Source organism: Gymnoscopelus microlampas, assembly GCF_963454915.1.
Source record: "Gymnoscopelus microlampas genome assembly, chromosome: 13".
Lineage (NCBI taxonomy): Eukaryota > Metazoa > Chordata > Actinopteri > Myctophiformes > Myctophidae > Gymnoscopelus > Gymnoscopelus microlampas.
Window position 1 is genome coordinate 28,308,996 of NC_139950.1, and position 288,358 is coordinate 28,597,353.

Here is a 288,358-nt window from a genome sequence, read left to right on the forward strand (position 1 = left end):
CAGGTAATAAAATTACCTGTGAGACCTTTATGAATTGAACCTCACAGTCAGCAATCAGTCAGTCAGTCAGTCAGTCAGTCAGTCAGTCAGTGTTGCCTGGTTTCAGACGAAGCTGCCATTGCAAAAATAAATGATCTACGCAATGATATTAGTTCTGGCCATGCCAGGCTAAGTGAGTGAGTCTGTTAGTTAGTTAATGAATTAGTGAGTTAGTCAGTATGTTTATTAGTTAGTTAGTAAGTCTGTTTGTTAATTAGTAAATTAGTTAGTTAGTCAATATGTTAGTAAGTTTGTCAGTTTGTCAGTTTGTTAGTTAGTAAATTAGTTAGTTAGTCAACATGTTAGTAAGTTTGTCAGTTTGTTAGTTAGTTTTGGGAACAACATTAGTACCTCTAAAGCAGTGTTTCCAAAACTGGGGTTTGGGACAGTGGTGTGTTCTAAGTTTTTTCGGAGGGTATACACTAGCACGTTTTCAATTAAATGGTTATTAGACTGTATGCGCTTTTCCCCAAAAAAATCTGGACTGTATACGGCAAATACAGCGTGTAACGGTAGAACACACTACTGGTTTGGGACCCCCAGGGGGTCCCCAGATGATTAGCTTAATGGGCAACATTGTTTACTCACTCAGTAAACAAACCAACATACAGTATAAGCGCATACAGGGTATCTGCACATTTATAATGTTACAATTTAATGACTTTAAAGACCTTTTTAAAACCAAATTGATAAATATTACGTAAGAAAGAGGCAAACATTGTGAAAATAGTCGATCTACAAGCTCACAACGCCTCACACTGAGAGGCGTTGTGAGCTTGTAGATCGTCTATTTTCACAATGTTTATCCATGGAACCGAGTCAAACTAAATGTAATGCCTACATCTCCAAGTCCAAGTGCTGGTCAGGGTGGGGGGTCCCCAGTTCAGATGTGATTATTTTGGGGGGTACCTGTAAATGACTACACTTACAAATACACTTTTAACCTAAATGTAACCATCAGGACACCTCAGGGACTTGAACCCCGTCCTAGTGAACCAGGAGTGCCATACCAGTGTCTTTTACCTCTTTGACTCATTTACAGGCAGTGGCGGGAACATTACTCAATTTCTTTACTTAAGTAAAAGTATCAATACTGCAATGTAGAAGTACTCTGTTGAAAGTAAAAGTCTGGAATTCAAAATGTACTAAAGTGCCAAAAGTATAAAGTACTCATTATGCAGATCCCATTTCACAAAGTTTTCGAATGTATAAAATGCATAAAAATCTTTTTTGAAAATAGCAGATCTACAAGCTCACAATGCATCGCATCGCGACGTCCATATACATTATTATCACAATATACTAAAGGTCATTTGTACAACGTTTTTCCGATGTACGGCACTCAGCTTTTGGAAGCGAGTTTAAATCAGTGGTTCTGGGACTTTTTCGTGCCAAGGATCCCCAAATTGATACATATATATATATATATATTTGGCCACTGACCCCCCCCCCCCCCCCCCCCATCTGAAAATGTTTTTAAAATCTAAAATCAAAATGACACAGATCCTTTCCCGGTTTTAATGGGTTAAATGGCCTGTCTTGGTTTAAAGCCCACTCACCACGACAAGGTGCAGGCCGAGAGTGGGGACACCCCCACCTCCCCCCTCTGTGGGGGGGGGGTGGGGATTGGGGGGTTGGGGGTGGTGGGGGGATTACAAACAGACGTATTACATATATTACAATATATTACAAACAGAAGTAAATATATATTACATATATTACAATATAATACAAACAGAAGTAAATATATATTACATATATTACAATATAATACAAACAGAAGTAAATACATATTACATATTACAATATATTACAAACATAAGTGAGAATCAGGCTTCTTCTTCTTTCGTTTATCATCATTAGATGTCCAGCTCAATAACGTGCAGCCACGCCCTCATCTCGGGTCCCACATCAAAGCGGCCGGCCTACGATGGTGGTCTGTACAGGACACAGAGGTGATTATGTGATCGGCAGATCGGCAGGGTTCTGGATACAGGGCTGCAGGCTCTGGATACATTTCAGACTTACACGGACGTCACATTTATTACAAACAGACATAAACAGATATTACATATATTACAATATATTACAAACAGAAGTAAATAGATATTACATATATTACAATATATAACGAACAAAAATAAATCATTATTACACTTATTACAATATATTACAAGGAGAAGTGAGACTCAGGCTTCTTCTTCTTTCGTTTATCATCATTAGATGTCCAGCTCAAGGTCGTGCAGCCACGCCCTCATCTCGGGTCCCACATCAAAGAGGCCGGCCTCCGATGGTGGTCGTTACAGGACTAAGAGGTGATTATGTGATCGGCAGATCGGCAGGGTTCTGGATACAGGGCTGCAGGCTCTGGATACAAAGTTATGGATACAGGGTACTGGATACGGGGCTGCAGAGGACGTTGCAGAGACCAATCAGTCATCCATCCCGTCTGTCGAAGTGTCCTATCCATCCATCCACCCCGTCGGTCGAAGTGTCCTATCCATCCATCCCGTCTGTCGAAGTGTCCTATCCATCCATCCATCCTCCGTCGGTCTAAGTGTCCTATCCATCCATCCATCCCGTCTGTCGAAGTGTCCTATGCATCCATCCACCCCGTCGGTCGAAGTGTCCTATCCATCCATCCCGTCTGTCGAAGTGTCCTATCCATCCTCCGTCGGTCGAAGTGTCCTATCCATCCTCCGTCGGTCGAAGTGTCCTATCCATCCATCCACCCCGTCGGTCGAAGTGTCCTATCCATCCATCCCGTCGGTCGAAGTGTCCTATCCATCCATCCCGTCGGTCGAAGTGTCCTATCCATCCATCCCGTCTGTCGAAGTGTCCTATCCATCCATCCCGTCTGTCGAAGTGTCCTATCCATCCATCCATCCCGTCTGTCGAAGTGTCCTATCCATCCATCCATCCCGTCTGTCGAAGTGTCCTATCCATCCATCCATCCCGTCTGTCGAAGTGTCCTATCCATCCATCCACCCCGTCGGTCGAAGTGTCCTATCCATCCATCCACCCCGTCTGTCAAAGTGTCCTATCCATCCATCCATCCCGTCTGTCGAAGTGTCCTATCCATCCATCCATCCCGTCGGTCGAAGTGTCCTATCCATCCATACAACCCGTCGGTCGAAGTGTCCTATCCATCCATCCACCCCGTCGGTCGAAGTGTCCTATCCATCAATCCATCCCGTCGGTCGAAGTGTCCTATCCATCCATCCATCCCGTCTGTCGAAGTGTCCTATCCATCCATCCTGTCTGTCGAAGTGTCCTATCCATCCCGTTTATCGAAGTGTCCTATCCATCCATCCATCCCGTCTGTCGAAGTGTCCTATCCATCCATCCATCCCGTTTGTCGAAGTGTCCTATCCATCCATCCATCCCGTCGGTCGAAGTGTCCTATCCATCCATCCACCCCGTCTGTCGAAGTGTCCTATCCATCCATCCATCCCGTCGGTCGAAGTGTCCTATCCATCAATCCTGTCTGTCGAAGTGTCCTATCCATCCCGTTTGTCGAAGTGTCAAAGCGGCCGGCCTACGATGGTGGTCTGTACAGGACACAGAGGTGATTATGTGATCGGCAGATCGGCAGGGTTCTGGATACAGGGCTGCAGGCTCTGGATACATTTCAGACTTACACGGACGTCACATTTATTACAAACAGACGTAAACAGATATTACATATATTACAATATATTACAAACAGAAGTAAATAGATATTACATATATTACAATATATAACGAACAAAAATAAATCATTATTACACTTATTACAATATATTAAAAGGAGAAGTGAGACTCAGGCTTCTTCTTCTTTCGTTTATCATCATTAGATGTCCAGCTCAAGGTCGTGCAGCCACGCCCTCATCTCGGGTCCCACATCAAAGAGGCCGGCCTCCGATGGTGGTCTGTACAGGACTAAGAGGTGATTATGTGATCGGCAGATCGGCAGGGTTCTGGATACAGGGCTGCAGGCTCTGGATACAAAGTTATGGATACAGGGTTCTGGATACGGGGCTGCAGGCTCTGGATACAAAGTTATGGATACAGGGTACTGGATACGGGGCTGCAGAGGACGTTGCAGAGACCAATCAGTCATCCATCCCGTCTGTCGAAGTGTCCTATCCATCCATCCACCCCGTCGGTCGAAGTGTCCTATCCATCCATCCCGTCTGTCGAAGTGTCCTATCCATCCATCCATCCTCCGTCTGTCTAAGTGTCCTATCCATCCATCCATCCCGTCTGTCGAAGTGTCCTATCCATCCATCCACCCCGTCGGTCGAAGTGTCCTATCCATCCATCTCGTCTGTCGAAGTGTCCTATCCATCCTCCGTCGGTCGAAGTGTCCTATCCATCCTCCGTCGGTCGAAGTGTCCTATCCATCCATCCACCCCGTCGGTCGAAGTGTCCTATCCATCCATCCCGTCGGTCGAAGTGTCCTATCCATCCATCCCGTCTGTCGAAGTGTCCTATCCATCCATCCCGTCTGTCGAAGTGTCCTATGCATCCATCCATCCCGTCGGTCGAAGTGTCCTATCCATCCATCCATCCCGTCGGTCGAAGTGTCCTATCCATCCATCCATCCCGTCTGTCGAAGTGTCCTATCCATCCATCGTTGGTCGAAGTGTCCTATCCATCTATCCACCCCGTCGGTCGAAGTGTCCTATCCATCCATCCACCCCGTCGGTCGATAGTGTCCTATCCATCCATCCATCCCGTCTGTCGAAGTGTCCTATCCATCCATCCACCCCGTCTGTCGAAATGTCCTATCCATCCATCCATCCCGTCTGTCGAAGTGTCCTATCCATCCATCCACCCCGTCTGTCGAAATGTCCTGTCCATCCATCCATCCCGTCTGTCGAAGTGTCCTATCATCCATCCACCCCGTCGGTCGAAGTGTCCTATCCATCCATCCCGTCTGTCGAAGTGTCCTATCCATCCTCCGTCGGTCGAAGTGTCCTATCCATCCTCCGTCGGTCGAAGTGTCCTATCCATCCATCCACCCCGTCGGTCAGAGTGTCCTATCCATCCATCCCGTCGGTCGAAGTGTCCTATCCATCCATCCCGTCTGTCGAAGTGTCCTATCCATCCATCCCGTCTGTCGAAGTGTCCTATCCATCCATCCATCCCGTCTGTCGAAGTGTCCTATCCATCCATCCATCCCGTCTGTCGAAGTGTCCTATCCATCCATCCACCCCGTCGGTCGAAGTGTCCTATCCATCCATCCAACCCGTCTGTCAAAGTGTCCTATCCATCCATCCATCCCGTCTGTCGAAGTGTCCTATCCATCCATCCATCCCGTCGGTCGAAGTGTCCTATCCATCCATACAACCCGTCTGTCGAAGTGTCCTATCCATCCATCCACCCCGTCGGTCGAAGTGTCCTATCCATCAATCCATCCCGTCGGTCGAAGTGTCCTATCCATCCATCCTGTCTGTCGAAGTGTCCTATCCATCCCGTTTGTCGAAGTGTCCTATCCATCCATCCATCCCGTCTGTCGAAGTGTCCTATCCATCCATCCATCCCGTCGGTCGAAGTGTCCTATCCATCCATCCACCCCGTCTGTCGAAGTGTCCTATCCATCCATCCATCCCGTCGGTCGAAGTGTCCTATCCATCAATCCTGTCTGTCGAAGTGTCCTATCCATCCCGTTTGTCGAAGTGTCCTATCCATCCATCCATCCCGTCTGTCGAATTGTCCTATCCATCCATCCATCCCGTCTGTCGAAGTGTCCTATCCATCCATCCTGTCTGTCGAAGTGTCCTATCCATCCCGTTTTTCGAAGTGTCCTATCCATCCATCCATCCCGTCTGTCGAAGTGTCCTATCCATCCATCCATCCCGTCGGTCGAAGTGTCCTATCCATCCATCCATCCCGTTTGTCGAAGTGTCCTATCCATCCATCCATCCCGTCGGTCGAAGTGTCCTATCCATCCATCCATCCCGTCTGTCGAAGTGTCCTATCCATCCATCCTGTCTGTCGAAGTGTCCTATCCATCCCGTTTTTCGAAGTGTCCTATCCATCCATCCATCCCGTCTGTCGAAGTGTCCTATCCATCCCGTTTTTCGAAGTGTCCTATCCATCCATCCATCCCGTCTGTCGAAGTGTCCTATCCATCCATCCATCCCGTCTGTCGAAGTGTCCTATCCATCCATCCATCCCGTCGGTCGAAGTGTCCTATCCATCCATCCACCCCGTCTGTCGAAGTGTCCTATCCATCCATCCACCCCGTCGGTCGAAGTGTCCTATCCATCATCAATCCATCCCGTCGGTCGAAGTGTCCTATCCATCCATCCATCCCGTCGGTCGAAGTGTCCTATCCATCCATCCATCCCGTCTGTCGAAGTGTCCTATCCATCCATCCTGTTTGTCAAAGTGTCCTATCCATCCATCCATCCCGTCTGTCGAAGTGTCCTATCCATCCATCCATCCCGTCGGTCGAAGTGTCCTATCCATCCATCCATCCCGTTTGTCGAAGTGTCCTATCCATCCATCCATCCCGTCGGTCGAAGTGTCCTATCCATCCATCCACCCCGTCTGTCGAAGTGTCCTATCCATCCATCCATCCCGTCGGTCGAAGTGTCCTATCCATCCATCCATCCCGTCTATGTAAGTGTCCTATCCATCCATCCCGTCGGTCGAAGTGTCCTATCCATCCATCCCGTCGGTCGAAGTGTCCTATCCATCCATCCCGTCGGTCGAAGTGTCCTATCCATCCATCCATCCCGGTCGAAGTGTCCTATCCATCCATCCACCCCGTCGGTCGAAGTGTCCTATCCATCCATCCACCCCGTCGGTCGAAGTGTCCTATCCATCCATCCACCCCGTCGGTCGAAGTGTCCTATCCATCCATCCACCCCGTCGGTCGAAGTGTCCTATCCATCCATCCCGTCTGTCGAAGTGTCCTATCCATCCATCCCGTCTGTCGAAGTGTCCTATCCATCCATCCATCCCGTCTGTCGAAGTGTCCTATCCATGCATCCATCCCGTCGGTCGAAGTGTCCTATCCATCCATCCCGTCGGTCGAAGTGTCCTATGCATCCATCCACCCCGTCTGTCGAAGTGTCCTATCCATCCATCCACCCCGTCGGTCGAAGTGTCCTATCCATCCATCCATCCCGTCTATGTAAGTGTCCTATCCATCCATCCCGTCGGTCGAAGTGTCCTATCCATCCATCCATCCCGTCTGTCGAAGTGTCCTATCCATCCCGTTTGTCGAAGTGTCCTATCCATCCATCCATCCCGTCTGTCGAAGTGTCCTATCCATCCATCCATCCCGTCGGTCGAAGTGTCCTATCCATCCATCCACCCCGTCTGTCGAAGTGTCCTATCCATCCATCCATCCCGTCGGTCGAAGTGTCCTATCCATCAATCCTGTCTGTCGAAGTGTCCTATCCATCCCGTTTGTCGAAGTGTCCTATCCATCCATCCATCCCGTCTGTCGAATTGTCCTATCCATCCATCCATCCCGTCTGTCGAAGTGTCCTATCCATCCATCCTGTCTGTCGAAGTGTCCTATCCATCCCGTTTTTCGAAGTGTCCTATCCATCCATCCATCCCGTCTGTCGAAGTGTCCTATCCATCCATCCATCCCGTCGGTCGAAGTGTCCTATCCATCCATCCATCCCGTTTGTCGAAGTGTCCTATCCATCCATCCATCCCGTCGGTCGAAGTGTCCTATCCATCCATCCATCCCGTCTGTCGAAGTGTCCTATCCATCCATCCTGTCTGTCGAAGTGTCCTATCCATCCCGTTTTTCGAAGTGTCCTATCCATCCATCCATCCCGTCTGTCGAAGTGTCCTATCCATCCCGTTTTTCGAAGTGTCCTATCCATCCATCCATCCCGTCTGTCGAAGTGTCCTATCCATCCATCCATCCCGTCTGTCGAAGTGTCCTATCCATCCATCCATCCCGTCGGTCGAAGTGTCCTATCCATCCATCCACCCCGTCTGTCGAAGTGTCCTATCCATCCATCCACCCCGTCGGTCGAAGTGTCCTATCCATCATCAATCCATCCCGTCGGTCGAAGTGTCCTATCCATCCATCCATCCCGTCGGTCGAAGTGTCCTATCCATCCATCCATCCCGTCTGTCGAAGTGTCCTATCCATCCATCCTGTTTGTCAAAGTGTCCTATCCATCCATCCATCCCGTCTGTCGAAGTGTCCTATCCATCCATCCATCCCGTCGGTCGAAGTGTCCTATCCATCCATCCATCCCGTTTGTCGAAGTGTCCTATCCATCCATCCATCCCGTCGGTCGAAGTGTCCTATCCATCCATCCACCCCGTCTGTCGAAGTGTCCTATCCATCCATCCATCCCGTCGGTCGAAGTGTCCTATCCATCCATCCATCCCGTCGGTCGAAGTGTCCTATCCATCCATCCACCCCGTCTGTCGAAGTGTCCTATCCATCCATCCATCCCGTCGGTCGAAGTGTCCTATCCATCCATCCATCCCGTCTATGTAAGTGTCCTATCCATCCATCCCGTCAGTCGAAGTGTCCTATCCATCCATCCCGTCGGTCGAAGTGTCCTATCCATCCATCCATCCCGTCTATGTAAGTGTCCTATCCATCCATCCATCCCGTCGGTCGAAGTGTCCTATCCATCCATCCATCCCGTCGGTCGAAGTGTCCTATCCATCCATCCCTCCCGTCGGTCGAAGTGTCCTATCCATCCATCCACCCCGTCGGTCGAAGTGTCCTATCCATCCATCCACCCCGTCTGTCGAAGTGTCTTATCCATCCATCCATCCCGTCGGTCGAAGTGTCCTATCCATCCATCCATCCCGTCGGTCGAAGTGTCCTATCCATCCATCCACCCCGTCGGTCGAAGTGTCCTATCCATCCATCCACCCCGTCGGTCGAAGTGTCCTATCCATCCATCCACCCCGTCGGTCGAAGTGTCCTATCCATCCATCCACCCCGTCGGTCGAAGTGTCCTATCCATCCATCCCGTCTGTCGAAGTGTCCTATCCATCCATCCCGTCTGTCGAAGTGTCCTATCCATCCATCCATCCCGTCTGTCGAAGTGTCCTATCCATGCATCCATCCCGTCGGTCGAAGTGTCCTATCCATCCATCCCGTCGGTCGAAGTGTCCTATGCATCCATCCACCCCGTCTGTCGAAGTGTCCTATCCATCCATCCACCCCGTCGGTCGAAGTGTCCTATCCATCCATCCATCCCGTCTATGTAAGTGTCCTATCCATCCATCCCGTCGGTCGAAGTGTCCTATCCATCCATCCATCCCGTCTGTCGAAGTGTCCTATCCATCCATACACCCCGTCGGTCGAAGTGTCCTATCCATCCATCCCGTCTGTCGTAGTGTCCTATCCATCCATCCCGTCGGTCGAAGTGTCCTATCCATCCATCCCGTCGGTCGAAGTGTCCTATCCATCCATCCCGTCGGTCGAAGTGTCCTATCCATCCATCCACCCCGTCTGTCGGAGTGTCCTATCCATCCATCCATCCCGTCGGTCGAAGTGTCCTATCCATCCATCCATCCCGTCGGTCGAAGTGTCCTATCCATCCATCCATCCCGGTCGAAGTGTCCTATCCATCCATCCACCCCGTCGGTCGAAGTGTCCTATCCATCCATCCACCCCGTCTGTCGAAGTGTCCTATCCATCCATCCACCCCGTCTGTCGAAGTGTCCTATCCATCCATCCACCCCGTCGGTCGAAGTGTCCTATCCATCCATCCACCCCGTCGGTCGAAGTGTCCTATCCATCCATCCCGTCTGTCGAAGTGTCCTATCCATGCATCCATCCCGTCGGTCGAAGTGTCCTATCCATCCATCCCGTCGGTCGAAGTGTCCTATGCATCCATCCACCCCGTCTGTCGAAATGTCCTATCCATCCATCCACCCCGTCGGTCGAAGTGTCCTATCCATCCATCCACCCCGTCGGTCGAAGTGTCCTATCCATCCATCCACCCCGTCTGTCGAAGTGTCCTATCCATCCATCCCGTCTGTCGAAGTGTCCTATCCATCCATCCATCCCGTCGGTCGAAGTGTCCTATCCATCCATCCACCCCGTCGGTCGAAGTGTCCTATCCATCCATCCACCCCGTCTGTCGAAGTGTCCTATCCATCCATCCACCCCGTCTGTCGAAGTGTCCTATCCATCCATCCATCCCATCGGTCAAAGTGTCCTATCCATCCCGTCGGTCGAAGTGTCCTATCCATCCATCCATCCCGTCTGTCGAAGTGTCCTATTCATCCATCCATCCCGTCTGTCGAAGTTTCCTATCCATCCATCCCGTCTGTCGAAGTTTCCTATCCATCCATCCACCCCGTCGGTCGAAGTGTCCTATCCATCCATCCACCCCGTCGGTCGAAGTTTCCTATCCATCCATCCACCCCGTCGGTCGAAGTGTCCTATCCATCCATCCATCCCGTCGGTCGAAGTGTCCTATCCATCCATCCATCCCGTCGGTCGAAGTGTCCTATCCATCCATCCATCCCGTCGGTCGAAGTGTCCTATCAATCCATCGTTGGTCGAAGTGTCCTATCCATCCATCCATCCCGTCGGTCGAAGTGTCCTATCCATCCATCCACCCCGTCTGTCGAAGTGTCCTATCCATCCATCCATCCCGTCTGTCGAAGTGTCCTATCCATCCATCCCGTCGGTCGAAGTGTCCTATCCATCCATGCATCCCGTCGGTCGAAGTGTCCTATCCATCCATCCACCCCGTCTGTCGAAGTGTCCTATCCATCCATCCATCCCGTCTATGTAATTGTCCTATCCATCCATCCATCCCGTCGGTCGAAGTGTCCTATCCATCCATCCCGTCGGTCGAAGTGTCCTATCCATCCATCCATCCCGTCTGTCGAAGTGTCCTATCCATCCATCCATCCCGTCTGTCGAAGTTTCCTATCCATCCATCCATTCCGTCTGTCGAAGTTTCCTATCCATCCATCCACCCCGTCGGTCGAAGTGTCCTATCCATCCATCCATCCCGTCGGTCGAAGTGTCCTATCCATCCATCCAACCCGTCTGTCGAAGTGTCCTATCCATCCATCCATCCCGTCTGTCGAAGTGTCCTATCCATCCATCCATCCCGTCTGTCGAAGTGTCCTATCCATCCATCCCGTCTGTCGAAGTGTCCTATCCATCCATCCACCCCGTCTGTCGAAGTGTCCTATCCATCCATCCACCCCGTCTGTCGAAGTGTCCTATACATCCGTCCACCCCGTCGGTCGATAGTGTCCTATCCATCCGTCCATCCCGTCTGTCGAAGTGTCCTATTCATCCATCCACCCCGTCTGTCGAAGTGTCCTATCCATCCATCCATCCCGTCTGTCGAAGTGTCCTATCCATCCATCCACCCCGTCTGTCGAAGTGTCCTATCCATCCATCCATCCCGTCTGTCGAAGTGTCCTATCCATCCATCCCGTCTGTCGAAGTGTCCTATCCATCCAACCCGTCGGTCGAAGTGTCCTATCCATCCATCCACCCCGTCTGTCGAAATGTCCTATCCATCCATCCATCCCGTCTGTCGAAGTGTCCTATCCATCCATCCACCCCGTCTGTCGAAGTGTCCTATCCATCCATCCACCCCGTCTGTCGAAGTGTCCTATCCATCCATCCACCCCGTCTGTCGAAGTGTCCTATTATCCATCCACCCCGTCTGTCGAAGTGTCCTATCCATCCATCGTTGGTCGAAGTGTCCTATCCATCCATCCATCCATCCCGTTGGTCGAAGTGTCCTATCCGTCCATCCATCTGTCGAAGTGTCCTATCCATCCATCCACCCCGTCTGTCGAAGTGTCCTATCCATCCATCCACCCCGTCTGTCGAAGTGTCCTATCCATCCATCCACCCCGTCTGTCGAAGTGTCCTATCCATCCATCCATCCCGTCTGTCGAAGTGTCTTATCCATCCATCCACCCCGTCTGTCGAAGTGTCCTATCCATCCATCCATCCCGTCTGTCGAAGTGTCCCATCCATCCCGTCTGTCGAAGTGTGCTATCCATCCATCCACCCCGTCTGTCGAAGTGTCTTACCCATCCATCCACCCCGTCTGTCGAAGTGTCCTATCCATCCATCCACCCCGTCTGTCGAAGTGTCTTATCCATCCATCCACCCCGTCGGTCGAAGTGTCCTATCCATCCATCCACCCCGTCTGTCGAAGTGTCCTATCCATCCATCCATCCCGTCTGTCGAAGTGTCTTCTCCATCCATCCACCACGTCTGTCGAAGTGTCCTATCATCCATCCACCCCGTCGGTCGAACTGTCCTATCCATCCATCCATCCCGTCGGTCGAAGTGTCCTATCCATCCATCCATCCCGTCGGTCGAAGTGTCCTATCCATCCATCCCGTCGGTCGAAGTGTCCTATCCATCCATCCACCCCGTCTGTCGAAGTGTCCTATCCATCCATCCCGTCTGTCGAAGTGTCCTATCCATCCAACTACCCCGTCTGTCGAAGTGTCCTATTCATCCATCCCGCCTGTCGAAGTGTCCTATCCATCCATCCATCCCGTCGGTCGAAGTGTCCTATCCATCCATCCATCCCGTCGGTCGAAGTGTCCTATCCATCCATCCATCCCGTCGGTCGAAGTGTCCTATCCATCCATCCATCCCGTCTGTCGAAGTATCCTATCCATCCATCGTTGGTCGAAGTGTCCTATCCGTCCATCCCGTCTGTCGAAGTGTCCTATCCATCCATCCACCCCGTCGGTCGAAGTGTCCTATCCATCCATCCACCCCGTCGGTCGAAGTGTCCTATCCATCCATCCACCCCGTCGGTCGAAGTGTCCTATCCATCCATCCATCCATCCATCCCGTCTGTCGAAGTTTCCTATCCATCCATCCATCCCGTCTGTCGAAGTGTCCTATACATCCATCCATCCCGTCGGTCGAAGTGTCCTATCCATCCATCCACCCCGTCTGTCGAAGTCTCCTATCCATCCATCCACCCCGTCTGTCGAAGTGTCCTATCCATCCATCCACCCCGTCTGTCGAAGTGTCCTATCCATCCATCCACCACGTCTGTCGAAGTGTCCTATGAACCATCCACCCCGTCTGTCGAAGTGTCCTATCCATCCATCCATCCCGTCTGTCGAAGATTCCTATCCATCCATCCCGTCGGTCGAAGTGTCCTATCCATCCATCCATCCCGTCTGTCGAAGTATCCTATCCATCCATCCATCCCGTCTGTCAAAGTGTCCTATCCATCCATCCATCCCGTCGGTCGAAGTGTCCTATCCATCCATCCCGTCGGTCGAAGTGTCCCATCCATCCATCCACCCCGTCGGTCGAAGTATCCTATCCATCCATCCGTGGAACGTGAGAACCATGTATGAGACATTACAAGTGGCAGCAATGATGAGGAACTACCAGTTGGTTCATGTAGAAAGTGAACTTTCCCAACACTGGCTACACTTGGTTGGTACAGATGATAAGATTATGACTACGGCATAAGTGGCATTCATCTTTATGGGTCAATATTTATATTGTATTTGTTATTAGTGTCTTATGTCCTCTGAAACAATGTGGTTTATAGTGAGAACTTGTTTATATACTTTTAAACTGAAGATGATGGTCAATGTTGATGATAATTTTGGGGAAATTACAATAATATATTGTGTTGTTATCAACTATTAATTAATTTCCCAGTCCCCACTGCGCTGGAGGAGTGACACATGCTTAATTGATTTGACTAATTCATTATTGGAAGCAGTTGTATTCCAGAATATTTGGGGACGATCCTCCACTCTGTCAGGAAATGTATTCCTACTGCTGTAGATCTGCCATGCTGCATTATCATGCATAGTACATAATTACGTCAGTTATCAAACTGCAAGATTTTTGATTGAAGAAAACATTTGAATTCAGATAATAGTTTTACTGCAAAACATGGTGTTATTCTGTGAAATGTTTTGAAAAGGAAATCCCACAGCCTTCAGGTCTATGTCAGCTTCTTGAAGTGCGCATGGTACTTTATTTCCCTGTGTTTAACTTAAGGCAGAATTGCAGTCTTATGTGGTTGCTGTGCATCTGCCTCCAGGCACCACTTTATGTCGGGGAGGGGGGGGCGAATTTGCACTAACAATTAAATGAAAAATAAATTTGAACCATTTAACCGTTGGTATTATCTGGTTACAAATGTCTTAACAGTTAACGGTTAACCATGAACATTTGGTTATTTTCTTTTGTTTTCATAGGCCTGTGGCCCCCGACCTCAATTCATTTAACAATTTTGGGCCCCTGTCTAATCTAGTTGAATGCCCCTGGCCTAGTATGTCGAGGCGATAATCTCTCATCGTCTTCAGCACCTGGTCCAATCTGGGTCAAGAAAGAAAGAAAAATGCTCATTAGATTGTTCATAAAATAATATGATCATAAGTACCACATTCTGATTTTGGATTGTATAGTTACCTTGCCATGACGTAACTCCAAATGTGGGCGAGCAATCAAAAATAGTTGCTCCATTGGGTAGAAATTTTTCATTCAAAATGTGCATCTCGTTGTTGATCAAGATCACCATGTTGATGAAATACATCAACATGGTGATCTTGATCTTGTTCTTCTTCGGGCAAGAAATTAAACTTTTAAATGAAAAACGTAGATTGTCTTGATTAAAATGTAGCAGCGTCATGTGATTAGTGTGAACGGAACGAAATGACCAGGTCCAGGCCTGGATTTACAGAGGCTTATGTCTAAAAATATATTGAATGCAAATTCTCTCACTCACACACACACACACACACAAAATAACAGCCACAACACTACCAACATAGTCGTACTACAACCTGAAAGAAACGTGTTAGGGTTACACTACCAACATAGTCGTACTACACCCTGAAAAAAACTACCTTGTAGATTCAACCTGAAAACAATAAATACATATACAATTGTCGATTCCACAACCTGGAAAAAAAAGCAGCAGAGCAACATCTTTAACCACATCAGCACACATACGACTCAATCAGCATCCAACATGCATACGCCACAAGCACCATCCAACAGACTGCAGCATGAAGCAACTGCAGCATCCAGCAAAGGAAATGGAAACATTAGTTCCTAAAATTAGGTCCTACTATGAGGTGTCTTCAGAGGAAACCCCCGCCGGGCCGATGTCTTTGGCGGAGACCACCAGTGGAGACCACCGTATGGCGACAGAAATCTGATCGCTCAGCAATCGAGCCACAGTGGAGGTTCACCAAAGACCAGGGTCAACCGCACGGAGGAATCCCCCCCCAGGCAGACAAATCCATGGATAGAGAGATCTCCATCTCTAAAGGGCATCCTCGGGTTCAGCCTTCCAGGGGTGTCTCCCGCCATCTCCTTGAGAACCTCAGTCTTCTGGGCACTCTGAGAGAGAGAGAGAGAGAGAGAGAGAGAGAGAGAGAGAGAGAAAGAAAGAAGTTTGCTTTAAAAAATATTATATTCAAAGATTTTCACAAATATTCATGATTTTTCTAAAATAGCAGATCTACAAGCTCATAGTGCGGCACTCGGTGCCGTGCTATGAGCTTGTATATCTGCTATTTTTGAATAGCCAAAGTATAAAAGGTTAAAGTGGTTACAAACAAAATTATTGTGATTCTATATTAACACATTTTGCTGGGGACCCCCTGGAACCCCCCGCACTTTGAGAACCACGCTCTACAGCCCTTTCCCAATCAACACCCTACCAGCTCTGCAGAGGAGAGACACGTGACCCACACATCATTTAACTTCCTCACAGGGTCAACAGCCTCATTAAACACATTTAAAACCCTTTTAGTCCTTGTGTGTTGCTTTAAAAATGTCATTATGCACACAGAGGAAACATTGCAACACAATTGATCTGTCACTTCCAAACCAGCTGGTGATGTCAATCAGTCATTTGACTCAGCTGTGTGTGTGTGTGTGTGTGTGTGTGTGTGTGTGTGTGTATCAAAATGTACTTTAAAACCCTTTAAGACCTGGAACGCATCCGTACCATTTTTAGATTTGAGCTAAAAAGCTTTATTTTACACTTTGGCTATTCAAAAATAGCAGATCTACAAGCTCATAGCGCGGCACTCAGGTAACGCGCTATGAGCTTGTAGATCTGCTATTTTTGAAAAATCGTGAACATGTGTGCAAATCTTTGAATATATATTTTTTAAAAGCGAACATTTTTAACTCAAATCTTTGCTTCTGGGACCCCCTAGAACAAAATATTTTGAGATGGGGGTCCGTGGCCAAATACATATACCGGCCAAATACAGACCCTTATGGGTCTGTAACTCTGACAGTGCATGTACAAATGTAACCAAATGGACCCTTATGGGTCTGTAACTCTGAAAGTGTACAAATGGAACCAAATGGACCCTTATGGGTCTGTAACTCTGAAAGTGTACAAATGGAACCAAATGGACCCTTATGGGTCTGTAACTCTGAGTTCCTCTTAGTATCCAGGGTGTTAACAGTCACATTGGATCTTAACGGGCCATAGAGAATGCTAATAAAACCCCTTGTAAAATCCATTGTCAGTGCTCTTTCAATTGGAGAGGTACCTATGTTAGTTGATAGTGTTGTGTGCGCCTGAGAATGAAATCCCTCACCTGTAAAAAATATGAAAGAATTGACCATATTTTTCTAGTATTTGATCAAACGACATGAGTATAGGACCCTCAGACACATTTCCTAATGTTGTTATACCACCATCTTTACAAGAATTAAACCCAGCGTCATTAAGGCCAGGAGGGAAGTCTGGGTTCCCCTGAATTGAGGTGAGAGGTGATGTTATTTTGGCTCGGCCCTCCAGGAGCCTCGTCACCCTCCACGCCCTAAGCGTGTTGGAAACAATTGGGGTTTTACAAAGTTTCTTCACTGTTTTAGGGTCTGTAAGAAACAAGAGATGCCGGAGAGGACAATCACACTGTGCAGTTTCAATATCTAGCCAAATTGAAGGCTGGTCACCCTTTAACCAGGCCGCTACAAACCGCAATAGGCTCTATGCACAGCAGCCATATTGGGAATGAATTGGGCCCCTTCCGTACTTCCTTCACAGGTGTTACCAATGATACTAATGAAGGCTCTGTTCCATTCTGGTCAGGGTGCTGATATTGTGCATGTTGGCTCACTAGAAACACTCCATTTTGGTTCCCAAATGGCCCCTTGTGTGTAACTCTGAGAGTGTAATAATGTAACCAAATGTACCCGACCCGTAAGGGTCCATTTGGTTCCATTTGTACACTCTCAGAGTTATGGGGGTCCTTGAAAATAAGACAACCACTGTGCCACACTAAATGGAACAGAGCCTTAATTAGTATTATTGGCAACACCTGTGAAGGAAGTAAGGAAAGGGCCGAATTCATTCCCAATATGGCTGCTGTGCATAGAGCCTATTGTGCAGCTGCCTGATACCACTTTATAAGATCTAGTCCACCCTCAGGGCCAGACAGAACTTGTAATTTTGATAATTTTAACCGCGGCACTCGGTGCCGCGCTATGAGCTTGTAGATCTGCTGTTTTTGAATAGCCAAATAAATCTCAAAATGACACAGATGTGTTCCCGGATTGAATGGGTTAACTCAACTATTATGTTATCAACACAATGACTCTTAATCATAAAGGAATTTCCAAACAGATCCCACTATATGTCACACACAGGCCAAGTTCATTCACACATTATAAAAAGACAAAACATGATACAAATATGAACATCCCTCCTCCTCCTCTACAGCAGTGGTTCTCAAACTTTTTCATGTCAAGGACCCCCAAAATGATATGTATTTGGCCGCGGACCCCCATCTCAAAATATTTTGTTCCAGGGACCCCCAGAAGCAAAGATTTGAGTTACAAATGTTTGCTTTAAAAAATATTATATTCAAAGATTTGCACAAATATTCACGATTTTTCTAAAATAGCCAAAGTATAAAAGGTTAACGTGGTTACAAATAAAATGATTGTGATTCTATGTTAACACATTTTGCTGGGGACCCCCTGGAACCCCCCCAAGGACCCCTGGGGGTCCCCGGACCCCACTTTGAGAACCAACGCTCTACAGCCCTTTCCCAATCAACAGGATTACCCTACCAGCTCTGCAGAGGAGAGACACGTGACCCACACATCATTTAACTTCCTCACAGGGTCAACAGCCTCAATAAACATATTTAAAACCCTTTTAGTCCTTGTGTGTTGCTTTAAAAATGTAATTATGCACACAGAGGAAACATTGCAACACAATTTATCTGTCATTTCCAAACCAGCTGGTGATGTCAATCAGTCATTTGACTCAGCTGTGTGTGTGTGTGTGTGTGTGTGTGTGTGTGTGTGTGTGTGTGTGTGTGTGTGTGTGTGTGTGTGTGTGTGTGTGTGTGTGTGTGTGTGTGTGTGTGCGTGCGTGCGTGCGTGCGTGCGTGCGTGTACACACACCACAAGGTGTTGGCATCAAAATGCACTTTAAAACCCTTTAAAACCTGGAAGACATTTGTAGAATAAATGTCTTCTAAATCCTAACAGTTTTTTGAAAAATCTATGTTTCTATATCAGTGGTTCTCAAGGACCCGCAAGATTATATGTATTTGGCCGCGGACCCCCATCTCAAAACGTGTTGTTCCAGGGACCCCCCAGAAGCAAAGATTTGACTTTTCGCTTTTCAAAAAAATACATAATCATTCAAAGATTTGACAAATTTTCACAATTTCTTTTTCAAAAATAGCAGATCTACAAGGTCATAGCGCGGCACTCGGTGCCACGCTATGACCTTGTACATCTGCTGTTTTTGAATAGCCAAATAAATCTTAAAATGACACAGATGCGTTCCCGGATTGAATGGGTTAACTCAACTATTATGTTATCTACACAATGACTCTTAATCATAAAGGAATTTCCAAACAGATCCCACTATATGTCACACACAGGCCCAGTTCATTCACAAATTATAAAAAGACAAAACATGATACAAATATGAACATCCCTCCTCCTCCTCTACAGCAGTGGTTCTCAAACTTTTTCATGTCAAGGACCCCCAAAATGATATGTATTTGGCAGCGGGCCCCCATCTCAAAATATTTTGTTCCAGGGACCCCCAGAACTAAGCAAAGATTTGAGTTACAAATGTTTGCTTTAAAAAATATTGTATTCAAAGATTTGCACAAATATTCACGATTTTTCTAAAATAGCCAAAGTATAAAAGGTTAAAGTGGTTACAAATAAAATTATTGTGATTCTATATCAACACATTTTGCTGGGGACCCCCTGGAACCCCCCCAAGGACCCCTGGGGGTCCCCGGACCCCACTCTGAGAACCAACGCTCTACAGCCCTTTCCCGATCAACAGGATTACCCTACCAGCTCTGCAGAGGAGAGACACGTGACCCACACATCATTTAACTTCCTCACAGGGTCAACAGCCTCAATAAACATATTTAAAACCCTTTTAGTCCTTGTGTGTTGCTTTAACAAGGGAACCAGGAGACCTGGTACTGCCAGACCCCTAGTGGTTGAGATCTGGATGGCTTCGCATGACGTGTGTGCAGAGGAAAAGAGGGACAGACCGACCGACAAAGCCTCATGTAGGCCGACCCCCTGGGTCTGGCAAAAATGTAATTATGCACACAGAGGAAACATTGCAACACAATTGATCTGTCACTTCCAAACCAGCTGGTGATGTCAATTAGTCATTTGACTCAGCTGTCTCTGTGTGTTGTGTGTGTGTGTGTGTGTGTGTGTGTGTGTGTGTGTGTGTGTGTGTGTGTGTGTGTGTGTGTGTGTGTGTGTGTGTGTGTGTGTGTGTGTGTGTGTGTGTGTGTGTGTGTGTGTGTGTGTCACACCACAAGGTGTTGGCATCAAAATGCACTTTAAAACCCTTTAAAACCTGGAACGCATCTGTACCATTTTTAGATTTGAGCTAAAAAGCTTTATTTTACACTTTGGCTATTCAAAAATAGCAGATCTACAAGCTCATAGCACGGCACTGAGTGCCGCGCTATGAGCTTGTATATCTGCTATTTTTGAAAAATCGTGAAAATGTGTGCAAATCTTTGAATATATATATTTTTTAAAGCGAACATTTTTAAATCAAATCTTTGCTTCTGGGACCCCCTGGAACAAAATATTTTGAGATGGGGGTCCGTGGCCAAATACATATATTATATGTATTTGGCCACGGACCCCCATCTCAAAATCTTTAATTTTGGGGGTCCTTGACATGAAACAGATTGAGCACCACTGATATAGAAACATACATTTTTCAGAATATTATAGAATAGGGATTTAGGTGACATGTAGAATCGGCTTCAGGTCTTAATGGGTCCCAAAAGTAGAAGTACTCATTATGCACAATGTCCTGTTTCACAAGTTTTCAAATGGATACAAATCTTTTGAAAATAGCAGATCCACAAGCTCACAATGTGTCGCATCACGACGCATTGTGAGCTTGTAGATCTGCCATTTTCAAAAGGCCGAAATGGCTGAAGTGTTTAATATATGTTTAGTAATAATCAAAATCTACAAAGTAACTAGTAACTTAAGTTTGCAAATAGTAGTGGAGTAAAAGTACAATAGTTGTCTCTTAGATGTAGTGGAGTAAAGTAAAAGTACTGCAATTTGGAAATATTATATATATATGTACAAGTAAAGAAAAAAATAAAAACTCACAGAGAATACTCAGGTAGCTTCACCAGATAACCTCTGTGTAGTCATTAGAGCTGGATGTTCTACTGTGAGAACCTCAGTCTTCTGGGCATTTAGGGCACAAGAACACCCTCAGCACAGTCTGTGTCTCCACTCTGAGAAACAAAGAAAGAGAGAAAGAAAGAAAGAAAGAAAGAAAGAAAGAAAGAAAGAAAGAAAGAAAGAAAGAAAGAAAGAATTAATTCAAGTGAGCGAGAGCAACAGTCACAACATACACAGCCTAGTGTATTGGTTCTCAAAGTGGGGTCCGGGGACCCCCAGGGGTCCTTGAGGGAGTTCCAGGGGGTCCCCCGCTAAATGATAGATTAGGAACAAATGGACCCTTATGGGTCTGTAACTCTGACAGTGTACAAATGTAACCAAATGGACCCTTATGGGTCTGCAACTGAGTGTACAAATGTAACCAAATTAACCCTTATGGGTCTGTAACTGAGTGTACAAATGTATCTGTAACTCTGAGAGTGTACAAATGTATCTGTAACTCTGAGAGTGTACAAATGGAACCAAATGGACCCTTTAGGGTCCATTTGGTTCCATTTGTACACTCTCAGAGTTACATTAACATAGATTTTACAGTTGTGGGGTCCCAGAGATAGAAATGCCATTAAATGGGGGTCCGTAGCCTAATGCATGTCAAACTGGGGGTCCTTGAGATTAAAATGGTTGAGAATCACTGCTCACCTGTTTGTCTGGATGGAGAATTCATTCACTTGTGTTTTAAACAGCCTGCTCTTCACCAGCCTAATAAAAACTGATAACTTTACCCATAACCATGTCCATGTGGACTAATGTTACATTAGGAGTTGTTAAAGTTCACTTTTAAACTGTCTTTTTACTTCGAAGCAATTAAACGTCGTGTTTTCTGCTGTGTGTGTGTGTGAGAGAGAGAGAGAGAGAGAGCGCGAGCGCGCGAGGCGGCAAACACCGTCCCTTTGATCTGACCGCAAAGCGGTCTGCTACTGTATGAGCAGATCTACAAGCTCACAATGCCTCGCACCGCAACGCATTGTGAGCTTGTAGATCTGCTATTTTCAAATGGTCGAAATATATATATATATAGGGCTTAAGTGGTTACTGTAGGTTTTGTAATAATAATCAAAATCTACAAAGTAACTAGTAACTAAAGTTTTCAAACAATTGTAGTGGAGTAAAAGTACAATATTTATTTCTGAGATGTAGTGGAGTAGAAGTAAACGTACTGCAAATTGGAAATACTCGAGTAAAGTAAAAATATATATATATATATCTCAAAATTGTACTCAAAGTAGCCTACAGTAATTGAGTACATGTACTCGGTTACTTTCCAGCACTGACTAGGCCTGTCATGAAATGAATACCAAGGACCTCAATGGAAAAAAACAAGGCCTTTTAGACAAAGTATTATAAATGTAATTGTGATGTTTTACATTGTTTTGCCTAATAAAACACAGCTCAATAAAACACATATTATATATTCACTTCACACATCCTACTAGTTGCAATTGTGAAATTACTCGCAATTCCATAAAAAAAAAACTCACCTGCTTGGAGATAATTGTCTTGTTTTAGCGTTTTAACAGCTTGTTCCACCTCCCTGGTTAACATTGTTAACTCTACACGACGTCCGTGTGGAATAATGTTACATTATGAGTGGTTTAGTTAACTTTTTAACACTCTTTTCTACGTCCAAACATTTAAACAGAGCTGCGTCACAAACGCTCGTTCGTATTTGCCGCTCTGTGTGTGTGTGTGTGTGTGTGTGTGTGTGTGTGTGTGTGTGTGTGTGTGTGTGTGTGTGTGTGTGTGTGTGTGGCGGTGAGGCGGGGCTAAACGCTGCTGGCGCTCTGGCTTTGATCTCACCCGCAAAGCCACCTGCGATGGGCGTGGGCGGTGACGTAACGAAGAGTGGACACTGAGCAGATCTACAAGCTCACAACGCGTTGCGTGGCAACGCATTGTGAGCTTGTAGATCTGCTATTTTCAAATGGCGGCAATGTTTATAGGGCTGAAGTGGTTAATGTATCTTTAGTGATAATAATCAAAATCTACAAAGTAGGCCTAACTAGTATAAAGTTTTCAAATAATTGTGGTGGAGTAAAATTATGATATTTGCCTCTGAGATGTAATGGATGAGAAGTAAAAGTACTGAAAATTGCAAATACTCCAGTAAAGTAAAAAAAAATACCTACATATTTTTGACATATCAAATATTTTACTGAGAATAAACGGTGAAAATGTGAATTACATTAATAAATATGATTGACAGATTCATATGGTAGAATAATTAAATTAATACCATTATGGTAGAAGGGTGCAATTTCAGACAATTAAGGCACAGAGGAGATAGCTGCCTAAAATAAAATAAAATATTATTCACAGACTGTCTCACACAGACTGACATTGTACTTATATTCACAGGTTGACTGTTAATTCTGCACAATCACCATTGATACACAAATCAGTGTTTTTAAAATAACGTTTAATTGTATGCAGTGTGCAGTCACGTCGAGTTTATTTTGATTTAGGCTGTCCTCGACCGCAAATAGTGCGAACTGCCGTTATAGAAATATATTTGAAAGGACTATTTGCATTACTGGCCTATCACCATTAATGCAAACTGCCATTATTTAAGCGATAATAGTGAGATATTATCACTTCTAAACATACTGTTAGCGTCCTAATAAAACCCTTTTTCAAAAACATGTCTAAAAAATAAAATAAATGTCATGGTTTAAAACTGGTCTAAATGTAGACGTTTATATATGGTTTTGATTTAAACGTCTAAATCTTGGCTAAATTTAAACTATACTGTATAATGATCAATGGCTATTCAAATTGTTTTTGTCCAATAATTGGTGATCAGTTATGCAACTTACAGTTGTTTTTTTAATCGATATTTATGGAATAATGCTTTAAATTCAGTCGGCTAAATTCGGTCTACATTATAGACCGATTCTAGACCAGCTAATTTAGGTCTTAAAAAAACGGACGTCTAATATTCGACTATGGCTCACTGGGCAGTGTCTGATGAATAACCACAGAGCTCCAGTCTGCAGGCACCACTATACACCAGGGAGTGACACCAGGCCCTCAACCACAGAACATCAGAATACACTTGTGCAGTGGTGTAAAAAGTATTGCTCACATGTCTTACTTAAGTAAATAGCGGCCTTCAAAAATCTAGTTAACGTACAAATACCTCAAAATTGTACTTAAGTACAGTACTTGGGTAAATGTACTTTACACCACTGCAGCCACAGAACATCAATTTGTGTGTGTGTGTGTGTGTGTGTGTGTGTGTGTGTGTGTGTGTGTGTGTGTGTGTGTGTGCGTGCGTGCGCGCGTGCGTGCGTGCGTGCGTGCGTGTCACATTGTTCAATAATTTCCTTTTTTTTGCTCTTTTATTTGGACAGCACTGTGTAGACAGGGCAAAGAGGCTGAAGGACATTTAACACAGTTCTCCAGATGCAATCTACATTGCGATTATGTGGTTGACTCGCAATCCGGTCATCAATCAGGTATGGCTCTAATAGACATTATTGTTGTCAAATTGAGCAGCTCAAATGTTTATGAGTTGACAAGTACTTAGAATCACTGTCTGTGTTGTGTAAATGTTGGTCTGTTTTTCTACTTCGGAAGAAACGTTTTTTTTTTAATATTATGAGGTTCTTTGTAACTTTCACCAGTTCTGTCTCTTTGCACTGATGTGCTGACTGAAAATTCTGAAATAAATTATTGCTAGATAGTCACATACTATAACTGATTGGTTGATAGCTTTCTTAAGTATCTTGGGTAGAAAGGGAAGGTTAGATAAAGGTTTTCCAGGTTGGTGGACTTTGTGAAAGTCTTTCGAATGACTATGATGAACTTTAGGTCTGGGGTTGCAAATGTCTGTGAGGATCAGTGTGCACAAGGGTTTTAGGGTCATCCCATAACCTTTCATTTGTGATTCCAGCAACAGCCATAAGCTGTCAGCAGCACTGTGTGTCCTGTCAAAGCATTGTTGTGCTTGAACTTCAACATAGCAAAGCCCGGTGTAATGCACCCTGACAGTGTAAAAGTTGACATGAAGGTCCATTTTTATATTTGAACAAATACCTAAAATGTAAATTTCATACACTTTGTACATTCATTTCCATTTACACAATAAAATCCTCAGTGTTAAAGGAGAACTTCATCCATTTGTTTTTTTTTATCTCAAATCTTTGCTTCTGGTGGTCCCTGGAAAACAATATTTTGAGATTGGGGGTCCCTGGCCAAATACCAAATACATAATTTTGGGGGTCCTTGACATGAAGACGTTTTGAGCACCACTGATATAGTAACATAAGTTTTTCAGAAAACTGTTAGAATTTAGAAGGCGTTTTTAGAATTGGCCTCAGGTCTTAATGGGTTAAAATGGTGAATGGGTAAAATGGGTGAAGTGGTCCTATAATGTATCTCTGAGAGTGTACAAATGTAACCAAATGGACCCTTACTAGCCCTGAGGCAGAAGGACTATAATCTCCTCCAGAAACTCAGGGACTGCACAATCAAATCCTGGGTTTAAGTGTTAATAATGTATAATGGAGATTTGTTGGAGACCTGAGTCATTTAATGACAAAAATACAGAAGATTTCAGAATCCTAACATACTGGTAGCACTCTGACTGGGCTGGTATAAATACCATTGGCAAGACTATGCGCCTGATTTTGGCTCACAAAATTTGACACATTTACCACCTACACAGTAAAATCATCAGTGTTAATTTAACTCAGAGAGAGTCTCTGCCTTCTTGGAGTTACAAATGGATAAATCAACACTAGGATTTATACAGTAGCTTATCTTCACTGTTACTTTTTAATGTATATTATGGAGCAATGCAAATTTCTAAAAAATAAATTAGAGTATGAGTATGGTAGTACTCAAGGCACCATTTAGATCCCACTGGATTTGCTTGAGTTGATTTAATTTAACCAATGCCAACATCTTATTTCTTGGTGCAGGGCCAGCTATCAGGTTCACATTTTAATTCTTAGTTTCTAAGCAAAATTGACCTCCATTTTAAATCCTAGGGACCCAGAATCTGCCAAGACAATATATTCCATTAGCACATCGTAAGAATCAATGTGAGCCATTTTATCTTCAAAATCCAGAAATGGGCTTTCAAATATGGCTTTTCATTCTTTTTAAGTTAAGTGGTTTTAATAAATGTCATTCCAGTAGCCTAAATCTAGTGAACTTACTGCTGGTTATGTATAAGCATGTGCAAAAGTGATGGGTAGGACAATCGTTTCGGCTATCCAGACTTTGTCATATGTAAGCGTGTAATTGACAAATAAAATGAACCTTTATCTAGGACCATATTGTGATCTTGATGCACACATAATTCCTGAGCTTTTCCTTCTTCACGCACACATCCTCCGTCACAGAGCTCCAGCCTAGGCCTAGCAGAGACGCACCAGATCGAGTGAGTCACTTAGCCGTCATCATGAATAAATCACACCTGCAGTACCTCTACTCTACTCTATACCGCTGCTGTTATCTTGGAGGTTACTGGAGTGGCAGTGGCTCTGTCATGGAGAACCTGGAGAAAAAACACACACACACACACACACACACACACACACGCATGCACGCACGCACGCACGCACGCACGCACGCACGCACGCACGCACGCACGCACGCACGCACAGAGAGATCCTACAGATCACACCGGTCATAGACACACATGGTGAGCCAGTCGTTGTGTGGAGAACTATATGTTTCTTCTTTCCACCCAGGTTAGCCGACTGTCCCATGTCCTCGTTTTATAGTCAAAAGGGTTTCATGTGATATCTTCAGATATCTCCTATCAGGATCACTAGCCGACTGACAGACAGACAGGCACATTATGTTTTAGAGGAACGTGAGGAGCATAGGTTTTCTCTGACACTGCAGGCATCTATGTTATTTGTGCCTATAGGCTCAGTATGTACAGAAGAGCTAAGACTGCAGTCTCTCTCTCTCTCTCTCTCTCTCTCTCTCTCTCCTGTCGTTTCACTGTTTATCTCCTTCTCATGTGTACTCACAGAGACTGAGCGTGTACAAATGTAACCAAATGGTTACAAATGCATTTGTACATGCACGCTTAAATTAGTTAAATTGACACTGAGGATTTTACTTTTGAGAGCTCATGTCATGTCTCTCTACTGCCTCCCTGATGCTAGCTGATGGCTACAGCCAAATACACACTGACAGCAAGACAAAGTGACTTCTCCTTTTATGCCACTTTGTATATGTTATACTCAATCATCATATATCCCATCTCTCTTTCCATAGCTCTGTCAATCTTGATCTTCATTTCTCTATCTCCTCACATACTCGCCTATCCCACTTTTCATTACAATGTCCATTTTCTAGTGTCACTTGTTTAGCCCACCTTGACCACTTAACCACTTTTGTACATCAACAGTAGATCTGTCAATAGCAGTAGATCTGCTATTTTCACCGAACGTTCACCTATTTTTGCTGAATGTTTGCCCATTTTTGCCGAATGTTTGCCTATTATGACATGCCCAAAATGTGGTTAACCCAGTTATCTTCCCTACTGCAACCCAACCCAGCCCCCCCACCTCAGGCTCTCACCACCTCCACTTCACCTACCTTTTTTTGTGCCACACTCAATCGTGAGGAAAAAGCCTGTGAAATTTCCCACAGGGGTGAAAGCAACATGAGTTTGCTTCTACGCGCTCTAATGTAGGAAATGGACTCCCTTCAGAGGCATCGATTTCCCCTCGGCCTTATGGGAAGGGGACGGTTGTGATGTGGATGCTATAAGAGCCGCAGGGTCGATAGCCACTCTCATAACACAACACAAGACCGGATGCTCACCCTCGGCCCAGCTGGTCACACTGCCTCCGTATCGGCTCTAATTGTACTCGTCTGCCTCTTTTAATTGAGATGTATCAAGTTATAAAAGCCTTGTGGCTTGTGTAGTGTTTGGTTTCCATTATGAAATAATAAAAAGTATGATATCTCTCAATAGAAAGAAATACACTTGTTTGCTGTAATAGAAGTCGCAGACTCGCGGTCACAGCAGCAATAGCTGTAACGTGATAGCAGAAGTAATGGTAGGAGTAGTAGTAGTAGTAGCCACCTGATCTACTAAGAATCACAGTAAAGGTCTACCAGTGTAACAGCAGAAGTAGTGGTAGCAGACAGATAGGCTGTTTTTGTGACTTGATCATACTGTCATCTTTGGAGAAATTAAATAATGCACCCTTTTTTTTTATTATTATTGATGCAACCTTTAGCTACTTATTTAGCATGCTAATGGTCCAGAAAGGGAAATGGTGCAGTTTCTATTAGTTTGAAAATCCCTGACGATTAGGTAATTGGCAGGTACATTTTCAAGCTATTCACAGCCTAGGCACATAGCAAGTAGACAGAAATGGTACTGTCATAGTGACATAGTGGAGAGTTGAAGTGTTCCTGTAACACAACAGCTATAGATTGGGTTGGGTTCAGGATAGTTGTTAGATTCCAAGTGATTCATTGAAATTGTTACTGAATACAAGATTATCTCGTTGTGTCATCATGCCACTTCAACCTCATTTTACACAATTGGAGTGCTCTTATTCCCCATGCATTTGATTTTGATTACTATTACATTAACGTGGAGAGATTGCGTTTCATGTCCAGTGTTGCTCTGAAATGCATTATTATGGGTATGCACTGCTCTCTCTCTCTCTCTCTCTCTCTCTCTCTCTCTCTCTCTCTCTCTCTCTCTCGCTCTACATCCTTCTCCTGTCCTTTTACTGTGTCCATTATGTACATCAATCTCCTCCTCCATCCTTGTATACTGAAATGTAACTGTAAATGTAAATAAAACAATCAATATTCCCATGGTTGAAATTAAGTCTCATGCAGACGTATTGACGTTCTGAGCTTTCAAGGCCCACATTATTTGGAATAACTACAGACCTATTAAGGGATAATGGACATTGATTTTTGCTCACAGTTGTGTGTGTAAACCGTAAGACCAAAACCGTTGTTCCGATTGGTTCATAACGTGTCTGAGGGTGAGCTTATAGCTTTGTAAGTGTTATCAACTGTTTTGTTGAGATTTATAGGAGAAGGAAAGGGGCTATATGTATTGGGTGGACTCTGTAGACTTCTGTGTGTGCCTGCACGTGTGTGTGTTTGTGTGTTCCAGTCGTCCACCTTTTCCCAGACATTCCAGGCGTCTGTAGGGGAAAAGGAATGTGGCAGCTGAGTACTACGAAGCGGCAGCCTCACACATACACACACACACACACACACACACACACACACACACACACACACACACACACACACACACACACACACACACACACACACACACACACACACACACACACACACACACACACACACACACACAGCTTCACTACCAGCTTCTTGCCCATCTCAGTGACAAGACAACGTTTCTCCGCCCACCACAGAGGTTGGCACCGGCTCAGCGCCATTCTCACACAACCAAGAAATACCTGAGAAAAAGACCACCACCCACGCCACTTCCAGATCCTCTGGCCGTGCAGCACAAAGCAGAGGAGCTTTACCCAGAATTGGACGTACAGTACAGTATATAAGTATAGGCAAGTGCTTCTCAGCAGTGCCAGAGATGATGAGGGGAGTTCTCCACTCTACCTACCCACCGATCCTCCTCTTGTGTTGCTTCGGCTGCCTGCGTGCATCTCCAGGTGATGTCTCTGGCTCTGGGTGTCCTCCAAAGCCCAGGCCCCCACACCTCATCTTCATCATGGTGGATGACCAGGGCTATGGAGATGTTGGCTACCATGGCTCTGACATCCACACCCCTGTGTTGGACCAGTTGGCAGGAGAGGGGGTTAAACTGGAAAATTATTACGTCCAGCCTATCTGCTCACCCTCTCGCAGTCAACTCATGACTGGACGGTGAGTGTTTTCCTGTGATGGAAGAAGTACTTACATGTTTTACTTAAGTAAAAGTATCAATACTGCAATGTAGATATACTCTGTTACAGCTAGAAGTCCCGTATTCAAAATGTACTTGAGTAAAAGTACAAAAGTATTGCCATCAAAATATACTTAAAGTGCCAAAAGTAACAGTACTCATTGTGCAGAATGTCCCATTTCACAAGTTCAAAATGTAAACAAAAATCTTTTGAAAAAGAGATCTGGCTAGCTACAAGCGACGCATTGTGAGCTTGTACAGTAGATCTCCTATTTTCAAGAGCTGAAGTGGTTAGTGTGTAGGGTTGTCCGATATTGGCTTTTTTACCGATAACCGATATACCGATATTGTCCAACTCTTAATTACCGATACCGATATCAACCGATACCGATATATGCGGGGATTATTGTGATTAGGGTAAGCTCAAATTTCATATCACACACACCATATACAGTACGAACTCCTGTAACTTATTTATAAAGCAAAAAAAAAACCGATACCGATATTTTCCCGATATCAATTTTTATGCTAATATCGGCCGATAATATCGGGAGGCCGATAATATCGGACATCCCTATTAGTGTGTTTTGTATATAATAATATTCAAAATCTACAAAGAAGTAACTAAAGTTTTCATATAATTGTAGTGGAGTAAAAGTACAATATTTTCCTCTGAGATGTATAGTGGGGTAGAAGTAAAAGTGTTGAAAATTGTAAATACTGAAGTAAGTAAAAATACCTCAACCTACTTATGTACATGAGTACATGTAGGTTACTTTACACCACTGGTGTTTTCCATCAGCCTACAGTGACTTCAGTATTATAACTCAAACTGACATCCTAGTCATTCAATGGTTTGAATTTACAGACTACCTTATTATTATTATTATTATTATTATTATTACCTTTTATTATTGCAGTCTTAACGCAGAATAACGTAATTTATTTTCAAAGGCCTACAGTAATATGTATGTGGATATACATAAATAAGCAGAAACAATTGATTCATTGTTTATTTTATCTACATCTAGAAATACCTCTGAATTTATTAGATGAATATACACTAAATCTAAAGACAGCTATAAACTTCATTATGGCACTTTTACGGTACAGTTTATACATGTAGGCAGGTGTTGCCGCTTTTGATAAAGACAGACCTGTATTTCAAGTCAGACGATTCTTGAAACCACTTGAGTAAAAACCTTCCTCTCTCTATACTCCCACTGCCCTGCGCTGAGCTATAGCTACCAGATTCACATGGGCCTCCAGCACTCCATCATCCGCCCACGCCAACCGCTGTGCCTGCCCCCAGACACGCCCACCCTTCCCGAACGTCTGGCACAAGCTGGCTACGCAACCCACATGGTGGGCAAGTGGCACCTGGGCTTCTGTCGACCGGGCTGCCTCCCCACGGGCCGCGGTTTCCACAGTTTCCTCGGTACGCTGACCGGCAGCGGAGACCACTTCTCCTACCAGAGCTGTGACGGAGCAGAGGCCTGTGGCTTTGACCTACATGATGGAGAGAGGCCTGCCTGGGAGATGAGTGGCAACTACTCTACTCTGCTCTACATAGAACGGTAAGCCGCAGTCACACCAATAACACCAGAAGGAAGGTTAAAGGACCATACTGGCACCAGTACGTCATTGTCTACACTACACTGTAAAATCCTCAGTGTCAATTTAACTCTTGGACTTTAAAAGTGAGGATTTTACCGTGTATTCACATCTTCAGCCACCATTCTCCCCGTTATGCATTTATTAGATATTAGTTTCTGTCTAGAACTTCCAAATCAATCCGTGTTTCCAGCTACAATCTGTATATTTTTTAAATCCCGGTCTCCCCGAGAGTGCCCAAATTTCTATTATGAAAAGCCTGTTTGGGTTTTTAAGATTTTTATTGTTACATCTTGTATACAAGACAGTACATAAGAGTAGCCTACAATTCTTTGGTTTTGGTTCTTCAACACAGCCTTGTAGCGTAGCAGCAATAATAAAATGTGAGGATATATTGCGCTTTGACCATGACACAATGGCACTTGAGCACTTTTCTAGTTTGTCTTTGTATTTAAATTAATAAAATCATGAGTCATAGACAATGAGCTCAACATGTCAGGACACCAGTTAGGTAATTTTATTCAAACTCATTCAAATTAAACCCAAAATGAAACACAATAAAATCCTCAGTGTTCATTTATCCATTTGCAACTCATAGAGTGTACACATGTAACGAAATGGACCCTTACGGCTCCATTTTGGTTCCATTTGTACACTCTCTAAATTAACACTGAAGATTTTACTATGTTGATCTGATTAACTTCCCAGTGTCACCTCTTTCTCCACACAGGGTGAAACAGATCCTGAGGAGCCATGACCCCAGCAAACCGCTCTTCCTGTACCTGTCTCTCCAGGCCGTCCATACTCCCCTGCAGGCACCTGACCACTTCCTGCAACGCTATGAATATCTGGACAACCGTCCGAGGCGTCACTTTGCCGCCATGCTAAGCTGTCTGGACCAAGGGGTTGGAGAAGTGGTCCAGGAGCTCCGCGCCAGGGACCTCTACCAGAACTCTGTCCTGATATACTCATCTGACAATGGGGGACAGCCGCTGTCTGGAGGCAGCAACTGGCCCTTGAGAGGGGGCAAGGGGACCTACTGGGAAGGGGGGGTGCGAGCTGTCGGATTTGTCCACAGTCCCCTCCTTGAGAGGAGGAGTGTCATCAGCAGGGCACTGATCCACATCTCTGACTGGTTCCCTACCCTGCTGGGGCTGGCCGGTGTCCCGCAGCCTCACCCTGGCCTCGACGGCCATGACGTGTGGGCGGCCATCAGCCAGGGGCTCCCCTGCCCTCGCACGGAAATCCTCTTCAACATTGATGCGAGCTCCAGGCGGACCGGGGAGCCTGACCGCAAGGCACGGGAACTCGATGGCTTTGGGATCTGGAACACGGCAGTGAAGGCGGCTATCCGGGCCGGGGAATGGAAGCTCCTCACAGGCCATGTTGGTGATGGAGACTGGGTCCCCCCGCAGATGCTGCCCGAAGGTCCGGAAAGGTTGCAGGTGTTAGAGAAGCACCGGGAGCAGTGGGGGAAGTCGGTCTGGCTGTTCAACCTCACCTCTGACCCCTACGAGAGATCCAACTTGGTGGAGACGAGGCCAGAGGTGGTCAAACATTTGCTGACCAGGCTGGCAGAATACAACCAGACAGCTGTGGCATCCAGGAATCCACCGGATGACCCCATGGCAGACCCTCAGCTCCATGGAGGGGTGTGGGGTCCCTGGCTGGGGCTGGATGGTGAGGTCGAGCACAGCGCAGAGGTGGACGGGAGAGGGGAGAGGAAGCGAAAAGTGAGACCTTGTAAAGTGTGTAAATTAAAAGCCCTCTTCAAAAAAGTGGGCTCACGTCTACAGAGGAATGCCTTGTTCTTTTAACAACTACAGAAAGCAAGATTAATGGACCTAGAGAGAGCCACACAGAGATGAAGAGAGAGAGACACACACAGAACGGCAGATGAATGAGCAGACAGACGGCAATAGACAAGTTTGACCAACAAACACACAGACAGTCTGAACAAGCTGACTCAGTGGCTGTCCTGCAGCCATGCTAACCTGGACACCGCTTCCACACACACACACACACACACACACACACACACACACACACACACACACACACACACACACACACACACACACACACACACACACACACACACACACACACACACACAGTGTGATGAATTGATCTCCACAGAGATGAAGACTCCCACAGGGCTTGATTTAGTCAAATGTCACCTTATTACTTTACTCTTGAGGGCTATACTGTACTGGATATACTCCTGCATACTGTACACTACACTGCCCCTGCCCTGGAAAGAAAATAAATCCAGAAAACACCTATTCATTTCAACAACCCATTCATTTAAAAGGACTGTTTATGAGTATCAGTCCTCATATTGTCGCTTGTCCATCGTATGCTACTCAACTCGACTCTACACGCCTTTTTCGGTGTCCAATCAGGCAAATGTTGTGGTACCTGGTACTTGTTGTTGGTATCACCTCCCTTGAGGTTCCAACTGAAACGAGCTGAGGCGATACTAAGAGGTGAATTCAGCATTCTGCATTTGGGATTCTGTAGCAATCTGCAAGTGGCTGCAAGTGGTTGCAAGGTGCAACCTGTTGTATCGAGAATTAACTACTTAAGCCCCATTGAAATATTTTCAACTTCACTTAAAAGAATTTCTGAATAATTATTTTAATTTGTTTCACCTATGTGCTCAAAATAGGGATGTCAGGTTGTAAATAGTTAATTCTCCAACTGGCTTTTCGTTGTTTTCTGTCACATGTACTTTACCCTCTCGTGAAACCAATGTCCTCAAGTAGAGGAATGAACGATACTATCTGCAACATATTCAGTTCTCCAATATGTATATTTGAATGGGCAATATGAACAAATCTGTAACGAGACATTAATAAAAATACATAACAAAAATGAGAACTAGTTGAATTGCTGTGGAAATCATCATCATCTCATGACCCCAGAGCCATTTTGGAATCCATGGTTTATGCAGGGTCTCATTGCTGTGTGTTGAAGTATGATGTGTCCGCCTGCTGGCTGCATTGTGATGCTGATTGGGTTGGATGGGACTGGATCAGCCATAATGTCGTATACTACACTGCAGTACATGTACCCCGGGAAGATACCGTATACTGCATCACTCCAGGCACTGTGTGTGTGTGTGTGTGTGTGTGTGTGTGTGTGTGTGTGTGTGTGTGTGTGTGTGTGTGTGTGTGTGTGTGTGTGTGTGTGTGTGTGTGTGTGTGGGAGGGCAATCCCTTACATTTTGACAATAAGAGTGTTCAAGTGCCCCCCATCGCTCAACCTTGATGCCCACCCCCTCACTATATCTCTGCCTATCCCTCTCCTCTCCCTCTGTATTTATTTGTCTCGTTTACATTTTCACATTGTTCGTACCCCTCACGTTTGTGCTCGTTTGGCAGGGTCAGATCAAGGAGGGTTTGTTGTGCATACGGCACTTTCCAGGGAGCTCCGGGGTGCACGTTACATAAAGACACAAGGAGGAGGCGGAGGAGGAGGAGGAAGCAGGATCCCCAGGGAGATACTGTAGCTGGAGTGACCGCCCTGTTTGAAGTGCTCCTTGCTGTTAGACAAGTTAAAACATAAAAAAATGTGTACACTTATGCAGGACATGTCAGTGCAGATGACGAAAAGGTTTCTACACAGTAACACACCTAGAGTGTTCATTTAACGTGTACTAAGTGTACAAATGTAACCAAATGGACCCGTAAGCATACATTTAGTGTTTTAAGTAATACTATAAGTGCCTTTATTACCTCATGTTGTCATGAGATGATTTCTGAACCCTAAGAAATCAAGAAATCAATTGTACACTGAAATGGATAAATTAAATGTAATGCATGATAAGTTTAAATTCTTCTGTGGCTAAATCCGGGTGTTTGATAAGTTTGATGACATGGCGTATAAAAATGCAATTCCAAATAATAACACAATGATTTAACAACCCATAGCCAAAACCAAAGCCATGTTTTGGGATCCAAAGATGAGAGTTGACAAGAATGTCCAAGTGGTGAGGGCTTTTGAGATTCTTTTCCTCAGATATTTTGATCATGGCTGAAACCAACACATGCGATTCCTGAGAAGAGTCACTGGATGCCACACGATCCCACAGCTCCAAGGGACAGTCAGATGCTATAAATCACAAGCATGCACGTACGTATGCACGCCTGCTCGAGCACACGCACACGCACATGCAGGCACACGCACACGCACATGCAGGCACACGCACACGCACACGCACACGCACACGCACACACACACACACACACACACACACACACACACACACACACACACACACACACACACACACACACACACACACACACACACACACACACACACACAGTCTCTTTCACCCTTGAGTGACTCTCGCTCCCTACACTGTAAAATCCTCAGTGTCATTTTAACTCGGAGTGTACTTCACTAGGAAAGACCACACCTTCAACTTAACTAGTTCAAGGTTATTTATTGAAAAGAAACATGGGAGTATGGTTGTTTGTGGGCATGGCACGTGCAACATAAACGTCCAAAGATATGAAAGTGCAGCTGTGTGCGGTATGATTGTAGGCGGTCAAGGCATAGCAAGAACATGAGGGTAATGCCCGAGGTGGCCAAGGTAGGAAGTTAGGTAGGGTATAGGGTTGTGAACCCTGGTACATTTGGCTTTGTTTGGGGTCCAAGGTGTGAACCTGAGTGATGGATGTTTTCGAGATCCCACCTAGAACCTGGAGAGGATAGAAGAAGAAACAAAAGTGGGAGGGAGGGAGGCTTATGATTTGTATACAATTCCATATTGCATGATTATCTGTAATGGCTTCTTATCTGAACAAGTAATGGCTAAAATATTCATGCTTCCAATGTTGACATAGTGGACAGTCTGATTACAACAATTGCTCAGTAAAAATGAAGAGGAGCCCAAAAGTCCTGCTAAACACATTCTTGGGAAGATCCTGGAAATGATAAATTCAAGTGTCAGTGCCATGGTAATGTAGGCTACTCAACATGATGGACACATGATGATTTAAAATGTAAAAGCTCCTGGGAAATAGCAGAAAAACAATCAGGATGGTTTTAAATCTGTGTCTTGCCACATAATCAGCTGCATATTTACTCCTGTGTGTGTGTGTGTGTGTGTGTGTGTGTGTGTGTGTGTGTGTGTGTGTGTGTGTGTGTGTGTGCGCGCGCGCGCGTGTGTGAATGTGAATGTGAAAACAGGTGGACTGGACAAGAACAAGAGAAAGGTGGAGAGTGATGTTGTGCCAAAATAGACTCTAACCTAAGTGACTGACAATTCTTGCAATACCCTTGAAAATAAAACAACATTAAAAAGTATGTGGTAAAGTAAATGAAGCTAAGGGAATAGGGGCCCTTCAAAAGCAGTGGAGCAAAGAATCAAGTTAAGATCATTCTTGTTGGATGACTCACTCAGCCTCAATGCTCCACCACAATACTGTTGGCACAACATTTCTACAGTACTACATGTTGGTTTAAAACTATGCAGACTGGGTTTAATTGAGCCCATGCCATGCTATAACAAGCAGTTCTTGGACATCCATGGATTATTATAGTACAAGCATTTACTCTTTTGTGACACAATGATGGCAGTCTCTTTGTGACAATTAGCCTACTATTTTCTATGTAAAGATTCAATCACAGTCAGACTGTGCACAGATAGTGTTGTCGTTTAAGCCACCCCGTCTCCACATGCACCCCTGAAGTCCAAGAGTCAATCTATGCCAGAGCCTTTTCTCCTGTTTTCCAACCGCCTGTCTCAGGAAATAAACGAAAAATACTTAGGGGGTAGTGGAGTTCTGAAATAAAAACACTTTCTTTTTGCTGACTGACGTTGATTCAGTGTACGCACGGTAACTCTCCAATGAGGCTAATGTTCAACCTGTAGTAGCTACATAAGAATGATGTGCTTTGCTCGTGCTAAATAATGCAGTGTCATGTGATGAGACGGGAGTGAGACAAACAGGAAGAGTGGCCATTGTCTCTGATAATGAGTAGGCCTCGCTTTTTTCCCCTTGCAAAACTGAAACATGACCCAGCCAACCCTCTCCGTTTCTCTCTGTCAGACTGTGTGTCTGTTTATATGAAATAAGGGTATTGTGTGTGTGTGCGTGTCCGTCTGAGCATGCTTGCGTGTGTGCATGCATGCATGTGTAAGAATTAAGGAGATTATAGCCAGTGACCTAAACTAGTCCAGTATCATATGAATCCAGACAAGATTCTCCTACACAAAACACCACCATCACCATGCATCTTCTATCACACTTCACACAGCGGAAAATCCTCAGCGTTAATTTAACTCTGTGTAAATATGGACACTGTGTGTATAAAAATGTCACACTGTCAAAGTTAAATGAAGTCTGAGGATTTCATTTTACACTGGCTACAACTGAGGCAGAGAAGCCCATTCAACGTTCCACCTTTCAGCACAATCCTGCTCATCTTTTCTCCCTTCACCCACCCCTTCCACTATCTCCTTCTCCCTTACCCATTACATCCTTTTCACCCTCTCCTCCTCCCACCTCTCCACCCCCTCTGCATCAGTACTTCCCTTGATCTTACCGAGCAAAATCCTCAGTGTTCATATAACTCTGAGAGTGTGATTAAATGAGTCAATTTTTACACTCTCAGATATAAATTAAAACTGAGGATTTTACTGTGCGTGCTCCCACTGTTCCTACCCACACTCCAACCTGCCGCTGTGCATCCGTGTCCACAGCTCGCCTGACAGGCACATTGCAGAGAAGCACAGCAATTAATATGGAGGCACCTCCGCACCCTCACTAATTAGGCTTTCATATCAGAGCAGCACACTGTAATTACGGCAAAAGCTGGTCGCTCTGCTCCTGCATGTGTTCACTGCAAACACTGCTTAGTCGCCACCAGTGGTGCTCTCTAAATACTGCTCCATATTTGTGCTCACAGTTGAAAAGAGAAAGCAAAGAAAGTGAGGGAGAGAGAGAGAGCGAGAGAGCGAGACAGAGAGAGAGAGAGAGAGAGAGAGAGAGAGAGAGAGAGAGAGAGAGAGAGAGAGAGAGAGAGAGAGAGAGAGAGTGAGAGAGAGAGAATGCAAGTAAGATAGATATATAAGACAAATATCTCAACCCACTTTTACGTTGCACCCCACTAGTTGAAACGTTTGCCTCAGGTTAACAGGTGGTTCTACATGGATTCTTAAATGGATCCAGATGGAACCATAGCCTGATTAAAACTGTAAACGGATCTTTGTGATCTGTCATGATACAATAATGAGTGCAAGTGGTCTTTGATAGTTCTCAGTCCCAATACTCAGTGAATTAACATCATATTTACAAGTGGTTTGTGCCTTTTCTTCCTACCAGCAGATCCACCCCCACCTGACCTTGTCACCTTGCACTGCTGAGGCCGGCCCCACTGCTTTTACTCGCAATGGTACTTTCATGTTTTTCAATGAATAAGACTAAAATGACATCATGGATCAGAGAGAGTGCTACACACTCTCTCAGGTGTGGTGATAAGATATATTGCATTTTAAATATGTAAAAGAAACAAAAGATATAGTTTGTATGAGCAGGCATGACTTAGCACTTTTTGGTACTGTACGCACACACACGCACACACTAGCACGCACGCACGCACGCACGCACGCACGCACGCACACACACACACACACACACACACACACACACACACACACACACACACACACACACACACACACACACACACACACACACACACACACACACACACACACACAGATTTAAATATACTGCAAGGAGGGAATATTAATGCCCTTCATGAGATATTCATGAAAGCTCAGATAAACCTTTCAGTGAAGCAGGCCATTACATAACTCACATAATTCCATTTCCAGCTCACAGCTCACATGCTTCAGAATAAGGCATCACCGTATTTTTGTAAATATTGTATTTTGCACTCCCGCCTCGGTTCAAGATTAAAACACGCAGCTTTTCTCACGTCTAATGATAATGGTGATGATAGCGAGGCAGAACAGAGCATGTCAGGATCATAATTACATGTTGGAAGCCAGAGATGACAGTTTGCATAATGGTTGCAGGTCATTTGCACTGCTGCTGTTAGTTGAATGCAGGCTGTAATTATAAGCCTAGCACAGTGGAATGTCAAGCTGAGAAAAGTAAAAAGTAAAAGTGGAGTATGGTCTCCACAAAGATCAAGGTTCAAGGTTCAAGGTTGTTCTTTATTGTTACATCTTGTGCACAGGTACATAAGAGTAAAACGTATTTTTCTTCGGCTTCCTTCAGATAATGTAGTCCGCAGTCAATGCTATTACAATGTTATTATTGATGTGATTACAATGTAATCTGAAGATAATGTTATACAGTGTTATGATAGAGTAGACAATGTGAAGATGACTAAGTTGCTTTGGGGCAAAACTGAAAGACAAATGCAAACATCATATTTTGTATTTGGATATCCCATTTTAATGAATGCTGCTCTCTCTTTCACTTGTGGCACAAATGCCTGTATGATAACAGGAACATAAAAAAAATAACTACATGACTTTCTTGGTCGTTGGCTAATGATGCCTGCCCCAATGAGTCTGTTCTGATGTCAGCTATAATTTGGGTACACACCCCTTAAGACAGTGGTTCTCAACCTTTTCAGGCTGTGAGCCCCCAAAATGATCATATTTGAACTGGGGACCCCCCACCCTGACAAATACACATGGAATGTAGGAATTGGGGCATTCAATTTAGTTTAACTCGGTTCCACAGATAATATGGTGAAAATAGCAGATCTACAAGCTCGTTGTGAGCTTGTAGATCGTCTATTTTCACAAATGTAGCCCCTTTTTAAAAAAATATTATTTGACAATTTGTCCAATGTTTGACCAGTATTGATAGTCTATTTATTACTTTTGATGCAGTAATGGTCTTTTTTGTATGTATTACAAAGATCTTTAAAAATGTCCTTAAATTATCACTTCACTGTCATCTGGGGACCCCCGCCCCCCCCTGGGGGTCCCGACCCACAGGTTGAGATGAGAACCACCTTAAGAGATAGATTAAGGTTGATGACACTGAACCCGGATCTGTGGCTGAGAGTACACACGAGAGAACATCTCCATAGAGTTAAAAAATAAGAACATCTCGCGTGGTTTGCGCTGTGCAAGTATCCCATCACCCGGAGGGATGGTCAATCTGTGATTGGCTGGGTGGTTGTTAGTGGATACAAAAACAAGCGTGTGTAAATATACATTTGTATTTATCTAGCTGTGTCTTAAATTTGTCAAGCACCTTGCAACTGTTCTTTGATAAGTGTTACACATAATAATAATAATAATAATACAAAATATTAATATTTTTTAAATTAACACTAACCTGACATAGGGAACCTGATAGCCCTGAAACATGATATCATGACAGTCATGGATGAACTTCAACTTGATGTTTGCACTTTTTTCATTTACGGTCCGTACATCTACATAAACGTTCAAATTTCAAATATAAAGTGCTGACCCTATGGCCACGGATGTTACAATTCTGTTCGGGTCCTCAAAAGTACCCGTATCTTCCGTATTGTTAAATACAAAAACATTTTAATTCGATTGGTGGCCATTTTCTTATAGGGCTATAATGTATCATATTGCAATACATATCCCAACCGATAGGGTCGTGTAGTTGAAACTAAAAGCGGATGGTGAACATTTTTTTAAATGGCCACCAATTGGATTAAAAGGTTTTTTATTAAACAATACGGCAGATACGGGTACTACTGAGGACCCGTACATCATCTTAACATCCGTGGAAATGGGGTAATGACTTTATATTTGAAATCTGAACGTTTATGTAGATGTACAGGCTGTAAATGAAGAAAGTGCAAACACCAGGTTGAAGTTCATCCATGACGGTCGTGACAGACGACCGTCGCGTGATCCATGGCTAGGAACCTGACGACCAACTAGCCAGTCACAGTGCGACTCCCTCCGGGCAATGGGTCTCTACGCTACCACTGGGTCAACCCCCCACCCCCCTCCCCGTCCTACTCCTCCTCTCACTCGCAGTGTGTCTGCCTGCTGAAGCCCAGCTCAACCCTCTCTCTCCCCCTGTACTGCCTTCTCTACCAGATCTCCTCCACAACCCTGAGCGAGGCGGCCGCTAAAAAGCGAGAGGCGATCGGATCCCCCCACCACCACCTCCTCCTCCTCCTCCTCCTCCTCTCTCAACAACATGGCTACAATCGTAATCTCCACCAGATTTACGGAAGAATATCAGCTGTACGAGGAACTGGGAAAGTAAGCGACAACCATCATGGGCAGATCATTCTGCTCTGGTGCATGTTTTCTCTATTTTCCTGCTGCTGCGGCGGCTCGGTGGTGGTGGTGTTGGTTCTTTCTCGGCTTATTTGTAAACGTCCACTTCAGTGTTGTTGACAAGGCTGTCAAAACCAGGGGAAGCAAAAGGAAAGGCACCGCGTTAAAGGAGTAGTTCACCCACAAAATGGCTTATTTTCTATCAATTACACACCCCGTGAAGCATTGAATTTGTTTGTAGTTTTTGTTTTTTTGTCGCATTCCTGAGGCAATAATTTTACACCAAATTATTGACTTAGGAATGTCACAAAAAAAAAAGAAAAATCTCCATGAATTCAATGCTTCATGTGGTGACTGTAATTGATAGTAAATAAGTATTTTTGTGGGTGAACTTCTGCTTTAAGTTCCAGAGAGAGAGAGGGAGCTGCATGGGTTGCCAATATGACTACAAGCTTACAGTATTAATTCATCTGGAGTCATGATGCATGTGAACGTGTATCAAACCATCGTGATTCTTTTGTGTCTTAAGAGTCAAACGACATCCTCTCATGTACGTAATATATTAGCTAGTCATTTGTTCATTTATTTCAAGTCAACGCGCCTCGAACACTGCTGAGCCATTTATTTTTATTTGTTTAGTTTCAAATCAATCGTTGTAATGTATTTATCAGCAGACTGGATGCTTATTCCTACATACATGACAAGCAAGAAAAGGCTGAGTTGCTATGGCTGTGGCCGCAATTGTAGGCTGTGTTGCTGTTTGATAGAAAAATCCATCTGGCTACTATTTTGGTATTTTTTTTTTGCATTTGAAACATGAAGCAACAGCTTTACAACAATGGCTTGATAGCTACTCTGTAATCATGTCTAATAGCTACTAACTGAACCACAGACTGTGGTTATGTTAGTACTCTACTTACTATCAGCTTACAGCAGAGCTGAAAGGTGGTCGTGGTTGTACAAAATGTTTCCTGCTTTAAATAAACCCCCAAATTAGTCGGTAACCTTTTTATTTTATTTATCAGTCTTGGTCCACATTTCAGTGGTTCTTTCATGCTCCCACAGCTCACGTTTCTTCCTGTAAGCAACAAGCTCCAGCCCCCCATCTCTGACACACACACACACACACACACACACACACACACACACACACACACACACACACACACACACACACACACACACACACTATAGCCGCACCAGGAAGAGACAGACCAAAGCGCGCTCTCACATCAAGTACTCGCACAATATCCCACTGTATATTAAATATACATGACACTTGACATTCCAGGGGGGCAGGCCTATATGAATAGCCTTCCTACCTACACAGTGCTTTTATGACCCCATGTGTCAAGTTCATCGCATCACCATGCACTTTCCTGCTGTGCCCCTGGCTGACAGCCTGCTGAGTTTGATGTGGATGTCTGTTAGGTTTGCTGCAAGTATTGAGTTGTATATGGGTGGAGTGGAGTCATTAAAGGGTTGTTAATTTTTTTCTTTCCAGGGGTGCCTTTTCGGTTGTCCGGCGATGCGTCAAGAAGTCCACTGGCCAGGAGTATGCTGCTAAAATTATTAACACAAAAAAGCTCTCCGCCAGAGGTAAGTCCAGAGAATATTAATTTGAGTGCTATGACTGTTGGACAACAGATCTCTTCGTCTCTCTCTTTCTCATTCTCCCCACCTATCTAAATGATCTATCTCTGTCTTTGAATTATATAAACCTGTAAGTTCATAAGAGTAGTCTGGGCACTGCCTTGACTGTTCTGGGCTACACAATATTCTGGTTGAAGTGAGGCTGGTGTTGCCTTAACAGCTCTCTCTGTCTGTCTGTCTGTCTGTCTGTCTGTCTGTTAAAGTCACTAAATAGCTGGAGGCTAGTTTGGCAGAGACTAGCCTCTGTAATTTAAGGTAGGGAGACATACTGTAGTGTACAGTAAGGTCCATTAAGCCATAGCCATGGTTTGCTATAGCTACGCTTGTCCTCACCAGAATGATAGTAACTGTGTGCATCAGCATCAGAATAAACTTAATTGTCACATGACAGGTTTACAGGTGTAAAACAGTGGGGGAAATATCTTTTTCCGTGGTGTGCGCACAATTAATATTTCCATCCCCTGTGTGTGTTATTGGGCACAATAAAATCCTCATTGGTAATTTAACTCTGAGAGTGTAAAACAGGCACATTTCTACAATCCGATAACACTGTGTGCATTCAAGCCACGTTATCTATCTGCCTTATAACCACCTGTGTACTGATTGTCATGGTAGTTTTGAATGCGAGTGTTATCCATTCATTCCCATAACTTCACACAACTGTATGTATAGATTAACACTCACCACCTGCCATTTCATCGTAAGCCCTGCCCTATGTATACTTCATGTAGGACAAATAGCCGACAAATAGCCGATCTACGAGCTCACAAAATTTGTGACAACTTTTATCTATAACGACATGTTGCTCCTCTGTGGTTTTCTGTGTGTTTACGTGTTTGTGTGAGAGAGTGTCAGACAGGCCAGCAAAGAGTGAGTGATGATGTGAACTGCAGAACAGGACCAGTGCTGGACTGATTTGGCTGTTCCTCTCCCAAGGAGAGGACAGCTGAATTACAACAGTACTCTCTGTCTATCTCTCTCTCTCTTTCTGTCTTGTGTCTTTCTTGGGCCCCTGCCTCCCCTTTTGTAAACAAAGGATTGATTTTAGGAGAGATACTTAAAAAAGCCCTTGCCACAAGGCGATTAGATCTTCTCTCTCTGTGTGTGTGTGTGTGTGTGTGTGTGTGTGTGTGTGTGTGTGTGTGTGTGTGTGTGTGTGTGTGTGTGTGTGTGTGTGTGTGTGTGTGTGTGTGTGTGTGTGTGTGTGTGTGTGTGTGTGTGTGTGTGTGTGTGTGTGTGTGTGTGTGTGTGTGACCCAGCAACAGCGGGGGGTGAAACACTTGATCCCATAGGCTGGCTGACAGTGACATGTCACGATCATCTACGATCTGGCACGCGCGCATATTCACTTAAAACACAATTACACTTGCAAACATCACTCACCAACTCTCATACAGAGTCTCACGCACGCACGAGAATGTCCCCACAGGGATTAATAAAGGTCATTTTTACATACTCTTTTTCAATGCCCAGTGGCCTTTAGTAAAGCTGAAATGTCTTGGCCTTGACAATGTGTTCTATATACAAACACAGCAGCAAGCCAGTTATCCCTGCTTCAGCCCCATCACCATGGATGGACAGTTAGCTAGACAGCTAGTAGCTAGACAGCTAAGCAGCTAGACAGGTGAAAATGCCTGGATCACTTAATGTCCAAGGTGACCAATACACAGCAGTCACCAAAAATATGCTCCCATTTACACCAATGGCCATGGGTTGCTTTGCATGCACACACCCACACACGTAGCATACACGTACACACACGGCAACTGCCCAGCACTTCTGTGGTCTTCAACTGTTGGCAATTAAGCATCTCTGGTGTTGCAGTAGCGTGGTGCACTTTCTTGCAAAACTTTCAAAGTTGTTGAGGGGAGAATGAAAGCCTTGATCCTAAGTGTTGATGTGTGCAAAATGGAGAGGCTTTGACTTTTTGTTTGTTTGGGATTAAGCCCTATTCTCTCATGGCTCAAGGAGGGCACGGCGGCAGCCGCAGAGGTCAATGATTGTCTGTATTTTGCACATATGCAGGCACAAGCAGGCACACTTGGTTGCTCACTCCCACCTTCAGACAGTACTGTGTACACATACAGACATGCACCCACACATACATTGGTATTACTAGACTGGTGCACTAGCCTACTCTGGAATGATGCAAGTCGGGAACGATGGATGTTGGGAATGCATTCCCCACTTGGTTATGCAATATCCACTGTACCCGTTCTACCCATTGTCAGAGTACATGTTGTACCATATGTCTGCATGTGTTCCTTTTATGCCCATATATGGAGATTCTCTGTATCTGTTTGTCCATGTCCCTTTTATGCCTGTATATGGAGATCCCTGATGTCATCGTCAGTTTATTGGTTGGATCGGCGGTTCAATGTTAAAGCATCAACCTGTGTAAACTATTAATGAGGCATCACCATTTTCGGGACGCATTTTCGGATAGTTTATTCATCACAGTCCGGTGTGCAAGGACCTTTTAGGGTGAGGTGAAGCTTACAGAAAGGCAGCACTTCGGGCTAACATCTGTATGCACATTGGACGGCTAATTAAACATGTGGTTGCATTGGCTGTTTAATTCCCATAACCCAGAGGGATGGTTGTGTTGTAACTAACTGGCTAGTAGTTGGTTGTCAACAGCCGCTGGTATATGTTGCAAGCAGTGAAATTGTTTGCTGGCCTTGCAAGCTCATACAAAAAGCTGACAACCATAAACATTCAGAATTGAGAAGTACAGGCAGAAGAAAGCAGGGTTTCTGCAGATAGACACTTGACACCGACTTCCAATGTTAACGACTGCCTAGTAATGATTGAGTAGCATAATATTAGGAAAACTTTATGCAATTTCAAGGGGGAGAATGAATGTTAACATATATGATCTGTGGGTGTATTGAATGAATATTGCTACATTCAGATTGCACAAAATATTTCTTTGCTATTAATATTACTGTATATCATATACAGTAGCAGCGGCAGCATAATAATATGATATAGCTAATGTAGACGCGGGGAAACAAAAGATCTCTGCTCACCAAAACATCACACGATGGAAACAAAAGGTATCCATAAGTTGACTCGCTGCTGCCAAATCACCTTATCCTAATGTCTCCTCAAGAGACGTGATATGTTTCTCTCTGCACCTCACACGGAAAGGTCCGACATTATATTCCAAGCAATAGCCTGTGAATGACTCGTAATAAAATCATATTTGAAACAGAATTAACAACCGCACTTAAAATCATTTCAGAATTGGTTGCGGTATAGATGGATTAATGAAACTGAATGATGAGGTGTGGTTAGGAGCGAATGCAGAACGCAGCACCACATTCACATTTTAAATCATTGTTTTTCAATACATTTTTGTGTCTAGCACAGGCGACGGAAGATAGGGCTTTTTGTCTTGTTGTTTCTGGATTCCATGGTTGAACTATGAGAATGATGGAACATTTCACAATAATATCTCTGAAGTTCACAAGCCATACATTTGTTTTGTGACGAGAGGTTATTGTTTCAACCTTTCCTCACACCTGGAGATTGATTGGATTTGCTGGCCTGCTGACCTCTCCAGTGCTGTGCTCGGTAGTCCTCGTTCTTTGTTGACCTTATGTGGTTGCTGCACCATCACCTCCATCCTGCTGGCAGGGTTAGGGAAGATGGACACTTTGCACCTCCACTATGACAGGTAATAAAGAAAAAGCAAGAAAGAGAACCATAGAGTTTTTCCCTTTGCCAGTCAGTTCCTGGCGATTTGAAAGTTATGTAATCGGGTATTTCCGGTCTACATTCAACTTCATCGGGTGCTAACCAGTACTGGGCAGCACTGCTGGGCCTAACGCGTTACTTTGAAACTTGCTATTGTAACTACTTTTTGTGGTAACCAGCAGTGTAAATAGTTACTCTTTACAATTCAGTACCGTCATAATCTCTCAAGACAGATCCGTCGTAATCTCTCAAGACAGATCCGTCGTAATCTCTCAAGACAGAATCTCTCAAGACAGCGGAAGTACTTTTTCCACCACTGCTTAAAGCTATCCATCACTTTTAATAACTACACAAATCAATTAATATTATGCAGAAACAAGGTGGGATTCGTGTTATTAAGCTATTCCTAATTCTACCTGTAAGCAAGCACTTTTGCAGTATAAGTTGTTTACGATATTCCATGCTATTTTTATCTTGTGTATTGTGTCGGGTCATGAAGCAAGCGTATTGTTACACTGTTACGTGTGTGTGTGTGTGTGTGTGTGTGTGTGTGTGTGTGTGTGTGTGTGTGTGTGTGTGTGTGTGTGTGTGTGTGTGTGTGTGTGTCCTGCTGAATAATTGACACTAGACACAAGGCCACTCCGCTCTGGCTGCAAATGGAAAAGAGCTGACGAGCACATCTCTCTCTGTTCTCCATCTCTCCACATCTTCCTTATCCCATTAAGATCGGGAAAGCGAACATTTTTAACTCAAATCTTTGCTTCTGGGGATTCTACAAATGCCTTCTAAATCAGTTTTTTGAAAAAACATACATTGCTATATTATCAGTGGTTCACAAACTTTTTCTATGTCAAGGACCTCTGTCAAGGACCCCCACCGCCCATCTCAAAATATTTCGTTCCAGGAACCCCCCCAGCAAGATTTCTGAATTTCTCTTAAAAATATATAAATTCTAACTAAAGATTTGCACAATTGATTTTTTTTTCATAAAAATAGCAGATCTACAAGCTCATAGCGCGGCAGTGCTATGAGCTTGTAGATCTGCTATTTTTGAATAACCAAAGTATAAAATAATGGTTAAAGTGGTTACAGTAGATGCTTTCCCGGTTTTAATGGGTTATTCTCTCTCCGCCTTGTATCAGCCGCTCCTCCATCACCCGCCTTTACCCCCTCTTCTCCATCTTGTACCCATCTCTCTCTCGCTTCCCCCCTTCCCAATCTCACATCTACATTAGATCTAGCCATCCCCTCCATGGCCGTCTTTGTCTCTCTCTCACTCAACGTATCGCCTCCTCTTCCTCCTCCTTGAACGCCTGCCGCTTGTGTGTTTGTTATCGGGGCTTTGGAGGGCTTCCTGTAACTGGCTGGAGGCCGGTTGGTAGAGGCCTGATAAACGTAGCAACGCTGCTGTGGTGAATGTTTAATGGGACCAACCGTGAATATTTGATGAGAGAGAAAGAGAGCGAGAGAGACGGAGAGATGTAGTGAGGAAGTGATGGAGGGTGTTGGGGCAGAGAGGCAGAAAGAGAGAGGGAGGGAGAGATCAAGATATTAGGATAGTGTTATATGGCAGAAATGGAAATGGAAACATGTATGATGGAGATACTCCCCCACACAGCGTGCATCACCTTCCTCTTACTCTCAGGCTTGCTAGTATTGGCCATCTACTCTGTGTGTATGTGTGTGCACGCGCTCATGGCATGTATTTTCAAGACCCTCCCCATGGGGTGTAAAAACGGACCAAAATGGATGCTTACTCCGAATTAAAATACCACTGAGGATTTTACTGTGTTCTTGTTTCTTCATTCTTTCTTTACATCTGCCCATCACTCATCCCCATCTCTTCTAGACATACAGTATGGCATTCTGTGTGAGCGAGCTTGAACGCTGATCTTCCATAGAACATAATTAACAACCTATACGAACAAGTCTTGGGTTGCATCATTCTATGGCCAATATATTTTGAGTTGGCACATAAGTGAATGTGTAGCCTCAAGCAATTGGAAAGCCATTGTTACTGGCCAATTATTTATTATGTTCTGTTGTTACATCATCATTCAAGTAATTACTAAGATAAGCAAATCAAGAATCAACCGTACTGTTCTGTCATGGTTACTAAACATGTTAGCTTGCTGACTTGTTCAGCCAGTCAGTCAGTCATTAGCTTATTTTTTTTACAGTTAAACCTGTATCACCTGTAAATGAAAAATAATTTCACCCACATTTTGACACCTGTAAACCTGTGATGTGACAATAGTGTCTGTCTGTCTGTTTGTCTGTCGTATTCGTTGGGCACTATCAACAAACTGGAATCGCTTTACCCTATATTTTGTTATGAAACATTTTTATTGGATCATGGGACACATATTTGTTTTGTGTGAACATCCTTTTTTAGTGGGAAAAAAGCTTATGAAAATAATCTAATATCCAAGCATTCTCATAGTTCAATTAGTTATGTGTTGTAAATGCACTATAAATGAATAACTTGGTTTGTTTTAAGATCGCACAGATAGGATATTAATGCAAAAAACAAACAAATAAATCAGACGATTTATCTTTGTAGCGACGACAAGTGGTGTGAATGGGATCTAAAACCTCTACCCGCAGACCCACAGGGGCTCCACAGGGATGTGTTCTGAGCCCCCTTCTCTACTCCCTGTACACCTAGGACACAGGCTCCAACCTAGAGATCAAGATCACTGACAAAATAGTGATATGGCTGATCACGGATGATGATGAGACACAGGAAAGAGGCGGAAAACCTGACACAATGTACCAGGAGAACAACCTGGCTCAACGTTGAGAAATTACAATTTAGGCATTAATCCAGACATCCAGAGTCTGGATTACTATGGTCGTTTGAATGTGCAAGTTTTTTGAAAAACAAGCAGAAAGCAGAGAAAAATTACTTTTATAAATCCTTTAACATTAAAGGTGCCTAGCTGTTTTGTTGTTGTGATCACGTGATTTCTGGGTGTACTCTTCTTTGTGCTTGGATCATTCACAGGGACCCCCCCCACCACCACCAAAAAAAACAAAGAGTTGTCATTGTCGTCCTTGGCAGTGAATGAGTTAACGTCCATAGTATATCACGTACAGTATACATCTGCTATTATGCTCACGCACCTTTAATCTTACCTCAAGGTACTATCTGTAACTAAATATGTAGATAATTTGTTTGTTTCTTTGATTAATCTCTCTTCCTCCATGCCCCCCCTTCTTCTTCCCTTTCTTTTTTCTATGGAAATAACAAAACGATAGAACTTGCACTTCCACTTTTTTGCTTCTGTAAACCTGTGATGTGACATTAAAGCTGATTCTGATTCCTGAGAAATGTTGCGTTTAGTGTGAGAGGTTAAAGGGGTCACTTTAAAACACTTCTGGGGTCATTTTAACATCTACTCTGGCTTTTGTGTGCACCCTAGACAGTTTTTAAGTTGCTTCATTCAATATTTAACTGAACTAAAAAAAATCCATTTTAACCACTTAAACCCTCTAGACTTGGTAAACTGGACCTGAGTTGGCTCTCGACTTGGACCGCTTTTTCCCTTCTACACAAAATCTCTTCACCAAAAATAGCTGATCTACAAGCTAACAATGCATCATGAGGCATTGAAAGTAAAAAAAAAAAAAGCCAAGAAAAAAAAGCAAAAACAAAGTGTAGAAATACAATGTTTATAAGTCTGCATTTAAAAAAGTCACATTTAAACGAAGTTAATGATGAAGCAAATCTGACCACCTGGACAAGGTCGTCGTTCAAAGTTGATGAGCTCTGATGGCAAATGTCCGGTCACCCTTTGATCTTAATCTAGTGTTCAGAATAACCTGAAGATTTCCTCCCCAGGGTCTCAGGGAGTTGGGGTCAAAGTTGATCTTTTATGTCCAAATGGTCTCTGTTATGTTGTGTTCTACTTTACATTCTGTCGTTGTTCCGGCGTGCCTCCTACTCCTCCGTGCTCCATGGAAACTAGCTTGTTTGTTTCAGAGGGAAGGCTGGAACGCCAACGCTACACTGGATTATTATTACATTCTAGGGAATCTCTAGAATGTAAGCAGTGGTTCTCAAAGTGTGGTCCGGGTCCTTGAGGGGATTCCAGGGGGTACCCAGCAAAATTAGTTAATATAGCAGCATCACAATGAGTTTAACCACTTCAACCCTATAAAAATATGTAGAGGCGAACCGGTGACTTCTGATTACTACCCACTAAGCTATGGCGCCCTTATGTGTGTGTTGTGTGTGTAGTCTGTGTACTCTACTCAGGCAGAGACGATCATATACTATACTCTGTGTGTGCGTGCTGTACCTGCTTAGTTCTAGTCATGTCAGACTGTGTGAGTCATACTGCAGTGTACAGGCATGTTTACATACTGTATGTGTCCTCATTCTTCTGACAGGATTAAAGCCTAATTTCTTCTTCATCCTTTTGCCGAAACGTAGCAGATTTTCCACACGGCACTTTTTTTTGCTTGAAGATGAGTTATGTTTTGGTGAGTGACAGTGTAGTACAAAGTACATAAATTAGGGTTAGCGTTCCTCCTTTTAAACATTTTACTCTCGAGGATTTGTACTGTGTAGCTTGGCACTTATGGCATTTTCTTTGTCTTTTCTCTTCATTGCTCTTTCTTTCTCTCTCTTTCTCTTGCTGCTTTTTCTTTGTCTTAAGAGTTTACACACTTCTCACAAGAAACACGATGCTGGCAAATGTGTTTTGTGTGTAAAGGAGAGTACTTTTATTTAATTTCATTGAAAGAGGGAACACAGAGGACTGTAAGAGAATGGAACTAGGTGGGGGGGGGGGCGTGCATAATGTCTGTGGGTACGAGTGTACTGTCTCTTCATCTTTCACACTTCCAGTGTGTGAATTCCCTCACCCAAGTTTGCTGTCATCATTCTGCATTTATCCACATGGATGTGTGCGGCCTTGCAAACCAGGTACAATATTTTTTGTGTGTTGCTGGTTTGTTTGGCTCACTTTTTCTGGAAATTCCTCTTCATCATCGATGAAGAAGTTGAGAAGGTTTTGTCTTAGTTCAGGTCCAGGGCTAACGCAGTATCTCAAAATTGCTTTCAAAACTGACTGCATTGGCAGTTGGCACCCAGGCTAGCCTCTTAGTATTGTTCAAATTGTTTGTCTCAAGTCTCTTGATAGGGCTGCATTTGTTTCATCATGTAGTCTTGGGTGCATGCACACATGCATGCTCTGTCACAGAAGGATGGACGGGATGAGACACACACCCTTCGTCAAAGGAGTGGTATCATCTGTCAATATTGGTTGACCTTTTGTTGTCATTGTCATCATTTACAGTAATACTGCTTTGGGATGACAAGGCTGCTATTGTCTCAGCAGAAGGATGTTTGAGTAGACAGACAGACGCGCATGCACGCACGCACGCAAGCACGCCCGTGCACACACACACACACTGTGCATCGTCCACTGTTTGTAGTCGTCTGCAATGCTTAGCCGAGTATTGGCACATGCAATGTTGACAGCTGGAAACTGTCCACACAGGCTTTTGGCAAAGTTAGTCATGTGCAGGGGTGCACATAACTGGTGCGCAGGTGCGCATGCGTCGTCAAAATGCATGCTGCGCCTGCGCGGCACAGCAGACGAAGGGAAGCGCATTTGCGTACCAATAGCTGGGACAGGAATTTACTTCCTGAAGCCACACTCACACAATCACGCTAAAGCAAGCGTCTGCCCCATACACAGCCATTAGGCGGAGGGGACGCATGCTGCACGTGATTGTGGCCTCGAATCCTGACACACAGACAGTCGCGCGACTCGCACGCTGCTGGCTGTGTTACAGGCACTCGTCACCGATGATGAACGCACCGTGATGGTGCAAAATATGCCGTGAGCGTCCCAATCAGGCGGATAAAAGCAGTGCAGCACAGGGCACCAACCTTGGGGGGGGAGGGGGGCACCAAACGGCGTGAAAAAAAAACAAACGGCGGAATTTAGAAGCAGGGCGCTACAACATCGCCGGTGAAGCGCCCTTTTTTCTGGGGGGGGGGATTGAAATCTCGTCTAGCGAGACTTCCGTTTTTTTTGTTCAGTTCAAATTATGTATGTTTTACCTCATGTCGATTTTCCAAAGCATACAGGCTTCTGTTGTGCCCACTCTTCTGGTGGCCCAGTAGTTTAACTTGTCATATTTGCATACAACTAGCCTAAGTAACAACAACCAGAGTTGGGTTTTAAAAACAAAATCAACATGCTTATTTCACATACAGTACCATATTAGCCTCTTGGATCGCTTGGCAAACAAGGAACTGTGTCAGCGCTTCCTGGCTTCTATGCTGCTTCTCACTTTTCTTTTGGGTTTCACCTAATGCATGTTGTTTACAACATGGATTCTACCGAAAATTCGGCGGCAGTCTGTGCCGTTTCTTTGTGTACATAATTTTCTGTCACACTTATTCTAGGCACCCTTGTTTTTTCCAATATTCAGTTCCATTATATGCTTCTGACGTCTCTTTTGTTTTTCCTTTAGACATGACACTTCTGTTCTGAGCGGGTAGTGTCAGTCGCGTTAATCCATGCTGGTTTGTTGTGTTTTGAATGGATTGAGGGTGTGGGGGGCAGCAGAGCCTGTCTTATCTCCGCAACACTGACAGCGCTTCTCTCAAATTTTGACCTGATGGAGATTCAATTTATCCCCTGAGCAAGCAGGCAGGCTGTATTAGCTCAATGGTAAAAGTTACAGCACTTAACGCAAGAAATCGAGTTTAAATCCGGGGTAGAAGAGGAAAGTTACATAGTGCAGCTTTAATATCTTATTGTTATGACATTGTTTGCATAGTATGCCGGCAGCTTGCCACACCAACATTTTGCTGTTTGCACTTGCATGAGTGAGCGACAAACCCTCTTGAATCTATACTCTGAATTGGCAAGATTACACATGCCACAACAGCTGTATTCAATTGAGGTGATTTGTTTTTTGTTTAACTCATAAACTCATGTCACTAAAACATTCATCTTTGCTATAACCTGTTCCTGGTTACTGTAATGATCCAATTTCCCCTCAGGAAGCAATGAAGATGTATTTCTGTCATATCTTAAAGATATCCACACCGATTGGTTATCGGCCACTTCAAATGTCTCCAAAGGGAGCCTTGTGGGCTCTCATTGGATTCTGTGCAAAGCTGCCGACTTGGCGTTCAGCTGCTTACCTGCTATTCATCAGTTATCATTTCCCTCTGTCTATTTACTTACTTGTTGCATTCTAGTCACCTTTTCATCAGTGTGTTTGAGGATGTTTTTGTGTGTTGGGCCTATGTGTTCTATTGGCAGCCAAGGGTGGCTTTTGAATGGTCTACTCCCACTGCTTTTCCTTGAGGGGATAGTTGTTGGATAAAAAATATATCATGCCGTGCAGTCATTGCCCTATATTTATTCATTAATTTCTTTTTAACTTATTTAAACGAGGTGTATGCAATGCCTATCACACAAAATATTAACCTATGAGCTACCTCAGAAAGGCATACCAGCAAAGATGAAAGATGTAAAGGAATTCATGCCATAGGAATCAGCGGTACATTTAGTTTTATCCTCATTGACTAACTGTGCAGTGGGCAGCTTGTCTTGCATATTCAGAGGCTTCCACAAGCATTACGGGTTTTGCATGCACACAAATGACCTGATATGCATTTAAATTATGTCCTTCATGACATACTGTATGGCACTTAGAAGCCTGAGTGATGATAATTCTGCTTTATATATGATCTCATGTTGTATATTTGCTTGGTCTGAGCCGCCCGCACCTAGTGAAATTTAAGGAGATAGACATATGTCTGTGCGAGTGCGCACACACACACACAGGAAGGGATATTAGCGTTATGCTAGCAAGTGAACTAAGGTGACAACATTTTAAGATGTTTTTTCTTCCTTTCTTTCCCACAGAGGGCTGGATTAAACCTCACCTTGAACCCTCTCATAATTCTTTTACCCTGAATAATAGCACTATATACAGTGTGTGTGTCTCTCACACACACAGACACACACACACACACACACACACACACACACACACACACACACACACACACACACACACACACACACACACACATATATATAATGGTACTGTACCAAAATAAGTTTTTCTGTCTGTCTAGCAGTCATACATAATGCAGTATATGCCTGACGCTGTGTTTGTGTGTCTTGAGGAGGGAGAGTGAAAGAACATCCCAGATGATGCAAACCCCCCCCCCCCTTTTTAACATTGGCAGCACTTTATATAACAGCCTGTCACTAACTACTATTCTCGTGTTACTGTGTTATATCTGTATACTAATCTTTATCAGCCCTTCATTTAATTACTTAATTTAATGGATTACACACTAATGATTCTGTGGACTTGCTTGGGCAAAATGTTTATGCTAGAGACGGACTGAGACTGGTCACTGGACAAAGGAGAGTGAAAGAGACTGAACAGGCAGAAATAGAGGGAGATGGAGAAGTGTAGAGATGGATGACAAGGGAAAGAGAGAGTGAGACACATATACTATGGATAGAATGGTGCATGGTTTATAATAAGCCATTCTTTTGCACTTATATTTCAAATACCACTAATGTTGCAAAAATACACTGCTTTTTCTGACAATTATATCACAACGTAAGCCTTACATCATGAGATATTGTGTGTGTGTGTGAGGCCCATTAAATACAATTCACCAGCATCACCACTGAAGAAACCAGACCTGCAGCGGTTAGTGATTCTGGAGTTGACTGTATGCTCTCAGTCTCAACCCGGACAGACGCATATTCGCTGGTAGATGTAGATGGGTGACCTTGCGCATAGACGGCTAGATGCCCACCTCAGCCTCCTCCTGTAGTGTTGCCTTGAATACGAGTGTCAGCTACACAACTAAAATGCCATTTAGATAAAAAGTTCACCGTCTTCTTTTGCAGTGTTAAACTAGTATAGGCTCTATTCACTTTGTAATCTCTAGCCCTATACTAGCTGGGTAGCTAACCTGGATTGCTTAGTTACAGATGAATCCGTTGGATCGTAATACCCACTGCATTCAGATAACCATTCTAAATACCATCCGTTTCTTCATGGTTGCTATGTTTTACAAAATCCCTTTCTTAGATATGGTTTCAACCATTAGGGTTGTCACGATCACAACATTTTTGTTGACTATTAAAGTGGCACTATGTAACTTTTTTTTTAAAGTTACATAGTGGACTAACAGATAGAGATCTCCATATATGGGCATAAAAGGGAAAAGGACTGATAGATACATAGATCTCCATTCTCCGTATATGGGCATATATTATCAACATGCCCATATATGAGCATATACTGATAACATCAGGGATCTCCATATATGGGCATAAAAGGGACATGGAATGACAGCTACAGATATCTCCATATATGGTCATCAAGGGGACAAGGACTGACATACAGAGATCTCCATATATGGGCATATCAGTCGGATTGGCAGCACAACGTAGGTGTGAGGGCCTGAACTTCTAGTGTCCAAAACAGGCCATGCATTTAATATTTATTCATATATGTATGCTTTACATTTTATTTCAAAATAGTAAAACAGCAGATCTGCAAGCTCAGAACGCTCAGTATTTTCAATTTTTTTCAACAGATACATTTATACAGATGAATGGATATGATTCTGATGAAAATGCAAAGTAATATAGCCATATGCTGCACATGCAGTATACCAGTCTGTTTAGGGCATACCTGTATGGCCGCTACATGACTTCAAACATTGTGGAGGTTCTATTATTAACGTTAGATGTCCAGAGTTTAATATAAATAAGTGCATTTTGTTCTGCCTCCTCTAAGGTCAACTGTCTTGTGGAAGAAGACTGTGCTTTAGCTTACAGAACAAAAGAGAGCAAAGAAACACAGGAAGAGGAAATGACATGCGGCAGAGAGAAAAAGAGAAGAGACAGACTCGGAGTGAACACTGAGTTATCATGTTAATGGGTGTGCTGCTGCTGTTCAATCCAGTACCTACAGGGGTGTCACTTGACATTTACTGTACACACAAACACACATGCACACATGCAATGATTGCTGGGCTTTTGTTCATCAATCAATGTCTGAGAGAACATTTTTTGTATTTCTCTACATCTCTACATGAATACCATTTACAAGTGAGCAGATCTTGTTTGATCATTACTGCCCCTCTGCCCTGCAAAGGTCTGTTTTCAACTGGTGATTGCGCTGCAGAATTTTGAGTGTCAATTTAACTCTAAAAGTGTAAAAATTGAACGATGAGAGCATTATCTTGCACGGTGTGTGTGGGAGAGGCGTGCTGATCAAAGTCGCTAGAATAGAAACAAAAGGCACGTTTCCCACAGCTTCCGGCTGTACTGTAAGAGGTCAGGATGGCTTGGCGAAAAAGTAATGACAAATATTTGCGGGCTCAGATGCATCATGTATGTTAGGAGTCAGCGTTATGCAGGAAGTGGTGAGGAAATGCCTCTAAATGTGTTGAAACGGACTCCTGTGACTTGCAAAACAAACTTTCATTGTGTGTGTATGTGTGTGTGTGTGTGTGTGGGGGGGGTTCTGTTCAATTAAATTGACTGCAGAGTGAAAGGTAGGAAAGGTGGGGGAATCAGTCAGATTTTAGATTTATGGGCACTACATCATGACATATCACGTTTTGGTCTTTTTTTGTTCTATGACTTCTGTCCACTTCTGTCCACACTGAAGAATGGTGGCGTTCTGTAAACACTGGTATCAAACGTGCGCCATGGAGCACGCACACAGAGGCAGAGAGCGAGAGTGAGAGAGAAGTCCGCATCTGTGGTGCTGAAAGACACATGCAATAGGATTTATGGATAATCTGACTGATTATTATAAGGAGGTGAGATTATTAGATGTAGGCTATACCGGGGGTAATGCCAGCTAGTCTACCAGCTAGCGTTAGCTTTTCATAATCCTCTCCTCATCTCCGTTCATACTTTATAAATAATATAACTCACTGATGTGATGCCAAGTGAGACCGATTGCGAATATTTAACGATTATAAACAAATGAATACTGAAAATATCTACGCAACGCGTAGTGAGCTTATAGATCGGATATTTCCTGTATTTTTGCACGCCACCATTGCACAATGAATATTATACAGGGTTAAGTGGTTAATCAGACCAGTCGATATATTCAATGATAAAAATTATTCACATTTTTCCTGTTGATTATATTAGAAATAAAATAAAAGCTGCTTCTCAATTATTCGATTAACTAGATGAAGCAAGATGAAGAATCAGAATCAGCTTTATTGTCACATCACAGGTTTACAGAAGTGAAATAGTGCATAGTTATTTATATCGTATTATTATTTCCGTAGAAAGAAAGGGAAGAAGAAGAGGGGGGGGGGGGGGCAAGGGTAAAAAGAGATCAATCAAAGAAAACAAACAAATTATCTGCATATTTACACACAGTACCTGAGAATAATTCTGTTATTGGTCATAAATATCTATTTCGAAATATTTTTGGTTAATTGCCCAGGTCTGGTAAGAACTCTTACTCAGCTTGTCCCCCACCTGTCTGAGTTTGTCTTTGTCTGTCTCTGTCTCTCTGTCCAGGCCAGGTCATCTTCAATCAGGACCATAAGCTGGAGGAGGATTGGATCTATTTATAGTATCTATCGTCTGCTCTCTGGGCCACGCTGACCCAAGTCTCTTCCTCCCTCTGTCTGTCTCTCTGTCTGTTCTGTTCCGTCTATACATTTTATAGTGCCAATTTATGTATTTATTTTCCATTTTCCCACCATGACACTTAAGTTACAACGCAAGCGGAGACTCTCTCTGGCTCTCTCTCTCTGGCTCTCTCTCTCTCTCTCTCGTTCTCATGCTGTGCACGTGTGCTCAGCTCGTCACGGTGTCACAATATAACTAAATGGCTTTTTTTTTTTTTTTTTTGCGGGAGGGAGCGGCGGACAAAAATGAACTGCGGGCGGTGAGAAATGAAATAATTGTGGGAGCAGACGGGAATGGTCCGAAATCCAACGGGAGCGGGCAGGAGCGGGGGGGGTTTGATTCCCGCCGGGGACGGTGTGGGCGTGTCTTGTCCTCCGCGTCATCAGTGCCCATACCCTAGGTGGGGTTGGTGAAAGGGCCTACTCTGTGTGGAGTTTGCATGTTCTCCCCGTGTCCCCTAGGGTAGTTAATACCCTCACAAAAACATGTAGTAATCCTGGTCGCTATACCGCCTCCCCCATGACAGCCGGGGCGCCTGATGGAGGGGAAGGGAACCGTTTGGAATAACGTGTTCCTTCCACGCGCTACGTCCTACCGGGGAAACTCCCCCCTGTCAGGTGAAAAGAAGGTCAGTTGGCTCTCATGCATTAAAGGAGGCATGAGCTCGGTCCTGGGCTCCCTAGGCCGGTGGGGGAGTGTAGCGCCAGGATGACTTAGAAAATTGGCACCGGGTGAAAAAAGGGTTACAAAATCGTGGGATAAAAAAAAGAAAATACTCCCGCGCAGTGCTCTACCGTCTACAGTATCTCCATCCTACTAGTCAGAGGAAGGATAACACTATCTCTGCCTCTCCTCACTTTTTCTTGCTCGACTGTGCTTGTACTCTCATCAAATGGAATGACAAGGCCAACTATTGGCTTTACTCTTATGAGCACACACACACACACACACACACACACACACACACACACACACACACACACACACACACACACACACACACACACACACACACACACACACACACACACACACACACACACACACACACACACACACACACACACAGTCAGATCATATTGGCCCAAGGATTGAATGAGTGACATTTGAGTGTTTTAAGCTATGCCATGCCACAGAGACCACAGATGCCTGTCTTACCTAACCGCATTAGCGGTTGACACTCTATCTACACACACACACACACACACACACACACACACACACACACACACTCTGTCTCTCAGACACTGTTGGCCCTAGAAACACACTTGTAAGGGCAGCGGTGTGCTTGCACACATGAGTTTATGCTAAAATGTTTCAGAGTGTTCTCTGTAGCATGCATGCAGTTTGTTTATAATCACTAACTCACTACATTAAGGTCCTGTTATGCTAAGGCAGTGGGTTGCCAGGTTGGACTAATTAGAGGATGGAAGAGCAGTACATGGCAACCTGGCTCACTGTGGATTCAGGTTTCTCTTTCGGCTGTCATTCCCTCATGAGACATGTTACTCACGGAGCCGCTGACTGATATTTCGGCAGGGTTTCTTTTTAGCCTGGACTTGACTTGTTTTGACCACCTTTTATCTCTGACAGACTCACTGACTGAATGACTGGACTAAAGGAAGCCATGACTTCTGTTAGTTTTGTTTTGCTGGTTTTACATTAGCTCTAGACTGATTTGCCATTTGTCTGTATCTATGCATGCACTTACACGTGTGTGTGTGTGTGTGTGTGTGTGTGTGTGTGTGTGTGTGTGTGTGTGTGTGTGTGTGTGTGTGTGTGTGTGTGTGTGTGTGTGTGTGTGTGTGTGTGTGTGTGTGCGTGCGTGCGTGCACTGGAGGGAGGCGGGTTGGGTTAAAGCATAGATCACTTTTCTTTTGTGCAGTGATGTGGGACTAAAATTAGCTCCATCACCATCAGTCCCTCCATCTGCCCATTTAATGCTCCTTCTTTGAGCAGAGCAGACAGGTGAGACAGACCGATAGAGGGATAGATGGATAAATTGAATATGATGATGCAGCTTGCTGGGCTGGCGGCCATCACTCCAATTCAATTAGTCTAAGTGCTGTGTATTCCCCCACTCATGACCAGAACTTATGTCACAGTACCTCCTGGAAAGCTCTGCATGCGTTTTCTGTTTGTGTGTTTACACGACCCTACTATAATCCTATTATCCTATCCTACTTTATCCTACTTTCCTGCTATAATCATACAATAATTATTATTAATATTAATAATACAAATTAAAATGTAAATGATAAAATGAAGAAAACTGTCCCGTCTGTCCTCGTCCATTTTCTCCTCAGTGGGTTGGCCTATGAATCTGAACTTGCACACGGACATTTGCCCTTGCCATATGCAGAGAATCACTTTTCCCCAAATTTAAGCTGTTTTCGTGCTGTATGGGTACATTTCTGTGTGTTTCTCATCTCTTGATGAACCTTCCAGTCAGTTTATAGTTAGTATTTGGAGACCAAGTAGAATAGAATATAGTATTGCTTACTAAACTTGCTCTATCATTTAATATAATGTATCCCCATATACAAAATATTATAACTGTATGTACAATGAGCTCCAGTTGATGGAAAATGTGCATTTAGAATTATTTTGGCCTCTTTAATTTGCAGTCCAGCAAGGTGCTATTGGTTGGTACAGATTTCACACCTAGTTATCGTCACACATGTTTATAGTGTCTATCTGAAGGTTTCAGACAGTTAACAGAGAGCGCTGGTCAGTTTCTAGTATTTCTGTCAGAACTCTATTGGTGTTCCTATGGAGCTTGCAGCCAACGCCGCCTACTACAGTATGATAGTAGGCGGCTGGATAGTAGTACTATCCACCAGCATAATGAAGCTATCATCGAAGGCCAGCACTGAAAAATAAATAGACCTATTTTTGCTGGCAGGTCCCTCTTCCCAGAATACAAGCGGCCAAACCAGGCCTATTAAATCTCTGAGAAAAAAAGGTTGTGGAATGTCCACAGAATGCTTTGATTTCCCCCTCATGTAAACATGCTGTTCAGGGAGCTTTGGGACAAGGGGGTAGTGGTGAGTTTGGGTCCATAAAAGTGGTTCTCAACTGGTGTCATTCAGCACTCAGATCATAAGCCTGAGTTATCTACATGGTTGTAGATCAGCTATTTTCACACCTGTGTGCAACTAAGTATAACTCAGGTTTTCCCCCTCCATGAAGTCATTACTCAATGTACTAGATAACACAATGCTAACAGTGTCCATATTAGGACATCAATCAGTTGTCAGACAAACCTCCCAAGAGGCATCATTTGTCAGACAAAACTTATCAGGCATCAACTGTCAGACAAAACTCCCTCAGCTACTGTATCAGACAACACTCTCTCAGTTGCTTATTTATCTAATCAAACATCCTCTTTTGGTGCTTTCAAGTTGTATTGTGTTCACCATATTCACAAGAAGAGCATTCATAATAAATACTCAGTGATGTGGTATTTACTAGTGGTGAAGTCTGAACTTTTCGAACAGCTTCCAGTTCACGACTTGAGATTTGTGGCTGGGTGATTTCAAAATGGCTTTATCTATGGATGTGTTGTTCAGGTCGATAGTTGATTGTGCTGTCAGTGTCACCAAAAAACAGAAAAATTGACTTCATAATGATTTAGCTGCAAAAAATATGCAACATTTGACCATAGAAGGCGCCACACCAACACCTATTGTAGCGTCCACTCTTTGCCCTATAGTTAGAGTCAGATCTTTGACTCTACTGACATCCAACCATCCCTCATCCCGCTTTTCTTCCCATATCTGATATGGTGTTACTTGGCTGAATTCACTGACTTCAGTCAGACTCAGCAGAGAGTAACTCTGGAAACTCATAACTCATGAAAGTAGGTGAGAGCATTTGGGCATTTTCTTGTACGCGGCCCCTCAAATCTACATCGCACATCCGACCGATATGCCCATATATGGGTATATATATGGCCATATACTGTATGGAGATTTGGTTGTCTAGAACACCACCAATCCAATAGATATGCCCATATATGGGCATATATGGAGACTGTCCGACCGATTGACCTGAAACTTGGCATGCGTATTGCTGAGGATCCATGGTCGTGATGTGCAGTGTGGGAAGTTGGTCGGATCCCCGGTGGTACAAACGATATATATTCCGCAAATCCCCATAGGTAGGACTCCGATGTGATCAATATGATGTCATTGTACTGATGTTATTGTCTGGCCTGGGCTTCATATTTGGGCATGGCTAACACAGAACTCCATATGGGCATGAAAGGGACACAGTGTGCCTTGACAACGGCCCCTGGAGGCCTCTGATGGGGTCCCATGCGCAAATCGTCGTCTTTGACTAGCGGTTTCTGTTGTGTCTGACATTTGTGCATGTCACATTTGTGACGTGAACCGTCGACCCAACGTCGGCAATTTTTACATAGGCTACGATATGTAACTGAATGCAACTGAACTGACCTCAGTACTTCCTTAAATGTCATGTTTCCTATCTGCTTCAGTGACAGACCCTTTATGCTGGAGTCTATCAGGATAGTTTTACTGCAAAATGTCCACTGTGTGTGTGTGTATGTGTGTGTGTATATATGGTTATAGAATAAAAGAGAGGGACAGACATGGGAGGGTATCCAGAGAGAGAGAGAGAGAGAGAGGGAGACAGGGATAGAGAGATTGTATGTGTGGGAGGATGGGGTATACAGAGGCGGTAGCAGGCACTACACTGACGGCAGGATTAGCATTCAGAACCAGAACATCAGCTCAACGCTCCTCACTGATGCACATGACGGCCTAACTAGCACTCTGGGCTCTGTGTGTGGGTGTGTGTCTCTGTGTTACACTGTCAAGTCAAGTCAATTGTATTTATATAACACCAAATCACAACAAGTTATCTCATGGCACTTTACATATAGGTCAAGACCATCCTATAATAAAATTGCCTAGAGGGTCAACCGACGGTGGGAGGGCGGATGGTGGTTGGATGTCACAAACGTAACATGCAGACCTGCGAGGCGCACTGTTGCTATGATCCGCACCAAACTTGGCACCAACACTGGTCAGGGGTCTGCCATCAGAATAGCCACACGAGGGACCACGTGTGGCACCCAGGGGCCCCTGCCGGGGCGCACCATTGCCCCGCCCTCTCTGTGTTCCTATTGGCTGAGGTTTAAACAGCCATAACTCCAGTTCCCAGCATGCTAAATGCCCCAAACTTCGTAGGTGCTTTTAGATGGCCAATAGGAACAGGCTGTAATTGCTTAAGCCCCGCCCCTCTGTGTTCCATTTGGCTGGGCTTTAAACAGCCATAACTGTTCGTAACAATTCCATTTGGCAAGGAGAAACTCCCGGGAAGAAACCTCAAGCATCAGTCACCATCACCATCACCATCAGTTGCTTCCGGCAGTCGACATGGGTGGTCGCATGGATGATCGCTCTCGCGTCCTGCGTCCTCGCATACCTTTCCTTATCCTCATCCTGTGGATTATGGATTTACACCTCAACTCCGCATGGATCATACACCAGAAGGATATGGAATTATACGAGACAGAAAAGGTAGAATCACACAATGACTTCTACCTAACTACTGGAACCGAGAAAAAACACCCAGGTTATGGAACCACGGCGATCCACTCGACTCTCACAGCCAACCCGAAGCGAAGAAACAAACCCCTGAATGGTAGATGTAATCGGAAGACGTACTTCTGTTTAATTCTACTACTTTCCGGAGACGTTGAAGTTAACCCTGGCCCTGTGACCACAAGGCAGTCTGCTCGGCTCACAGCTGAATCCAACAGGCTAGCGGCAAACGTTGCCACAAGCAACGGGGCAAAACAACAACAAAGCCATGCTGGAACAAAGAACTTCCGGAGCACCGGAGCTAGCCTAGCCAACGTTGCTACCGAAGCTAGCCTCGACGACAACACCAATGGCTTCCCACCAACTCGACTAGGCGAATCAACCCAAATGATCAACCTAAACACCGACGTCGTATCCACCGCAGCCGTCGACGAGGACGCTTGCACCGACGCACAATGGCGATCAACCGGGAGATGCAGCGTAGCCGAGAACGTGGAACCAAGGAGTCACCTAGCTGTTTTCACCGGAGCAGAGACCTTGATGCACCGCTACAAACCTACGGTTCGTTCCACGGCCAGGGTCCCAGCAGAGACCGTGATGGGACCATTAGCAGAGGCCGTGCTGGGACCTCCGCGCCCCATCCCCCCCAACCCCCCAACCCTCCCCAATCCCCCAACCCCCCCCAACCCCCACTGCTGGCTGCCCACGACGGAACAATGGCTTTGATGGACACTACACCCCCCTCCCCCCCCCGAGACTGCTCCTAAACATCTCTCAGTGGATAAACACCTATCCATTGAAAAAATGATCAAATCGTTTGGCGTTGGCTTGCACATGATACATCTTAACTCATTGAGTGCCACAATCCGTCAAATCCGTCACGTGGCCTGACGCCCAGAGCGCCACGATCCGTCAAATCCGTCATAAAAAAAATTTCAAAATAAAAAAAAAATTTCAAAATAAAAGTTTTTTTTTTTTTTTTTTTTTTTGGGGGAAAAACATGTTCAGAACCCAAGATATGATGATTTGAAGATTTGCTGCTCCATCCACTCCTTGTTTAACCTATAACTTAAAAAGGCTGTATCTCGCTTCCTAAGCACTTTTTTTTTACAATGAATTTTGGTTGTGGCACTCAGAACCAAAATTCCATTAACATGAATAAATAAGTTTGGCACTGAATGAGTTAATGTGAATTCTCTAGCAGGAGACAAGCTAACACAAATCAAGCAGATGTTTTATGATGGTAAGGTTGACATTTTAACTTTCTCTGAAACAAAACTTGATCAAGCGATAACTGATTCTGTAATTGAGATTGAAAACTACAAACTCTTCAGGAAAGATAGGAACAGAAACGGGGGTGGTGTTTGCATGTATGTTCATACTGACAATGTCTGCATCCTTCGGGAAGACCTGATGGATGAAAACATTGAAGCTGTGTGGGTCGAGATCATTTTTAAACATGCCAAACCTGTGCTAGTCGGTACCATATACAGACCTCCTAACCAGACTGATTTCTATGATAGACTTGATGAATGCTTAGCTAAAGTGGACCATGCGGAGACGATTCTTCTTGGTGATTTTAACACTGACATACTCCGCAAGGAAGCGTCAGTGTATAAGTCATTCAAGGCGTGTTGTGATCGGCATTCACTCCACCAGCTGATCACTCAGCCCACAAGGCTGTGTGTTTCCTCTCAAACTACCATAGATCTCATTCTAACAACGGACAAGGAAAAAATCCTAAATAGTGGTGTTTCCACCTGTGGCATATCTGATCACAACATGATCTTCTGCACCAGAAAGAAACGTAAACCTAAGACCGGTTACCACAAAACAGTCACAATCAGAGACCTCAAAAATTATAAGAGTGAGGACTTAGATCACAGACTGGAGGAACAGGATTGGTCCGACGTTCTAAACAGCACACAGGTAGACGAATCCTGGCTTAGTTTCAAAACCAAATTCATTCAAATTTTGGACAGTGTGGCTCCCATGAAAACCATCAGGGTCAAAACCCGCTCGGTACCATGGATGAATTCGGACATCCTTACTGCCATGAAAGTCAGAGACAAAAAGTGTTCTGAGCTTCATAAAAGTAGGATCAAACTAGCCAAATGTTTTAACAAAGGTCTCGAATCCCACGTAGCTAAACTTGAAAAGGAAAAAAACAAGCTAAGAAACGAGGTAAATAGCATGCTCCTGTTAGCAGAAAAAAGCTACCTCGATGACAAGATTGAGGAAAATCAAAAAAAAACACGAGAGCTTTGGAGGCTACTCAAGAACCTCCTAGGCTGCAGCAAAAAATTGAAAACCAGGCTTTCAAACTTAAGCCTCAAGGTGAATGACACTCTCATTTCATCCAAACACGAAGTGAGTAAAATCCTCAACATATTCTTCACGACCGTAGCCTCAGATTTGGTTGAAAAACTTCCTCCACACTCTGGGAGATATGGTGAGGAGTATGTTGTCTCATTTTACGAAAAACAGGGTGTTTGCAAAGATGACTTTAAACTCTCCCCTGTGAAAACAGAAGAGGTGTTTAAAAAATTGAGTGCTCTTCATCAACACAGAGCCACAGGCCTCGACAATATCCCCCCCAAATTTCTAAAAGACTCAGCCGCCTCCATTGCTCCAATCATTACCCACATATTTAACCTCTCCACCACACAGGGACAGGTCCCCAACGACTTCAAAAAAGCAAGGGTGACCCCTCTGTTCAAAAAAGGAAACCAATTAGACCCTGGCAACTACCGCCCTATTTCTATTCTAAGCTCCATCTCGAAAGTCATGGAAAAAATAGTCTATGAACAGGTCGACAAGTATCTTGCCGAGAAAAATCGAATCTACAAATTCCAATCTGGCTTCAGAACAAACCACTCCACTGACACATGCCTTCTCTATTTGAACGACTCTATCAAACAAGAGATTGAAAAGGGCAAATATTGCGGCATGGTCATGCTGGACCTCCAGAAGGCTTTTGACACCGTTAATCACCCGATTATGATCAATAAGCTCAAAGCAATAGGTTTTGATGACACGTCAGTGAACTGGATGAGATCCTACCTGGAAGGGAGGGAGCAAGTGGTGGAAGTCAACGGCACCCAATCCCCCCCCCTCCCAGTGACTTGTGGTGTCCCCCAAGGAAGTATACTAGGACCCTTACTGTTCCTGATATATGTGAATGACATGTCGTCAGCCTGCGACTGCAACCTGTTCCTGTTCGCAGATGACTCGGCCCTGCTAGTCTCGGACAGGGACAGGCTGCAGGTTGAGAAAACTCTCAGCTCTGAACTCAACAAGATCTGCATCTGGCTCTCCGACAACAAGCTCTCATTACACCTGGGCAAAACGGAATGCATCCTCTTTGGGTCCACTCCTAACCTCAGAAAGGCAGAGAGCTTCACGATCAAAGCGGGTGATGATATCATCAAAAGAAAAAACGAAATTACCTACCTGGGCTCTATCTTGGAGGCTGACCTCTCTGGTGACAAAAATGCTGAAAAAACGATCAAAACGGTCCACAAAAAAACACGCTATTTGCGGAGTATTGATCGTAAAGTCAGTAAGAAGACTCTGAAGACTCTTGCAGTGGCCCTCATACAAGGTCATTACGATTATGCATGTACTTCATGGTATCACAACACCTCCAAGGCCTTAAAAACAAGGCTCCAAACATCCCAAAACAAACTTGTAAGGCTACTTCTTGGCCTCAACTACAAAACCCATCTAACCCCTGATCATTTTGATAGGATTGGATGGCTTAGGGTTGCGGACAGAGTACAGCAACTTGCTATGGGCCTGGTCTTCAAGATATATCACAACATTGAGATCCCCCTGTATTTGTCAAAATACTTCCAAAATGTTAATGATGTCCACGATCACAATACCAGAGGCAGCTCCACAAACCTTGTCCAACCCTTTTTTGGCTCAACAAAGGGAAGTAACTCGTTCTCATGCTATTCATCAAAAATGTGGAACGCCCTACCAAAAGGAGTAAAGGAGTGTAAAACCCTACTCTCTTTCAAAACAGCCCTAAAGATACACCTTCAGGAGGCTGCAATTGGAAAATGGCCCCTGTCTAAGTCCTAACCTAACCTACCCCCCTACCCCCTACCCCCCCCCTCTCTCCTTCTCCTTTTGTACATATTTCTCACTCTTCATACCAGTAACCTGTAAACTGATTGTATGACATTCTATAGTAGTTGTGTATATCTGTCTGTCTCTTATATGTCATCATGATTTGTGTGCATGGGGAACTCATTTGAAACAAGCTCTGTGCTTTTATGAGTCTTCCAGTTTAGTAGACCTTGTATTGTGAATTTGTACTTCCATGTACTGTTGTTCTCATGTCTTACTAAATAAAGTACATCAATCAATCAATCAAAGCAGCACCTGGCTCTAGCAGGGATGAGAAGGAGAGAGGGGGGGGGGGGGGGGGAGACATTGACCCCAGTGTCACCCATATCCTAAGGTGGGACAGAAACTTTAGAGATATTTACTCTCTGCCTCTGTCTACAACACACACAACAAATTGTCAGTTTGTCTCTCTGGCACGGTCATCATTTCTCACTGAAAACAGCATGGTCCTGTGTCTATACATTTTCTAGGCTTCATGACTTCTAAAATTAATGATGTGGGACTTTCCACTGTCTTTCCCAGAAAGTCATGGGTACAGATGAGGTCACTGATTTGTGTATTGTAAAAGGCAAAAATACAGCCAAATACTACTGTAATGCCAGCCAAATGGGATGTTGTCTTTGGTTATGTACTGCTGGGACACATCAAAAACGAGAGCAGCATAAATCCCTGTGGGGAAAATAAATGGCAGTTAATGTTTATCATCCGTCAACTTCCTTTTACAAGAAATACCCCCCAGAAAACCGTTCAGAGAATTTGAATGCTGACATAGCTTGTATGTGTATGTTTTGTGTATGCCTGTGTTTAAGATCATGACCAATGTCAAACAATGTCAATTTCTATCATTCCTGGAACTGACCCTCACGTCTCACCCCCTCTCTCTATGTGTTTCTCTCTACAGATCATCAGAAACTGGAACGAGAGGCCAGAATCTGTCGTCTGCTCAAACACCCAAACATAGGTGAGTCCTATTCTAACACTACCTTAGTTTCACGTAGCCAGCCAGGATCAGAGATCTCAAACTACTGATAAGTCTGGGGAAATCTCAATTCTGGGCTTGGACGGTGGAGAAAACCACCGGTAATAAACCTTCGGCCACTGCTTTGGAAACCAATCCTGATACCATCCCATATGAAGGACCCAATATTTGCATTGGTTCTGTGTTTTAATTTCCAAATCGTTTCCACACAGTTTTAGCCCATTCGTTGGATTTAGATGTCACCAGACGTATCAGTAGGTGGAGATCTATCCATACTAACACTACCTCACTACTTGCTAGCTCTTTAAAGGTTCCATGACGTTCAGTTTTACCACACATTAAAAGTCTTTGTCATGGTCCTTCAAACGTGTATAGAAAGTTTTAACCAAAAATTCCACTCCATTGATCCATGGCAGGTGTTTTTCTCTCACATTTCTAAAGCCTTTTCAACTGCAATGAAAAAAGAAATCTTTGCCTGCGGGTGTCGCTGGTGAGGGATTTTGCCTGTCAATCATTGCCTCTGCTCCGCCCCCCCAAAGGAAAGGATAGGGGAGGGGAGGGGCGAGGAGGAGAGTGGGCGGGATTAATCGACAGTGACCTCACTGTCGAAGGGCCAAGCTCAGATTACTTTTCAGCCTAATTATTCAGAAAACCCCAGACCACAGAAAATCCACTGAATGTTCAAAGTTCAGATTTTTTGGGTGTAATTGAGGTCATAAAACCCCCCAAAAAACATAAAAAATAAAAAAAGTGAAAATGAATGTCATAGAACCTTTAAAGCTCCATCCAGTTTATGTTACTTCCCGTCCCACCCAACCCCTAATTTTCTCACCAACCTACATACAGGGTTGTGGTTTGAAATTGTCACACCTTAGCAACGCTGTTGCAACCAGTTAGACATGCAGGTCGTTTTCTTGTCTACTCACAAAGGCGTTATAAAAAAGGAGAGTGAAGACAAGCACAGTGACAAAAAATGGGCGTGTCAGCTAGGATAATGTTCTGTCACTTTCCTTGCCAAATACCGTTGCAGGAAGAGCTTAGACTTTTTAACTACAAAATATTAATGCACCTCTATTTTTTGTGTGAAGGTGTTGCACCTCCTTCCTTTCCTGATGTTCTGCTGCATTTAAAAAACAACTGCTATTTTAAATACATATTAACAGTAAAAGTTCTTCTTCAAATGCTCTGTTAGATTCAGATGTATTTTTGGTTGCATGCACAGTTCATTCTACTATCATTAGATAGCAGATTGCGCTCTCTAAATAGCAGGGAAATCCTGTGCTAGGGACTGCGCTAGACATTAGACATCGTTATAGCAGGTCTAAGTGCAGACTCTTCTAGAATTGCGCCCTGTTCGCTCCAGACCACACCTCATTTTAAGACCAACATGGGCTCTAAATCGGCACAAGATCATTTGGTATTCATACATACAATGTGGGTGCTGGGTGTTAAAATTACAACTGCATTGATTGGAAAATAACAAAAATAGCAATCATAATTGCGCTGCCCCTTGGTGCCATCCTGCACCGGGTGGAAGATAGGGCCCTCTGAGTTACAAATTGATAAATGAACACTGAGGATTTTACTGTGCAGAGATGGAAATTAACACAAATTCAGGACATTGGAATTGCACATTACTATATAGTACAGGTTTTAACCCTGGCATTTTCAAAATCTGTGAGTGTACTTTAAGGACTGCTCTAAGATCACAGGAGAGGTTTACTGTAGGGTTTAGAAATGCAATGCCTGATTAAAAAAAAAGTATTTTCAACAGAAAAAGCATGTCTCAACACATTTTTCAGTAGAAAATACATTCTTTGTGTCAAGCGACACAGCACACTTATTGGTACCAATTAAGATAACGTAACCTACAGTGTTGGTTTCTCTCCCTCTCCATCTTTCTCCATCTCTTTCTCTCTGTCTATCTCTCTGTCTTCCTCTCTCTCTAACCTCTGCTGACATGATAACGATTGTACATGCCTACCTCTCTGGTTGCCTGGCAACAGGTGAAGGCTTCCACTGTATGTTTGACCGCTGACAAGAGAAAAGAAAGAACAGGGAGGGGGAGGTGAACCTTACAGGAATGTAATCACACAGCTATTTCAAAATTATCACGGCCATGCTGTTTCTTTCTTTTTTTTCCAAGAGAGCTTCCCCGCACATCAGGGGTGGAACGTTGTATTTCTCCCCACACAATAGATTTAGATACATTTACTTGAATGAGCACTGTCCTAAACCTCACTAATGCTCATGATAAAATGGTACACTTTTTTTCTACTCGGTCTGTGTCTCATAGGAGGGCGGTGGACACTTCAGAAACCCGCCTACCAGTGACATCATCATTAGGCAGGTTTTACTTTTAAACAAAATTACAATTTAGAATTGTATTAACACGAGAACAATGGTTCCTAATATTGCATGCTAACTTTCCAGTAATAGAAAGCCTGCAGTTTCTATTAGCTTGGACAATTTAGAATTGTATTAACACGAGAACAATGGTTCCTAATATTGCATGCTAACTTTCCAGTAATAGAAAGCCTGCAGTTTCTATTAGCTTGGATTCCCCATCGATGATGTCACTAGATGCCACTTTCTGAACTGCCCACAGCCCTCCTCTGAGACACAAAATCAAAAGATTTTACCATATTATAATGACCATTAGTGAGGACCAATTATATGAAAATCCTCCTAAAGGTCGTCCTTTAAATAAATCTTTTGAGGTATCTGTACTTTACCTGATAACTTATTTTGGATACTTATTGTACTGTACATTATGAATCGTATTTAACATATAGTGAAAATAGCAGATCTAAGCTTTTCACTATCGTTGATATTTTTTTGGGGGAAATTTGCTTAAATTTCAATAGAGTAATTCATTGATATTAAAAAGTAAATGTAACTTTGTCATTTTTATACTTTTAATTTGTACTTTGTATTTTTAAAAGCAAGTACTCCAGTACTTTAACTCAAGTACAAATTTGACAGAGCAACTTTCACTTGTAGTTGAGTAATATTTCACCAGGAGTATCTATATTTTGACTCAACAACTGCTGGGGTTGAGTACTTTGTCCAACACTGTTGAGGCAAATGGTGCATACATGATGTGTTCCATTTGCATGGTGCAACTGGCCACCAGCCAAATGCAAGTCCACATATGCAAAGTCACCCAACTTAACTAATGATGCAACTATGTGAGCAAACTTCTATGTATTACTCTGTAGCAATACATAGAATATTCAAGTCTGTAGCCATTATGTATGGGGCTATATAGTATAGGTGTACACGCACGCACGCACACACACCAATTAACAGGATACTATGGGTGCGTTCGGAAATGCTCACCGGGAGCGCACTCGCCTATTAGTTTGTATTGGCCAGTGCGCTCAGTATTACATTTCCGAACGCACCCTATGTAGCCAGAAATAATCATTTTCTAACTGTTACTCACCCCATGTACTGACAGGAAAATATTTTACTTTCAGCCTTCCTAAAGCTTAAGCCATTTCTGATACAAAGAAGTTGAATTGTTTAACAACTGCTAAACTGCATGGCCGTGCCACATGCCACTGGTGCATTGAGCCTCTGTTTCATTCATTGCCAGTAGTCCTGCTCAGTTCAATGGCCGGGAGTCTATGCCAGAATCCTGGCCAATCAACGAGTCTGAGGCAGATCGTCCACATTAGCAATATTGTTTTTGACAGTCATACCAATAAAACACCTTGAATTGAATAGAGATATGGAGAGAGAGATAGAGAAAGAGAGAGATAACATCACGAGATTATAGCAGTGTGTTCACAGCTCACAGCTGTGTTTGATCTGCTTTCATCTTACTGACCAGTGATCAATCACACACACACACACACACACACACACACACACACACACACACACACACACACACACACACACACACACACACACACACACACACACACACACACACACACACACACACACACACACACACACACACACACACACACACACAAAAAGAATAACCAGTTCCTTTGAGGTGAGGGTTCAAGGGAGGCTGTGCTTGGGAGAAAGATTTTAATATTTGATTTTACAAGGTTATTACCGAATTTAGCAATGGCTAATTTAACTCTGTCTCTCTGTTTCTCTCTGTCTGCTTCTCGTCAGTACGGCTCCATGACAGTATCTCAGAAGAAGGCTTCCATTACCTTGTGTTTGACCTGTAAGTATGTGTGTACACACACACACACACACACACACACACACACACACACACACACACACACACACACACACACACACACACACACACACACACACACACACACACACACACACAGCCGCACACAGACACACACACAAACACATTATATGCACACAAACTTACAGCCATGTATGGGTTGTCCTGGATCTTCCACAAAGATGTGGTTCATTATATTTGATCTGTTGTGGTTCACTGTGCACACTTAACATTCTACCTGGTTTGCCTTCCTCCCAGCAAACTGTCTGGAACACCATGAGAGACGCAAAAGTCTAGTGTCGTTTATGCCCCAACTGACACTTCTTTGACTGGGGTCCTGGGGTCTATACTTGGTCCTTCTCCTTTTCCCCTCTATACCAAACCTCCTCGCCCGAAATAGGCAATCTACAAGATTGCAACGCGTTGCGATGTGTTGTCAGCTTGTAGATCTGCTATTTTCACCGAATGTTTTCCTAGTTTTGCCAAATGTTTACCTATTATGACAAGCCCAAAATAGGGTCTATGTGGTTAAATCACTGGAAAATCAGAGGCCGTCTGTCCCAGCAGCTCTTACTCTGACCCATCCATTGGGATGCGTAGCCCACCAATGATAACAGATTCTCAGCTGATCACGCTACGTTTCACTACGTTATGTTATATTTGTATAGATTATATAGAAAGTATAGAATAAACAGTAAATTCCTCCAATGTTGATTTATCCATTTGTAACTCCAAGAGTGTCCACTGAGGATTTTACTGTGTTGGCTTTAGTAGAGAGTACTCAGACACACACCCACATGTGTGTGTGCTGGAGAGTGACCGGGCAGACAGGCCATCACTAGTGGCAGTGTGTTCCAGGCCAAACGGTGCATGAAGGGCTGTGCAATGACAGCACAAGAGCCACCCCAAGCAAACTAAACCAGCTGAAAACTGACAACTCATAAAAGAAGACCGTTATCTCTTATTTCTGTTTTCCTTCCAAGCGCACACAGGGATTAAAACAATGTTTTTCTACATTTTTCTCAAGCATCACATCATCAAAGGAATGACCACGTCTCAAGCTGCTGCTGAATCAAAAGACAATTAGCAATGCGCCTCTCCTTTTTTATGTGTTTGTGTGCTTGTGCGTGCATTTGTGCGTATGTGTGTGTAGTGTCACCGGAGGGGAGCTGTTTGAAGACATTGTTGCCAGAGAGTATTACAGCGAAGCTGATGCCAGGTACAGTACATTGTGGCCTAACCCGCTTGCCTACTAGGTTTTATCTTTGGTACTGTATTTGTGTGTTTGTGTGTAGATCTTCATATGAAGCAGATGCGAAGGGCAAACACAGAAAAGAGTAAAAGGCAAAAAAAGAGGACGAAAGAAAGAGAGAATATGATAGGGGTGTGAACGTCTGCACAAAAGATGATAAAAAGAAACAGAGTGCTAGGGAGAGTGATGGAACGAAAGGAGGATGTGATCAGGAAAGAAGAATGGAAAGAGGAAGGGTGTGAAAAGATGGAACGTGGGGACCAGAATTTGCCTAATTTGGACACGAAGACAGGAGCTTCGTGTCTTCTTTCGATCCTTCTTTCAATGTCTATATTTTTCATTTCCTTCCGGTAGCCTTGGTAGATTGGGTTCAGTTACCCTTTAGGATGTTTTCATACCCCCCCACACCACACACCACACGTACGTACACACATACACACACATTTTCCTAACACAATGAGGAATACTTAGATAAGATTGTGTCCTACAAAAAATGCTAGTAAATTTCACTTACTGTATGTCACACTTAGGGAACTAATGTCTACAGACAATCCAAGGTTCTACAAAGTTTCAGCATTGCTTTGAATTCAGTTGACATTTGGATGGAAAATCTATTGACAGCTACCTATGATGATGATGATGATGATGATGGATTGATGAATGGGATCTCTTTTCTGTCTCACCTGCAGCCAGTGCATCAATCAGATCTTGGAAAGTGTCAGCCACATCCACCAGCATGACATTGTACACAGAGACCTCAAGGTGAGTCATCATTTCCACGGTTACCAGCTGTCTCCTGAGCAACATCACAGGACCACACACGCACACACACGCACATACACACACCAATGTCTCTCTTACACACAGGCATGCTTACACAATTTGTTAATCTCTCTTTCTTTCACTTAAGCCTAATGTATGCTTTGTAACTTGCTTCAGTTATTCTCGGCATGCGACACCATCCTGCAACACACGTAACTTAGGCTTTAGTCACACACGCATGCACGCGTGCGCAGACACACACACGCACGCATACACACGCACGCACACACACACACACACACACACACACACACACACACACACACACACACACACACACACACACACACACACACACACACACACACACACACACACACACACACACACACACACACACACACACACACACAGTCTCTCTCACTCACACACGATCCCCTTGACATCATGATTATGACGGACAGAAGGAATGACGAGATGAGCCTCCCGGGTGTTTATCATTCACCCTCTGTCCCCACCCCACCATACGCTCTCCTCCTCTATCCCTCTCTCTGTCGTCTCTGCCAGTGACGAAAGCAGACTGTGTGCTATTTATAGCGTAGCGGTGGGTGAAATTATGTCTGGTGACGCCGATTGCACCCCGACAGGGTGATTGTTCACCCAAAGCGGGCATCACAGCATTCTGACCTCCACGGCTTCTTGTCTTCTTGTAGTGTTGTTAAGTGTGGTAGATATTTATAGATCAAATTATTGGTCATCCCATAGAAGAGTAGAAGAATGTTTTATTGCGATTATAACAAGCATGCATGCACACACACGCACACACACACACACGCACGCACGCGCGCGCACACACACACATGCGCACACACACACACACACACACACACACACACACGTGCAAACAATGTTTTCCTTACACAATGAGGAACACTTAGATAAGACTGTCTCCTACAAATTGATTAAGTAAATCAATAAATAAATAACAGTAGTGAGACTGAGACATACAGTAGACACACATTTACAAAAGAAAGGCCTCTAAAATATTTTTTCACTGCTTAAAAAAAGATAGATTTATCTGGGCAGGAATGTGTTGATCAGTCCGGCTTGAAGATCCTTTCCATATAAAGTTCAATCATAACTCATACATGACATGACTAGCTGGTATGGTGCAGAGATACACAGAGACACACAATCACAGAGTGGAATAACACACTTGACTAACATTTAGTGTGAAGAGTCTTATTGATGATTCAATGGGCTCATGTGTGTAGTAGCATTGCGTTAACTATAAAAAGAACTGCAGTATGTATTATGCACTGTACATTAAAATGCTAAGTGAAGACATGGAGAATACATCACCCTGCTCTCCATCTCTCTCTATCCCTCTTTCTTTGTCTCTGCATTTTTCATTTCCTTTCGTTACCCTCTGCCGTCTCCTCTCATTACTCTCTTTACGCTACAGTTGAGCTAAACTTGATCAGGTAGATTAGGTTCACATACACCATAGGATGTTTTCATACCCCCCCCCTAACACACACACACACACACGTGCGCGCACGCATACACACACTTTTAGGAGGCTTGTGGCTGAAGCCATAGAGATGGGCAGGGGGATGCTGGCTGGTGGCAGTCTGCGTTGCCGTGGTAACTGTGGGTGAGGTCACGCGGCTGCTGCAGCGGCAGCAGCAGCATAGGGACCCATTATACCTCCTCCCACCTATATATCTGTCTCTCTGTCTCACTTTGTCTCCATGTCTCGCTCTCTTTGCATTTCTCCCTCCCTATCCCTATCCCTCCACCTCTCTCTTTTTTTGTACAATCTCTCCCTATTCTTCTGTGTACACTTCTCTCCTTATTGGTTTGGTCCTTTGACTTATCTCCCTCTGCCTCTATTCCTCTGTCTCTCTCCATCTGTCTCCATTTGTCTCTCTCATTCTTTTCCTCTATCTCTTCTTCCATCTTCATCTCTTTGTATCTCTCTATCTCGCCCTGTCTTGTTCACACTTTCTCTCCCGTCTTACCCCTTTTTTATATTGGTTCATATTTGGCTACCGTAAATAATCTCTCCTTTTCAGACTTTTCCGCTTTCATATCCCTAGTTTTTTGAGAATGCTTTGTGGGATGCTACCCATTTGACCCGTGCTATGTCTCACTACTACCATATATTTTGACTCCATTAAAAATAGATTAAATACACTACTATTAATCACACTACTGTATATCATTAGATGTATTCATCCAATACGCTTAAACCCTATATTTAGCTGACTGGGGTCCCCCAGAGCCCCTCCACTCCGTTTTTCCCTCTACACCAAATCTCTTTGGCAAAGTAGTCTGCAGCCTTGTATATCTGCTATTGTCGCCGAATGTTCACCCCCGGAAGAGGGACGCTAGGGTTCATGTGGTTAAAGTCACTGTACCATTGCTAACTGACTCTTTCGTGTGTGTGTGTGTGTGTGTGCACTGCAGCCAGAAAACCTGTTATTGGCCAGTAAGATGAAGGGTGCAGCAGTGAAACTGGCAGACTTTGGCCTGGCCATCGAAGTTCAGGGTGACCAACAGGCCTGGTTCGGTAAGAGGTTTTTATGAGCTAATTGCAGTGTGAGGTAATTCTGATTTCATTTGTAGGAATTCTTGATAGCTCTGGTTCATTTGTGATTATATGCATAATCTATGTGTTTGAATGCTGTATGTCGATATACGTATCTGTCTGCGATTTTTTGTTGTTGTAGGTTTTGCAGGCACTCCTGGCTACCTGTCCCCAGAAGTGTTGAGGAAGGACCCCTACGGCAAGCCAGTGGACATATGGGCTTGTGGTCAGTTTGGCAGCTCACCAACACGCGCGTGTGCATTTGTGCGAACGTGTATGTTAGGGATGGGCATAATGTACATAATATCAAAATATTTGATGATTTCAGCTTAATGAAGGTAACTACATTCATTTCCATACCCAGAAAAGTGATTTAAAACATTTTAACAGTAGCATTTGCGAACCAGAGCAACTCTTCTTGAAGTGAAAAGACTGAAGTCTTTCGTGACAGTCTGATTCCATTTCAGCTTAGCAGATGTATTTGTCTACCGTGTTAATACATTTGTTCTGTTCCAAGATTCTCCACTAGATTGTTGCATTAGATCTGCATGATGTGCATGAATTTTACTCTTCTTTTTTTTCTTATGTTTTACCTTCTTTTCCATGACTTATCTCTGTCGCTTCGAAGCATTTAATATGTTAGATAAGCTATTTTGAGAATATCTGATAGAGCGAAAAATCAAGAGTGGTTAGAAAATGGTTCCACGGATCATATGGATCTTGAGATCTACATTATCCGACTTGTTTCTGGTATTACACTATTGTGTACAATATTTTGCCCATCCCTAGGAATGTATTATATGCATGTGTGCACATAAGAGAGAGAGCATATGCTAATGCTGATATGTAGAACATTTTGAAAATAGAGTGCGCCTTTATGCCCATGCGTGCTCCCCTTGCATATGTCTATGTATGTGCATATGTGTGCGTGTGTGTCAGGTGTCATCCTGTACATTCTGTTGGTGGGCTACCCCCCCTTCTGGGATGAGGACCAACACAAACTATATCAACAAATCAAGGCTGGAGCTTACGACGTGAGTATCGACAAACATGACCAGAGAATATCAGTGTACCAGCCTTGCTAGGTTGCTGTGAGTCCTGACCGCAAAGCATACCTGCTCAAGATGTGTCTAATGGAAGATGTCTGTCACAGTCAGGCTCACATAGAGCAAGCCGGATAGTCTTTCATCACACACATGTAAAACAAGTTATTGAAGGGCTCATCTGGCAATTTTACCTGAATACTATTGTGAGGACATGAAAATCAGACATAAAACTGACCAATATGTTCTGTGCCCTGAGAGCTCACTTTTAAAGACTCTGAAAAAACTGCAAAAAGATTGATCTGGCAGAGAACAGATGTGTTTTTCATGGGCTGGCAAATATTTTCCAGAGCTTTTGAGGGTGAGCTCTTGCAACACAGAAAGCATTATTACAATTTACAATTTACAAAAGTGTGGAGTTAATGGCATGAACCCTAATCGGCAAAGTAAGTGTGTGGGAAGGGTGGTAGGAGTGGATCATATCCTGAAGTTAAGTGCCATGCCTTGTACTGTAGTGTAGGTCATCACCAGTGTTTTGAATTGGATGTGCTGCAGCAACCAGAAGCCAGTGAAGGGAATGCAGAAGGGGGAGACAAAATGTAGAGAGGTTGAAGACCAGGCATGCCACAGCATTCTGGATCAGCTGTATAGATTTCAGCGAGCGTGCTGGCAGACCAACAAGGAGGGAGTTGCAATCGTCAAGCCTGGAGATGACTGAGGCTTGGAAATGAGCTGAGCAGACTCCTTGGTGAGGGAAGGTCTGATCCTAGATGTTGTATAGTGAAAGGATCCAGTGATCTCTGCAATGTGTGCCTTGGAAGGACAGCTGGCTGTCCAGGATCATTCCCAGGTTCTTGGCAGCTGGAACAAAAGCCACCCGAGTGTTGTCGATAGAAATGGGAAGATCTTGCTGGGGGCAGCACTTTCCAGGGAAAAAGCAAATATCATGCTTGTCTGAGTTGAGCTTGAGTTTTTGGGAAGACATCCTCTGTGAGATGTCAACCAGGCATGCAGCGAAGTGCACTTCAACCTATGTGGCAGAGGGATGGAAGGAGAAAGAGTTGAATATCAGCAGCATTACAGTGGTAGGTGTGCTTCTAAGCAGAGAGAGCGAATGGATCTGGTGTAAAGGGATACAAATAGGGGGGGGGGGGGGCAAGTACAGATACCTTGGGTACCCCCTTCAAGAGGGTACGGGGGGGCGGAAGCAAACCTTTCCATGAAACCTGGTAAGTCTAACCAGTGAGGTAGGAGGAGAACCACTTGAGTGCTAAGTCATACCATGGTCAGAAAGGGTGTCCAGAAGAAGTTGATAGTTGACTGTGTCAAATGCTGCAGGTTATTCTGTGAGAGGCGATTATTTGAAGTTGTGTGTCAGATTTTCAAATGTCCTCACAATAAAAATATAGGATTTAGATTAAAAAATTGGCAAAGCGAGAGAAGAAAAAAGACAAACATGTGGGAAACATTTGGTGTAAGCTCAATTGAAGTCCTTTTAATATAGACTAATATATTCTCTCCTAAATGTCACTTTGAAATGCAATTGATTTATAGTTTTAATAGATATAGATATAGAATAGATATTGTCAAATTCTCCTCTTCCCCTCCTCCTGGTACATGAGAAAATGATGTCCTCTACTAGAACAACAGCTTTGTTTATCAGATCTTGTCCTATTCCCCAGGGAGACTGGAACTTAATACTAATATACATTTTCATGATGTGAGGCATCCATTTCTAATGAATGTGCCTTATGTAAGTACAGATATGAGGGACTCTGACAAGTGCTTGAGCTAACATGCACTTATTAAATTATCACTGGCATGATGCATCGTGAAAAACCCAGTACATGTAATTTTGTTATTGTTTTTTTTCCAATAATTGCCAGTTTACATTGTCCCACACTTTGAGAATGGCTTTCATATTTCTGGGCTGGAGCCTCGAGGCAAACCAATCAAAAGCATTTTAATGCATAAAAAATGCATAAGACAATTAAACACATTTTCTGAATTCCCGTAAATCTTCCGTAATTCCCGTAAATCTGTTATGACAAGTAATACTGTATTATGTACTTCACAACTTCACCAATTTGCTGTGTGCGCTTTCTGTTTATTTTCAAGGTTATTCTTCTACACTAATGTATCAATGAAATATATTTTTTGAAGGATGCCAATGACATGTTTGTGTATGTTTTCATTAAGAATTGCATCTGTCATGGATCATGCATGTAGCATGTATGCTACTGTATCTTAACACATAAATGAGGTGACAATTGTACCACATTATCACTAAACCCTGTACAGTATACTGCTATTCCTCATAGTGCTTCTCTGTGCATCTCTCTGTCTCAGTTCCCTTCTCCAGAGTGGGATACAGTCACTCCTGAGGCCAAGAATCTTATTAACCAGATGCTGACCATCAACCCTGCCAAGAGAATCACGGCCGACCAGGCCCTGAATCACCCATGGGTCTGCGTAAGTCAACGTACCCCTGAACAAACACACTCACGGGAGTACATACGTACATACACATAGACATACATACATGGAGTTATCTTTGGCAATCTGCATTCTATAAATTAGCCGTTCCTTCCACAATGTTCAGATTACTCAGTGACCCTGTGTATCAATCACAATATCAACATAGTACATTGATGTTTTACCTGAGGTATGTTTCAATGTATTGAGACAGTTTGTGTTCATGCATGGTCACTAGAGGGGGACAAATTCTTTGCATTAACTCCTCAGCCCGCGTCTGCTCCCAATGCCTTCACTGCTGACAAAATAGCCTGGTCTGAATGGATCAATCACACTGTCTTTAGCGACCAACAAACGTTGGAGAGTAAAAACATAGGTGTGCTGAGGTGACCAGGAGACCACTTATCACCGGTGGATCACCGTGGATGGTAGCATGTGGCCCCCTTAACCAGTCAACCATTGTGCCATATGAAATCTTTGAACTGTAGGAAAATACATTTAGGAGACGATCGATTAGCCTTTTTCGAAACGGTACCATCAATTGCCACCAAACTAAGATTTTAAGCCTCCCACACAGCTGTTTCTGTATCACTTAAGATCTGAGTTTCAACCTACATATGCAATGTATGATCATTAGCACCTGTTTGATATAATTGGTTAATCAGACTTTGATAATCCTACAAAAACACTGACTTTGTGCAAGTGTACCTGTAAGAGTTTGTCTGGTTTGAAGGCAAAGGGTAGTCACACCAAATATTGTTTTGACTTAGATGTTTCTTATGTTCACTCACTTTTGTAATGCTTTTAATTGATAAAGATAGAAAATATGCAGTATGTATTTTCTTGACAATGCTGAATGAGTCTTTGACCTTGCTGATATTTACACATATTTATCTGTTGCATTCTCTCCTCTCTCCACCCAGCAACGTTCCACCGTGGCCTCCATGATACACCGCCAAGAGACCGTGGAATGCCTGCGCAAGTTCAATGCCAGGAGGAAACTTAAAGTGCGTCTAGATACACACTCAGACACAGACAGACAGACACATACAGCAATATCAAACTGTCGGCAACAGTTTGCCTCCCAGGAACGTGTACTGTGACTATTCCTTCTTTTATATAGTCCTTGGTTTCTTTCACGTGTAAGCAATTCCAACCACGACTCAAACCAACTGTCCTCAAAACCTCGCTCCCAATTGCTGTGATTGACTGAGATGCATGGAAGGAGCGCTTGTGACACGCAAGGCCATCAGCTGTCTCACAAGCCGTATACCTTATTATTTTATTGTTATTATATATAATAACAATAAAAATGCCATTATTATTACATTAAGTGAACCGCAACGGGCGCTCCTCAAAATAACTAGTTTGGGAATTGCTTACACGCTTTTCTTTCTGCAATCTGTGCGTGTGCAGTCTCAGTGATTGTATACAAATAATTGGTCTATACATACCTGTAACTCTGAGAGCATACATTTTACCAAGTAGACATGTAAGGGCCCATTTGGTTACATTTATACACTCAGTTAAATCAGATTATATATGAGATTATTCTAATCCAAATGTTTGTGTCTTTCCAGGGAGCTATCCTTACAACGATGCTGGTGTCCAGGAACTTTTCAGGTGAGAAGAACATGGGAAACAAGAAACTTCACAAGTAATGTTGGTGTTATTTGAGTCAATTGCCAACCAGATAAGCTGGAGTGCAGAGCGTTCATGAGTTTAGACACAGATGAACAACTAGCTACAGTACAGTACTTGAACAGGCTCACATTTCCTCTCATGAGAAGGTTAGATTGTTCAATCCTCTCAAACCTGCACATTGGTTTCATGGATTGAACCAATGTGTTTTTTCTCTTTGATTGATCAACAGTAAGGGGCTGAGGGAAGTACTCTCCAAAGATGGGAAAGCCAGAGTCCTGTAAGGCTGTTGATCCCACAAACATGAATGGAATATAGGGTTTATGTAGGGTTTAAGTGGTTTCAACAAACGACTAGACATGGTTCAATGAATTGAAGGTAACGCTTTGAGAAGGTCTCATCGCAAACACAAGGTTTAGGACTTGTTGTCGTTCGTGACCAGCATCTCAAAGCTGCAGTCTCATGGTCGCCTGTTTTCCATGACGTTTCTGAGAAAACTTGTATCAACGCCAACTACCATCTCTGACCCTTTCGAACTGAACGTCCTCTCTGTTCACTAGTGGGACGGCAGCACACCAGCCCTGCTGCCACCACCAGCACGGCCGCAATGGCACAGGAAGGTATGTCTGCTTAGAGGGAGGCCACTGAAGCCTGGCACTGCCAGCCTCTTCCTCTGTGTGTTGGCATGTGGCCCGGGTTGTTTGTACCCCACCGCCTCACCCCCCATTTACCCACTCACCATGCTGCCTGCTTGCCTGCACACTGGCGGAGCACTCTTGAATGGTCATTGGTGCGCTTGAGGCATCTCACCAAAAGACACACACACACACACACACACACACACACACACACACACACACACACACACACACACACACACACACACACACACACACAAACACAGGTATTCTGCAAGAGCTGTTGTGTGTGCTGTGACACACAGAGCTCTTGGAAGTGTCCCATAACTTCCTGTAGCGACTGGCCACACCGGCCGCTTTTCCGGCCAAAGCATGCACCTGTGTTCCCCTGCCATCTACCTCACTTACTATCAGCCTAGCTCACTTACATGCAGCGGCCTCTGGCCATATTACCGTCTCACTACAGAATTCAAGTTTTAGCCCTTTAACATAAATAAGACCAGCCATCATCTAACCACCATTCCACTCCTGATTTTGCCTCCTTGCAATGAGTTAATTTTGAATCCACAATACATGGCCGATGCTTGGTCGATGCCTACCCTGCAATCCCCCTCTGCACCCAGACCAGCATGCGTGTGAGCGTATACTACTACAGTATGATGCCCTCTTGCATGGAAAACCGGATACTGCTCTGTCCCTGTTGTTTCTGTGTGAATGGCTGGAGCCAAAAATGAATAATGATAGCCACGAGTCCTGTGATATCCCGAGCTGTTCACTCAGGCCAGAGTTGATAGCTTAATGGAAACTGCATGGATTGATTGATGGGCATGTTTTTTTCTTTCTTCTTTACTTTTACGTTTCTCTTTTTAATCTCTTCCTCCCTTCATTGATTGGCTACAATGGCTAGGAGAGTGTGAGATTGTTTTCTTACTGGGAAAAGGACATTTTAGCTTTGGAACATACTCAAGCTTAAAGAATGCTGGTAAATTCCACACCAGCTGCTGGCGACACATAATACCTAAGATGACCTCTGGGATATGGAGTTTGTGTTGTTTATATCACAAGGCTTGACATGCAGTATTTACAACAACCACACACTAGTAGCATGAACCCACTGCCCCCATGTACTGTAGATGATGATTGAAGGAAAAATACTTCAGATGGGTTTTTTGTGCCTGCAGTTGTGGTGTTGAGTTTATGATACTAAACACTTTATTCACCACCATAGAGGAAACTGAATTGCCATTATACATGCAGGACACAGCGAAATCTGTACACTGAGTTAAATTAATACTCGGGGGTACGCTTGGATGGAGCATGGGTAAAGTTTCTGCCCACCACTGCAGAGCGATTAGCGGTTCAAATCCTCCACGGTGCATCCAGCTTGGCCAGGCATTCCACCAAACACAATTGGCCGTGTTTGCGGGAGTGAAGCCAGGCTGGGAGAGTGATCGCTGCTGCTACTCACTATAAACTCTTTCAGGTTGGTCAGAGAGCCTGTTGAGACGTGTTACTCGGAAGAGACTTTGCATTCATAATTTGGAACTGAAAAATGCAAGGCGGTCATTTTTCTCTGTCTTCATTGCTAAAAACAGGAACAAACCACGTGCTTTGTTTGCGACTGTCGACAGGATAACAAACCCTCCGCTGTTTGTAGCCTCTGAACATTTATCCACCTGAGCCTGCAATGAATTTGCCTCCTTCTTTACTGACAAAATTCAAATCATTAGACCAGCAGTAAGCGCCTCCATATCGAGTACAGGCTATGTGTGTGCACTTCAAACTAACTCAAATACCATGACACAATTTAATCTGATCAATCACAAAAACTTGGAAGAAATCATACAGCATCTGAAATCCTCGTCCTCCTGTTGCCTTGATATTCTGACAATAATGCCTTTTAAAAGATGTTTCAAATTGCCTGGCCTCAGATCTTATACCAATTGTCAACACATCTCTTCAATCAGGTTGCTTCTCACAGACCCCGAAAACAGTAGTCATCAAGCAACTCTTAAAAAAGAAGAACTTGGACACTTCACTATTAAACAATTATAGGCCCATATAAAACTTCCCTTTTCTAAGTAAAATAATTGAAAAAGCTGTATTTCAACAACTGAACAACTTCTTAACACTAAACAATGGCCTCGATATCTTCCAGTCAGGTTTTCGACCACACCACGGCACTGAGACTGTTCTTGTTGGCTAATGTCATTGGATAATTGTTCCCTTTGCTTGTTGTTCTGTGTAAAGCACATTTGAATTGCTTTGTTGTAGAAATTTGCCATTTTAGGGGATTAGAACAGTGGTTTTCAACCCTTTTCATATCAAGGTCCATTATTTATTTGGCATTTGAGCCACGGACCACCATTTGATGAGATTTAGCCTCTCAGACCCAAAACTTATATAAATAAAATATATAAATATTTTGTTATCGGTTAAGATTTTGTCCACAATTCCATGCTGTATTGATGTTGGTACCATAGGAGAGATAACGGGCAAACGTTGATATATAATATATAAAATAACAAATTATTTTACATTCTCTTATTGTGTAGACTTCTCGTCAATTAAGTAATGCAGATGTTTAACAATAATTTAACTCTTGAGAACGTAAAATCATTTTCATTTTACACTCAAGAGTTAAAGATCTATAAGGGTCCATTTGGTTACCAACTCTCCATCATTTAGCCGGGGGCCATCTGGAACCCCCTCAAGGACCACTGGTGGTCCCCGGACCCCTGGACTAGAATACAGGGAATTGCTGACATGGGACTAGAATACAGGGAATTGTCATGACGACTACATTAGAAGAAAAAGGGACGGACATTTAGAGTGCATGGACAACTGGCAGGACAATATAAAACGATCATACCATCCCAAAGCAATGCGCATCATACCTAACCCCATAGTTAAAGCTGCAATCCGCTAGTATTATTTCCTACCGGGAATTCGAACTTGGGTATCCCGCATGGGAGACTATACATCTATCGTTCAGCCGAGAAGGCGTCCCCCGTCCCCCAGTCAGGGGAGATAAATTCACAATGGAAGAGTAGGGAGACCACCTCCGACTACTGTAGATGTACTAGATATGCATGGGATAAGGAACAGTGAACCGTTGATGAATAAACCCCCTGACAGGGTAATTAGACCCTGACCTGAAGTGGAGGTATCTAATCACCCTGAACAGGTTTTTCTTAATAATGACCGGCTCACTGTTCAGTATCCCACTTATTACACGGTACTTAATACAAAATGAATACATTTGACACACAATATCACAACAAAACTATTTTATTGATTAAGAAATGATAATTTCTTAATCAATTAATTGCTTACGGTAAAGAAAATAATTTGATTATGCCATGTCCGTCCAGAACGACACTGTCGGCCTGCAAACTCCGGTAGGAAGTGTTGATCAAATTTGAACTAAGATTACTGCATTGCCTATTTCTCACCATAAATGTTTTCAACAACATTCTTTAGTGTACTGTTTAGCTGTAAAAATGATATTGTGTGTTTGTTTACATGTCCGCCATGTTGGATATGGCAAAAAACAAATGCAGTCTCCGTCAATCCATAGCAACTGTTTGTTATTCATAGCAGTGATAAGAAATCACTGAATGCTCTGATTGACTAATCAGAATTGAGCATTCAACCAAGCTGTGTAATAAATTGTATTCAACTCTAGCATACAGATTGGTTAAAATAACATGTTATTCATTAAAATAAATTCGGGATTGCAGCTTAAATTAACACTTGAGTATTTTATTGTGCAAGAAAGATTCTCATGCACAAAATTACAATGGCCTCGATATCTTCCAGTCAGGTTTTCGACCACACCACGGCACTGAGACTGTTCTTGTTGGCTAATGTCATTGGATAATTGTTCCCTTTGCTTGTTGTTCTGTGTAAAGCACATTTGAATTGCTTTGTTGTAGAAATGTGCCATTTTAGGGGATTAGAACAGTGGTTTTCAACCCTTTTCATATCAAGGTCCATTATTTATTTGGCATTTGAGCCACGGACCACCATTTGATGAGATTTAGCCTCTCAGACCCAAAACTTATATAAATAAAATATATAAATATTTTGTTATCGGTTAAGATTTTGTCCACAATTCCATGCTGTATTGATGTTGGTACCATAGGAGAGATAACGGCCAAACGTTGATATATAATATATAAAATAACAATTATTTTACATTCTCTTATTGTGTAGACTTCTCGTCAATTAAGTAATGCAGATGTTTAACAATAATTTAACTCTTGAGAACGTAAAATCATTTTCATTCTACACTCAAGAGTTAAAGATCTATAAGGGTCCATTTGGTTACCAACTCTCCATCATTTAGCCGGGGGCCATCTGGAACCCCCTCAAGGACCACTGGTGGTCCCCGGACCCCTGGACTAGAATACAGGGAATTGCTGACATGGGACTAGAATACAGGGAATTGTCATGACGACTACATTAGAAGAAAAAGGGACAGACATTTAGAGTGCATGGACAACTGGCAGGACAATATAAAACGATCATACCATCCCAAAGCAATGCGCATCATACCTAACCCCATAGTTAAAGCTGCAATCCGCTAGTATTATTTCCTACCGGGAATTCGAACTTGGGTATCCCGCATGGGAGACTATACATCTATCGTTCAGCCGAGAAGGCGTCCCCCGTCCCCCAGTCAGGGGAGATAAATTCACAATGGAAGAGTAGGGAGACCACCTCCGACTACTGTAGATGTACTAGATATGCATGGGATAAGGAACAGTGAACCGTTGATGAATAAACCCCCTGACAGGGTAATTAGACCCTGACCTGAAGTGGAGGTATCTAATCACCCTGAACAGGTTTTTCTTAATAATGACCGGCTCACTGTTCAGTATCCCACTTATTACACGGTACTTAATACAAAATTAATACATTTGACACACAATATCACAACAAAACTATTTTATTGATTAAGAAATGATAATTTCTTAATCAATTAATTGCTTACGGTAAAGAAAATAATTTGATTATGCCATGTCCGTCCAGAACGACACTGTCGGCCTGCAAACTCCGGTAGGAAGTGTTGATCAAATTTGAACTAAGATTACTGCATTGCCTATTTCTCACCATAAATGTTTTCAACAACATTCTTTAGTGTACTGTTTAGCTGTAAAAATGATATTGTGTGTTTGTTTACATGTCCGCCATGTTGGATACGGCAAAAAACAAATGCAGTCTCCGTCAATCCATAGCAACTGTTTGTTATTCATAGCAGTGATAAGAAATCACTGAATGCTCTGATTGACTAATCAGAATTGAGCATTCAACCAAGCTGTGTAATAAATTGTATTCAACTCTAGCATACAGATTGGTTAAAATAACATGTTATTCATTAAAATAAATTCGGGATTGCAGCTTAAATTAACACTTGAGTATTTTATTGTGCAAGAAAGATTCTCATGCACAAAATTACAATGGCCTCGATATCTTCCAGTCAGGTTTTCGACCACACCACGGCACTGAGACTGTTCTTGTTGGCTAATGTCATTGGATAATTGTTCCCTTTGCTTGTTGTTCTGTGTAAAGCACATTTGAATTGCTTTGTTGTAGAAATGTGCCATTTTAGGGGATTAGAACAGTGGTTTTCAACCCTTTTCATATCAAGGTCCATTATTTATTTGGCATTTGAGCCACGGACCACCATTTGATGAGATTTAGCCTCTCAGACCCAAAACTTATATAAATAAAATATATAAATATTTTGTTATCGGTTAAGATTTTGTCCACAATTCCATGCTGTATTGATGTTGGTACCATAGGAGAGATAACGGCCAAACGTTGATATATAATATATAAAATAACAATTATTTTACATTCTCTTATTGTGTAGACTTCTCGTCAATTAAGTAATGCAGATGTTTAACAATAATTTAACTCTTGAGAACGTAAAATCATTTTCATTTTACACTCAAGAGTTAAAGATCTATAAGGGTCCATTTGGTTACCAACTCTCCATCATTTAGCCGGGGGCCATCTGGAACCCCCTCAAGGACCACTGGTGGTCCCCGGACCCCTGGACTAGAATACAGGGAATTGCTGACATGGGACTAGAATACAGGGAATTGTCATGACGACTACATTAGAAGAAAAAGGGACAGACATTTAGAGTGCATGGACAACTGGCAGGACAATATAAAACGATCATACCATCCCAAAGCAATGCGCATCATACCTAACCCCATAGTTAAAGCTGCAATCCGCTAGTATTATTTCCTACCGGGAATTCGAACTTGGGTATCCCGCATGGGAGACTATACATCTATCGTTCAGCCGAGAAGGCGTCCCCCGTCCCCCAGTCAGGGGAGATAAATTCACAATGGAAGAGTAGGGAGACCACCTCCGACTACTGTAGATGTACTAGATATGCACGGGATAAGGAACAGTGAACCGTTGATGAATAAACCCCCTGACAGGGTAATTAGACCCTGACCTGAAGTGGAGGTATCTAATCACCCTGAACAGGTTTTTCTTAATAATGACCGGCTCACTGTTCAGTATCCCACTTATTACACGGTACTTAATACAAAATTAATACATTTGACACACAATATCACAACAAAACTATTTTATTGATTAAGAAATGATTTAATTGCTTACGGTAAAGAAAATAATTTGATTATGCCATGTCCGTCCAGAACGACACTGTCGGCCTGCAAACTCCGGTAGGAAGTGTTGATCAAATTTGAACTAAGATTACTGCGTTGCCTATTTCTCACCATAAATGTTTTCAACAACATTCTTTAGTGTACTGTTTAGCTGTAAAAACGATATTGTGTGTTTGTTTACATGTCCGCCATGTTGGATACGGCAAAAAACAAATGCAGTCTCCGTCAATCCATAGCAACTGTTTGTTATTCATAGCAGTGATAAGAAATCACTGAATGCTCTGATTGACTAATCAGAATTGAGCATTCAACCAAGCTGTGTAATAAATTGTATTCAACTCTAGCATACAGATTGGTTAAAATAACATGTTATTCATTAAAATAAATTTGGGATTGCAGCTTAAATTAACACTTGAGTATTTTATTGTGCAAGAAAGATTCTCATGCACAAAATTACTATACGTGATCATCAACACCAGTAGCACCATTGTCTTCAACAATGCTCATTGAAAAACATTGCATCTCTTGCAGGTAGAAAAGACCACTTTGGCATTGCAAGCCTGTTGCTAAAAGTGCTCTATTAGTTTTTAAAGAATGACTTAATGATTAAATTAAACTACGGTGATAAAGATACTGATATTAAATATTGTATCTCGCCTTCTCCATTGCCCTCCTTCCTACTTTTTTCAATGGAAGGTAAGGGTGGATCTATGGAACCTGATTTTGAGACTGTGTGTGTGTGTGACGTGTGTGTGTGCATGTACGCACCACATGTGCGTGTATGTGTGCACGTAACACATGTGCGTGCGCATGCACGCACCAACTGTGCATGCCTGAGCATCCTTATGTACATTTTTACTGTTTGTATTAGTTTCCGCATATTTCTATTTAAGTCTTTGTGGTTATTTGACAACTCGGTCAGATGCATGCATGTGATACAGTGTCGCTGTGGTCTTATACTGTACTTACTATATACCATGAATTCTAAGGTTAAATGACATGAATGATTTTCTAAAGACGTTATCCGATTCAAAGTCTTTAAAGGGGAAACCCTGACATTGAGTTGAATGTGTTTCTTCATTAATCCCTTCTCATAATGTGAAGACAAGTTGCCATTTTCATAAAGAAAAAAAATTGAAATGCAAAAAGTGCAAAACAGGCCAGTTTTAGCATTGCTTTTAAGTATAGAATAACTATTAGGATTTGCTGAAATTTGTTTCAGCAAATCCACAATTGCCTGGTTTAAAAGTGTCAAGATGCCTGGTTTAAAAATGTCAAGATGCCATGGTATACCTTTGTCTAATGTCTATCATATGCGACAGCTTTTGTTCTCAGCATGTATTCTCAACTGTTGATACAAAAACACCTGGAGACTTCACCCTCAGACAATGCCTTACTCTTTTTCACAATCTGTTCACCCTGCAGGTTGACTGGTGCACCTGTTTTTACGTCGAGAATTACCTATTAGACACAGCCTTACAATCTGTTGTCTTTCTGTCTTTCAGCATGTAAAAGCTTACTCAACAAAAAGTCGGATGGTGTAAAGGTACGTTTCTGAATTATGTTTGGATTTTTTCTTTTTCCCCCAGTCTTACTGTCTTTCCTTTCCTTCTCTTCTCTTTCTGTCGCTCTAATTAGCCATTTTTTTTGTACAGGACATGGACCGAACCACAAAGGGTTACTTTTTTCTGATAATAGTTGTCTTTTAAGACTTTTCTTTAAGGTTGTTATACAAAACAAATAAGCACTATTATCTAGAAACAAATAGAAAAAAAGATGCACCCTCTTGCTCTGAAATTAACCAGTTTATGTTGCCTATTAATGCATACGAGTTATAAATAAATGATAATTTAGGCATGGGAGATGTGATCATTCACTAGGTTAAATGTGGTACCTTTGTTATTTTTCTTGGTAGCATGTCTCTGACCCACAGTGTTCCAAGCTACCGTCATTTCTCAGTGCGCACTTTGGTTTTGCGTCAATGCATGCAGTGAAGTGCCATGACTTACAAGGACCCCAAAATAAAATCCAAAATATCTATGCAACTGGAAAAGCTATGCGTCACCCACATCTGTACAATCCTCTACAGTCTCATTGATTACACTACACAACCGTCATTTTTTTGGTACACCTTTTAAAGATTTCCAAAAATACTTATATACTAAATTCATAGGAGAAAAAAAAAATTGCCGGAGGTCGCTTTTACACTTACGTCATTTTATTTCCCGCAATGGCAAGACCTCTGTATGTCCCTGCTTTTTTCCCATCGGTTTGTGTTGTAGCACCTGCAGTTGCATTTTTCTGCCTTTGTGGGATTAACGGCAGCGTCACTTCTTGGCTACTTTGATTGTTTTCTTGTTTTCCGTATGACTTCCCTGTTCTTCCTTTTCCTCTCCGTTGCTATCTGTTCAGAAAAGGAAATCCAGCTCCAGTGTTTGTTTGATGGTGAGATCACCTGTCTTTTCTTTCATTTGTTTTCTTTCTTTTTTTATCTTTCCCTTCTATCTTTCTCTTTGCTCTGTCGTTTATTGTGATGACTGATAATGCCAGAGGGGTCTGTGACATGTTTTATTTTGTTATTTTTCATCCGGTCAGATTTCTGTCAACTCCATTCAACATCTCTGTATTCAGACTGCCATGTGTACCAACACAAATATTTCTACCTATGTCAATACAGCAACAGAAATAATGACATCAACATGTGCGTGTGTGCGTGCGTGCGTGCGTACACACACACACACACACACACACACACACACACACACACACACACACACACACACACACACACACACACACACACACACACACACACACACGATTCCTTCAGTTCATATCATTCTCTCACCACCCAGTACTCTCCCTCAGCAGCCTGGCCAAGAGTATCTACCTATTGATAGGATTAGAGTTCTTTAAAGTTAAATCTTTGAATATATATATTTTGTAACTCAAATCTTTGCTTCTGGGAGGCGGGGGGGCCCCTGGAACAACCAATTTTTATGGGGGTCGGCGGACAAAAACATATAATTTAACATATAATATGTTGTTCCAGGGACAACCCCCCCCCCACCACCCCCCCAGAAGCAAAGATTTGAGTGAGTTACAAATGTTCGCTTCAAAAAATATATGTATTCAAAGATTTGAGTGAGTTACAAATGTTCGCTTTAAAAAATATATATATTCAAAGATTTTGCACAAATTTTCCACAGTTTTTCTAAAAATATCTACAAAGTGCCGTGCAATGAGCTTGTATATCTGCTATTTTTTAATAGCCAAAGAAATCTTAAAACGACACAGATGAGTTCCCGGTCTTAATGGGTTAAGCTCTGCCAGTGAAGCACATGGCAGTGAGGCTTGGCCTGGCAAAGGGAGTGGTGGTCGTTTGAATCTTTGTAATTAACCATAATCACACAGTGGCCATTTTGCTCTTACATCATAATCATTTATTTTCTTAAGTCTTGATCGTTTCTGAGTTTTAGTTTACTATTCTCTCCCTAATATATGTCTTGGTTGCCTCCAGGAAAATGTTCTACACATGAGTAGCCAACTAGAGTAGCATTCTTCAACCATGTTCTTTGGGGGAACCCTAAAGAGTAGGGAAATTGTTAGGTCTCTGTAAAAGAAAGCGTCATGAGATACAGTTGTGATTTGGCACTATACAAATAGACTTGACTAATCCCTTGGAACAGGTTTTATCGAGCAGTACTGTACATGGATCCCTTAGGAACAGGTTTTATCGAGCAGTACTCCATAGGAACAGGGTTGAAGAAGTCTTGAGTTGACAGGTTTGTCAGTTTGAGGATGTCACACTGTAACTTGGGATCAACTGGACCAATGATCAGATAAACGTTGCAAACAGACATTCTGTGTCCCGTAACAATTTCGGTCAAGCTGTTCCTGTGGAGATCCTATATGACCCATAGATGACTGTAGTTGTACTTAACAGTCATCAAGTATAAATATGTATGTATATCAGGAAGGGCATTGCTTAAAAAATATCTATACTGTAGATACCGTACTTTTGTTTCATGGTATTTCATACATAGCAGAACTATTTCATCAGTTCCCGTGATATTACCAAGATATGTGTCTTAGTTGCATTATAGGTCAAACACAACTAATATCCGATTTACTCTGACCATTGTGGCAAACTTAAACTGATTAGTTCCAGTCATTACGTTTTTTATTGTTAAATACCTAAGAGATCAGACTGTTTAAACTGTCATATATGGGCTTGTAGTTGAGAAGATGTTCTTTTGAGAGGGATGAGGCTAATAGTAAGAATCAAAACAAAGCCAGTAGTTGAGTGATCGTCTTTATACAAGAGGAGCAACAGTCTAATAAAGGTGGCAATTCCATGGTAGCAATGTGTTAAGTTCTAGATTATTTACTTGTCGGAACGTTTAGGTGAAGGCATGACTCAAAATGATTGCCCTTACAGTAAGAATTTACAAAAACCTAGTACCTTAGGATAAATTAAAAAATCCATGTTTAGCTGTCACACTGTTTTCTTGATTTGAGAAAAAAATGCCATTTTTGAAAAGGGCTTAAGTGCTTAAACAATCACTGAGTAATAAGAAAGACTCTTCAAGTCCTTCTGAAGAATGTATTAGTTGTCATTGGCCATTGCACACACACAGCTCTAAAGGCTCTGCTTTTTCTGTTGTCTTGTTCTGACTTTTTATTATTTGATGAAATGCTTACAATATTTTTACCCAGTTTTGGAAAAATATCTAAACCTTCTCGTCAAGGCCTTTCACTCTATGGACAGAAGTGGACAGTTAGACACTTGTAGTTCTAAACGTCATCTCCTTGATTGTTTTTAAAAATATGTGGCTGGCTATCAGGACAGCCGAATGCCACAAGGTGGAGCTGTTGCAGGTGTGCTATCCAAGACAAAACGGTTTCATTTATTTATTTTTAATATAACCCGCTTTTGATGTATCTATATCTTTTATTGAAGGGCTGGGGACATGTCCAGTGAGATGAGGTCTTAAAGTGTATCTGCGTGGTTACACTTCTGCATGTTTACATTTAGAAAATTGCTACTTCCCTTTTGCAATGTCTACATTATACAAGATGCATTCAGTGGGCATCACAATACAGAAAAAAAAGAGGCAGATGCCACTTCAGACCCTCTTTTCAGATGTTGTAGGCATTTAGCAGACACTCTTCTTCAGAGTGTCTGAATAAGACTTTGTCTGATTCAGAGTGCAGGATCAACAAACAGGCTAAGTGGAATAGAATAACAAGAATGCACATGCCTACTGTAGCATCCATCAATCAATAATGAGCGAGAAGGAATTGCAGATGCAAGGATAGCCACTAAGTGTCAGACAGGGTTGATGTATGGTAGTGTTGATGACTGAATAGAACTCTGACCAGGGTTGAGGTGGTAGGCTTGTAATGAGGTGGAGTTTGAAGAGGCTGGGTTTCAGACTACGATGGAGGTCATTCCACTGTTTAGAAGCCTGTAGGGAGAAATGTTTAGGTCGGCTGGAGCGTTGTCCAGGTAGTCATAGTGAAGGGAGTAATAGGCAGCTCATATTAACTGTTGGCTGTGTGTGTGTGTGTGTGTGTGTGTGTGTGTGTGTGTGTGTGTGTGTGTGTGTGTGTGTGTGTGTGTGTGTGTGTGTGTGTGTGTGAAGGGGTGTAGGGCGGGATCATAGGCTGCAGGTACAGAAGGAGGGTGCCATGCCGTGGCCCGCATAGTTTATCACATACAAAAAATGCACACACCTGCTCGCAGAGACGGCAGCAATAGCTTGGAAAGTGCTAATGTGACTTGAGCGCCGATGGACCCACGTTAAATTACTGTTGTTTTTCAGAGGGTGCTTCTCAGTTTTTACAAATCATTTTGGATGTTAAAAAAAGATAATAAACAGGTAGTCCTTGTTCAACCCATTCAATCCAGGAACGCATCTGTCATTTTAGATTTCTTTGGCTATTCAAAAATAGCAGATCTACAAGCTCATAGCGCGGCACTCGGCGCCGCACTATGAGCTTGGATATCTGCTATTTGAATAGCCAAAGAAATCTTAAAATGACATAGATGATGCTTTCCCATGCTTAAAGGGTTAACCGACAGTCGTGTTGTGTTGGAGCACCTTGCTCAGGACACACCTGGCCCCAGCTATACACAGTGCTAAAGTATGCTCAACTAGGGGGCTTAAGAGACCTACTTTTTTTTTAGGTGGGCTGGGCTCTGCATGAGCTTCCTGCAGAAGGATTGGTTTAGTTAGACGGACACATGTGGCCAGCCTGCACAGCTTTAGTACAAATGGTTTTGTGTTGTGTTTCTTTGCCCCGGCAGCAGGCAGCCAACAGTAAAAACAGTGTAGTCAGCAGCAGCAGCACCAAAGACAGCAGCATGTCATCCTCAGCACCAATGGTATTCCATCTCTACTTGATTTCTGTCATTGTTGCTTTTACACTCCGCCGCCATGCCGTTTTTCATCTCTTTTTCTTTTGTTCAGTTCTGCCTCCTCTCCCTTCCATCAGTTTGCTGCGCTCACTCTCACTTCACTGGTCTCTCTCTCCCTCTCTCTCTCTGTATATACAGTATATCGCTCTCCATCTCTCTTTGCCTCATTTTTAAACATGAAAACTGTGGTGTCAATGATGGCTTGGAGGTCTATTAGAAGCATTTTTGTGCCTGTGACCCTCTCCTGGCCTCTGTTACACCCAGACACACGCACACGCACACACACACACACACACACACACACACACACACACACACACACACACACACACACACACACACACACACACACACACACACACACACACACACACACACACACACACACACACACACACACACACAGTCTCAATCATGTTCTGCTCAGTGACAGTCTCTCTCTGGAGTCTCCTCTGTGTATGTTCATCACCTGGAGATATAGTTTGTTTTTTGAAAAACTGCCAAATCAAAACAGTTTTTTACTGATTTGGTAAAACAGGGTCAGAACGGGTCAGACACGGCAGTATTAGCATCACCCTGAAGATGCAGCTCCTTAGGCGCTTTACTGTGGGCATATTTGTGGCAGTCGTGTGAAGGCTAGGGGTGGGCGGTATCCATTGAAGCCATTGAAAGGTCCCCAAATTTGACAGTGACTGACATGCAGTCCAAGGCTGCTATACAGTAGCAGAGTGAAAGTCATGTGCTTGCAAAAGAAATAGAAGAAAAGGTATGAAAATGAATGTCCACCACTATTTGAAGCAGATGCTTCCAGAAGCATCATATACCATAGTCCTTTTGCAGTGTGGAGGCACTCTCTTCCCTAAGCTTAGGGAACACCTTAAAGTTTGGGAACACCTTTTCCTACATAATGACCTTATCGAAGCGTAGACATAGACAACGTAACATGCTTCAGCTGTGGCATAATTATTTAAACAGGATTTCATCTTACACAGGATACTGTAACACTGTGAAACCGCCCAACCCGAGTGACGGCAGGGTCTAGGCTGAATAGGGGGACCACCTACGCACGCACGCGCACACACACACACACACACACACACACACACACACACACACACACACACACACACACACACACACACACACACACACACACACACACACACACACACACACACACACACACACACACACACACACACACACACACACACACACACACACACCGTCCTCCTCCTCAGGCAAGGCCCTGTTGCTGTATATTATATTCAATCTCTAGGTGTTTTTGCTGTTTCCATGCATTCTAAAAGCCATTGGTTTGGTGATGTCCTCACTGATAATGCCACAGTGTAGTTGTCGTTTGTTACAACGTGGGGGTAGAACTGACAGAAGGACACTGCGTGCCTGATACCTCCAGTCTCATCTACATTATCATCCAGACATTATGCCGCCTCTGTTACTGTGGCTCTCCTGTGCTTGGCCTGTGCGTGTGTTTGGTGTAGGTAAATGTCTGTGTACTCAATGCAATGCCCTGGGTAGAAGACACTCGTGTCATCTTCCGTGATCCCCCCCCCCCCATCCTCTCCCTGCATGTTAAAGTGTCTCCTACCCTCCCCCCAGGAAGCCCAGACAACTGTTGTACACAACCCAGCCGACGGCACCAAGGTAAGTGGCAGTCTCTCCCTGTAACACCCACAAGCTACCACTAATGCTCACAAGTAACCTGTGGAGGATTTTCTCAAAAGTATTTCACCGTCGACAGAAATTACACAATGTGATAAAGTTCAGTTGTGCAGTTAGTTTGGTATGGCACAGTTGGATATTCATTCCAGAGTTGGCATGTGTTGGCACAGCTAACTCGAGGGATAGGTGTATTAATGAGAAAATCCTACACATCCTTAGTACAAACATACTGGCATACTACAGTGACCAAACACCCACTTTAACCCAAAGTAACCAACTAAATGCCACTCTTAACACCCCCTGCTTGTTAAGCCATCTTAGCATTTCAACTTTTGAAACACAAAAAAAGTGTGCAAAACCTGTAATACAGTTTTCTCTACATTGGCACTTCTGAGTCTCACTTTAAATCAGGAATAACATGCTCAACCCAAAACTTTGTCCAAAATGTTTTGAGTGCAGACAAGCCCTTTGTCACGTTATATGCTGACAAAGGTTTTTTCTCACACAGACATGACACACTTTTTTTCTGGAGAAGTGGCACACACACTTGTTATGATGCGAGGAGAACCATCCCTCACTCTATGAACAGTGGACATGTAATCATATGCCCTGTAATGCACTTAAACACCTCTTGATGGGACGATGAGTGGACTGCTGTGATGTACCTGGCTCTGTGTGTTTCCCCTCCCTTGCTGCTGTCCTGGCTGGTTTGTGTGGCGTTTGTCCTCCTGGGAGGGAGTCATCTTCTGTCTCTTCCGTCTGGCTGTTTTCATGTCTCCACCTGGGGAATTTCCTCAAGTGGCCCCTCACCACCACACATGCCTACTGAATTCTCCCTCACTAACCTCTCTTTATGTCGATCCATTTTTGTCTCTCTCTCTCCGTCCCTCTTCTTCCATTTCTCCCCTCTGCCCCTCTTCTTCCAAGCAGGGCTCCACAGAGAGCTGTAACAACACAGAAGAGGAGGATATGAAAGGTAGGAAAGGTACTCGTCCAACTTTCACGTACTTGGCATGTTTTCCTTCTCTTCCTTTCTTTGGGTTTAGCGGGCTAGCTGGTTTGTAGAGTCCCAGATCAGACAGAAGTACTTGCATGCATGTTTGGGGGAGAAATTGTTCTCATAATAACAATTTTCCCTAAAGTTCAGCTAAAGACCAAGTTCAAATAGGGCTGATTAGTGGAGCGTTGGAAAGCATCGGAATGGATTACTGTTTGACGTGTGAACATTAAGGGAGAGACGCAAGTGAAATGTGCCAGTCTGTAGTAAATAATATACAGGGGGTAGGCCTGCCTCCCTTTGTGCTTTGTCTTCATTTAACTCATTGACAGCTGGCCCGAGGCTCACACTGCCAATGACGAGTTGACGAGTGTGTGGTGTTTTCAATGGTTTACCCTAGTGGACGCTGTTCGCCAACCTATGAGTGATCCTATGACTTCTGGAGAACAGTAGACCCGGAAATAATGTGATCACAACAAACCCAGCCCCGTCCGATCTAATGTTAAAGGATTTAGAAATGTTTTTCTTTCTCTGCTTTCTGTTGCTTTTTGGCGAAAACAATTATTTAAATTGCTTAAATATACATTGGCCAAAATGGGCCATATTTAATAAATGTATTTCATTTTTCTTTTCAAATAGTGGTAATAGCCGATCAACAAGCTCAATGTGACGTGTTGTGAACTTGTTGATCTGCTATTTCTGCAATTTTGAAGATGTATCAAAATCTCTCAACATGGAAACGATTCTGACAGTTGTACAAAAAAAATTGTGATTAACTCAAATAATCTAGTGATTATTTAATAATTGTGAGTTTCCAGTGTCCTATGAGGCCTTGCGTGAATTATGGGCATCACTTCCTGTTGTGTCAGTCATTCAATTAATTGAGTGAGTTCACAGCTGATTCAAATTAATGATCAATGGCTCTTGACACTTGTAGCCCAACTCCTGTCCTGTGTTTCATTCTAACTGGCTGCTGTTGCTGCTGTGACGAGACGCGTGATATTTTTATACAACTAGATTCTGACAAGTCCCGGAAAATACCCGCTGTGATTGGCCAGTAACCACTTTGAGTGGCAGTTGGGGCAAACGCTCATCCCAAAACATGATTTACGATTCTGTGCGTATCGGTACATACTGTAACCCGAACGGTGCTGAGTCGGCTCAAGCGAACTTCGCAACGTTCGGCACGGCGACTCGCTCGCTTTAGCTCGCTCGGCGGTGCCTCTCGTGGCTCAAGTTAGCTTGAGTCGGCGCGTCTCCGTCATGGTCAAAAACTATACTTTATCGGCCAAAAACAATTGTCCACAGTTGTTGTCGGCAAGAGGCAGTTCCGCGTGCGTCACAGAAGCGGCCGTAGTTATAGCACAAGCGGTATAGGCTTTGGTATGTCTCGTGCATTGAGATTAAATGGTGCTAGTTAAGTGACTTCAGCTCGCTTGATAATAAGTATTGTCATTAATTTGAATCAGCTGTGTTGAGGGAGATCTTGTAAGGAAAGTAGGCAGATATGGCCCTTTTTGATTTCTGTCAGGTTGTGTTCCCACATTATTGTTGACTGATTAATTGATTGACTGACAACAGGAAGTGATGCCCATAATTCACACACCCCCTTTTCCCCAGTAAGCTCCCTAGGAAACCTGCGGATAGCCACGAGCACAGTGCTGAATGATAGCTTAAGTTGTCATTAATGATAGCTTGTCATGAATGATTGCTTTGTCATGAATGATTGCTTTGTCATGACTCAGATAACTGTTGTCTGTGGTTTTAATTGGTGTAATGGAATCTGTGGCTTTATTTTAACTCCGTAATAGCATGGCTGTCTAGTGTAACTATAGGCACACATGTGAGAAGAAGAACAGTGATGAGGAAAGTGCCTAGAATGTACAGAGGACATACAGTACTGTACACAATACTGTAGCACATGATTTACTTTACTGTGTTCCAATTTGTTTACCGTACGTTCCACGGGCTCTAAAACCATATCATGCTACCTGACTGTGTGTGTGTTTCTACTGTACCTATATCCTCTATTTCTATGCCAATATACTATGCTTTAAACATGCTGTTATGGCAATGTGCCAAGTTAGTGATATAATTGTAGATCTATGTTCTCATCCTTGCTGTGTGTGTCTCTCTGGCAATGTGCTTCTGCATGTGTGCGTGCGCGCACACGGGTGTACTTAATGTATATGTGTGTGTGTGTGTGTGTGTGTGTGTGTGTGTGTGTGTGTGTGTGTGTGTGTGTGTGTGTGTGTCTGTGTGCACGTGTGTACTTTATGTGTGTGTGTTGTGGTAGTAGCAGTGGCCGTGTCTGGGGCTATTAGCACCGACAGTGCCGTGGCCAGCATGTGCAGTGCCACAGAGGAGCAGAGCCCGACCCCAACTCCTCCCTGCCCTCCACCCGCCAGTAAGTTGGCAGCACTTCCTCCCCTCTTAGCTCTCAACTCTGACCTCTGGCCTCTTTTTCTCTTTAACCACTTGAGCCCCAGCATCCCTATTCCCGGGGGAACATTTAGCCAGAAATGGCAGATGTACAAGCCCACAATGTGTTGTAACGCGACACGTTGTGAGCTTGTAGATTGGCTATTTTTGGCGAAGATATTTTGGTGTAGAGGGAAAAAGTGGTGCAACTACAACTGCAACTCGGGTCCATTTTTCTATGGAGGGTTTAAGTGCTTAATGCCTCCAGACTGACAATCCAGTGTGACATCTCCACCCCTCTGTAGTAGTACTATATGAAAAAACATTCCTGCTCCCTCGGTTGACACCATTGTCAGATGAGAATGGATTTTGCCCCCCAAACCTTATACCTCTTCCAATACTTTCAATGACCATTGAGAGGTCATCGTCCTCTCCTCAGCAACTGGTCTAATATGTCTACCAGCTTTCCTCTTCTTATCGCTTCAATTCAAGTTGGCTCTCCTCTGGGCTGCTTTGCTGCCATCTATTGGCGCCTTGACTCCACTACAGCATCTGATCGTCTTCTACATGTTTCTGCTCCCTCTGTGGCTGTGTAAACAGCAGTTCCTTAAACCGTATTTTTGTGATCATGAATTGTTCTTGTGTGTGCAGTACAGCCTTGAATCATCCATAACCAGCTGACTTGATCGATATTACAACGTGTCTTTATTTTGTATTTGCATCAGTATGGACTATCGATGTGCTGTATTGGTAAACCATACTTTAATACCAAGACTTACAGGTTACTTGCTTGCTTGCTTCCACTCCCGTGTAATCCTGCAGCTGGCCCACAGCCAGAAGCTGTTAGCCTCCCCCCAGTCCCCGTAGCCCAGACTGGTTCAGCTCAGACCTCCTGTCCTGAACCAGAGGCCCCTGTGTTAGCCCCTGGAAGCACCATCAACCTGCAGCAGAGTAAGTGGTACACAGTAAAATCCAGAGAGCTAATTTAACTCCTTCAGAGTTAAATTATCACTCAGGATTTGGCTGTGCAGAGTGCAGACAGTCGGCCATGTGCACCGTCACTGCAGAAGTCCCTTATACACAAATGAGGGGATTTCTACAATGGCTACCAATGTTTGCACGCTAGGGCATTTTGTATTGAAATCAGAGTTCATCGTAAAAAAGAAAGTGACTTAAACCTGTCAGCAGAAACTTGCGGTGAATGTTAAACACAATGAAAGGAAAATGTTTTGTTTTTGAACAAACGGAACACAACATTTAACGCAGGCCTGCTGGACTACCTGACCACCTGGGGTTTCTGGATCAGCAATGCAAATGTGCTCCCCCCTTGTCCAGCTGGTCTATGTAGGCTAAAATGGCTAATGTGGGTGCTGATTTATTTCCAAGGAGAATAATTGAGCTTTGTGTTGTGTACAAACACAGGGCGAGCATGCAGTTTTGGTGTGCGGTGTACTTCTAGTATGGAAGACTTGCAGACATGTCCTGGTTGTCATGTCAGGCTCTGTTAACTTAAGTGTCCACATCTTTGTGTGCTTCTTTTCCTTGGATACAGTCGGTGCTTAAAAATGATACTGCGTTGCATTGCTTTGGTGTGTGTGTGCGTGTGCTTGTGTGCACAGTCCAGGTGTGTGGAGGTCTGGAAGTGCCAGTTCAGCTATTCACATTTGGTATAATTATTGTGGGTATAGAGTGGGGGACATGTGCTACATTGAAGTTATGGCACGTCCTGTCTCTTACTGGTGCAATACAGTATACCATAGCATATATAATTTAATTCTCATGTGATTAACTTTTTAAAAAGTCACGTTTTTAAGAGTTTAGTGCGACATAGTCCAAGCCGGTAGTGCATGGGGTGTGGGCTTTGCATGTTGGTCTGCCTACCACTGCCATTTTAATTCTTTAACCTCACGTTTGCCAACCCCCACTCATCAATTTCTCTCTCTCTCTTGTTCTCTCTGCCTCTGCTTTCAGCTCGCAAGCAAGAGATCATAAAGATTACAGAACAATTGATCGAGGCCATCAACAATGGAGACTTTGAGGCATATACGTAAGTGTGCTCGCTCCTCTTCAGCAGTCAACTTCCTGTTGGTTTCTCAGTTATGTAATCCCTTCTCTATATCTTAGACTCAGCTGGTCAGCCTTTAAACTCGACAATAACGCAGCACAGGTGTCTCATACTTCCTTGATGTTGATCACAGAGTTGAACCCAACCCAAGCAACACACTGAGTTTTACACTTAATTTCACAGCACGTTTTAGTCTTCTTACTAGCATCAAGGTGTACATCCTATAGTAACTGGAGTTGGACACTCCACTGCAGAACAAGTGCTCTAAGACAGAACACAAGCATAATGGAGTGCATTTGTTATCCCCGAACAGGAGAATCTGTGACCCCGGCCTGACTTCTTTTGAGCCTGAGGCACTTGGAAACCTGGTGGAAGGCATGGACTTCCACAAGTTCTACTTTGACAACTGTAAGTAGATGTTAACAGTTGTGTAATTATTTTAGCAATATTCTGATATTTTATGTCGTTTATTAGTATTTTACATAACTTAATATAATATATTAAGTATATTGAGTTATCTGAGCCTCAAGTTGAGATCTGGGTAGTTTGGTAGCGTGCTGCAGAGCGAAATAACAGTTACAAACAGAGTGGGTTCAGACAGTCGCGTCTGCAAACAAAAATCTTGTGTTAATTTATCCATTTGTAGCTTTGATAATACGAATGACTCTTACGGATCCATTTGGTTACATGGTCACAAATTCTTGAGTAAAATCAACACTTCTTATTATTGTGAGTTGTAGCGGCATCTGTATCCCTCCCCGCAGTGTTGAGTAAAAACAGCAAGCCGGTGCACACGACTATCCTCAACCCTCATGTGCACCTGATTGGCGAGGACGCTGCCTGCATCGCCTACATCCGCTTGACGCAGTATATTGACAGCCAGGGACGGCCGCGCTCCTGCCAGTCAGAGGAGACACGTGTGTGGCACCGCCGCGACGCCAAGTGGCTCAACGTCCATTTCCACTGTTCGGGAGCGCCGGCCGCACCTCTCCAGTGAAGCAGGAAACCGGGCAGCCAGGTCTGAACAACCAAACATTTCCCACCAAAAATCTCACCACCCGCCTCCAGAACCAGAACCCAGTGTAAAGCCCCATTTATACCCAACGTTAAATATATATAGGGGTGCAGACAGAGAATTTTGTCTGTTTTCTGCGTTAATTTCGTCCGTCTTTGTGTATGTTTTCTGAAAGCTTACAGAAACCAAGGTTACATATCGTCAGAGTGCAATACTGCAGAAATCCATGGGGGCCGTAGTGAGCCTCTGCAAGATGGACACAGCAAATCGTACACACTGTGAAGATTGTAGAAGTTAAATGATATCGCAAGAAGGTTTGAGGAGAGACTCTGTGTACATCTTTTTTATTTTACAATATGCCACATCATCCACAGTCACCACGTTTGTTAAATTCCAGTCGGTAGAAAATATTGGCCTATCCTGCCCTCTAGCGCATGGAGTGGGTGAACCTCCATTTAGTCGTTAAGTATTGATGTGAGAAATGCCGCTTGCATTATGTATGTTTATGTACACACAATGTATATGTACAAAATGGGAGCATAATTGGGGCTTTACCGTTGGAAATTCTTTCCACCATCACCACACCGATATCGAGGATTGAATCCCCTTATCCCTTAGAACCATTGCATCGACCTCATCCTTCAAGAGTATATAGAAACAGAACCTGGTCAAACATCCCATGTTCCCTCTGAGCCTTAAGGCTGCAGCATACTCCAACCGAACAAGAACTTTTTTCAGCTTCGGAAAGGCTTGCCCAACCGAAGAAAGTTTGGTGAGGACAAACATGTTTTATACTGCCTCAGAACTTGGCTGAGTTCTGAATGCCTATACCTCTCTCTATTAATTAATTGTTATCTGGCTGTGTTTGTATTCACTCAGTGTGATATATTTATATGCAACGATGACACACGGACGAGACGAGTTCTACAGTAGACTGGTTTATTTTGGTCGGTTCATACGAGGGGCAGGTATAGGAAGCTCGATGCAAAACCCATAGCGATAATCTGCGGCCAACTTTTCAAAACAGTCCATGGTGACATATTGTGAAAATAAAACAATCTTAATCACAAGCGTGCGTGTCCAGTAGTGATGCGCGGGTTGACCCGTAACCCGCGGGACCCGCGGGTCAACCCGCGGCGCGGGTGGGTCATGTCAGAATTTCGGAGAAAATGATGCGGGCTGAGGGTGAGCGGGTCACGCGCTCTCACACGCAAAAAAAATAAAATAATAACATGCTCTTATTTTGTCTTTATTCCTAATAAGAATAAGAATAATAACAATAAAACAGTTTGAATACACTTGGGGATTATTTTCTAACCATCATTTTACAGAATTTAAAAAAAATCGCGGGTCGCGGGGCGGGTTGAGCCGTAGATTTATATATGGGTTCGCGGGGCGGGTTGAGGCGGGTTGCGTTCCGTGGCGGGGCGGGGCGGGTCATGAAAAAACCCGACCCGCGCATCACTAGTGTCCAGTGTCTGACCAATCTCACACAATGTTCTGTGAGAACATTGTACGGCTAGTTTTGAAAATCCTCGACGTGCAAGAACTACCGAACAAAGTTCTGAAAGGCACTGCTGAAGTTCTTGATTATAATTTTGTTCTTAATGCCAATGGAGTATACTGCAGCCTTCACTCTGAAAACAACTCCTCCAACCCCTCTACACAACAATAGCTGGTCTACAAGCTCACAATGACTTGTGAACTTGTAGTTGGCCAATTTTTGCTGTTTTTGAAAACATGTTGAACGTGTAGATGGCACTTATGGTACCACCTGCTCAACCCTCACACACCTACATGGTGCCACCTTCTCACCCTTCACTCATATAGCTTTATTTTCCTTTTTCTTTATTATTTGTGTTTCTTTATTTAAGCTGCAGGCCTGGAAATGCACTGAAACACCTTTTATACAAGGTTATATTTCTTAACCCACATGGCTAAATTCAGGACTTGTCATTTCTCTAAGGAGTAATGGTATCTGTAGACTTCAGAATCTTTGAGTGGAGGGAGATTTGGATCTTCTGTGGGGTTGGGGTTCTGTGCAAGGGTGTTGTAGATGATGCATATTATGCTCCCTAATGATACCATCCTTTTTCCTTTCTCAGCTTTGCCTGAATTCTTTAAAGCCGCTTGGAGCATTTCTTTCTCTGTGGTCGCATCGGTGCCTGGAGCCTGGCTAGAAGAGGCAGGAACGGTTGAAAAAAAAAAAAAAAAAAAAAACATCCACTCACATGAAGGGGGATCTTCCAAAAAGAATTGCATAAATAAATATAACAAGAATATTTCAATAGCCGACCATTGGACCAACCACAGCGGCCACCACCAGTCCAGTCCAACCCTAGCTACACATTGGGGCCGACACATGACCGTAGCCCCTGCCTTTTCCTGCAGATGGTGCATGTTTCTGATGACCACACAGGGGCGCTGTCCTGGTCCTTTTTCCCATGGCCTTCCCCCATTTCTTTTGTCTGGAAAAAATGTTAAAAAAGGGGGAAACATTTTCACTATAATAAATAGGATTGGGGTGGTGTATATTATAATATATGAAGAAAAAATAGATTTTTGTCTTTACAGAAAAACAGAAGAGCACATTCTTTACTTTTGGAGGTTTCTTTGTCTTACAATTAACAGATATATTTAGGTAAATTTATTTTGTTTCTTGGGTGGTTGGGGGGTGGGGGTTAAAGGCACACTGCAAGGAAATTGTGAGAAGCAACTAAATTGTTGTCTAATGTCAGAAGTAAAGGCACCAAAGTGTAGACTTAATACATGCATAAACATTTTGGGACAAAGGAATGGGCTTGTCAAAGGTTACCGAAGGGACCCTTTTTTTAATGTCACGGTTTGTTATTGTTGACCTCTTCATTTTTATCTCTTGAATTATGTATTTTAAAGTATTTTGTGTTGGAAAGATATCTTTTTTCCCTTCCTTTTTTTAAAAACGGGGACTTTATTTAATACAATTCCGTATAACGTTACATATTTATATAGGAGGAAGGGGAAAGATATGCATTACATTCAGTTTAGAAAGTGAAGGGTGTGGGTCCAATGCCCTGTGCTATCGTTTTGTGCTTTGAGATCGCTCTGTGTAAATACACACACACACACACACACACACACACACACACACACACCCACCCCATTCATCTGTCCTGCAGTGCTCTGAGTTGACCACTTACTGTCCTTTCTCCTATAACCAGACCTCCAAACATCCGAAGCATGGCTGCATTCTCTCGCCAATTTGTTTTCCCTTCTCCTGTGTTGTCGTAGTTTTACATACGCATGTCTTATTTGATCTTCAGGAAGGAAAACTCTATAATGGCCTGTACTGTTTTTGCACAGAAACTCAATGCTGTTTTTGCGCTCACTTTCTCCCAAGGGTTGCGAACCATTGTGCAACTTCAGGTTAAAGCTTTTCCACACTCCATCATCCTTTGCACCCGCTCCCTTCTCCACTTCCACACACAGACACAGACATAGACACACACACACACACACACACACACACACACACACACACACACACACACACACACACACACACACACACACACACACACACACACACACACACACACACACACACACTTATTACAAAAAAATGAGAAAAAAAACCCAGCCCTGTCGCTGTATTACTTGCACCACTCCAATGTGATGATGATGATGATGATGATAATGAGGAAAATGATGATGTTGTCACCCTTTTGCCTGTCTCCTGTTCTGATTGTGTTCCTTAGACATTGTATATTGTCTGTCTTGGCTTGCTGTACTTCTGTGTGAAGTCCCGGCACTTAAAACAAAGGGGGGGAAAAAGCATGTGGAAAAAGAGCAGTGCTGAAAGGTGAGGGACTGACCGTTGCCAAGGCAGGTCGTTGGGTCAGGGGTTAAGATAAGATTGGACGAGCAAGTGGACTCTGCTGGCTTGAGGGTTTTAGTAGCTGTACTGGAGGCAATCAAAGGATCTGTCCCATTTTTGTCACTGTTTCTGTTCTAAATGTCATAGCTGTTAGTGTTCGTAGTTTGCTGTTACTATAACTTGAGTTGTTGATTTTCGCCAGACCTTCCAACTTGCGGGTGGGGAGGATAAAGAAATTGGGGCCATGGCCACCACAGCCTATTTTTTTTTCTCCTTCAGTGTCCATTGTCCCCTTCCATGTGCATGAATCGAATACACACATCAAACTGAACACATGGGGAATCATATCAGTCACGCACATGCACTATGTTTAGCCTATAAATCGTCTCGCAATGCACAGCCACATAAGCACACACTGAAACATTCTTCCTTTAAAAAGGACAAAAAACTAACAAAAGCATAATTATGTGTATTTGTTTAGAACACTGTTTATTCCCTCACTGTGTATGTATGCGTGTGAATTGGTCCCAGTGGATGGGTCATGTATCCCCACTCTGCTCAACGCTGCCCCATAGTAACTCATTCACCATTCCGGCTAGCAGTGGTTGGAAAGTCCAGAGTGGATCCATTCCCTTGATGATTCCTTTTGGATCATCTTTTTAAAAGTATGTAAAATGGTCACGATTGCAAGCAAGGGAAAAAGCAAACAGCCCATTACCTTCTGAGATCATGAGCCATGTCCGGCTGCATCGGCCACATGTGTGTTTTTTTTTGTGCTGTGGCATATCAGTCACACCAGGTAACTCGACCTGTGCCCTCGCCAACCACCACAAGCACACAAACGTTTGCACCATGACAATGTGTTGTAAAACCAGTACTGAAACTGTGATGTTTTTTATGGCTCTAAGTAGTTCTCTTTGTGCTGTGTGGGCATCGGCCCTACTCCACCAGGGGACGATGCTTTCATCCATTGTGTATGTTCACGTAAACATGGGAATGTTTTAATAATACACACACATATGGGAATGTTTTAGTAAAGAGTACAACGCCATTTACTTAAACTCCTTAACAAATTATAGAAAATGGAAAACAATGGAAGGGGATATCATCCAAGGGAAATATGCCTGCGTAATCAGTGGCCAAAGTATTGGACAGTACAACATCAATTTATTCGTTACACCCATGAAATTTACACTTTTGATCAGCGGAGGCAAAAAATCCTGTTATCTCTGGCAGTTAAATTGTTTACATTTTAAATGGCAATTGGGATCACTGTCTGCCTGGCTGAAATAGATGAAATAAAGTATTCTGACTAGCTCAGTCTCCACACTGAGTCAATGCAGTAGCTGCTCTACAGTTATATACCACAACATGGCTCTTTCAAACTAGTGTTCTCTAATGAAAATGATTCAGGAGTAACCCCATTGCTGAAGTGACCCTGTAAAGCTTGTTGCAATGTTGAAAGTTTTGGTTACATTTGTACACTCAGTTAAATGAACACGTGTGATTTTACTTTATCGAGTCCATCCTTACCAAAACGCAATGGAGCAGAGGCAGCACTTCATTTGAAAATCTAATGATCAGTTTCAATGCAAACTCCAATTGCACTTCAGTATCCGTGATGGTGTATGTTTTGCCTCATCTTTTTTTGCGTACTTGGATATAAATTCCACGAGCATGGAGCAAATTGAGCCAGTTCCACAACACTGCCCAAATACAATGGCCTTTGACTGTAATTTGATTCTAAACAACAGCAAACTGAGTAGCAGGACAGGAAGAGAGCCTTGATATACAACAAATATTGAAAAATGATTAAAAACCACAAACTTTTAACAGTAACACTATATATGCAGTTTTACAAACGGAAGAAATATGCATGTCTACTTTCTGGTAATATTTTTCACTGTCTGTGTTTACTTGATTGAGTAATGGAAATGTATGTTACTTGCATCCTCAAGGTTAATGAAATGGCTCTGTCTCAAATAATGAAACCAAGTGATGTATCACATTAAAAAGCATAACAAGATTAACAAGCCTTAGCTTGGTATTTTCCCCTTTATTAGTAAATTCATTGCGTTGTAATCATACAAAGGGGCTACATAATTATACTCTGAGTTTCATTTGGATGCTGGATTTTTGCATGACCATACAATTAATAAAAATCATGAATTTAAATCTAACAAGTTTGTTTGTGTGAATGACAGACCATCATAGTTTTGCTTTTGACATACTGTAGGTATTTCATAAAGATAACAATGCATTCAAAACACCAACTTTGAAAGGAAAGATGTCTGTCTCAGATATAACATTTTCTAGATATGTTTCAGATAAGCTGTAAAACTTGACCAGTTATAGTGGAGTGGTACAACTTTTACAGTATTTTACTGTAGCTGTATGGCAGCTAGCTGTCTATTCATACCTAGTTTTACAACATGTTTAAAAAACGTCTGTCAGTCAGTCTGTTTGAAGGCCCCCCCCCCCACCCTTTTTGTTCCAATCATGCATACCTTACTGTAAGTAGAGTTGGACACACAAGGTTGTTTTCAATGTTGGGTGGACTCAAATACAGTATCTACTCCATTTGTGACACTTATTCTGCTATGACAACCAAATCATTCAAATGTTGCTCCTTTATCTGACAAGCTCTCAGCTGGTTTAACAACCGGAAAAGCAGGGCAATATCCCCTGGGACTCTAAAACCTCATTCCAGGCCTGGGGATTCACAATAGATATATTTTAATTCACTTCAATAACAATACAACCAATCATAATTTGTGTCTGTGCAAAAATATATTTGAAAATATAAAGACAAGCCAATAATAGTGGCTATGTCAACTGAAATATTGTTGCATGTAAAATAAAACCCTTGTAATGCATGTACTTTTTTAGAGCACCTGAACAATAAGGTCAACACGAAACGCACTCAAGAATGTCATGTAGCAGTTGTCTTGAAGAAGGTCTTATTTTGCATCAGACAAGGTGCCCTCACTCACTGGATGATGTGGGCCAGGTAAAAGCTGACTCGTACTCTGAATGCTGTTCCATTTTATAGATTGTAATTGTATATTGCAGGAGATCCTTACTAATATAACAATAGTGTTGCTACTTTAAAAGTATGGACTCTGTGGAGTTTGTGATTAAATGCTGTTTAATGGTATAATGTCTGGTGATGCCAACCTATTGAATGCCCATCTCCAAAACAAATAAACGCAGCTTTCTCAGTTGCAGCCTCCTCCCTTTGGAACTCACTCCCACCTCACATCAAAGCTGCCCCCACCCTGGCCCTGTTCAAAGCCTCCCTCAAAAGCTCAAAACCCACCTTTTCAGACTCCTTGCCTAATTCAAATCTCCCTTTCTGCCTTTTAGTCTTAGCTTAGTGTTTTTTTCCCTTGCTCAATTTTTTGCCTTTCAACTTTCTCTCCTAATAAAATTGTTTATTTTGTTGTGTTTGTTTGTAAAGAAACTTTGGGTACTAATAAAAGCGCTATATAAACTTGATGTATTATAATAATATTAGAGTGTAGCCTACATCTGTACTCTGAGTTATGGGGGTCTTTGAAATGACACTGTTTGAGAACCACTTTTTGGCCTTTATTTTGAAGGCTCTGGCCGGATGTAACCTTTTTTTACTTTGTCGACTTTGAAGTCTTGAGTTGGTGTTTGTTTACACAGTTTCTGTACGAAATGAGACGGTGTAAACAGTGAGGTATGCAGGTTGTGCATAACAAGGTGTCGCCTGTCGCCACCATCACCATGCATCTCCACACAGGCGTCACTATGTGTCAGCGCATAGGTAAGTCATAGAATAACGTTCATTCAGCTAGCTGCCGTTAGCTCTGAACGGAGAAATATTATTATCGGGCCACACACAGTTGACGTTAGCCCAGTCTCCTCTATGAGGGATTCACACACACTCACATGCGCGCGCGCGCGCACACACAAGAATTTGAAAGAAAAAAAGTGACAATGATTTTCCTCAAAATGGACACATTTTAGGCAAATCGATTATTAATTTTCTATTATAATATATTAAATCGATATAGTGACCTTATGCATCACTGTTTTGAAGTTGTTTGTTCAAGTGACATTATTTCAGTCAAAATCAGTGAAGACACCAGTAGGCAGGTATTATCACTACTGATACAAGAGATAAAGTCTCATGTGTGTATATGAGCACACATACGTTATTGTGACTGTGTGTACGTGTGGAATTCACTCACTCTCTCTCTCTCTCTCTCTCTGTCTCTCTCTCTCTCTCTTATAGGCACACTGTGGACAGGACCATAGGCTGATGGCATCTAAATCTAAGGTAGACCTGGCATCCTTGCCACGGACAGAAATCATCACATATTGGGCACTTTCGTTTGGGTCTCACTTGTATTCTTTCTATGAGCTGCACAGATTCTCCAAAGGTAAGATCAATCAAAAGGTAAATAGGCCTACAAACACTTGTGTTTATAATTGAACAAACGTTTTGTCAACTTAAGGGCAGCCTATGAAAACTTAAAACTGCATAGATTTGATAGTGTTGTAGCTTTTCCTCACCACAAAAGCCACTTTCTCTGTTGTAGGCTATCATATAGCTTGGGAAGTGCAAACAGAGCTGAACAACAAACGACAATTCTATCTGGAATCATGCACATAGTTGCTCATTGAAAAGTGCATGAGTTTAACTCTTTACATTTTTTACTTTTCCGTATTGCTCTATTGCTGTTGCTTGGTTAGTAGACAAAAGTTCTTTGCTAAAAACCTAAAGCTCTATTCCTGATAGTAATCATTGAGTGTTGGGAGCGTGTAGATTTGGGTATTTTCATTATCTTTTAAACCTTTTGCCTATAATGACATGCCCAAAATAGGGATAGTTATTCATCGATTATTTTTCATAATCGATTAAATTGACCAGAGTTATATTTCAACTCCCCCGTGTCTTGCATATTTCTCTTCTTTCTGACATTGGTTTCCTGAATCTGTCAACACTATCCCATCTGAAATAAAGCATAAAATGGCCAAAATAAATCTTTAAAAAACAACAACATTTGACCTGCGTTTATTTTGATTTAATAGACAACGTTTTTAATCAACTACTTTCCCCAGCCAAATTATCCCTAATCCTTAGGTAAAGTTGATCTGGCCACCTTCTACAAACTTGCCACAATGTACATAAGCAGGTAGCTGTCATTTTGACACCCCAATATTGCAGAATATCATCACTGTTGGGTAGAAAAACCTTGTGTCCAAAACCCTTGCTTTTCAGGAAATGGAAATGGTAACTTTCTGAAATAGTGAAAATAGCAGATCTACAAGCTCACAACGCATAACATCGCCATGCGTTGTGAGCTTGTAGATCAGCTATTTCCACTACAGTACTTGTACTCTTGTGTGATGAAATAGGGCATTAAGTGATGAAAAACATAAGAGATATGAGGTTTCTGGCCGTCAGCAACGATATCTATTTCCACAGAATATGAAGCAGGTCTGGAGAGAGAATTACAACTGGAGAAAGGCTTTTTCGTGGGGTTTAAAAAGGTGAGATCTCTGTATAGGCTGACAGTAACCAAGAGTACTGTACTTAAGTACATTCTTTTAGTATCTGTACTTTACCTGAGTATTAGTATGTATTTTTGGATACTCCACTACAATTATATATACACGTATATTGGACAAATATTGTACTTCCGACTGCTACATTTCTAGGAAGGGGAAAAAAGTTAATTATTATAACCACCTTAGGTCCTCTTTCAAATATACAATGTGACACATTGTGAGCTTGTAGATCAGCTATTTTAATTTTAATTTTGTTTTTTTACACATACATGGACGCCAGGTTGAAAGTAGTTGAAAGTAACATACGGACAGGCCCCATGTCCACATCTTGTCTGTTCAGAGTGTGTTCTGTTCCACAGGGGTCATCCCTGAGCCCCGACCCCTGCTTACGCTGGACGCCCATGGTGAAGTTACTTGTTTTTGTCAGGACCCCACAGACTTTGAATGGAGTTTCTGGAGCGAATGGGCAAAGAAGTCTCTGCTGTGGACTCTGATTGGACATGGTGTCATATCTAGATTTACCTGCACCTTTTTCCCTAAGGTAGGAGAAATGAATTAATTAAAATTAAATGGTAGTGAATACTACTGCATATCACTGCTGCCGCACCCTACCATACCTATTTATACTGTTTATTTGTTTAGTTATAATTATTAATTGTAGTTATTTGTTTCTCTTCCTCACTTCAGTAATACTTTAGCCACTTAAAATGAGCCCCTCAGGATCACTATCTGTAGAGATTTTCACTCATTCTGATGTTAACCTCAAACAGCTCAGGGTACCAGCACTGTTGCTGTATGGCCTCCTGGCAGCCTGCAGTGTTTTGGGAGTTAAAGGTGTGAGTGTGCTGCTCATACACCTCCTCCTGTCCTTCACCATGGCCCAGCTACGTAGGCCTGCTCTGTGCTGGACCTGTAGCCTGCTTCTGCTCTCCAGTCTTCACTTTAAGCCACTACAGGACCTACAGGTATGATGGAGCTGTTAGCCTATTGCCTATTGTTGTCCTCTCTGTGTGTGTGTGTGTGTGTGTGTGTGTGTGTGTGTGTGTGTGTGTGTGTGTGTGTGTGTGTGTGTGTGTGTGTGTGTGTGTGTGTGTGTGTGTGTGTGTGTGTGTGTGTGTGTGTGTGTGTGTGTGTGTGTGTGTGTGTGTGCGCGCAACTCCAAATATATTGTCCCATCACAGGTTTACAGGTGTGAAAACTGTAAACAGTTGTACTGCTGTTCTCTAAGCATCGTGGAAGCAGTTATTGTCCCCACTCCCTTTATTTATATATATACATACATACATACATACATGTATTGCTGGAGTTTGCCACTAGTGAGATGTCATTATGTTTTGAATGACCACAAGAGGGAGCAAGACTCAAAGGGAACCAGCAGACACTTGTCTTTGTTCAATCTACTTTGTCCTGTGCACAAGTTAAACATTGAGTGAACATCGAATACTTAAGTAGAAGTAGAAGCATACAAGTGGTTGCATTATATCGAGATTCAAGAGGGGTTTATTTGTCATTCACTCATACAGGTACAAGCAGCAAAATGTTGTTGTGGCATGTTCTGTAAGACTGTGCTAACAACTGCAATGCAATACTCAAGAAGATAATAGAGATAATACTGGTGCTGTGAACAAAAAAAAATACAAATAAGAGAAGATAAAAATAAGGGGAACAAATTACATTGATAAGTACAGGTAAAACACACTCTTTAAAACCTCTTAGCAGCTGTGGGGAATGTGCATTGGGGAAAGTATAGAATCAGGGGGTGGGCAATAATAGAATGCGCGGTACACATCAAGTGCACTCAATTATGTTACATTAGTGCCAGTAACAGTGTGAGCAAAAAAAAAAGCAGGGTAATTACGAATGAATGCAGTTTTTGTTTTATTTATTTATTTTTGTTTTGTTTTTTCCTTGTGCTTTTTTCAGGGCTCTGATAGCCACAGAGAAAATGTTCTCTTTTTCAAAGTCTAGAGCCCAGGGCTTTGAGGCAACTCAAGTGCGTGCCAGCCCGCATCATCACAGACAGTCAAACGTTACTGGGATGGTGTTTGTCCTTTATAATCCTTTTAGCCCTACCCAAGCACCTGCTGTCGTATACGTCTTGCAGGGACAGGAGGGAGCTCCCTGTGATGCGCTCAGCCTACCACACCACCTTCCCCTGAACTTGCAGATCCTGTGAGCAGCTATTACCATACCATACAATGATGGCCCCCGTCAGAATGCTCTAGGTGGTGGCAGAGTAGAAGGATTTCAGGACCTTCTCTGAGACCCTGAATTTTCTCAACTGCCTTCCTTGCCACAGTCTTCTGTGTATTCTCCAAGTCAGGTCCTGTGTGATGTGCACACCGAGGTACTTGAAGGTGCTCACCCTCTTCACTGGTGCCCTGTTGTTCAGGAATGACCTCTGCCGTTGTTTACATAAGTCCACGATCATCTCTTTGGTCTTTTCGATGTCATTCAGGCCGGCTGATGAGGCATTCTTGGGTACGAGGACAATGGTACCCGATGCAATTGATTTCAAGGACACTTTCTGAGAAACAAAGCAATACAGGCTACTGGCAATTTGTATTTGTCCCTAACTCAGTGTGCCTTAAGGATAGGCAATTCACAAATAGACTGCCGGTTCTAGAGGCTGCTTGTGTTGATAGGCACTCCATTAAGAACATTCAGAAAATGTTTCTTTCCTTACACTCACACACCCCACACTGATTTGTTTACACGCACGTACGCCACGCACGCACACTGTGTATCTTGGGATTGCAGTAGATTATTCTGAACTTGTAAACAATGATACACATAAAATAAATGTTGCAATGAAACTTATACAAAATGTACTGTAATTTTAGGTGAATATAAGTCACGTTTATCAATGTTTATCAATGTACTGTATACGTATGTATATAGTTATTTTGACTATATAGCACTTTTGATTATTGATGATATGGTATACCAGGTGTATGATAGAGTTGAATGGACTTTTCATTGTGTCTCTTAGAGAGGCTGGTATGAGACGGAGGAACAGTATTACCTGTTACTCTTCAGTGTTGCCGTTGGTGGACTCCGTTTCATCAGCTTCAGTCTTGAGCACTGCTGGTGCCCCCTGGAGCCCGGTGGAGCCGTGCAACTGTACTGGTTGTTCTCGTACTCGTTTTACCATCCCTTGTTCTACAATGGACCCATCATCACATACAATGACTACATCCAGCAGGTAGGAGATGCCACAGATATTTATTCCAGATGTAAAGCTTCTCTGCCCCTTGTTCCCCATGCTGAAGAGGCCAGCGTGATTGATTTTTCTCAAGTAAAAGTTGAACTTCGCTCAGCTGAAGATGTTGTTGATGACAAACATCAAGCCACCAGCTGCTTGTTTTCACCAAGACAGTGAGAAGTATCTCCCCGAATTCCCCTCCCTGCTGAATAGATGCCTGACCAACCAGTAGGAGTCACTAGTATACAGCAACAAAGACACAATTACCAAGCACAAATACCATCATTATGTTTGTTACGGTGCCCGGCCAAGCCGGAGGCACCACTGCCCAAAATGAACATGGGACTCTGCGATGGTGGGCAAGTAGTTTGTTTTATTCTTCTTTTTGGTTCATCTAATCTATTAAAGCAGTTAGTTTAGAACACAAATTTACAGTAAACCTCTAATCGCTTAATCGTTTAATCCCAGCTCAAATCTGGATTAATTTGACTGAATAAGACATGTTTAAAGGAAGCAACAGAGAGTACTAAGATAAGAGCTTGTTTTCAGTTTGTTTTTTTAGCGTCCTTGGTTTTGTGTGACTTAAGTAATATTGTGTGGGCCGTATTGTTCTGTGGAATTGAGCTAGCAAATCTGTGACTGCTAAGTACACACTTCCTAACCTCTAAACCAACCCTCTAACACAGATGCGGACACCCACCAAGGAAGGCAGTCGAGATGAAGCCAATTTGATGTACCTGGTGTTCAGAGCAGGCAGGATTCTTCTGTGGTGGTTCATCGCAGAGTACATGATCCATGTAATGTACATGCACTCCATACAGGCCAATGAGACCTATCTGCAAATTCTTCCTCCGTGGGCTCTGGGTACGTGTGAGTGTGAACACTTGCCTCCCCTGGGCGGTTTTCCTGAAATCTTGGATTTATTTTATTTTTTTGCTATAATATCCCTGCAACATCAGATCAGAAACCTGGATCAATAAATGCAGCATGCCCTGCCCCCTACACACACACACACACACACACACACACACACACACACACACACACACACACACACACACACACACACACACACACACACACACACACACACACACACACACACACAGGTATGCTACTGATCACAGACATGCTCACAAACAATAATTTAATTGTATTTTTCAAGTCGTAATCAACTTTTCTGTGTTGTGTATTTTTTGTGTAGGAACATACGCATAATGTCCAATATTCTCATTTACAAAGACGTATTTTTTTGTTCTCCCTCTTCTTTTATATTCCAGGTGGTCTGGCCTTGGCTCTTGTGCAGTTCTTCTATGTGAAGTACTTGGTGCTCTTTGGATTGCCCTCAATGCTGGCTACACTAGATGGCCTACTTCCGCCAAAGCTCCCGCGCTGTGTCAGCATCATGTATAGTTTCACTGGAATGTGGAGGCAAGTTCACAGCTGTTCTTAATAATGTCCCTAATATATCAGATATATCTTGTATTGCATACCCAGCTTTTTGGGTGAGGGGAGTGATGAAACTATGGGGATGTTGATACTGATCTCAGCCCTAGGGCAGTAGCTGACCCAAGGTAAACTGTAGCTCAGTGGGTAGAGAGGCTGTCTGGTAATCAGAAGGTCATTGGTTCGCCTCTTGGCCCGCCCATCTATGTGTTGAAGTGTCCCTGAGCAAGAGACTCTTAACTCCTAACATGTCTATGTGTTGAAGTGTCCCTGAGAAAGACATTAAACACCCCACCCCCCGCCCCCCCAGCGCTCATCTTAACCATCTGAGCAGCCTTCAGCTGGGTGAAGATGAAACTGAATAAATTAGGCTATGATTACTGTATTGTGATAAACAATGTACATCCTCATTGCCCGCAGTAATTAGCCTTGGGCAAACAGGAATGCCTGGATGATAATCTATATTTATCTCATACCCAGCCTCTATTTGCCCTGGAGTGACAAAAGGATTGAGAGAGTAATATCTGATTACCCCTTGGGATGATAACTGGTAATCCCTAGGGCTGCTGTGACTAGCTGGACAATCAGCACAAATTAACCCATTAAGACCGGGAACGCATCATTTTAGATTTCTTTTGCTATTCAAAAATATCAGATATACAAGCTCTCTGTGCCGCGCTATGAGCTTGTAGATAGAGATCTGCTATTTTTGAAAAATAGTGAAAAAAAAGCGAACATTTGTAATTCAAATCTTTACTTCTGGGGGCACTGGAACAAAATATTTGACAAATGTTCGCTTTGAAATATAATATATTTAAACATTTGCACACATTTTCACGATAAAAAAAAAAGCTGAGCTACAAGCTCATAGTGCTATGAGCTTGTAGATCTGCTATTTTTTGAATAGCCAAAGAAATCTAAAGTGACAGAGATGCGCCCCCGGATTGAATGGGTTACGGAGGCACAGCACTCTGAAGTGTCACTGTGAGTGACTTCACTGTGGAAGGAAAAGGAACTCATTTCAAACATCACCGCCAGGGTTGGCAAGTTCATCAAATACTATTTTCTCAATGTTTTTGTGATTTCATTAGGCAGTAAGTGGTAAACAGAGGTAAGTGGTAAACAAATTAGCGCTCAGGCATTCATTGTTGTGATTATGCCTGGGCAATTACCTATATTTGTTCCAGTCAAGTAATTTGATTGTGAGTGCTGGTATATCGTATAACAGCACTGGAGTTTTACTGTAACATATATATCATTTAACAAAATCATTAAGTGTTGTCTGCCATTACTTGATAATGTATTGTGTGGTATAAACTGTGGTATAAAACCAGTATGATGTGATTATCTTTGACACTTGACCATTGTCAACCACTTATAATATACATTATATGCACACTCCATCTTGTGTGATATTCTTAATAGGTCAGATAAAGGTGTCTACATCATTAACAGGTTGCTATATTTGTCCTACAGTAAAAGGAGCAGTTTTCCCCCCAGTCTGCTCGAAGTCAGATTGTGTTTTATGTCAGGTACTTTAAGTTTGATTGTGCTTTGCCAATCAAACCGTCTAACAGCAATGATTTGGCTCATCTCCTATCATTACTGGCAATCAGAACAATGGCAACCTCCACACAATCAGGAACAGGCTAGGCTATGGCCCCTTGTCTCAGAACCTGACAAAAACATCATACACACCTATTTAATTATTTTAATAGCATTACCGCCTGTATAAACATTCATCTGATGAGGATTGTTACATTTATTGAGCCCATAATGAACTCCTAAACAATCCCATAATGAACTCCTAAATAATGAACTCCTAAACAATCACAAACAATCATTAATTGCTATGCGTATCTTATACTGAAGGGGTCAGAATTGCTTAAGCTAAAGGGCATAATAAAGCACTTGGATTATTATTTTCAAAGAACCGTAATCACCATTACTGCTAATTCTCATTGATGCTGATTTTCCACTGCTAAGTCCTTTGATGAATATTTAAAGACACCTGAAGCTATATTTCGGGACTGGTACAGCAACTGCTGGTGGACTTTATGTGGCAGCTTAAACCCTATTCAAAGCTGGAGAGAAACACAGATATACAACATACAACTCAACATGGTATGTGGTAATTACATAATTGGTAATGACAAGCTCCTCTATTTCACTCAAAACCTCAAAAAAATCTTTGCCTTGGTTTTTCAATACAACTGCATGCTTGTAGCACATCTTGTCACATTTCTACTGAACTAGCTAGAGGTTCCCAATTATGCTATTGACAAAGCAACATATAGTTGATAGGCCCGCACTCTCTCTTTTTTGTGAAAGGAATCTCTCACCATAGACACACACCCAAACTCAGGTTATATATTCTCTAAATCCATGAAGTTGTTGTCAACACAGAGAGCGCTCAGGTGTTTCATAGGGATGGCTATATCAGTATGTACAATTCTGATTAAAAAAACAAAGAGGAAAAGAAAGTAAAAGTTTTTTTTTGTCTCTTTCAGGCATTTTGATGAAGGGCTATATCGATGGCTCATCAGGTAAGAGGCATCTAATCAAATTCTAGGAGCCTACAGTAATTCAAATGTTAATACCAATTGAAAGTGTGATGAAAGCAGAACTCAGTTTTCCCTTTATTTCATGTACAATAGAATACAGCGACCATCTTTTTTCTGGCATTTGCTGTATCAAAACACTGGTAATTATTTATTGCATACTAAAAGACAACATTCATGGTTTGGCGTTCAGATTCTCTTTTGAATTACTCTCAGAAGTCTACAGTTGCCTGCCAGCATGTTTGTGCCAAGCAACATATTGTTGGTTAAAAATGTTCCTGTCATGTTTATCCCCCCCCAACCACTGCCGGAGAAATGCCACCATGTTCAATATGCGCATGTGTAATACAGCCATTATGCATTCACTCACTTGGGTTTTAAACAACATGCTTTATTTGTTTGTCTGGTGTTTCTTTTGTTAATGATGCACAATCTGCTGAGCATCATAACCTATTGGGTGTTCATGAACTGAATGGTGGATGCATGTTGCTATGCATGTTGCTTTGTGGAAATGCTACTATGCCACTATTGTCAGATAATACAGAGTAGTTTTCCATAAGAATATTATATCTTTGTGGGTAGTTCTTGTTATTCAGTCTCTGTGTAGAGGCTAACATCCTTTACGTTGTTTGATGTTAAATTTGGCACATACAGCAGTTATGCCAGATTAGAATGTACTTGTTAAAGACTCCCGAATCTACATTGCAAATGCAAGTTTTACATTTTAGTCTGTTGGCGCCTGGTGGCTCAGCCAGTTAGTGCATTGAACATATATGATACATGCTCCTTGTGAGTCACGAGGACCTGAGTTGGTTTCCAGATGCCGTCATGTCTCGCTTTTCTCCTATCTCCTCCCCTCTGTTATCTAAATAAAGCATAAAATGCTTTATCTCAATTTGTCATTTGTTTTAATGGCATCCTTTATAATTATCCTAGCTACGGCAGATGCAAAATGATACACAAGATGCTGTGCCCCCACATTAATAGCGAAAGTGTCACTGAAGAGGTTTTAATGCATTTCTAAAACTCTGGTAATTGTAATTTCGTGAAGAGTGCTAGATATGTGCGTAGGTGTTAATGCTGTGCTCCACATGACTCACTCGCCTGACGCCTCGTCTCCCCAGGAAGCTAAGTGGCTCATACCTCCTCATTTCATGGCGATGGTCTTTGCCCGTACAGTGGCGTGTCTAATACTCTCTCTTCCCAACAAATAGCTCTTGCCGTTCAATTTGCTTTTCAAGTAAGACAGGCCCAGCAAGGCAGGCTGTCTGGTGAGTCACATCTGAGATCTAAGGAGGAACAGACAAGCATTTCAACATTTCATCCCAAATCCTGGGATTTGGGATACATGGGATCTAATTTAAAGGCAGGGCAACATATCCTATATTAAAATTGGCTTAAGGGAGGACGAGCGGGCAGGCAAGGCGGACCTCTGACATCACGCTCATGTCACTATGAGTTAGCCATAAGGGGTTCCCAATGCAAATACGCCCAAATATGGAGTGTTGTCTAACCTCAATGTATTGTACTGTATCGTCATGGCATCAGGCGCTAACAAATCAGCCAGCTCCATATATAGGCACAAAAGGGGCATGCCCATATGTGGGCATATATTGATGACATCAGCGATCTCCATTTATGGGCATAAAAGGGAATAGGACTGACAGATACAGAGATCTTGGCACAAACAAATCAGTCAGCTTTGTAATTTCCATTTAATTATATGAAAGAATAAACAGTTATTGTTGTTAAGATATGGACTATTATGTAAATATCAAACATTGTCCCTTATCTGTTGCCCTACCTTTGATACTTGTTAATGGTCAAGTGTATTCAGGCCATCTCAGCCATGTTCTAATTAAGATGTTCAGATTTATAGTGATTGAAAAGCTGTCAACAGCTACCTAATTTCATTAGTTTGTAGAGACAGACCAGTTCGTTAGTTGATTGATTGATTGGTTGGTTGGTTGGTTGGTTGGTTGGTTGTTGAGGATCTTTAGTGTTCAGTGTGTGTAGTACTGTAGCTACAATATAAAGACTGCTGTAGTCCTCTGTATGCATCTGTTCTTGTACCTACTTTAACCCATTAAGGCCTGAAGTTCCGATTCCACAAAATGTCTTCTAAATCCTACCAGTTTTCTGAAAAACCTATGTTGCTATATCAGTGGTTCTCAAACTTTTTCATGTCAAGGACCTCCAAAATTATATGTATTTGGCCGCTGACCCCCATCTGAAAATGTTTTGTTCCAGGCACCCCCAGAAGCAGAAATGTAAAATATATATACATTCAAAAACTTGAACTCGTTTTCACGATTTTTCACAAATGGAAGATCTACAAGCTCGTAGTGCGGCACTCGGTGCTGCGCTATGAGCTTGTATATCTGCTATTTTTGAATAGCCCAAGGTATAAAATAATGGTTTGAAGTGGTTACACAGACCGCGTTCCCGGTTTTAATGGGTTAATCTCTCAATATTGTCAACCTGGCCAGCCTCTATTGAAGGCTGATAAACTGCAGGCTCATCTTTCAGGACCATTGATTAGCCACAGGGGTGGCCGAGATAATTAGTTCTCTGCTCAGCAGGCGCAATGGCCTGAAAGTGATGTTTCCTTGTAAGTGCTGTGGCGCGATGCCGCACAATGCTACTAGAGGGCCACCCGGGGACCAGACACCTTAGTCACAATAAGACCACACTTTTCGTACCCTGAGACAAGTTTTCTCGATGTTATCCACAGTATTCTTCCATATTTAGGCTTTAGCTGTACGATAGTAGCAACTTTGCAATGAGTGTGTGTGAGAAATGGGAGGGGGGGTGTTGATGTTAAAATATTATGTTGGCCATATAGACTGTATAATGAATTATTGTTAAGCATATTGAATGAACCATATTCTCCATATTTAATTGTGTAACCTCACTTAAGTATGCTCTAATGTTGCCTTTAGCTTTGTTTATTTATCGACTAGGCTCTGCCTTACGTTGTGGTAGATGCTCATAAATCATATAAACTAATTTTGTGATCTTATCAGCCATGCAAAGAGGACGAGTTTGCATCGTTTTCAGCACTGCTTCTCATACATTTTGGAGAAATATGGATGATGTGTAAAGCCAGTAAGATGTTGCGTGTAAAGATGGACAAATTCTGTCAAAGCATATTAGACAAGCTCTTATATTGATTAAACATAATGATGATGACACTACTTAGAAATAGTGCAGGACCATATGCTTCTAGAACAATGCCCTGTGTCACACAGAATATTCATATTTTAATATAGCCAGTGACATTTCATGTGAAATGGACTTGTGTCAGTGATGAAGACGCCAGTTCTTAAAGCAAGAACTAGTAAGAGATGTTTTGACAAGCCTGTGTCTTGACAAGTCTTATATCTGGTCTTGTATCTTATTTTCCTTTAGGCCGAACTACCATAGGATTACAACTAATGCATGGCAAGCAGTATGTTGCTACTTGGATATAAATAACTTTGTTCTAAGAACATTAGCTGCCATCCCTCCTGCCAATGAGCCTGTCACAGTTATATTTCAGATATTTACAGTATTTTGTCTACCCCTGGGTAGACAAACTTGGTCTGAGTAGATTGAACTGGCTTGAGAGGCTGCTGAAATAGGACATGGATTACCTTATGGATATAGAGAATGGATAAAACTGATTAAAAGTGGGCGGTCAAAGTTCAAGGTCACTGTGACCTAAAAAAACATGTTGATTAAATTCTTCCAAAGTCTTCTCTACTGTACGTTTAGGCTACTATGAGTCTGGACAGACACATGTATACTGTATTATGGTAAACGGTTGGTGCAGTAATTCTAGTTTTCTCTTGAAAGCACAAACACTGGCGGCACATGGCTGTTAGCCTTTTGGACTTTATTTTAATTATTATTTATTAAAAAATATTGTTATTTTGTCAAACGGGACACATCAGGCTTCCATCAGTGAAGAGTGGTGGTGTGGGGAGAGACGAACCACCATTGCACACCTGCAGTTCGTAGACCTGGTTACCAGAGCATGTGAGCGGAGCGCGAGCGGAGCGACGCGATTTTGACGTGAGCACGGAGCTGGTTTATAAAAAGGTTGGAGCGCTACTCAGAGCGAGGACCGCCTCCCGCTCCAAGCCGCCCTCGCGGGGGCCGCGCACCGAATGTTTGAGCATGCCCGGTCGCTCGGACTCAGAGACACACAGACATCCAACAGTGCACAGCGCACCGATATTTCTTTAGAATTTCTACTTTCTTTTTCTTTTCTTTTTTTTTTTACTGTTGAGCGACCCGGTTTGAGCGGAGCATGGAGCGAGATTTGCGCAAATCAACGTGAGCGAGGAGCGACGGGGAGCGGAGCGCGGGGGGAGTCGACGTGAGCAAATAGCGAGCGTGAAACCAGCCCCCTGGAGCGCCGAGCGGAATTTCCACCCGCTCCGCTCCGCTCACGTGCTCTGCTGGTTACATTTTCCAACCGATACGCCCATACAGTACTGTATATAGGCATATGTGGAGATCCGGTTGTCCAGAACTGCTGATCTGAACGCTGTGCCCATAATGGTTATGCACGTATTGGTACCGACCGACTTGCGTGCCGCGGCGATGACCCGAGGGAGTGTGGTGCCAGGTGTCGAGTCGTGCGGATAGCTGTCACTCCTTTGTGCATGATCCATCCATCCATCCATCCATCTTCAACCGCTTATCCGGAATCGGGTCGCGGGGGTAAGAGTTCCAACATAGATTTGAGTGAGAGTGCTTCCCTTCCCAGAGCAACATTTGCAACTTCCTCCTGGGGATCCCGAGGCGTTCCCAGGCCAGTGTGGAGATAATCCCCCCACCTGTTCCTTGGTCTGCCCCAAGGTTTCTTCTCAGTGGGACGTGCAGGGAGACGCTCGGGAGGCATCCGTACTAGATGCCCGAACCACCTAAGCTGGCTCCTTTCCAAGTCAAGGAGCAGCGGTTTTACTCTGAGTCTCTCACGGATGACCTAACTTCTTACCTTATCTCTAAGGGAGAGGCCGGCCACCTGTCTGAGAAAACTAATTTCGTCCTCTTGTATCCGTAATCTTATTCTTTCGGTCATGACCCACACTTGAGCATGATGACAAACATTTTACATAATATCAGCATGCAACCACATGCACATACAGTATAAAAGTAAGTACTGTATGTAAAATGTGATTCCAACTGTCGTCTTCTGGTTAGCACCATTTAATCTCACTGTAGAAAGTTTAATTAAAACATAACTGTTTCCATTGGTTAAAAGGGAGAGAGTGTGCAGGGTGCCATCTAAGTGCCAAAATGTTTTTGCAGCTATACTTCCTGCCAAGCAGAAACGTCTCTGAACTGTGCTTAAAGTTAATGAATTTCAGAAGCATTAATGTTGGACAACAGGGAATTTGGTCATCTTTACCCAAAAACATTTAACTGTGGGACGTTTGCACATCATGTGTATGAAAATACCAGTTAGATTTATTGAGCAAAGTTAACAATTTGGTGACATAGTAAGTTTTACTCTATAATGTTTCTGGAGAGTTTATGTTTGTGGACAAAACTAAAAGTGCTGTTAATTTTTTAATCTGGCTCCTCACTTCTGTGATGTCCAACTACTGCAAAGTGCAAAGTAAACACGCACGCACGCACGCGCACACACACACACACACACACACACACACACACACACACACACACACACACACACACACACACACACACACACACACACAGTATTGTATGTTATATGCATTGCTGAGTAGAAATTGGCCCAAGGGGATAAATAAAGTTGTATTATGCACACCTCCGATGTAATTGATTTACATACTGACTAATAGATAGATAAATACACTATAGCTAGTTAGATAGATTGTACTGTATAGTTTGGATGCACCAAATTGTGTTACTATTAGGTATTCTGATGCATGCAGACAGGGGCTGCATTGGAATGAAAAGTGCTACCATAGTCTGTGAGTACTGGATTTATGCTGATGTGGCATTCATTTTGACTTTCTAAAGGAGTATTGAACAGAATATGGAACTGAGTTTAAAAGAAGGCATATTTGTTTTGTTTGAATCTGGACTCTTCCACACACTCCCATGTTAATGAACAATATTTGGTGTGAGAAATAGGTTTGACAACTGTACATTTTGTGTACAACAGCAGAGAACTGTCTAGAAGTTAACTGGTTAGTATTGTAAGACCTTTGTCAACACCAGCCACATTGATTTGGGTAGGATTTGGATAGCTCTTTCACTGGTAAACAGGATTTGTTGTTTTGACGTATTGGCAGGCTCATAAACTTATAGCATAAAGCCAGTTGATATATGTTATAAATCATTTGATACATTTCTTGTTGTAGTTTATATAACAGGTGACACTAAACACTGAATCTTTGGATTACAAATATAGCCATCATTAGTAGCTTTCTAATGATGGCTATATTTGTAATGCAGAGATCACTGTAATCGCCTACAGTACTTTCTTATTACAGTATTTGTTGTTGTATTGCAGGCTTTTTTAATGTACTTGAGAACTGTAACATTAAAAGTCTGAGTCCATATATTTATTTTTCTTCATTAACCCTACATGTATATTTTACAGGTACATCTATGTCCCACTAGGAGGTTCTCGTCATGGACTTCTGTATAAAATGATGTCCACTGGCCTGGCGTTTGGCTTCGTCTGCCTCTGGCATGGAGGCCATGACTACCTGCAGTACTGGGCTCTGATGAACTGGACTGGAGTTCTGGTGGAAAATGGACTGAGGGCTCTCTTCACCTCTTCCTTCATTCACCCCTTTGTTGTAGGTTTGAACCAAGCATTTACATTTACAAAAAAAAAAAGAAAGAAAAAGAAGACTTTTCTTGGTAAATTTGATTATTGTCCCTACCTAATGTACCCAGAGTCAAACTCATGATTCCCTTTTTATGTTTCTCATACAGTTTGAAGGTATGTTAAATGGTGAGCTTAATTTAGTTCAGCTCAATTCCTGGATGTCTCTATGGGATCAAGTAACAGGCAGCTCCTCTCAAACGTATGGAAATGCACCGTTAAACTTCTCTATAAATAGATGACTGGCCTAACAATAGTATTGTTTTTCTAGCCTCTAATTAGAAAAAAATGACATTACATCAAATAAGTTTGATTATATCAAACAGCCTTAGCAGATGAATACGAATATATGTAATTTGGAAAGAATTACTATAGGTCGATCATTTATACTAATTAAAAAATATTTTTAAAAACCCTTTAACACTATGCTAACATATTAAACCTTCAGCGTTGGAGGTGCAATACCTACCTGATGATAATAATAATATAATAACTTTATTTATGTAGCACCTTTCAAAAGCAAGTTATAAAGTGCTTTACAATAACAACAGTATTTATACAATAAAAATCAGAAATGAATTGCATAAATAGTACAACAGTTCATAATTTAAGAAAAAGGTATGCGATAGAGGTGAGTTTTTAGAAGAGATTTGACAGAGGACACTGAGTTTGCCCGGTCGCCCTTTGTGACAAGGCGAGCCTTTGAAACCGTCAATAGGGCCCTGCTGATCCCATGACATCCAGGAATTGAGATAAACTAGGCTAAGCTCACTGTTATCCTCAAACTGCATGCAGAGATGTCCTTGTTTTGGGGTTTAAAAAATAAATACATTTACAGTATTCAACATTTTTTTAGTCATCATACCAATTAACCATTCCCACGCATTTCTGTGTTGCCAGATTTGCCACTGCTATTGTACCCGACCTGCCAGTGAGGAGCCCCCAACTGGAGAACTTAGCACCTCCATCTTACTCCTCCCGTTCAGTACCCTGTCGTAGCCATCTGCGCTGACAGGCTCCGCCCCAGTCCATTGTAGTTGCGAGTGCAGCAACAAAGTTGCCCTCCCTGCCCGGCTTTTCCTTGTGTTTGTATAGATAGACACTTGGCCATGCCGGATGCACCGCTGTGAATTCGAACCCCTAGACCCCCTAGCCTAGAACCCCTGGACAGACTTTACCCCTGTACCACGAGCACCTCATTCATGCAGAGATTTTGTCAAGTCCCACCTGTGGTTGTGCCCCTCTTCGCACCCATTGGTTGCTGTTTCTTGGTTGGACAAAAATCCTTTCTCTCCATCCATTACCATTGAAATAACAGGTTTTTCAGTTGCTTTGTGTTGATATTCAGTGTATTCAATTATTATTTTAAACTTGGTCTCAGTAAAAAGGAACATCTCAGGTGCAGTATAGTGACTGACTGGGCATAATGATGTTTTTAAATGTTTTAGCTAATTACACATAAACAACCATAAGGCAGAACCAGGGCAGAACAAGGCAAAAAGAGCCAGCTGATTAGGCAGTTAGGGACCAATCAGAAGGCTGACAATGGGTGACTTGTGTACGTAGGAAAATGGTAAAATTCCCCAAACACCAGACTTTAACTTTAGAAGAGAATGCATGTATTGTATTGCTAATTAATGTGTGACTAGGATTCTCAAGATATTCCAGTATCAAACTGTAAAGATGTGACATGAAAAACATCTTTCCCAAAGCCAGAAAGAGTCAACAATGTAGCCTTTTTTATCAGTAGACAAAGCCTGAAGATATCCCAAGAAAATGAATAATTTACTTTGAAGGTAAGCTCACTATGCATCTCTGAGCTTGCAGATATCCTATTCTCACAGAACTTTCATGTATTTTCACTGAATGTTCGCCTTTTATGACATGGGATGTTGGGTTTCATATGGTAAAGCTCTGTAGCATAATATTGAGAAAACCTACTTTATCCAAGTGTACTACTGCCAGGCAGGTACATGCCATATTTTTGAGTGCATTCAATTATTACTTTGCTGTTCCCTAGGAGCGCAGTTTGTCTGTGCGCATGAAGCGGCGTTGTGTTGCCCTGCTCTCCGCGTTCTCCACTGCCATGCTCATCCTCTCTAATCTGGTGTTCCTCGGGGGGATTCATGTCGGCAGAATCTTCTGGAAGCGTGTCTTTGTTCAAGGTGAGCTGCCTTCCATAACACTTACCCAAGAGGATTTGCTAATACCTTATTTTGCAGCATTGTTTTTGCTGGCGCTGTCCAAGTTTGTGTTTAATGTGGAGTATCAAGTCAAACAGACTGTACACTGTTAACTTGTCATGTAAGACACATGGCACTTTCTGTCCCAAATTATAATAACAGAGAGGTAAATATGTATGATGTAACAGGTTCTTTTAATAAAGAGTACTGTTTTAATTATAAACTGACACTTTATAACTAAACTGTCAGTTTAAAAAACTTGTTTAAACTAAAACATATAAATATTTTTCTTAAACTTTAGATTTTACAGTATCGTTGCTGTCGGGCAGAAACATTGTATCTCCATATTTCAACTATTAAGGTTTTTTCCCGCCGTAAATCAATCCCCTATTTTGTTGTACAAAAGTGAAAATAGACTACATACAAGCTCACAACGCATTGCGATGCAAGATGTTGTGTGCTTGTAGACCTGGTATTCTCACTGTTTTCGACAATTTGTGAAAGTTAATGTGAAAGTGGTTGTGCCCATCTGTGGGTTTTATACATTTTTAACCAATAAAATGTTTCCACCCAACAATGACGTTATATATTTTATGAATACGATACTTTACAACTATATAATGATATATGAGGTGTTAGCAAAGTACACTGACTTCATTGGTTTGTAGGGGTGTGCATTTAGGAGCTTTGTGTCTGCGTGTGGCGCGGTGGGTGGCAGGGCTGGAGTTAAACAGCACTGTTCTTTGCATCAGATTGGGGAAATCCTCACCGAGAGCCATCTGCTTGATAGCCTTGCCAGTCCTTGTCCTGCTTCCCGCATCTTTTATTTGGCTCATTTGGTAGCGAAAGTAAAACGTCAGTCCCTCCCCAGCATCGTAGCATTTCTGTCCCTGTAATCTCAACGCCCAGTCCAAGCCAGCTGCTGTCCTTATTCGCCACCTGAGATAATTTTGCTTGCATTGTAACTGTTGCAATACTTGGCACCTGATTAATGAGCAAGTGTTGGAACTGCACCCTCATTTTCTTCACCATTACAGAAACTCATTGTTTTTTGTTAAAATGCTCACCAGTTGATTATGTTAATATATAGTTTCTTAAGAGAATGTATATTCTTTTTTTTCTTCTTTTGTTTTACCCCTTTTTCTCCACAATTTAGTTGTTATGCCAATTGATTCCTCCCCACATACATTTGTGTGTTGTCACTGCTGTTGTATCCTACTGACTCACCTGCCAGTGAGGACGTAGAGCCTTCGTTTTACTCCACCCGCCCCAGGTGCGGGCCCAGCCCGTAGGAATACGTGCAGGGATAACACCATCCCTGCCTGGCTTCCGGCTTCCCGGCTTCCCTCCCCCGAATACGGGGGAGGGAAGCCGGATGCACCATGGTGGATTCGAACCCACAACCTCTGTGGTGGTGGGCAGGCACTTGGGCGCCACCCGAGTGCCTTGAGCATGTATATATGTAGTCAGTGGCTAGAGATTTATAATGACTTGAAGGTTAATCCGTCATGAGATGAAAAGAAAGGAAACGGAAACGGTGTGTGTGACCACAAAAAACAAGGGACACGATGGTTTATTCAGCCAAACTATTAGCAGAATTGATAGTTATGGTTTCTGTACAACTGATCCACTCTGTATCACCACTTGAGCTTTATTATTGGAGTAGAAGTTGTGGTATATCCCAGCCATGAATGACACTGTTGGCTGTGCATGACACTGTTACTTTTCAAGCCCTTGTTATTGTCAGCAGACACAACGCCATACAAGTGCTGTAATTAAGTGAAAACTAAAAACTAAACTTTCTATCAACTGACCTTCATCACTTGATGAAGTTCCAAAACGTTGTATCTCTTTTAAACCTTTTGGTCTGTAAGTGAAGACAGTGTGCAGGATTCTTTTTTTGCTCTTCTTTTGTTGACTGCCTACTCCTATGCACCTGTCCATTGAAGGAGGTGTGCAGAAGGACATTTTCACTAAACATTCTATCTTGAAATATTCAAAGAGCTACAAATGGAAAAAATATGGAAAATTGAATATTTATTGTAGAATAATTTGACATAAATTCCGAGATTGAGCCATTGGGACACAAGATGTATTAGGAAGTATTATGCTACATTGTGATATTGTTTCATATTCTTTCCTTACATTTTGACAATGATGGATTACCTTGATGGAACCAAATGTAAAAAACAAAACAAAAGAAAGCACCATCAGTATCTTTTAACATGAGATCAGTGCTTCTGTTGATGCACCCTGACAGCTCAGAGGGATATAAAGAAACAACAATATCATATTGCTCTGGGTAAAAAAAAGATATTTATAACATTTGCATTATAATATCTGTAATATTCTGTTAGATGGAGTATGCTAGTCTCACCCTACACATTTTCAGCTCTTTTCTTTCTATAAAAAGCACAGCACTCTGATCATTAACCCATTAAAACTAGGAAAGCATCTGTCATTTTTGCTTTTTTTAGCTATATATATATATATAGCACATTGGTTCTCAAAGTGGGGTTTTATACTTTGGCTATTCAAAAATAGCACATATACAAGCTCATAGTGCGTCACTTCATGCCGCGCTGTGAGCTTGTAGATCTGCTATTTTAGAAAAATTGTGAAAATGTGTGCACATCTTTGAATACATCTTTTTTTATCTCAAATCTTAAGTCAAATCTTTGCTTCTGGGGGTCCGTGGAACAAAATATTTTCAGATGGGGGTCCGCAGCCAAATACGTATCATTTTGGGGATCCTTGACATGAAAAAGTTTGAGCACCACTGATAACATACGCTTTTCAGAAAACTGTTAGAAGACATTTGTAGAATCGGCCTCAGGTCTTAATGGGTTAAGCAACTTTGCATTGAGCGTTAAGTAGGCTTTTTCAGTTTTTCATGATTAGCCAATCTGGACAAGAGAGACAATAAGTCCAGATGTCAGGTAACCTCCCTGCAAGTGGCCTTTTCACATCATTTGCACTTGAAGTATGCTGTATTAATCAGGAGACAAGCCAGTTGTGTTGAGTAATTACAGCACTGGCTGATTGGGCAGTTGAGAGGAAATGCTGGCATTATGGAGTGTTTTGCTCACCTGTTTTTTATTTCACTTGTCACAAATGAGAATGCTTTAACCACTTATGCCCCGATATATGCTTCATCGTACAATAAATTGCGAGTGATATCACCATCTACAACCTATACTCTTACAACATGATGTGTTGTGAGTTTGTAGATTTTGGCTGTTTTCGCTGTATTCGAAAGCCCAAAATAGATACGCCAGAGTTAATGTGGTTAAATGCATGCAGTTAGGTGTGAGTACTTGTGAGTACCTTTAATAGGCACACAGTAAACCTCAGTATGTATTATTATATTAACCTGATAATAATACATTCATACATTTATTTATACTGTATTATTATATTAACCTGATAATAATACATAACAAAAGTATTGATAGCACCTTGTGACATACTTTAAATTAAACCTATTAATATATAGTTACTGCATTTATTAATATTTTCTATTGTAATTATTGTCATACTTTCAGCTAGACCTGCACCGCCCATTCCACAGTGACACTTGTGCCCCGTATAGCTCTTTGCTATATTGACTCTCACATGAGAGAGAGAGAGAGAGAGAAGTGAATGTGCGTGAGAGAGAGCGAGGGTCACATGTTTTGTGTGCAGAAACACCATGTTAATTATGTATTCTTGAAGTGTGCTGTAAACACTGTGACAATTAAATGTATTTATGCAAACTGAGCCAGGGGTAGGGCTCGATAAGCATTATGCTTCTCCCTGTCCCCTTTTTTCGGCATCTTGGACACCTCACTATGTCAAATGGACTTCACAACCTGTGCCTTGGACTTTTTGAGATTATGCCTTGTTCTAAATGCACTGATGTTTGATGTACATAACACAGTATTTTGTATGTCCAAAAAAAATGAACTGAACTGAAAAGAGCGAGCACCCAGATAAGCACACCAATTATCCTTTATATTTGATTTTAAGTAGAAATCCTAATTTGAACGGACTTTTATTATTATTCTCTTACTGTCAGATATCACTGTCGTAAATTAAGTAAATTAATGAATCAATTAATTTTGGGTAAATGATGGTGTTCAACACAGTTTGTTCCCCTACTTAATCTACATGTTTCCACTCAGTAGCGTAGTCTTGATAATTAATGAATGGAGATTAATGCATAGTACAGTACATCATTACTGTAAGGCACGGAACAAACTTATTTTGTCAAAGTAACACAAGTCAACATAGTGCTGTAAGTGTGAAACATTTCTAATATTCTCTGCTGAACTCAGAATTGTAGCCTCTTGCCAAAGACAGAACCCAGGGATGTCTTGGCATAATGCCCCAGCTTGGAATGGATTACACATTGTTCACGTAGAGCACTGGACCTTGAAGGTTAACCCATTAAGACCTGAGGCCGATTCTACAAAATCGTTGGCTAAATCAGTAGTTCTCAAACTTTTGTATGTGAAGGACCCCCAAAATTATATATATATTTGGCCACGGACCCCCATCTGAAAATGATTTGTGCCAGGGACCCCCAGAAGGAAAGATATATATATATATATATATATATATATATATATATATTTTTTTAAAAACACTTTCAAGATTAAAAAAAAAAAATGAAAATAGCTGTGAGTTTGTAGATCTGATATTTTTGAATAGCCAACGTATAAAGCCTAAAATGGCACATTATGCTTTCACGGTTTTAATGGGTTAACATGATCCAATTCATACCTCAGTCATTTTTTTTCATTCATTTTTCATTTGATTTATTTTTCATTTCACTGAGATACCACGAATATACTGGTGTGAGTGCTTGGCAGCTGTAGTAGGTAACTGTTAAGCCCTACTGTACTTACCTAGTTGTGCACGGGTGTCACACACTGAAAATAGCCTACATGCTCAGAGCGTGACACATTTTGAGCTTGTAGATCTGCTATTACACCCACGTGCAACTAAGTATAAATCTGGCTTTATGCGGACAAGGAACCCCCACTGTGAGAATTGCTCTCTTTTTGAAGTGAGCCCTGCAAAGAAGATCAAAATAAAACAATTAACGCAATAATACTAGATTTTAATAAATCGAGAAAACTCTTATCTACCCAACCTGGCTCTTACTGCAGATAGGAAATGGTTTTCACACTACAGCTGTGCATAAAGCAGCTCGTGTGTATGTGAATGAGATTCAGATGGAGAGAATAGAAAAGAATAGATAATTGAAATTCATTGTGATTGCAGGTGTGGGTTACTGGAGGAAAGCCGGAGGGGGTGGGGGGGGGCGTTCTCTTCCTACTGGTAGAGAACTACATTATTTTACTCAAGTAGAAAAATTGTAAAATCATTGAGCCTTTACTCGATTGAATGTAATTTTCAATGGAAGCACCCAAGTAAAAGAGCTCACTATGTATGCAAGGTTGTGGTTAAGCATCAACATGCGGACAGACCATATTGCTCCCCTTAAACTTACCAGCTTTAACCGTTTTGTCCACCCCCCCCAATTGATGATGATAGTTCTAAACCGAAGGTCAAAACAACATTTAGAGGTGGCACAAGGTTTAGAAGCTTTCTCAAAATTAGAAAATAATATTAGTTATATAAAATAAAACATTTTTCCTGCCACACATCTCTGGTCTACCAGTCAACACCTATTTTAGACATAGGACGGGCCAAGGAGTGACAAGAAATCAAATACCAGATAATGATTTTGGAGCTTTGTGTAATTTATGGTCATTCATGGAAAAATAAGTCTTGATGAACTAGATGTAACAGAAGACTGTGTATCCCATAATATTTTATATGCATCTTATTTCAGGCTGGTGCACCATTGCCCCGCCCATGCTGGCTTTCCTGTACTGCTTTGCTCAGGTTGGTCTTCAGTGGACACCCGACCCTGCGTGAGTCACCTTGCACTGGCATTGGAACGATCATCTCTGCTATCAAGCAACCAGATCAGCCTGCTGAGTCCACTGCACTGACTGGGGTCTCTGCTGTGTGTGCATGTCTGCGTGTGTGTGTGTGTGTGTGTGTGTGTGTGTGTGAGAGAGTGTGGCTTACAGCCAGCGTCTCCACTGTCTTCAGAAGCCAGCCAAATCTGTGTGGACGTGAGCTGAGACAGCACCTTTTCACAGCCTGGCTAGATCTGCCCCGAGCTGGCCACGAAGTACAACATAAATGATTTACAGTTATTGATTCCAAATAGAATGCTTTGTGCATTTGAATGTAATATAAAGTACATTAGGTGTTGTAACGGTAACCGTTGTTGAATCAGGACCTGTTTTGTACCCAGTACGTTATACTAAACTAATGGAATACCAACTAAGTATAACAACAAATATAGCAATTGAACAAGTATTGGTTATATGACGGAATAGATTGCTGGTGGTGCAGTAGGCTGAAGAATTGCTGACCCCCCTGTTTCATTTGCCCTTGTCCATCCACAGTTGTGGTCTTTCTCTGCCCCAGGTATTACATTGAACACACCAAGAGAACATGGCCATTTCTCCATAGGAATACTTGAGGAATTGTCCTTTTTTTAATACATTTTTTTAACTATAGTAAGCTTTATAATAAGCTTTTCCTCTTTTCACTAATTGTGTCAATTTAACATTTATAGTGCTGTCACATGATCATCAAATATAATAAATGTTCTATAATTGTATTATTATTGTTTCATTGTCGACTGTTTTCATTTATAATAGATGAAAAGCCAATGTTCAAGAGTGGAGTTTAGTGGTGATGCAATAGCAGGTAAGCCCCCCCAACACACACACACACACACACACACACACACACACACACACACACACACACACACACCGGAAAACTTCAAAAGATAAGTCATAATTACTTGGTTCCATACGAACACAGAAGATTCAAATATTCAAATATTTTCCCACAGCTTAAAACATTTACTTTATTTAAATTACTTGCATAATCTAGAATTTAATTGAGCTGGAAATGACTAGAGTCTAGTCATTCCCTGCTCTTTTAAATTGTGAATTATTAGCAAACTGGTAAAGAAACCATATGAGTCAGAGTGGCAGGAATGACAAGTGGTGCCAGTGGCACCACAGGGATGAAACCCATCACTGCAGTAATGGCACTAAAGAAAGTTTTTTTAGATGACGAAAGACTGTCTCAACTTCCTCCTCTTTCTTCTCACTATGCACAATAAGTAAGTAAATAAATAAATACTGTGTAGCTCCATGGGATGGTGTTCAACAATGTTGGCATGGCTTTGTGATGGAGTAATTACTGATCTAGCATCATTTGTAACATGGCCATCTAGTCACCCTTATTTCTAGTAACCTGGCTTACCCATTTAACATCTTTACATGCTTTTAGGTATGTAATTTCACATAATGCAGTGCTGAAATTATGAATGACTAATGAGAAATGATTTCTCTGCAAGGGGAAAAAATAAGGTATTGTTTGTTGTGTCCTGCATGTGGGTTCTTTAACTGAGCCTCCATGTTTGCATTAGTTGATTTCTATTCTTGTCCTGGGGATTATCACACCAGTCGCACTAAGTTGGATCAGGGTGTGGAGTCGGTGAGGAATCCTCTTAAATGAGCAAAACTATGAGGTGTGTTTAACATAAGAAGATCAGCCATATAATGCACCTGCTGAATTAGACTTTGGAGAGTGTAGAAGACAAATGACCCTATTAGAGATGAATAGATAAACAAATAATTCTATCAGAGATGGCAGGTTCACAGATGCTATAAGGATGCAATGACCATGAGTTTTTCCGAGGCAACAATGATCCCTCAAGCTGACAAAAGATGATGCAGTATGTAGAAAATATTTATTGTTCTGAATAATTTATCACAGTTCTTAACAAGTTAGTTCCCATTGTGCTTGCAATAGTTACATTTTTTATCACATACAATGTATTAATATAGATGCATGTGCATATTACATAAAGGACCATAGAACAGCTAATCTCTTTCCTCATAAATAAAACAGTTTCACATAATTTGTGCATACATGTTTTACTGCTACTAGGCAGCTCCCCAGAGCTGACCACAAAAATAGTTGTAGTTGTTCAAATTCCCATTTCCATGCTAGTTTCAGAGGAGCAACCATAACTTCGCTTTACCGCTTTTTCTTTGTGTGGGACTAGACATGGGCAGTGGGGCAATCTTCTAAAGGCACAGTCTTGCATGCGTCCCGCTGGCATACAAATGTAAGGACCGCCGACTGTAATTACATGAGAAGTAATATAGAAACGGTAATATAATAATATTAATTGTAATAATAGTAGAAATCCATCGTAACTTGCAGCTTACATCACATCGTGCATGATTTTCGACCTTATAAATGTTACAGCACAGCACTACATATTGCTTTCAAAGATCTTTTATGAATTTTACAGTGGGCCCAGCCGGCCCACACCACATTCCACTCCTATCTAGCTGTGGCTTTGGTTAAAGATTTAGCGTGGTGGGATGGGCCCTGAATCTGCCGTTCTATACCCTTGAGACATACACTACAAAGAATGCCATGTCCTGTTTGGATGCATCTACACAGGGATAGAAAAGAAAGAGATGCTGTATAGCCTCATCAGACAATAACAGTTATGTGTTTCTTTGAAGGTATGTACGCACAAATAGCTGACAATAGCACAGGAATGTACTTGGTTTTAAAGAGTGCAGACATACATCCGTTTATCCATTTCTCTTAAAACATAAAATTCTATCATAATCCTCTAGCATAGTGTAATGGCTAATTTATACTTTGTCATACGACCGAGTCGCTTGCCAAAAATAACGGATTTCCAACTGGAAAATATGATGCAAGTTCAAATTAGGCTTAACACAAACATCACATCTACTCAAATGTTGGTACTGCTTGCAGTTCACATGGCTCAGATGCAGATACTGTCCAGCAGCACGCACATGCCCAATAAAGAGGAGCTATAAATCTAGAAACCATCACACGATAGCAATTTACAAAGCACACAAGAGTCTGTCATTCTTCTTTGTGTCGGTGGAAGGAAGCACATTTATAGTGCGTGTTAAAATAGATGAAAATATTAGTGGATGGGATATCGTTCGATTTTGAAAATTGAGCATTGACAAACCTCATTCCTTCGATATAAACAAACAATAAATGGTGACACTTTCAACCAGAATTGCAGTTTGTGAAGTTGCATTGGTACCATATCACATTAAATCATTCTACAAAACCACATTCCAACCTAGCAGGAAATTGGTAAAGTGCAAAAGCCTGTCATGATTTGTTCACAAATCTGATTGATTGATTGAATGAATGAGTTGTAATAGCTATTCGAGCCATATATATATCAGAGTCCAATCTACTGATTTTCACTATGTATTGAGTTTGCATAAAATCTGTCAGTTACGGACATCCAAGGATTTATTTGTTGTGACTGTTCAGCTAGAATCCTGCACCCACTAAAGTGATTGACCTCAGAAATGCTGACAGCTCTGCCTCTTAACTATTAATTCCTGAATTCCTAACTAAGAGTTGGTCTCTGCAATTTTAGTGAATAGCTTCTGACAGAAAACCCAAGTGCTTTTCCATAGTTATTTTTAGATGATAGAAATGCTAGGTCTAGAATAGATATAGACCTAGAAATGGCTCCATGTGCATTGTATCTTAAGTTGACAGGGTTCTCACTTTTACGCACTGACATTTCTTTTTACTCCTCTAAATCTTTGATGGAAATGTGAACATTAGTGGCACTGGCAACCCCAGCCTCTTTCTCACCCTCATCATATTCCTACACCGCGTGTCTCCTGTTCCAGTAAGACAAGAGAAAAAGGATAGGGACTATCCATTAGGAAGTAAAATAAATGTTATCGTCACAAATATTTCAGAGAAGAATTTTCTGATGTATAGAATGGGACTGCATGATATTTGTGATAACAATTATGGTATACATGTATGCAGGGTTTTATAAAACTTTAAAAGGCTGGGAACCATATTTATACATATGGGTCCTGATGTAATGAAAACAATAACCTTGCTGCCATTTTAGGACTTGCTCTGTGTCTATTATTATTATTATTTATGTACATGATCCCTCATGCATAAAACCACAGAAAAAAAACAAAATAGAAGATAAAAACCTCAGATTTAGATAATGGAATTAAACCTTTTTCCAGTCATACATCATGAACTGCCGACTGACGCAATTCTTTCTGAATATGAGTCTGTGTGTGGGTGGGGGGGGGGCAAATGTTTGCTGTGCAATGGTGCCCATTCTTTTCATGCTGGGAAATTGCCCAGGAAGTTAAGGCCCTGTCTCAGTAAAATAAAATATGAATGTTTCCAATCTTAGACCTTCTCTGGCTAAATGAAATAACCCATTCGTATACACTTGGAGCAGGTCATTAGACAATCATTATGATTAACCAGTGCCATAAGGTAAAGTAATGTAATTCTGCTACCAACTCAAATGTACATAAAATTAGGACTAACTGAAAATAAGAGAAATCAGACAAAATCCTTACTAAGCCATACACAGACATGCTTCCATTTATCAACTATGCCTCTTGGGATAATAGATCAGCTCCCGTTTGTTACAACCATGCTTAGAGGTAGTAACAATAAGGGAGACACAGTAACTGAATAAACTCAAGGAATTTTATTAATAAATAATCCAAGAAATAGCAAAAGCGGGTATTGTTTGCCAGACAGTTTATCAGTGGGTGTATGTGACTGGGTGTAATGACATGTATGATTTAGGGGTGTTGCAGGATGCAGAAACAAACAAATAGCAAACTAAAGAGGAGACGTGCAGTGCTGGAAATAAGAGATATGACTGATTGGACCAGATTATATGGCCTACGGGATGCACCAGGGCCAGGTGAATCCCATAAGCACTGATGATCCCCACCTTCCACCATACCTTTTAATAGACAGAACAGGGAAGCAGCCAAGAACACAAACATGTGGTGTCAGAGGGGATGACACGGCACTCATGTATGCCACACGGACATGATGAATGCAAATACAGATGATGCTTTCCCACATCGCTTGCATCCATTAAAGCTCCATTGTGCGATATGCAGTTTTATTGATGATTCTAATGAAGGCTCTGTTCCAATTAGTGTAGCACTAGCACAGTGGTTCTCAAACGTTTTAATTTTCAAGGACCCCCATAACGTACAAATGGAATGACTCTGTGTACCATAACTCTGAGTGTACAAATGGAACCAAATTGCTCAAGTGTCCTTGAGCAAGACACTGAACCCCTAACTGCTCCTGATGAGCGGGTTGGTGCTTTGCAGTTTCTTCCACCATTGGTGTGTCTTTTAATTACTTTTCCCCCAAAAAATGCAGATAGATCATCTTGTGCTGGAAAATAGTAAACCATAACTCAGTCGTAGGAAATGTGTAAAGGGGCAGCTTTTAGAATATGTTGGCGGGGGAGGTTGCCAAGGTGTTTCATCTGAGAGCAGCTTAGAGAAGGCAGCCCCAAGTCGGAGGAGCTTAGAGTTGGCCGGTGCGTGCACGACTGCACATACAGTATTCGTTTTCTGAATAAAACCTTCACCCAGCGCATATTACTTTCAGGATTTGTGATCCTGAAAGTAATATCAAAAGTATCACACAATGCAGCTTTATAGTAAACAAAATCCCCCTAAAACCTAATCCAAGTGTATTTCATATGATTTTGAACAGAGTAGTCTAGATTTGTATAAAGTCATTTTTACCTGTCAACTATAAGAAAAGAAAAAGAAAATGTGATATCAAGTTTCTGCAGTTGGTGCATTGTCAATGAATTGGAAGCTGAAGCAAAAGACTCCAAACCCCCCAAAATCTACATATCATATTTGATATCATATATCTATATATATATATTTGAATTGCCTTAACATCTGAAAGGGCACTCTTAATGGCATTAAGGATATGATTATGAGAAGGTTAGCGATGTGGTATGATATGAGACGCAACCACGCACATCAGCAGCATTACTGACATTAAATACCAGTAAATGCGGCAAAGAATGCACTCCGTTATATAATGCCTTTTGTGCAATGGTTACCACGTGATAAGTACTGTCAGAATAGTTTCCAGTAAGTAGTATTTTTACATAAGGATAAGGACTATCTAGCTCCCTGTTACCATGCAAATGAAAATGAGCTAATTCCATGTTTACATAAAGCGTAGACAATGCTTTATAGGAATTATCAACATGGCTGGGACACCTGTTTGGCCAATCAGATGGCTAATTGTAGTGATTTGCACTAATAACTAATAACCATCGTGGGAGTCTTAGTGTTTGCAAAGTGCCCTATCTCTTTGTCATTGTGAAACAATACAAATGACTTTGTTTATTACACTAATCCATCAAATGTGGTTAATGTGCATACGTTTCTTATGTGACATGCAAGGTACCCCATGTGAGTTTTCATACAGTAACCAATGAATCATGCTCTTTCTGGAACTTTCCAATATATGCTTAAAGTGTAAGACATGAAAGAAATTTGTGCTTTTGTTTGGACTCCGATATGATCCAGTGATTGTATTAGACATAAAATGCTTTTCTGACCCAGCTATTTTTCCTCTATGAAATTATTGAAAAATAAATCAAGCTTATATACAAACATTTTATGACTGATCCGTGCTGAAAGGCTTCAACAAATTGACCTTTCAACATGACTTGGACGGTCACACCTACTGTAGGACAAGCACCAGTGAATCACAAAGACCACAGTGTTCCATTGTCTACTTGGTGCACCCAGTGCCACCTCGGCCATCCAAGTAATCTGGATATTACCAGATCCCAGCTGAGCTCAGTGAATGCTCATTACACTGCTCTGATAGCACATCTGCCACTGTCAGCCTTTAAGTAAAGATATCCTCCTTGTCCATCTCTGGTGAAGTGGGTCTAGAGATCTCAAAGAGTGTTTTCGGGGAGCCAGCGACAGGGCTCCTCGCTTTGAGGAGCTCAAGTGCTTCTGTAAGCTGTGCTTCCAGGGCAGATATTCGAACACTGAGGTTCTTGAGGTCATCCCTCAACTCCAGCTTGAGCTCCTGAAGTGAGGCCTGAAGTGTTTGCTCTGGGATTGGGTAGAAGGTGTGCCTAGCGTCCGGCTGGACAGGACTTCGGTCCTGCGGGGTCGTGCGAAAGTCACCCACTTTGTCCAGGCGCAGGTCACTTTTGGTGATGCCACTGTCACAGGAGTCTGTCTTCTTAAGACTCATCTGTGATTCAAGCGTCTTTGTCCGATCAGGCAAAGTTTCCATGGATTCAGCCTTAGACACTTGGTTCCAGTTGTCAGCTTTGGCCATAGACTCTTTGAAGCGCCCCCAGCCTTTGACCTTGGTGGGTTCGGCTGGCCGACATCCTGCGAAGCCGACAGGAGATGGTGCCTTGAGCTTCGCCTTATCTGACGGGGTGGAGTTGTGGGGCACAGATGATGAGGGTGTTGCTGGGCTTTCTGTCACCGTGACAATGCTGGTGGTGGCAATGGGTGCCAATGAAGAGGGTTCTGTGTACACAGCGCCTTTCTCTACATCGTGTTCGTCTGAGTCAGGTTTGTCTGTCGAGCGAGACTCCTTCTGCTGTCTGAAGCGCTGAAAGAGCCTTCGCACTGGGTGATCCGGGGGAAGGTTCAGAGGCGCTTCATTTTTGCGTCTTAGCCTTTCTTCCTCCTCTCGTTTCACGTCACTGATCTTTCGAAACACAATCTAAAAACAAAGGGAAAGCTTTGATTAGCAAAGAGGAAACTGTTATTTCGAATTATGTAAAAATGTGTTGTAGTGTCAATGCTAAAGGCCTTATACTTGTCACGTCTGCATAGGAAGGGCACAAGGGTCTGAGGACAGCAGGGGTGATGAGGTTGTGATTATACTGCAATTTGGTATCTGCAGACATGTACATATTCAAGAGCAAGAGCAACACGGCTGCACTCAGTAAAAGGCATTATCTAATGACCTACCAGTCAACTGCAGGACTTGTACAGTATATACCATAGCACTGTCAGAAGAGATCTACTGAACTAGTTCACTATATCTTCAATTATTTGTGTTTTGTCTTTGTTGTGTTTTATAAATTATGAAATATTTTTATTCAAATTAGGTTCGATTTTATTTTTGAAGTCGAAGCTTCTGGGCCTAAAAACGATCCGAATTTGACGTGATGACTCATGACCAGTAGCCACTCACAGTACTGTGCAGTAGCCACTCACAGTACTGCAGTCTCACTGAGCAAAACTTCAATGTTCAGGAAAATAAACAAAATGTTTATGTCGGTATTTGCAGTGTGGTGAATTTCATAATTTTCTTGGTCATGGTGCAATCAATCTTTGTAAAAAATGAATTATATGTTGTCTAGATGAGGTACAATCCAAATATTCTCAGAATGTTGTCTTATAATTGAGCTTTTGGTACTAGATGCAACTGTGGTTACAATCATCATCTGATGCTATTTATTGCTTCTCACTTTGAGCTAGTAGCTCAATGAGTTGACATGACTTGCCCTTGTTGTCTAAGGTTGTGAGCTTGAGCCTTGGGTAGCGCAGAATAAATATGGTAATGCCTACTCAGACATTGTGCTGTGTGGAGAAACAAAAGTAGCACTACTAGACAGAAGAGACATTTAAGCCAAAGTGCAATACACTTCCATTTGCTTGGTTATATTCCATCTCTCTAAATACATACATATACATACTGTACATACAATACTGAACAGTAGCTAGTATTACAGTATGTGTGCCTGGGTAGCTCAATTGGTAGAGTGCTGGCCTTGAATCACAATGTTCTGGGGTTGACACCCAGAACCCATAGGAAATAGACATGATTTCAAGGTTTAATTATTTCGTTTTCCTCACAGACAGTTCTGCTGAATGACTCTCCTGTATTTCTCATTTGTTTTCCTCCTTTTGCTAGTTTGTTCGTCCTCAAAATGCCCCGCCGCATTGCTGCGCAGCAGCTATAATTTAATGATTACATCTGATTAAGTTGTTAAGATAGACCATGGGTGTTTACATAGCCAAGAACTAAACGGTTGTACTCAAATTTGTACACAGTACAATCCAGAGTGTTGATTTTACTTTGAGATCGTAAAAATGGACCTGTGTCAACTCTTCTTGCTCTGAAGCACAGTCATTGTGTCTGTAATGTCTCTCTTGTGGCAGTGGTCCGATCAATATTCTAGGGCTGCAGCAGAGCATAGGATTGAGGCATTATCTAGGACTTCATAACAATCATTTCAAAGGATTTTGTAAAATCACATTAATCTGCTTGGAATTAATATGCGAGACTGTTTGTGCATCACAAGAAAGCTTATTTTAACAAATTTCATCAAAAGTTAAATGTTACTTAGATTTTGCAGTAGGTATAGACCAAATCATCATAGCACCACCACAATGTATTTCTGGGTAGATAACGCCGGTAGCATCGCATTGGAGCATTATTATTTTTAATCTTATGTCTAGAAGAACAGAATACAAGACATCTTATTGAGTATTAGAAATAATATTTTGTTCTAAATATCCACAGGTTGACAAACTACATTGCTAATGTTCTGAACACTTTATTTATATTCTGTAAATATCCACAGACATTATACCAGGACAGTCTTTATACCTTTCAATCCGGGACAGCATCTGTGTCGCATACATTAGTTGTTGATATATATACGTAGCAAAATATTTAGGTTAGGTTAGGTTAGGATTTAGAAGGCCTTTAGAATCGGCCTCAGGTCTAAATGTTTGTACTTACGTACATTGCATGTGAAATACACCTAAATCCAACTCTAGCAGTATCCATTCAATCAACATTTTCCAAGCTGTATAAATCCAGGATGTATAGGACCCTAGTGAATGGTCTGTTCAACACAATATATGAGATTGCTTTTCCGGATGCAAGCAACCCATTCATCACATTCAGTCTCTCGGGAAGGGTAACCTTGTTTATGAAGAGAGTAACTAGTTACTGTACTCCCATTACAGTAAAATCCTTACTCCTTGATATTCCGATATTTCTGAGAGTATAAAAATGTACACGTACTGCTGTTGCTGTCACTGTTGAAGTGTCTCTGAATGGAGAATATGACGGTGGCTTTAATGTGACACAAGTAGAGCTGTGTGAAATCTTTTTACGAATCTCTGGCTGCTTTTTTGACTGGGATACCAGACCAGTCCTACATTCAGACGTCCTGAGATTGACATCACTGGATTCTCGCGACCTTTTGATGATTGGGCCTTGGACAGCCAATGATATGCTTTAAAATGTTCCCATGCTTTCGCTCGCCGGTGCTGGGAACAGATAGGTCTCTGCTGGCACCACCAGGAGACCCTCCAGAACGTACGTGCGTGCGTGTGTGTGTGTGTGTGTGTGTGTGTGTGTGTGTGTGTGTGTGTGTGTGTGTGTGTGTGTGTGTGTGTGTGTGTGTGTGTGTGTGTGTGTGTGTGTGTGTGTGTGTGTGTGTGTGTGTGTGTGTGTGTGTGTGTGTGTGTGTGTGTGTGTGTGTGTGTGTGTGTGTGTGTGCGTGCGTGTGTGCAGCGTTCGCTGTGTCTGCTCCGCCAGGCTCTACCTACTCTGTTGGTGTAATTAAGAGATTTGATAGGGGATATATGTTTTATATACACAGAATTACGAAAGAAAGAGAGTTGGAAAGGGTTCATCAAATTACAACCCGGTATCCCATGACATATGTCGTTTGTTCTTCTTTCTTCGTCATTGTAGTATCGAGTTTTTGCAAACATGGTTAGATAAAGTCTCTTGAAAGTTATCCCTTTCAAGAGACTTTTAGATAATTGAACTACAGTAAGCACACAACAATGCCAACAACAACTGGGAAATGTTTTGGGGAACTTTATTTAGCAAAGTGGTTTAATAAGAATAAAAATGATATATTTTTTTTGTGAAATGTTAACCTGTCAAAAAAAACAAAATTTGAAGAGATAAGGAAAGGAAAACGGTAATCAGTAAAATCAGTAAACTGTCAATAATTCCACAGTCTGAGAAATGTTATTCTCTCAGATTCTACAGAATACTTGTGTAAAAGAATATTTAGCTCTCAGTTATCCTTTTCCTTTTTCTTATTTGGTTAATTTTCCCTCTTTTTGTCCCAATTTAGTCATGCCATTTCCTGAATTCTCCATAATACTTGTGTATTCTTGTCACTGCACTGCAGACCCCTACTGGTCATTCGGACCGGTTGGTCCTAAAACCACATGCCTCTTCCAATACATATGGAATGTCCTGCAGTGTTTATGAACAGCTTATCTCTCGCACCACTGGACCGATAGGCGTGAAACTTTGCACGCACGCTCCCACAGTCGGCCAAGGAAGGGCCAAATCGGCCTCATTGTGTCGCTTAATTAAGCTATTTCTCCGCAGCTCCTCAAGGCGGCTGCACCCCATGACCATAGAGTTATAAAATAATAGAGAGGGCACTGGGAATCCCCGCCCATCCACTTGTATGGACTTGCTCACCCAGTGCATACTCCCTTTTCACCCCTTCTTCCGGGTTGGGAAATGTGATGGGCGGGGCCTATTGACGCGTCTTGCGTCACACCTCTGTGCGCAACCCTGTGCGCAAGCTTGTGAGTCGAGCCCATTGGTCGAAAACCGTTTTCGCTCGTTCATGTGTCTGCCCCCAGCCGTAATAAGCTGCAGTACCTATGATTGGCCAGCATGTCCGATGCCCAAAATAGGGAGGCCAGGTTTAAAGTGTTAAGTGCAGTAATGTGCCCCTGAGTGTGAGTTCTCAACGCAAAATAAGATGTTAATGCAAGAGCCAAACTCACCCTTTTCCGCAGGTTGTATGTGAGAAGCAAATTCCTTGAGAAGTGATTGGAGAAAGCTGTGTAGAATTCCAGCACCTTTTGCAGAGCGTCTCGTTTAATGATGTGAAGGTCGCAGTACGTCAGTGCTCGTACATTGGCACACGCCTGGGCCAGTGTGACCTCTTTCCAAAACACATCCCCAAAAACATCCCCCTTACCTGCAGAGCAAGAACAGACAACTCAGCTTTTTCGGTCCCTATTACTTTTTTTGCAAGTGAAGCACTTCTTCCAAAGTGTTATCTGTTGGAATAAATATTTTAGTCTTGTCTGAGGAAAGGATAAGATCTATGGATGCCATTATCTGTTCTGGCCTGTTGTCTAGGCCTGTCACAATTATTACATAATCGCCAAATCGCAATTATTTGAGATAATCGCAATTATTTTGTCATAATCGTTTCCATATTAAAAAAGGTTAGTATCAAATAGGTCCGTCATTTATTTGTATATTTAGGTTGATGTTATGTGTCATATTTGCCATGTGTAACTTCAAAGCCTAAAAGCCAAACAGAAATGTAATTTTCAATGACAAAAACACAATTCAATCGTTAATCGCAATTATTTGAGTGACAATTAATCGTCATGTAAAATGTCCTAATCGTGACAGCCCTACTGTTGACATGGTCTCCATGTTAAACAATATATATTAGAGAATAGAGATCTTCATGTAATAGAAGCATTTCTGATGTCTAGAACAGTACTGGGCTCAGACAAAACTGCTCTAGCCTGTGTGACAGAAGTTCTTGATAATGAACCATGATGTACAGTATTATAAATCATTTGAAACAGAATCAACTGCTTCTCATAACACAATAGTAAATGTACTCGATTGATCAGGATGGGTCTCTGAGTAGATCAAAGGTCAATTTGAAAACCCAGATGAAGCCAACCATTCAATTCTTTGATAACACTTTTCTCTGCAAGTAGTCAGGGTCAGACTTTATTATTCATATGAAATTCTTGACTGCGGCACTGCACCAGGACTTTTCAATCATGAGGTACTGTTTGGCTGAGTTGATACACTGTTAATAACAGGTAAATATTTAGATTTTCAGAGCAGCATAGAGAAGGAGATACACGTGGTCCTAGTACAGAAGGAATTGAAAGCTCCATCTTGTGAGTCCTTGTATTTTACATTTTGTGTCTGTTCTTAAGAGTGCCATTAGGCCAATGAGAACCTGATTCATACTGTAGCAGTAGCAGGTTTATCATCGGGGGCTCCATTACAGTGAACCCTCCAAAGACGTCACAAGCAGCCTAAGAGAATATTGATTGTTCCGAAGACGAACCAACAGCAAGTTATTGATGTAAACCAGTCAAGGCTACAGTATTTCATCTAGACGTCTACCAGCCATGAACCAATTAATACATGTTTTGGCTTTTTATTTTCCGTGTCTTAACTCATTCCCTGCCTAGAACGACTAAAACGACTTCTGTCCCATAAGCCATGCCTGCCTAGAACGACTAAAACGACTTTTAAAAAAAGTACATTAAAAAAGAAAATTTGACCCAAAGACCAAGGAGATATGATTTTTCGAAGATCTAGACTCCCATCCACTTCCTTGTTAACTTTAAACTTAAAAATTCTGTATCTCGGCTCCTGAGTACTTTTTTTTTTCAACGAAAAATCTTGGCAGTGGGCAAACGCGGCCAGAAATAATTCAGGCAGTGAATGAGTTAAAATGTATTTATTTTTAAAATGGGACAATGTTGATACAAGTATGTAACTCATACCCTGCTGTGGCCAAATAAATAAATAGATACATATAAACTTATTAAATCATACTTTTAAATGGGCACTTTCCTGAGAAAGAAGGTTTGCTTATACAAATATCCATGATATACTGTTAAACCAATATCAATTATAATTATTTGTTTGTGCATTAAGGTTGCCATCCGTCCCTTGAAATAAGCGATCATCCCTTGGAAAAAAAGACGTGTCTCTTATTGAACTGATAAGGGACACACTTTGTTCCTTATTTTTTTACCTTATCAATCACACACATCTTACGAGTTCTGACAGCTCATATATCATACAAGTTTTAACCACTTAAACCCTCTAGACTTAGTAAACTGGACCTGAGTAGTCTCTGTACTTGGACTGCTTCTTTCTGTGTACACCAAATCTCTTTACCAAAAATAACCGATCTACAAGCAACGTTGTGAGGTTGTAGATCTGCAATTTAAGGCTAATGTTCTCCCCAGAATAAGGATGCTGGGGTTGTGGTTAAGTGGTTAATGTAATTTCGGGCGTCCCGTATTTTTCTTAGAAAAAAGGGACGGAAATAAAGGGTAACCCTTAGTATAAGTCTCCTTGAAAAAAAAAACTACATTGAAAAAGGTTTAACTCACCTAAAATGGCCACCACCTCATCATCCTGAATAACCTCCAGTGATCCTGATACCACGAAACAAAGGCTGTCCACGCTTTCACCCGCATGGTAGATCAGGTCACCAGGCGCACAGTGGATTGTCTGGAACTCCATGGCTAATGCTCTGAGGCACCCATCGCTCGCTAACCGGAAAGCTGGATGCTCTTTAAAAACCTTCCGGTTGAGATGAACACAAATATCCGCTCTCATATCCTTGGGACATATCTGCAACACCTAGAGGGGGGGAAAAGCGTTCTGAATTGGTGGGTTTATGGGTTCATGCTCCATGATGATGGAAAAAACGACTATCATGGACAAAGTCCAAAACTACTGCAAGTGATGCCTTGCCAATAGTCTTCAATTCTTAGAATTCCCAGAAGTCTTGCTTTTGTTATGGTCCAATCCATTGATTACTATTAGCTCAGATTGGACCTGTAATTATGTTTATTAAGAATTAAGGGCTCATACTGTATGAAAGCTGAGTATTGGATTCCTCTCTGTTGGTTATAGCGGAGCAGATAAGTGCTACGATCTTTCAATTTATGATAAAAGCGTGAAAATTGGCGTGAGCAGTCTCCATGGGTCACTTGACAAGAATATTGTCTGAGCCATTTGTAATTTCAAGATGGCGGCCATTTTTCAAGATGGCCGACACCTTAGTGGGCAGTTAAGTGATATGATGGTTTATTTGGTGATACAAGCATGAAAATTGGCATGCGCAGTCTCTGTGGGTCACTTGACAATAGGCCACCCACAGCTATTTGAAATTTCAAGATGGCGGCCATTTTTCAAGATGGCCAACACTTTAGTGGAGCAATTAAGTTATATAATGGTTTATTTGGTGATACAAGCATGAACATTGGCATGAGCAGTCTCTCTGGGTCACTTGACAATAGGCCACCCACAGCTACTTCAAATTTCAAGATGGCGTCCATTTTTCAAGATGGCCAACACTTTAGGGGAGCAATTAAGTTATATAATGGTTTATTTGGTGATACAAGCATTACATTTGGCATGAGCAGTCTCTAAGGGTTGCTTGACAAGAAAACACTCCCAGCCACTTGAAATTTCTATTTTCAAGATGGTCGCCCCCTGGATCCTCAAAAGATACATTTTCTCATAGAAATGTACGTTTTTTTTTTTCCATTAAGGACGATTATTATTATTATTATTATTATGCTAAAACAGTTGTTGATTTGTTGATCATAGATAGATTAGATAAGAGTGAATATCTGCACTACCAGGGCACACTGGTGATATATCACTGCTGTTAAACCTCAGAGTGGGGTTCAATGTCAGCTAATTGAAAGTTAGTATCCCAAATGCTGTCTAATTTACCCCAAAACAGTTAGATAGCCGCACCTGAATTGACAGGTTGTGCCAGCGCGGGAGAGCCGAGCCAAGGTTAATGGGGTTTTAATTAACCGGATGGTGTACAGATCGCATGGGATTTAAATGGCATTGGATGAACGATCGGACTAAGTGTTGGGTTAAGGCACAAACTTAGTTGTATCCCATACATCAAAGTGCTTGGTAAAAGGTGGTAAAAGGATAAACCCTCTGCCTCTGCCTATGCTGCAGACATGGCAGAAGCCATCATAACAGTTGTGAAAACTAACTGGGACAGATGTTTCATTTGTCAGCAGGTCACCAAGGAAAAACCCATTCAGCCAAGTTTATTCCACAGAGAGCACGATCGTACTGGTCATGATACCATTGCAAGAAATGTTCCATTATTTCATAAGATTAATGCTCTGCCTATCTTACTTAGTCCAACCCGACTAGATGAAGGTGATGGCATAGAAAGCACATTGACAAGAAAAAGAGCAACATATCATTCAAGCTGTTCAACAACACAGAGCTGGAAAGGGCCCAAAAGAGAGCATCTACATCTGCTGAAGACACTGAAGATACCAAAGATATCCATGTCAAGAGACTAAGAAGATCTAATGTATGACCGGTCCAGTGATGTCACAACTGTGAACGAGGCCAGGCTTGATCTCTTTGCCAGAAAGCAAAGACGATATATATGACTTGATCCTGCCAACTCAAGCAGCACTCAAAGAGCATGCCAAACGTGCTTCTTATGAGGCTGGATACGTGTGGGGACAGGCATTGAAGCGACCTCCACAAATGCCGAGCCCATCTGACTGGGGATGGGTGGAACAGGACGAGAAGTGGAAAGTCTTCTGGACTCCACTTCCACCTATTGCGGAGAGTTGTTGGGAGTTGACCAAATGTGGGTGCACCAAGGCATGTACTGGAAGGTGTAAGTGCTTCAGATATGGACCCAGTTTCACATGCCTATGTAATTGCCCCTGCTAGAACCTATTTGCATGTTTATTTTGCCAGAGTTATTCCCCGTTGTCCTCTGTGTTTTCAAGTGTAGGCCTATGGCTCGGCTTCCCCTCGCCACATCATGTTTTACTTTGTATCTAGTCTATTACTGTGTAATTTTCAGTTGTTACTTTGTAACATTACTTCCACTACCCTCCACTGCCATATCTAACAGTGAAGCACATTTTCAGTTTAGTTCCTTAGTATAGTTTGTCATGGTTCCGTGGCTATTGCCATTCAGTGTTAGCCATTGCTCATAATTTTGGAGCACTGTCCGTTCAGCACCACAACTGTGCTTATCAGCACCACAACTGTGCTTATCAGCACCACAACTGTGTTAATTTATTCATCTTATTTTTTGTTTCCCCACCCCTTAGTATGTATTTGACACATGTAATGGCTGTTAGTTTAAAAAATATATATATATATATTATCCTCCCTTGTGACTGTTACCTTGTCGTGGTAAGGGAGCTTGTGTAAGCCTACCTCAGTGAACCCTGAGAGCTATGCCGGTGGGAGGCAACTCCTGACAGGTTTTACCAAACTGGACAGCTTGAGGGCGAGGAGTCAGACAAAACACAGTCAAACAACCTCTCTTGACAGAGCTTTTTGAGGAACCCAATACATTTCTATGAGAAAAGGTATCATTTAAGGATCCACATGGCGGACGGCAGACATCTTGAAATTTCAAGTGGCTGTGGGCGGTTTCTTGTCAAATGACCTTTTGAGACGGCTCATGCCAATTTTCATACTTGTATCACCAAATGAACCATTATATAACTTAAATGCTCCACTAAAGTGTCGGCCATCTTGAAAAATGGCCACCATCTTGAAATTTCAAGTAGCTGTGGGTGGCTTATTGTCAAGTGACCCACAGAGACTGCTCATGCCAATTTTCATGCTTGTATCACCAAATAAACCATCATATCACTTAACTGCCCACTAAGGTATCGGCCATCTTGAAAAATGGCCGCCATCTTGAAATTACAAATGGCTCAGACAATATTCTTGTCAAGTGACCCATGGAGATTGCTCATGCCAATTTTCACGCTTTTATCATCAACTGAAAGATTCTGCCAGAAAAAAGCATTTAGCCGCTCCACTATTAGTGTTCTGGCATTTACAATACAGACTGAGTGAGCACCTGTCGTCAGTCAGATTCATTGCACCTGCCTGTGTCTCATTTCAGGTGGGAAGGATTCAGTGAGACATGGAAATGTGACAAAGACACTGGAACACAGGACTTCAGAGGAGTGGTACTGTACACTGACCGGCACGACCTGTTTGCGAGGGAATACTTGTTGGGGATACTCGCTGCACAGACAATATTAAGGACTCTTACTTCCCCTAACCATTTAATTTAGCTTTAGTTTAGTCTTTGTGAAACCTGCACGTTCGAACCAGGAGCAAACACGGCGACCGAGGTGTCGCAAAAGGAGACCAGAGCTGTCTGAGAGGCGAAGGAGAGGAAGCAGGCAGATGGTGTGTCCCATCACTTGGAGGTGCCAGCAGAGCGGTCCTGAGGCAGTAGAATGGAGGTGTCAATAAAGCCATGGGAAGATGGTAGGTGCTCATGCCTTGTACTTGTGTTTGGAAATGAGCATGCCATTATATTTGTCTACAACCAGATGCTAGAGCAGGGATGACAAAGAGAGGTTGTAGCATCAATCAGTTTACAAATCAATTCCAAAACACCAGAACACCCTGAGCCAATGTATTAAATAAGTATTTGGGTTTGGGTTTATTGACTGACATGTAACACTTGCAGACTGTGTGAAAGGTCTTTTCATGGTGTGCAGGAAATCTTTCAAGAAGCCCACTTTCACTCTGAAACAGGTGTGCAATCAAATGTGTCCTTCCTGCCAATATTTTGGCCCGAGACCTACATTTTCTTGTTTTGTGAGCAATCAACCCCTGACAACATGGATAGAGGAACTCGTTTTCTGCCTTCTATGTCTGTGAGAGACGAGACCACAAAATATCAAGCTACGGGATTGATTACAGTATGTACTGTACAAAGTAATCCCCCGTGTTAACTCTAAATGTGTAAAAATTGTCCTGTAGGTTTATGGAACCCCGGTAAGTTCAAAGGCCAGTAGCAGTTCTCTTGTTTTTGAACAGCATGTTGTTCAACTATTCCACCTGCACAGCTTGTTGTCTGTTATAGGGCATTAATCTCTTTGATAGGTGAATATCATGCAGAGACGGATTAAGTGCCGATTTTAGATCTCTGGTTTGGCCTGGAGCCAATGGATAACAGTAGCACACACAAATAAAAATGTATTCTGCACATGGCTTTCAATTTGGTGTGTAAAACACTCATTGCAATCTCACTATGTGTGGAAGGTGAGACAACAAGAGACTAATTAAAAATGAGTTCTCCACAAGATCTGTGAGAAATAGAACAGCAAGCTTCAGTGGCTGCTACTTTGTATAGTTGCCACATCGTTTACTTATTCATTACCAACCTGGCAAGCTAGAACAAGAGTGGAGGATTTCCCAGTAAGTGATATGATAATATGCTGTGAAAACAAACTGTGATCGTGAGGGACAGTAGATGAATGAATGCATGGCTTACAGATTGAGATACCTTTTCAGTATCTATACCCCGCGACATCGACCATGTGGATGCAATGTAGTCCATGACTCTCTCGCTCAAACCCTTGGGGACCTGGTAGAGCTTCAGGAAGTCTCGAACGCTGTTCAGCATCTCATGGTAGCGGTTGGTGTTGGCGTACATCTGCTGGAATATGGTCGTCACATTACCGAAGATTGTGGCATAAAGCAGGGCTGGGGAGAGAAGGAGCGGAAAAGGGAGTTCTTGAGCTGAGGAACTTTAAAGCAGGGGTCTTCAACAGGGGGTCCTCAGAGCTACTATAGGGGGTCCGCCAAATCTTTGTGTGATAGGATTTAGTTTTTTTACATTAACCACTTGACCCTAGAATTCCTTTTCTGAGGGGAACATTTGCCAAAAATAGCAGATCTACAAGCTCTCAATGCATCGCAGCGCGAGGCGTTGAGAGCTTGTAGATCGGCTATTTTTGGCAAAGAGGCTATAGGTGTAGAGGGAAAAAGAGCAGACTAATCTGAAACACAATTTTCTACAATATAGAGTAGGGGGTCCCTGCTTCATCTCTCTCAGCTAGGGGGTCCTTGGTCTGAAAACGTTGAAGACCCCTGCTTTAAAGGGCTGTAAAAGCTGCATGGAATGATTAGTGTTTTCCCAGAGGAAGAAGACCTGGTGCTGTCTATCGAGAGTTGAGCTATTTGTTACTTTGTTACTAATAATTGTGCTATTTGTTACTGTAACATATGAGACAGAATGTTAGTTCACCGGCTTCGAATGCTATCAATGCATTGAATGGGACATTATCACGTTTTGCGTCATTGGGCGTAATCAGGAGATACTGACCTACCGGAGGCAGAGCAGTCCCCACAACATGATTTACGATTCTGTGCCTATCGGTACATAACTCGGACGGTGCTGAGTAGGCTCAAGCCAGCGTCCGGTTCGCATGAGACTGTGCGCCTCCGTCATGGTCCGAAACCGAAACTTAACTTATATAAGTCCTGATAAGTTATAACACGCAATGAATGGTCTGATAAATCGCGGGTAGGTCAGTATGTCGCCTACTTTGCCCATTCAATGGTCTGATAAAACGTGATAATGTTCCATTCAATGCATTGATAGCATCCAAATGGGGTGGTTAGTTCATGAAGCCCTTGCATCGGCGAAACATTGTTTTTGTTCAATGAAATTAAGCATGGGAGAGACATTCCCTTCTTGTTACATGTCATCTCTCTGCATAAATACAAATACTGTAGGCCCACGTAATTGTGTGTGTGTGTGTGTGTGTGTGTGTGTGTGTGTGTGTGTGTGTGTGTGTGTGTGTGTGTGTGTGTGTGTGTGTGTGTGTGTGTGTGTGTGTGTGTGTGTGAAATCTCCCTTTGCCATGCAGCTACACCCAACCAAATGATCTTATATACAGTATATGAGTTGGACTGGAATCTTGCAACAGCTGGGGTGTGTTTGGATCAAAGGCCTCAGATTCTGCAGTGTAGTGTAGTGTTCTCTTGGCAATGAGCACCTAATTAGCCCTGCTAGAAGGTTTTGAGGGGAAACATGCCATCTACACATTTCAATTCTCCAGAGATAATGACAGCAACCTGTGTGTTTGCATGCACAGGCGTGTGTGAGTGTATTTTGTTTGTGCATGTTGTTTGTTTACAACACAAAGTGTTGGAAAACTGTACAGGGAATAATGCAGATAATTGCCATAAACTGCTGAAGGCCAGTGAGAGCCATGCCTGGAATCCTTTGATCACCTCAATGTATAGGTACAGTACACTACAGTACAGTGTTATGCTCCCTGAAACACAACTGATGTGATTGTGCAATCTATTTAATGCACGATAGCAAGAATCAATGATTAAACGGACAATCTAAGGATAAAGGAGGGATCTGACAATTGATTTTCTTCCCCCTCCTTTTTTGAGGTGGAGGGGCTTTTAACTTAACAAGTTGTCAGAATGGTAACTACCATCCAAGAGCTGCTTTGTTAGAAAGTCAGTTGTCAGAAACTAATGCCCCAGGCCGGCAGTTGCTATGGCAACAGAACATATGTATACCCCCATCCCCCAACCCCCCCCCAGATCCCCCGTCACACTATGATCTGCTGCTGCCAACACCGATCCACTGGTGAAGGTAAAAATAGAACACTATCAGCACATCCATATTTCATAGAGAATTGCCATGGACTAAAAGGGGAGATTGCATCTCTGAACAAGTCTGTGTGGGTGGTGTGATTTTCCATATATTTTGGTTTCTAAGAGAATTCGTCTCTGGCGATGAAAAAAGCTCTCCGAGAGTTTGACGGTGCCCTGGAGCCTATGTTGATAATCTGAAAGTGTAAAACTGCAGGAGGGACCGTCATGGTCTCATCAGAGGGATGGCGGTAGTGGCTGTGGATGCTACTTGTACAGCAGAGCGTGCAGGTGAAGAGTTATTGCGGTGGGATTGCAGGGAACGCTGGGATAAATTGATCCTGTGGTGCTGGAGTTGCTACTCTCTCTCAATAGCACTCTGCGTGCGTTCACAGACATAATGGCAGTGCACTGGATTATTCACTACACACAAATGCTATAGACACCTCATACATTTTTTATCTGAAGGAGCGGACTTGCTGTACAAACCTGCTCTCCTATTCTTTTCTTTTCATTTTAGATGTTTGTGGTCAGTGAGAGGGGCTCTTGTGACAAAATCAGAATGCGATTTCTTCCAGGGACAGCTGGTTTCACTGGTTAATGATTTTTTTATGACAGTATAGTGTGAACATTTATGACAACATTGTATAGTATAGGGCCTTCCACGCCAAGCCCTGTAACTACTGTATATCGTTAACCACTCGTCGTAGTTGTGGTGTAGACTCTGCCATCCTCTTGACTAAGACCATTTTTAAAAACTATATATTTATATTTATGAAATACAAAAGTATGATGTCAAACCCACCTCCCCTGGGTCTTGAATATTTTTCCCATCGAAAATAATGTGAGCTAAAATGGAAAAGAGAGTCCAGCAATTCTGTCAGGCAGGTGGCGCTGTATCGTGTATGAGGGGATGGGCCTATATCTCAGGCCAGGAGCGAAGGTAATTATTATTAATCGTGTCTCTGAAAAACTAATGAGCTCCCACCCGTTGTGGTTTGGTTTCCTTTGTTAAATGTGGGACTACAGTGATTAAAGGCTGCAGTCCTGGTCAGTAAGATAGCTGCCCATTGAAGATCATATGATCAGTAATTAGGGCCAAATTATATCGTGTAGGTTCATAATCTTTGATGAAGGGATAGATAATTTAATTATTTAAGTCTAAGTTGGAGGCAGTTTTGTCTTTCATAGTCCCATGTGACTAACACCCAAACATTTGGTACACAGAGGTAAACCCCCTCCCCCGTTCACGCATTCACAGTAAATACTTAAGGGCCTGACAAACTCTGAGACTACTTGCAAGAACTAATGGCGACTATCATCGCTTTGCATTGCATTGGTAAAGGTTGTGCTCATGGAACACAACCTTTGTATCTCATGTATAGTTTTGACCTTTTTTTCTCTGTAACATCAAACATTTTCCTGTTTGTTACAACCTAATATTTTGTGTTAAGTCATTTAAATTTTCATTATTTTTTTGGCATTATTTTCCATTTGAGTCATCGTGTCATATCTAGCAGAGCCAAGCTCCAAAGACCAATGCAGAGATGACAATGGCTGTTTCTCAATACCAAGAACACAAAGAGCCACAACAAACGTCAATATTGCATCTGAGTGCCCTCTTTTCATCTGTTTGTGGCTTGCCTTGCTGCTCACTTCTGTTTGTATGTATGATTGTGACTAGACTCACTTTCCCATTCATATTATAGCCTATCTGATGCTATTTGATATGTGTTTTATTTGCACAAGAGACTATGTACTATTTATTACATCCTTTGTGTAGATATTTGTCTTGATGTCTGTTTGACCGATAGACAGACAGACAGATTTTGTGTAAAATAGCCCATGGAAACAAATAATGCTGGTTAGGTCGTTTTATACATTTCTTCAATAATTTATTGAACTGATGTTCACATTTGTCAGATTTGGGGACACAGTTCCATTTAGCTGTTTTATTTCATAGCTACTATAAACACATTACGGAACTATAGGGAAAACATTACTGTATCCTGCAGGCCTGGGACTGGTGGATATAAGCTTGATGCAACAGAGACCAGCACTTATTGAGCTGCTACTGCGGATGCAAATGTAATGTTGTGGTACTGCTTACAATGATACAAGGAAGCAGACGTTAGTCTTCAGGAGGCTCATTTATAAAACTTCGGGGATTCCCCCAGTGTGAAATGATATACTATCATAAATGCTGACATAGAACGTCTGTATGAATTGCAAAAAATAATGAATTGACTTGTTTTAGTTTAATGATGTGGATTTCACAAGTACCGTTCTATCTACTAACATAGAGGGAATGCCCCCTGCTGGTTAGCTGTCCACCCTATACTCATTCTGTGATTAAAAATGTGTTAAACGATTTAATGTCTCTGAAACGTCTCCCCCTGCTGCAAACAGCCAGAGATGTGATGCAATCTATGATTCATTATCCCACAACCAGTGCAGGCATTTAATATTTTACTGGGCATGTTCATTCAACTCAAATGACCTATCAGGTAATTGGACAGTATGTAGTTTAACTGCATGTGATTATTAAGTTGATAAGTCAAGTTGGAAAGTTGCCTGAATGTCAAGAATACATGAATAAATGTTAGGCGGAATTGAAAAAAGGCAGAGAGGATACTTCTAGCGGGCCTGCCGTTTCTAACTTCTGATTGGGTGGGCAAGCCTACAACCTACCTCCTCGTGTTCACTTCAGACATACAGAGCTCTGGGTCTCTAAATGTCGGATGTAAACTTTTGGAACACAGGTGTACTTTCAGACGCTTATCAGTAGGCTTACTATGAGTTTCCTTTAAAAGGATTATATCAGATGATAAAGCCTGTAGATAAGTAAAAACCCTGCCCTGTTTGAGTGCCTGACAGAGTCCTCTGCCAGGAGGTAAATGTTACATTGCTGACCAAACTGAATTACTTGCTTGCATACAGTAACACAGGATCAATAGAAATACAGTTACAAAAGTGTGTATTGAAACAGAGGCTTTCTGGTAAAAGAGCCTTACTAACTGTAAAAATCACACTGTAGTGGTACACATAAAACATACTCCCAGCACATCAGCACAAATGTTAGTACAGTATAGAACGGAGTAAAACACAGAGACAACTATATGGGCATGAAGCAGAATTGGCATTAACAGATAAATGTGGGTGATACTATGTAAACAATACATCAGAAAAGACTGACATGAAAACTGTAATGCGAGAAGCCATTGTGTGTTTAAGTATTACACCTTATATGATTTAGACATAACCCATTCATTGCCCCCTCCCCTTTTAGGCATTTATTTTCCTGATATCATTTTTTTTGTTTTTGTTTTAGCATTCACACATAGTATCATACAGTATGGCAAGGGTGTAATTTTGGTTTGGTAGGGACTTTTTCTACAGCGGGGCTCCTAGCTATCTAACCTTTTCAGCTGAGACCCAAAAGATACTTGGTGACTCCTTAGGACCCGCAGGGGTAGAATGGCCGGTAGAGCGGCCGGGTGGGAACCGCAAGGCTCCCAGTTCGATCCCCGGCTCCTCCAGAGTTAGTGTCGAAGTGTCCTTGAGCAAGACGCTGAACCCCTAATTGCTTCCGATGAGCAGGTTGGTGCCTTGCATGGTTTCCTCTGCCATCGGTGTATGAATGTGTGTATGAATGCATGTGTGAATGGGTGAATGTAATGAACAATCTATGTAAAGCACTTTGGATAAAAGCACCATTTACCCAAACGTGCATGAATTAAGCACTATTTAATCTTATATGAAAATTGCCTAGAGGGTGGATGGACGGTCGACAGTGGACGTAACATGCGGACTTGTGAGGCGCACTGTTGCTCCGATCCGCACCAATCGTGGCACACACACTGGTCAGGGGTCTGCCACCTTAGGGCCCCCGGAGACCAAAGGCACACCATTGCTCCAATCCTCACCAAACTTGGCACAAATTCTGTTCAGGGGTCTGCCATGACAAATGTCACACCAAAAAAACATATGCGACACTGCAGCAATGTTACAGCCGATTCTAACATGTCAAATGGCCATAACTCGGTGACCATTGCTCTGATCAGCGCAATATAGGAATGGATTTGAAGGGCCTGAAAATCGAGTAGTGAAAATAGCCAATCTACAAGCTCAAAACGATGCTACACATTTTGAGCTTGTAGATCTCCCTACTGTATATCTCAAGTTTAAAAAAAAGTATGGGAAATTGTTTTTATAATAATTAACATATATAATCTTTTTTTTTTAAGTGACAGGTGCCTAGGACAAACAGGAAGGTCAAAATGCTCAAAAAGGATCTAAGAACACTGTCTTATGAGCGTGACTGAAATGGAAGATTGTGAGAGGTACCCTCAACGCCAATTGGGGATTCAAAGCAGTGTGAAAATCCATTGGATTTCAATCATGTTCTATAGATACAGTTAGAGTCACTGAGACCCCAAACAGAACTTCTGTAGAGGAATTTTGAAAAGAATTTCATGTCAAAATCACATTATTAAGCGCTTCATATTAAATTAAGAAAAGTCTTAATTTAAAGTCTTCAGAATCAAGGTGATAAAACAAATTCTTTCATCGATGTTAAGTATGTTTTGAGCTGTTAAAGAGGGTCCGGAGTTTCCAGGTTAAAATAACCTCTTGCTAAAGTTGTAGAATGTGTAGATAGATTCATAGAACAAAGTAAAGAATAGACTATGACACATTCACAATTTCACAGTCCATTATTCACTTCTCCACATCAAATACACACATTTAAACCAGATGCAAGCAACTAGCAAACCTGTTACTTGGACTTCCTACAGTACACAGAACCGCCATATTTTAGATTAAAAGGGATTTAGATGGCATGCTACAGTATGTTTGTCACATGGCTCCTCCGTACTGTATTAATGATACAGGATTTATTTACTCAACTACTTCAATGGACTGTGGCTTTAAAAGGTATGATTAAGTACATTAGGACTTGTCACTCACATCCAATCATCATCATGGCCACGGCAAAGATTTTCTCCCCATCTGTAGTCGGAGCTATATTTCCAAAGCCGATGCTGGTCAGACTGGTCATGGTGAAGTACAAAGAGGTGATGTAGACCGAGTCTTTGTTAGGGCCACCCTCCCATTTCCCTGAACCGCTGGTATTGAAGCGGTATGGCGTTCCCACCGTCTCGGCTAACATGTAGAGCCAGCTGTCCACACGCACGATGTTGGTGTCTTCATCGATGACCTCGTAATCGCCAATGCTGTACCTGTGTGTGAGGGAAATGTATTAATATTGCATTTCATTCAAACCTTTATTTATTCTCGAAAGACATTTAGGTTGCCCTCATTTGCAGTGTCGTCGAGATACAGCACAGTACAACATCAATACAACATCAATATTCATATCAATGATAAATTCAGAACAAAAACAAAATTAAAAACAGTTACAGACATTTGTGGGTAGATCTGCAATCAAAGATTTAAATTGACCATATGTTATGGGCGAACTGATCTTAAATGTCACAACCAGAGGTGTAATCTACAGTATAAGCTTGTAGATCTGATCCATTTCCCCCATGTGACACCATCATAATGATGAAATATATCCTTGCTGTCGAGCAGAAACCTCTTATCTCCATATTTTAACTTTTATATCAAAAGTAGCAGATGTGCAAGCTCGAAACGCGGTGCGAAGCGATGCGTTTTGAGCTAACAGAGCAGTGATATTCAACTGGTGGCCCACGGGCCAAATCCGGCCCCAGCGGAGCTTTCTTGTGGCCCCTGGAACACATTCCATATTCCAATGTAAAAAAAGAAATTACACAATTATTATTAGATGGTTGGTTGTACAGAATGACCATTTTGATGTTTTTCATAACCATTAACCAAAGCTTGTTAATAGTGAACCAACCAATAACCCGAATGAAGGAATGTTTGGGACTCACTCAGGGTTAACTAAGGGTTAATTAACACCCACCGCCTACTGCATTTGCAGTCAAGACACTGCTACAAGAACCCAAATGCGGGTGAATGTAATCTTTGGAGAGTAAATCATGCACCAAAGAAAGAATTCTCCTTCTACATCCATTAGCTAGTTTTGAGTGGATTCTGTCCAACTTCCATCTTCTACAGTACATCTCCATCCACTTGTAGGTTTTACACGGTGTGATTAATTTGTCCTCAATAATGTCCTGGGCTGAATGATGGTCTAACTCTCCACTACGTAAGAGCTTGCGCTCTTATCAGCCGGATGCTAAACCCCCACCCCCCCCCCCAAAAAAAACTTTCCTTCATACGTAGGCCTACATGTAAACACTTCAACTTGCCAGACTGCCACCAATTCTTCTCACAAAGACACTTCCATGCCAGGGACCCGTGCACAGAACACACAGAATCTACTTCCTATTTTCTCAATATCCAAATCAAAGCCTGTGCATTATAAAGGACTGGCACAGGAATGATCTTATCAAACATCAAAAGGCATGAAGTATGCAGTATGAAGCAGGCCCTTTAAGTTACCATAATGGACATAATATGTCCATTGTTGTGTCTTATATACTGTACAGTAGCACACACAACAAACGGTCAAACTGTTAACCACGAACACGCTCTTGTGGCCAGCGGCTTCAAGTCATTTTACAATTGTGGCCCCTGCCTAATCTAGTTAAATACCTGTTGTAGAGCATACTTAAAAGTGTTGGACATATGAGGTTTACACCCCGACAGAGACGATATAATATGGCTTAAGTGGTTAACCCTCAGTTGCTCCAGAGGAAGATAAAAGTGCCAAGAGCCAACACATAAATGAAAATTAGCAACATTATTGGTAATGTTCATTTGATGATCTCTTCAATAGAAGAAGGCAGTTAGCTGCCAAAACCATAATAACACTTTGGCTACCAGTGTGTGCGGCTACCTTCTCATTCAGTCCGGGAACGCATCTGTGTCATTTTAGATGACTTAAAGAATAGCAGATATACAAGCTCATAGTGTGGTACCGAGTGCCGCGCTATGAACTTGTAGATCTGATATTTTTGAAAAAAATTGAAAATGTGTGCAAATCTTTGAATATATATTTTTTAAAGCGAACATTTGTCAAATATTTTGAATAGCCTAAAGTAAATAATAAAACAAAAATAAAATAATGGTTATAGCTAAACATCTAAAATGACACGGTATGCGTTCCCGGATTGAATGGGTTAAAGACTAGTAATTTACCGTCATTTTCTTATCATAAGTTACAATATAGTATAATATACAATGCATACTACATTGTTGCTGTCGGGTGGAAACCTCATATGTCCAAAACTGTTAGTTTTCAGGATTCAAATAAAAAAATGGCAAAAAATAGTATGTTTTTAGTTGTGAATCGGCTATTCTTGCTAGTTTTGTGTAATCTCTCAAGAACAGATTCTGCTCTCCGCTTGAATCTGTCGGGGGGGTTCGTCATATCGCGTACGCACTGGCCTACTGTACAAGTGGGCGTGCCTTCAGATCAGGAAGCAGGCCGCACTTTACCCAATCAAATGTAGTGGCCGGGATTTACGTGTGTACCGATCCTTCCCCACTAGAAACAAACCGAAACTCATTTAACAATAGCGTCCTCGGAGCAGACAAAACCACGGAAAGATATTCACATTTTAACTTGCTCTTTCATCATAGAAACAAGTGGGCTTATAACCAAAACGATCCATATTCTCTGGGAGAAGTGGTGTTAGTGTTCCGTGTAGAAATATTGTTAGTGGGAATGAAAACATAGTCGCACCACCGGAAGTGAAAGGCTGAAGGCAGACCAAAACCCCGGTTTCCTTGCGCACGGGGTGCTCCATTTAGCCCCCCCCCCCCAGAGCTAAGTGAAAGAGTAAAAAACAGCAGAGGGCGCTGCTTTTCCTTTTTTATTTGGCGATGGGTTCCCAGATTGAGTTTTGTGTGACACTGTAGTGTGACGAAGTAGGGCATTGATTTACAAAAAAAACATACGTTAAAATACAGAGATAAGAGGTTTCTGCCCGACAGCAACGAAATACGATGTTAAATGTCATGCATGTTTAGACGTACCAAATGCAGGCTAGCCAGTGGGCTGCCAAGCCAAAAACACACACCAGCAGCACCAGGACCGCCGCCCCATACTCAATGTAGTGGTCCAGTTTGCGGGCGACCCGACCCAAACGGAGCAGACGGACCACCTTCAGCGAGCTGAAGAGACTGCTGATCCCCTAAAAGATGGGACAAGAGAGGAGATAGAGAGAGGAAATAGAGAGAGGAGATAGAGAGAGGCACATGTCACTGTGGGCTCCATAGCAATGATGGGGAGAAAGCATGCAGTGAAACCTACTTGCCCTCTCAGTGCACCATTAATGAGCTAATTTAATGCCATATAGCAGTGGTTCTCAACCAGTGGTCCGGGGACCACCAGTGTTCCTTGAGGGGGTTCCAGGTGGTCCCCAGCTAAATGATGGAGAGTTGGTAACCAAATGGACCCTTATAGATCTTTAACTCTTGAGAGTGTAACATTTAACCAAATGGACCCTCAAGAGTTAAATTATTGTTAAGTTGGCATTTACTTAATTAAAGAATTGCTATTGTTATCAACGGTTGCCTGTTGTCTCTCCTATGGTACCACATCAATACAGCATGAAATTGTGGACAAAATTGTATCCAACGACAACAAAATGTTCCAAGTCTTGGGTCGGAGAGGCTAAATCTCATCAAACGGTGGTCCGTGGCTCAAATGCAGAATAAATAATGGTCCTAGATGTGAAAAGGGTTGGAAAAAAAAGTAAAGAACCATGGCCATAAAGTAACCCCAGCCCGGCCATTCTCTGGAAATCTCCCATTATGCCAAGCAGGAGGCGTCTTCACCAGACTAATATGTATCTCAGTTAAACCTGCAGTAATTTCATTGAATCAAACATCCTGTCACCTCATATTGTTCAAACCTCCTGAGCCAGCTAAAGTAGTTCACTACACGTATTGTAATTGCCAGGCCGTCAGGCCCGAAGGTGAAGACTATAGCCAATTCTAATTTTTCCATCCTTCATAAGCGTCATGTCCTTGCGCCTTAGTGTCTCCCCTGAGGAAGCAGGCGAGGTTTAGATACGAGGTTGGAGGAATTGATCAAGTTCGACTTATGAATGGGAAGCTCACTGAAGAGTCATTTTGAAACAACGGCAATTACTTTCAACATCTTACACAGCTGAATCACTGGTAATTGCTCAGATTATTGCTCGGATGTCATGTTGTACTGGACACCGTTTTTCTCTCTTAGGAATTGAGCTGTTTGACATACATTCTATCATAGATCTACCCATGATGCACAACAAACCGCAGAATTGTGTAAATAAAAATCAATCAAACCAAATACCATTATTGAATTTGTAAGTGCATATCACATTATCAGATGGTCAAATGTTTATAATGAGGGTGTAATTTGTGAAAAGGAACAGAGGAATACGGAGTGAGAGTAGGCTACATTTTATTCCTAAATAAAGACATGAACAGTGTACAACATACTACAACAAACATGTAATAATCTGTAGGACTAAAACGTGCAAATAATGAAAACTACAGAATGAATAAAGCAGCTTTGATCACTGTTATTCAGAGATGTATAGAGCATTTTCTTTTCAGTATCTCTTCCAGTTTAATTAAGTGGGACACATTCACTCTCAACCTTGTACTGTAACTGTGTATAGGTAAACCACCACCCATAGTTCTTACCATTCATCAATCAACTTTTTCATGTTTACATGATTGGAATACTATCAGATCAAACGTTTCAAAGGCTCTAAATCATCCTTTTGAAGTCTGCAACAATGCACAGCTGTTGGATTCCATCCAATAGCCCAAGGAGACGGTCCGCTGCAGTATTCAATAACTAAACAGATAACAACTCTTAAAGACCAGTCCACACCAATGATTCGCTATACGACAAAACAAACTGATCACAAACACGTTTCTCACATGAACTGCCATTGTAACGTTACAAACATGTCCATCTCTCTCTCTCTCTCTCGTTACATTAATAAAAACCAATCACCATGCAGATGCCATTGCCTTTAAGAGAAGACTGCGCAAGCCATTGTCCTCCAGTGTAATCTTGCGCTCTCTCCCTTTCTGCCCATGGAAGAGCGACGTTGCCTTGGAATAAAATTATGGATTAATTAAACAAAATGGTCTGGTGTGGATATAGAAAACGCATGAAGATCAAACGACATTTTACTGTAAAATTACTGTAAAATCGTAATGACAATCACATTCACAATCACTTAATTCAGAAGTGAACTCTGCGGCCACCCTGAGGCGCTTGGTTGAATGCTTGATTCTGATCAATCACTAAATTCAGCGGTTATTTTTTAATTCAGTTATTTTTTAATAATGACCGCTAACAGACCGCTGTCTAATCAATGACTCAGAGCACCTGGCTCATATCATTCTGATTTTGTGCCGTATCCAACATGCCAGCCATGTAAACAAACACACAATGTAATTTACAGCTAAACATTGCTCTCAAGAATGTTTTTTAAAACATTTGAAGCGAGAAATTGACAGTAACCGAAAATGTATTCTACTTTATCAACACTTCCCGTAGTTTTCCTGAGGCGACCACGTTGCAATGGAATACTTTCATTACCGTAAGCGATCAATGTATTAATTTAGCCACGGTAGCCATGTAATAAGCGGGATAATCAATGGGGAGTGGGTTATTATTTATTATTGAGAAATAAACCCCTTCAGAGTGATTAGACCCCTCTGCTATCGCATCGTGGTCTAATCACCCTGTCTGGGTTTATTTCTTCCCATTGATTATCCCTTGCATAATTGGTCCTCACTAATGCTCATTATAATATGGTAAAACTTTTGTCTACTCGGTCTGTCTCAGGGGAGGGATGTGGACAGTTCAGAAACCTGCTACCGCAGTGACTTCATCATGAGCATTATTGAGGACCCATTATATAAAGATAGGTTGAAAATGGGTGAAGTGGTTCTTTAAGTATTCAAAAGTACATGCTTTTAAAATACTGAAATATTTAAAAGAACAAATCATCAAATTAAGAAATTAAGAAGATGTTCTTATAATATTAATGCATTGCTGTATTAACATTAAAACATTTTCCAAAAAAAGATTTTCCAGACATTCCCCAAAAATATTAATAATCCTATATTAAAGGGATAGTTCACCCCTAAAATGGCTTTTTTTTCCTATCGATTAGTCACCCTATGGAGACCAGCATTTGATGACCAGTAGCAGTTCCGTTGGAGACACAAAGAGTCTCCTTTGTGTCTCCTACCGGAACCGCTGCCTACCGTCCGCTGGTAATCAAATTATTGGCTTAGGAATGCGACAAAAACTAAAAAATATCCATGAATTCAAGTTTCCATGGGATGACTATTCGATAGAAAAACTTTTTTTTTTTGGGTGAACAGTCCCTTTAAAATTGGCTACTGGGAGGGCCGGTGGACCTCTGACATCACTCTGACTCAGACATAACCAGAAACAAACCCAATACGCCTATATATAGGCAGGACCACGGCCACATCACTATTACTCAGACATAACCATAAATAAACATGATACATCCATTTATAGGCATGTCACTAGACTCCGACATAACCTTAAACAAATCCGATATGCTCATATATAGGCATGTCACTATGACTCAGACATAACCATAAACTAACCCGATACGCCGATACATGCATATATGGAGACCCGGTTGTCCAAGAACACAGATTTGACCGCCATGCCCATATGTGGGCATGTGCATATATGGGACCGACCGACTTCACTCGAGGGAGTGCGGTGCCCGCAAACCCCCAGAGCCATGGTAGAATAGTGAAGTGGCCTGGTGGTCAAATCTGAGATTGCAGGACTTCCGTATTTAAAACACCACTGCGCATGCCTCTACCGTTTGAAACCCTAGTGCGCCTGCTCGGTGCTCAAGAATTCCACATTTCGGCACCCACATTTGGTGCCCAAATGCGGAAGTAGAGCGTTCTTTCGGGTGCTTCAAACGCCGGTGAGCAACCTTCATTGAAATTAATTGCTGGGCGGGGCAGTCCGCCCTCTAGATATATTATAACTCTATGGGTGCCCGCCATTGAGTCGTTCGGATATGCGGGTGTCCAGAATTACTGATTCAACCGATATGTCCATATATAGGCATATATGGATATCCAGTTGTCCAGAACCGCTGATCTAACGGATATGCCCATATATGGGCATGCCAAAATATGGTTGTATGCTGATGACATGAGGGATCTCCATATATGGGCATAAAAGGGACCAGGACTGACAGATACAGAGATCTCCATATATGGGCATACAATGGACACAGGTAGACAGACAGATCAGAGATCTTCATACTGTATATGGACACAAAAGGGACACAGACAGATACAGTATAACACAGTACAACGGGTACTCTGACACTATGCCTCAGACATATCGGTCGCATCGGCGGTGCGATGTAGGTGTGGGGGTTGCGTAGTGACCAGAACCTCTAATAGTCAAAATAGCAGATAAGTTCACAGCGTGTCGCTATGCAATGCATTGTGAGCTTATTTGAAATAGGACTTAAGTGGTTAATTCATAATGTATTTTCACTTCCTAGGACTGTAGTCAAAAGTACAAATATCTGTCATGAAATGTAATGGAGTGAAAGTCATCCAAGTATCCAAAAATACAAATACTCAAGTAAAGTACAGATATTCAACCACTGATTATAATATAACAGGTTGACGTGCTATGGAAACGATAAACTATCTCGCCTTCATGTGTCACTGTCCAGTTCAGGACAGCCCTGTCTGCTGTTTATATCCTATGTCCCGGAGGGACTGTGACAATATCACTGTTGCTGTGGAAACATCAATTGGTCGTGGCTTGGCGCCTGGGTGTGGACTGTCCAGTTTCATATTGTTGCAAACCACAGTTTTAGGATTCTGTTGTTGTTGCAAGTTGCAACTCGTTACGTTGATTGAATACTTGAATACTTGAATACTTGAATACTTGAATAATAAAGTAGAATCGGAGCCATCTGTCTGTCTGTCCGTATGTCTGTCCGTTCGTCCGTCCGTATGGCATCAAACCTTGCATGCACACTCACAGTAGGTCAAGGAAGACACTCCACCCACAATTTTAAAGAGGTAGCTTTAAGTTTTGGCCTAGGCCTATAACTCTTGAACCATACGTCTACAATAAAATAAAATAGCTGGGGGGTGGGGCAGTCCGCTCACTCACACAAATCGGTACACATATCTCTGGAGTCATGTGGTCAAGATGTATCAGTCAGATTTGTCATACCGTATTCCATTCTGATTGACTTCCAAATCTTGCGGGCCCTGGGTAGCCAATGCGGCCTGGTGGAGATCAATGGTGGTGGAGATCAATGTTCTGTGCATTATAGTTAATGTTATGATTAAATACATAATTTAATATAAAACATCAACATAAATTCAAACCCAATTCACATATCTCCCTCGAGTATTTAATATTGCCCTGATCTTGCGCACTTTTTTATTTCCTTTGTTTGCTTTGGACAAGGGTAAAAATCTGCTTATCTAATCAGTCTGATTAACCTAATCAGAGTTCTGTGTTTACATGAAGCTAAACATCTTTTTCAGTAGGAACGAACCAACACAAGGCTGTACAATACATGAATAGTAAACATTAAAACGATAGCTGTGAATCTTTTCACAGCAGAGTGAACGACCAACTCATCTTCAAAGATTTTTTTCAGAATATCTGTTTCCTGGTCCTGAAAGCTCAGTTACTGTGGATACTGGACCAACTACAGTACCAAACAGTAAACAAATGTCTTATACATAGTGCTGCACAATCTCACAGGATGGAGAGGTTACAAGACCAGCACCTACAGTAAATGCCTACTCAGCTCCTCCGCGTATTGAAACACCCTCTCAGTGATAAATTTAAAGAGACAACACCAATCGCATCAGTGTGCTGTGCCGTTAGTGAGTGTATAGGATTTCTTTCCTTTGGTGGTGGTGGTGTGTGAGGGGGCAATATTGATCTTTCTAATGTGCTGTGGTGTGCAAGGAGCACACGACTGCAGCACTCATGTCACTCGATCTGACCTGGCTGCCGGTCGGAGCCCTCAGCCTCCCTGACATCAATTTACAGACGCGAGGTGCCAGCTCTATTAAATTAACAGTAAGATTATTATGGATCTGGATCATGAAGTCATTATTCCTAAACTCCATAAGATCCTTTTTGGAAACAAGCAGGCTTTACCTGAATCCTATAACTCGATATCTCTTAAGTACAGGTATGTAGTCAGTAAAGTCAGTCACCGACTGCCATGACATACCTGCCATTTTTATCCAAATGGCAGGTATGTCATATGTCATTAATCTAATGTTGTGCATATCTCAAGATCAAGATCTCTGAATTTAGATTATCCCGTTTTGGGAATTTCTTAACAATGAAACAGCAAATAGACGGGTTTCCGAGCGACGTCATCACAGAGCAGAATGCGCAATCTGCGCATGCCTGGGGGTAAGGCGCGTTCGAAAATACAGCCCTGAGCGGCAGTGAGCGCACTGGCCAATACAAACTAATAGGCGAGTGTGCTCCGGTGCGTAATTTCCAAACGCACCCATAGGCTTCCCCCCGCAGCTGCGCGGTCATATTCCTCTCATGTTTACTAACAGGAAACCCGTCTATACCACCTGCCCTCTTTTTTTTGGGATCAAATAAGCTCCACTCTTATTAACCTTACAATAAGATCTATATATATATATATATATATATATATATATATATATATATATATATATATATATATATATATATATATATATATATATATATATATATATATATAAGAATAATTTAACTATTCTAGCTAAAACACCAAATTTAGTCCAAATGACTTCAAATATACCACACTAATATGGTACAGTATGCCTGTATGCCTGAAATTGTTTTGACTTTGCTTTGTTTTCTTATAACTTGATATCCAATAAAATATTCATGAGGAACTATATTCCTATATATATTCATATATTATATTATATGACATATGGCAATCGTTTTAGCTCTGCAGATGTGCATTCATTACTTGGTTCATTCATTACTGGTGATTGGTCAGGTTTTTGTGGTAAATCAATGCAGTAAATTAAGAGGTTAAAGCCGATCTGAGGCAGTTTAATGAGGTGAATAAAATCTTTGCTGTTGTATTGTTAAGGACCTCCAAGGATGTAGGTCTAGAACAGGGGTATAGGCAAGCTTTACTATCAAGTTTCTAGACTAGAATAACTTCAAACCCCCAATACAACCCCTCCCATAACTGACCAGCTACGCTAGTTTATACAAACAAAATTCTAATTCACAATAATTTAATATAACTTACCAATAGCTTGGAATTAGATGGTGACATAAGTCAAACTTCTTAACCAAATTAGGAAAAGATAAACAACTAGAAAAAGTTTGCCAGCAATGTTCCGAATTCAGTCATTGTAGAGGTGAGTGGAATCACTGCGTTTATGATTGAAGGCATTTTGTTCAAAACAAGCCATTCCTGCAAAGTTTAGATGCCAATCTTAGCCAATCAGGATGGAATATGAAAAAATCTGACAGATCCGTGTTGATCACATGACTATAGAGATAATGTGTACTGATTTGGATGATGTTTGGACAAAACATTTTTTTCCCAAAAATCGGCCTCCTGGTGGCAGGTGCCAGAGATTAGCTGTCCACGGACGGACGGACGGACGGACGGACGGACGGACGGAGGAAATGGTAATTATCAATTATTTGGAAAAGGAACGATGATCACTGAACACAGACATGAAAATATGCTACTTTTGCAAACAAACAAAAAGAAAAAAAGGCCGTACTTTTCGTATATAGTGTACTTCTTTGATAATTTATATCATTGCATACTTCAATAGTGTTCATACTGTACCAACAAACATACAGTTTGTCTTATATCCTTAAGATATCAACATAAAATGTATTGCAGAGTAATTGTCAAATGAATTTGGTCATAGTAGAAGTAGTAGGTACAGTAAGTATATGGTCACATAAATCAGTCCTTTGTGTGACAGCTGTGTGGAGGAGAGAGAACATGAATCATGATGGTAGTCTAATCAAACTGAAGCCTACTTGAGTGACAGCTCGGTGGTTCCAATTCTTCCCATCACGTCCCATGCATGAGAACAGGCAGAAGAGGGAGGGGCCATGCAAACAGAACAGAGGAATGAAAAAGAAAAAAAAGAAGAAAAAAAGTGAGAGAAAAGACACTTCATCAATAATAAGTGGTGAATTCAACGATGACAAAACTAATATTCAATAAACGTACTATTGAACATAATTCAAATAAGCAAACAAATAAGAAGCCTACTATAATGACGGTATATGGAACTCCAACAGAGTTGACATTGTAGTGAAGTGCCCAGGTATTTTTATTTCTATACTGACATCAAACATGTCATGTACAAACCCAGATGATCTAGTCTAGTGGTTAAAGACCATCATCAGAGGATCAATGCTTAGAAGTACAGGCAAGCCATGAAGCCCTTGAGCAACCCACGCCTCTTTCAGGAGCAAATCGGTGGATGAATGGATAGTGTACCAACCATATGGTTGTGAAATATCTGGTTTGACTCCAGCATGAGCTGTGTGTTTCATGTCTTTCATCTCTCTGCCCTTGGCTTACTGTCTCTAGTCTACACTCTACTATCTGAAGAAAATCCTCCACTGCCAACCTCTTGGATATCCCTACGAACCTGGAGTGGCGGGGCCTTCTCAGTTGCCGCCCCCCCTCCCTATGGAACACACTCCCAGCTCACATCAAAGCTGCTCCCACCCTCACCACGTTTAAAACCACACTCAAAACCCACCTTTTCAAACTCCCATTCCCTTCCTAATCATAATCCTCTTTTCTGTCTTTTTTCTTTCTATAGTTTTTAACATAGGAACGTAAAACACAAACTCTGGGCATAAGATGGCAGTGCGGAGTGCGCTCTGATAGAGCCAGAACACACCTCATTTTAGGAGCAACACACCCATCGGTGCTAAATAGGTGCCATGATCATTTGATATTTAGACAACGGGGCAAAGTGTAAAGATGACAACTGCGTTGTTGGTCGGAAGATAGGAACGACAAATTCACTCCCCGTTTGTGCCTTTTTGTGCAGGGCGGAAGATACTGCCCTAAGAGTCTAAAAGTCAGAGGTTGTGCTGCTCCTTACACCTAACCGGACATTTTGGCTGAAAGGTGACACTAGACAAAAGGCCATGGGGGCAGTGGGGCACCACAATCAGCATGGTTCACCCCGCAATCTTCCTATTAGATTATGAGATATCTTGAGCGTAAAGAGGAAATTCGAGCCTACGGTTGGCATTAGAGGAAAGGCCATGAGGGTCAACAAAATCAATAGGGGCCATCCTCTGGGGAGCATGAAGGTAGATAAAAGATTCCGTGGCAATCAAGCTAATCTTCTCGAGATATGTTGTAGGATGGACGGACCGACTGACATTGCTATCGTTAGAGCCACATTGCTAGCGAGGCAAAAAGAAAATGTTATTGTACAAATACGATAAATATGCCTAACATGGCACAACAGTTATTCTGTAGGGAAGTCCATGACTTCATAGTGATTTCAGATGACAACATGCCAGTGTTTTTCCCCTTCTCCTGACCTCTGACTTGTAATGTGATTTGTCTGACCTCGAGGCCTCTTGACCCCATCAGCGATTAGGCTGCTGAAATGTTGAAAGACTAGAATGGAGGAAAGTGCTGCACCTGCACCTACTGCTCACATGGATGCTGATGACTGCCCACAAGCAAGTCTGTTAAGCGTGACCGCAGCATTTCGCAGTGCCTTGTGTGTGAATTGGAAGCAGACCGCCTGCCCCCCCCACCGTTCCCCGTCTCCCCCGTCCCTAAGAGCTAACATACACTCTCCTGCCTCTGACTGACACATTGGGACATTAAAAGCAATGACAGCATTTTACACACATGCTCTGTCCCAGAACCACATACAGTAGTTGCACGCATGCACGCACACTTGCACGCGAGCACACACATGTGCCGGCACATACACACTATGATCCATAGATGTAACGAACACTGGCAAGCAGAGCCCAGGGTACATTTAGAGTGTGTGTGTGTGTGTGTGTGTGTGTGTGTGTGTGTGTGTGTGTGTGTGTGTGTGTGTGTGTGTGTGTGTGTGTGTGTGTGTGCGCGCGCAATTGTGTTTGTCATTCATTTCAATGTATGAATAGTAGAGGCCAGCTCTCTTTTGGCACAATGATGGCGTCTCGGAGATGGAGGTGAATTTCAATAAGATGCAGGTACAAGTGGTGTTAGTTGTAAGCTTATTGTGTGAATGTATGTTAGTTTGTAATACTGTAAAATAATAGTATAGTGACAGTATTGTGTATAATAATAATAATAATAGTGTTGTGAAAACAGAGAACACAAGCTACTGACCAAGAGAGCACAGACTTTACAAGCCTTGAAAACGACAACAAACAACACAAACAGTACAATGCACTATAAAACAGCAATGTTATTATGACCGTATTATGCGACCGTCTCAAAATACTTGCTTGAGAAAAAGTATATATTTAAAGAAACTAATTTCTGAATAGCAGCGATGCAATGACAGACTTTGGCACTGTCATTAGCAAGTATGATTGAGCCATTTCAATGAATGAAAATCTTCAATTACTTAAAAATATATTTTAATTTACTTTTAAGAATCCTTTCTGATTAATCATGAACTGGGCAGTCAAAATATGGAGATGGCTGACATCATAGTACTGACGTAAAAGACTGGCCACATCAAGTCCAATATCCACATATAGCCATGTCATTAATAGACCCCATCTTGTTTACACCAGACATTTACACGTCTTGTTTTAACCACAGCGACAGAAGGAAAACACTGACACACTATCTAGCTATCTATCAATGATAACACAAAGACTCAAATTGCATAATCCATTTGTTTAACTTAATACAGCCAAATATTCTCTTAAATTCAAAATTTTGCAAAAATGTCTAGGCCACAATGCAAAAAAAAGAACAAAATAAGTCCTATACATAAACGTATGAGAAGAGCGTGGTACTTTGTTGATTACATTATGAGAGCTCCATAATAGAATGAGGCAAATGTTCGCCAAGATGTGCCTTTTATGACATTCTGTTATCATAAAGGATTTGTGGAGAGAGAACAACTTTCAAAAAAGATGTTTGGTGTATCGCAGGCAAGTTGGATCAACTAAGTTCAGGATGTCCAATTCTTAGTTTTGGGATGGAGTTTTAGATTTACAGCAACCCTAAAGTCTGGATTTACAAAACTGTTTAGAGTAAGTCTGTAACTCTACACGTAGACAAGGGATACATTACCTGCCACTCCAGTGTGGGATTTTCATGTGTTTGAGATGTCACATTTTGAAATAGTATGAGTGTTCACCTGTGAATATTTGACATAGCACTGTAGCACTCTCTCAACCACCACAAGAACTGAAATAGCCAGAAAAGGAAGAAGACAACAGAGCAGGCAGGGAGGCTGGGATTCAGAACAGGAACAGTCTTTGACTGATCGACCAGAGAGTACGGCAGAAAGACTTCAGTGCCTCAGTGTTGGTTTTGGGTCTATCTATTCACTGATCCTTACTCCCTGGTGTATGTTGTCTTTTGTTTGTAGGTTGATTCATGTTTTGATGATCAGCTATAAAAGTTATGACCTGTTCTGTTGCACCGTAGTGGTGGTTAGGAAGACAGAGTTAAGGGATAGAATTTGTTTCAAAGGCTCGTACAAAAGGTTAATGGTTTTTAATCACATCCTGCGCCTTCCCACAGAAAAATGTTGTTTTGACATGATATTTGTAAAGACATTTTCAACAAATGCTATTAATTTCTGCTTCTTAACCACAAATGGACATGGCTCCCTCAATAAAGAGCTCTTTCATCTCAACTGGATTTATCTGTATAAATAAAGGTCTAATAACAAATGACCAAAACATGTCAGAGATATACGGATCTGTTCATGATTAATTCGATGGGCTACAAAACAATCTCAACTATCCCTTTCCCACTGACTACACTGTGGCAGAAAAACGTTTTAATTTTTTTTACCCCAAGTTCCAAAGAAAATTCTCCACTAACCTCATCTACGTTCTCAAAAGCATTGATGACATCATAGGGCAGGCACGACAGCAGGTCAATGACGAACCAGGTCTTCAGGTAGTTCATTCGAATCAGCTTCGGGTCTGATATTACCTCGCCTGCAGGTCCTACAAACGTTGTGTGGAAGTTTAAGACGATGTCCACCAGGAAGATGACGTCCACAATGCTGTCCACCACCAGCCATGTCACATTGTTCTGCTTGGTCTTAAAGGAGACATTGTAGGGCACCATGATGGCTGTGTAGAAGGTGAGGATGAGAATAACCCAGTCCCAGGTGGTCTTGAACAGGCAGTAGTGGAGGATGATGTGGGGGGGCGTCTTGGGGGTCTCCTGCTTGTACTGGGGTAGAATGTCAGAGCCGAGCTGTAGTACCTGCCAAGAAGAGCGCATTCCAGCTAATAAATTAAGTAATCAGACATACAGAGGCCAAAAATACCTGGGGGACAGATATGGGCTTGGACCCTTGGGCCTCTGTCTCATCTGCTCAAGAATATCCATCCTGTTTGGGGTAGCCTAAAATAAGCTACTAGCTCACTGGCATACCATGACAAAACTAGAATACCTAATCCAAACATACATAGTTTCTATTAAAGAACATACATTTCAAAAGCTGATTATTATCATAGTCTATAGAAACGCATATGTTCATGATAAAACCCATACTGACAGGGACACTTCTGTCCGTTTTGGCCATTCTTGGTGTGCGTATAATTTCCATGATGCATTTGGTGCGCAAGCACCAGCCTAGCACACCCATACAGTCTATAACCGCTATTTCATCAACCTGATTAATATTGTCTGAAGTTCAAGGTTCGAGGTTCAAGGTTGTACTTTATTATTACATCTTGTGTACAGGTACATAAGAGGAAAACTTATTTTGGTTTGGCTTCCTTCAGGCAATGAAGTCAAACAGTCAAGATTGCTTTTCCGTGAACTCTACAAAAAATGGACAATGTCACGACTAACACAGGTAGTGGCTACAAAATGGGAAGTAAGGGTTGTAGTTTTCAAAATCACAGATTTGGACTTTTCAGCACAACTTAAGAGGCGTATCAGACACACACATAATGCTGTATTATGACTGCAAATGGAATGTTGATCCTACAACAACAATACTACAGCATAAGGATAATGTTGATAGTGATAGTGTTCATTTAAATATTTGGGAGCATGAAAAGCAGTGTACAGCGTTTTTCTCGTCATTCATAAAGTAACTCATCGCCATGCAGTACCTCAGCTAAGCGGGAGTGCTTGTGGACATTCTCTCCCTTGTGAACTGTGGGCTGCAGCTGTTGTAACACGCCTCTGCTGCTAGTTAGGGCACGAGTCAGACGAGCAAACTTTCCCCAACCTGAGGAAAAACATATCAGGAACAATGTGTCAACTCATAAGATGGTGATTTCTTGATATCAGATATTTTCTGTTAGACATGTATATTCTATTCACAGATGCAATCACAAAATCTACGTCTAAAAATGTGTAGATATAAACATACTGCACCTCGACTTTTAATTTGACCATACATTCAGTGAGTAGTTATTCAGTAGTAGTAGTTATGCATGTTAATCATGCACACAACAGTCACATTTTACATACACCAAACTGTCACCAGTACTCTTTCTGACTTGTGAAATGTTTGACCTAGGTTTCTATTCCCCAAACATTTACGTAGCATGGAGTGGCCTACCTGTAGACTACTTGTTCTAAAATTGGGCTTATAGAAATGTAATATAACAATAGTTACTGTAGAGATCAGTGAACAATGGGATGAATAAAAAAACAGAAGGAATCCAACACAGATGAGCAGAGAGCAGGTGAAAACAGGTGTGATGGGGGCTAGAGTACCCAAGTACTCACATGTACATTTTTTACCTTCTGCCTTAAGATTTGTAGCAATGGATTAACAAGGGGAAGAGAAAGCTATTGTTTGAAAACAAGCCACCTCTCCCCCTGGGTCCCCTAAAAAGAAATCCCCCGTTATACACACAGACTATGGCTGTGTGTATAAAGCTGTTTCTCATAATTATGTTATCATGTTATGTGAATTAGTAGATAGTTTAAATACTGTATCTAGCAATTAAATTGGTTTCTTTTTGCATGGATACAGATTGTATTAATTGCCATTCAGCTCATATCAGTGGCAGTACTCTTGTGCTGGAAAATCGGCTGTAACGTAGTATTGGGAAGCATAAGTGTGGGAGCAGATTTTAAAGGGTGGTGCCAAATCGTTTGAACAAATCTGGCAAGAGCTCAGGAGGGGAGCCCCCAGTCTTAAAGCTGCACTCTGTAACTGTCAAGAGGACAGTTACAGAGTGCAGCTTTAAGACTGGGGCAGGAATTTGCGCAGGAAACCGGGTTCAAAACCGGGGTAGAAGACTACCCCGGTTTTGAACCCGGTTTCCTGCGCAAGTGCTGACATTTTTACCATTGAGCCCATTTACCCCTGAGCCTGCTTGCTCAGGGGATACATCGAATCTTGACCATCAGGTCAACATTTGTGTCACATCAAGTGTCTAGGTGAGACATGACCTTTGACACGATCTAAATGTCTCACTAGAAGAGCAGGGAGACCAAATACAACCACCCCAATTGTATAAGTTATAGTGTATTAACATACTCTACCATACAGATTGGTCAAAATTACATTTTATTCCTTTAAAAAAAAGTTACATAGTGCCGCTTTAACTATTATTAGGAGGAGGTTGAACTGGGTTTTCACAACGTGCTTAAGAAAGGAGGGGGGAAACACGGATGTGCAAATATTGGTTCGTAGCATCGTCTCACAATGCAAAATGTAACTTTAAAACACATCTGACAGGAGATACAGTATAGAAACCAAGCAGGAGATTAATTTACTGATGCCAACCTTTGGAAGAGTCATCCTCAATGGGCTGTTTGAAGGCTGTGATGTCACTGAACTGGCAAAGAAATAGAACAACCTTCTCTTGTTCATTGCGAATGGGAGCAATCTTTACAAAGAACCAAACAGGTGTTCCTGAAACAAAAGCGGGGAAAAAATGATTGATCCTCATTTAATTATTTTGCAGTCAATGGTTTTAAATAAATAAAGTAGAAATCCATATTGTACAGCATAATTGTAATGTTGAATTTTTACTAGTCTTAGAAAACACCTAGAAAAAGGTTATACCCTGCAAGTGGAAATGAATACATGGTCTGATGCTCAACTAATTAGTAGTTCTGCAGAGCTAGAAATGTTCTGGGCTGCCTTTGAACTCTGCTGTACATTACAGAGGCCAGGAATACATTTGCATAATAAGAGATTGGGAAAAACACATTTATCTCTCCACTTGACAATGCTACTTACTGTTCTTCTTGTACATTAGTATTTCAAATGAATTCATCTCATAGTTCTCAAACGTTAGTCGCACTTTCTCACTTGTGTCCTTGTCTGTGAGCTCCCCATACATGAAACTGGAAAACACAAGGGAAAATCACATTTTGAATATTTAATAGCCATTGGCATAATGAGAAAAGCAGACACACTAAAGACAGATTTTCTGAGGGTGAAATTTGTTCTGTTCTGTTCTATTCTGTGCTGTTTGTTTTACATATCAGCAATGACATGTCCAGAGCATTTTCACATTTTCCTTAAGTGCATCTTAAACACAAAGAAATGCCAAGTATCTGTAATACATGCACATATCCTCGATATTTGACAAGATTTTGAGTTATTCACTGCATACTTTTAACTTGACTGTGTCAGGGAGTGATGAACAATCTCCATGTGCAAATCTCCACTGTCGAATTAGGCTATATGAAATTACATTGAGTAAAATTTGATCAATGATGGTTGAAATAAATCACAAAGGCATAAAAAGATTAAGGTTTCTGAACGCCTTAATTGGCTCTATGCAAAAGAACCTCACAAAAATGAATTAAAGCTGAAGAGAGGGTCAAGCAGCAATGAGCAATCATTTAACCACACTGCACCGACATTCATCTCACTTTGCTAGTTAATGCCATCCTTGGTAGCAGTGGCACCATGTTCCAGCTTGATCTAAATATAACTGGAGTTCTATGAAATGCAAAGGGAAGGGTCATTTTAATTAGACTATATCTGACTCTAAAGAGCCTGTTCAGAAGTGGTTGATCCAAAATCTCTGAGAAAGGCTTGCTGGAAATATTCAGGACTACATTGTCAAAGCTTTGCTTTCAACTATAGCCATAAGTGTGACTGCACAGAGGCTTGAAGCGACACATCCATTTAACAACTCAGTGGCCTTGTAGTTATTGCCCTGAGACTGGGAGGTCAGGGGTTCAATCCCCGGCCGAGTCATACCAAAGACTATAAAAATGGTTCCCAATGCCTCCCAGCTGGATTGGGGGTAAGTCCTGCGACATACTAGCGTCATGTCCTGGGGGAGTAGTTTTACATCAAGCTGCCTCACACTGTGGAAACAGGAGATGGGCTCCTGACCTATGGGACACATGGCTCTGGAATCGTTATTTCCCAAGGCTATTTACTTATTGCTTTACAAAAGGTTTTTGTAAAGCGGTAAGACGCACCTACAATAATATTCTTCTTTGACTGATGCAGTGGCGTAGAAGCTAGGGGTAGGAACAAAGTGAACGTTGTGGGTGTCACTTGCTCAGACTGCTTACGCTAAGTTAAGGACACCATTCTTTTCTGGTTGACAAAGGTGCCCAAGTGAGCGTACTCCCCTCATCACTCCCTTGATGTCTGGGTGGGAAAAGGCGACTGTTGCACCAACAATAGCTGGAAAATGACCTGCGACAAACATCGGGTGAGCGGCTCACCCAATGCTTTCTCAAAAAAGGTCAAACAAACATGAAACTAGAAAAAGTGCTCCTCGGAGCACAGGTCTCCGCCAGGTCAGGTACGTTATTCTGGCCTCCTGGTGGCGCTATAATTGGCCAATGTGAAAATGGTGCCATTTATTCTTAGGTCTTTCACGGCAATCAGACACAGCATTCATGATTTGAGGCATTTTGTTCCAAAAATGTGTTTTGCTAAATTAGACCTGCTGGTGGCGCTATAACAGGCCAATGTGAAAAGGGTGGCATTTCTTCCTCGGCCTAGTGGGAATGTGCGTGTGAAATTTCACAGAAATTGCAAGCTGCGTTCATGGTTTGAGGCAGTTGGTTCAAAACGGACCAATCTTGCAAACTTTGGATGGCAACCTTAAGCAATGAGGATGGAATATGGGAAATCGGACAGATCAGGGTTGATCACATGACTATAGAGATACTGTGTACTGATTTGCATGACGTTTGGTTAAAAACTGTAGGAGTAATGTGAAAAATCGCACCCTGTGTGAAGGAAGCGGTGCCTTTGATGAGTGGCCTCCTGGTGGCGCTATAATAGGGCGGGGCGGGGCTTCAGCAATTAATGCTCGTCCCTAGTGGTGGTGTAAGTCCACAAACCAAATTCGGACTTGGTGGCATGCTGCTAACTGGAGTTATGGCTGTTTGTAGCCCAGCCAATGGCAATACAGAGGGGGCGGGGCTTCAGCAATTAAAGCTTGTCCCTATTGGTGTTCAAAGTTCACGTGGTAAATGTGTATTTGGTAGCATGCTGCAAAGTGGACTTATGGCTGTTTAAAGCCCAGCCAATAGGAAGACAGAGGGGGCGGGGCTTGCTACATTTCAGTTCGTCCCTATTGGTGGTCTGAGTCCACGTACCAAATTTGTACTCAGTAGCATGCTGTGAACTGGAGTTATGGCTGTTTAAAGCCCAGCCAATGGGAAGACAGAGGGGGCGGGGCTTATGTAATTACAGTTGGTCCCTATTGGTGGTATTAGTTGGACTTGGTGGCATATGCTGCAAACTGGAGTTATAGCTGTTTAAAGCCAGTGGCCTCCTGGTGGCGCTATAATAGGGCGGGGCGGGGCTAAAGCAATCAATGCTCGTCCCTATTGGTGGTCTAAGTCCACATACCAAATTTGGACTTGCTGGCATGCTGCGAACTGGAGTTATAGCTGTATAAAGCGCTGTTTAAAGCCAGTGGCCTCCTGGTGGCGCTATAATAGGGCGGGGCGGGGCTTCAGCAATCAATGCTCGTCCCAATTGGTGGTGTAAGTCCACATACCAAATGTGGACTTGCTGGCATGCGCACTGCAGTTATAGCTGTGTAAAGTGCTGTTTAAAGCCAGTGGCCTCCTGGTGGCGCTATAATAGGGCGGGGCGGGGCTTCAGCAATCAATGCTCGTCCCAATTGGTGGTGTAAGTACACATACCAAATTTGGACTTGCTGGCATGCTGCGAACTGGAGTTATAGCTGTTTAAAGCCCGTGCTCAAACGGACATCCGGGCTCAAACGGACATAACGGACAAACGGACATACGGACGGACATAGTCAAGTGTAGTGGCCTCCTGGTGGCGCTATAATAGGGCGGGGCGGGGCTTCAGCAATCAATGCTCGTCCCTATTGGTGGTCTAAGTCCACATACCAAATTTGGACTTGCTGGCATGCGAACTGGAGTTATAGCTGTGTAAAGCGTCCGGGCTCAAACGGACATACGGACGGACATAGTCAGGTGTAGAGCGGCTGGCACCGCTAAAAAATGGGTTTTGCACAAATCGGCCTCCTGGTGGCGCTATAACAGGCCCATGTGAAAAATTTGAGGCAGAGGTTCTGAATTGGCATCCAGGGAGTGTGTGTGCACAGTTTCGCAGCGACCGGGCCAACAGTGCCGGAGATTAGCCGCTCACAGACAGAAGGACACACACACACACACGGACGGACGGACGGACGGACGGACGGACGGGGTGCAAAACATACTCTCTCGCCATGCCTTTCGGCCTGGCGGAGACAACAAACATGAAGCATAGGCTCAGAGCCTATGCTTCAAGGGGCGACATTTAACCTTGCACTTCCTTTTGGTGACAGTGACTAAAGTAAACCCCTTCTCTCTGCCGATTTCCTGTGCACAATGGGCATTTTTGGGTGTAAAGAACCGTCGCCTTATTGACACAAAAGACTACTCCTTCCCCTGTACACTCAGTGGTGGTTCCACAACGGCTCTAACCTCATGATGAACCCTAGCATCCCTATTCTGGGCATGTCTGTGAAAATAGTAGATCAACCAGCCGACAACATGTCACAACATAGAGTGAAAAAAGCAGAGGACCAAGTACAAAACCCCAGGGGTCACCGGTCAACTAAGTACAGTATATAGGGTTCAAGTGGTTATTGGCTGTGAGCTGACAACTCAATTAGTCACAAGTGTTGCACATTTCTCACATGTAGCCTATTCTGTTGAACCGGGTGACTCTCTTACCCCTTACCGACAAACCACACCTCACGCCAAAGTTGTTACCCCTGCAACATTAAAGTCATATTGTGTAATATTCATTTAAGAAGTATTTTTGGCAACACCTAGTTGTCTCTGGTCTGATATAACAGTTTCCCAGAATTCAGTCCCGCTCCAAAACGAATGCTGCAGGGTCCTAGCGTTCTAGATATTTTGTCAGAGGCGGATGTATTAAGTTGAATAAAATACATAAATAAATACATTTCCGGTACATTTCCCTTACATTGCCGGTGCCTGCGTCATTTTGGTGTGAGTGTCGGGGGCACTCTCGTGACTAAAAGTACTGTTTAGAGAAGTTTAGTTGAAAACAGTTTTTGATCTGATATGCTGAAATGTCACCTTGCCTACCTGCATGTGCTGCTTTTCTGCATGACTTCAGCCCTGTGGTACCCCGACAACTTGCAGAAACCATCATTGCTGTAGACAATGGGCCAATCCACTATCTGTGCATTTCCAAGGACAAAGTTGGTGTCTGTTTAAAATTAAATGGGAAAGAAAAGGCTGAATACTTGAAGGTGTTACAAAAATAACTGTCAACAATAACATTTGACAAATATGTAAGCTACTGTATTGCATCAACATGGAAAGACCAATGCCAATTGCATTTGATCTCAAACAAAACAAAGAATTTGGGATAAATGCAATGAAATAACAGTTATTCAAGATAGGACAACACTTAATATGCTGTAATATGTGTCTTTAGAAATAATCTTTGCCAAATTGAACATTACCATTAACCTCAATGACTTGCAAATGTGAGCAAAAAAAGTATGATAATGTATGGTTGTGGAGAAGTTCTGAAAGCCACATACTGTAGCACGTGTTGACTCAAATGTAATTCTGATTACATTTAGCTGAATAATGAATTGAAAGATGACAGGATGGTAAAACTCAAAAACAAATGGGGAAGAAGACATTCAATATGAATACACCTTGCAAGAACAGCAGTCCCTACTCCAAAAGACACCAACAACTCTAACAAACACCAAACACAGGTTCAATTCAGCATTTTACATATACACCACACAGACTATATCAATTCAGTCACGAGACATCACCCAAGTGCCTCAGATGCCAGCATGGAAAGGGGGACCTAATCCACATTTTGGGAAATGCAAAAAGTTACATCACTAACCAACTATCTAAAATCATTAAAAGAAATGTACTCCTGATCCTCGCACAGCTATCTTGGGTGATGTCGTAATGTTGACACAGTTCGATGGCCCTGAAAAGAAACGTATTTTATTAGCCATGCCGGCAGCAAAAAAAAAGTGTATTCTATGTCATTGGAAATCTCTCTGAGACCCCTCCTCCGACTAAACAATGGTACCTAACGCCCTCTCCCCTGCCGGCTTCCCACCAATGAACACGGCCAATTGTGTCCCCGACAACTTGCAGAAACCATCATTGCTGTAGACAATGGGCCAATCCACTATCTGTGCATTTCCAATTGTGTCCCCGCCAATTGTGTCCGTTGGAGCGCCCAACCAAGCCGGAGGCACCTAGGAGGAATCAAACCCCAGTCACCACTATGGTGGGCTGGTACTTTACCCTTGCATCACCCGGACACCGTGTGAAATCCCCTTTTAAGGTCTCTGACATTGAAAATGACTAATTTGTTGTATACTGGTTTGTGCAATTATTCAAACTTGACATAGCATCCCAGTTTATGAATTCTTGCTCTTTCATAGATTATCAGCATTTTTACAGATACATTGATTCTCGTCGTAACATTTTTTTGTATAGCCTATTTAAAAGGATATGAAGGTATAAGTCAACATGTATTGAAGCTGAAATATGTAAAATATTATTTTGACTGAACATACGGCTACTTATTCTTAAAAGCTAAATGTTCCTTATTGTTTCTAAGCTAATTCTAGTGTCAGATTAATTATTTCTTGGACCTAATAATGGTCGACCTCAAAGTATATATGATGAAATATCCTGCAAATTGTGGTTTTATGGAGATGATAGACCCATTTTGATGTGCTTTCATTGCTTCTATTAATGTCACCATAAGTGACAAAAAATAATAACACAAACATAAACATGATCATACTGAGTACAATATAGACTGCATAATATCTCACCGACAGTTATGTGTGTAAGATTTTATAGCTACGGTTAAGCCACTCAGATTGTTTATATATTGTTCAGCTGTCCATTTGCATTCAAATGAATATTTTCACTTCTGAAACAGAAACTATGGATGAAAATAAAAATGTGAATATATTTGTACAAAATGTATAAATAACAACTTTTGCACTTTGAAGATAAATGATTGATGAAAAGAGTCAATGCAGTCTGACCACCTCATAGGGAAAGAAACAGGGTGGAAAACATATAAATACATTCAAAACAATATAATTGCCATAAGACAACATTTCCAAGACAGTTATGGACACACACACACACACACACACACACACACACACACACACACACACACACACACACACACACACACACACACACACACACACACACACACACACACACACACACACACACACACACACACACACACACACACACACACACACACACACACACAAACACACATGATCTAAACTGATCAACATCTCTATGATCACATCACAACAAAACACATTGACCTGACAATTAAGCACATCAGACTATTGACACAGAATGAGAGAGAATGATAGTTCCATGCCAACGTGTTATTTTACAATGGTCATGTACATGTTAATGTGGGTAAACAAGGATAAGTTATTTTGGTAATAGCCCTATGAGTGTTCATTTACAACACATAAAATGATGGTCTAAAATATCAAACAAATGTGTGCCTTGTAAATTAACAGCATTTGGTATAGAACATTTTGTGATACACTACAAAGAAGGAATATTAGAGAGGGGGAAACATAGGCAACACTACAAACTATGTATTATAGTACCTGTCTGTCTATGTGACAGTGTCCAAACTGAAACATTTAAAAAGAAAAAAATAGGTTAATAAATAACAGAGAGAAACATCATTGTTCGCTGAATAAAGGATGTGAAGTGACCACCAAGATGGTGATATTATAATACTCCTAGACATGTGTTACAATGCTGCTCTGACCTGAACTGGATATCTCCTGTTTACAATGTGGACACACATTGGCTAGCACTATGTGACGATTTGTCACAGTGTGGCTCTGACCTAAGACTCCTGCAAATTGTGAAGACTAAGCTTCAAACCTCCCAAAACAAACTGATTCGGCTACTCCTCGGATTGGGGCCCATGACCCACCTTTCTCCCACCCATTTTGCCAGCCTAGGCTGGCTCAGGGTGGAAGACAGGGTTAAACAACTAAAAATGGGACTGGCCTTCAAAATTGTAAACGAAAATTTGCCCGATATGCCCCCTATTCCCGCATATCTGAGTAAATACCTCCAAAAGGTTAGTGACACCCACAGTCACAATACCAGAGGGAGCGTTAACAACAATTTGGTACCACCCACCCATAAAACAAACATGGGCAAATTCTCCTTCTACAGCACTGCCACCCAGGATTGGAATGGGCTAACCCCATCCCTCAAAAAATGCAGTTCGCTGGGCTCATTTAAAAGAGCCTTAAAAAATCACCTTTCAGGAGGCCAAAAGAGGAGGTAGTACCATTTTCCCATTAGACAGCCGACCCCCCCCCCCCCCCCCCTGTTCTTGTACATATCTTTCCCCCCCCTTTTTTTTATTTCTTTTGTTGTACATAGTATTATACGTATGTATATATGTATGTATATATATATATATATATATATATATATATATATATATATATATATATATATATATATATATATGTATAGATATATATATAGATATATATATATTCTTGCTGTTTTATTTTTATTTTCTTTGTGTAATGATATTCGAACTGTGATGCCACTATATATGTCTATGAATTGAATACCAAGGCCCTCATTGGAAACAAGTCCGCAAGGACTTTTATGAACGGACCTGTTAGACAAAGTATGTTAAATGTAAATGTGATGTTTTACATTTTTTTGCCTAATAAAATATTCAATCAATCAATCAAACCTGAAGAGGAGCTAGCTGAAAGTGTGTTTGGCAAACGTATGTATGAGACAGACATCAGACCTCTACTGTCACTACATATTTTTAACCTGTATTTAACCAGGAAGTAAGTCAAAGTGATATTTTTCAACAGTGGCCTGGCAAAGACAGGCACCAGAACAAGTTTGGTTGCAGACGTAAAACAAACCATTTAACAATCTTAAAATTACAGAATCATAAAATATCATCAGCATTAATCAGAGGTCATCAACATTAAACAGGGGCATTATGAATCAAAACAACTACAGTAGGCCTACAGCCAGATGTCCGCAACTCCATCTAGGATTACTTTAAATGCATTCAGCGAGACCAGCTCCCGAAGATGCAGGTAATTTTGCATTTGATTCCAAGCACAGTGAGCAGCATACTTAAATGCCCCTTTACCCAATGCAGTACAGGCTTTATATTAGGGACAGATAGCAGGACTAAATCATGGGAGTGAAGACAAAAACTTCCCATACTTGTTTAACGTGTTATGTAGATCCATAGGTAAAATGGAAGCAAAATAGCCATATACAGTAAGAATCTGCCAACAGTTACTTAAGTCTACAGGCGGACACGGCAGATCATCAAACCTGAGCATACAAAGACCAAGTAAGGGCTTTATTTTGTAATAAATCTCAGGGCTTCATGTTAGACAGTTGGCGGCAGCAACAAGTTGCCCTTTGGCCTCAAAGAACTTCAGTTTTTTTGCACCAGTTGCTGAATGTGAGGCTTAAATGAGGGAATTATCAGTTACAATTCCTACTTATAATAGGGGGCCTTGTCGATACAGATTAAATACAGACTCAATCTTAGAGCCCTGAAGAATAGTGATAGATGGAAGATTCAGTGGTTTTGATTTTGCATTTGAAAACATGGTTTGTTTTGTCAGAATTCAAAACACATTTTAAATCACACAGCTTACAGTATTAAAAGCAAGTTGTACCTGACAAAGAGCCTTATTTGGAGTATACACAGTGCAATGTATCACAATATCATCGGCATAACATTTGTGTTGGAAACATTTTTATTGAGACTGATTACATAATGAATAGAAGTGGTCCCAGGACCGATCCCTGGGACTATTACTGTATTGTGGAGAAGCAAGACAATGTTAACCAATCTAACTTTATTTATATTGCTTTATGTTTATATTTGGTCCTTAAACGCAGTCACTGCCATTCTAATTTGTGTTCAAAAGGTGTGGAAAAACACTGTCAGACTTGAAACTGGATAGCCATTGGGCATTTAGCCTTGCAAAAACCACGGTGCCATTTGTTTTCAGTAAAATTACTGTACTATTAGGATACTAGGATTTTGTGTCTGGAAAATCAATAATTTCAAGTACTACTTGTTAAAGGCAAATGTGATATTGAACAGAGATCGTAATGGCACTGTTAGGTTTAGCCAATCTTGACTCTATTATTCAATTATTCAAATATGGTCTGTAACATTTTAGTGACTATGGAAAAAAACTGTAAACCTTTTCATGTAGGGTCTAGGTCACTGCATGGTATGAGTCCCTGCACTGAGAGAGTGCATGGGTGTGCTTCACATTTGATCAGACATTTACCTGGCATTGCTTTCGAGGGCGACTTAAACTGAGTGAGCTAGTTGGCGTGTTCACTGTTCAGTGTCTAGCTCAAGCACACTTTGACAGGACAAGTAGTTGATACTTGGACACACATTGGCTGTTGATGGGAGACGATTTTTGAGACCATTTGGTTACAAACTCGAGCTATCATGAGAGTTTGTAAGGCAAGCCGACTTATTTACACATCAGAAAGAAGAACTATAGTCTCTAGGCTCATGCCTCTACGGGCCAGTGTAGATTCCAAGGATGCCTTTGCAACATTAGAGAACCTCAGAGGAAATAACCAAATTGACTTGTAATTCAAGTTATTCCTTTTATTTTAGGAAAGCTAAGTATTGACTTGCTAATTTTAGAACACATTTATCTAAAAGCTAGAGATAAGAGAGATGGCTGTAATAATCTATTCCATCATATTATAAATGGAGCTCTTCCAGGTAGATCTACAGTAACATTACTCCTTTTGGTGTGAAATAAATAAATACATACATTTAAAAAAATCTAGACACCAAATATTATATAATATTATATTATATATTTAGCTATTTTTACCCACACTGAACTGCCCACGGTCATTGCAATAACAACATGAATTTGATTTCACAATTGAAATGGTTTACATCTCAAAGATCAAAACATGGATAGGGGAAACTTGAAAGAAGTTCACCCAAAGCTTGGTTTGAGGCTGGGAGACAACTAGAATCAAATAAAACTAAATGATTTCTTTCCCACCCAATATGAAAGTAATGGACCATGCAGACACCACATTGTTCATCTCTCATAAGGATAGCTATCTACACTGGGACAACTCATTTGTACTGTATTACTTTTCTGCTCCATCTGCATAAATGGTAACATGTCAATATGCATATTGTCTTATACTGGATGCAAGGACAGTGAAAATGACCCACCAGGTTCTTAACTGGGTGCCATTTTTTGGGAACAAGTTGTGTCATAATAATCTTAATAGAGATACAACAGGGGCACTCTAACTCCATCACACACTCACACCACTCTCCGGTCTCTCCTTTCCTGCTGTAGACAGAAATGTAAACAGCAGGAAAGGAAAGACAGGAGAGTGGTGTGAGTGTGTGATGGAGTTGGAGTGTCCCTGTTGTACCTCTATTAAGATTATTATGACCCAACTTGTTCCAAAAAAGGTTCTCTACCATATTTAATAATATGGAGATACCATAATATAGTATTACATTACATTAGTCTTTAAAACTTCATAATTACAAACTCAAACTCAAGCTCTTGTCATTTCAATTTGTTTTTTAAATGATTTTTTGATAAAAAACACTTTATGATATTCTCGACCACAGATATGAATATGCTAGAAATGATTTCAAGTATTCTCAGTAATTAAGAAATTAGAAGCTACTGTGTGACTGAAAATGGGAGTGACATAGGAGGTTTCAAATGTCCAAAACATACACACTCTCGTTAAAACTGCATAGTCTGAGGATGTTGATGCACATTGAACAGAGTTTAAGTTGCAGGCCTTATCAAACTACATTGGACAAAGGATATAGACCTAGGACATAGTAGTCCTCAACTTTGCCCAAAATACAAATGCAGCCCTTAAAATATGTTGCAATTGTCTTTTATTTTCTTTCTCCCCCCTTTAAGAGTTGGCTCTTATGTTTTTGGACAACTAAAGGGTGACTAGTGTGTGAGGCCAATCATTAAGAGGAGCTATTACAGGTGGAGAGGGAAATCATTCTTTTCTATCAGAATGAAAAGTTAGCACATGAATATATAATAATAATATATATATATATAATATATAACAATATCATATTTTTCTATTGTGAGTTTGTGACTTATAGTTTTCCCTATTCATTTAAGCAAATATGTTATCTCATAAAATATATGGGCCTAATCTAATATTTTGTCAAAATATTGTTGCTGTATTTCCTTTAATTATGTTAAAATACATTTAACATGTAAAATAATCAAGATTTCATCTATTTATTTAGTTAGGCTATAATACCACATAAAATGAAAATGACTATATATTTTGTAGTATGTAGAATTGTGGCTGCACTTATGTTGGGGTCGCAAATTAGCCTCGGCTATGCAACGGTTTCATATTTTTTATAACTTGATACATTGTTTTTTGTATTGTTACTGTCAAAAAGATATGAGTTTGTGTGCAAGGATTTATAAATAATGTTTTATTTATTTATTTATGTATATTTAACAATTGCGTCTATGTTTATATAAATGCATAGGCTACAAGTTATATAAGCAAGATACAAAAAATATAAAAATTGACAAACTGAAAAAAAATCTTTATTTATGCCTATAGCCTCATTGTAGTTGATGTAGTTGATATTGTCTGAATCCCAACAAAAGCAGAGAATTAAAGCTTATTATGAAAAGAGTCTGTTGTATCTAGTTTAGAGAGACCGAGGGAGCATAATATGGAAACAGATCAGTTGTATCTGATCTTGCATTATTATAGGGGTTCAATTCCCACCGAGGCATCGGCAGACTACCGTACTGTAAAATGCAGCCTATGCAGTATGCACTGTGCAGGATATGAGAGAACACTTCACACACTGCACTCACTGACTGATGCTTAGACTTTTCCTTCAGTCAACAGAAATCCCATGCAGCCTATACATTTTCCAACTGTATTATTACACAATACGAATAATGATATTCTGAATGCAATATTTGGGGTAGGCCACCTATGACTGAGGAGGTAGAACAACACATAATATAAACACAGACAAAAAAACTTCACAAAGGGATCACAAACTGCCCCAATGCAACTCCAATGCTTAATTGATTCTATTAGGCTGAGATTCGTTTATTTAATAGCAAATGTTTGATAATCGTTTAAGAAAAATGGACTGGCTGCTGCTGTCATTTTTTTTTTTTTTTTTTAAGTTTAATGTACAGAACTCAATCTAATAATCCTTACCGTTCGATCGCCTGACAATATTCTCCAAAAAAGTGTTCTGAGGGGCCACAAGTCCTCTGCGACCCCCTGCCATCCTGTCGCTTCACTCAGTGGAGCTGCATGGAGGGAGATCCGTTCTATCCAGGGGCGGAGGTAGCGCTCCTCCAGACGTCTCTCTTCATGGTCTCCCCTCTCTACTCTTGTGAGACGTGATGCGGGTGGATGAGGAGGGCTGTGATGCTGATGCTGGGATGGATCTGGTGGCACACGGTCGGTGCAATAGCATCCCCTGCGCATCTAGGGAAGGAAAACAACGCGTGAGCGCATCATTGTTGCCAGATTGTGAAAGAAATAAGCAACCATGGTCTTGTATTCTTTAGTGATGTCTCCTTTTGTTGTTTATTTTTTATGTTTCTTATTTTACTGTGTTGTTTTTCTGTGTTTTAGCTTGTAGTGTATTTTGCTTTTTGATTTTCTGTGCAGCACTTTAGACACCTTGAGCTGTAAAATGTGGTATATAAATAAAGTGGATTGGATTGGATATGAAAACAAGCCCAAAAGAAGCGACTATTATATAGGCCACATGAGCACTCACTGTAAACCTATATATACCTGTGCTCTGTGCTGTATACATGATCAGCTATTTGAAAATAGCCGATCTACTACACGTTGCGATGCGACGCATTGTGAACTTGTAGATCTGTTATTTTCACAACAATATGGAAATCAAATGTGGAATATTGGGAAGATTTTTTAAACATTCTAACAATACAAATTTTGTAAGGGATTCCCTGGCGGATAAAATCAGATGTGGTTAGGGCCAATTATAGCCTACATATTAATTTGGGGGTCTGTGACGTGAAAATGTTTGAGAACTACAACATTTAGGAAGGAAGCCCAAATAAGCAACCAACCACGCTTTAGAAACAAGCCCAAAAAAACGCAACCAGCAATTGACCAATATCTACAAGCTACTTTACAGAAGAATAAGCTCAAATATCGCTTATAAGAAGCGGACATGGCAACACTGGAGCACACATCAGCATGGGAGTTTAAAAGGAAGGAGGGGCCGTGGGACCAGATTCTGACAGTTAACCATTATACAATGCTTAGGGCTCCATCTGCTGGACATGCTACAGCACTACACTTTATTAACATGCGTCCAAGTAATGTGTGAAGCGAATGCATCAAGGTAAATGACAAATTATTTTAACAGTGGTGGAAAAGGTCCTCACATGTTTTACTTAAGTAAAAGTATCAATACTGCAATGTAGAAGTACTTTGTTACAAGTAAAAGTCCGGAATTCAAAATTTACTTGAGTGAAAGTACAAAACTATTGGTATCAAAATGTACTTTGAGTGCCAAAAGTAGAAAGTTTATGCAGAATGTCCCATTTTACAGGTTTTCAAATGTATACAATTATTTTGAAAATAGCAGATCTACAAGCTCTGTGCAACGCATTGTGAGCTTGTAGATCGGCTATTTTCAAATGGCCTGAAGTGCTGAAGTGGTTAATGTATGTTTTGTAATAATAATCAAAAGTAAAAAGTAACTAGTAACTCAAACGAAAATTGGAAATACTCCAGTAAAGTAAAAGTACCTCAAAATTGGGGGATCCAGACTGATTGCTACGTTCGTCTTATTTTTTAGTAATTTAATAATTTCCGGTACTTAAAAAAGTATATAAATGTATAACAAACTAGGCATATAGCTAATCAAAGTCTGGTAAATTGGTGGACTACTTACAGAAGTACTGATTGAAGGGGGGTCCGCTCATAATTCCGGCATCCCATTATTCCAACCATTAGGTTAGGGATAGTGTTAGATATAATGGATTGAAGGTATAGACTATAGCCTACAGGTTGTGATTAATAACAACAAATAGTATCCTACACATTTTGTCATTTGTCATGTGTATCTTTATGCTGGCTGCTGTAATGGTGGAATTGTCCCTTATGTAAGAAAATAAAACCCCACTTGAGTGGGATTACTGAACCAGGCACTATGTATGCATTATCTGTACAGAACAATACCACCAGTATAATTATTTTGGTGCTTTAAAAATATATTTATTTCACCTTTTTGAACCATTGAAAAGCCATCACCTCGTAACAACCTATCTAGGCAACAGTAATGGATGCTAGGCCTGCTATCCCATAACAGTGAACATTTAATATATATATATATATATATATACACACAATCTAAAAATAATCCACTTTAAAGACAAATCACGGTCACTGCCAGATTGTTTCACATTAACACTAGTCTATTAATACACATTGGACAGCAAATGAACAAATGACACAGCTGAGGTGATTGCTTATGTTTTATGGTATGGCAATTTATTATGCATTTCAGCAATCCATTTCCCAGCGATTTAGCGCATTTTAAACGTAAAGACACTCTTGTTGCTTGTCTGATACAAACAAGCCAGTCCAAACTAGTACCACTTACTTACATATTAATTAAAACATATTTCTTAAGGGACTGTGACATGTTGGTCAAACAACAGACCCTTTCTGAGTGACAGAATTAATATAGAATGGTCGACTGGATTTAGTTCATAAATCAGCAAGATACTTTTAAGAGACGCACTACACTGAGCAATTGGCATACAAAACAGAGATTGCCTACATACATAAATATGTTACATAGTCTTGACCCAGCGAATAAAGTATGACAAAGGCAGTCCGTGCATGTCACAACTGAGTTGTTAACTTGACCATGTTTTGGTAGTGTTCAGATGACTCAGGTGGTCTGTGATGTACTTGTGTTCGGGAAATTTCCTGCGGAAGTTATTGTCCCTGATGTTTTGCCACCTTTCAGCTCTCCGCTCGGCAGCGTGGCCAAACTCCTGCTCCGGAGTCATGTACGGCCTGCTGATCCAGTACTCGTTCTCAGCCTCGCGCTCCAACTGCCTCACTGTGTTGCGTTTCATCTGCCATGTGATGGGCCGAAATCGACGGTACTTTCCAATCCACTGTTTCCCCGGGACGCCTTTCCGCAATAATGCCAGGGTCAGAAACATGATGATGGATGATGATGTCTGGAAAGGCAGATCACAGTAATGACATTTGAGTGATAAGCAATACTTTTCCACCAAATAGCAAATACACAGTCAAATCATCAGTGTTCAAGGTTTCTTTATTGTTACAACTTGTGGACAGGTACATAAGAGTACAATTATTTAGTTCGGGTCTCCTCAGACATTGCTATTGATTTGTAACTCTTAAGAGTGTACACATGTGACCAAATTAAATGACACTTAAGGGTTACATGTATTTGAACATGAGTGAGGATCAAGTGGTCTTATAGCTTAATTTAAATATTTTTGCTTATGCACGTGGGCAACATTGAAACTACATTGTAGTGTGTTGAGGTTATTGTGCAGACCTAGCCCTAGACTGGCTGATATTACATACATGGGGAACACAAATTGCCAGGTGATTTGGGTTGATCCGGCTAATTAACCACACCTGTCAATATGTGTGCTACAGAGCTTACTGCTGCTCACTGAGTTTAGAACAACTGCTGTGAATGCCACCAGTCGCATAAAGAGAATGTGTGTCTGTGTGAATCTCGTGGAAAATTTTAGATATTTGACTACATGTTCTCTGACAGAACTTGAAAATGGATTTGATACTACATGACAAGAGCTGACCCCAGGTTTGGTACATACATGATGCGCTACTAAATGGAGGCCATCTGGGAATCAGAAGGCCCCCGGTGGATACAGGATAGGTAGGGACATCTGGGCACCTCGATGTAAAATTGGCTATGTTAAAGAAAAATATTAGAAACATTGTCTAATGTTAAGTATATATGATGTGAACATGCACGGTACACCATTATCAGACTTAAATTTGTCCTTCAACTTCTTGTTTATACCTCACTCTGGTCAATATGGACCAGAGCTAGTTTATGCCCCAAAATGACTGGATATACAGGTTTTGTAGCAATTGTAGACATATTAGACCTTAATTGTCGAATGTTAAGCATGTCATAATCATGTATACTTTAAAACATTTTCTCTATATATACCGAAGTGCCCACTCTAACTTGGTGCCCACCCATCCTAGCCGCAAGAAATTCAGATGCTATAATGCTATCTAGCGTTATGGCACCAACTTGTGGTGTATATGTGCTTGAGTGTATTAACAGCGCCCACTGCTCCTAGTACGGGTTATGTTATGTAGCCCTAGAATGGTGGTGATGTACATGTAACATGTTTTAAAAAACAGCCAGATGACTCATTCACTCCCATGCCATGACAAATATGCAAAATAAAACTTGATCACCAGCCACTCTAGTACTAACCATAACGTGGCACAGACATCATATTTAACTCAGGAAATCTGATGACACTGATACCAAATTAAAACCCTAGCGTTTGTTAGCTAATGGGTAGCTGTCCTGGCCAAGGACATCTGTCATTCAGCACTACTGGAAAACAAACCACATAACAGTAAACGGTGCCTTACCTTACAGTTTAACCTGATGACCTTGTCTCAATATGAGCAACTTTTATTTCCATTCAATGACATGCGTCTACATTTATATAATTCCAAATCGTGCTAAGTAAATGCACGATCGACGATCGTGCATGTTACTTCTGGTCACGTGACGTAGTGTCTACGGCACATGGAAGGGATCAAAACAGTTGAAATGTTTTCCACACACAATTGGGTCTGAGCGCCATCTACCGTCAACGATGGGTAAAATAAACCACAAAACAAATCACAGAAAATCCCGGTAACTGGAACGCAAAGTACTAAGTACTACTAAATGGCAGATCTACAAGATCGGCAATTTCCAAATAGCCTATGTATAAAATAAGGCTGAAGTGGTTCATCTATGTTTTATAATATAATAATTCTGCAAAGTAACTAGTAGTAAGTAAAGTTTTCAAATAATTGCAGTGGAGAAAAAGTACAATATTTGCCTCTGGCTCTGATATGTAGTGAAAGTATTTAAAATTGTAAATACTCCAATAAAGTAGAAATACCTCACAGTTGTACTAAAGTATAGTACTTGAGTAAATATACTTAGTTACTTCACACCACTGCCACTAAGACAAGTCCAGGCAAGACAAGTTAGTCTGTAGTTTTTTAGATCTTATCTCATTTTTCTGAACTGATTTCCTGTCGCACCCAGACCCATTCCTACTCTAGCACAACTTTACACTGATCAATGAATATTATAGTTCATGAGACTGACGTTGAACCCTCCTACACTGATCTTTGCACCTCCCAGCTCCGGGGTGATTAGGATAAATAACGTTGTTTATATATTCAGTTGTATTTGTTTAGAGACTTGGAAGCAGGCGAAAAACTAACAACATGATCGGAATGTTTGCCTTGCCGTTGTTTTCAGCGACTACGTGGACACTCCTTGTTCTGTTGTTCACTCTGCTGATATTGTGAGTATAAATTCATTTTTCCGCCTTTACTTGGATTGTTGTGTTGCGTTCCCCAAGCTGCGCAGTTGGCCAGCTGCCATCCATGTTAATGTTTCCGTAAACCTTATGGTCACGTTCGAAATGATACACCATTTATGTGCAAACATAACTTAGAACGTTGTGACATTTTTTCTACATATTTACAGACAAGTAGCCTAGACAAGTAGGCTCAACATTGTTTCCCTCATTTCAAACAGTATAAGTATTTATCAGTTACTTTCAACATACAGGCTTTACATACATACTTTTCAACATAACATAAACAAGCTACGTGCTTAACTGAGCTATCCAGTTTAGTAGACCTTGTATTGTGAATTTGTACTTCCATGTACTGTTATGTACTGTCATGTACTGTTCTCATGTCTTACTAAATAAAGTACATCAATCAATCAACAGCATGTCACATGTGGCATTGCAGATTTTAACTGCTGTCTTCGATAATGGGCTATCATTGTAGTGGAGTAAAAGTACAATATTTGCCTCTGAAATGTATGGAGTAAAAGTAAAAGTATTGGAAACACTCCAGTAAAGTAAAAAAAAAAAAAAAGTACATAAGTACAGTACTGTACTTAGTTACTTTTCACCACTGGCTACGATGGTCGAACGGCAGGAGTTTTATAAATCATACACAATCAGGACTATTATAAATAATAGTGACAACTACGCAGCTCAACAGCTACGAATCAAAGCCAACCACACAACCCTTACATAGTAGAGTTAATAAAAAATAACCATTACTCTACATTTCCTCAATCATAACTGTTGCATAATCTTATGATGATGCTGCACCTGACCATACAACAATGTGATAATGCAACAATCATTATTGGCACCTGCTTTTGTGTCATCTAGATATGGTCTTTGGCCATACCATGGCTTTTACAAGAAGCTGGGGATTCAAGGTCCGAAGCCCCTGCCTTTCATAGGAACGTTGTCACACTCCATGAGTAAAGTAAGTGGTCTCCATCCAAGCAACAGTGCAGCCTGGCTGTGTGGGAGCCCTGTTGCAATGCAATTGAGTGTTCCACATTTTCTGTACAGAGTAGACCTCTAGACCAGTGGTTCTCATTCAACCAGTGGTCCGGGGACCACCATTGGTCCTTGAGGGGGTTCCAGGTGGTCCTCATGCAGCTAAATCATGGAGAGTTGGTAACCAAATTAGATAGATCTTTGACTCTTGAGAGCGTAACCTGAAACCAAATGGACCCGTAATTTCATTTTACGCTCTCAAGAGTTAAATTATTGTTAAACATCTGCATTACTTAATTAAAGAATTGCTATTTTGATCAACGTTTGCCTGCTATCCTATGGTACCAACATCAATACAGCATGGAATTGTGGACAAAATTGTATCCAACTATTACAAAATATTCCAAGTCTTGGGTCTGAGAGTCTTGATCTCATCAAACGGTGGTCCGTGGCTCAAATGCTGAATAAATGGATCTTGATATGAAAAGGGTTGAAAACCACTGCTCTAGACCTACTGCACATATAAACAGAGCTGCTACCTTTAAATGCATTTTAAATCTGAGGCTTTTTTAGTATACTATTTAAATAGTTTTGAGGAAAAGAAATGCTGCTATTTGTCCTTAAGTGACTGCAAAAGATTGCTGCTATTTGTTCCAAAAATCTTTATACCCTGTTTAACATGTGACGCAATGATGTGACATAGTTCTGTTTACACAATGCTGTACCCCCTCCAACTGTATATACCTTCCCCATTTTCAACTGTTTTTATTATATTTTGACACTTGCTTTCGTATGTTTTCTCATGCCAATAAAGCTCATTGATAGAATTATTTGACTCCAGAGGTTGACAAATGCATGTTTTACTGTGCTCAAGTGTGAACCGAGCTGACTTTGGCCTACTTCTATCAGGTTACATAATGCTAATGGGACCTTTCCAGTTAGGTCGAATCCCTAAAGGTTCAAGCTTTTTTTAAATGGCTTTTTTGGCATGAAATGTTGAATATTGATAATAATAATCCTCCTATAATTCTACAAAGCTCTGTGCGGGTGGTGAGGCCAAAATCTCTTCTGCCCGGTTCTCCTCAGTGGCTCGAGCAATTGCTCTGAATTTGCACACAGCCATTGACCATTACTATGTGCACGGAACGGCGAAGCCCGTTTTTTGCTTTCCCCAAATGTCAGCTGTTTATTACCGTTTTTGTGTTCGCTGGCTCCCGGGTTGCCAAATCATGTGCGCATATCCCCCCACGGGTATGTTGTCTAGTTATTATAATTGTTACTACTACTATTATTATCAAGTTCGTCATGCAATGGCCACACATTTTTTTTAAATTCTATTCTGAACACTAAGTTTTTTGATTATCATAGTAGGCTACTAATCCCAATTGTCACTGTGTTACAATGTTTTGGTTACTTTATCCTTCTTGGCATTTCTGCATTCTCTGTCTAACCACTAATACTAATATTCCTGAAATGTTGCAGGGCATTGAGCTGTTTGACCGTGAATGCTATGGCAAGTATGGGAATGTGTGGGGGTAAGTTTAACTGTTCAGATTCTACAGCTTGTAATTGATTTAAGTTGTGTCTAAATTCACAGAATGCTAAACGTTCATGAAGTTCATCTGTTTGTATGTTACAATTAGAACTAAGAAACTGTGTGTGAATATTAATATACAGCATCAAAGTCAAAATTGACCTATCCATTTTGAGTGTGAATATTAATACACAGTCCATGTAAAAATGTACAGGTCCATTTTTAAGTCTAAGATATATATATATAGATAGATAGATAGATAGATAGATAGATAGATAGATAGATATATCTCGATAGATATATATATCTCACTAATCTTTGTGGTCTTTTGTGGGGATTTAACGGTACAACATTTCACAGTTCAGTGCTTACAAAATGCAGGGTATAGGGCATTTTTCACGGTATTAAAATAAAGATATATAGCGTTGCTGTCAGCTGGAAACCTCATAGGTCCAAAACTGTTACACTCACAATTCAAATTCAACAATAGTAAACAGTACAGTAGATCTACAAGCTCACAACACGTTGCATCGCGACACGCTGTGAGCTTATAGATCTGCCATTTTTGCTATTTGTGTGACACTGCAGTATGGTGAACTAGGGCATTACCGAAAGAAATAAAGTTTTAAAATATGGAGATAGAGGTTTCTGACCCACAGCAACGATGTGTAAAATACTACTTGTAGGAAAAAGGACTGTTGTCTACAGATGAGGACCTGCCACAATGGTGTCCGATGACAACTTAACCAAGATTATCTAACCTGTGTAGTTTGGAAGGTGGTTCAAAGGCAAATGGTAGCCCTAGCCAAAGGAGTATGGGTCCGTATTCAGAGTAGTTTCAGGGGAGGAGCTGCCAGAATCCCAATGATAAGAGTCCTGGAGGTCGCTCTCTGATAAGCCTGTTATGGTCAATGGTCTTGAAGGTAGAGTCAAGAAGACATTGTCTTGGAGAGGTCAATGACGAATGTTTTATGCTACCTGCCAGCTTGTGTCATCCCGGTGATATCCCGCTGAGTCAGCTATATGTCCTATATGCCCAAATATGGAATTCATGATGTCAGACTTGGATGTGTCAGTCAGGTCCATATTTTTAATTCTAGATGGTTAATTGTACCCAAATATGGAGTCCATGATGTGGGCCGACTAACTGCACTAACCAGAACTCACTCAAACTTAGTGGGTAGCTATGGCGACCTATCAAACAAACTAGATGACGTGAAAGCTTTCGTAAAATATATATAACGTAGCTACTTAATGTATTTAGGAGGAGTCCTAAACCTTAAGGTCAGATCAGGTTAACACATTAGGTCAGAGACAGTCTTTTTGGTGAAGAGAATGCTTGGCAAGAGAATTGTACTGGTAAAGAAGTCTCAAACCACAGGAGGAGCATTTATTCACTGACAAAAATGTTATTTTTTACACATTAAAGGGATATTTGACTTAAAAAAAAATGTTGGGTCATTTTGTTGTCTACTCAGGCATTTGTCAGCCCCCCAGACAGTTTTTTATTTGCTTGATTCATTATTTAGATATTTGATATACATTTTATCAGACACGCCCCCTTCCTATACAAACCCATTGTAACTTCAAACTCCATTTTGATAGATTCATCGAAAACACCCGTCCTTGGTTCTGGTGACTCATACTGCTCTCCTAATACGTGAGGAGGCTGCAGTCTCCTCACGTATTAGAAGGACTATCAGTCACCAGAACCAAGGACGGGTGTTTCCGATGAATCCAACATGTTTAAAATGAAGTTAAAAGTTACAATGGGTTTGTATAGGAAGGGGCCGTGTCTGATAAAATGAATATCAAATGTCTAAATACTGAATCAAGCAACTTAAAAACGGTCCGGAGTGCTCCCAAAAGCCTGAGTAGATGATAAAATGACCCAATTGAAAAAAAAAGTGAAATATCCCTGTAAGCGGGCTATTTTTATATCCGCAAGGCTGAAGGAACGGAAGTCAGGGCAGAACCTCTGCCCCAAAGTTTTCACATCGGTCTGTTATAGTGCCACCAAGAGGCCTATTTTTGCACAAAAAAAAAAAGATATTACTCCTACAAACTATGTCCTAACATCACACAAATCGGTACACAGGATCTCTATAGTCATGTGATCAAGACAGATTTGTCGTATTTTTCATATTACATCGTGATTGGCTTCCAAAGTTTGCAGGAGTGGCCCGTTTTGTACAAAATGCCTCAGATCATGAACGCAGCGTCCGATTTCCATGAAACTTTACACGCACATCCCCACTAGGCCAAGGAAGAAAAGCCACCCTACATTTTGCAAATCAGCCTCATGGTGGTGCTGTAACAGGCAGATTCACGTTTTTTAGGCATAGTTTACTGAGGTTAGGTTTAGGAATACCTGGTGGCAACCATTCCGAGGTCGCCGGATTTGCCCTGGGGCGAGCGTGTTTTGGGGTGAGTGTTCTGGTATTCGTTCCATTCATTTTATTGTGGCTGGAGTTGACCTGCCAGCTTGCGCCTGCGATTATTGCGTGTGAAGCTTACCTGAAAGAAAAAAAATTGAGCTCAACCTTATTTTGTAGCTTTTGCAGAGGGCGACAAAAGCGTCGGGCATCACAGAGCTCCAGGCACAAGGGCCATGTCAGCTTAACATGACAGAAAAACAAAGACCTCATCTTCTATTTGGTGCTGAGAAAGGATAAGAAGCCACACCCCCCAAATCATTTTCTGTTTGCATCATTGCATGTCTATTTAAACATTTAATAAGAACTGAATTATATCTTCATACTGTGATATCATGGTGTTCATGTGTAGGACATTTGAAGGACGCAAACCGATGGTAATGGTGGCAGATCCTGAGATGATTAAAACTATCATGGTGAAGGAATGCTACTCCGTGTTTACCAACCGCAGGGTGAGATGGCTACACAGTATCATATTCATACAACACTTCTGCCAGTCAGATGTTATTTGAAATAGTGGTTGTAATGTATGTGTGCTCAGGTCATCATGATATAGTTGAGCTAATATTTCATTTCAATAATTGTATCTTTAATTAATTTATTTTACCTTTTTTATCTCCTATGGCCATAGCTATCATTGTCATGAACATCATAAGTTCAGAAGTGCTTTTCTGGTTTCATACAATTCGGTTAGCCTACAGCAGTGTTTACCAAACACAGGGTTGTGATGTGTGTGGTTGTTTAGCTATTTCTGTGTAACAGACTGATCTCCCCCGTCTATGCCCTCTTTGCTGTCTCTCCATCACAGTACTAGTGGCATAAGAATAGGATGCATTCATAGATAAATGTGGTGCTAATCACAGTATACTCATGTTCACAGGAAGTGGATAAAGACTTTATGGGGCCTATGGCAGATGGATTGACAGCAGTTAAAGATGAAAGGTGGAAGAGAATTCGGAGTACTATATCTCCATCTTTCACTAGTGGAAGGCTCAGGCAGGTAATAATATATTTTTGTCCTAATATGACTATGTAGTGCAATGGCCATGGTGTCAATGGTCATTCTCAAATTGACTAATCTTAAAGGGAAACCTTTCCAGCTAGCCTACATAATTCATAATCACTTTATATTGGCTGTGAGTTTTCAGTAGTGAGAGTGCCAAGTGAACTCTTTCCCCACAGAACGCATTGGGAAATGCATTTAATCACATTTATTTACCCTAGGTGAAGGTAGGTACCATATTCATGTATAGGGTGATAATGTGCTGATTTGTCAACTGCTGTATCTTACTTACGGGTTGTCAGCACAGGAAATTGCCACCCCAGGCTGAACTCACTGCTTAAGGAACTTCCCATATCAGACATTGCATGAAACTCAGCCGCCAAACATGGTTGGTGCGGTAAACTTCACTTAAAACAAGAAACACCAGCACTCGCGAGTCATTCTGGTATATTACTTAAATAAGGCACGAGCAGACACAAACGTGTTTAGGCATTAAGCCTTCTTATGCGTAATGAAAATTCAAGGCAAGGAGACAGTAGAGGTTATCCAGGTCCAAAGGAATCAATACACAGACTGCAACATAGCATCCTTAACTTTGGCTTGGACTGATAAGCTCAGGGAACCATGAATGCCCAGGTGATAATTTATATTTATCACTTACTGAAGCTTTATTTACTATTTTAACCCTGATAACTGACAACCACAAAGGCGTTACGACAGTTCAGAGAAATAAAAAACCCACAATTGTACTAATGGTTTGTTGGTTTGTTTATTTTTTCCTATCGTGAAGGTGTTCCCTAATATACAGCAGTATGCAGACAGACTCGTTGAGACTCTAGGGAAAAGAAATTTGGAGGAATCTGTTCAAATTAAAAGGTATGTTTTCAAGCAGTATAACCTACAAGTGCACCCAGTTGCCTTGTGCGTATAATAGGATTGTCACGATAATGACATTTTACTTGATGATGAATTGCCATACAAATAATTGTGATTAATGATGTAATTGTATTTTTGGCATTGAACATATATATATATATATATATATATATATATATATATATATATATATATATATATATATATATATATATATATATATATATATATATATATATATATATATATATATATAGACAAAAAACGAATTTCTGTTAGCCTTTTTGGCTTCGTAAAGAAACATTCCACACGGCAGATATGACAGATAACTTAAATATACAAAAGAAATACTGACATATTGAATAACTCAAAATAAAAAATGTAGAAATATCCGACCTACATGCTCACAACGTATTGCATTGCAACGCGTTGTGAACTTCAGTTATTTCCAGTATTAAAATGCAAAAATAATCGTGATTATCTCAAAATAATTATGAAAGTTGTCTGTTGTGTTCTAACAAATTGACTGAGACCCCATTGTCTTGATCCCTCAAAGAAACCCTGTTTCCCCTCTGTTTTTGTTTTTGTAGTATGTGGTGTCTTTTGTCTTATGTCATGCTTATGATATGTCTCTGGGAAATATTTGTGGTGTTATGTGTTAAAATAAAATATATAATAAAGCCATAAATGAATCATAAAATAAATAAACCATCTGTTTTGTTTCAGTTTCATAGGGCCCTACAGTTTAGATGTTGTGACCAGCGCATCGTTTGGTGTCGATACAAACTCTGTCAGCAACCCAGATGACCCTCTTGCCAGTCATGTCAAGAACATTGTGAACTTGAGACTATGGCTCTTTTTTATCATGAGTATGTAATATATCTGTTGGTACATTTTCAAATTACACAATAGCATCAATAGTGAATTATGTCTTTGACACGCCAAATGTAGTAATGTAAGTGCAAAGTCTACAAAGCATATTTTGTTACATTCTTGTGTGTACATTATATATATTATGTTATGTAGATGTAGGATGTTCAGGGTGTAAATGGTTGTGTAGTTTCAACACGTAAACAGGTTAAAATATGTTAAGAAAGTTGAAGTGATGTTGAGTCTTGGGTTGAATCTTGGGCATGATACAAGTCCACATATTCGTCCGTTGCTTCTGTGCTCTATGAGCAAAACGAAAATCGAAAATAGTGACACAATCATTGGTGCCTTAGGTGAAATAAATATCCAAAGAAAATGTAATCGTTTATATTGACAGAAGCTGCTTTGTTAGCGTTCATTTATGTGTCGAAAGTGTGATTTTGAGAACTTTCACAGACCTGCAATGAGAGTGAATGGAATCTCTTAATGCATGGCCTCAATCACAGCACAGAAGCAAAAGCTAAGATGCTGATAACCAATTATTTCTCTTTTCAGTGTTTTTCCCCTTCTCAACCCGTCTTTTTAAGCTGTTTGGTGTTTCACTATTCCCGAAAGACAGTGTGGACTTCTGCATGAATGTCCTCAAGAGATTTAAAGGCCAGCATCACGCAGAGAACTCTGTAAGCCTCATTAATTGACTTCATTCTAAAAAATAGTTGCAATGCAAATGACCTTTGGGTAAAAAACTAACAAAAAATACCCATTTAATGAAATTACTAAGAAAGTTGCTTCAAAATATTTACCAGAGTTCGTTAGCAGAGAGATTAGATTCCACCTCGCACTGACAAAAACTGATACGGTGACTAATGGATGGGTGCTCTTTAAGGTTTATTATAGATAAGAAATGTACAGTAGTGCATGCACATCCACTCTAGTGTCCAGGTGCAGCACAAACATATAGAAAACAAAGTCTACTCCAGGGGTGTAACTACCACGCAGTTGCGTTGGGGCCCCGAGACATTTAGGGGCCACCCGTGCCATACAATAATAGGGGTTCTCCTTCCATTCCGACATCTCGCCACTCCGACTAGTGGCTTCCGCGTGCGGTTAGGGTTAGGGTTAGGTATAGGGTTCGTTAATGTCGGAAAAGCGACATGTCGGAAAGGCGAAATGCACCCACAATAATAAATATATACTGTATTCACCTGTTTCCTAGGCTGTGTGTTTTCCACTTCCTGTCGATTTGATCCAATGAAAGCCAATGAAACTGGTCAGATGACCAATGACATCCAATGAAATCGACAAGAAGTGGAAAACACACAGCCTAGGAAACAGGTGAATACAGAGATGCAGTGGTAGAATTTTGGCAGAGCCCAGCAGCTGTTGCTAGCACCACGTTGACCACCCTGCCCAGTGTTGGCTTGTTACGCCACTGTTCCACTCCCACTGTTTTATTGCAAGTTCAACATTTCGATCACGTCATCTTCCATCAGGTGAAGGTCCAGGTGTGATCAAAATAAACTTGCAATACACTGGGAGTATATTGGCAGCTTTCTCTTTATAGACAATTTTAAACCATGTTAAAAAGATAATCGTATAGCATTTTTTTGTGGATAAGTAATTTTTGGTACAAGGGGGATGTAAGGATGTAAGAAGACATCCGTGGCCCAGGTGAAAGACAAGCAAAAGTATCATTAATAAAGAATAGCGTCTGCACACTGGTGATGCTGAAAAAGCTCCACAGTTTGTTTTTGTTTTTTTGCGTTAACGTTTCGATCTATTCAGTTCTTCATCAGGACATCATCAATGTAAGGATGTAACATTTTATTTGTTGTCCAGAGTCGAGACTTCCTACAGCTGATGATTCAGAATGAGATATCAGAGACGGCGCTAAAGAATGATCAGCCGAGCAAAGGTATGATGATATATTTTTCAATTACATTTATTTTCTTCCGCCACATTTAAATTGGTATGCCACCAAGTCCAGTATGTAAATACTCTATGGATACTGTGTGTGTGTGTGTGTGTGTGTGTGTGTGTGTGTGTGTGTGTGTGTGTGTGTGTGTGTGTGTGTGTGTGTGTGTGTGTGTGTGTGTGTGTGTGTGTGTGTGTGTGTGTGTGTGTGTGTGTGTGTGTGTTTTTTTAGTAAAGCTTTTTTATTTTTGCAACAGGAATGACTGAAACTGAGATCCTCGCCCAGTCATTTATTTTCATCTTTGGTGGTTATGATACCACCAGTACCACTCTGAGCTTCATCTTTTATAACCTGGCAATCAACCCTGATGTAATGCAGACTTTGCAGGAAGAAATCGATGCCAATGTCCCAAAAGATGTAATTAAATGTTATGTTGTAAATATTTTACATTCTGTGTCAGCTTCCTCAAGTGTAACTGAATAGTTCTCCCAGAAATATGTATTCTGTCACTATCCACTCACTCTCATACCAGTTTAAACACAGATGAAGTTTCTTTGTCTACATTACAAAGGGAGTTTGCCAGCGCAAGAAGCAGAGTATCTAAAATAAGTGAAGTTAATGGTACATAGTTCTTTTAAAATAACTACTTACAGCATTTATGCTCTACTTCAGAAGGTAAAGTTCCCCACACTTCTCTGCGTTTAAATATCTGAGGTTTGGGTCCACATGCATCTTCAAAAAAGTTTTATGGAAATGTTTTGCCCTATTTGGCAACTCAAAAGAACTGGTCACTGTTGACTTAAGTTCTTTTAGAGAATCTGAAACTTCACCTGTGTTACAACATTAAGAGAACATCAGTGTAAGTTCACTGTATCCATCACATACAGTACATCTCCTGTCTGCTCATTAATTAAATATACCCTTTGGCTCCAGGCTCCCGTTTCATATGAGGGTTTGAAGGAGCTACAGTACCTGGATCAGGTTATTTGTGAGTCTATGCGTTTGCTTCCTACTGCACCTCGGCTGGAGAGGATGTGCAAGACAACTGTCCAAGTCAGTGGTGTCACCATCCCTGAGAACACCCTGGTGGGGATCCCTGTGTTGCTGTTACACAAGGACCCACAGTACTGGAACAACCCTGAGCTCTTCCAACCAGAAAGGTATCAACATGCTTTTTTTTGTGTCAAGGAACCATCTAAAAAGATAAGGATATTGTGTTCATAAAATGTCAATAAGAACAAAACACACGGAAGAAAGGGGGCCTGTTTCAATTGCACAATTGGTAATTTTATTTAACCAACTAAATTGCTGGTGCATTTACAACAACTCATTGCAATTGTTGCAAAACTGTTCTCACTAACGTAAAGGGATTATACACCCAAAGATTATAATTTGTTCATTACCCGCCAATTGTTGCATTAAGTACTTTTTTGTTTTATTCTTGATGCAAAAGAGTCAGAGATTATGTTTAACAGCAAAACAAATTACCAAACTACTTGTGCAGCATGTGCTCATGTGGGGGAAACAGTAGTCCATGAGTGTTTTTTTGTTGTTTTGTAAAATGTTGTTGTTGATTGTGGGGGAATGCAAAATTTAACATTTGTTATTAGATATCCACGGCATTAGGAGGTGAGTAATTGATACACAAATTATACTTTTTGGGTGTAGACTATAGTGTAGACTTCAATATTACCTACTAAAATATTATTCAGTTACACTGAATAGTATTTAGGCAGTGGAACGTCATGGCTGTTGACAGTTTAGTATGTGTGCCTTTTTGCTTTTGCAGGTTCAGTAAAGAAAACAAGCACAATATAAACCCATACGTCTATCTGCCATTTGGAATCGGTCCTCGTAATTGTGTTGGGTTGCGCTTTGCTGTCCTGACCATGAAGATGGTGCTTGTACGTCTCCTGCAGACCTACAGTGTGGAGACCTGCAAAGACACAATAGTGAGCTTATAATTGCACTCAAATGCACATTTCATACAACTTTACCACATATGGCTTAGAGTATGCAGGTTTTTAGTTGGAATAAAAACTTTATCTACTGATTTCACTAAAGTGAAACCAGACCAGCTGGTGTTAATTATGTGTTTGGAATGAAAAGCTGCATACTCTCTGGGTTCTGATTTTAACTCCATGTTCTTCTTTCAGATTCCCTTGGAGTTTGACAATATCTTCCGGCCAGTTAAGCCAATCCAACTGAAGTTTGTTCCGAGAAAGGGCAACTAAGGAGAAGCAGTAACTGAGGAGAAGCAGTCTGTTTTGCATCTACAAATATGTTTAATGATACTACATTATTTTGTCACTCTCTGATGATAGCTAATGGAGATGAAAAGATGAAAGCTACAAACACTATAAATGATTCGACAGAGCATAAAATGATGCGATGGCTGCTAATATCTGCAACTCTCTTATGGCGTGTCTCTGCAGGAGGCTAGCCATCTATAAGAGGGTCGGTCTGTGTGTGTGTTTGTCTGGAGCTAATTTTGCAACCCGCTGGACAGATTAGCACCAGACTTCGTATGCACACTACCAGTAGGCCAGCTTAGTACAGTACATACACACATTTTGTTTTTCCACATATGTTTTATAATTTCCACAATGGTAACACTTGCTATGCATTCCATCTCTTTAATTTGTTATAAACATACTTAGAATGCATTATAATCTGCTTATAAATCTGTACAATTATAGTTTTAAGCGCTCTTAAGTGTTCATAATGCTTTATAACAATCATAACACATTATGAAGCCTTTTATACTTATGAAGTCTTATAAAATGAAATATAACTTATAAAGTGAAGTATTATAATACTTCATAATTGGTGGACATTTTGGTACAGTAACGCTTCTAGCATCCCGTTTGGTGTTCCAGGGATCCATTTTGGGCCCTTTATTGTGTTCTTTCTATATGCTTCCATTTGATAAAATAATATAATACACTATGATCATTACGAAAATAAATTCTACTAGTTTCCAGCAATTATGAAGTATTATAATTCCTATCATTATGGAGCCATTGGAGCTACTCCGTTGAACCCGAGATCCACATGATTAGATTTATTATCTCAATCACCAATTAACATTAGACAAAAGCGATGTAAATTATTTGTGGATGATGATTCTGAGTTATAGGCTAATTAAATATGCGTTTTTTGTTACTGAGTTTTGTTTTGTCAGTTATATGAAAAAACATGTACCTACTGTAGTATGAGGGTACTGTTGTGCTGTGGTCATCCGTAGATCAGCACACCAGTGGCAATATCACGGCAGTTGTGTGTCACTGTAATTATACCACACAGTTTCATAATTAATATTCCAGAACAAAAAATACTTTGATAATAACAGCTGGATTGGATGTTTTTGGAGTGCTGTATCAGGAGATATGGCTCATCAGTCAGGCATGTCTCAGCCAGTCACAATGGAGTTGTAACTAACTGATATAGTTAAGCATAAATAAATTGTAAGATGAACACTTTGTGGGACAGGGGAATCAGTTCTCTGTCTATATATAGCTTAGTCTGTCTCCCTGTCTGACTTTGTCTTTTCATATGAAAAACCTGGCAATAAACACTTTCAACTCAGAGGCTTTAATCATGTCATTTCTTCACAGCATGGCTCCACAGGAATCTAGCCAAATAAGAGTGACCCTCTTATTGAGTTCTTTGTGTCTCTTTGTGTGTCCGGAGATAATCTCTCAAACCGCTGGACCACATTTATTTTTGCACAATGCCAGTATGCCATAGAAGTACCTCCATTAATGGTATGCTTTATACCAGGGGTCTTCAACAGGGTGTCCCAGAGTTACTACGGGGGGGCCGCCAAATCTTTGTGTGATAGGGATTTCGTTTTTTTTTTACATTTAATGTCTGAAAATACACATGAATCAAACATATTAATAGAAAAGATAGAAAAATAGAGAAATCTATGAAATAGAGAAATCATCTCTCTCTCAGCTAAGGGGTCCTTGGCCTGAAAACGTTGAAGACCCCTGCTTTTTTTATGTTTTAACTTGAACACATTGGAATCACGCCGTTCCCATGGATCCCGAGATCTTTATTATTATTTTTTTAATTGAATAATGCAGAAGTGATGAAATTATATTGGAAGGGCTGCCTGATTGTTTTCTTGCATATTGTCCATATTTGAGTCACATTTAGTATCTAACTGTAAAATTCATTTCAATGAGAACAATGAACCCCCCCCCCCTCACTGTTTCAACAGTGGACACTGTAGGGTTGTAGGTTTTAGGTAGGTAGGTCTTTAAAAAAAAAATAAAGAGGCTATTAAATGGTTACCTTGGATGTTCAATGTCCTCGATGGTTTCTGGAAGCCGTACGTTAAGTGTTTCTGGCAGGAGCAAGGACACCAGGCCACACGTAATGGCAACTGAGCAGATAATGATCTCTGGGAGAGGTTTCCATACAGTGTGCAAAAGAAGAATGAATGGTGCTATTGAGACACCTAGACGACCAATGAAGCTGGTATAGCCCACGCCATTTTGCCTAGTTCAAGAGGGGAAAGCAATTAGTAGCCTATATCATTTTATATTTCATGATAGATCAGTATGGATTTGTCATATAGGCCTATCCATGGAAACCGCGTGTGTCATCAAGCACCTATCCGACTTCTTTCAAAAGAAGAGCTTTGTTTCTTTGCGGTTTGCTCAAAACCTCACAATCTGGACTCCATTTAACTCTGCAATTGTAAAGTTGGACCAGAATAGTGTGGTTCTCTTGTGCTTATACAACTACTCTCAAAATCACAGCCTGTGCTTAGACTATTGACAGTAGTTTTTAAAATAACAAGTGTTTGGCATGCAACTGTGATCGTAGTTAAGTTGTTGTTGATGGATAAAAGATATTGACAAAAATGTTTCAGGTTGGCATTACCCAGATTAACATGTTCTGTGTGTGTGTGTGTGTGTGTGTGTGTGTGTGTGTGTGTGTGTGTGTGTGTGTGTGGCTCTAATCTAGCTAATTGCTGGACTGGTCAGCTAACTTAGAACCTACAAACATTTTAGTTTCATGTCTATATATTTTTTTATTTTTTGTATAATAGATATGTCATAGACAACATGAACTATGAACTCCACATTGGAGCCACGCTGTTCCCATGGCGATCCCGAGATCCACATGATTCGGGTCGAGCACTGAGCAGTAACCACAGAAACTTGATGGTAGATTTGGTAGAGAATTATTGAAATGCACGGTAATGACTGACCTTATAACGGTAGGGTAAAGCTCTGCTGTGTAGAGGTAAAGGGCAGTGAATGCAGCTTCAGACAGGCCTTTTCCAATTATGGCCACAATGACACGCACATAATATACATCTGTATAGAATAGAATGAAAATGTCATTACATCATCAAAACATTCTGATTAATGTATTAATTCTGCAGGATAGTTTTGGTTTGGTACGTTATTTGCAGCCTCGACTCTGTCACAATAGAACACCTACACACAAAACAATCTAAATGTCTGTCTCAGTGTTTTGTTAAACATAACTAGAATATTTACGATAATATTTATATAACCTTTAGGAAGTAAGAGGTTTATAAGAATGCAGGTTCCTGTAAGTAAAAGAGTGCCAGCCTGGCACTTTCTCCGTCCAATGATATTGAGAAAGAAATAGGTCATGAGTTTGGCAGGCACTTCAATGGCACCGTAGATGAAGTGGGTGAGGTAGATGTTCAAACCAAGTCCAGTGATGTTCAGGCTGATTCCATAGTATGTTGATGCTACTCCATACCTGCAAAGTAAGGCGTCTGTTATGAACAGCAAACTTTTGTTGTTGTTCTTTTAATCCAGAGTGTTCATTTAAATCTGAGAGACTGACCTGCTGAGGTTACAGAATTGTATTGCATTATTCCCTTTTGGAGAAATATTTTGTCTGGTTCTGGATTGATATCCTTGGAAACCTTGATGCTAATATAGCACCATTTTCCTGTCCTCTTTACATTGATACATATAGAAAGACTAACCGCATACGCATAGTTGCATATCATAAATGATTTATGAATATAAAGTTTGAAACAAGAGTCACAGGGTGCTGTACAATTACATAAATAGAGATATAACTAGAAAAAGCACAGGTCTCCGCCAGGTCAGAAATCAGCCTCATGGTGGCGCTATAACAGGCCCATGTGAAAAGTGTGTGTGCAAAGTTTCGTTGCGATCAGGCTAACGGTGCCGGAGATTAGCTGTTCACCAATCGGGGAACCCATCGTCAAAAAAAGGAAAAACAGCGCCCTCTGCTGTTTTTTTTACCTTTGATTTGACTCTGGGAGGAATGATTAAGTAGAACTATGCCGACTGGAAACCAGGGTTTTGGTCTGCCCTCAGCCCTCCACTTCCGGTGGTGGGCCTATGTTTTCATTCCCATTAACAATATTTCTCCACGGAACACTAACACCATTTCTCCCAAAGAACATGGATCGTTTTGGTTATAAGCCCACTTGTTTCTATGATGAAAGAGCAAGTTAAAATGTTACTAACTTTCCGTGGTTTTGTTGGCTTTGAGAACGCTATTGTTAAATGAGTTTCGGTTTGTTTCCAGTGGGAAGCGAGCGCACAGATGTAAATCCCGCCCACTACATTTGATTGGGTAAAGCGCAGCCTGCTTCCTGATCTAAAGGCCCACCCACTTGTAGCCAATGTGCATAGGTTCTCAACGCGGCCTCCGGCCTGGTGGAGACAATAAATAAATAAAAAATAATAAAGTTTAGTCAAATAGAAAGGTAAAAACTGAACTGAATATTATGATATAATATAAAGACATTAAAGCTGCAGTAAGTGATATGTATTGTTAAAATAAGTGTTAAATATGTCTATATTCTGATAGCAATCATTGCTATAAGCTGAGTGTTCATTTAGTAACGTGGTGTCCCTGTCTCTCCGGCTCTTTAGTACACCGAAAATGCATTTTCAGGTCAGGATAAAACATTTATCCAATCAGGAGGGAGTACTCATACAGGATACAGTGTGTTCCAAAATTGGAACTCGAACACTATCAAATTGAAGCTGATAAATGGGTACTCACTCCTGATTGGCTGAAATTGGCAACCCACCTGAAAATGGAGCTGGAGAGCTCTTTAATCTTAACAAACCTTCTTATAGTGGTAGAACGGGACCCCTAATGACCAATGTAAGAATATGAGGCTGATTGACCACATGCTGATCAATCAGCATGACACTATGGCATGTTGCGCTTACTGCTTGCCCCCCAGTATTGCTGCTTGTACCTATATTGGAACTTGTAGGCCTGGGGCAGCACCTGTCAGCAGGGAGTGTTGGGCGGGAGGAGTAGGATGGAGGCTCTGTGTCCCCGGTGGGGGTCCTCACTGGCAGGTGAGTCAGTAGGATACAACAGCAGTGACGACACACAAATGTGTGTGGGGAGGAATTCATTTGCATAACGACTACATTTGGTAGAAAAAGGGATAAAAAGAAAAAAAGAAAGCGATACTCACCAAACAATGCCAGTCAGTAGACACAACCTTCTCATCTTTGGGGTCTTAATAAGGTCAAGGTAAGTGTACGTCCTGTCACGGTTTTTCAAGGTCTCTGTATTGCAGAGCTCCTGAAAAACAGGTTCAAACTATTCAAACTATTGTAATTCAAACTACTGTAAAGTCCTGTGGAATATGGAATATTAGACAAATAAATAAATAACTGGATGTACAGAGTTGGGACTGACTAATACAATGCACTGGTGAAACTTTATTGATTAAAAAACTTAAACTTTACTACACTCTAATTGTAGGGCTTCCAAACCACTGGATCAACAAATGGGCAAGGTGCATAAAGGACGTTTGCCACCCGAGCACCACTTGGCTTAATCAACCTCCACCTTGTCGGGCCGAATGATTCCCCTTAGTTGTGATATTATGACAACATACTGGTCTGAGTTATTGCTTTTATAAAATTGTTACCAAATATAGCTACATGAAAATCATAGACATATCCCAGTTATAATAGTTTTTTACCAACAATTACATTACAGGAATAATTTTTAAACCAAAGTAGTCCCCGACAAACAAGGTTTGTTGGTATCCCCTACTGCCTGCATGGAATCTCTTGACTATTAAACTTTTAAATGAACTGTTGTAAATGTGAATTGAATAAATAATGAGCAACTTCATAACCTCTTGCGTAAAATGTTATCAGACACCGTTTTTGTTCGACTGTATACGTGAAATAGAGATTGTTTCCAGATAAGCTGCCATTGTTCTTTTAGCTGTGCTCTTCCTCCAAATTAATTTACGGTAGCAAAGCCCACAAGCTGGCTGCAAGCGACGCACTACAGCGACTTGGCGACAAACTCACTTTTTTTCTTAGGCGTGGAGTGATTTAGAAATGTTTATTGTCTATTAAAAACTGATGCCTAAACGACCGCTAGTCTTCCTGGGGTCCAATAAAATGCATTACAAAACTAGAAAAAGTACTCCTCGGAGCACAGGTCTCTGCCAGGTCAGGTAGGTTATTGTGGCCTCCTGGTAGCGCTATAATAGGCCAATGTGAAAAGGGTGCCATTTGTTCTTAGGCCTTGCACGGCAATCGGACACTGCATTCATGATTTTGTTTTGCTAAATAAGACCTTCTGGTGGCGCTATAACAGGCCAATGATAAAAGGGTGGCATTTGCTCCTCAACATAGTGTGAATGTGCGTGCAAGGTTTGACAGCAATCGGATTCTGCGTTCATGATTTGCGGCATTTTGTTCAAAACAAGCCACTACTGCAAACTTTAGATGTCAGTCCAATCAGGATGGAATTTGAAAAAGCAAACACATCCGTCTTGATCACATGACTATAGAGATCATGTGTACCGATTTGCGTGAAATTTGGATAAAATCGGAAGGAGTAATATATATATATATTTTTTTACATAAGTCGGCCTCCTGGTGGCGCTATAAAAGGCAGATGTGAAATAATTTTTCTTTGACCTCTAGGGAGTGCGCTTACAAAGTTTTACACCGATCGGTGCAGTTATAGGAACACGAATCGGCCTCTTATAGCGCCACCATGAGGCTGATTTGAACATTTTCAAGTGGCATTTCTTTCTCGGCATAGTGGAAATACGCGTGCAAAATTTCAAGGAAATTGCATGCTGTGTTCATAATTTGAGGCATTTTGTTCAAAACGGAGCACTCCTGCAAACTTTGGAAGCCATTTTTAGCCAATCAGGATGGAATATGAAAAATCTGAAAGACTTGTTTTGTTTAATGACTATAGATATACTGTGTACCGATTTGCAGGATTTTCGAGAAAAAGTGCTCCTCAGAGCACAGGTCTCCGCCAGGTCAGGTAGGTTATTGTGGGCCAGCAATGTTCGGAATTTGCCGATCAGGATGGAATATGAAAAATCTGACGGAACCATCTTAATCACTTGACTCCAGATATAATGTGTACCGATTAGCATGATGTTTGGACAACATTTGTAGGAGTAATATGAAAAAGGAAGTATTGCAAAAATCGGCCTCCTGGTGGCGCTGTAATAGTAGTGGAGTAAAAGTACAATATTTTCCTCTGAGATTTAGTGGAGTAGAAGTAAAAGTATTGAAATGTGTAAATACTCCAGTACAGTGAAAATACCTCCACATTTTACTTAGGTACAGTACTTAGTAAATGTATTTAGTTACTTCACACCACTGGCCACGGGGGCACCCACTTTGAGAAACCCTGCACTGGGAGGTATTAGTTATTGCTCCAACAATATCAGAAACAGCAGAGGTCGCTGTTTTTCATTTTCTGTGGGGTCTGGCTACGCGAGACTACACTCCTAGGACGCAGGGAGGGAGGGAGGGGCGGGCTTTATAAGTCCTTCAATTGTCAACCCTGCCCCCCCCCCCCCCCCCCCCCCCACCCACCCACCCACACACACACACACACAGATAGACACACACAGTTTGTTACAAGCTCTGCAATGTTTCTAAGTAAAAGTTCAAAATAAACAACTCATAATGCAACGTTACTCCACATGAACGTTGAGTAAGTTGTCAGTGTGTACCAGAGTGGTGAAAGCTGCTAAAACACACTTGTGACAACAAGACATTGGAAACAGAAGTGCATTAGCTCTATCTGGCCAAACTCAGGTGAGTTTCTGCAGGTGATTTAGCTTAACTAATTAGCGGCTTAGCATTAAAGGAATTGATGGAATTTGTGTGTTTAGTTTCACTTTTATTTTACTTGGTAAAGCAACAACTAGTCAGGATGAAGCATTGTTGTGTTGTGTGATGTGATGTGATGTGAAGTGAATATGTTGTATTGTTGAGCTGTGTTTGATTGTGATGCTAAGACAGGCTATGCAGGCCTAGACAGTGGTGTAAAGTAACTAAGTAAATGTACTCAAGTACTGTACAATTTTGAGGAGCTTTTACTATACTGGAGTATTTTAAATTTTCAATACTTTTACTTCTACTCCACTACAGACCAGAGACAAATATTTTACTCCACTACAATAATTTAAAAACTTTGGTTACTAGTTACTTTGTAGATTTGGATTATTATTACAAAACATACCACTTCAGCCCTATAGCCTATAGTTAGGCTATTTGAAAATCATAACGCTTTGTGCATAATGAGTACTTTTACTTTTGGTACTTTAAGTATATTTTGATGCCAATACTTTTGTACTTTTACTGAAGTAAAGTTTGAATACCAGACTTGTACTTGTAATAGAGTATTTCAAAATTGCTGTATTGGTACTTTTACTCAAGTAAAGATTTTGAGTGCTTATTGCACCAATGGGCCTAGTAAATCACTTCACACATTCATCAGGATCCTGGATGGCTTGGTTCCAGGCTTAACATAATTTAAGGAAAATATTTTCGGAAATCTCCATGGGAAAAATTAATGGGTTTTCTATCTGTGACACCACAAAATGGGCGCCACTGCTATGCCCTATAAGTGTATACAGGGTAGTCGCACATGTATAAAGTTACAATTTAATTACTTTTAATACTAAATTGGCCAAATGGTCAAATATTACGTAAGAAAGAGGCAAACATTGTGAAAATAGCCGATCTACAAGCTCTACGTATACTAGGCTGTGTATGCTGTGACAGGATACAGTATACAGTACTAGGCTGTATATGTTATGCAGTTATGACAGGATACAGTATACGTATACTAGGCTGTATGTTGTGACAGGATACAGTATACATATACTGTACTAGGCTGTGAATGTTAAATGCAGTTATGACAGGATACAGTATACGTATACTAGGCTGTATATGTTATGCAGTTATGACAGGATACAGTATACGTATACTAGGCTGTATGTTGTGACAGGGTTCAGTATATGTATACTAGGCTGTATATGTTGTGATAGGATACAGTATACGTATACTAGGCTGTATGTTGTGACAGGATACAGTATATGTATATGTCGCTCTCGGTTACTTGAATTAATCTTTCTTTCTTTCTGTCTTTCTTTCTTTCTTTCTTTCTTTCTTTCTTTCTTTCTTTCAGATACTCAAGGCTGGCAGAGGTGTTGGAGGGGACACCCCCCCCCTCCCCCCTCCTCTTCATTATAAGCGTGGACTATGAAGACAGGCCATCAGTGGAGGAGGGGAGCAAGAACTGGGCTTCACTATTACAACTAGGAGGTCTAGATGACTCTCTAATGTAGTCTTTTTTTTATGTTATAAACACACAAACACACCCCACACACACCCCCACACACATACATATGACGATGCCCAGATGCCCAGAAGACTGAGGTTCTCACCTACAGTGTAACACCCTCCCAGACTATCCACCTCTAATAATGTACTGGTGAAGTTAACCAGAGAGATGTAAAGTACTGGTGAAGCCAACCAGATGTATGGAGGATGGAGATGGCACGAGACGCCCGCTGGAAGGCTCATCCGAGGATGCCCTGCCCTAGAGAACGAGATCTGGATATCTCTCTCTATCCATGGGTTTGTCTGCATGGGGGATTCCTCCGACGACTTGGTCCACACGGTCGAACGGCCGAAGACCTTGTCCTTCTCGGGGGTTTCCCCTGAAGACGGCTGATGAAGACGACTCAAAGTAGGAACCTCTTTAGGACTGTCACGATTATGACGTTTTACTTGACGATTAATTGTTGCTCAAATAATTGCGATGAACTAGGCCGAATTAATTCATTATTGCGTCGTATGCTGAACATAACATTATTAATAAAAATGTGTCTGTCTTCGTAAACAAAAGGTGCACGGGTCAGATATGACAAATAACTTGCATAACTCAATAACTTTATACGTTGAAATAGCAGTCTGCTATTTCCACTATTTTTGAAAATGTTTGAAAACATATGAAAAAAATGTCAACATTGAAATGATTATGACGATTAACCGAAAAAAGTATTGCGATTATCTGAAATACTTGCGATCAGGTGATTATGTAATAATTGTGACATACCTAATTTTTCCTTTGCTGGATGCTGCTGCTGCTGCTGCTGCAGGTGCAGTTTGTGTTGTATGATGTTTTTGTTTCGTGTTTGATGCTGTTTGTGTTATTTGCTGATGTGGTTCAAGATGTACAGTAGCTCTGTTGGTGTCATGTTGGGGCCCGGTGTGGCAGTGAAACATGTTCAGTGACTGTTGGTTTGTGGCTCTATGATAGAGACAATTTGCATGAAATATTTTTTAGACATAGTCCTCTGTATATCCGGGCCATTTGAAAAGGTTACTTTTTTCTAGTGGTGCACCTCCTACTGGCTCCAATACAGGTCTCCGCCAGGTCAGGTAGGTTATTGTGGCCTCGATCCTGGTGGCGCTATAATAGGCCAATGTGAAAAGGGTGCCATTTCTTCTTAGGCCTTTCAATCGGACATTGCATTCATGATTTGAGGCATTTTGTTCCAAAAATGTGCTTTTCAAAATTAGACCTGCTGGTGGCGCTATAACAGGCCAATGTTAAAAGGGTGTCATTTGTTCCTCAACATAGTGTGAATGTGCATGCAAAGTTTGACCGCAATCGGACGCTACGTTCATGATTTGCGGCATTTTGTTCAAAACAAGCCACTACTGCAAACTTTAGATGTGAATCTTAGCCAATCAGGATGGAATATGAAAAATCAAACAGATCCGTCTTGATCACATGACTATAGAGATCATTTATACCGATTTGCGTGAAATTTGGATAAAATGGGAAGGAGTAATATAAAAACATGTGTTTTACATAAGTCGGCCTCCTGGTGGCACTATAAAAGGCAGATGTGAAAAATGCACGGCAAAGGTTTTTCCTTGGCCTCTAGGGAGTGCGCATACAAAATTTTGCATGCGCACGGACAGGGTGCAAAACATACTCTCGCCATGCCTTTCGGCCTGGCGGAGACAAAAAACAGAAATAAAGCAGATTTTAAATAAAATTGAACAATGTAGTAAGGCCACAAGCCATTAAACTTGCCTGCATACTAAGGTTTTATTGAGTGTATAGGTAGAGTAAGTTTCCAGTTGGAAAAATATTGGATTGTACAAAAATGAAGACATTTTAGCTATTGTATGGTTATTATACCACATCTATCAACCAATCAGACTGAATGTGTGATTTGACCAACCCATTTTATATTGGGAGATAGTTCATGGCTATTCATTTTGTTTGAAACTACTGTAGGTACAGTGTAAGTAGTTTCAAGATCTAAAAAATGACAACGTCAGGCCAGTTAGTTAGTTAGTTAGTTCTTTTATACACAATTGCATAAAACAGGCAAGTGGGTTAGTATTTATAGCCTGGAAGATGAACTCCCTAAGAGTAATCAAACTTATTCTTCTTGATACTGTATACTGATGTTAAGAGAAATGTTTTGTCTGTTTGGAACTTACCTCTAATTTAGCTCTGGACAGCTTTCCTCTCTTGTTGATTTGTGCACATTTATCCAGGTAAAATTGTGCCTTGTCCACTTGACCGTTGGCTAAAAGCCATCTTGCAGATTCTGGAACCCACCTGCAATTATAAAGATACAATGTGTGCATAGACCAACTAATGACAGCCCAATGACTGTATTTTGTAGCTTGGCTTCCAAATCTGATCCAAAATGATATCAAACCAAGTACACAGCAGTCTAGACTAGTCATGGAACGCTATAGTTACCCAATATGGAAGACCATTTCCGCCACTGATGTCACATGTCAGTTTAGTTTTTCTGGCAATTTTGTTCCTCATGAAGGTGAGACAGGACATTTTAAGGAAAACTCCCCTCAGAGTTATGATATGTACTCCCCATTCGCGAGGAAATAATTATAAACCAGGCCTTTTTAATTGTATTCAGTGTTGGAAATGGGCTTCCATACCCAACAAAGGTTTGTCTCAATAATCTTGTTTCTCAATCCATCCATATATTATATGGATTATGGACAAATAATATGGAAATACAAAAGTTGCTTACCACCAAGTTAAAACAGCAAAACACAGAGGAGCGGTAACAGTGATAATGAGCATCCGCCAGTCATTCACCAGATATGCAAAGCCTGCCAACAGCATATTGCCTACTGACCAGCCCAAGCTGCCAATCACACCAATGAATGCTCTATGTTCAACGTCAACCCACTCGATGCCTGGATGGAGGTTAAAGCATAAGATCAGAATCTCAAATGTACATTTCACTATGAGTTACTGTACTGTAAGTGGCTACTTAAAGGGATGTTTCACTTTCATGTGTTTTATGTTTAGGGTCATTGCAACGTCTACTCAGGGTATGTACTGCCAACACACAACACTGTCACCACCTCATAGGATTTGAGGAGTATTTGACTAAGATAATATATTAAGTCATGTCACTTAAAACGTCCTCAAAGAAAAACTGAACTTTTTTTTAGTGTAACAACAAGGCATCATCTCAGCAAATGCATTTCAGGCTTCTATGCTTTGCTTTTGCTGTCACTTTGGGATGCCTATTTGCAACACTGAAAACAGAAATACATCAAATCTAAATTAAGTTAGTAACAGTGAATGATTCTGAGGAAAAACTCTGACTCTGATGTGCCAGTAATTGTGAGAACCTGTTTTGTAGACCAAGATGATGGTCTTATCACTTATCAAGAACTTCTGAATATATAACATAAAATGTTTGATGGTGTTTATAGTTTTTTGCTTTATTCTCATCAACTGCACCAACACTAATAATGGACATTATAGAGGACATTCTAGTTCTTGCTACTACTTACAGAGAACAATGGAGATTATGGCAATTCCTGAATTTCCAAATCCAGTGAGGAATCTCGTAACTGCATACAGGATGTATGAGTTTGAGAAAGCACTGATGAAGCCAAATACAATGACCATAAGATAAGCCACCAAAAGAGAGCCCCTCCTCCCAAACCTGTGAAAGAGTGTGATGAATTAAAGATGGCAAAGGTCGATGAAATGCTTATAAATGTTATCTTAACCGCTTAAGCTCCATATTCTTCACTGACAGGAGTTCCCTTGGGGTAAGGCCCAAATTACTTTCCCTCTACATCAAATCTCTATGCCGAAAATAGCCGATCTACAAGCTCACAACGTGTCGGCCCGTGACACATTGTGAGCTTGTAAATCGACTATTTTCTCTAAATGTTTGCCACAGAATAGGGATGCAAGGGTTCAAGTGGTTAAATTTTGTTTCAAATGATGATGGTAGCCTATATTTCTTAGCCCCGACAGCAGTGTTCTAAAAAAGGTATTCTGATGCGTTGCACACTAACTGGTCCACAAATCAAGCACAATATTGGTGTAACCTTTGATCACACTCAAACAATTAAAAAAAAAGTGTAAGTTCTGAAAATGTAAAAACAAGCTAAATGTTCAATCGCAATTGTAATAGTCAAAATGATGATTGCAATTACATTTTCAGTAAATATTGTTTAGACTATGTCGTCCCTGTAACAATAGCCTTATCAAAGTACTCAACCCCAGTACTTGACTTAAAGTGTAGATACTCTTGGTCAAATATTATTCAACTACAAGTGAATGTTGCTTTGTCAAATTTGTAAATGAGTTAAAGTACTGGAGTAATTGCTTTTGAAAATACTGTATTCAATTTATATAGATTAATTGCTGTATTAAACTTTTGACATTTCCATCCCAAGGGGGCATTAAAAACAGTCAATAATGGGGAAAATAGCTGATCTACAAGCTCAAGCTTGTGAGCTTGTATATCTGCAATTTTCACTATATTTGAAATAACGCTTTAGTTGTTAATGTACTTTTTCCTCCCTAGAAATGTAGTGGAGATGAGACAAAAGTTTGAGTCAATATTTGTCTTTGAAATGTATTGGAGTGAAATCATAAGTATCCAAAAACCTTTACTCAAGTAAACTAAAGATCAGGGGTGGGCAACTTTATTTCCACACTCACTCCAGAGGGCCACATTGCATATACTGTCGGGCCAAAAATAGCAGATCTACAAGCTCAAAACGCGTCGCAGCGCGACGCGTTCTGAGCTTGTAGATTTTTTTCTTGTAGATTTTTTTTGGAATCCTGAAAAATCAAAATGTTATTTAATTTCAAATGCATTTAGTTATACTTATGTTAACTTTATGAACTTAAATACAAATATATTAGACATAAAAAAGACAATAGAAATGTAATACTAGTCATTAAGCTACTAACATAGACTGAAGTAATTAAAGCGGGTCATGTTTGCATGTTTGGAATTGTAACAGCTGAAATCAATAATATATCAGTATTCCGATATTAACCTGGGGGCCGCATTAAGTGAAGGTGGGGGCCGCATGTGGCCCCCGGGCCGCCAGTTGCCCATGTATGCTAAAGATGCTCAATAAATGCACTTAAATTTAGCCTACTACTCAAGGAATGTACCTAGTTACTGTCCACCACTGCAAATGTTTGCAAGAGAATTTGTAAGAGAATGAACACATACTGTACCTATCACAGATGAAGCCGAAAGCTATTGCTCCAACCATCACTCCAAAGAAGAAGATTGTGCCTGTGGCTTCAGTCATGCCTTTTCGATCACACACAAGGTCCCACTTTAAAAGAAAAGCAACACACTTTTAGGCCACTACTGTCCACGCTGTCAAGAACCTCATTCAAGCTGGTTTGTCCTCACACAACCAAAACAGGAATTTAAACAAATATCTCATAACAGTCCAAGAGCACAGTATCTGTATAGGGAACATGTTTAAGCTTTTATTCCTCAAAATGTAAAATACACTTTTAAAGGCAGGCCAACAGATAATTTTAAATGCTGGATATTCAAATAATGTGAAGCAACAGTACTCTCATAAACAATACATATGTTTTATAAATGTTAGAAAAAGGAGTTTGAACAGCTAAATCGGTTTTGTGAGTAGAAGACGTCCACCCTGGTACAATCACCTGAACTCCCTATAAAGAAATAAAAGGACACTTATATCATCAATATACACTTCATTTAACCTTTTACAAAGAAAGGTTTCCAGAACATTGCAAATATATATAGTTTTGAATGTTAGACATTTACAATGTTCAGTTATATAGGCTAATATTACACAGAAGTATGACGTACGGTCAATACAGTATGTGCATCTAGCTGCTTCTTCCACTCGAGCTGTCATCACTGTGCAATTTCATCGCTCGATAACCGCCGGTCCGACCAAATTCCCACTTGGCACGGCACATCCCCGTGACACACATGCCAAGATTGGGGTCAGTTGGTCAGACAGTGCTCGAGTTATGCCCAGGACAGACACACTGACAGACAGACACAGTGTCTGCAATGTACAGTATAGGTAGATTACTATGGCTTGATGCAAATTGTTGCAGAGAGAACACGCTTTCTAACTAATGAGAATCTAATTATATTATCATTAGTAGTAGTAATAGCATTTGTAGAATACATTTTAAGCTTTTACTCATTCTTAATGAAGCTGTCCATGTTGTAAAATAAAACGTAAACTACTCTTTCAAAGCGTAGATGGCATTTTTTTATGACTATGGAAACATTTATTTGATAACTTAAGACTTAATCTTTGCTTACAGTACGGTATGCTATATTTTCTTCCTGCCACAGCTACACATCACAAACGTTAATTTGACGATAACTTTAACATTTCAAGATACTTCAATTTCAAACTTAATCCTCATGATGACAGTTTATTACATAATGTTGAATAATTAATTCATAGCTGGATTCTTATTGAAATTCAAAAACAAGTTGCCTCATTCATTGGTGGAGGATCATTCTGAATATTATGTTAAGAATCAGATGATGGCAATGGTTTGACACTGTAGCTATGTTTATTGCAAGTTTTAAGTAACTCATATTTACCTCAGTGGCAAGAGTAGATTTGAATGTTGTGTTATCATAAATCCATCCACTCCGACACGGGACCATGGATGCATTGGTGCCATCCAAAGCATCAGACAGGAGATGTAACTGAGGCTCTGAGAACATCTCACAGGAGTTGGGACTCCCATCTTCCCGTAGGGGAATGCTGATAGTCATTCTCTGCTCCTGACTTAGATTCCTGAAGCGTCCCCCATCATCCAGGACGCTGGTGTCACAGTGGTGAGATGGCACTGCTGCGATGAAGTTGTTCAGCAGGAAGTGACAGGGTAGAACTACTCGAGGGATGCACTGCAGTGCAATGATCAGGAATTGAAAACGGCCAAAGCCATCTGTTTCCTCGAGAATGTTCTCAAACTTCATCTTCAGACTTAGTATGGGGGCTGTATATTACATTATACCATTATACCATCATTGCATTTGACCATAAAAACATCAAACATGTGGATGACTTACAAATATGAGAATATCAATTATGTACAGTATTATTGAGAATATGAAGTGAAATTACTCACCTTTCAAGTAGTTTACAAGTACTTTAGTGATGTTTAAACTGGATGAAAAGGCCTAAGATGATGTATACAGTATAGAGACAATGTCATCTGTGCTACTGTAGCGAGACAGGAGATTGTCAGTGCAACAGAACCAGGGTAACAATGGCAAGACTATGTGGCTTTTAAAGTAACTTCACCTTTGTACACAATTGAGTTATACATTAATCAAAGGTACCAAATAGTACACAAGCTTGTCAACACTGATGAGTCTAGACCCTCTCTACTGTAACCGACTGCCTGTCTGCCATTAACAAATGGGATAACTATTACCTTCTCCAAGTTAAATGAGTACAAGACAGACATACTCCTTGTTGGTCCCAGGGCACGCTGCGTTCATGATTTGAGGCATTTTGTTCAAAACGGACCTATCCTGCAAACTTTGGAAGCCAATGTTAGCCAATTAGGACGGAATATGAAATATCGGATACATCCGTCGTGATCACATGACGTTTGGCATCCAGGGAGTGTGTGTGCACAGATTTGCAGTGACCGGGCCCACAGCGCTTAGCTGAGATTAGCTGCTCACAGACGGACGGAGGGACAGACAGACAGGGTGCAAAACATAGTCTTGGCCATGCCTTTCTGCCTGGCGGAGACAATAAGCCAGCCCACAGTAATAATATCGCACAACAGCCTGGAAAAAATAACAGGGTGGGTGGCATGGGTATAAATGTGAACAGAAGGCCATAAGCTACTGCATTTTATGTCATGTGACTTATTTATGGTACTCTTACTCGAATGCACTCGATGAACTCGAATGCATTTACAAATTCCGTTGGAGATTTGACAACAAGTTCCACAACCATTGGCATTAGTATGGTATATCCAGAACTAAAAGTAGCATTTCAAACATGAGAGCATGTATTTCTATGATATTCCATTTAATTGGTAAAACACTTGAAGGTTTGTATTTAGGACTGAGTTTGACCTTTGGTCAAATAATGTAAGCCAGAGAGAGATTTCACCCAACTTTGTGTGGGCTCAGCTGTAATGCAATCAGTTCAGAGTTCCTGGCCATTGTAGAGTCCAGGTAAGAGGTGAGAGGCACAACAGTCATTTTGATAAACCTTTTGTTCCTTGGTTCAGAGGCATTGACAACCTCTGTCTTGTCTTGATTATCAGAAGAAGTCTTTTGTATTCATTTAAACTAATCAGAGTAATCATTACTCCTTCCTGGGCATAGGTCACAGGCAGCAAATGTGTAGTGATGGGAGCCAGGTCAAGATGACTGGGTAAACAGTACAATATATACACTTTTATTATTCTTCAGTCTTAGGTCTGCAGTGTGTAGTTAAAATGATTAAAGTCTTGATAACTATGACTTGTGCTGTTAACAAAGAGAAATGTCATTTAAGGGAAGTATTCAGTCCTGAAGTAACTGCTGCTTTTATTGACTCATTGTATTTCTAACTGCTGTTTGCAATTGTGAATGTATAATGTGTGTGGACGTAATTTGAAGCTTAAGAGATGTTGAACAAGAAATACTAAACCAGCCTTTGTGTAAAAGTAAAGTTTGATAATTGGAAATAAGACATTGTAAGAACATGCTAATGTTATACCACGACCCTTTCAGTATTCATGTATTTGATGTGTGATAGGCCTACATGAATTGGGGGCTGGGCTTAAACCACCTAGCCCCTCCTCTTGTTGCAGAAGGTAACAGTGCATAAAGTGCAATGTTTTGGTGATTCAGGTACACTCTGTGATTGGCAATGCAGGTGTCAACGTCTGTAGAAATAAAAGCATTTCTATGGACAAACCCTCTTTTAAACTGGATCCTTGTTCTTCTTGCACTCAGGGAATAGTTATGGAATAGTGTTTTTCCTGTCTGATCAATGGACCAATATACGACATTAGTTAATCTATCATCACTTAAGGTTGTCCCCAGATAACTTTCAACTTGTTTCAACATAGAGAAAAACCTCTCATTTGATGACATTGGTATTGCTGCAGCCATCTGAAATAACTTTAACTCTGAGAATGCCACAATGTGTTCATTTTTGGAAAACATTGAACAGAATACTTTGGCTATTTGCACTGGACCTTCAGCAGAGTGATGTCTAGTAGTTTCCCATACAGTATATGGACATATATGGAGATATGCCCACTGATATGTCCATATATGGTCATAAGTCATTGGAAAGTCAGTCGGAACAGCGGTGCTCCAAAAATATCAATACATCCACAAATCGACATACATGGAGAGGCCTGATGTGATCTCTATGACATCATAGTACTGACGTGATATACTGGCCTCCAAGTACTATGACAATGGGTACTGCACAAATATTCTGACAACAGTTACAACAGGTATTGCATAGCCGAAGGGGAAATACCTGTTGTATTCATTGTCAGCTTATATTATGTATTTACAAGCAGATATTTCACCTCTGTAATTTAGCTAAGGAGCCTATTATTCTAACCAAATCTACGAAAACATTCCATTATGAAAGACAAAGACATACAGTACACTGACTGCAATGTATAAAATATAATATCACAAATTAACTGTTAATGTTGCCCCCTTGAAAAAGCCAGTCGAACTCTTCTTTGTTTCTGGCAACAATTATAAATCTGGTTGTTTTGGTTGAATACACAAAGCTCTTCTTGACAGATTCAATTCTCCACACAGGGTTCATTAATGTACACGGACAAAATAATAATAATAATAAACTTTATTTGTATAGCACCTTTCATGACATGAAATGCAGCGCAAAGTGCTTTACAGAACAAGAATACAGTTACAGTTACAACCAATTTAACAATAAAGCAAACAAAAAATAAAATAAAATAAAAGCAAAAGCATAAAACATTAAAATAGGCAATACAGTGAGGACTTAAAAATCAACCAAAGAGTCAGCTAAAAGCAAGAGTGAAGAAATAGGTCTTGAGCTGTGCTTTAAAGCTATCGACAGAGGCTGCCTGTTTTAGGTGTAATGGGAGTTTATTCCACACTGTTGGTCCGTAAAAGCAGAATGCTGCTTCACCGTATTTTTTATATGTCATTTTAGGCACCTCGAGTAGGTCAGCACTTGAAGACCTGAGGGTCCGGTTTGGATCATGTCTCTCTAGGCAGTCATATAGGTAGGAAGGTGCCTGACCATTTAGAGCTTTATAAACTATTAAAAGAATTTTAAAATCAATCCTAAAAACAACCGGGAGCCAGTGTAGTGAAGCTAGAACTGGAGTGATATGTTCTCTCATTCTAGTTTTAGTTAAAATTCTGGCTGCCGCATTTTGAACAAGTTGTAATCTGTCAGTTGTTTTCTTAGGCAGGCCAGAGTAGAGTGCATTGCAGTAATCAAGCCGAGAGAAAACAAAAGCGTGGATCAGCGTTTTTGCGTCGTCTAACGACAGATAGTCTCTAATTCGCGCAATATTTCTAAGATGAAAGAAAGCAATCTTGGTGACATGATTAATGTGTGCATTAAAATTCAATTCAGAGTCGATAATAACCCCCAGGTTCTTTACTGTGGTGTTACTTTCTACAGCCAGGTTACCAAGTCTACTTATTATTAATTCTCTCTGCTCACTGGAGCCAATTATGAGAATTTCTGTTTTATCCTCATTTAGCTTAAGAAAGTTCTCACTCATCCAGCATTTTATACTGGACAGACAGGTCAACAATGGGTCTAGAGCGCAGGGGTCGTCTGGAGCTACCGAAAGATACAGCTGGGTATCATCAGCATAGAAATGGAAGTTCACTCCGTGATCGGCGATGAGTTCTCCCAGTGGTAGTATATACAGGGAGAACAATAAGGGACCCAGAATTGAGCCCTGTGGAATACCAGAACAGATGTCATGTTTGTCTGAGTCAAAATTAGCTAGGCTGACAAAATAGCTTCTGCCTGTTAGGTAAGAGTAAAACCAAGACAAGGCTGTGCCTGACAAACCAATCCAGTACTCCATGCGTTGTAGTAGAATTTTGTGATCAATCGTGTCAAAAGCAGCGGTTAAGTCAAGGAGTAGGAGAACAGATATATTTTTGTTGTCAGCGGACACCCTAAGATCATTAATTACTTTTACAAGTGCTGTTTCTGTGCTATGACCTTTCCTGAAGCCAGATTGGAATTTGTTATGAACCTTATTGTTCTGTAGGAACACATCCAGTTGATGAAAGATAGTTTTTTCTAAGACCTTTCCCAGAAATGGCAGATTAGAGATTGGTCTATAATTACCCAGCACCAATGGATCAAGGTTGTGTTTCTTGAGTAACGGCCTGACTACAGCCGTTTTCAGTGAGTCTGGAAAGACGCCTGAAAGTAGAGAGCTGTTTACAATTCTTAGGATATCTCCAATCACGCTGTCTAAAACCTCTTTGAGAAACGGGGTGGGTATTGCATCCAGTGAACAAGATGATGATGTCATCTGTGATATAGTTTTACGGAGTTCCTCTTCATTAATTGTGCAGAAAGATATTAGACTTCCTCTGGAGTGATCTACGTTTTTGCACCATGCACCATTTGCAGCATTTGCAGTGCTAGCAGCAGCATTCATAATACCAGCTCGAATGCTAAAAATGTTGTTTGCAAAAAAAGACGCAAACTCATCACACTTAGCTTTAGAAGCAGGGAGCGACTCCTTGTAAGCCTGGGGGGGGTTTAAGAGATGTTCAATGGTAGAGAATAAGACTCTGGCATTTTGCTTGTTGTCATTGATAATGCCTGAAAAATATGCTTGCCTTGCCAAGCGCAGTGCTTTGTTATAGGCCACTGTTGACTTCTTAAAAATCTCTAGGTGGACAGTGAGTTTGTTTTTTCTCCAAATTCGCTCAGCTCTACGACATTCTTTCTTGAGTGAGCGCATGTGCTCGTTGATCCAGGGTGTTACTCTAGAATTAAGTTTCTTTTTAGTTTTCATAGGAGCCACTATGTCGACAGCTGACTCTAATTTGAGATTAAAATGTTGAACCATATCATTCACTGAGGGGGCATCAAGTAGGGGGGGCACCTGCACACACGCCAGATGACGAGGAAACTCGTTTGCTGCAGATGAGCTAAAAAAACGTTTTTTTATAGTATATTCTGTATTGTTTTTCCTTAGATCAAAGACAGTTATATTAAAACACAATAAATAGTGGTCTGTTAGTTCGGGCTTATCAATAATACTGTCAACAGTGATATTCAAACCTTTAGTGATCACCAAGTCCAGGGTGTGGCCATGTTTATGTGTTGGCCCAACAACATGTTGAATAAAGTCAAAAAATGAGTCTGTGGCAATACTTGTCCTTGTCCGTGGCAAATTTGTTTTGTGATTATTTATTTTTCTAATGCTGTATGAAAAGCCTTTTTTTAACTGCTCTTTTTTATTTTTGTTTGTTGTTTATGTTTGAGTACCTGGCTGATAAGGCCACAGGCTTTTGTGGTGTTTTTGTTCTTTCATTAACCATTAGTTGAAGGTAGATCATTCAGCCCGGGCATTATTGAGGCATACTAAAGACTCGAGTGGATTTAGATGGAGAATTTGCACACTTTGGTGTGATGTGTAAAAGCTACAAGTATTTAGAGATGGAGAATGATTTCTTTGGTATGATGGAAATTCTTTGGTATGACAAAAATCGGCCCCCTGGTGGAGCTATAGTAGGGCAATGTTAAAAAGGTTAAAAATATAATGGTCAGTATCATGATCAGTGTCATGTCAGTATCATTGTCCGTATCATCTCATCTCCGTATCATGGTCAGTATCATGGTCGGTATCATATCTGTATCATGGCCAGTATCATGTTTAGTTATGGTCAGTATCATATCAATATCATGGTCAGTATCATGGTAATCTCTCAAGAACAGATTCTGCTCTGCGTTTGTCGGGGGGGTTCGTCATATCGCGTACGCACTGGCCTACAAGTGGGCGTGCCTTCAGATCAGGAAGCAGGCCGCGCTTTACCCAATCAAATGTAGTGGGCGGGATTCACGTGTCCGTCGATCCTTCCCCACTCGAAACAAACCGAAACTAATTTAACAATAGCGTCCGCGGAGCAGACAAAACCACGGAAAGATATTCACATTTTAACTCATCATAGAAACAAGTGGGCTTATAACCAAAACGATCTATGTTCTCTGGGAGAAGTGGTGTTAGTGTTCCGTGTAGAAATATTGTTAGTGGGAATGAAAACATAGTCACACCACCGGAAGTGATGCGCTGAAGGCAGACCAAAACCCCGGTTTCCTTGCGCACGAGTGCTTCGTCAACTTCCTCCCAGAGCCAACTGCGATAGTCAAAAACAGCAGAGGGCGCTGTTCTTCCTTTTCATTTGGTGATGGGTTCCCAGATTGGTATCATGGTGACCATGATACTGACATGATACTGACCATGATACTGACATGATACTGACCATGATACTGACCATCATTCTAGCCAGGAAACAACAATTTGAGCCGTTATTACATTATGAGCAGCTACACAAGGTTCTTAATGTAACATATATTATTACATTATGCAAAAATCCATTATTACGTTATGCACTCCATTTTATTACTTTATGAGCTGATTATTACATTATGAGCTTTTATTACATTTAGTTTATTACATTATGAGACGTTATTACATTATGAGTTGCTACACTCCATTTTAGGGCAAGATTGACATGATATTGATGACATGATATTGTCATCATCTCCTTTGGCCTGGTCGAGATAATAAAATATGTACATATGAGGTAAGAATGACTTCTGTTTTCAATAGGTTGATGATAACGATTTTATTGAAACACTTCATAACTACTGAAGTCAAAGCAATTGGATCCTTACACTATGCGATTTTGGGAACAGGAAAATAGTTTTTCCAGGTGAAAGGGACAGGATGTAAGCCCAGAGACGTCTGGAAAATAGGACACCGGGCCTCTGCCAAATATCATTAACAGCAACTAGGCTTTTAATGAGTAACTATAGGCTTAACGTAAAGCATCTGTAACTATTTGCCACAAGTGAAAAAGTATACAGTAGCTCTGCCTGCTGCAGCTGCCTTTCAACTATGAGGCTTAAACTTATGAGATGGTTAAGTTGTAGCAAGAGACGATTTCACAACAACAACAACAACAATAATATGATAATGTGAAATTATTATTTCAAGGCTTTTGAAGATCAGTATGCTTTTGATATTATACCGGCTCAGCTGAAGCTTATTTTAGATTCTTAGAACTAAGTTCATGCTCTTCACCAGGTCTAAGAAAGATCTGCAGACATTAGTTACTACAACAAGATAGAGAAAGTGAAAGGGTCTCAAATGATAAATACCTGGGTTTTGATTGACTGATTGATTGAATACTTTATTAGCAGGTTTGTTAACAGTACAGGTAGTACAGTCACAGTCACTTTTGTGTTATGCTAAAAGCATAACACAAAAGGCCCCTGGGGGCTTGTTTACCTTGTGGTCCATATGTGTGGGTTGTGTAATAATTGATGGCCTTATACATTTAAATGTCATGATATCTTCTACAAAGCATAGGATTATTTGGGGATTTTATTTGAGAAATAATGCTTTTCTCCCTTGGGGTATTACCAATAATAGATTATGGTGACATGTTATATTTACATGCACATCATTGTGTCTGCTGGACACGATCTACCATGGAACACTAAGATCTGTTATACTCTCTATAGGAGAGTGGGCTGGCCCTGTTCAGCACTTCATAGTCATTGTTTACCTGAGTCAGGTACATATTTATTAATGGCCCTACTGAAAAGGCTACCATCTTATTTATGTCCTAGATTTTGCACACATACTGTAACACACTTTTATTGTCTGTGACAAATGTCCATATTGAGTTAGGTAAGAATGCATTTCAGTTCTCAGGTCCATAAGCATAGAATAAGCTCCACTGAAAAAAGTCACTGACTGGTCTCACCTTAATGTAAGGGTTACAATTCTGGAAGAGCAACATGTAAAATGTGAGAAAACTGCATTCTTCCACTAGATGGCGATCCAGCCATACCCGAGGAGTATTTTCTTTTCTTTCTTTTTTTTCGTGTTATATTTATTTAAAAATATGGCATCTAGTTAAATTATAGCATTGAGACCTTACCAGTAATAGAGTTTGAAAAAGGTAAAACCAACAGCAATGATATCTATCTAGAGATAGATAGTTAGTTATAGTTAGTTAGTTATAATAGTAGGACTATTTATCTGCATTAATTCTACATGTAGTGTAGACTGTTCTAATGAGAAAGCTAATGTTACCATTCAGGAAACTGTGGTCTCTCTGTCTCACACACACCATGACACACACACACGCGCGCACACACATGTACACGCACGCGCACATGCACAAACACACACACACACACACACACACACACGCACATGCGCACATGCGCACACGCACAAACACACACACACACACACACACACACACACACACACACACACACACACACACACACACACACACACACACACACACACACACACACACACACACACACACACACACACACACACAGTCATCTGTACTGTCTGTACTGTCCCCACAGGAACTTCTCTGTAGGTGGTTGAAGGGTAACGACAGACAGGGCAAGATTTTAGGGCAGATACAACATGTGCAACTTCCTCACTCATTTGATTTCTATAATGTCAAATACAGGCCTCTTTGAAGAATTAAAAAAACCACAAGGAACAGAAAAGAGAGGCTGGGGAGATGACATGAAACAAATAACAAAATCAATGGTCCACCATGATGCTTTTCTTATTATATGTCCAGCCTATGTTGTGTACATCCAGGGTTGGAATGCATGCCTCTGCTTTTGTTATCGCTCCTCTGATCATTCTTTTTGTACCAATAGTGGGGAATGATGTTTTACCCCTACTTCTGGTCAAGCTGAATTAAATGCATGCATTTCCTTATGGGAAATGTAGACTGGCAATTCAACAATTACATTTCAAATGTATGTTAACCACATGTATCCTGGCAAAACGTCAGGTCAAAGAAGTTTTATTTTATTTTTCAAAAAAATCGACCCGTGTACAGTACATCTACAAACTGTTTGAGCCACCAAGATACCATTATAGATTCTAGATTTAGATTCTATATAGGACTGGAAGTATGTAGTATTTAAGTTTAAAGTTGACTCATGTTAAGAGTTAACTCTACATGATTGACAAGATAATGACTGTCAAACAAAGTCAATGATAAAGTTTTTTGTATAAGACATATTTGTGGACAGGGTGAATGCTGCATCTTGAGATGTAACAGAAAAGGTTTCTCAAGCAGCACCTTGACCACCAACTCTATCCCACAGCCAGCGCCTACATAATTGAGGAGCTGAAAAAAAGTAATAATTTGTCTGTGATGATTCCGTTATTTGAAAGATTTTTGTTTATCATCTGTGAAGGATATCCTGTCCTCTGGAGTTGTAGCTATTTTTTTCTATATGTTGATAGAGCAAAATCACTTGACCTCCATCCCATCCCATTTTCAAAGGGCTTATTTTTATCTGGCTTTCCTGACTAGAGAATTGGAGTCTGCACTGCAGTGGACCGACTGTATTATTGAGTAATTATTACATAACCTATTTTTCTATCTGCCTTCTCAGAACAATGAGTGAAAACAAGATTATCACCAGAGCATTGGGATTTCCCTCAGAGGGAGAAAATATAGAAGGGTTCAATTCATCAATACACATGATCTGATGTAAATAATCATCATTGGTATCATAGTCTGGCCCATTTGGAAACGTACCCTGTAATGGCTAATCCCATCATATCACACAATGCCAAAATTTCCACTTGAACAGAAGAAATCTCAAAATGTAATTGGTAGATTTCCGTGAAACTTAATGAGCTCAGCATGGATGAACTCTAATAATTTTGTTGACCCCATTGCCTTGCCTCTATCACCACACTTAGGCCAAACTTTCCCCTTGCACGCAATAATATTCAAATTCTAATGGGCTGGGCAGAATGAGATGTGGAATTGTTCAAAATACAGTACATGTATCATGATTCGAACAGCATTTTGCCTACTTTCTTAATTGTGAGATGAACTATACTTTGGGCCAAGAGGCATTATTGCTCTCAGTCCGATTTCTTGAGGTTAACTTGGGTGCTTGGTGCTTTATGGCATTACTTTTCAACCAGTGCATGAAAGCTCTCTCTCTCTCTCTCTCTCTCTCTCTCTCTCTCTCTGTGTCTGTCGTTTCTACAAATTTGGCATTCATCCAGCATGGCTAACATGGGAAACTAGACTGTTTGCTTACAGTGAGATGTGAGCTGTACTGGGGCCAGTTTCTATCAGTGCTGGCCAGGGCCCTGGGATTGGACCGGAAGATAAACAAACTGACCCCAGACCAGTTCATTAGACAAGAGACGTCTTGAGACCTACTGAAGTCCCACAGGACGGACGGGTGGTCAGACGGCTGGACAGATATTTGGACAGAGGGACGGGCGGGTCAACACACAGGAAGAGATTGGAGACACAATTTTCCACTTTAGGGTCTCTGAGTCCTGTCTCTTAATGGATCACAGTAATTCTTATTGCCCAGACAGTTTGATGCAACCATCAATTTTATGCCGGGTGAAACGACTGATCGAATAATTGATTAATCAATCAACTGAACATTATTAAAATATTGTTTTGGTAATTAAAGATCGGTTTAGTGATGTATCTTTTCAGCGACACCCTAAAAGAGCACCTGTCGCAAATTGCAACCACTACCTAGATCTTCTAGCTTGCCATCAGAGAGTACCGTCAGCAAGTTGAGGGTGTCCCACCCCTGTGCTGTTTTCTGTAAACTAGAGGTTCGGTGCACCTGCGTCGCACTGCCAGGCCATATCTGGAGATGTCTCTTTCTGTCTGTTTACCTGTGTCCCTTTTATGCCCATATATGGAGATATCTGTATGTCAGTCCTTGTCCCTTTTATGACCATATATGGAGGTCCCTGATGTCATCAGTATATGCCCATAAATTGGAATGGTCATAGATGGGCATATTGGTTGGATCGGCAGTTCTGTACAGCTGTATATCCGAACTACTCAACGGCGGGCACCGCACTCCCTCGAGTCCTTGCCGCTGCGAGCACCAAGTTTGAAGTCGGTCGGTCCCATATATGCATATGACCATATATGGGCATAACTGGATATCTTTATCTGTCAGTCCATGTCCCTTTATGCCCATATACTGTATGGAGATCGCTGATGTCATCAGTATATGCCCATATATGATCATGCCCCCTTTTGTGCCCATATATGGAGTTGACTGATTTGTTTGTGCTGATGCCATGATGACACATTGAGGTTTAGGTTTGAGTTTGGGTTCAGATGGATGACTTGTAATGAGCATTTGCCATCATTTTGTACTTCAGTCATTTTATTTTCTAATTTAATACAGAGGTTAATCACATCATAAAAACATAGTTATTGAAAGATTAATCAGTTATATACAGTATGGCTGTAATTGCAGCCCTAAATTTGACTATTTACCCATTATAGTGGGATTGGTAGTGTGCACAACTTAGCAGGGTTTGAACTGACGATCTTGGGGGCACAGAGGACACATGACACAGAGGAAATGTTTTCTGTCTTTCATATATTCAGCCTTGAATGAGTGTGTCACTCGAGTGTGTGTGTGTGTGTGTGTGTGTGTGTGTGTGTGTTTGTGTGTGCGTGTGCGTGTGGTGCGTGTGTGTGCACCAAGGGCTTCAGTCTTACTGTAGTATTTTTTTTTGTAGAACAGTAGCAGTCTATTAATAGAAGTAGGCAACTATTCTTATTAAGACTGTCTTCATAAAATATTAGTGGCATCAATAGATGTGTAAAAGTTCAGTTAGGTATGGGTTTTCATGCCATAACTCCCCAACTTTACTCTCTGGAAACATCGAGGAGGGACACGATGTTCAATACAATATAGCTTTTTAAAATACATATTGTATAATAATATTTCAGTATTATAGAACAGGGGTTTTCAACTGGTGGTCCATGGACCACTGGTGGACCATTATTTTATTTTGGAGAAACGTATTAACTTATTAGTATTTGAGGACAGAGGAATTAAAGACAGTATCATCATTATCATTTGAGGAGGCTTATGCTTCAATTCCAAAGGTACTTCAAGCTTAACTACTACAAAACAGGATCAGCTCATTGTCATGTCCACAGACACTGTCAAGAGGCACATGTATGAAACACACGATGAGTTGTCGGGCAGAATTCCCAGAGTTTACAGTAAAGGCAAAACATATTTTACCTTTTGTATATAGCCAAGAAGAGACAGACATGGACTGTAATCATGCCATGGACCATATGTGGTCCGTGGACCACTAGTTGAGAAACTAAATGACCTGGTGACCTAAGATGACTCTTCATTTTTGGCAGTTACTGGAAGTTGGAGGTTTAATAGAAATAGAAATTCCATAGAAAAGGGAGTTGGAATCAGGGGAAGTGTACCGGATTGCTTGGTTGAGTCATCATTATTTTGTCTTGTGTATGCATGTGTCTGTTCGCTCACACAAGTTACAATCAGTACATGGTATTAATCAGTATATCTGTTAACATGAGTTTAATATAGAAGGTTGAATAAAGTAATACAACCGAATAAGGGTAAGCGTGGGATAGGAACCAGGTTAAGTATTTTGTTCTCACTGGCATTTCCCATGCTTCTGTGGCATGAGACCTCTGTCAGGGGTTAGCAAGCCCAAGGTTTGAGTTTCAAGACCACCATTAGGCACGCTGTATGACTTAAAGTCGTCAGTTAGTATTACTATTAATCATGCTGCAACTAAATCCAACACATTTTGGATGAAAAAGCGTATTATGTCTAAATTAAACAATAGATTGGCTAAAGTCCATGTATGCATCTTGGATATATTTGATTCCTTCATAGTGTTCTAGGGCAAATACATTTACTATATGTGCGAGTGACAATGTGGACAATTACTGCACATTATACGTCAGTTCTACAGACACACACACACACACACACACACACACACACACACACACACACACACACACACACACACACACACACACACACACACACACACACACACACACACACACACACACACACACACACACACACACTCACTCACACATTGTCCAATTAGGCAGCCTGTAATTTCTTGAGGGGGTGAATTAGAATTTGTCAATTTGGTGCCATATTGCTGCACACTGTGATTACAGTGTGTGTAACGCGCATCTCTTGTTTTGAGCGCCTGCCGTCCCCTAGCAGAGTGGCCAATGTCCGCTAAAGCAGGGGTTTTCAACCGGTGGTCCGCGGACCACTGGTATTGCAGGTGGTCCCTGGCCAAAAAAAAAAACATTTTTTTTTTTAAACTTTTTTTTTTTTTTACTTTTAATAACTTACAGGAGTTCTTACTGTATTGTGTGTGTGTAATATGAAATGTGAGCTTACCATAATCACAGTAATCCTTAATCATATTCCATTATATTCAAACAAAATCGCTGTATTTTATTAGATATTATAGCTATTTTCTCCAGCTCCCTGTGGTACATGAACCCCCCACCACTATTGTGTGGGGTGGGTCTATGATGGACCCACCACGCACAATAGTGGTGGTCCCCAGGTTGCTTTTAGTCAGGATGGTGGTCCCTGGGTTGAAATCAGTTGAAAACTCCTGCGCTAAAGAGTCAGCCAAGCAGCAGCTAAACCCAACACAGTGCACTGGCCTTCAAAGTATGTTTGTGCCCCCCCGTTTCCTCTCTCTCTCTCTCTCTCTCTCTCTCTGGGCCAGGGCCAGACAGTTCCCTCATCTGCGCCATCACAATTTCTCTGAATGGGGCCACTTATTGTGTCAACACTGCTCCATGGTTTTGGCAGTAGATGAGCAGCAGTACAGTAGGAACACTCTGGCAATGACACACACACACACGCGTGCGCACGCACACACACACACACACACACACACACACACACACACACACAGTTTTTGAAATGGTGGCATACTACACAGTGACAATATTATGTATTCATTTCATATAGTACTGTATGAAGGTAAATGTATCACTTCATTCTCTCTTTAAGGCTAACACAATGAGAACTAGAAAAGTGTGCTCCTCGGAGCACAGGTCTCCGCCAGGCCAGGTTGCCTACCCAGGGCCTAGGCACTTGGAATGGGATATGAAAAATCTACATGCATAAACCACTAATTGATCACATGACCCAAGAGATAATGTGTACCTGTTTGTGTGAGTTTGGGACAAAATCGGTAGGAGTAATAGCAAAATCGGTAGGAGTAAACGCAAAATGGCAGAAAATGTAATCTAGCACAAAATATCTGACATACATGCTCATCGCCGCCAGGCTTTGTGAACTTGTAGATCGGCTATTTTCCACACTGTTTACCTCTTTCTAACGTAATATTTGACAATTTGGTATTAAAAAAGGTCTTAAAAGTCCTTAAATTGTAACCTTAGAAATGTGCAGATACCCTGTATACACACAATGTTGCAAATTAAGCTAATCATCTGGAGACCCCCCAAAATAATTTGGGGACCCCGACCCCCAGTTTTGGAACCACTGCCATAGATGACAGGGGAGCACCATGGGGAGCACCATAGAAGACAGGGTAGCACCATAGGAAGCACCATAGATGACAGAGAAGCACGATAAGAAGCACCATAGGAGACAGGGAAGCACCATAGGAAGCACCATAGATGACAGAGTAGCACCATAAGAAGCACCATAGAAGACAGGGAAGCACCATAGGAAGCACCATAGAAGACAGGGAAGAACCATATAAAGCACCATAGATGACAGAGAAGCACCATAGCAAGCACCATAGATGACAGAGAGGCATCATATAAAGCACCATAGATGACAGAGAGGCATCATATAAAGCACCATAGATGACAGAGAGGCATCATATAAAGCACCATAGATGACAGAGAGGCATCATATAAAGCACCATAGATGACAGAGAGACATCATATAAAGCACCATAAATGTCTGAACTAATTAATGTCTGAACTGGGCCAACTGCTTTCTTTGGTTAATGCGTCTCATTGTTGAAATGGAAAGGTCCTCACAACATTCTGGCAAAAGGCTCGCCTTGGAAACCAGGCTCAAGAGGAAGTTCATTAGCCTGAAACGCCTGTTCCTCCCATTTTACCTACAGTACCAATTGTTTTCTTTACTCCCCACCTGAATGAGACAAAAGGGGTTGAGTCTGCTGGAACAAAGGCAACAATCTCTGGCCATGAAAAGAATGGACTCCTGTGTGTATGCGTTGTCCTGTTTCCTGGGGATTTTAACTCAGAGTTGCAGTGTAAGCTAGGCCTGCATCTAGCCAGATTCTAGAAATACTACTAGTTGTAGTGAACTTCTACTTCTTATAGCTTTCCCCACATCCCATCATAACGCAAGGACATAATGACTCTCACTCAGAGTTAAGTTAACACGGGATTGTATTATTGAGTGTGTGCCTATTTGCGCCCATCTGGCAGTCCAGAACCAGACCAGAAGCGGATGTGCGTCACGACCCAAAACAACAACATCCAGAACAATAACACAAAGGTGGAGATAAGGCTTTCAAACATGTTGTTCATGCGACTGGGATAGTGTTTCTACTGTACAACAGTGGCACCATTTTGCCCATCATCTTGTTGACATGTTTAGAGGTTAGCTTGAGAAAATGCAGAAACCTTGTATTTCCATATTCAAACTTTTTCTGTTTTTCTTTAAATGAATACCCTACTTAATCATACAAGAGTACAAGAGCTTGTAGATCGTCTTTTTTCACTTTTATCTTATTAAAGAATAATAAAAAAGTAATGTTTTTGGAGATACAAGGTTTCCACCTGACAGCGACGATAGGCCATCTACTACTATTTTTTATATGGCTGCTACCTTGGCCAGGTCTCTCCTATAAAATAGATTTGTGATGTCAAAGGGAATTCCTCGTAAAGTAAGTAAATAAAGGACTCTCCACCATACACCATAACAAGTAACACAAAAGACGGAGTGCTTTTAAATCACATACACACACTGATTGTACAAATGTCTTCCAAAATATACGCAGGTACACACACACACACACACACACACACACACACACACACACACACACACACACACACACACACACACACACACACACACGAGTAATATTTTCCTTGTAGTGAAGGTAGTGAGGTACAGTAATAGTATGTAAAACATAACATGCACAAAATGACAATGCAGAGGAAAGGGTACGATCAATATGCTTTATTGAGATATCAGTGCAGAAACACAAACTTATTATTGGGTTAAATTCCCTCCATACAGTAATAATAATTGAAATAATAATAATGATGGTAATAATATTCATGATAAAAAATAAAAATAACTTAGCATATAAAAAAATGCTAAATATAACTGTGCTATGTATGACATCAAAGTATAAGCAAAACATGGACTGAAAAACAAACAATCCCATCAAAATTAAGCCAAGATAAAATGCTGGTATTGTCTTTAAAGAGGAAGTGCAATGAGTGGATTAACTCATACGTTTGTTGTATTTGGGGACCCTACAGTTTTTCTAGTGCACAAAGACCTGTGACAATCCTTCTGTCACTGTCACTTTTGTTGTTTTTTGTTAACCAACCAACTGTGAGTGTACAAATGGATAAATTAAAACTGAGCATTTGACCGTGGACTTTTTCCCCCATACTTGAGCCCAATTTAATTCAAAACACATGGGTTGTTGTCAGTATTTCCCTCCGATCTGGTTAACCATGTATATGGGACTACATTTCTTTAGCCTCAGAAGTATGGCCTATCTCTCTCTTATGTTAATTTAACTCTTAGAGTGTACAAATGTAACAGTAACAAGCTTACATTTGTACACTTACCGAGTTAGAAATGGGTAAATTAAAACCGGATTTTACCGTGTAGGTGATCGAAAGGCGAATTTTATACTTTGTCATACGACAAGTCAACTCTTTGCTTTTTTTCAGTGGATAAATACGTCATTTTTGTCAAGCGAAAGAGTATTGTCTTTACGTTGGTAGACATTTTTGAAAAAGCACTGAATAAAGTGTTAAGGAAACTCAAATCACTTTGGTTTCAGTTGCTGATTATTCAAGTAAACAATACAAATATTTGTAACCTTATGAACTATAGCATAACAAAAATATAATATGTAATAAATAATATTGGATTTTCTATTTTGTATGCTTTCAATTAAATGTCAAAGATAACATATCAGGGCCATGTTCAACATTTCTTCCTGTCTATACACCTGATTTTAAAAACTGAAAATAAACGTAATAAAAGTTAGGCTTTTCTTATTGCAATCCAGAATCTCTACAAAATAATGTAGGCTTTTTACACAATTAAATATAAATTCCTTAATTAAGGAATTTATAAGGAATTGGTGGTGGCAGGGAGTTGCCAACTGTTTCTGTCAAGCTCAAAACGTATAAATAATGTGGTTATTAAACTACAAAACATTCTAAAAGGAGTTTGGATTGCAAATTTACAGGAAACGAACAGTTCCCTTTGGGGGCTTTACAAGAGAGGCCCAAGGGGGCTTGACTAGAGCGGACCAACCACCTCTAGGTTGAGCAAAATGCAGGGAAACTGTGGCTCATTGTCCGATGACAAAAAATAAATAAATAAATGGGATAGAAATGATACAACCTTTCATGTTATTTCCTCTTGTTTCGTTATTCTTGGCCCAGGGGATAATTAAAAAAGGAAACCTCCCACATTCCATTGACTTTGGCACAGTGACAACTAGAAGCTAAGTTTCTCATAGTGTCTTTGGAGGTCACAGCAGATGCATTCCCTTAAACGAAGGAGGCCAATGTTTTCTGTCAAAATGTACAGAACATTGACAGGGAGCATTGTAAACTTTGCACTTTTGTTACTTGAGTTGGTTTTGACTACTGTGACTGCGTGTTTAAAAAAACATTCAAAAAAATCAATAAATACAGGATCAGAAGAGTGGTTGAAAAACCTGCTGTCACAGTTGGTGATTAATAAGATGCACCAGTGGCAGCCTGAGAAAGTATGTTTGAATATGTTCCAATACTGTACAGTATGTTGGTTTCTCTCCAATATTACACTAATTATAAGAAACAGTTATGATTAGTGAGGTTTTACAGTGTGTACATACTGTATGTTAGTTTAACTTAACAGTTACTGTGTACATTGTCAGGAAACATCTGCTGTGCTCATTGTGTGTCCTCACCGGGATTCGAACACAGGTCTCCTGTGTGAGAGACCAAACATCTATCACCGAGCCAAGACAGTTTCTTCAAGGTTTGGGCCTTAAAGATGTGTGAAATGAGTAATTTCACAACACTTCTCCACAACAACCGAGACCTTATGAGACCTTTCCTGTCATCAACAGGAAAGAGTAAAATCCTCAACGTTAATTTAACAACCCCAGTGCAGTTCGCACCTTGCTGGGGGTGTGTCCACGGCAATTCTGCTAGGCGGAGTATTATCTTCGGTCTGAAGATATACAGTAGGAAAGACATTTGTTAGCACCGCTTTGCACCGGGCGGAAGATAGTGCCCTCTGAGTTAAATGAACACTGAGGATTTTCCTGTATAGTGCGTGCCAATGCGTCGTCACCACGGAGGGTGTGGCATAGTAGCTGCAGCCATACTTGTTTCGGTCAATGTTAAGTCAACCTGTTTTATACCCCTCAAAGATGTCTGCCGCTGCCAAATGACACTTGTTGACGCCCCCTTCAGGATTTTTGGCACGCTCTATAGGGGGTTCAATGCTAGTTGACATGCAATTGAATCTCTTTCTAATTCAATGACTTGACTTGCATTCCGTTATAATGAATGATAATGAACTTTATTTATAAAGCGCTTTTCAAAACAGGGTTACAAAGTGCTTTACAATAGCAAGATAAAATACAGCCATAAGGAAAAAACATCTACAGTAAATGAGCATAACAAGGGCATAATTCCAACTGTAAAATTTTATTTCCACTTTGGCCAGCACAGACACACTGAAGTTACACAGCTGTCATCTCATCCTTACTCAGGACAAACAATATCTACGTTTTGGGGGGGATTTCAAAACAGCAATTCGAGTTTAGTGCATTTTATAATAAATAGCTCCAACCAAAATGATGTAAAGGAAAAGCAACATTGCAGAAGCATTGAGCCAGCAGTAACTAGAAATCTCAATTGCATCATAAAGCTGTTTACAACAACAATAATTACGTTTTATTATCCATGTTTTATAACTTGTGGCTTTGCCGGCTAACATTTGTTGCTAAACCAAGTGGCTGTGAACAAGCTAGGATATGGAACAAAGTTGGTTTCATGTGGATTCATTGCCACTATTGCATATTGCTGTGAAATAGGCATTTGTCATAAAAAGTTAGATAAAAGTTAGAAATCAGAAAGGAGGATTTATGATATCCCTCCGGTAACATGACATACTGTCTTTTATGGTTTCGGTTTTATTCTGTAATAAGGTCCCCAGAGTTACGGAAATCATCTACAGATATTAGGGAATGGACTGTGCACTTGAAGGTCTTTCTTCAGGTACAAGTCAGTACTGCAACAACCATAAGGCAATGATAAGGCACATTACATCAGTTAGAACCCAACTTTAAAGAGAATTTCAGCACAAACATAAACCAGAACATTAAAAACATAGTGTTAGTGAACGTGGATCTGAGAAACGTAATACAAGTTGAAGTTGTCTCTAAAACAGATAACAGTTACATGGTCTATGACGCACCAATGCTTTATATGCTACTGAAAAGCTGTAGGATTAATGCTGTGACAACTTGGCCTCCTTTACAATATTCAAAATGCTACATAGAAAACAACTTAGAAAATGTATATTCATCTTTCATCTGTAATTCTTTTTCTGTTATTTTCTCTTCTTTTTTTGTTATATCTTCCTAAAGCAAGAACGAAAACAGTACTGGCCTGCCAACAGTCATTAAAAACTTTAGCATAAAACTGTGGAATAAATCAAAATGCCACAACAACTGAAACAACACAAAAAAGAGAAACCAGCAAGAAAAATCTGCATCAACATTAAGGAATCTGCTCCGTCTGCATCTACAAGGGTAGGATAGGACAAAGTACCAGGATACATAACACTTAAAACACTATCTTTGACATTATAGTTCTCTCTTTTAAATACATAACGTATATGTGCACAAAGCTCTATGATTTAAACATTTAAAGTGGTCACCGCACTAGACAAACACCTAAAAAAAAAAAAGGAGTGAGACTGAGATGAAAGAGAGAATAAGAGAAGAAAAGATGAATGTTGAAAAAAGGTATCAGAGTTAGAGATAGTTAAAGATGACACATTTTCGTTTGTCAACAGGCTACCACATAAGCTCACCAGCTCTTTCAAGAGCAGGGGTCAAATTCTGTGTGTTACAGGAATATTAAAATGCTATAAATCCATAATGGAGTTTCTACAACTTATAAATACCTTGAATGTAGTTATATGTCTCATGTGTGAACCAAAAGAAAAATATTCATACCCTGATTATGCTCCAGTACACAACCTACTGTATTACTACATCCTAATCATTGCAACTGTTCCTCTCCATAATAATGTGACTTGTGCATGAAGAGCAGGCCTTAAATCCATAATTACATTTATGCATGATTCTGGAGAGAGAGAGAGAGAGAGAGAGAGAGAGAGAGAGAGAGAGAGAGAGAGAGAGAGAGAGAGAGAGAGAGAGAGAGAGAGAGAGAGAGAGAGAGAGAGAGAGAGAGAGAGAGAGAGAGAGAGAGAGAGAGAGAGAGAGAGAGAGAGAGAGAGAGGAGAGAGAGAGAGAGAGAGAGAGAGAGAGAGAGAGAGAGAGAGAGAGAGAGAGAGAGAATACAGGTTTAAGAAATGGAAGGAAAACATAGCTGAAGGGTCACAAGTTAACAAGAAACAAAACAACTTTACAATATCAAACTTACAGTAGGTTATATAGGCTAGTATTTGTTTATTATTATGTCTATGACATAGGTACAAAACTGGGAGAAACCAAGAGATAAAGAGAGATGAAGAGAGTTAGAGATATATAGTGTGTGCAGCAACACTGTGACATTATGGTGTCCCATTGATGTGGTTAAACAACATGGGGAGATTCAATAACAGCACAAAAACACAAAGGATTTCAATTCAATAATAGAAAACAGACTCATAACTAATAACCATATAATGTGTATAATTTATGAAGATAAAGCTGACCCAAAGAGACCAAAAGTGAAGCTAACTAATGCTACAGTGAAAGACAGAGGGCTGGGCTGCTGGGGAATGAGAAATAGGCACCGCATGACACTCCTGATGGAGTGAAAATGTGAGCGGGTGTGGGTGGGGATAGTGATAATAGTTATACAGATATTATAGATTCAGGCAAACATAGGCAGGGTCTGGCTCTGTGCGTGTTGAGGTTGCTGTGGGGGTGGGGCTAAAACATACATCTGTTAAGTACAGTTAAGTAAGGTCCGGGGCTGGCGGCAGGTGAAATAGGATAGGTTCCTGTTTGTGTGCAGGTAGCATGGTGTCATACTATATAGGCTACTTTTATTAAGCTTCTCCTGAAAGGCTTAGGAGGTCGGATAGGGTTAATATAGTTTAAGACCGGGTCTTATGGGCTATATACAGGCCTTTATAGGGATGCTGGCTTGTTTAGCTAATGGCTATATCTGGTGTGCGTTTTGTTGTAATGGATAGGTTGTGGGAGGTTGTTCTAACTGCACGAAGCTCTCTGAAAATATCTGAAAAATGTGACCCGATCAGCTATCCTTGACGAGCGACACAGTTATAAATTACAAAGTATAAATTAGCCGTTATAGGCACAGATGTGGCTGTATGTGGCACGTGGCAAGGACAATGCCTTACTTTAAGGCAAGTTGATGATTTTAAACCTCACGCCTTTGGTCTGAGTTCTCAGCTAGTTTGGGTTTAGGAAGATAAAGGTCTATACTGTACAGTAGATCTACACCTATAGGCGGTGTAGGAATGAGAACTATACCCATGGACATAGAGAGTAGGTTACGTCATGTAAGGCAGGCTGTGGTTTTAAATACCATTCTGGAGGTGGACTGGCCTTAGGCACTGAGCAGGCCCAGGAGTGGGAGGGTCAAAAATAAAGGCCTAGGTCTCAGACTGTGGGTCGAGGTCCAGGGCTGGGCGTAAGTCTGGGTATATGGCAGATTGCGGGTTACAGTCCCATCCTCTAGGCGGTCTGATCTAGGGCCCTGAGCAGGTCGCCACCCTGGAGGAGGTGCAAGTTGCCCTGCAGAGGGATGTTGACCTCACAGTCGTAACGGGTCAATTCCGGCAGACCGTAGGACTCGAAGGAAGGGGCCAACAAACGACTGGCTACACCTGTGGATGGACAGACAAACAGACACAGGGGCACAGAGACAGAGAGTTAGGTAAACAGGGATTCATGGAGAAATGTACAGACAAAAAATGGACTGGACAAAGTACTGGGCAAGAAAGAAACCTGACAGAAGTAAAGAATATGCAGAGGTGAAAGAAAAACAGGGAAGAGAGAGCAATGAGAGAGAGAGAGAGAGAGAGAGAGAGAGAGAGAGAGAGAGAGAGAGAGAGAGAGAGAGAGAGAGAGAGAGAGAGAGAGAGAGAGAGAGAGAGAGAGAAAAAAAATGAGATGCATTATCATTTTTAAATGATGAAATGTTTATGACATGAACGGAAATGTGTTTTGTAAGACAATCAGTAGAACCTGGCAAACCAGTTGTTAATGGTCTGACAGAAGAAACTAAAACATGGAACATTAGCAAAGAGTGGTGTCTGGGCAACACCAAATGTTGAAAATATGAAGACTTACGCCAATGGCTCTCAACTGGTTTTGTACCAGGAGGACTAAAATGTTACATTGCCTGGCATTTTCAGGCCAGTGGAGCCACTTTTTGGTCCCAAGACTCCATACACATTAGGCCATGTATGTAGCCATTGTTTTATGAATCCCATAAAGGTCCATTTGGTTCCATTTGTACACTTTCAGGGTTAAATTAACTCTCCAAATGTTACTGTGCATTTTCCATGTGACTGGGTGGGAGCTCAATATTTGGAGCAGTTATTGAGGTTCCTCCTAATCCAGGGGCACTGATCCTGCCTTCCTATGCATGAGATCCTCATGCATGTGTCTGTGCATGCGGTGCTTTCAATCAAGGTTCAAGTCAACTTATGTCCGGTAAACTCACCCTCTGTCTTGTTAGAAGACATCATGCCATATTCTGTGTAGCTATAGCTCTGCTGGGGGAAGGATTTATTCAGCACACCACCTATCCCACTTCCTGGATAGTGAGACTTCCTGTGTTGCAACAGCGGGCTGAGACTTTGGGACACACATGTTGGTGTCATTCTCCCCATGATGGGTTCTGAGAGAGAAGGGGGGGGGGGGGGGTGTTACACTGATAGTCCTAATAACAAAGAGTATAATAGACATAATATCATTTCATTATAAACAGAACATTTACATACCGTACAAGAAGTCAAAAGAAAACAATTGTAATTTCTTTACATTTGACACATATCACTTCCTATTACAATTAGACAAATCTGACTCTAAACTACATTTATGCAATGTATTAATCAATGCAAGCAATCAAGGCTACCTATGCAATAAGAAACAGACTTGATAGTGGATGTTTGAAAATGGTTCTGCACTCATTGACTTGCAGGTTTCGAGAGGTGCTTGAGTCCAGAAGGTGGGACAAACCTCACTCACACCAATTAGACTTTACAAGTGGACACGTATGCACACACGTACGAGTGCACACACACGCACACACACACACACACACACGCATGCATGCATGCACATGCGCATAAACCATACCTGCCAGTGAGCCTGTGCTGAGGGAGCGGTCAATGACAGCACAATGACTCTCACGTCTCATCCTCTTCCATATCATGTCTGGTGGCTTACTATCATCCTGACAAAACAAACAAACACACACACACACACACACACACACTTAAATCAATGAGCTGCAGCAGATCAACTGATTAATAAAACGAAAATTAGAATGTTAACCCCACAACATTATCTATCGAAAAAGTATTTGCGGTAGAGAATGATAGATTCTTGTGCAGAACGCATCATGTATGTTAAATACAAATGTATTACCAAAAAGCTGTATGTTTGTATTGGAACCAAAATCGAATTTTCACTCTGATCTTTGCATTTATACTTTTATAATCCAATGTTAGCATAAACAAAAAATAAATTCACAATATAATAAAAAACTGAAAACGATTATCCCTAATCATACACTAATCCATCCTTTTCAATTTAATCAGTGAACGAGTGTACAAACATAAATATTGTGTTAAGACTAGGGATGCAACAGTTCTCGGTTTAATATTGAACCATACAGTTCGCCATCCACGGTTCATGCACTTTGTTTGTTTTGTAATTACACTTTACACACATTTCTTACTGTCAAAATGGCACTGTGTCTGTGAGTGTTGCTCGCCACAAATAGCCAATCTAAATTACAAGCATCTCAACACGTTGTGAGCTATTAGATTGTCTATTTTCAGTGATAATATGAAACTCGTTGAAACGTTCTGTTATTTTGAATACAACAGCTTGAACAAAGTACTCCGTGACAGCAGAGAGGAACAACACTTGTGTAACAAGTGTAACATTTTAAATCCTCATACAGAGATTTAAACAAACAAAAACAAGCAGTACCAAAACAACCGAAACCGAACAGAAAAACTAAACCGTTGCACCCCAAGCTAAGACCGTGTGTCTTTCTGGGACTGCATTTTGTGTTGACCAGAGGACTCAACATATTACACTACATCCCTCCATTAAAGTTGGGACATAATTCCATAAGACCAAATTGCAACCCATGCCTAGGTCGCGACCCACCGGTTGCTCTACAAACTATTACCATGGCAAAGAGATCTTTAAAGTCTTCATTAATAGTGGTGATAATAATTGGAGGTGAGTGGATGGTCGGATGGGACTTACTATGGCCATTTGGGTGAAGGGGCGCTTGATGCTGTTGGCCACGGTCAGTCTGGCTGGACCCATGTCTCTATAAGCCTGTACAAAGTTCTCCATGGACCTATACATAAACGCACACACATGCACACACAAGCTTGTCAGTTACCGTAGATACACTCTTCATACATTTTCTTGGTTTAAAATGTAAATGTAATGAATTTCACAATTTTTGTGTCAGTTCTGTCACCTTTGTTTTTGCATGAGACCACTCTGTTGACATGACGGGCGCTCCTCCTCTGAGAGGGGCTCTATCAGGCAGGTCTTGGCCCCCCGGGGCTGCTGTTGGTACGTTAAAATGGGGTCCGGAGGCCAATTAATTTTGGGCCTGCCACCCAGAGCCTGGTATTGGGGCATCTGTGTCTGGTCCGCCATGTAAGGTCCGGTAGTCCTATGTTCCCTCTGGCCCTGGGGAGGGCCCCTCTTATCCCCCGGGGGCCAGGAAACACTAGGCTGGTACTGGCTTTGAGGCTGAGGAGAGGAGGACAGGGGCTGGAAGAGGCTGGCGATGTTGCTGAAGCTCTGCTGTCTGGCTGGGTGGTGAGGGGATATACCGTGGGCTGCTGGACCCCCATCCATGGGCTCCGGCTCTGGAATGATGGGGTTCAGCTGGAAGTCCTCTCCATCCATGGGGATGTAGGGAGCCAATGTCTCCAGGTCCAACTCACTAAAGTCCACCTGATATTGATCAAAAACAAATACAGATTAAGCTTACAGTAAGCAGATTGTTGTGTCCACCAGTAGGCCAAGAATCCAGAATCCTAACCTGTTATGTTCCAGCAAACAGGCCCATCCATCTCATTCAAATTAGCATGGGCTAATTCATGCTTTGCTGAACAGAAAATATTTGAATGAACTGAATGGGGGAGACATTTTTCAGCTGAAAATCTTAGTTTTACCATAGAAGGCCTCTGTTTTGTTCTTAGTGAAAGAATCCAGTGATTGCATTAGAAGTTGGAGAAATATTTTTTACATCCATTTTACATGAGTTATTATTAATATAATGTGTGTGTGTGTGTGTGTGTGTGTGTGTGTGTGTGTGTGTGTGTGTGTGTGTGTGTGTGTGTGTGTGTGTGTGTGTGTGTGTGTGTGTGATCATGTGTATTGTTATCAGTGATTTGGGAAGATATGGGGGTCACAAGACTTGGTCAAATTCTTTTAGGGGTCATTTTGAGAACCACTGGATTAGATTAGAAGGCTGTTGAAGGGCAGAGACTGGGGAACTAACAGCTTTAGACTAATAGGATTTAGAGTTCATGAAAGAGCTTGGTGATATATCACACTGACTTTAAATATTCTTGTGAAGCAGAGGTCTGTCTACTTGCCTGTCTCTGTCATTCAAGTCAATCAAGGGGACACGCACGAGTGTGTGTGCGCGTGCGCGCACACACACACACACACACACACACACACACACACACACACACACACACACACACACACACACACACACACACACACACACACACACACACACACACACACACACACACACACCCAACTCACTTCAGTGCTTGCAGGGCTGTTGGTGCTTTCTTTGTCGAGGGTAAACAGTTTCTCTGTCAGGTCCACCTTCAGGTCACTCTCGGAGCAGTAGTCACCTGGGCTACTGGGCTGTTGGATGGGAGTGAGGAGAGGAAGGGGTTAGGGAAAAAAAGGATGTCAGGGAGGAAGGAAGGGAACAAGAGAGCAGAGGAAAAAGTGGACAGTGTATGTGAAAAGCCATAAAAGAGACATAGATAGAGTGTGAGGGAAATGGAGAAAGCAAGACACAGAGAGAGAGAGGGGGGAGAGAGAGAGGGACAGAGAGAGAGAGAGAGAGAGCGAGGGAGAGGGAGAGAGAAAGAGTGATGAGTTATGACAAAGGCTCCATTCACTGCTAAGTGAGTGACTGACCGTTGCTTCCAAACAGCCACCCCCTCCATTCTCACAGGTTGGGGCTGGAGGAAGGGCATCAACCGCTTCTACCCTCTCCCTACCTTCTCCCTTCTCTGAATCCACAACACAGAACCAGCCCGGCCATTAAAGGACAATCATTACTGATAGTCAACTAGTCAATAAAATCCTCTCTGTATTATATTGACTGATACATCTGAGCTCTCCTGCTCTTACCGACATTGCCTACCAGCATACCGCACCAGAATTGTGTGCAAGCTTCCGACTGCCCCCTGATGACCTAGAGGCAGCTAAACTAGCCTGTAGTTTTTGCTATGCCACACAGATACAGAGAACTGTGTTTTTTCACATCATGTCATCCCTATTGCATCTAGATAGGAGATAATGAGAGATATGAGATATGGTTGAAAATAGACAGCAAGTTCCTTTAAGTAAATACCTCTGCTCGCTAGCTAATTAATGCACTCATTACACGCACGCGCACGCACACGCACACGCGCACACACTTTTGATCCATCCCTTCTTCCTTCCTCTTCTCATCCTTACCGTAGAACAGCTACTCAGGCTGGGAGTGGCACTACCAGGTGGAGGTTTCTGTGGCACAGTGAACGTGCAGCTCATGTCCCCAGGTGCTGGAGCAGCAGAGGCTGCAGCCACAGCTTTGTGGCTCTCGCTAGCCCAGGCCGGTGGCCCCAGAGGAGGCATGGGGGAGACCTGGGTGAAGGCTGGTGGACGCTGGGTTTCCTCAAACTGAGAGTCGCCTGGGAAGAGGAAGTCACAGTAAACAACAAAGGGAAAGCTGGGAAATTATGGATGCCATTAAATGATTTTAATGAATTTAAAGATCTAAGTGAGTGATATGCAGCCTGTCTCTCCTGTCTCTCTCCACTGTACTATCTTATTTGATAGTACAGTTGAAGTTATGCCTTTATTTAGGCAGAAAAGCCCCCCCCCCCCATAATATATAGATATTTAGTTATAGATATATATTTATTTAATATGTAATATAACATGATATATAATCATATTTAGCTTATCCGCAATCTGATAAATGGGATGAACTATGAGTTTGAAAGATACATTTCTTTCCCCTTCGCACCTAAGACTGGCATAATAAGAATCAGAATAATGAAACATAAAAAGTGTCTGTCAAACCGAAGTCGAGGGAGATGATGGTGTCCCCAGGTGTCGGGGCCAGGTGGGTGAGGTCCTCCGGTTCCTCTTTGAGTTTAGTGAAGAGTGCGTCACCCGGCTCTCCTGGCACATCCACGGGCTCTGTGCTGAAAAAGCTGGCCATGTGGCAGGGCTTGAACAGGGATTCTGTCTGCTCCATGGAAAGAATCATTGACTTCTCCTCAATGTCACTATGGGGCAGCAGAGGAAGTGAGGGAAGCAATGAGGTCTTTAGACAGAAAATAACTTGTTTTTGTTATTAAGCTATAGCAATAATTTGCGTTAATAAATAGCGTTAAACCTGTCCAAAAGCCTGCTGTTAGTTTGTGATTAAAATCTGTAAAAGCAAACATAGTTTCATGATTCATTTTTAGTTAAGTAACCATAATGAACTAATACTGATATACACAGTACATCGTCAAGTAATATTTTAATAAACAGTAAATTGCTATAAGCAGAGCCGGTCCACCCTATACGCACACTACGCAGGTTGCGTAGGGCCCCGCCTACCCGCGTCTTTCTTTTTTTTTTTCTTTCGTCTTTTTTTACCCGCGTCTTTTTTCGGCGCAGCAGGGCCCCCTTTCCTGTATCCTGCTTAGGGCCCCTGTGGAGTCTAAACCGGCACTGGCTATAAGCAAAGGTCTGGAGATGGCTCATTTCTTTCAGGGCAATAAGATTTCACCCTTATACTTGAGACTTTGTGTTGTCAGATTAATTCACATTGATTTTGAATTCACTGTTGTTTGTGTCCATTCCGATCCACACAGAATGATAATATAACGCAGTGATAAAGGTTGATTTTTCACCAAATGAATAGTTTGATGTGAAATATTTGCAGACGTTTTAGTTTTTTCAAGTGCACGCTGTTACCATTTCTTACCTGAGCACATAGTTGATGCACACAATGCACTGGGGCTGAGAGTTGCGGGTGTTGTAAATGACAGTTCCCTGGGTCTCAACCCAGACGTAGCCTCCGTGTTTAGCCAGCATACGATACTGACTAGTCACCGCCTGGCCCTTGGTGCATACTGTTGAGAGACAGACAGATCCAGAGACAGGGTGAATACATGACAGCAGGAACAGGTTGAGTGCATTCTTGTTCGTTTGAGATGTGTAGATTTGATTGGTTTGTTCATCAGAAAAGCTGTCAAAATGACTCTTTTCCTCGAGCTCTGTAACTGACCTCACTCAGGAGGATTCACTTATTTAAGTATTTATTTTACATCTTCAACTTGATGTGAAAAAAAGAAGCTCAATTAATGGTTGATTGTTCAAGGGTATGCCTTTAAAGTAGATAGAAAGAAAATAGTGAAGCTGCTTGGGCATCTCTGGAGAGTTTACAGTGTGTTTAAAGAGATCATTAGGGTTTATATAAGTTTTCTATTTAGTTGCGCACCCATGTCGCACCCTGAAGATAGCCGTTCTACAGTATTTACAAGTTCACAACACGTTGTGCTGAGAATTGTGGTGCCGGTTCCAAGACCTCAGCTACAAAAGACCAAGGGCTCAAACTGTTAACTGTACACTCCACTACTGTTAGTGTTTTGTGTCAGTATACTGGTTGCTATTCTCTTAAACACTGATTATCTTGCAACACTCTTGAACACATTGCAACACACACTGCCGTTCAAGAGCTCAACATTGCTGTGATAATGTTTAATGCATCTCATGGGCCTTTTTTTTTTACTTGAATGAAAATAAAAGTTGCAAACGCTAGAACACTTGCGAGATCTTTGAAACTACAGTAACTGCAGATTGATTTGTGACTGAAATTTCTCGAAGAGATTTGAGAAAAAAGAGGTTCTGGCTATGACCCAAAGTCCAGTACTGGCGTGGGAAAGAATCAAGACAAAGTGGTCACAGGGTCTACGGAACGCGCGCGTGTGTGTGTGTGCGCGCGCGCGTGTACAGTATGCGTGGAGGGCAAGTCAGGGCAACAGCATAAGCAGCACAGAATGAATGCATGTACAATATTAGTCACGTTGGAGCTAGCCGTATGCCTGTGTTAGGGCATTCACAAATAGTGATTTTTAGCATTCGACTTATTCAACCTATAAGTATTCGAATATTCGATTAATCGATTTGATTATTATTGATTTTTCTTTTTTGGCCAATGGCATTGACGACTCGACTCAAGGAATGCGAGTCGACGTCAGGCTCCTCGTCCGACGCGTCGACTTTTAGGGGACAGCCCTAGGCACAACCTCAACTTTTTTTTAGAATAATCGACTTTGATGCACAGTGGTCGGATAGTGGTTTGATAGTCGAATATTTGAATATTCTATTATTCTGTTAATGCCCTAGCCCAGGGTTCCCCAATTACTTTTCCCCAAGGGCCAAATTATGTCTCGGGTACCAAGCCATGGGCTAGGGGCATTGTGCGTGGGCGCAGAACATTTTTAGGTTTTTATTTGTTTTTTTATCTCTAATCAAGCTAATTTGACACTGTGTTATTTTAGGCCTGGGATTCTTAAATCCTGTGTTGAGGGTCACACAAGGAAAAAATGCACTCTGGAAACAAAATAAGTCTGCCTGAAAAGTAATACAGACTAACAGCAGCCAGTTGTACATACTGAAAATCAAAATAAGTCCAGAATCAACAATTTACTTACAGATGTGTTTGTTAGTCTGCTTGAACAGTAATACAGATTTTTTTTTTTTTTCTCGCTCGGGCCGCAAATGGCCCACGGGCCGCCTATTGGGGAACTCTGCCCTAGCCTGTGTGCACTTAGTGTCCGTGTGTGTGTGCGTAAGTGTGCACGTGTGCATCTGAGTGAGTAGGTATTTGGAAGGATGGAAGGAAAAAGAGCCTGTTAATTGAGCAGACATACTGTAGTTGAAGTCATGGATGTTTAAGGATTACAGAAACAGTAACACACAAAATTGTACTTATATGCTTATTTTACCTGTACGAATATAGTGTCAAACCTTGTTGATTCTTCTCACACACATGCACACACGCGCACACATTACACTAACTTATTTGTTTCCAATATTTGGTTTGAAGACCTAAATCACATCATCTCCTTTCCTGTCCTGTTCCACTGCTTTCACAAAGACCTAATGATATAGAGCTGTCACTGAAGACACAAACCATGACACTTCAGAGCACACACACACACACACACACGGGCCACCTGGCCCCCTGCCAGCCCTGTGAGCGTGTGTTATGTACATGTGTGTGTGCTCATGGCAGATGTGTAGGTCTTATCAGGCTGACACTGGCCATGCTTAATAGAATAAAATACATTTCAAAAGCATGTGCTGTTACTCACATGCATACAGGCAAACCTACAGCACACACACACACACACACACACACACACACACACACACACACACACACACACACACACACACACACACACACACACACACACACACACACACACACACACACTAATATTGTGTTTTCGGTATAGGTTGCATTTGTGTTATACTGTAGTGTAACTTGTACACGGTATGTAAGGTTGCAAATGTACCTCCTATCTGTTGATAACCAAACCATGTATGGATGCCATTGTTACAAACAAATGCATTTAACCACATTGAACCCTAGTGTCCCTATTCTGGGACACTAGTGACATTAGTCAGAAAACTTTACTTGCGTTTCGGTCATGCACAGCCACGGTGTACGCGTGTGTGTGTGTATTTGTGTACTCACGGTTCTGGTGACTCTTGATGACACTGTCTGAGTCCAGGGCGTGGTAGAAATCGTAGACAGAACGACCAAGTAGGTCCTCTGGACTGTAGCCCATCAACTCTGTCACCCTGCAACACACACACACACACACACGTTTTCGAGGTATGTTGTTAGGGACTAAAGTGGCAGAAGAATGGCTGGCTGGACAGATGGACAAAGAAGCGGACCAACATTGCCATCCTTATAGAGCCTTGCCGCTAGCAAGGCAGAACAAAAAGAAAACACATCATTATCATCATCTCTACATGGAGCTTTAAGACTTCAAAGGGCTTCATGTGCGATTTGGAAATCAGAAAGAGCGATAGATAGTCCTACAAAGTAAAATATGAACTCCCTCTCATCCCTCATTCCCTCAATCTGCTTCAAGAAAAAGTTAAGCTCTTTCCGTTGCTCTTGTCAAAAGTTCACTTTGTTAATAAAGACCTTGGAACTGGTTTGTGTGTGTGCGTGTGCGTGTGCGTGTGCGTGTGCGTGTGCGTGTGCGTGTGAGTGTACTTGAGCAGGATTTTTTGGGATGAAAATGAAAAGGACTCAAATAAAAACCATCAGATTACAATGACAGGTACAGTACCTGGAATTATTTTGATATGGGTAATGGATATTAGAGACATTGATTTTATTTGACAAAGATGCAATAATGTCTTCATTCAGCTTTTCTAATTTATCTGCAAAATTTTCCAAAAAACTCCAGTCCAAGCATTCCACTGAGTTACATTACAGATTACAGTTTTAAGCAGGTCTTAAGAAATGGGTGTTTGATTCTGTTATGAAATTAACATTCCTAGGTGAGGGTCATGAGTTTTTCAGCGCCTTCATATTCCAGGAACAGCAAAAGAAATGACAATTTTGGCATTTCTTATCCAGAATGGCTTAGACAGTGCGAGGTCTGAGTTAGTGCCATGAATCCTACAGTACTTAACACTGAAATCCTATATACTTTGTTGACATACTTCGTCTCCCAGGGCTCCATACCTGGCCCCCTCCTTTTATTAGCAGCTGCATAGCTGCTCTAGAAACAGGCTCAGACGTGGTCATACGCGACATGTATTCGACATGTATTTGTTCATTGGCTGTCCTGCGACATGTATTCGACATGTATTTGTTCATTGGCTGTCCTGGCTGTCCTTCACTACTTTAAGCCAATGGGGGACACTTCTCCGTTTAAGCCAATGGACGGCCCGTCCTTCGCAGCACCCGCCTCCCCTCGCAGCACCTCCCCTCCTGAAGGCAATCATAGTGAGAGGCTGAGAGTCATAAAGTCATTTAGTCATAAAAACTCGGCCAGCGGAGAATCTACTAATCATCTGTGATTTACAACAGCCGTTCTACTGAGCGTTACGTTCTACACGCTCATCACAATAGACACAATATCGTGTCTCCCTTCAGTGTTGATTTAACTCTGAGGAGAAGTTCTTCTTAGCTGTGATGACATGCAGTGGTGGAAAAAGTACTCAAATGTTTTACTTGAGTAAAAGTATGCATGCAGCTGCTAATAATATGAAGTCAAATTTATTCTTGTTTTTTACAATTAATACTTAATACTGCAAAAACAAAATGTCATGTACCTAGATATACTGTATACTCAATCCTCGACCAAACGCCTGTAGAACAAGTTAACAAGACCAAATTATTTGTTGTGTTAGATGTGGCACTTTCATGTTTGGAACATCCAATAAATATATCAATCAAAACCGTCAAGGTCATAGCTATTACCAGGAAATGGGTACCATCATGTACACCTACAGTAGTATTGTTTAATTCAAAAGGTACAGTACCACCAAAGTGGAAAAAGCGGCAAGATAGGCTCTGATGCACACTCTTCTTTTTTTCATTGAGAACGCTAACGCGTTTTTGGCCTCAGAGCAGATTAGAAAGTGACATTGGGGGTGTACACCCCTGTTTTTAAGGCATACATGTGATCATCCCCACCTTTGTAGGGGGGAGGTCCTTGCTCAAGCAAGGTTCCACTATGTAGCTGAGCACCCACTGCCTAACAAAAAGGCATCCAGAGGAAGAGCACCTGCGTGTTTCTTAGTAGTAGTGCTATGGTAATCTGCATTTAAGAAGACAGAGCTTAAAACAGAGCCACTATATTAGCTCTTCAACATTCTATTCCCACATGATGGTGATTAATGCTTCTTGTGGAATAAAATTACTATACACTATACAGCCTTCAGATTTTCTTCAGGAACGTCTTAATTTTCAAGAATCCACAGTTCTCTATCGCCCACATAGTGTACACAACACAAGCCAGCATCAGACAATATATCAGTCTATCAGACTAGGCAGACCAGCACAGGCTATCTTCTACAGCTCAGATCAGGACAATTTAGAGCCATCACAGGTTAGAACTCCTTACCAAATCACATTCTTAAAACAAATTAGAGGTAGAGGATTTTGTCTTCTTTTTTATTGTCTATTTCTAATGTTTTAATGTATACGTAAATGGTTGTCAAGTCCCGTTGTCTGCAAGTCTTAACGTGTACAAGTCGTGGTTACGCTTTGTAGATTCTGTGTCTGGAAGAGCTACTGTAGTAACATAGCTTTACTAACAGGATTGCCAATATAAATAATTACATACATGAATAAATGCAAATGAATGATAAATTATTTAAATGTCCAAATGACTAAACTCTCCCGCTCTCTTTTGAACTTTCACTCTCTGCCTTAGTTTTGATGTTTCTGTCTCTCTCTCATTCTTCTCAGTTGCGTTTAACACTCACAGCTCCTTCACACTCTCTCTGCATTTCTCTTGCTCTCTCTCTTGTCATGAAGCTAAGGAGACCCTCTGTCTGACCAGCTGTATATCTGTCCTCTAATGAGAGCAAAGTTCCCACTGCGCCAGGCAGTAGTGGACACACACACTAAACTAATTTGCATAATTGGAGATGATTTGGGCAGCTATTAAATGCCACTGAAACAGGCAAGGAAAATGGGTCTTTGTTTGTGGAGAAGTCACGCACACACATAAACACACACACACTCACTTTAAGTTTTCCCCAAGGGAGCCCTTTGTCCAGCATAAGCAGCTTGATATTGTTACGAGTCCGTCTGTACGGTATGCCTTTCTGCAATTGACTGTATCGAATCGTTTTCAGCATGTGTGTGCGCCATCGCATTCTAGTGCTACTGGGGGAAGCATGTTTTGGGTGCCATCCAACCTGTTCCCAGCCCGATGACGGCTGGTGGGTGTGTGTGTGTGTGTGTGTGTGTGTGTGTGTGTGGGTCTGTGTGTGTGTGTGTGTAAATCAGTCCTAAGGGTAGCTAGAGAGTGGGACTTCATGTTGTCACAGTGACCCTTTGACAGCCATGAATTGTGTGTGTGTGTGTGTGTGTGTGTGTGTGTGTGTGTGTGTGTGTGTGTGTGTGTGTGTGTGTGTGTGTGTTAGAGTGGGGGCGTACGTGCGTGAGTAAGTAAGAGAGAGAGATTGGTAGCTGTTTGGCAGAGTTTGCGCACCTCGTGAGAGAAGCTTATTTAAGGATTAACATGTCATCTCCATGCTCATTTTCTCATTGGCTTCCCCTGCCAAACTAAACTGATTCACTCAGCAGACAGTCTTCTTTAGAAGTCTGTCTTGACGTGTGTGTGCAAATGTTTTTCCATAGGGCATTTTTTGCTTGGTGGGGTTCCTTTTTAGACTTTGCCAAAATGCAGGTGTGTGTGTGTGTGTGTGTGTGTGTGTGTGTGTGTGTGTGTGTGTGTGTGTGTGTGTGTGTGTGTGTGTGTGTGTGTGTGTGTGTGTGTGTGTGTGTGTGTGTGTGTGTGTGTGTGTGTGTGTGTGTGTGTGTGTGTGTGTGTGTGTGTGTGTGTGTGTGTGTGTGTGTGTTTGTGTTAGAGCTCTTCACGGGTCCAAAATGACGGACTATGAAATTGGTTCAGAGAGTGGACCAGACATCATTTTTTTCAGTCATTTGTTCAGAGATATTACAGACCCAACCTATTATTTTATGGACCAGACACCTAAAATGCCGTTCTAACAGGCTTCGTGTTAGTTATACTCCATAATGAAACCTAGCCGCTGCATAGCAGCCTACAATAAGAGACAATGACATTAAATTGCATGTTTTCACCTCGATGAATAAGGAATCCATTGTTCGCATTTTGATTCCATGGAGGTATATTTTGATGTGCTCTGAGTCTGTGTGCTCTCCACTCTCACTGAACTGACAGTAATCTGATCCCAGGTCAGTGTAATCATCGTAGCACATCGTAGCTCTACCGATCAGCGCGGAGCACAAGTCTTCTCGGATCCACTCGGTATTATGTATAATGATAAACAGACACGAGGTCCGTGATAATAGAACCGGAATAGGGGTGTGCCGATATATCGCTCCACGATATATCGCGATACGTTTTCGTGACGATATGTATCGTTTTGGGGGGAAAAAATATCGTTTTGAAAAAAAAAAAAAAAAGTTTTTATTTTATTTTTATTTTTTTACAATCATTATAATCAGGCATGCAAACAGCCCCGAGGTGAAAAGGGTGACAACATGTTGTTTTTTTTCGGGTCAGGTGTCACTCTATTGCCCTATTTGGATTCAAAATGGCTAGCTGAAAAGCTACAAGTTTGCATGTCTGAATAATGCAAAAACAGAATTATTTGTTTGCATTTGCTTTTTTTCTCCCCCATATATTTTCATGATAAAAAAAAGTGCGTATCGAAATCGTATCGAAGTTGTGAGCCAAATATCGTATCGTATCGTTTGGTGAAATTAGTGTATCGGCACACCCCTAAACCGGAACCAACCCGGGAGTGATTATGGCAAAACACGGATCCGGACCCGTACGAGTCTCGGTGATGTCAGGTATTTTCGGAATCGGGGGACCCGTGAAGAGCTCTAGTGTGTGTGTGTGTGTGTGTGTGTGTCTCCCTACCTTTCATCACAATAAGTGAACTTCATGTCCATGCTGTGACGGCTGAGAAATGTCTTGCTGTCCAGGGGTGTGTCGATGTTGGACGGATGTGGGATGGGTTCACACATCAGGACCGCACAGATGAGCGGGGGCTCCTTGAAGACGCAATGCACGCGAGGGGGACAGCCGTTGTACATCTTGAGGTGGCCCGTGCAATGCAGCACCTGCAGGGAGCGACAGGATGATGAATGTTGACAGGACACGCAGTGCAGATAATCATGTAGGCCTAAGGCGCATTCCAAGAATGACACCTTGCACAAGGAAAACGGCATAGAAATCAAATTAAAGAGTCATTTGTCTGTCTGAGAATGTTTTCCACTGCTTCTAGTTGTCAGCTATGGTTTCAGAGCAAAGCCTTTTTGTTATTTTCAAAAGCCAAGCTCTTCAAAATAGAAGTGAAACAATGCCAACATACCCCTTTCCATTTGTTTTGTTGAAGTTAATATTATAGATTTCGTGGTAGCATTCTAGCCAACAGAATTGCATCACTGGAGTAGGATGGTTCAACTTAACCCCTAAAATCTGCAAGTTAGTGCCTTACATGGAAAATAATAATAATAATCTTATTTAAAAAAAAACTGTTCTAGGTGACCCTACCTTCCAGTTAGCTGACTTGAGGTTGACGGTGCGCCCTCTGTTGGTCACGGTGCATTTCATCCTCATGAAGAAATCTCGCTCAGTACACAGTTCTTTGCCTTTCTTGCCAAAGCCACTGCCTGGAAGATACATAACCAGATCGAAGAATGAAAAACATGGGTAATCCCTAAAATATAAATATATATAAAGATTATTCATAATCATAATCAGAAGATTAAATCAACAAATATTGTAAATCTCTGGTAAAGGAGGTAAATTCTGTTGAATTTATGAAACTTAAATCTCAACGAACTCCATTTGAAGCTGCCATTGCAGCCTGTTTAAACAACTCTAACATGCTTTGTCTTATCTGCCAAACTGGGAACACAGTTCTATAAGGTCACAGTTTAGACCCCTACTGTATATGCACACGCACACGCACACACACACGCACACACACACACACACACACACACACACACACACACACACACACACACACACACACACACACACACACACACACACACACACACACACACACACACACACACACACAATCACTCCACTCCACCCCACTACAGCTCAGGGACTGAACTCTGACCTTGTGATGTAACAACTTGGCTAGCATTCCTGTTCCTGTGTGTGTGTGTGTGTGTGTGTGTGTGTGTGTGTGTGTGTGTGTGTGTGTGTGTGTGTGTGTGTGTGTGTGTGTGTGTGTGTGTGTGTGTGTGTGTGTGTGTGTGTGTGTGTGTGTGTGTGTGTGTGTGTGTGTGTGTGTGTGTGTGTATGTGTGTGTGTGTGTGTGTGTGTGGCCTCATGGTAATTGATATGCGAGGACATTTCCACTGCTCCTCAAACAAGAGTGTGTGTGTGTGTGTGGGTGAATCTTGCCAAGGGAAGGTGGGGCGGGTGGGGGTGGCGCCAGGGTAATACCCACATATCAAAACACACGCATGCACGCACACACACGCACACTCACATCACACACACAATGTCGGGAAGTGGTTTATGATGTACATGGCTGTGTGTTCCAGAAAACCAGTGAGTAAGAAACAGACAGACCGAAAGGAAGTGTGTGTGTGTCAGAGTGTCTTTGCAAAGGAACGCTATTACATCTATCACCTCAGCCAATATACACATTATTACATCTATCACCTCAGCCAATATACACATTATTACATCTATCACCTCAGCCAATACACACATTATTACATCTATCACCTCAGCCAATATACACATTATTACATCTATCACCTCAGCCAATACACACATTATTACATCTATCACCTCAGCCAATAAACACATTATTACATCTATCACCTCAGCCAATATACACATTATTACATCTATCACCTCAGCCAATATACACATTATTACATCTATCACCTCAGCCAATATACACATTATTACATCTATCACCTCAGCCAATACACACATTATTGTATCTATCACTTCAGCCAATACACACATTATTATATCTATCACTTCAGCCAATACACACATTATTACATCTATCACTTCAGCCAATACACACATTATTACATCTATCACCTCAGCCAATATACACATTATTACATCTATCACTTCAGCCAATACACACATTATTACATCTATCACTTCAGCCAATATACACATTATTACATCTATCACCTCAGCCAATATACACATTATTACATCTATCACCTCAGCCAATACACACATTAATTCACTGAACAAATTACAGTACATTCCTGTTTAGCCTTCTTCATGTAGACAGAAAATAGAGTATAAACTTTGAACCAAATTACTATTAGGTTTCATAACGTGTGTGTGTGTGTGTGTGTGTGTGTGTGTGTGTGTGTGTGTGTGTGTGTGTGTGTGTGTGTGTGTGTGTGTGTGTGTGTGTGTGTGTGTGTGTGTGTGTGTGTGTGTGTATTTGTCTGTGAGCGTGCGTGTGCACGTGTGCCTGCCTGTCAGTCTGTGCGTCGATGCGTGTGTGTGTGTGTGTGTGTGTGTGTGTGTGTGTGTGTGTGTGTGTGTGTGTGTGAAAGACACCATGGCATACCATGCTCCCTATCTGAGAGAGATAATGCCCTCCCTTCTCTCGTTCTCTTTTTCTCACTCTCTCTCCTTTTCTTCTCCACGTCTCAAAGCCCTTATCAGCGACCGTCCTGTTGTCCAGGCACACGTACACCAGCCGTGCTTTTCTATCTCGCTAGAATTGATGTGCTGTTGGCTATATGGACTTTGCTTCTTCTGTGCTTGTGTCTACAGTGGAAAACGCAATCTTAAAGGAATAAGACACCCCCAGAATGTCTTTTTTCAATCACTCACCCCGTGAAGCGTCGAATTAATGTGATGGAGTGGATTTTTTTTTTTTTTACCAATTACATGGTTGACGGACAGTCTGGTTTGCTACCAGCATGCCACCAATGAGGTGAAAGTCTTACCGGTTGTCTTCATTGTGAGGTTGTCTCTGATCTCATCATGGTCACATGGGTGGGTGAAGTCAAAGATACTGTGACCGGTCAACTCCACCTGAAGATGAGAAATAATGACAATATTAATAATAATAATACCTAGATAGGAGCAATTTAGGGAAATTGCAAGTGTGCCCCGACACGAGACGTGGATTGCGGCCACCGGGACCCGAGGAATATGCTGGGAGGAATAATGTCAGAGGCCAGGCAACGTGCCTCCCACAAATTTTGCAAGTCAATTACATTGTCACATCATGTGTATGAGATCATGTGTATTTCATTTTGAAGGGAAAGACCCCCCCCCCCAAAAAAAATAATCTAAAATAGAAATTGGGCCCCCTATGGTTCAAAGTGGAAATGCTTTTAGGGTTGTGTTGAGTACATGACCCTCAACATATGATTCAAATTCAAGGTTGATTGGACGTTTCGTCAATGATTTTTGGCATATTTTTTGTAAAACAGGCCCCTCCCACTAACTTTGGAAGCCAATTACGGATGAATGGTATGGACTACCAAAATTCTGCGATTGGTTTGATTAGGTGAAGATGAATAATATTCAGCCTAATCCGTTTCATTGCTGTATCCTATGCCTGACTTGTGGGATTGGGATAGGTGGTCATAAATGCTGTGTTATATGGGGGGAAGGATTACTGCATGTTGTATGTGTTTGTACCAGATGGAAACTGATGATTCGCTGTGGCGACCCCGATGGGAATTAGCCAAAAGAAGAAGAAGAAGTATGTGTTTGTATGTAAATATAGAGTTCAGGTTTACGTGCGAAATGTGCTTTCATAACATGTTCTTAGCTTGTAGAGAGTTTAGGTGCGCAACATCGTGTGCAACTCCATATAGACCAATTATTTGTTTACTAACATTGAGCCTGGACGCACAGGTGATTGTTTCACGCAATCAATTCCCAACCTGTTTCGGGGTGCACTGGTTTCAGCACACCCCAACCCCCTCTTGTGTGTGTTGGCTAGTGAGACGCGTCCTAACGAGACCTGATATAATGGGTTTCGTTGCGCGCATACTGGCTGCACGCAGCCAGTATGACGTCGTCTGTTAAGGGGTCTATAAATCAGGCTGTACTCTTGTGATCACAGTACCTGTGTGAGGCCCATGAATTTGTTGATGTTTTCAGACAGGAAGATCATGTCACCATCGGAGGTTACCACGGTGACAAATCCCTCCAGAGATTTGAGGTACAGGCTGTCCATTTGTCTGTCTGCGTCACTCGCACTGCTGATGCAGCCTGAAATACACACAAATATACACACACACGCACACGCACACGCACACACACACACATTTTGGAATTAAATTATGCATGTAGCATGGCAGAACTATACCCTGAATCATTCATGGGTAATTAAAAGCTTAAGCAAATAAACACTAATGTTTGACTGGAATATAGAACAATACGTTTAAATGTATTAATAACTTTCACAAAGGGACACGTAATCATTAGTTAGATGTATGTTGCAGAATAAACCCAAAATGATACCTTTTACTAAGCCAAAAGGCAAATAACCTGTCCTGTTACCTACTGTAGGCCTATGGAACCATATAGTATAATAATAGTGAGCGTGTGAGTGCGTGTGCTTTGTTTTCCATCTTGAAGTCTGGCTCTGGGCCAAGACAAACCAGCAAAGATCACTGCACACACACAACCCCGACACGCACACACAGGCGCACGCACACACACACACCTGCAAAAAAAGTAATCTTTATCCATTGCATTGCATTTTGCATAACTATTATCAAATGTAGAGTACATTATAAAAACTTTTACACAGAGTCCAGCGTGTCCACAATGCTGAAACTCTGCCAACCCTCAACTCCACTGCAACTCCTTGTGGTGCTAATTGATGCAGAAGTGAGAAAACAGAGATAGCGCCTATCTGGCAGCAGCTCTAAGGGGAGTATGTGTGTACAGTATGTGTGTGTGCAGTTGTGTGCATAGTCGGGGGCTCCGTGCTCAACAAAGCCCAGTGGCCGGTGGGGGTGGGGGACTGTAATTCCTCCAGTGTGCTTCCCTGAGATAAGGGAGCATCGTTCTCAAGGCCTCGACGAGGCCTGGGGCTCGAGTTTGGAGCCGGGCCCAGATAATGTTGAGTCCCGGGGGAGCTGAGAACTTTCTCATGGGCCCTGGAGAGCTGCATGGGGCTGAGAGCCTCTGGGTCACTCCACAGAGCAACAGCACCTTTGCCCTAAATACTTAAGGGCGATTACCGGTCCTTTGCAGAACAGGACGTTTTTTTCTCTCTGTTGTTCTTTGGTTGTGTAACTGCCCAGCTTTCACAATAATAGAGTCCAGTACAAAGAGTCTGACATGGATAACGCTCATTTGGATAATACATTATTTTCATGTTCTATTTTTGGCATATCTGCCTTACAGTTTAAGTAGTGGAGAGTGAGGCAAAATATGTGAGGGAGAGGGGGCTTGAGAGTGACACTCAAGCTCAAGTTCACAAGGCCAGAAACAAAAATCTTCTGAGCTAAAAGAACTCTCATCTCCTCTCCTCTCCAAAGTGAGTATTAGGGAGTATACATTTTTGGGAGCTCAACCCCAACTAAGGCCCCTAAAACAAAGCCTAATACGTCCTAGCGATAAGCTGCAAATCACAGCACCATATTCACAAACTGAAACCACATAAATGAGAACAGCCCTGCCAGGTGCGCTGGGTCCAGCTGGGGTTTTGGGACGCACATCACCGCTAATCAGGGTCGCCGGGTCGGTCAGTCGCTCACAAACAGCACCACTATTACAACAACAACCATCAAGTTCCACTTGAGCTGCTGTTTCATAACTGAAGCAGTCCTCGTACAGCTGCCTGTATGATTTGCACTGTGTGTGTGTGTGTGTGTGTGTGTGTGTGTGTGTGTGTGTGTGTGTGTGTGTGTGTGTGTGTGTGTGTGTGTGTGTGTGTGTGTGTGTGTGTGTGTGTGTGTGTGCATGGCGCCAGGGCAGGCCGGTGTTATGGCTAGCAGTGTATCAGCAGCGGCGGGCCAGCGGTGGGCAGAGCCCCCTTGTTCCTGCCCAATCTCTCTCCCCATCACAGTGCAATCAGACGAGCGCGGGCGATAACACTATCACCTGCTCCATCTCTCCTCTTTTACTCCACCGCTAATCTCCCTGTCCTCTCTCCGCTTCAACCTCCACCCGCCCACCCGCCCTTTCTCCTACTTCCGCGTCCTTTCCATTATTTCCTCTCCTCTTCCCTACTCTCCCTCACGTCTTCCTCATTCATCCGTTCCCTTCACCTCTTCTCACATTTAGCACATGCTTCTATTAGTATTAACTTAGTGTAAATAAAGCTGTGCTGCTTAAATTGTTCCTCATTAATGCTACTCACTCATTGGTGGGCAGTGGGCAGTTCAGAAACCTGCCTACCAATGACATCATTGATGGAGATTCCAAGCTAATCGAAACTACAGCCTGAGCCTGTGTCTTCCTGGAAGGTTAGCGTGCTGAAATAGAAGCCATTGTTCTAGCATTAACCCATTAAGACCTGAGGACGATTCTTCAAATGTCTTCTAAATCCTAACAGTTTTCTGAAACACTTATGTTGCTATAATATCAGTGGTTCTCAAACGTTTTCATGTCAAGGACCACCCAAAATGATATGTATAAAATAATGGTTATAACTAAAATCTAAAATGACACAGAACTGCATTCCCGATTGATTGGGTTAATACAAAAAAATAAAAAAACTTTTGAAATCATGTTTGAAACCAAACCTGCCTACCGATCATGTTACTGGTAGGCAGGTTTCTGAACTGTCCACAACCCTCCTCTGAGACAGTGAGAAATGGTGCAATCTTATTAGTGAGGACCAATTATACTGTATGACGATAGTTCGAAAATGGGTGAAGTACATTCCTGAGTGCCACATATGCATTTCAGTGTATTCAAGTTTCACCTATAATGACATGCCCAAAATAGGGACGTCAGGTTGAAAGTGGTTAAATCACTTTTCAAAATGCACTTTTGTTTTAGGAGAGCCTTTAAGTGCTGTTTATGTACTTTTGTGGGGTTCGCTTTTTGTCTATTTTTTCTTTTCCGTTTTATCTTATAAATCACCTTGTGCCTATTATTTAGAAAAGTGCATTGTAAACAGTAATTTTATCATTACCGTGTGCTGTGCAGGAAAGTGTGTTTTTGCAGTGTGTGTGTGCAGGAAAGCGGAATGTTATGCTATTCCCAGCGTTAATACAAAGCGTACCATACTGGTAGCGTAGTGATGAAATCCCTCTGAAAACCACCTCTGCCCCCATGAACATTAGTTCAAATCCCAGAAGAACCTCCATGTGTCTATCCTATGTTAGTTATCCTACTGTCTCAATAAACAGACATCTTAATGTGGGTGGACTGCACATTCTTCTCGCCTGGAAAGAAAATACATGTAAACTGCACTGGCCAGGCAAAGCAAGCCTAGTGCAACTACTGAAGTACTGTACTGTAGTACTGTAACTACTGAGGTACTGTACTGTCGTACTGTAACTACTGAAGTACTGTACTGTAGTACTGTAACTACTGAAGTACTGTACTGTAGTACTGTAACTACTGAGGTACTTTACTGTAGTACTGTAACTACTGAAGTACTACTGTTCTGTCGCACTGTAACTACTGAGGTACTGTACTGTAGTACTGTAACTACTGAAGTACTGTACTGTCGTACTGTAACTGCTGAGGTACTGTAGTACTGTAACTACTGAAATACTGTACTGTCGTACTGTAACTGCTGAGGTACTGTACTGTAGTACTGTAACTACTGAAGTAGTTGGGGAATTGGGGACCCCCACCCTGATAAGCACTTGGAATAAAAGAGTTGAGGCATTCAACTTTGTTTGACTTGGTTCCACAGATAAATATTGTGAAAATAGCAGATTTACGTTGCGAGGCGTTGTGAGCTTGTAGATTGGCTATTTTCACAATTTTTGCCTCTTTCTTATAGGCCTATTATTTGACAATTTGGCCAATGTTTGACCATTGTTATAGTATAGTTTGTTGATTACCTTTGATGCAGTAATGGTCTTTTTTTCTTTTCTTTCTTTCTTTTTTAAGGTATTAAAAAGGTCTTAAAGGTCCTTAAATGGTCACTTCACAGGTTGAGAACCACTTCAACAAGTGCTCAACTGTACTGTCATACTGTAACTACCGTCATACTACTAAATGCTGGCTACTGAACTACCGTACTGTCATACTGTAACTACTGAATACTGTACTGTAGACAATGTGGAATTTCAGAACAATAGGTCACACTCGACTCTGTCTGGCTTCCGCAGCTTCTAATTTTAAATAAAAGAACAGGAAAGTGGACAAGTGGTCAGACAGTAGCCAGCCAGCCACCACTGTCAGGATTCGAGGAAGCTGGTTGGAAATAGCATTTGTACGTCATGTGGGGCAACTTCTTTCATTTGTGGTACCCTGCAGGGCCAGAAGTGAAAGTGCTTTTGGATGTGTGCTCTATAGAGGCTCCGGAACATTCGATTCCACAGTGATTCCAATTTGGGGTTGATTGGATGCTATGTTATTTTTTTTGTAAAATGGGCCCCTCCCGTAAAATGTGGAAGCCAATCATAGTCAAGTGGAATGGAATATGAAAAATATCAATGATACATCTTTATCGCATGACTCCAGAGATAATGTGTACCTATTTGGGTGAACATTAGACAAAATCTTTCGGAGCGATAGACACAAAAAGTGTTTTGGTCTAGTTAGGCGGAAATATGTGTGGCCTATATGGAGAGTTGCATCATGATTGTATGAGATACAGTTTAAAAGTTATAGACTATACTACATACAGTACAACAACCATGATGCTGGTTTGAAAGGTTTGGGGTGGAGTGTCTTTCTTGGACAACTGGGAGTGTGCATGCAAAGTTTGACACCGGTACAGCGTTTTCCAACATTAGCTGACGACTTACACACCCCTGGTTAGGTAACGCAGTCTGAAAGAGATGAACACGTGTTTATCATGTAGGATTACCACTGTTCCTGTGTGCCTGACAATAATGCACCAAGGCGGTCAAGAGGATGTTGTGGCATCCTGTACTCACCCCATTCAAGAGGTCAAGAGGGATTAATTTGTCATTACCTCAGGTACAAGCTGCAACATATATGTTGGTGGGACATGTCCCTGTGGGCAAGTTAGTGCTGCTGCATGTGTTCAACATGATAATGTAGGATTACACCACTGTGCCTGTGGGCTGGAAGGGTGAAAAAATAGGATGGATCCGTCTTGATCACTTGACTATAGAGATAATGTGTACCGATTTGCGTGATGTTTGGACAACATTTGTAGGAGTAATATAAAGAAAAGAAGAGCACGTGTTTAGCATGTTAATGTAGGATTGTTCCTACATTAACATTAATGTACCGAGGAGGAGTATGTTGTGGCATCCTGCACTCAACCCATTCAAGAGGGATTTATTTGTCCCTTACTCATACAGGTACAAGCAGCGAAATGGTGGTGGGGCATGTTTCGCAGAGACTCTGCCAACATATTTATAACCAAGACTAGAAAAGTTTGCCGGCAGAGCACAGTTCTACGCCAGGCTGGGTTCCCTACCCAGAGACGTGTCAGTGGTGGGGTGCAGCCGTCAGGACCTTGCAATTTGTCACGTTTGTGGTGCCCACTACAGGCAGAAGTCAAAGCAATCTATTGAGGCGTATATATGTGTTAGTACTGTACGTACCTGAGGCAAGCAGCTTGTGTGTGCGCAGGAAGCTGATAGCCAGCCTCATGATGGAGGCTTTGTCCAGGTGAGAGCTGACGCTGTGGGCCATAGGGAGCTGGTGGGCCAGCTCGTAGAACACCTCTGTCTCTTTGCTCCTCCTGCAGCGTGCCGCATCTCGTGACTTCTCTTTGCGGCGCTCCGAGCTGCTCCTGTACACAGAGATGACAGAGTAGGTGGAGAAAGGAATTAGAAAGGAATTTAGAAGGATTAGAAAGGAATATTATATGCATATACTGTGTGTGTGTGTGTGTGTGTGTGTGTGTGTGTTCGTGTTCCTGACTGGAACATCTATGTTTTCAGGGTGTCCAGAAAATCACATTTTTAAGTGGTCTCCATATGGGCATGTTAAGTTAAAGGTTGTTTTAGGCAGGTGTAATTGTCATTTTCGTAAAGTTATACAGTATATATTCAATAATAATGTGTGGTTGTCACCAAATCCCACAGCACACTGCGACAAGTCTCACTCGGTTTGAGAACTACTGCCATAACCCGAGTACCCCCAATAAGCAGGGTAATATTGTGCATTTACAGTAAAAGCATGCACTCGTGTCCAAACTCCAAAGGCATCATGTCATGGACAATGGACATCATGTCATGGATCCGACTCATTAATGATTTATATTTGTTTTGACTATGAGAATCTCCATCAACTCAACTCACAAATAAGTCAATTTGTCTGCAAAGTAGAGCGTATAAACTAATGAGAGACAGAGGAAAAAAAGGGAAATTGAGGGAGATGGAGACAGAGGGCCCTATTTAGACGATCTGTGGCGAATGGTCTAAATGCTGTGCGCAAAATGCGCCGGGGGTGTGTCCGTGTCCGCCTCAATTTCGCTAGATAGACGCCGCGTTATCTGGGCACAATACTCAGTGTTAGGTGCAAAGAGGTGGTATTAAGCCTCTGTAGTAGACATGGGTGTGTTTAAATAAAATTTGACCAATTAGAGTGTCTTCTCCCACTCCCTTTAAGAGCCAGGTCAGGTACGCTTAAACCGTGGCGTGCTGGTATTTACATGACTGATTGGAAGAGACAATTCAGACAAACAAATTATTTCAGGAGATGCGGGAAACTGGAATTTTGGGCAAACCAGCAATGTCTCCTCATTTATGTCCAAGACACATCCCTTATATCTTAACATATCAACGTAATAATCAGTCGCTCATTCTCAGTTATGTTCTTATTTATTTAACCACCAATTAAAGCGTTGTGCGTCGGAGATCTATGGATATTAATCACTGCTGTCCATTGAGCAGAGGATGAGGTGTTTGAAAATATTCTGTAATAAAAGTACTACTAATTGAAATAAATTGATCTATTTCTCTCCTTTTCTCCCCTCCCGCCTCTCCTCAATGCTAGTCTCCGTGCAAAGCAAACGGCACTTCATTTTAAGACCATGGGTGCTAAATAGGCACTGGGTGCTGTGTGTTCATGCAACGTGGGCGCTGGGTGTAAAAATTACTACTCCGTTGGTTGGAAAATAGCAATGACAGTTGCGCAGTTGCGCTTTGCCCAGTGGCGCTTTGCACCGGCAGATAGGGCCCAGAGAAAATGACAAGGCGAGAGAGAGCAAAGTGAGAGTGAAAGACTGACAGAAATACAATTGTGTAACATCGTCTATAAAATAACATAACCCACTTCCTGAGCTCCCTGTCTGAAAGGTTTCCGTCACAAAAAAACACTGTATTAACCATAGCGTTTCTGAATCTCTTTCTATGGCACACATACACACGCGCACGTGCAACACACATTTTAGTCTTGTTACGTTTTTATATTTTTAACTGTGGTGTGCAATCAGTATGTATTTTATTACATATGATGCATTGTCAATAAATAGATGTATTAAAATACACTCACACTAATACAAATGCACGCTTGTGTACTCTCACACCAAAACACATGCTGACAAACGCACGCACGCACGCACGCACGCACGCACGCACGCACACACACCACATCACATAGTGGAGGGATTGAAATGGAGGTCTAGCTGAGTGAAGCAGAGAGACGAGCCTTTTGTGTTACCATCCTTAGTATGCATAAACATCTCTCATCACATGTCTGTGTCTTCACAAGGATGGAACCCAATATGAAAATGGAAATAATCAACCTCACATACATCATGTTTATCCTATAGGCTATTCATGGTAAAATAATGCCCGTAGAGTACAGTGTTTTGTTTGTATTTATAAATACTCTAGGGTGTACGTACAATATACTGTGTCTACATGTAAACAAACCGCAAGTCGCGTTCCTGGTATATATGTACACAGTGAATAGATCCAGTTCTGACCTTTTCTCAGAAAAGGTAAGAGACAGAAATACGTAGGCCAAACTGCTGTGCAAAAAATGCTCTCACCATCTGTCTATCCTAGAGGGGACTCAGGCCTTGTAGATTTTATTCAGTGTCGGAACTTCCACAGTTTCCACTTTCCTGTACATGTTTGGAATAGCAAGACTGATTAACACTTGAACCCTAGCATCCCTATTCCGGGGGAACATTTGGCGAAAATAGCAAATCTACAAGAGCTTGTAAATCGGCTATTTTCAGCAAAAAGATCTGGTATAGAGGGGCACGGCAATATGAAGGTGTAGTCTGGATGCTGAGTGTGTGTGTGGATGTATTGCACTCAATGGCAACGGTTTGGTTCTTTGTGGCTTTGTGCCTCTAAAAACAGACCAGAATGGTGACCTGTGATACGGACTGTTTTTCATTGGAGTTTCAGGTAGGAACATGAAGGCTGATTGTCATCTGAGTGCCCTGAGCGCCAACAACACACTCATTCACTTGACAGAGTGCTCTATTTAAACGCCCAGCTCCATGTATCCAATTGCTATCGTGCATGGCTACTTTTGTTTCACTACTGCTGCATGCAAATGGAAATCGCACCACCCAACACGTGAGCCTTCAACTGTGTTACTCATCAATGCATGGCAAAAAAACACACCGCCCACTACCACAGCCTTCAACATATCTTATTCAGTATAATTATTAATGAGCATTTCTAATAATCTTTTCTGACTCTTGCACCCACTGACTCCGAGATCACCTTCTGGCCCCGGTCAATCTTAACACTATCTACATTACATCAGGTATTTGTATAGTACTAGACCAGTTCCCCCGGCCTACTCGGGAACGATGCAAGTTGGGAATGCATGCCATTCTCCACCCAGTTACACAATGCCCGTTGTACCCATAGAGTTATAAAATACCTCTCGTCCCCGCCCCCACCTACTCATTTCAATGAAAGTTGCTCACAAGCGCATGAAGCACCTGGAAGTACCTCAACTTAGTGGATTGTCTCCAACGTTGGAGCCAATAGAACAGGCGCACTAGCTTTTCAGACAATAGAGGCATGCGCCGTAGCGTCCCAAATGCGGACGTCCTGCCATACCAGATTTGGCCATCAGGCTTCTGAGGTTTCAATCATTCTCTGCGGTTCTGGGGGCTTGGTTGTACCCGTTGTCAGAGTACCCGTTGTAACCCGCTTTCTGTCTGTGTCCCTTTTATGCCCATGTATTGAGATTTATTTATGTCTGTCTATGTCCCTTTTATGTCCATTTATTCACTATTTTATTCATAATGTTTTGAAGATCCACTGATCCGGCCGACTTCCCACTCCCGCCCTTGGCGATATGCATACTACGTTTCAAGTCAATTGGACGGGTGGTTTTTGAGATTGTGAAATTGTGTGAATTTATACAGATGTTACTGTATGTGTGCACAGGCCCTAGCTAGCTCCATTCAGTCTGCACCCTGGGGGGTTTGTTTCTTTTGCTGCTTTCTTTTTTTTCTTTTTCTATCCCACAATTTTGTAACCCCATTTTTTTACACCCAGTGCCAATTGTCTATGTAATCCTGGGCACTACCTTCCCTCTGCCAACCTAGGGAGGCCAGGGCCGAGCTCATGCCTCCTTCAATGCATGAGAGCCAACTGACCTTCTTATCAGCTGACAGGGGAGAGTTTCCCTGGTTGGACGTAGCGCGTGGAAGGAACACGTTATTCCAACCAGTTCCTTTCCCCCCCCATCAGGCGCCCCGGCTGGCCAGGGGGAGGCAGTATAGTCACCAGGATTACTGCATGTTTTTGTGAGGGTATCTACCCTCACAAAACCTTTAACATTCTTGTATTAACCCATTAAAACCGAGAAAGAATCTGTGTCATTTTAGATTTTTGCGTTGGCTATTCAAAAATAGCAGATGCTATTTTTGAACATTTTTGGAAAATCTTGAAAGTGTGAGAACTACTGATTTATAAGGTATTTGTAGAATTGGCCTCAGGTCTTAATGGGTTAAATAAACCGATTGTACAAATAGCCTCCCATATTTCCTATCACCTATAGAAATGCCATGTTTCCAACGTGGACTGGCACAACATGCTGCTCAGCCAAGACTGGATTGCTACACATGGTTTGCTAGTGGATTTCTACACAGAACACTGCTCAGCCAGTAAGAGTGGATTAGCTACAGTGTACACTACAGGGGGGAATTAATGGGAGACAGTGGACTTGCTAGACGATTAAACTTAAACCATTCTAACTTCAAATAATACTTATGATATACTGAGAATAATTAACGTAAACTTCCCTTTAAATGTGCAAATCATTTCCCCAGTAACAGAACAACTGCAATGTTGAAGGAATGTCATGCACTTCAGTCCAGAGGCGTCATTTCAGAAAAAAAGAAAATAAAAAACTGGCATAACAAAAGTGATGTAATGTAGTGTATTCCCAATATGACATTGACAAAGTGCACTACTTACACAATAGTAGCTCTAAACCTGGCATGAGGCAATACCACCAAGATGTCCTGAGGCTACTACACTAGATGCAGAACATTCCATGCGTAACACGCATAAAGCACTGAATAGCATTGGCTACTGTAGAATAGTAACCTATACACTTGTGACTGACAGTCTACACACACACACACACACACACACACACACACACACACACACACACACACACACACACACACACACACACACACACACACACACACACACACACACACACACACACACACACACACACACACACACACACACACACACACACACACACACAGCTTGTGCCGGAAATTACTACAGTGTTTGTAACGAAGTTGTACAACAGTGCCACTTTAAACAATTCAGACACCTCTGGAATTTCCAGAATGGTATTAGAACAAGGTTCAATCTACAGTATGTGCGTCATATGTCACATGGAGAAATGGATTGATGATGGTGTTCTAATTACACCATGGTTTTCAGAAGGGAGCCTTATTTTCAGGGGTGGGATGGTACAGTAGGCCAGTGTTTCGCAACCTTTTTGGTGCCAAGGCACACCTGCCATAGCCAAAAGATCCCAGGGCACACCTAGATATACGGTGTGTGTGTGTGTGTGTGTGTGTGTGTGTGTGTGTGTGTGTGTGTGTGTGTGTGTGTGTGTGTGTGTGTGTGTGTGTGTGTGTGTGTGTGTGTGTGTGTGTGTGTGTGTGTGTGTGACCTTGAACATTACAAATAAACTTGGGTCAGTGCAATGAATGGATGAATGGAGTTTCACCTTCCCAGAGTAAAATTTCTTTGGTACTAAACCCAATAGACTTCTAATATCTGATAATATCTAATAATCTGATCCTGGTAGCATTGTTGCGGACGCATGCACATCCGGCGTTATTCACCTGGTATTCCTAAACGTAACCTCAGTAAACTATGCCTAAACCTAACCTTATTCCTAAACGTAACGTCAATAAAACTATGCCTAACCCAAACCTATTTCTAACCTGGGGGTGAGCGTGTTTTGGGGCGAGTCTTCCGGTTACCCCACAGACAACATTGACGGCGCCGCGGCTTGCGACTGAACAGGTCCTTTCCGTGGAGTAATTAAACACCACAAACAACACAGAATACGCTGACAAAAACACACTTGAGCGAAGCACTTCATAAGAAAACTAACACTTATGTTGATTTAAGTACATGTGTTTTATTGTGCATTAGTACATGTGTTTTATTGTTGGAAATGCGTTTATGGCAGGTTATAATATGTGCTTTTGACAGCAATCCAATCTAATCTAAAAAAGTATCCGATACTACTATTTCCCTGCTTACACCTACAGTATGACTAGTGACAAATAAACCGTCTTGATTCTTTGATCAAGTCATACAGTATACTCTTCAATGAACTGTCAGTTTGAAAGGTGCTAAGCATTGAAAGTCTCAAGATTTCTCAGTTGACACAAGTTAGATAGATAGATACCTTTATTATCCTGCGGGGAAAATTCAGTTGATGACCCTGTCACTGCAGTGGAATTCTTTATACTATAGAACATGCTCCCATAACTGCAGTTGTAGCCCAACTGTTAGCTATACAAATCTGTAATAATAACATTAGAGATGATATTTGACTTGGAACAACAGCAAGACTATGCTTAGCCTATCAATCTTACAAGCACCTAAAGACAATATTAGGAGAGAAAGAAAATCTGCCCAACCTGGAGTGGTTCATTATTGCTTAGTGTTTACCCTAAATGAAAAATATGTGACTAGATATTTAGCCTATTTCTGCCATACTGTATTCTCCCAGAGACGATAAATGTAAATCCTAAATAACACATCAATAGAAACAACATAATGGAAAAAAAGGAAATAAAATAAATGCTACAAACAAAGTCATGGGTCACATCATGGATCACAGTTATTGTGTCATTATGTCAAGCTGTGTGTGTGTGTGTGTGTGTGTGTGTGTGTGTGTGTGTGTGTGTGTGTGTGTGTGTGTGTGTGTGTGTGCGTGTGCGTGCATGTATTAAAATATTCAATAAAAGGTCTCCATGCCTTAAAAAAGCCTTCAGTGGTTCCAACTAAGTATTAGTTTACTAAGCATAGAGGGTTTATAAGTGGTTCATGTAATCCAGATTTTATAGCTAACGAGAACAAACATGTGATGTCATCAGTTCCCAGTCCCAAGGCAACACTAAGCTTGGAGTCTGTGCTTTCACCAAAGCCCTATATTTCCGTCATCAATCCATGAATAACACCACTGCTAACTGGTAACAACTGTGAAATCTAGCGATAAGACTTCCGGTAATACCGACTAAGCAAACACAAGTCCCATAAGAATGATTAAGGAGTTACGTCAAATACCCTAACACTTTTAAAGGAGGCAGATATTTCACAGACCCGCCACAAGCATTCGGTTGTATGCTAGCAGAACTACTGATGAAAGAATTATGACATGTCAGTATTAAACAAAATAAATAAGCTATTATAGGCTAGAATTTTGTTTTTTTAACTTCATATTTGAAATGAAGGTTATGGGTTTTCCTCACAAACAATTGCCACTAATCCACTGCCCTGACATCTTAAATCATCTTAATGTCAGGGTTTATGTTATGTTCTTGAGCTGAGGACTGTGCTGGGAGGAGGAACCCTAACTAAACTATTTATTAAAATTGTCTTAACCCATTAAGACCTGAGGCAGATTCTATGAATGCCCTCGTTTTTTTCTGAAAAACATTGTTTCTATATCAGTGGTTCTCAAACTTTTTCATGCACCCCCCCTTCCCCCATCTCAAAATATTTTGTTCCAGGGACCCCCAGAAGCCGATTTGAGTTAAAAATGTTCGCTTAAAAACATATATATATAAAAAGATTTGCACAGATTTTCACGGTTTATCAAAAATAGCAGATCTACAAGCTCATAGTGTGGTACAAAGTGAGATGAGCTTGCCTTGTATATCTGCTATTTTTGAATAGCCAAAGTATGACACAGATGCTTTCACGTATTGAATGGGTTAAGGGAGGACCGGCCGGACCTCTGACATCACTCTGACTCAGACATAACCATAAACAAACTCCATACTGTATAGGCAGGACCACGGCCACGTCACTCTGACTCAGACTAACCATAAATAATGTTAAAATAGGCATAAATAGGCATATATATGGAGATCCGGTTGTGCAGAGCCACAGATCCGACCGCTATGCACATGATATGGTCATGTGCAGATTGTGTGTGTAGATGAAGATTTTAGATTCATCCGTCTATTTCAGATAGACGGATTAATTAATGAATTAATTCAGTGGCAGTGAATGAGTTAATAGGTTAATCAGACAATTCAATTATGATTTTTTAAATTACTTTTTTGTGTCAATTTGTGGATATATATAAAACAAATATATAAAATGTGCTTCTCAATTATTAAATTAATTAAAAAGGAGTAATCGCTAAGAAAATAAACAATGGTTGCAGCCCTAACTGGGATAGATACAGTACTAGAGGTTTTAAACAGAAGTGACAGACTTACACAACAGATATGAACAGGAAGACTTGTGTCTCACCACAGCTAACCTGAAGTGAACTGCCATTGACTTCAGGTTAGCTGCGGTGAGACACGAGACAGCGAGAGAGAGAAAAAAGAGCTGCAGTGAAAAGATGCGGTGAGCACATTCAATGGCAATTTAAAGACGTGTTGTTCGTGATTGTCTCGAGTGGCAGAATTCTTTATTTTTTTTGAAGCCTCAAATATAAATGCGAAGCAACCTCATCATAAGCTGATTTTTCAAAGCCTTTGAGGCCAAGCTCTCAAGACAAAGAACTCATTGGGAGGTTTCATGCGAGATGTCGTCCTCACAATAAAAGGACATTCAGGGTAAAAATCTGCAAACTACATGAATCCTAGCGTCCCTTTACTGGTGGGCGAACATTCTGCAAAACAATCAGATCTACAAGCTCACAATGAGTCACATTTATTTTTCGGCAAAGAGATCTGGTGTAGAGGGAAAAAGGAGGGGACCTAGTATAGACCCCTGGCTGGGGGGGCCCAGTCAAAGACATTTATAGGGTTAAAGTGGTTAATGTTAGTGAAGAGATTCTGAAACCAAAAAAGCCATACAGGGTTGGTTTCCCATGATGAAGCAGAACAATGGTCTTGTGTGTGTGTGTGTGTGTGTGTGTGTGTGTGTGTGTGTGTGTGTGTGTGTGTGTGTGTGTGTGTGTGTGTGTGTGTGTGTGTGTGTGTGTGTGTGTGTGTGTGTGTGTGTGTGTGCGTGCGTGCGTGCGTGCGTGCGTGCGTGCGCGCGTGCGTATGTAGTATGGTTTGCGGGTGGTTTTATTGTGGCAACTAGGGAACATGGCACAGGCCCTGTGAACTTTCCGCCCCCTGTTCTGGTGAAGGCACAGAACACAGTTTGCAATGCAAACGTAACCTCAGAGGAAATGAGCAGTAAAGGACTTACATTGGCACCTCAGAGGAGCCAGTGACCATGTTCACACAGCATTTGGTAAGAGCAACATGGCCACGGTGTGAATATGGTCAATGAATAGTGTCACCGAAACGTTCTAATTTAAATGCCTTATTTGAATCTGCAAAAATGTTACAGTGGGAGAAAATTCATGAACACTTAAGGGTATACATGGCACCTTCTCCTCCACACGGCCAGGCTGCCAACGCAGGCACGCAGGCACGCACACACACACACACACACACACACACACACACACACACACACACACACACACACACACACACACACACACACACACACTTTGTAGGAGATAAGTTCAGTATTTTGACTTTTAAAAGCTAGATGGCTAAGAAGTAAGTGCCAAAACAAATAAGGAATTATGAAATGCCATGGAGGCTGAAAAACAAAACACACAAAGTAACCAACAGTTAATCTGATATGAGACTTGATTTCAAAGAGTCAATAAACTGAGAGTTAGTCATTAAAGAGGGGAATGGAGAAAAGAGGAGGGAAAGAGAGAATGTTTGAAATGTTTTTAGCTTGTGTGGTCCACATTAATGTAAACTCTACACTCATTAAAACAAGGGTTGACTTCAGGTCAGTGTTGAGCATTACAGCATAGGGAGGGAATATACTGTAGTATATGGTTCTTAAACATTTTCATGTCAAGTGCACACAACCTGATAATGTATTTGGGCCTCGGACCCCCATTTGAAAAGATGTTGTGCCAGTGACCCCCATAAGAGAACATTTGTTAACACAACGTTGTGAGCTTGTAGATTGTATTTTTTCAAACAGCTGAAAGATAAAAAAAATAGTTCATAAAAACTGTTCCTCATTTTTACTGGAGACCCCTGGAACCCCCTGAAGGACCCCACTTTGAGAATCAGTGTGTGTGCGTGCGTGCGTGCGTGCGTGCGTGCGTGTGCGTGCGTGCGTGTGCGTGTGCGTGCGTGTGCGTGTGCGTGTGCGTGTGCGTGTGCGTGCGTGTGCGTGTGTGTGTGCGTGTTTTGAACTGTGAGCTGGTGTGTCTGGGTCCATTTGAGTTGGAGCCAGGGTACCAATGTTTTTCTATTCACTCAGTCCAACAATAGACTCAATCATTGCCAACATTAACAACTAACTAAGTAAACACACACATACAGTAATTAGTCTGGTTTCATTATGAAGTATTTGGGCCAAGACGGCCGACATTTTCCCTTTCCTGTGCCCCCCGCCCCTAACCCTAAACCCCGGCAGGGCCAGGAAGACAAGATGTCTGAAGTCATGTGAGAGGCAGTACACTGTAAAATCTCAGAGTTAAATTAACACAGAGGACTTTACTGTGTAGGGGGAAGTCGTCTCTCAGTGTTGCCTGTCATTCTGAGAGTTTCTACTCTCATGTTTTGTTTTGGATAATGTCTAATCTTCTTCTTGCCTTGATGAGATGGCAACATTCTTTAAATGCTCTCTACTCCTTATATGTACTGACACAATAATAATAATAATTATTATTCTTTAGTCTTTTGGGGCTTTTCTGAACCTTTATTTGAAAGGTAGTCATTTGACTTTTTTGACGACATTGGTGTCGGAAATGATGGAACCGATGTGTCCCGATTGTTCACCTTTTCAAAGGTGAGATTTTTCAAAAATAACTTGTTCATTGTATAAATTAAGTTTAATACATACTATACTACTATTTATACAACTCATTTTGATTGATTGACTCTTAAACATAGTGTATATCAAAACATTAGCTTTATGGTAGAGTATATAGACATATGGTGGGTTAGGAGGACCCTCCAAAATCAGGATCGGAACCAAAAATCTGGCATTGGTCGGGCTCTAGTGATTATAGTAAAAGAAAACATTATTTTGGACCAATTTCAGCTTTATTTAGATTGTACTTGAGACAGAGTGGTTGGGTTTTGCCAAAGTACTGTCAGACAGTCAGTGGTTTATCTCTTTAGTTCAACAGCATACTGTACAGTATGTTCATAATGTATTTTGGATCCTGTGAACAAGCCCTAGTACAACGCATCAGTTTTACAGCTAAAAATAATCAACAACATGATGAGTCTGAGTAGGTAAAAATAAATAAAACACTCATTATTTAACCTTTAGCTGTTGCACATGCCCGCCCGCCCGCCCGCTCACACACACACACACACACACACACACACGCACACACGCGAACATCCACATCAGTGATGATGAAATAAAAAAGGAAGGCACACCGCAACACCATTATCTTATCAAGTGTACCGTGACTATATTTTTATCTTTCTTGTTGTCTCCCCCTCTGTGAAGTTTGAACTCATTAACCGCGATCCTTCAGTAGGACACAGTCAGTCCTCATTACTGATGGACCAGCATTGCCTTAGAGATTAAAGGACCAGACAGTTATTGTCTAAAGATGTTTTTGACTGCTTCAATTAAGTGAATGGAGACGCCGTGTTTTGCTGTGTCACCGAGTGTCCTGCTGCACTCGATGATCCCTGGAGCTGCTAATGTTCACTAGCTTCTGGATATGTGTGCGTGTCCGTGCGTGCATGCGTGCGTGTGAGTGCGCGCACGGTGCCACTCTTTTGATTGTCTGGATCCATTGTTGTGTTCTGGTCCAGACTCCTGCCAGACTGCTTCAGGATATCAAACAAAGGTGGCACCAAGCCTCCTGCTGCACTCGACGACCCCTCATGCGCATGCACACGCCAGACACTGCCCATACGAGTGCTCGGCACAAGCACTGAAAGACATGCATTTAGCAGGTGTACCTAAATTGGCACAGACACTACACAGTACACACACATGCTGTGTAATTAACAGAACATTCAGTCACTCATCCAAATAAGGCATTCATAAAGCAGTCTAGAGAAGGACCCAGGGGCCTCTGAGAGTCTTGTTAGTGATGATTTTTCATTTATTTGTACCATGCTGAGACCACAGTGGAGAGGGTCAGACATGATGGTAGGGGGAGAGAGAGCATGACACTCTTGTTGTTTGTCTGTAACACACACAAGGTCGGGTTAGGACACGGCCACAAACACTCGCTCAGCTACAGAGTAAGGAATATTATACAGATTGAGGGGTGAAATACATCACTCCTCAGTTCACTGTTGCTAGCAGCAGGTCAGCATAGTCTGATTGCCTTTTAATCACATTTTCTCGCTAGCTTACCCACTTGCTCACGTTGCTCACGTGCGTGCACATTCTGTGTCATAGACAGAGAGAGCGTGAGGATGTACTAACATACTGTAACTTGCGTACACCATTCCTGGTACCTCAGTATGAAGCATTAAGTCATTGTGTGGTCACCAATCACTGTGACATCATAGACACCCGAGAGGTGGAATCAGGGTAGAAAAGTGCAAAATAGCATCTGAGTGACATTATCTGCAATGAATGAAGGAACACTCTGAAAGGCATGGAATGACGAAAAAATGAGAGAGAGACCCCTTCTTGGTAGCTCTTCATGTCCTACATAAAGACCTATGTTCTGTCATTGACAGAGAGATAACAGTTGAGCATCTAAAATGTAATTTAGATGCTCAACTGTACTGTTGCTCCGTGTGTTGAAACACAACTGTGTTGTGACACCCAACCCAGTAGTTAACACTCTATTATATAATTAACAAGCTGTCGATCCGCTTTTCTGATTGTTGATACCCACTGTCAGAGTACATGGAGGCCAGAGTAGACTATGATGGCAATACTATGACGGCAGCACTGTATATTTGAATATATACTGCATATCAGTACATCTAGCCTCCCAGCATTGCGCGGGTAAATAGGCACACAGTACTTGCGGAGGCCAGTCAATGACATCTGTATTACTATGTCTGTCTAGATATACTGTATATTGATACTACTCAGTTTCCCAGGTTATGTTCGAAGCCAGGCTATGATGTACAGTACTGTAAGTCAGCTTACGATGTCAGAACAGTGTTGTCCGGGATGTCATACACTGAGTGTGACGTCAGCACTGTGGATGTCTGTCTATCGGTATTCGGTACCAGCATTGCCCAGGTTATTGCACTTTAGTTTGTGGCCAGTCATAAGATATTTTACAGTACTATGCACTCATTTGCATATATTTTTGCAACATTATGCTACATGCAGTGATCATCTATAAATTACTGACAGTACAGAAGGAAAATAAGCCATTAACTGCTTTAAAGGTGTAGTGAAATGAAAAATATGTTTTTCACACTTTTAGAGCATATCCGTGGTCATCATATGGGCATACCTAACAATAGATGCCAAAAAAATGAAAAAAAAACAATTTTTGTGAATTTTTACATCTAAAGTCCCTAAAAAGCCAATCTTAATTACTTCCTGTAAACGAAAACGTGCTGCGTGATGACATAATACAGCCTTCACGAATATAAATGAATCTTGATTACATGCACCTGTTTGATTCCCATAGCTGCACGTTCTTCAAACACAGCTGATTTTAATTACAGAGATACTCCGTTTTGAATCTCATTGAAGATGAGTGTATTACTCATTTTAAACTTCATCTGCACACTAAAATATGTATCTGAAAACATTATAGGTTCGAAATAAGCCAGGTAGTAGCAAACGTGCTTCACTGGCCGTCTCTCTCTCACTTGTAAACAAACACTAGCCGTGTGCCAACACGGCTGAAGTGATTGAGATCCAACGTCCCATAGCCTGAAGGGATGGGACCTTCTGATTGGTTTAGAGTCGTTGAGCCGACGTTTCGGGCTGAACCTTCAAAATAAAATGCCCGAAAATGTCACTTCAGTGCGTCTTTAAATAGTCGTACGCATTAGATTTATAGATATTTATATCTCTAACTAAAACTATTTTTGCCAATATCAAACCAATAATGGAAGAACTTCCCTGTGAGTTAGTTTTTTCGATAAATGAGATTTGTTTCCCCCTAGTTCTTCAATTATTTATTTATTTTCTCCTTTCATTGCTGCTGTACCTACTTTGGACTTTTGTTTGTGTGTGTGTTGCAATATTGCAGG

General features: G+C 41.6%; 7 protein-coding genes across 39 annotated transcripts in view; 4 read left to right on the plus strand and 3 right to left on the minus strand.

The window, feature by feature from the left end:
* The first annotated feature begins 29,176 nt into the window (after window positions 1-29,176).
* Window positions 29,177-33,193, plus strand: LOC311058739 (arylsulfatase I). The gene is made up of 3 exons (XM_084076207.1): window positions 29,177-29,557; window positions 30,821-31,153; window positions 31,921-33,193. Exons 1-3 carry the CDS (start codon window positions 29,265-29,267, stop codon window positions 33,005-33,007), a joined length of 1,713 nt encoding a protein of 570 aa, XP_083932333.1. The 5' UTR covers window positions 29,177-29,264; the 3' UTR covers window positions 33,008-33,193.
* An 8,033-nt stretch (window positions 33,194-41,226) lies between these two features.
* Window positions 41,227-108,597, plus strand: camk2g2 (calcium/calmodulin-dependent protein kinase (CaM kinase) II gamma 2). Of its 32 annotated transcripts, none has more exons than XM_084076653.1 (23): window positions 41,227-41,448; window positions 42,971-43,065; window positions 69,117-69,176; window positions 73,335-73,389; window positions 74,561-74,626; window positions 75,349-75,421; window positions 77,894-77,996; window positions 78,157-78,240; window positions 78,954-79,048; window positions 81,407-81,529; window positions 82,456-82,539; window positions 83,113-83,155; window positions 83,734-83,793; window positions 91,973-92,013; window positions 96,781-96,858; window positions 98,512-98,556; window positions 99,505-99,559; window positions 101,868-101,978; window positions 102,815-102,943; window positions 103,964-104,039; window positions 104,371-104,465; window positions 104,798-105,075; window positions 107,178-108,597. In XM_084076653.1, exons 1-22 carry the CDS (start codon window positions 41,384-41,386, stop codon window positions 105,052-105,054), a joined length of 1,893 nt encoding a protein of 630 aa, XP_083932779.1. In that variant the 5' UTR covers window positions 41,227-41,383; the 3' UTR covers window positions 105,055-105,075; window positions 107,178-108,597. The 32 variants fall into 32 exon arrangements, with proteins under 32 accessions (XP_083932779.1, XP_083932807.1, XP_083932790.1 ...); XM_084076681.1 differs by having other exon boundaries at window positions 104,822-105,075; XM_084076664.1 differs by having other exon boundaries at window positions 101,871-101,978.
* Window positions 108,598-112,579: 3,982 nt separating this feature from the next.
* Window positions 112,580-137,348, plus strand: hhat (hedgehog acyltransferase). The gene is made up of 12 exons (XM_084075713.1): window positions 112,580-112,721; window positions 113,193-113,340; window positions 114,390-114,454; window positions 114,900-115,013; window positions 115,243-115,437; window positions 117,465-117,677; window positions 118,364-118,541; window positions 118,958-119,108; window positions 121,634-121,669; window positions 128,271-128,472; window positions 130,522-130,666; window positions 136,527-137,348. The coding sequence occupies exons 2-12, from the start codon at window positions 113,220-113,222 to the stop codon at window positions 136,610-136,612; spliced, it is 1,506 nt and encodes a 501-aa protein (XP_083931839.1). The 5' UTR covers window positions 112,580-112,721; window positions 113,193-113,219; the 3' UTR covers window positions 136,613-137,348.
* A 6,188-nt stretch (window positions 137,349-143,536) lies between these two features.
* Window positions 143,537-193,987, minus strand: kcnh1a (potassium voltage-gated channel, subfamily H (eag-related), member 1a; the record flags this gene model as incomplete). The annotated part of the gene is made up of 13 exons (XM_084076073.1): window positions 143,537-144,382; window positions 148,450-148,646; window positions 150,838-151,090; window positions 155,784-155,983; window positions 162,866-163,137; window positions 165,929-166,086; window positions 178,012-178,404; window positions 179,265-179,383; window positions 180,899-181,027; window positions 181,358-181,464; window positions 185,677-185,800; window positions 188,244-188,270; window positions 193,915-193,987. The coding sequence occupies 13 exons, from the start codon at window positions 193,985-193,987 to the stop codon at window positions 143,537-143,539; spliced, it is 2,898 nt and encodes a 965-aa protein (XP_083932199.1).
* A 5,066-nt stretch (window positions 193,988-199,053) lies between these two features.
* On the plus strand, window positions 199,054-212,547 carry LOC311058188 (cytochrome P450 3A56-like). The gene is made up of 13 exons (XM_084075552.1): window positions 199,054-199,316; window positions 200,208-200,307; window positions 201,807-201,859; window positions 204,646-204,745; window positions 205,174-205,293; window positions 206,087-206,172; window positions 206,899-207,041; window positions 207,598-207,722; window positions 208,882-208,957; window positions 209,214-209,374; window positions 209,891-210,117; window positions 210,747-210,909; window positions 211,114-212,547. Exons 1-13 carry the CDS (start codon window positions 199,237-199,239, stop codon window positions 211,189-211,191), a joined length of 1,512 nt encoding a protein of 503 aa, XP_083931678.1. The 5' UTR covers window positions 199,054-199,236; the 3' UTR covers window positions 211,192-212,547.
* Window positions 212,548-213,255: 708 nt separating this feature from the next.
* On the minus strand, window positions 213,256-227,579 carry LOC311058612 (solute carrier family 22 member 7-like; the record flags this gene model as incomplete). The annotated part of the gene is made up of 9 exons (XM_084076074.1): window positions 227,196-227,579; window positions 225,812-225,915; window positions 224,113-224,267; window positions 223,335-223,503; window positions 222,772-222,892; window positions 216,432-216,541; window positions 214,497-214,711; window positions 214,185-214,293; window positions 213,256-213,466 (listed from the first exon to the last, which is right to left on the minus strand). Exons 1-9 carry the CDS (start codon window positions 227,574-227,576, stop codon window positions 213,256-213,258), a joined length of 1,575 nt encoding a protein of 524 aa, XP_083932200.1. The 5' UTR covers window positions 227,577-227,579.
* Window positions 227,580-249,116: 21,537 nt separating this feature from the next.
* The window catches only part of epas1b (endothelial PAS domain protein 1b), a 57,074-nt gene continuing 17,832 nt past the window's right edge, over window positions 249,117-288,358 (minus strand). For both annotated transcript variants that reach the window (XM_084077216.1, XM_084077215.1), the window contains 15 exons: window positions 274,116-274,306; window positions 268,520-268,665; window positions 267,384-267,471; window positions 264,973-265,091; window positions 264,337-264,539; window positions 259,419-259,525; window positions 256,635-256,782; window positions 255,737-255,945; window positions 255,128-255,342; window positions 254,192-254,299; window positions 252,876-253,363; window positions 252,653-252,749; window positions 251,507-251,603; window positions 250,869-251,045; window positions 249,117-250,026 (listed from right to left, as the gene is read on the minus strand). In XM_084077216.1, coding sequence (XP_083933342.1) covers window positions 249,875-250,026; window positions 250,869-251,045; window positions 251,507-251,603; window positions 252,653-252,749; window positions 252,876-253,363; window positions 254,192-254,299; window positions 255,128-255,342; window positions 255,737-255,945; window positions 256,635-256,782; window positions 259,419-259,525; window positions 264,337-264,539; window positions 264,973-265,091; window positions 267,384-267,471; window positions 268,520-268,665; window positions 274,116-274,306 — 2,545 coding nt within the window. In that variant the 3' untranslated portion in view covers window positions 249,117-249,874. The remainder of the gene's footprint in view (window positions 250,027-250,868; window positions 251,046-251,506; window positions 251,604-252,652; window positions 252,750-252,875; window positions 253,364-254,191; window positions 254,300-255,127; window positions 255,343-255,736; window positions 255,946-256,634; window positions 256,783-259,418; window positions 259,526-264,336; window positions 264,540-264,972; window positions 265,092-267,383; window positions 267,472-268,519; window positions 268,666-274,115; window positions 274,307-288,358) is intronic.

Bases quoted from the DNA above. Each gene is read 5' to 3' on its own strand.
- camk2g2 (XM_084076653.1), top strand. From the start codon at position 41,384: ATGGCTACAATCGTAATCTCCACCAGATTTACGGAAGAATATCAGCTG. The intron at 98,557-99,504 runs GTAAGTGGCAGT...TCTTCCAAGCAG, and splicing joins ACCCAGCCGACGGCACCAAG to GGCTCCACAGAGAGCTGTAA. The intron at 104,040-104,370 runs GTAAGTGTGCTC...ATCCCCGAACAG, and splicing joins GGAGACTTTGAGGCATATAC to GAGAATCTGTGACCCCGGCC.
- LOC311058739 (XM_084076207.1), top strand. From the start codon at position 29,265: ATGATGAGGGGAGTTCTCCACTCTACCTACCCACCGATCCTCCTCTTG. The intron at 29,558-30,820 runs GTGAGTGTTTTC...GCTGAGCTATAG, and splicing joins AGTCAACTCATGACTGGACG to CTACCAGATTCACATGGGCC. The intron at 31,154-31,920 runs GTAAGCCGCAGT...TTCTCCACACAG, and splicing joins ACTCTGCTCTACATAGAACG to GGTGAAACAGATCCTGAGGA.
- LOC311058188 (XM_084075552.1), top strand. From the start codon at position 199,237: ATGATCGGAATGTTTGCCTTGCCGTTGTTTTCAGCGACTACGTGGACA. The intron at 206,173-206,898 runs GTATGTTTTCAA...GTTTTGTTTCAG, and splicing joins GAATCTGTTCAAATTAAAAG to TTTCATAGGGCCCTACAGTT. The intron at 209,375-209,890 runs GTAATTAAATGT...CTTTGGCTCCAG, and splicing joins ATGCCAATGTCCCAAAAGAT to GCTCCCGTTTCATATGAGGG.
- hhat (XM_084075713.1), top strand. From the start codon at position 113,220: ATGGCATCTAAATCTAAGGTAGACCTGGCATCCTTGCCACGGACAGAA. The intron at 113,341-114,389 runs GTAAGATCAATC...CTATTTCCACAG, and splicing joins GCTGCACAGATTCTCCAAAG to AATATGAAGCAGGTCTGGAG. The intron at 130,667-136,526 runs GTGAGCTGCCTT...ATCTTATTTCAG, and splicing joins GAAGCGTGTCTTTGTTCAAG to GCTGGTGCACCATTGCCCCG.